A 242,988-nucleotide genomic window follows, 5' to 3' on the forward strand; every position below is an offset into this window, starting at 1 on the left:
CCATTTGGCCTTTGTTACAAGCAGGTTTTTAAAAGCAAAAATCAGGGACAAAGAGTTGGCTTATACAAAGTTTTTTGTCAGGAATTCTCATTGGTTTACAGAAATAACATTGATTAGTGATACTGGCTATATGTTGTATAAATTATGGTGTCTAGCATTGATAGATTAATTTATAGCTACTTGTGATTTTAACAAGTAGTTTCAAGAGCAGATTACTTAGTCTAAAGGGGATAATGGGACATGACCTCTGTTTCATTCCATTGCCTCTCTGGGCCTGATAATTTAGAGGAGACTGGCATTCCTCAAATAAAAGAGTTTTTTTTTTTTTCTCAATACTTCTAACACAAAACATGACAGGGAGGTTTCTCCCACACCAACCAATTATCTGACACCAGCTCGGTGTTCAAAAACTTAATTCAATTCTAAAAATAACTACCTGAGTTAGTGTCAGATTCACAAATTTAAGGGTTCAGTCCCACAAGACTGCCCCAACTTCAGATGCCAGTCACAAGCCCTGGGTCACCTGTACTTCCAACCAACTGGCTATAAATTAGGGATTCTTATGACTCCCCTCTCAGGTTAATATTTTGCTAGAATGGCTCACGGAACTCAAGGAAATACTTTACTGTTATAAAGGATAAGACTAAGGAACAACCAGATGAAAGAGGTGCATAGGGCAATGTATGGGGAGGAGATGTGAAGCTTCCATGCCTGTTCCAGGAGTACCACCCTCCCAGAACCTTGATGTGTTCACCAACCTGGAAGCTTATCAAATCTCCTTGTTCGACAGTTTTTATAGAGTTCAATATTGAGCCTCCCCTATTCTCCTCTTCCAGAAAGTCAGTGGGTGGGACTTGAAGTTTCAACCCTTGAATTACTTGGGCTATTTCTTAATTATTTGGGCTATAGCCCATACTGAGGCTATCTAGTGGGCTCACTCTAAGTCACCAAATTAGCATAAACTGAGGTATGATCAAAGGGACTTATTAGGAATAACAAAAAAGACACCCCTATAACTCAGAAAATCCCAAGGGTTTTAGGAGCTCTGTGTCAGAAGCAACAGATGAAGACCAAATATATATTTGTTATATCACAGTATCACATTCACTAATTGGGATCCTCAGGAAGGAGCACTCTGATATGAAGAAGAGTATGCAGAAAGTTTATCGTAGAATGTTTGCTAGATGAACACCTGTGGAAGGGAAGAGAAGGGAAGGAAAAGAAACTAGATAAGACAAAGAAAGAAGTTAATATGTGATGGATGCATCCCAACAAAGACCTTACTCAGCAAAGGCATGAGGAATTTATACACCCCATTGACAAGCATTGACTGTAGGATGTTCCAGAATCTGGGTGTTTTGACCCTGTACAAGGCAGCTTTCTTCAACCAAGAGCAAGTGCTAAGGAGGGACTCAGCTGAGTAATAATGTCAGTCACGAACACTCCTAGAATCCAGAAGAATGAGTGAATGGCACATTACGACATCTACTACTGGCTATGCCTTACACTATTCACATCTGCTTGCTTCGCATAATACTTGTTTTTCTTTCACCCTGTTGACCAGGATTTTTTCCCCACATAATATATTTTAGAAGCAGCTACTCCAAAATTACATTGGGCCTCATTTCCTGGGAGAAGCTTACACATGGGAAGTTAGTGGGATAAGATAAAATCTCCACTACTACAACTGATGTCCAGGCTGAAACTGATCCTCATAATCCTCCTCCTTCACCATACACTTTAGTTTCTCCTTTCCCTTGGTTAACACCTCTGCTTGATTAACATCATATACTTTAGATTCTGCTTTCCCTTGGTTAACATTTCCCTTGGTGAACACTTCTAGCTTTTCTAGTAATGTGACCCAGAACCTCATCCTTGAGGGTATAAGCTCCTTGTCACTACACCCTTACCAGGCCATCTAAATAGAGCAGGGACATGCCAAGAAATGCAAATGTATTACTTGAGTGCCTACATATTCAGCCCTGTCCCCATTGTGTAACAGCAGCTCTATCTCCTCCTGATGATCAGTGTCAACGCTGTCAGTATGATGACCCTTTTCCATGCCTGTTGGCCTCTTTAACTACTACAAAGAATCTAAAGGGAACAGGGAACAGGAAACAGCCATAGCTGGAAGTTCAAGGGGATTATGGTTATGTCTTCTTTTAGGAGTCTTACTGCTGCTATCTTCTGAATGTGTTTCCCAAAATTTGTGTGTTGGAAATTTAATATTCAATGTAACAGTGTTGGAAGGTGGTGCTGTTAGAATAAGCAGATAGCCAGACATGAGCAGGAGGCAGAGTTCTTGAGGAAGGAAAAGTCTGAGAAGTCTCAGGCCTGAGGGACCACCCGAAGTTTGCATGTTAATAGCATCTCTAATGCTGGAGTGGGTGGGCAATTAGTCAACTGTGAGTAGGAAGGAGAGGAAGTACATAGACAGAAAGAAACCCCCTGAAACACCTAAGATGCCCCAAAAATCATTTACTCTGAAGTTACAGTATCAGAATGTTGCTATGTACATCCTGATAAGAAAGGAAAGAGGACAAAAGGGTGAATTCCTAAAAGATACGCAGGTTTGGTAGGTATAGATTTGACTGCTAGACAACCTTCCTTGGGTGGCAGTAATGAGCAATGCTTCCATTAGGCAAGATTTGAATTGATCGCTGGCCAGCACAGTGCATTAACTAACACTAAGTGGGGGTCCCACAAGCCTGATTAGGAACTAGGTGGGGACAAAGGCAAGAACCAAAGGCAGAGGTAGTAAAACTAGACAAAGAAAAAAGGTGGAGACTTGAGACAAGAAGCAGGAACTTGAAGAGGGAGCCTAACATGATAAAACTCACAGTCAGGACACTCAGAGCTGTTTTCCTGCAGGATCAGCTCACTTCTCTCTTGGAGTGTACTTGTTTTTTTTTTCCTACTATGAGCTCTTTGGTCCCTATTTCCCTTCAACAAAGCTCTCTGTTATCTTTGAACCTTCTCTTGACAGAAATCATTTCCCCAATTTATACAAGAACAGGAGACTCCTGCACTTGGCATTAACAGCGCCTTTTGAAACGTGTTTAGGTCATGAGAGCCCTGCCCCTGTGAATGGGTTAATGCCATTATAAAAGAGCTTGACAGAAGGACTTCCTCCTTTTTTGCCCTTCCACCATCTGCCATATGAGAACGCAACATTTCTCCCCTCTGGATGATCCAGTGGTCAAGGTGCCATCTTGAAACAGACTGAACTCTCAACAGGTGACAAACCTGCTGGTACCCTGATCTTGGACATCCAGACTACAGATTTATGAGAAATAAATTTCTGTTCTTTATAAATTACCCAGTCTATTTTTTTTCTACATCAACACAGATGGTAAAACAACCCCTCTAGGAAATAGGCCCTTTAAACTCGCGTAATTCAGAATCGTGGGGACAGAAAACACAAATTCCCCAGGTGGGTCACTAGAACTGATGATAGCTAAACTCACTCCTGTATCCATCACTTGGGTCCTGGATCAATATATTCTGCCTACTGGGGACAAATAACCATACAATGGCCATTGATTGAGGATGTATGCCTACTTCTGAAGTACAGTGCCACATCCTCATTGGGTATTCTCTCTAAGCCAGCACCTCAGGTGTCTTCAACAAGCTATTCCATTGTTATCTCAGTCCAGCAACTCCTGGATCATGCAATATGTGATTGCGCCAGTAAATTCCGATATACTGCATCTCCTTTGTTGAAGAATGAGCTTCTTTGTTGCATTAGATGTTATAAAAGGTCCTGCTCCCTAGGCCCATTCACATGCTTCTTCTCAGACCTCCTGGCCTCTAATATTACAATCTTCCTCCTTTCAGGCACCTCGCCAATGTGACCAAGCTACTCACCACTGCCCATAATTTCATATAAAAACTAACCTTGGGTCACTTATGTTTCTGAAACACAAAGTAGATGACCCAGTGCTCTTCCCATTGAGATTTACCCTTACCATTGTTTTTCATAACCACCTCTGAATAGAGCTACAGTGCAACTATGGTTCATTTTTAGTTTGCACCCACATAGTCATGAACTAAGTTCAGCCATTTCTGAGTATCTGTGATCCAACTTCCAGCCATATTTGTGAACAAAAAGGAAGTTGAACCAGTGCAACAATGTTGAATTATATGTACCTGGAGGACACTTGGTTTGTGGCTTCTTTATGCCTTCTATCCCTGCTAGTGACCAATTCCAGATGTACCGGTTCATTTTACAATGAATTCTGCTAGGGATTTCAAACCTTATAATTTGGCAAATTTGGCAAAACTCAGATCATGGTAGGCAGTCCTGGTCACCTAGCCATTTAAAGTCCCATGGTCAGGTGCTCCATCTCTACCAGGGCTCAGTAGCCATCAGAAGCTGTTTTTGAAAGATGCATAATTCTCCACTGCCAATGGCATGGTCTCATGCCAGAATGCTATGGGTCTGTGTTGTGATTCTTCCATTGAGCTTTGCCATACAGTGCACATGCTGTTTCTCATAATCCATTTTGTGCTGCTATAAACAGAATATCACAGACTGAGTAATTTATAAAGAACAAAGCTTTATTCTCACAGGTCTAGAGGCTGAGAAGTCCTCAAGGCACAGGCAGGTTAAAGCCTGGGTCTCTCTTCTTGCAAGATGGTGCCTTGAACACTGCATCCTCCAGAGAGGAGAAACACTATGTCCCCACATGGCAGAAGAGCAGAGGAAAGACACAACTTACTTTCACAAGCTGTCTTTACAGCAGCATTAATCCATTTATGACAGTAGAGCCCTCATGACCTAAACATTTCCCATTAGATCTCATCCCCCAACACTATTGCATTAGGGATTAACATTTTAACACATAAATTTTGCGGAACACATTCAGACCAACACAGTGTTTGTACTTACTACAGATACATCTAATACCACAGAGTCTGCTAGGTCATATGTCCAAATAAGCAGAGCTTCTTGTAATATGGTCTAGACCTGCTGAAATATAATATGGTCTAGACCTGCTGAAAGCCCTTTTCTGCTCTTGACCCCACTCAAATTTGGGAGCTTTTGTGTTGCCAATAGTATTTTCGAGCAGTATTATCAAGTATGGAACACCTGAATTTCCATAGGGTTTATTGTTACCCAACCTCTGGGGTACATATTACTTATTAAGGCCTTCAATGTGCTTGCCACCAATACTCTGGCCTAAATTAACTTGATATCACCAATATTGCAAACCAATATGATATTCTGTGGGAATTTTAGATGGTCCGGGTCCCTTCAAGCTACATAACAGAGAACAAAGATAGCCCTGAGGCTAGACTGTAAATGTGTATATACAGTTGTCTTTCCTAATCCTAAAGGTACAAAAGTTCACACTCACCATATCAATGACCACATTCCTTGTACCTGAGGCTATGTTTATCTGCTTTAACAAAGACATCACATCTGATATTGCTGCTGCAGTGGGGGCCACTAATTGGTGAAGTTTTAGGTAGTTCACTATTATCTTCCAGGATTCACCTAATTTTGAAAAAAAAAAAAAAAAAAAGACCTGTGAATTAAATGAGAATGTTATGGGTGCCACCACCCTTTGAACTTTAAGGTCTTTAAGAGTGGCAATAATCTTTGCCATTCCCCCTAAATCCAATATTAGTTTTAATCTACCCTCTTGACCAGAGGTTTCTACTTAGGCTGTTTCATTGTGATAGCTCTTATTCCACAGGCCAGGGATCAATTTCACAATCACAGATTAGTTGTATATCATGGGACTTGAGTTATTATTGGGCCTCCACTCTAACAAGAGATTCATGATAGTGCTACTGGTTTCCTAGTATCAATGCCATCTTGGAACCTCTGCCAACAGTTCTTAGGAAATGTACATACTTTTCTTTGCCCAGTGTATAGTTACGTAAGTAAATGGTCATAGATTCCTTTAAAGAAGGACTGAGAAACCACTTGCTGTAATGTTGCAGTCTTTTTTCCTGGAGACCTGCCCTTTCCTTCACTCTAAGGAATCCCAGTCTGTAACATGGACCATGGCCAGAAAAAACGCAAAGGATCATGATATTTTATTGGGGCAGTTTCCCTACCTCATGATCATCCATCTTGATTTATTTTTGTTGTATAAATAGAGCAATACTCTTGTTGGCTGTCCAACTATCTTCTGACTAGGAACACTGTGTTTTATTAACCCTCTTCATATCTCTCTGCATGTTGGCCTCCTCTGGCTGCCAGTCTGCACTCGTTGATCATTCTAATAACTACACTCACCTTATTTCTGATGGCTAAGTGCTACCACCTGGCTTCTATCATTTTGGCATCCTATTGTCTTCACTGTATCATTCTGATACAGCATCTTCTACTGTTCATGTTGGCCTACAAAGTACTGCCATAATTGACTTATCTTTAATGCTGGTGAACCTCTCACCAGTGCATGCCTTATAGCTTTGGCGGTATCCTACATTGGTCAATTAAAGAGTGTAAAAGACACAGCTCCTCCTCCAAAACTTGGAACAATTGTGAAGGGCTATCCTAGCTCCAGAGCTCCTCTAGAATTTGCTGAGGTCTTTGTTACAACTTCATCCCTCCTCACTTTGTTTCTCTGTGCAGTCCCTCTTCCCTCACTCTCCTAAAGGCATTGACCCCAAGAGGCCTCCCCAGTAATTTCCTGAATGCAAATATCTGCCTCAGAGTCTTCTTGCCAGAAATGGAGAGAGCAGGCCCTAAAATGAGATTTTGGAGCTGAATCACCAGCTGACTGGCTAGCAAAGATGACCCCAATACGATCCTGGGCCAGGTGGCTCTCTTCAGCTGAGGCAAGGCCCAAAGAATAACTTAGCTGGGAGTTGTTGGCTGTCAACAATCCCAACAGCTGGAGGAATGAATGTTTCAGTCCTATAAGAAGGAAGCTGGGCAGTGCACTAACAGTATCTACTGCAATTATGCTATCTGATTACTCTTTTTTCATAATAGACTATTCTTTCTGTTGTTATTGTTTGAGACAGGATCTCACTCTGTTGCCCAGGCTGGAGTGCAGTGGCATGATCTTGACTCACTGAAACCTCTGCCTCTTGGGTTCAGGCAATTCTCTTGCCTCAGCCACCACACCATTACATTACAGGTGCATTACAGGTGCACACCACCACACCCAGTTAATTTCTGTATTTCCAGTAGAGACAGGGTTTTGCCAATATTGGCCAAGGCTGGTCTTGAACATCTGAGTTCATGTGATCTGCCTGCCTTGGCCTCCCAAAGTGCTGGGATAACGGGTGTGAGCCTCTGTACCCAGCCCATAGTAGCCCATTTTTGTTTTATGTTGCAATATCTGCTTGAACTTTCTCACAGGATAATAATTAAACTTTGTGAAACATTCTTGCTATTTCTTAAATCAACAGTTTTTTTTAAGGTCAGTGATTCTATGATCCATTTTGATTTTTGGTTTTTCTGTATTGTTGGTTTCCCTCAAAATATTGTGCTTTTTGGTTGTTTAAGGATGAAAGGCTATGTTGACTATTATGGGAGTCTAATGATCTTCTACAGGTCTGCTTCCCTAACATGCTTTTCTCCTAATTGGGGGTGTTGACTACAAACCAGAGGTAGTATTACCTGGCAGGCTTTTCTTCAAGGTGCTCTGGAAAGGTCCACACAGGCAGTCTGTATGCCTTTATCCTAAACATCAAAATGAGAAAATTTCCTCTGAAACACTAACTCCCACTTTAAATCCTCAACTTTCTCATATACAGCAATCAAATCCTTTAAAGGACAGTCTTCTTTTTTTAGCATGGGAGGTAAATGGTGTTGCTACTAGTCAATATATATGTGCAGGAGGGTGTCAAACATTTTTAAGGATTTTGATGCTTACTGTTAAACTGTTGTGTTAGTCCATTCTCACACTGCTATAAATACCTGAGACTGGGTAATTTATAAGAAAAGAGGTTTAATTGGCTCATGGTTCTGCAAACCTGGCTGTACAGGAAGCATGGCAGTATCTGTTTGTGGGGAGACATCAGAGAGCTTTTATTCATGGCAGAGGCAAAGCCAAAGCAGGCATCTTCACATGGATGGAGCAGGAGGAAGACAGAGAGCAAGGAGGTGCTATGCACTCTTATTTTTAAATATTTTTTAACTTTTGTTTAAGGTTTGGGGGTATATTGCAGGTTTGTTATATGGGTAAACTTGTGTCACAGGGGTTTGTTTTACAGATTATTACATCACATAGGTACTAAGCCTGTACCCAATAGTTTTTTCTGTTCCTCTCTCTCTGCCCACCCTCCACCCTCAAGTAGGCCCCTGTGTCTGTTGCTCCCTTCTTTGTGTTCATGAATTCTCATCATTTAGCTCCCAATTATAAGTGGGAACATGTGGTATTTGGTTTTCCACTCCTTTGTTAGTTTCCTAAAGATAATAGCCTCCAGCTCCATCCATGTTCCCACAATATACATAATCTCATTCTTTTTTATGGCTGTATAGTATTCCACGATGTATATGTACCACATTTGCTTTATCCAGTCTGTCACTGATGGGCATTTAAGTTGATTCTATATCTTTGCTATTGGCTACACACTTTAAACAACCAAATCTCATGGTAACTCACTCATTCACTGTCACAAAAACAGCACTGAGAGGATGGTGCTAAACCATTTATGAGAAATCACCACCATGATCCAATCATCTCCCACCAGACCCCATCTCCAACACTGAGGATTATAATTGAACATGAGATTTGGGTGGGACACAGATCCAAACCATATCATTCTATTCCTGGCCCCTCCCAAATCTCATGTCCTTCTCAAGTTGCAAAATACAATCATGCTCTCCCAACAGTCCCCCAAAGTCTTAATTCATTCTGGAATTAACTCAAAAGTCCAAAGTCTCATCTGAAACAAGGCAAGTCCCTTCGACCTATAAGCCTACAAAATAAAAAACAAGTTAATTATTTACAAGATACAGTGGGGACATAGGTGTTGGGTAAATACTCCTATTGCAAAAGGGAGAAATTGGCCAAAAGAAAAGGACCACCAGCCCCTTGCAAGTCCAAAACCCAGTAGGGCAGTCATTAAATCTTAAAGCTCCAAAATAATCTCCTTTGACTCCATGTACCACATTCAGAGCAGACTGATGCAATGGGTAGGCTTCCAAGGCCTTTGGCAGCTCCTTCACTGTGGCTTTGCAGGGCTTCGCCCCCATGGCTGCTCTCATGGGCTGGAGTTGAGTGCCTGAAGCTTTTCCAGGCTGAGGGTGCAAGCTGCCAGGGATATTCCATTCTGGGGTCTAGAGGATGGTGGCTCTCTTCTCACAGCTCCACTAGGCAGTGCCCCAGTGGGGACTCTGTGTGGAAGCTCCAACTCCACATTTTCTCTCTGCACTACCCTAGTAGAGATTTTCCATTAGGGCTCTGCCCCTGCAGCAGGCTTCTGCCTGGGCATCCAGGCGTTTCCATACATCCTGCAAAATCTAGGTGGAGGCTCCCAAGCCTCAGCTCTTGCATTCTGTACACTTGCAGGCTTAATACCACATGGAAGCTGCCAAAACCTATGGCTTGCACCCTCTGAAACAGCAGCATGAGCTATATTCGGGCCCCTTGGAGCCATGGCTGGAACTGGAGAGACTGGGACATGGAGAGCAGTGCAGAGAAGAAATGTGGGATTGGAGCCACCACACAGAGTCCCCATTTGAAACCAATTTTCTGTGTCAGTCCATTCTTGCACTGCTATAAATAAATACCTGAGACTGGGTAATTCATAAGAAAAGAGGTTTAATTGGCTCACAGTTAAAGGCTGTACAGGAAGCTTGGCAGGATCTGCTTCTGGGGATACTTCAGGGAGCTTTTACTCATGGCAGAAGGCAAAGCCAGAGCAGGCATCTTCACATGGCCGGAGCAGGAGGAAGAGAGAGGCAGGGAGGTGCCACACACTTTTTTTAAACAACCAGATCTCATCATAACTCACTTTCTCACTATCACAAGAACAGCACTGAGGAGATGGTACTAAACCATTCATGAGAAAACACGCCCATGATCCAGTTGCCTCCCACCAGACTCCACTTCCAACATTGTGGATTACAACTGAACATTAAATTTGGATGGGGGCATAGATCCAAACCATATCAGCTGTCCTACATACAAGTTTTGCCAATTTATTCCCATCATTTCACCACACTCTTGAAAGTGTAAAGTATTATTGTTTTTAAAATGTTCACCAGTTCTATAAGCAAAAATACTACATTATCATTTCCATTTTCACCAAACTTTGTTTCATATATTTATGCTCATAGTTTTTAAGCCTATAGGAAAAGTAGGGGAAGAAGACAAGCAGAAATCCATGGGACTGCTTTTTTTAAATTTACCTTTACATTCTAGAAAGGTCACTGCTTGAGAGGAAAAATGAAATGTTTTATTGCTATGCCATTTTAAAAATATTCACTTCTTAGACTTCTTATAATCTATTAAAGGATAAATTAATTCTGTACTGTTTTTACCAGTTGGGTCTAATTTGTAATAATCTATGTTTCAAATTTCAACTCCTCAACTTTAATAATTTATTTAGACAGCCCTATGAGCTATGTCATTTTGCCCAAAATAACACACCCTAAACCATGCGATCAGATAATAAGTTAAGAAATTAGTATGCACTAATACACTGAAAATAGACATTCCGAGTCTGAAAAGCATTTGACCTAACAAAGGAGTGATATATTCATATATTCCATCATGACATTATGCGGTTTTCTTTCAAGCCTGAGTAATGATTACTTCATTTAACAGTTAGCAGTCAGCCTCTCCTACCACAGGCAGGTCCTAGTACACTCTCCTTATTGGCCAGGGAGAGAGTGATGGATGACAGCAGCTGCTGTCCTCAGTCAGTCGTGGGCTCTACCTTCAGTCTAAAAAATCATTGACTGAAATGTATCAGAGACCACTCAGCTGTTCAGTAAAGAGCCCACATGTAGGGCTGGCATCTTGTGTACCTACATATGAACTGAATCTATGTCCATTTTATAGAATAAACAGTGTCCAGTCCCATCCTCACCTCCCCACAAGCCATAAACCTAAAGCACAAACTAGGTCCTAGTGCTGCATGGATTTGTATGCAAACTTGTAATTTGTAGGCCAGCCCTGGTTCCTGGATGAAATTATTTTGCTGGCTAGGAAAAGCTAGGCAAAATGGTAAGGGTTCAACTAGGCATCCTGTAGCCAGGTCAGTAATGTGAATAGTGTTGTACAAACTGGTGTTTACAACACTTGCCAGGTGTGTCTTAGAAACACTGCATTCACTGAATCTGTGAAATAGAGTGTGAGTAATAAAGAAGTGGGACAGGAAAGAGGTAATATCCCATTGGTGCTGGGACCTCTTAGAGTCTCTGGAATGGGGAGATGAGTAAATTTTACACAGCTGCTTCTCTGAGAGTGCAGATTTTGGGGGGCGTATTTAACCTCAAGTTTTGATTTGATGACTATGTGTATACCGGCATATTTTCCTGGATTTGGGATCCATGTTGACCCTAGGGCACCTTCACTGAGCAGCTGACTGGTCTCCGTTGAGTATCAATAATCTCCAGAGGCTGAGCAAAGGAGCTGGGCTGACAGCAGCATCTGCCGTTCATCCATCATCTCTTTTGGCCAATAGAAATAAGGCATGGCTGGTGTGGCCTGGGAAGGCCCTCACTCTCCCTCTTCAGTGGCTGTGCCAGATGAAGAAGTCATTACTATTCAGGGCAGGAAAAGAAACGGAGGATGTCTGGAGGGAATAAAAGAATGAGAGAACAGGATACAGTCTGCCAATTGGTCACCGAGACACATTACATCCTCTGGGCACTTTTTCCAGATGCCTTGCATTTTTCAGTGTGCAGCCACTTTCCCAATCCCTTCACTAGGGGAGTTCAAGGTTTCAACATCCTTGCACAATGCAGTCTTTGGGAGAGTGATAGGGATGTCCTCAGAGAAGGAAAGCGATGTGGCAGCCTTGGAAGAAATTCAGTTTCCTCATTTTCTTGAGATTAATGCTGAATTCCCAGTGAGAAGCATTGGCCCTGAGGAGCCCCAAAATGTCATTTAAAGAAAGAGAAAAATTATGACACAAGCGATCATTCAATGCTTTTTTTTGTTTGTTTGTTTGTTTGTTTGAGATGAAGTCTCACTCTGTCACCCAGGCTGGAGTTCAGTGGCACAATCTCAGCTCACTGCAACCTCCGCCTCCCGGGTTCAAACGATTCTTCTGCCTCAGCCTCCTGAGTAGCTGGGATTACAGGCATGCACCACCACTCCCGGCTAATTTTTTGTATTTTTAGTAGAGACGGTGTTTCACCATGTTGGCCAGGCTGGTCTCGAACTCCTGACCTCGTGATCCACCTGCCTCGGCCTCCCAAAGTGCTGGGATTACAGGCGTGAGCCACCACGCCCGGCCTCAATGCTTCTTAAAATGCTGTCAACCTTACTGCGATTCTCTCTGCACTCAGGATGTGTGAGTGTCTTTCAGGGTTGCTCCTTACCACTATTTTCATAGTCTTATCTCTCAAAAGCCTGTGGTTATTAATAGTGATAATGATACTAACAATATCTTCCTTCTAAACAATGCACAACATTTACACAGCATTTTCCACATTCACAACTACATCTGAAACGCTAGGAAATAAGAATAATATGCGGTGGCATCCCCATTTTAGAGATGAAAACACAGAATCTCAATGAAAAAGAGATCCCAGGTAGCAGAGCTGAAAAGAAGGCCAAGGTGAAACTTGTCCTGAGATGTTATGTTTCCAAGTCCAGGGCTCTTTCTACATTCATGGCTGATATTCATCCCAGTCCATAACTCAAGTGACACCAGTCAACTGTGATCCAGAACTGGGGTCAAGGTGAAATACACAGAACGGGAGAAGTTCGTCTGGAGTGTCATGCCATCATTTCCATGAAGGAAGTCACATCCATGTGCATGTTGTGTGTGGAATAAAATTATAATTATAATTATAATCTTTCTACTCACCAGCTCACTGACTACTGAAATGGAGTATCTGGAAAATCTCAGTCCTTTTATGAACAACATCCCTCTCATTTGAGATTTGGTGTGCTTTTCTCAAATCCTTCAGAACTTGATTTATGCTGAGAAGATATGAGCTTCTCAGAGCTCTGTGCTTGGTCACACACGTGTGTGTGTGTGTGCATTTGTGTGTGTGTTTAAAAAGCAATAGAATTCACTTTACTAGACCATAGAGAACAAATAGTAGAATTAATGGAGAAAAACATTTAAACAACATTTAAATACGGCAAAGCAGAAAGAGCCAAAAAGCCATCTGTCCTCAAACTATTGCCAACTTCCAATAAATGCCATCTTTTCACTTTCCCTCCCTCAGGAGCCATACATTTAAGTGACCCTTTTTAAAAACCTTTTTCTCTTTGTATAAAAATGGAATATCTGACAACAAAACATTTTCCCCACTCTCTCAAAAATATGCAAGAAAAAAGGACTCCATTGCTAGCTTAAACCAAATAAAGTAAAAAGACATGACTAAACAGTATCTCATTATTTTGAGGATAATCTTTTTGCTGTTTTTACTTTCCACACCAATTAAGAGCTTTGGAGTAGACACTGAAGCTTGGACAGAGTTTTGCAGGCACTCAGAGTAACTCCTAGTGAACTTTAATTCATAAACCCTAGAGTGCATGACATGCCATAAAAACTCACAAAGCACACTAGTTAAGAAAGAACAATAATAATTCTTGATCTTTTTTAGATTAACTGTCACAAAATTAGGTATATTGAATGAGACCATTAAGAATGCATAAAATGGAAATTCCACTAAGATCCTAATTATTCTCCCTATGAGAAGCGCAGTGGAAGCTTTGGCTCTTTCCCTAACTTGGTCCTTTCTTCCATCCTCAAATACATTTTCCTCTCAAGTGACAGGAATTGAAACAAGAAACAGAAAGGAGTAGAAAAAAAAATAGAAATAAATAAAATACCATAGTCCTGAAGCAGACAGTCACCTGCTACAAGCAAAAATAAACCATAAAATATATTAAACCAATTGCATCATTTAGTCTCTTATTCAGGAGCAAGCAGGAGAATATATTTCTAATTTATTCCTTGACATATAATCCAAGATTGTCTTCATGCTTGATTCTTGAATAGGATTAAGTACAAGTCATACAGTAATGTCTGATCAATATCATCTGAATAGCTCATAGTAAAAAGAAAAGAAAAAGAATTCTAGCATTCAATATGCCCTTAATACAAATCACAATGGGACTATAAAAGTAAGAAAGCAATTCACAATATGAGATCATTTGCACATAAGGCAGTGGTTCGCAAACTTTATCATGCATCAGAAATACCTACAGGAATTATGAAAAGATTGCTGGGCCCACCTCCAGAGCTTCTGATTCAGTAGGTCTAGGATGGGGCCTAAGAATTTGCATTTCCAATAAGTTTTCAGATTATGTGAAAGCGGCTGGTATGGGGACTGCTCTTTGAGAATGACTGCTGTACAGAAGTTAAGATAATAGAAAATAATAAAGGGCCTTTGGCCTAGACCAAAGAAATTCATTAATGAGCTAAAGAATGCAGTTTCTGAATAGAGATCACTTTCCCTCAACAAATATTTAAGTGCCCACTGTAGGCTAGTAACTGTTCTAGATACTAGGCTAGTAACTGTTCTAGATACTAGAGATACCGTTGGGAACAAAACAGGCAGAGTCCTGTCCTCGTGCAGCTTAAGGTCTAGTGGGGAAGACGTGACATGCAAGTAGTCACAAGTGCTAGAGGTAGAAATCATGGGGCCAGGGTGCTGTTAGATCTTGTGTCCTCTTTGAGGAGCCCTTTGCACAAAGGCTTGAGTTAAGTGAGAGAGTGAGTTGTGATAAGGAAAACTTTAAGAGTGTTCCAAGCAGAGAAATAACAACATTCAAAGACAACGTGTTTTGCTATTGCTGTGATATGATTCACAGCCAACCTTCAAGATCAGCTTTAGCCAATGAAGCTATTTTTTTACAGGAAATTTATGTTCTCAATTGAAAGAACACAGAATATCACTTGCACATATTAAAAAGCATACATGCAATTTCTGGCACTGAAAAAAAAATTGAATAAGCAGCCAAACAATGGATTCAACAAAGAAATTAAATGTCAATATAGAATATTAGCGTAAACTGGGTGTGGTGGCTCATGCCTTTAATCCCAATGCTTTAGGAGGTCAAGGCAGGAGGATCATGTGAGCAAAGGAGGCGGAGGCTGCAGTAAACCATGATTGCACCACTGTACTCCAGCCTGGGTGACAGAGCAAGACCCTGGGGGTATTTTTTTCCTCGGGGGCGGGGGGGGGGGGGCGGGAAATAGGAAGAGAAAGAAAAAAGACTATTAGTGTAATGTTATTGAAAGAATATTATGTAAATATTGTTAAAACAAATGTCAGAACTGTGGGTATAATATATACAGAAAACAGTGGAATATATCTAGATTTAATAGAAAGGATTTCAAAATGCAGTGGTAGAATGGCCAAACATTTAAGGTAGATGAAAGATGGTCATCATAAAGCAAATGATCACTGTCTAGTGTGGAGAATTCAAAATGGGATTATTAGTTTAATGAGCACAAAAATGAAAGAAAATTTTCATAGATATAATTTGAAAAAGTAATTGTTAGTCATTTCAACTGGCCTGTACCAGGGATAAAAGTCATGTTGAAAATTCACATTGATTTCATGTACTTTTAAGCTACTAGAGAAGAAAACAAGAATATCACAATTAATTAGTATTTCCTTGGTTCTGAATTATGTGAAGAATGAGAAAATAAATTTAGGGATCAATTTTTAAAGTTTTAAAGGGGAAGCCTAAGATAATGACACTAACGTTGCTGGTGAAGAAAAACGTGTAGAAACCAGAATCTTAGCTGAAAACCAGAAAACATTCTTTCTGCCAGGTACAATGCATACTTTGAATTTGTTACTAGGAGACATAAACTCTACTGTGAAGATAATAAATCTGGGGAATAATTTTAACAACTACGTACAATATTTTCTGGATCTGCTCAAAGATAGAACATCTTGATTAAAAGAATGTGACTTTTAAACCACTCTCAAACACATGACAGGAATTTTGACAAAATGTTGTTAAAGCAATTAAACTTAATTTAGCCGAGATATGAGATGCACAAGGAGAGGTAAGCCAAACCACAGAAGATCCACAAAGAGTGAGTCATGGACATTGACAGGAAATGAACTAATTTTGAATTTGTGATAGCCACAGCTATTGGTATGAACTGTTGCTTGCTATTAATAATATTAGAAAATTTATCTTAAAAAAGATATAACTTTAGTAGTTCCACTTTTTAATAAATTTAATTTTTTAATTTAAAGACAAATGTTAAATTTAAAAATATAAAATACGTTCCAAAAGTAACATTCCAGTAAACTACAAGGAAGTTCAAACATGGGGGAAATCTACGTGACTGTGAAATTGATGATTCGCATATGAATAATTCTGAAATAAACTTCTATTTGTACTATTTTCTGGCCAATATAGATCAAGTTGTCATTGATCAATGTACTGCTATTTTTAAATTTTCTTTACAATATATTGCTATTAAAATTTCTGAAGGAAAAATAACTTAATAAGTACTGTTTGAGAACCAGATACTGCCATAAGAGATGATGACTGTCACAACCAAAGTGCTAGCAATTCATATGGTGAAATTAAAAATATCATCTAACATTGTCTGTAATAATTTTTCATATGCTAACCCATAAAGATGTTTAACCTGATTCATAAAGTTCATGGTTCATTTTCAAATCTAATATTCTTTCAAATTAAAACTAGTAAAAACTATCAAAGAACTACAATGACTCAAGAAAAGTTGTGTAGTTTGACATTATTAATAGAAAATAAATTACGTTAAAATCTTCGTGATAACAACCTAATTAGCAATTTTGCTGAAATAAAGGCAAGAAAAATCCATTTTGTCATTTTTGGCTATACTGTTACTCATCCAAACATCATCAGGGTTCTTAAATGTGTGCAATAACAATTAAACCCAGTTGTCTTTTATTTTTTGACAAATGTGAGTCCCATAAATATAGTTTCACACATTATTTTGTATTTATTGTTATGAAGTATATTTTTGAAGTAGGAAGTGGAACCTATTCTACTGAGCAGTTTCTTAGCTTGATTTTTAATTGTGAAATATTTAGACAAATGGTACATGGGTTGCCATTTGCCCTCTCATCCCAGTCCCCATATATGCTTTTACCCAACAGAGTAAGGAGACTCGGGCTTCAGATTCTTCCACCTCTGGAGCTGTTTTAGACTGAGGAATTTCATAACTAATCTTCCCAGGTCTTTGTCTTCTTTTTGTCCTCCAGATGCTGCTTCTCAGATCATCTAATGCATGTCCTTTCCTGCATTGCCACCAACACTCCAACTTATCCCATGCCCTGGGGCTTTTAAGTCTCCACCAGCCCTGGCTGCCTGAGAGGGGAAGGCAGTCAGATGGGACAGTAATACAAAGTGATGACTCCTAGAAGATGGAGAACCACATGTTTCCAAGATGAAGGGAAGCAGTAACTAGAGGAAGAGGAGGAAAAAGAGAGAAAAAGAGAATACTGGAATGATTTATATAACAAGGTACCAAAGGATTTAGGGAGAGTGGTAAGAATGATAGTAAGGAGATGAGAGAAGGGGTTAGCCATGAAGGAAATGATAGGCATTTCTTCTTCTGAGAAAAATATAAATAGACAGAGAGGCAGACAGATAGATAGAAGAAAGACAGATAAATGAATGAATAATTTTGAGATGTGGAAGATGAGATGGACTCAGAAATGCACTAAGGGAAATCATTTGCTTAGAGTAATAGTGTGAGGATTCATACCTTCCACAAATACTTATTGAGAGCATACTGTGGGCTCTGTGTTGCGTAAGGTCTTAGGGTAATAGTGGTTGGCAAAAGGAGATAGGGCCTCCTTCCTATGGAGCTTAAAAGCAATTGGAAAGCATAGAAATTGATCAAATATTCAAACCACTGAATATATTATTGTAACTTGAGTTCTGAGATAAGGTCAGGCTTCCATGAAAGGAAGATCAGTGTGGAAAGGTTGGAAAATGCAATTTCAAGTGCATCATAAGACAGAAACTCTAGAACTTAATAGGCAAGCAAAAGGAAAGCACAGGTAAGTGAAAGGATCAGCAATGTATCTGAAGGCAGCTCACATTCACTATGTGACTGGGAAGTAACCTGTAACATACTTTTATTCATGTATAAATAGTGGCTTAATTTTAAATCTTAGAAAATGAAAAATATAATACAAATGAAATATACAAAAATTAAAAAAACAAATGTTCTTCATCTGGGGAATGGATAAGCAAATTGTGGCACATCATTACAATAGAATACTACTCAACAATAAAAAGGAGCAAACGTTTAATTCACACAACGACTTAAATGAATCTCAAATATATATTGCTAATTGAAAGCAGCTACATCAAGAAAAGCTAGACATTGTATTCCATTTATACGGCATCCTAGAAAAAGCAAAACTACAATGACAGAGAATTGCCAAGGTGGTTGCCAAGGTCTGGGAATGAGAGATGGCAGGGGTTAACTACAGTCATACTTCATTTTATTGAACTTTGCTTTATTGTGCTTTGCAGATATTGCATTTTCTTTTAAACAAATTGAAGGTTTCTGGTGGCAACCCTGAATCAAGCAAATCTACCATTACCATTTTTCCAACAGCAGGTGTCTCTGTGTCACATTTTTGTAATTCTCTCAGTATTTCAAACTTTTTCATTATTATTATATCTATTAGGGTAATCTGTAATCAGTGATCTTTTTGATGTTCCTATTGTAATTGTTTTGGGGTGCCACAAACCATGCCTATATAAGATGGCAAACTTAATGGAAAAGTGTTGTGTGTGTTCTGACTGCTCCAACGACCAGCCATTCCCCCATCTCTCTCCCTCTCTTCAAGTCTCCCTATTATCTGAGACAAAACAATATTGAAATTAGGTCAGTTAATAACCCTACAATAGTCCCTAAGTGTTCAAGTGAAAGGAGGAGTCACATGTCTTTCACTTTCAATCAAAAGCTAGAAACGATTAAGTTTGGTGAAAAAAAAAGAAAGCTAGGCCCTTTGCATCAAACAGTTAGCCAAGTTATAAATTCAAAGGAAAAATTCCTGAAGGAAATTAAAAGTCCTACTCCAGTGAACACATGAATGAGAAGAAAAAGAAACAGCCTTACTGCAAAGATGGAGAAGTTTTGGTGATCTGGATAGAAGATCAAACCAACCACAACTTTCCCTTAGGCTAAAGCCAATCCAGAGCAAAGCCCTAACTCTCTTCAGTTCTGTGAAAGCTGAAAGAGGTGAAGAAAATGCAGAAGAAAAATTTTAGGCTAGCAAAGGATGGTTCATGAAGTTTAAGAAAATAATCTGTCTCCATAACACAAAAGTACAAGGAGAAGCAGCAAGTGCTGATGCAGAAGCTGCAGCAAGTTATCCAGAACATCTAGCTAAGATCATTGATAAAGTGGCTGCATGAAACGACAGACTTTCATTGTAAACAAAACAGCCTTATATTGGAAGAAAATGCCATCTAGGATTTTAATAGCTACAGAAGAGAAGTCAATGACTGGCTTTAAAGGTTCAAGGGACAGGCTGACTCCCTTGTTAGGGGCTAATGCAGCTGGTGGCTTTAAGTTGAAGGCAATGTTCATTTACCATTCCAAAAATCCTAGAGCCCTTAAGAATTATGCTAAATCTACTCTGCCTGTGTCCTATAAGTGGAAAAGCAAAGCCTCGGTTTCAGCATATCTATTTACAGCATGGTTTACTGAATATGTTAGGCCCATTGATGAGACCTACTGCTCAGAAAAAAAAAAAAAAAAGATTCCTTTCAAAATATTACTGCTCATTAACAATACATCTGGTCACCCAAGAGCTCTGATGAAGATGTGCAAGGAGATTATTGCTGTTTGCATGCCCACTAATACAGCATCCATTCCATAGTGGGTGAATCAAGGAATAATTTTGACTTTCAAGTCATTAATTAAGAAAAACATTTTGTGGCCAGGCACGGTGGCTCCCGCCTGTAATCCCAGCACTTTGGGAGGCCGAGGCGGGTGGATCACAAGGTCAGGAGATTGAGACCATCCTGACTAACACGGTGAAACCCCGTCTCTACTAAAAATACAGAAAAAAAAAATTAGCCGAGCATGGTGGCGGCCGCCTGTAGTCCCAGCTAATCGGGAGGCTGAGGCAGGCGAATGGTGTGAACACTGGAGGTGGAGCTTGCAGTGAGCCGAGATTGCGCCACCGCACTCCAGCCTGGGTGACAGAGCGAGATTCCGTCTCAAAAAAACAAAAAGAAAAAGAAAAGAAAAACATTTTGTAAAGCTGTAGCTACCATAGAGAGTGATACCTCTGATGGATCTGGGCAAAGTAAATTCAAAACCTTCTAGAAAGGATTCACCATTCTAGATGCCATTAAGAACATCCATGAATCTAGGAACAGGTCAAAATATCAACATTAACAGGAATTTGGAATAAGTTGATTCCAACCCTCATGGGTGATTTTGAGGGTCTCAAGACTTCAATAGGAGAGGAACTGAAGATGTGGTGGAAATAGGAAGGGAACTAGAATTAGAAGCGGAGCCTGAAAATGTCACTGAATTGCTGCAATGTCATGATGAAACTTGAATGGATTTGGAGTTGCTTATTAAGGTTAAGAAAAGGATGTCTTCCAATGGAATGTTACTCCTGATGAAGATGCTATGAACATTGTTAAAGTAACAACAAAGGGTTTAGAATATTATAGCCACCCATTGGATAAATCTGCAGCAGGGTTTGAGTGGGTTGACTCCAATTTTGAAAAAAGTTCTGCTGTGGGTAAAATACTATCAACAGCATTGCTTGCTGCAGAGAAATCTTTTGTGAAAAAGAGTCAATTGATGTGGCAAACTTCATTGTTTCCTTATTTTAAGAAATTGCCACAGATATCCCCAAACTTTCATCAATCACTACCTTGACTATTCAACAGCCATCAGCATCGAGGTAAGACTCTCTGCCAGCATAAAGATTATGATGGCTCAATAGATCATTAGCATTTTTCAACAACAAAATATTTTTAAATTAAGGCGTGTACATTTTTTAGACATAATATTATTACACACCTTATAGTATAGTGTAAACATAACTTTTACATGTACTGGGAAATCAGAAAACTTATGTGACAGTATTGCAGTATTCATTTATTGCAGTGATCTGGAACCAAATCCACAATATCTCTGAAGTATGCCTGTACAAAGCAGAGTGAGGGTTTTTTGTTGTTGTTGTTGTTGTTGTTTGTTTGTTTGTTTCTTTTGAGTGGTGAAATTGTTCTACATCTTGATTGTGGTAGGGGTTATACTTTTTTATGGCTTTGTCAAAATTAGCTATACACTGAAAAGAGTTAACTTTTCTGTATGCAAGCTATACCTTAATTTAAAAATTTTAATACCCCAAAAGAAAAGGGAAAGAAAGAAAATATTTTAAAATGTTGCAATACTGCAACATGGTAGGTAATTTTTCTCCAACTTCTTACATCTTCTATTTTTGACACTCTATTCGCTGCCTATATTTAGATAGGTCTTAACTGCAAGTTGGAAATCAAGAGTAGGTATAAGTAATTGTTGTATTTTCAGACTCTCTTGACAAACCTGAATAGTTAGACTGAAAATGCAGATGCAGGTGAGGTCACTCTTACATGGTTCACTTATTTATTCCGCTATATTTAAATTCCGAAGTGCACTTAAATCTCAAATTTAACCCCAGACAAGAAAGGCATCTCATTTGAAGCCTGTCTTGTTTACATAGAAATGGAATGTGTTAAGCAAAATGTTTTGAAAGTCCTTGTTATGAGACTGAAGAACATAAGTGAGCAGTTACTAGAAGTGGTAACCTAATCCTCTAACAATTGTAAAGGAGTTGAACTTTTACAATAATGGTTTTATGGGAAATGTTTCTCTGAATTTGTTGCAATCATAATCCACTGAAATAAATTGGTATGGGGACCCAATCTAACATCTGTGGGCTTCAACCACGCAATAGTTAAACAAGGAACACTTGCTCCTGAAGAAGATGCTGTGTCCCCTGAATTTCTGAGGACAATGTATTTGATGAGCTACTGTAAAGTAGATCTTCCTTTTCTATCAGCTGAGGATTGGAACACTTGAGGTATAATTGTCGTTCCCCTTTTCCTAAAAGCCCTGAAAATAAAACCCACCTAAAACCTAAAAACCTAAAACCTCACCCTCCTCAGCAAGAAAATCCAAAAAGTTTAACAAGCAGAATTTTTTTCTCAAATCGCTGGATACTTTCCGAGACTATTGATGAGTTAGAAAATGGTAAATTAATACCTCCCTTTTCCTCTGTATCTAACTATTATAAGCCTTCATATACAATCAGACCTCACTGTATAGATGTGAATTACTTCCATCATAAAGAAATGTGTAGGTGACAGAGGCTAGGAAAAGATGAATATACTTTCTCTGCTGCTATAATAAGCCCAAAATCTAATCTCTTAAAATGCCAATATTTAAATTTCCTATAAACAGGCAAATACAATGTCTTTAAAAATGACTTCAGGAATAGTTTCAGCTGCTTTGGTGTTGACCCCTGCAAGCAATAGTGCTAGAACATACATCATAAGCAACTTCTTTCAGAAAATAAAAAAGAGAAAACATTCCCAACTCTTAACATGAGGCTAGCATTGTCTAGGTAACAAAACAACCTAAGGATACTATAAGAAATGAAAATAACAGTACAGTTTCACTCATAAACATAGATGAAAAAATCCTATAAAAGACATTGCCAACCAAATAAAAAATGTATGGAAAAAAATGAGATATGACAATGATTGGTTAATATTAGAAAATCAATTAATGTAATTTACTGCATTAACAGATTAAGTAGAAAATCCATTGGGCCATCTCAATTGATGCAGAAAAATTGTTTGATAAAGCTCAACAGAGATTCATAATTAAAAATTAAATTTTACCAAACTAGTAACAGATGAAAACTTATTTTCCCTAATAAAGAACATCCACAAAAACTGAGAGAAAATTACATACTTAATGGTAAAATATTTGATACATTCAACTTAAGATTAGGAACAAGGCAAGAATGTTACCTAGGGGGAGGAGCCAAGATGGCCGAATAAGAACAGCTCCGGTCTACAGCTCCCAACGTGAGTGACGCAGAAGACGGTGATTTCTGCATTTCCATCTGAGGTACCAGGTTCATCTCACTAGGGAGTGCCAGACAGTGGGCGCAGGTCAGTGGGTGCGCACACCGTGCGCGAGCCGAAGCAGGGCGAGCCATTGCCTCACTTGGGAAGCGCAAGGGGTCAGGGAGTTCCCTTTCCGAGTCAAAAAAGGGGTGACGGACGGCACCTGGAAAATCGGGTCACTCCCACCCGAATACTGCGCTTTTCCGACGGGCTTAAAAAACGGCGCACCACGAGATTATATCCCACACCTGGCTTGGAGGGTCCTACGCCCACGGAGTCTCGCTGATTGCTAGCACAGCAGTCTGAGATCAATCTGCAAGGCGGCAGCGAGGCTGCGGGAGGGGAGCCCACCATTGCCCAGGCTTGATTAGGTAAACAAAGCAGCCAGGAAGCTCGAAATGGGCGGAGCCCACCACAGCTCAAGGAGGCCTGCCTGCCTCTATAGGCTCCACCTCTGGGGGCAGGGCACAGACAAACAAAAAGACAGCAGTAACCGCTGCAGACTTAAATGTCCCTGTCTGACAGCTTTGAAGACAGCAGTGGTTCTCCCAGCACGCAGCTGGAGATCTGAGAACGGGCAGACTGCCTCCTCAAGTGGCTCCCTGACCCCTGACCCCTGAGCAGCCTAACTGGGAGGCACCCCCCAGCAGGAGCACACTGACACCTCACACGGCAGGGTATTCCAACAGACCTGCAGCTGAGGGTCCTGTCTGTTAGAAGGAAAACTAACAAACAGAAGGGACATCCACACCAAAAACCCATCTGTACATCACCATCATCAAAGACCAAAAGTAGATAAAACCACAAAGATGGGGAAAAAACAGAACAGAAAAACTGGAAACTCTAAAAAGCAGAGCGCCTCTCCTCCTCCAAAGGAACGCAGTTCCTCACCAGCAACGGAACAAAGCTGGATGGAGAATGACTTTGACGAGCTGAGAGAAGAAGGCTTCAGATGATCAAATTACTCTGAGCTACGGGAGGATATTCAAACCAAAGGCAAAGAAGTTGAAAACTTTGAAAAAAAATTAGAAGAATGTATAACTACAGTAACCAATACAGAGAAGTGCTTAAAGGAGCTGATGGAGCTGAAAACCAAGGCTCGAGAACTACGTGAAGAATGCAGAAGCCTCAGGAGCCGATGCGATCAACTGGAAGAAAGAGTATCAGCAATGGAAGATGAAAGGAATGAAATGAAGCAAGAAGGGAAGTTTAGAGAAAAAAGAATAAAAAGAAATGAGCAAAGCCTCCAAGAAATATGGGACTATGTGAAAAGACCAAATCTACGTCTGATTGGGGTACCTGAAAGTGATGGGGAGAATGGAACCAAGTTGGAAAACACTCTGCAGGATATTATCCAGGAGAACTTCCCCAATCTAGCAAGGCAGGCCAACGTTCAGATTCAGGAAATACAGAGAACGCCACAAAGATACTCCTCGAGAAGAGCAACTCCAAGACACATAATTGTCAGATTCACCAAAGTTGAAATGAAGGAAAAAATGTTAAGGGCAGCCAGAGAGAAAGGTTGGCTTACCCTCAAAGGGAAGCCCATCAGACTAACAGTGGATCTCTCGGCAGAAACCCTACAAGCCAGAAGAGAGTGGGGGCCAATATTCAACATTCTTAAAGAAAAGAATTTTCAACCCAGAATTTCATATCCAGCCAAACTAAGCTTCATAAGCGAAGGAGAAATAAAATATTTTACAGACAAGCAAATGCTGAGAGATTTTATCACCACCAGGCCTGCCCTAAAAGAGCTCCTGAAGGAAGCGCTAAACATGGAAAGGAACAACCGGTACCAGCCACTGCAAAATCATGCCAAAATGTAAAGACCGTCGAGACTAGGAAGAAACTGCATCAACTAACGAGCAAAATAACCAGCTAACATCATAATGACAGGATCAAATTCACACATAACAACATTAACTTTAAATGTAAATGGACTAACTGCTCCAATTAAAAGACACAGACTGGCAAATTGGATAAAGAGTCAAGACCCATCAGTGTGCTGTATTCAGGAAACCCATCTCACCTGCAGAGACGCACATAGGCTCAAAATAAAAGGATGGAGGAAGATCTACCAAGCAAATGGAAAACAAAAAAAGGCAGGGGTTGCAATCCTAGTCTCTGATAAAACAGACTTTAAACCAACAAAGATCAAAAGAGACAAAGAAGGCCATTACATAATGGTAAAGGGATCAATTCAACAAGAAGAGCTAACTATCCTAAATATATATGCACCCAATACAGGAGCACCAAGATTCATAAAGCAAGTCCTGAGTGACCTACAAAGAGACTTAGACTCCCACACATTAATAATGGGAGACTTTAACACCCCACTGTTAACATTAGACAGATCAACAAGACAGAAAGTCATCAAGGATACCCAGGAATTGAACTCAGCTCTGCACCAAGGGGACCTAATAGACATCTACAGAACTCTCCACCCCAAATCAACAGAATATACATTTTTTTCAGCACCACACCACACCTATTCCAAAATTGACCACATACTTGGAAGTAAAGCTTTCCTCAGCAAATGTAAAAGAACAGAAATTATAACAAACTATCTCTCAGACCACAGTGCAATCAAACTAGAACTCAGGATTAAGAATCTCACTCAAAACCGCTCAACTACATGGAAACTGAACAACCTGCTCCTGAATGACTACTGGGTACATAACGAAATGAAGGCAGAAATAAAGATGTTCTTTGAAACCAATGAGAACAAAGACACAACATACCAGAATCTCTGGGACACATTTAAAGCAGTGTGTAGAGGGAAATTTATAGCACTAAATGCCCACAGGAGAAAGCAGGAAAGATCCAAAATTGACACCCTAACATCACAATTAAAAGAACTAGAAAAGCAAGAGCAAACACATTGAAAAGCTAGCAGAAGGCAAGAAATAACTAAGATCAGAGCAGAACTGAAGGAAATAGAGACACAAAAAACCCTTCAAAAAATGAATGAATCCAGGAGCTGGTTTTTTGAAAGGATCAACAAAATTGATAGACCGCTAGCAAGACTAATAAAGCAAAAAAGAGAGAAGAATCTAATAGATGCAATAAAAAATGATAAAGGGGATATCACCACCGATCCCACAGAAATACAAACTACCATAAGAGAATACTACAAAAACCTCTACGCAAATAAACTAGAAAATCTAGCAGCAATGGATAAATTCCTTGACACATACACTCTCCCAAGACTAAACCAGGAAGAAGTTGAATCTCTGAATAGACCAATAACAGGAGCTGAAATTGTGGCAATAATCAATAGCTTACCAACCAAGAAGAGTCCAGGACCAGATGGATTCATAGCTGAATTCTACCAGAGGTACAAGGAGGAACTGGTACCATTCCTTCTGAAACTATTCCAATCAATAGAAAAAGAGGGAATCCTCCCTAACTCACTTTATGAGGCCAGCATCATTCTGATACCAAAGCCAGGCAGAGACACAACAAAAAAAGAAAATTTTAGACCAATATCGTTGATGAACATTGATGCAAAAATCCTCAATAAAATACTGGCAAAACAAATCCAGCAGCACATCAAAAAGCTTATCCACCATGATCAAGTGGGCTTCATCCCTGGGATGCAAGGCTGGTTCAATATACACAAATCAATAAATGTAATCCAGCATATAAACAGAGCCAAAGACAAAAACCACATGATTATCTCAATAGATGCAGAAAAAGTCTTTGACAAAATTCAACAACCCTTCATGCTAAAAACTCTCAATAAATTAGGTATTGATGGGACGTATTTCAAAATAATAAGAGCTATCTATGACAAACCCACAGCCAATATCATACTGAATGGGCAAAAACTGGAAGCATTCCCTTTGAAAACTGGCACAAGACAGGGATGCCCTCTCTCACCACTCCTATTCAACATAGTGTTGGAAGTTCTGGCCAGGGCAATTAGGCAGGAGAAGGAAATAAAGGGTATTCAATTAGGAAAAGAGGAAGTCAAATTGTCCCTGTTTGCAGACGACATGATTGTATATCTAGAAAACCCCATTGTCTCAGCCCAAAATCTCCTTAAGCTGATAAGCAACTTCAGCAAAGTCTCAGGATACAAAATCAATGTACAAAAATCACAAGCATTCTTATACACCAACAACAGACAAACAGAGAGCCAAATCATGAGTGAACTGCCATTCACAATTGCTTCAAAGAGAATAAAATATCTAGGAATCCAACTTACAAGGGATGTGAACGACCTCTTCAAGGAGAACTACAAACCCCTGCTCAATGAAATAAAAGAGGATACAAACAAATGGAAGAACATTCCATGCTCATGGGTAGGAAGAATCAATATCGTGAAAATGGCCATACTGCCCAAGGTAATTTACAGATTCAATGTCATCCCCATCAAGCTACCAATGCCTTTCTTCACAGAATTGGAAAAAACTACTTTAAAGTTCATATGGAACCAAAAAAGAGCCCACATCACCAAGTCAATCCTAAGCCAAAAGAACAAAGCTGGAGGCATCACACTACCTGACTTCAAACTATACTACAAGTCTACAGTAACCAAAACAGCATGGTACTGGTACCAAAACAGAGATATAGATCAATGGAACAGAACAGAGCCCTCAGAAATAATGCCGCATATCTACAACTATCTGATCTTTGACAAACCTGAGAAAAACAAGCAATGGGGAAAGGATTCCCTATTTAATAAATGGTGCTGGGAAAACTGGCTAGCCATATGTAGAAAGGTGAAACTGGATCCCTTCCTTACACCTTATACAAAAATCAATTCAACATGGATTAAAGACTTAAACGTTAGACCTAAAACCATAAAAACCCTAGAAGAAAACCTAGGCATTACCATTCAGGACATAGGCATGGGCAACGACTTCATGTCTAAAACACCAAAAGCAATGGCAACAAAAGACAAAATTGACAAATGGGATCTAATTAAACTAAAGAGCTTCTGCACAGCAAAAGAAACTACCATCAGAGTGAACAGGCAACCTACAAAATGGAAGAAAATTTTCGCAACCTACTCACCTGACAAAGGGCTAATATCCAGAATCTACAATGAACTCAAACAAATTTACAAGAAAAAAACAAACAACCCCATCAAAAAGTGGGTGAAGGACATGAGCAGACACTTCTCAAAAGAAGACATTTATGCAGCCAAAAAACACATGAAAAAATGCTCATCATCACTGGCCATCAGAGAAATGCAAATCAAAATCACAATGAGATACCATCTCACACCAGTTAGAATGGCAATCATTAAAAAGTCAGGAAACAACAGGTGCTGGAGAGGATGTGGAGAAATAGGAACACTTTTACACTGTTGGTGGGACTGTAAACTAGTTCAACCATTGTGGAAGTCAGTGTGGCGATTCCTCAGGGATCTAGAACTGGAAATACCATTTGACCCAGCCATCCCATTACTGGGTATATACCCAAAGGACTATAAATCATGCTGCTATAAAGACACATGCACACGTATGTTTATTGCGGCATTATTCACAATAGCAAAGACTTGGAACCAACCCAAATGTCCAACAATGATAGACTGGATTAAGAAAATGTGGCACATATACACCATGGAATACTATGCAGCCATAAAAAATGATGAGTTCATGTCCTTTGTAGGGACATGGATGAAATTGGAAAACATCATTCTCGGTAAACTATCACAAGAACATAAAACCAAACACCGCATATTCTCACTCATAGGTGGGAATTGAACAATAAGATCACATGGACACAGGAAGGGGAATATCACACTCTGGAGACTGTTATGGGGTGGGGGGAGGGGGTAGGGATAGCATTGGGAGATATACCTAATGCTAGATGACGAGTTAGTGGGTGCAGTGCACCAGCATGGCACATGTATACATATGTAACTAACCTGCACAATGTGCACATGTACCCTAAAACTTAAAGTATAATAAAAAAAAGACAAAAAAAAAAAAGAATGTTACCTATTACCATTTCTATTCAACATTGTATTAGAGTTACCAGACAGTAAAGACAAGAAAAAGAAACAAAAGGTTTAAGTATGGGAAGAAAGGAAGTTACAAAGAGATTGAAAGAAAGAAAATTGTCACCATTTACAGATATTATTGTTCACATGGAATATATAAAAACTATATGTAAATTATTGGCCTTTAAAAGCAAGTTTAACAAAATAGCAGATACAAAAAATAATGATATGCAATTATGTCTTTCTTTACCAGCAACAGTAAATTAAAACATATAATTTCAAAAAGATAGTATTAACAAGAACAACAAAATATATAAAGTGCCTAGGAATACATCTTGAAAAACAATTTAAAAGACCTAAATGAATCAAGGGCTATTTCACATTCTTGCATTGAAAGACTCAACAGCAAAAATATGTCAGTTATTCCTAAAATGATATAGAGGATTTTTTGTAGAATGTAGCAAGATAATTAAAAATGTTTTATGATAATTCAATAATCCAAAAATAGCCAAGATACTCTAAGTATGAAGAACAAGGTTTGAAAACATATCCTACCACATATAAAGATCTATTATAAAGCTATACTAATTAAGACAGTATGGCATTGGTAAAGGAAGAAATAATCAAAGTAATCAATAGAAGACAGAGTCAGGAAACAAACCCATGCATATATAAAAACTTGGTTTTTCTCAGACAGTAAATTGCTGGAAAAAGAGTAAGCTAGTCAATAAATGCTGGGGTGATAGATTATATAGAAAAATATGAATCTCTACCTCACACTCTAATAAAAACCACTAGAAATTAATTTCTGGTAAGTTAGAGAAATAAATGTAAAAGGGAAAATTTTAAATGTTTAAAAGACAACATGTAACAATATTTTGTTATGGTTTCAGGAAAGTGAAGAATTTAATAAGCAAAGCATGACAACAAAACAACAAAGGAATAAATGGTAATTTTTCAACATTAAAATTAAGAGCTTCTGTTCATCAAAAGAAACCATGAAAGAGTGGAAAGGTGAGTCAAAAATAAGAGGAGATATTTACAGCACATATAACAAAAGATTAGTAACCAATATGTATGTAAAACTCCTATAAATCTACAAGAAAAAGATAAGCAACCAATTAGAAAAAAATGCACAAAATAAATAACAGACATTTCACAGAAGCAGAAACATTAATGGCTTATTGTCATCAGGAATCAGGGAAATGAAAATGAAAATAAGATTTCAATATACATATCACATATTGGCCAATTTAAAAATTGACAAGGCAGTGTGCTCGAAAAAAATACTTGGAAATAGGAATTTCTTCATCCTTTATCAGTAGAAATATAAATGAGTACAATTAGAAAAACACTGTGGTATTACTCAGTAAAGTTAAACCTGCATAAACCCTGTGACTAGCAGTTTCACTATCAGGTATATACTTTAGAGAACTTCTTGTACACATATGTACCAGGAGACATGTTCAAAGCTGCATTTTTTAATATCAAAAAGTTAAACAGCTCGAATGACCTTAACTATAGAATGAATAAACTGTAATAATGCTATTGATATGGTTTGGCTCTGTGTCCCCACCCAAATCTCATCTTGTAGCTCCCATAATTCCCACGTATTGTGGGAGGCCTGGTGGGAAATGACTGAATCAAGGGGGTGGGTCTTTCCCATGCTGTTCTCGTGACAATGAATAAGTCTCATGAGATCTGATGGTTTTAAAAACGGGAGTTTCCCAACATAAGCTTTCTCTTTGCCTGTGGCCATCCACATAAGATGTGACTTGCTCCTCCTTGCCTTCCACCATGATTGTGAGGCTTCCCAAGCCACATGGAACTCTGAGTTCTCCATTAAACCTCTTTCTTTTGTAAATTGCCCAGTCTCAGAGAAGTCTTTATCGGCAACATGAAAATGAACCGGTATTAGTATATAGTAAATTTTTGCAATAGATTATTAAACAGTAGTGAATAGAGCACAATTTATATATCAATATAGATGAATGTCAAAAACCCAAATTTGAGTGTAAGAAGCAGGTCACAGAACACCACATGCAGTATGAATCAATTTACATGTAATTAATAAAAGACAAAACTACACAATATGTTATTTAAGAATATTTATCACAAATGATAAAACTAGGAAAAATATGTAAGGAGCTATTTATTTAAAAATTCAGCAGCGCACCAGCATGGCACATGTATACATATGTAACTAACCTGCACAATGTGCACATGTACCCTAAAACTTAAAGTATAATAAAAAAAAAAGAAAAGAAAAAAAAAAAAAAAAATTCAGCTAGGCACAGTGGCTCACACCTGTAATCTCAGCTGCTAAGGAGGCTGAAAAGGAGAGATTCCTTTAGCCCAGGGGTTTGAGACCAGCCTGGGCAACATAACAAGACCCTGCCCTCTAGGTAGTGAGTGAGTTCTGTCCTCACGATAGTGAGTGAGTTCTCAAGAGATCTAGCCATTTAAAAGTGTGTGGCACCTCCCCCATCTCTCTCTCTTATTCTTGCTTTCGCCATGAGATGTTCCTGCTGCCTCTTCACCTTCTGCCATGATTGTAACATTCCTGAAGCCTCCCTAGAAGCTGAGCAGGGGTCAGCGCCACGCTTCCTATGAAGCCTGCAGAACCGTGAGTCAATTAAACCTCTTTTCCTTATAAATTACCCAGTCTCGGGTATTTCTTTCTAGCAATACAAGAGCAGAGTAATACAAGGGGTACATATGATATTTTGATACAAGCATAAATATGTAATCATCAAATCAGGGTAATTGAGATATCCACCACCTCAAATATTTATCATTTCTTTGTATTAGGAGCATTCCGGTTCCACTCTCTTAATTATGTGGAAATATGCAATAAGCTATTCTTAACTATAGTCACCCTATTGTGTTACCAAACACTAGACCTTATTCCTTCTACACAACTGTATTTTTGTGCGTCTTAAGCATCTCCTCTTTATCCTCCCCCTCCACCACCCTTCCCAGCCTCTGGTAACCATCATTCTACTCTCTATCTCCATGAATTTCAATTTTTTTAAGCTTTCACGTGACAGTAAGAACATGGAATATATTTGGTTTTTGCTATTACAAATAATGCTTCAAATGAATTTCTTGTACTTATTTTCCTATACACATATGTGTGAAATTCTCCGGAGTATATACTACCTAGAAATGAAATTGCTGACTTGAAGAATATGTGAATCTTTATAGTAATACTACACATTGTCAAAGTTCTTTCAAATTTGGCTATAACAATTTACATTTCTATCAAGTGTTTGAAATTTTCCTTTGCTCCATATCTTTGCCAAGATTTGGTATTGTTCAACTTCATGTCATTTTTTTCCAATCCAGGGGTTGTAAAAGTTATCTTATTGGTTTCACTTTCATTACTCTGGTTACCACTATTAGTAAGATTAATCAGTGTTTTTGTATTTAATAATTATCTAGTTTTCTCTTCTGCAAATTAATGGTTCATATTCTTTGCTATTTTTTCTAGTAGATTGTCTTTTTAATTTATTTGTAGGAATTCTTAGAAAGTCTGGATTCTAATTATTTGTTGGCAATATGCTTCACAAATATCTTCTCACAACATGACTTGTATTTTCATTTTTGTTGTGTATTTTATTAAACTGAAGTTTTAATTTTAACAAAGTCAAATTTACTAATTTTTTCCATTAATGCTCACCCTTTCTCTGATGTATTTTTTAAAGTATGTTCCTTACTTTGGGAGGCTGAGGCAGGCAGATCATGAGGTCAGGAGTTTGAGACCAGCCTGGCCAACATAGTGAAACCCCCGTCTCTACAAAAAATACAAAAAAAGTTGGCCTGGTGTGGTGGCAGATGCCTGTAATCCCAGCTACTCAGGAGGCTTAGGCAGGAGAATTGCTTGAACCCAGGAGGCAGAGGTTGCAGTGAGCCAAGATCACTACACTGCACACCACCCTGGGCGACAGAGCAAGACTCTGTCTCGGAAAAAAAAAAAGAAAAAAAAAAGGATGTTCCTACAGCATGTTGATAAGGATATATTCTTTATTTTCTTCAAGGTTTTAAGCTTTGTATTAAAATTTGCATTAAAATAAATCTAATGAATATATTTTTTGCACATGTTGTTAACATCAAATTTTATTTTTAAGTATGGAAAAACAATCATCCTAACACTATGTATTTGATAGCCTATCCTATTTCTGCTACTTTTAATATTACCTCTGCCTTTTCTTGTTTCTATGTTTATATACATCTGTTTCTAGGCTGTATATTCTTATTTCATTGGTCTATAATATGAATGTCATTTTGTATAAATTACTATGACTTTATAAATGTCTCAATCTCTTTGACTCTATAAATATCTCAATCTCTAAGGCAATTAAGAAGAAGCACAAAGGAGATATTTCATGCTTCTTAATTGTCTTAATTATTCTTAAGCCTTTGCTCTACTAAAGAAATTTTAGAATCAGCTTGTCAAGTCTGATGAAAAACCTCTTGTTGGTATGTTGATTGAATGAAATTGGATTTTTAAATTATTGATGGAAAATTGCTATTTTTATAATATTAACTGTTTCCATCCATAATGTGATATCTGTTTACACTTATTCAGGTCATTTATGTGGCCCTATATAATATTTCATAATTTGCTTTCATAATCTTGAACATATTTTATTATATTTATTTCTACATACATTGTAGTATTTGATTAGGATCTTTTCCTATTACATTTTCTAATTTATTATTACTTAGGTATATTAAGGTTACTAATTTTTTAAGTTGATCTCTTGAGTCTAGCAATCTTGCTGATCTCTGTTAGTAGTTTTATTACTATATCTACAAATTCTTTTAAGGTTTCTAAGTATATAATCATACCGCTAACAAATAAGTATATTTGGCTTCTTCCTTTCAAATGCTCGTGCCCTTTTCTCCCCTTTTGTCTTGTTAGATTGGCTAGGACCAACAAAATAATGTTTGTGAGAAGTAACTATAGTAGACATCTTTATCTTGTTTTAGTCTTCAGTGGGAAAGCTTCTAAAATTTATCCATTATGTATGTTTATGCAGAGTGTTGATGACTACACTTAATCAAATTAAGGAAGTTTCCATCTATTTGGATTTTCTTTTTTTTAAATTATTTTACTTTAAGTTCCAGATATAAGTGCAGAACGTGTAGGTTTGTTACATAGGTATATGTAAACCTGTATAGGTATATGTGTATACCCATATACATATACCTATACAAACCTGTATAGGTATATGTGTGCATTGGTTATTTTAATTTTCACAGTGAATTAGGTGAAATTTTATTGAATGCTTTTTCTACATTCATTGAGATCGTCATGTATTTTTTTCTCCCTTTATCTGCTAACGTGGTATGTTTCAATTGACAGAATTTCTGAACTTCAATTCTAGGATAAATCCCTCCTACCTGTATCTTTTTCTAAATTATACTGTGATATGGTTTGGCTCTGTGTCCCCACCCAAATCTCATCTCAAGTTGTAATCCCCAAGTGTCGACACACCTGGCGGGAGCTGACTGGAATATGGGGACAGTTTCTCCTTTGCTGTTCCCATGATAGTGAGTGAATTCTTATGAGAGCTGATGTTTTAAAAGTGTGTGGCAGTTCCGTCCCCAACTCCTGCCGCCATGTTAAGACGTGCCTGGCTTCCTCTTCGCCTTCTGCCATGATTGTATGTTTCCTGAGGCCTCCCCAGCCATGCAGAATTGTGAGTCAATTAAACCTTTTTTCTTTATAAATTACCCAGTCTCAGTAGTTCCTTGTAGCAGTGTGGAAATGGACTAATATAGGCTGAAATCTATTTAAGATTTTTTTCATCAATGTTTCCAACTGATCTGGTCAATAACCTCATTTTCTTATCATATCTTTGTCCAGTTTTGTTAGTAAGGCCATCTATTCTCTCAGACATTTTATTTAAAAAAGGATTTGGTAACATTTCTCTGTGGAACAATATGTATATGTTGTAGTTTGAATGAAATAATATGATTTTTAAATGCCTCATTATTTTGTATAAGATACTTCTAGTTGTCTACCCAATATCATTCTCCCTTCTTTCTTGTTGAGAGAACCCTGATTTGACATATACTTGTTTTGGGAGGTATCCTTACTTCCATTATTATTACTAAATAATAATAATGTCTTTTAGTATATAAGCAATTACTCCCTTATCTTCCCTGCTAACACTTTTCCATTTGCACCTGCCCCTCCCATCACCACATGCACATGTCTCAATCCACTACCTGTTCTTATGTGTGTATTTCAGAGCTCCTGCTCTGCTATGATAGCAGAGATAATGCAAATCCCAGTACAAAGTCAGAGGACCATCTAGCCCAGTTCTTGATCATGAGTCTATGGCTTTTTCCTCCTGCTTGTTCAGGGCAAAAGCTTTAATAAAGATATAGTCAGGGCAGCAAGTCAACAGCAATCATTTCACTCTCCTTGTAGGCATGAGAGCCCCAGAAAAGCCTTTCAGTAAGTGAGCCCAGCTCAGGACTTTTAGTCTTATTCCCCTGTAGGAGCCCAAAGCCTTATGGCCATCTTCCAACCCAGAGCCCAGCAAGCCCATGGCACCAACTCTGCTTATCACTTTGTGTCTTTTGGTTATGGTTTGAATGTGTTCATGTATGTTGGAAACTTAATCCCCAAAGCAACAGTGTTGAGAGATATGGAACTCTCAAAGGTGATTAGGTCATGAGGGCTCTGCACCCCTCCCGCCATGTCATACCTCTCACATGACATGGTGGAAGGCATCTCATGGTGAGAAAACATGTGAGAGCTGAGCTCATCCTTCATAAGGACATTTCTTCCATAACAGATTAATGACATTAATCTATTCATGAGTGCAGAGCCCCCGTGAATAGATGAATGCCATTATCAAAGGAGTAATGTCCTTATGAAGGAGGAGTTCAGCTCTCACAAGTTTTCTCACCATGTGATGCCTCTTGCTATGTCATGACAAAACAGGAAGGCCCTCACCAGATGTGTCCCCTCAACCTTGGACTTCCCAGCCTCCAGAACCACGAGCAAAATAAATTTCTGTTCATTATAATTACTCAGTCTGTGTTACTCTGTTGTAGCAGCCTAAAATTGGCTTTTGAATTTTTTGCCTCAAAATGTTTACCTAGTTTGGGGGTCTAGTCATGTTTTCTGGTTGTCTCTTTCTACATTTTATTTATTATTTCCATTTGCTTGAAACAAAATGGGTGAGTCTAATGGTAAATTTACTGTCAGCTCTGCAGGAAATGATTTTCAAATATTCTTTAGAATAAACAAAGTAACAAAATTTCTAACTAAGCTAAGAACCCTAATAAAATGTGTATTATTGCTCATTTTCTTCCAGAAATCTATTGTTTAAGCATTCACCTATCCTAGGCAGGAGGATTTGGGGGTCCTAATCACCAAAAAGGATGTTGTAATTAATAATGCTAGTAATTTCCTCTATTAAATAGGCTATATATTACTGCACATTGAAATATACATTAACTATATAATAGGATGAACATGAGAAAGTTCTAGTTTTGAAGACCCAACTTTACTAAATACAAGAATGGGTATCTTTTGCTCTTAGTCTCATGAAAGTTAGAAAGGTTGAACTTTTATTTCTCAAGGAGCAGATACTAGATATACATACCATGTTGACTCAAGCCCACAGGAAACACATGGACACTTTGGCTTCTGAAAATGGATACAAGAGACCTCAACTTCATTCTCTGAAGCTTGGAAGACATGGCTCATTTTTGAGTTACACTTCCCTGGAATTCTAAAGAATATCTGGCTATTACTGCCAGGTCTTTAATAATATGCCCCACAGAATTACTGGTTTTCCAGTAAAGTTTATAATATGCTATTCTTCAAGAAAGATCTCAGGTTGAAAATATCCCTCATGTCAGAAATGTTTGCAAACATTATATACTACTTTCAAATCTCAAATTTCAGAGTCTGGTGCCATAAACATCTGTAGAGATCATCTAGTCCAGTTTCTTTATTGCACAGATGAATAAACAGAGGGCTAAAAGGGTGACTCCATTTCTCACCATGGGTCCAAACCCAGTGTCTTGATATCCAGTTCATCAGACTTTCCATGGTATTCTTCAGGCTCCTACATTCTTAAGAAAGTAGCTAAGATAATTTCATCTGGTTGAAGCTGTAGGGCTTTCCCAGAGAAGGTAGGGCAATGTCCCATGAAATGAGACCAGTAGGCCGAGTTCCCAAAACATGTGACCTTTAGAGCTCTGGGCATCCAGGGATCAGGTCTGCCACTTTGTGTGCTTCAAAGGTGGCAATCAGCACCAGGTTTCCCTTTTTCCATTCCGCTTTTAAAACCTGGGGGTTCTCTCCAGTTCTCCAGTTACTCGCCTACATAACTATTTGACAACATGTGCTTTGACATGTCTTCTTTTTAACACCTACTATTGGGAACTTCCTTTCTGCTGAGGTAATTCTCCATAGCTTTGAGGTCTGCTACCCAAGGTAAAAAAGCGTATTTGTTTCTTTCTAACTTGTTGGTATGGTTGCCTCAATTTAGCACTTCGTTTTATTGCTTTTTAATTGTCAAATAAAAATTGTATATATTTATGTGTGTATACACAGTGGAATAACTAAGTCTAGCTAATTAACATATATATCAATCACCTCACATGCTTATGATTTTTTTAGAGGGTGAAAAAACTTAACATCCACTTCCTTAGCAATTTTTAAGTACAATTTATGAACTATAGTCACCATGATATACAATAGATTTCTTGAACTTATAACTCCTGTTTGTGGAATTTTGTGTCCTTCGACCAACATCTCTCAATCTCCCCACCCCCATAGCACTTCACTTTAAATGCGCAAATACGGCCTCTTTTTCTAAAAGCAATAGTTGTTTCATAATGGAGCTATTACGTTGTATTACTGGAAGGATGTTTTACCACATTCATTACCAAAAATAATAAAAGGCATTAATTGCCTGGTAATAGCCACTCCCTCATACACACAGGGGCAAAGTTATATAAATTGATACAGATTACAACCTTAATTTATTTTGCCACTGAATATCCCCAGAGAAAAAGAAAGCTCAGGGGTAAAAATATGTAGTCATTTTGAAGCACTTCAGAATTACTGTGTTCTTAAAACATTTCCAAATACCAATAAACATGACTAAGGTCATGGCTATATTCTGAGAACATGTATGTTTGAAGAAAGAATTAGCTATGCTTAGGAGTATAGGCATTAATTTACTAAATGGGAAGAACTTTTCTTAGTGAAAGCCTACTCTGAGACCTGAATTGCTCAGTATTATTTCTTATATGGTCATATTTAGCTGTTTTGTTTTTTGAATTATCTGGACAACTGACAAATTTCCACTCTGATTCACTGTGACAATAGACTGCATAGGTCATATAAAATGACATTTTTTAAAAATTTACATTGCAATGTTTTAAATTTGTTGGATAATGCTGCGAGTTTAATTATTTTAAAAATTAGTTGTCTCATGCTTCTCCTAAAGAAAGATGAAACAATAATACCACCTGGGGAGGTTTAATTTCATAGTCCACAACTGGACTTTCATCTTCAAATATGATGTGAAACATTTATAGTATGAAGTTAAGAACAAAAATTAAAAGTATTTCAATTTAACGACTACTATTCACACTTCCTTTCTGCCAAGGTAACTCTCCATAGCTTTGAGGTCTGCTTTCCAATGTAAAAAGGACCTTTGTTTCTTTCTAATGTGTTGGTATGGTTGCCTCCATTCAGCACTTCGTTTTATTATTTTTAAGTGCCAAATAAATAAAACAAACAATGGCAGTGTAGCATTCCATGCTAAAAATTATTCCATGCATGCAAAGAAAAACTTCCTATGAGAATTGTTTAAAAGCTGTTTTAAGAGCTCTTGATACAAGTGACAGGACACCACACTCCACACTCAGATGGATATCTTCACCTTCAGTCTGTTATTGCTGTGGTCTCCTTTTAATCCCTTCAGCATCCTGCTGAAATCAAGTTTATAAACAGAAGTTTGAGAATGGATCAACACCAACACTGTCAAATATCTAAGTCAACAGTTTAAATCCTTTAAGTCTACTTCCACTTTCTGAATCTGTAAATTCCTCTATCTCCCTATATCTTACAAAAGTAGTTTCACAAATATGTTAGTTGTGAGGCTTTCTCCAAACTGTGTGTCTTTAAAGAAAAGCAAATGATAGCATCAGAAATTATAAGCAATTAGAGCTACTTTTCCAGGCAAAGCAGAGATGACAGGCAATTTCTTCCTATTAAGAAATAATTGATATGTGCTCTCAGACTTAGCTATGCATGTCCAAGTATATCTTATACAATGTAAATTTCCTTCTAATTTTTTCTCTTGTGAAAATATGACAAGGCAAAACATTTGACACACATCTATTTTAAGTGTCCCTTTTTTGCTATTTGTATGTTACCATTGTTAAAGGATTGGGTCACATGAATTGAATTTGTATAATCTTATCTTTATATAACCATTTCATAGAGACTCATTAAAAAGAACTCATTTCTAAAAAGATGAATACGGTTTTAGTTATATTCCCCAGTCTTAGAAATGGGCACAAATGTTAACATGAATACAAGATAAACTAAATTCAAAAGATTGCAATTATTTCACCAAAGCTAAAGTTGACATGTACATAACATAAAAATAGGGTTTTAAATATGTAAAGAAGGAAAAGTTCAACATTCTTTTAATAATCCTCTATATGTCAATAAAAGTAACTTTATCTATTCATTTGAACTGACTATAGAAGATTTTTACCTGGAAGCACTGTTAAGAGCTACTCAAAGTTTGTATGAAAATAACTGAACCATCTTTTACTTATTTTTTTCACTAAGTCAAACTGTAATTCCTCCCCACTTAGCTTTTTAGTGAGGTTTCAGGATGCATGGATTTCTCTATTTCCCCCTTTTTTTCTTTAAAATTAAATCACCATTCAGTCCATTACTACAGTATTATTCCTAACTAACAGATCATGCCTGAAAACCCTGGCTTTTACAGAAATGTTTTTAACTAATATTGTTAACAGCTTGAATCCACAAAATCTTCTCAGCTACTCTCCCAAATCCAAACACAACTCCTGTCAGTAAAACATGAAAAAAATGAGTTTGTGGGGGAAAATCTGTGAGGTTACCATTGTGTTTATCCCCCTCGGTTGGCAACATGAAATGCCAACTCATGATTTAAATAAACCACTGGCAACGAAGGGCCTGGCTGGCTGCAAGTCAGTTCTCCAAATCAGTTCTATTCAAGTATCCTTGCTAAGCAGTGTCTTTGCGGTTTTCAGAATAAGACGACACAAGTGACAGATAGATTCAGAGATAATGAAATCAGCTAGTTTACGAAAGTGAGAGGTAAACCTTTCTGAAGAGAAAACAGGTATTTCATTGAGTTGCTATCTTGAAACATTTACTTGTGCTAAAGTAATTTAATTTCACTTATTAACTTCAAGACTAAAGGTGTCTTTATTTTCACAGTATAGATGCTGTTAGAATTGCAGAATAGAACTAGGATATTAAAAAAGAAATTTTGGTGCAATTTACTTTCATATAGCTCTTTCCTAGCAGTTCAATAAATGGCCATTAATCGATCATAAAGTGAAATTCTTTTCAAAGAGAAGTTTTGATACTCCCTCTGCCCAGTTAAGGAGTTAAAAGCCAATTCCACGCAACTGGGAACAGTTTATCTCACTGGGGGCTTCGGGCCCAAATTCAGGGACATCTGTTTGTTTTTCAGTCTCTTCTTGAGGAAGAGGACTCCAGAGGGAAGGAAAGATAATTTTCTCAACCTGTAGCCCATTCCCAAGACTCTGAATCTAAATCTAACTTCTTCAACCTTGATAATGTGCTGGTGGTTTGAATGGCTGGGAGAGTAAAGGGGATCAAATTTAGCTGTGTTTTACTTTCCGCTTCAGCGTAGAAACAAGAGGCAATCTCATGCGATTGAGAAGTACCACCCTCCTGTAAATGACAACTTTTCAGACATAGAGAAAAGACGAAACATTCTCCAATCTTTGGGACGTGTTTTAAAACTCTGGGATGTTTGTTTTTCTTCCTTCACTGTGGATTTAGGGGGAATAAAATGGTTTCCTTCCTAAATTCTAGATTGATGCTCACTGACCCAATTCCTTGTGTTCCTTCGAACTCCTGTGCAGTCCATACCCTCGCTTAGCTTCAGTGAGATTTTTAAAATTGTTTCAAGTAAGAGGAGATTGAGTAATGTGAATGTAAAGCAGCCTTAGGCAACTAGAATAATGTTCTCTTCAATTTCTTCGTCTGAGATACGCAAAATCGTTCTTCCTGTAATCCTTTCCGAAAATAACTTTCTGTTGGGCCTTGTTGGACTTGGAGAGGTTGTCATGATTTTCTCTGGAAATTGCAAATAAATAAATAAATAAAAAGGTCTTCTAGTACTATAGCCATCGTAAAATTTAAAAATGTCAAAGTGACCGGGTACTGGGAATAGGAGGTAGCTACTGGAAGGTGAGCAAGGACAAAAGCAGGGTTTCCATGCATTGGTTGGACATGCTAGTGGAGCTTGCCTTCCGCCGCTTCCCACCCACCAACCCCCATTCCCCCTGCACAACACTGCCAAGCCCAGGCTGCTCGAAAAGGAGCCGGCTTCAGCCACCGATGTTCACGCCCAGAGATGTCCAAAACGGAACCTCCGTGTCCAAGGAGGGACTGCGGGACTTGCGCGAAAGTGGGGGACCGGACCCTCCGGGGCCACACCCGCCCGCCCCGTGGAGTCCCTGGTGCGATGGTTGCGTTGACACCTGTACTCCTGCGGGCCTGGGTGAAGCCGACCCAGCAGAAAGGGTGCGCAGCAGCGGCCAGCGAGACTGGGACCTGAACTCCCCATCTCCCGCACACAGAAGAGCGTACTGTGGCTCTTTGGATGAGGGTTTCCTCTCTTGCCCCAAAGAAAATGATGATAGGTGGTTGTACCTATCTTCAGAAACGCCTAGGGAGGGCACATTGGGGTGGAGGTGGGATGGATGTTCTGCTTCACCCTTGCGCCTGGATAATCAGAAGCTCCAGAAGCTGGCAGATTTCATCCAACAGGCAGCTTGGCCCCTAAAAAGAGGCTTGCATGGAAATGTACTAGAAGAGTGTCTTTATTTTAACTTTTCATTGATTAGAAAACTTTACATAGATTACATTGTTGTTAATTAAGGAAATTGTCGAATCGCTCAAGATGGCTCACCAGTTACAAGCATTTGGAGACACGGAGCCATTTCCCATCTATAAATTGGGCAACACCAAAACTGCAACCCTAAAACAATTTGGCTTAAAATACTCACTTTTAAAACACAAATAGATCTTCAAGGGTTCATTTATTCACAGTCTTATAGCCTGAGACTCTATAAAGACTTTCTGTTGTATTTAAGCTGGGGAATAACTAGGGTTTGAAATCCATGCTGCCTCTTTCTTGAGTCTAGACTCTTAATGCTCCCAACCTGTTCCCTTGGTCCCCCCAAGTCTGGCCCGCCTCTATTCCCGTAATGCCCCTTCCGCCACCTGACCCAGCCATGGAGATAGCCTTGTCTCAATGCATTCCTAAACTTATAGAACTGAAGACTCCACTGTTACACCCCCTTTCCAGAGGGCTTGGTGGGGGGTAGGCTTGAGAAGGATGGGTAGGGTCGCAGGAAGGAGGGCGAAGCCAGCAGACCTCTCAGGGAGGGCCGGAGAGAGAAAGGGGTGAAGGTTTTATAGTTGGAGTGCATATACTTCCAGCTCTCCAAAATGAAACATACCATCGCAGCTGGTATTACCGGCTGAATAGGCAGCAAAAGACCTCTCTGTGTACGGGTCCTAGTATGCTTCTTCTTAGCGCCAACGAGTCCTTGTCCCCAAAGTTGCCAAAACTTTAAAGGACCCCGGCCAAGGAGACCCCAGCATGAAAAGCCAGACATCCGAGGCCGGGTAAAGCCTCCTGGACTCCTCGAAAGCAGCTCACACCGGGAGCAGCCGGAAGCGGGCGCGATCTATGCGAAGCTAACGGGTTCCGGTGGAGAACATCAAAGAGAAAGGAGCAGGATCGAACTTTAGAGGGGCAGAAGGGCACGGCCCAAGAGAGCAGAATTGGGGTGTGGGACAGGCGGCGGGAGGACCAGGTTAGAGGGAGCGAAAGGAAGTGGATTAGAGGACAGCGGTTACAGGTTTCAGCCACTGCCATTTCCCCGCAGAGGTAGCTCTTCTGCGCCCTGGAGGGGTACCCGGACTCCCACATCCTGTCTGCCACGACCCGGACTCCCTAGGGGATTCCAAGGGACAGCACCGTCCTCCCCATACATCATCAGGAACCGAAAGCAGAGAATTTGCCCCACCTCGGCACTTCTGGAAGCACCCACTCAACTACAGTATGAGACAAGGGCTTTCCTAAGAGACCTTTCTCCAACTTTCTTTCTCTGCGTGTATGAGCCCGGATCCCTTCGTCCCCGCCTCCTTCTCTCTCTCTCTTTCTCTCTCTCTCCTATTTTGTCCTGGGAGATTCCTACTCGCGGTGCGAAGCCTCGGATCCGCTGGGAACCGCATAGTCTCCGGCACCCTTGGCCGCATGCTTGTCAGAGGTGGGCCCCGGGAAACACACTCGCTGCCCCTCCAACAAGCGTCCCTCGCTCCCCATTGGCCCCCCGGTCCCCGCCCCCCACCGCCCCCTCCCGCTCCGCAGCCCCCGAGTGGCGTCAGCACGCCCGCCGGGCATGGGCTTTAAATGCCCACTAGCGGGAGCTCAGGCGCTTCTGCCCTGGAGCGCGGTCGGGAGTAAAATCGCAGGAGTGGGAGGGTAGCGAGCCAGCTGGATTCCGAGCCGCGGAGCGCGCTGGCTTTGCTCCGCCTGATGACTCCAGAGCGCGGGTCCAAGCGCCGCCCATGCAGCACCCCTGAGCTCCGGGGAAGGAGAGTTAATGAAAAAACACTTAACCGTCTCCGCTGCGGAGAGTCATGAGCTGTCTGGATGTTATGTACCAAGTCTATGGTCCTCCGCAGCCCTACTTCGCAGCCGCCTACACCCCCTACCACCAGGTACGTGTCTCCTCTGGGGACTTTGGGAAGGAGTGCGCGCCCCCCGTTTGCGGCGGCATGGCCTGTACGCCAAGGTCTGCTGTGCCTCCGCGCGTCTCGGGCGTCCGACCACGACCGGCGCAGCCGGGATGCGGGGATTGCCGGAGCCGCCCCCAGTTGGTAGTGCAATTAGCTAACCCCTTTAGCTCGCCTGTTTGCTCTCGGGAAGCAGCTAAGCCCTGCTAATGTGAGCCTAGGTCTTCCCTGGAATAATCAGAGGAAGATGGCACGGGCTGGATTTTCTTCTTAGGGTCTGTCGGACTCCAGATTCTTCCAAGCCAGGTGCAGGTACCAGGAAATGCAGGCAAAGCTGACGCAGGAAAAACCAAACTTTGGTCCCAATGGTGAGAGTAACAACAAAACCAAAAGCGAAGGCCAGCCAGCCTCTTTCTGAGATGCAAGGGCCGGTGTTCTCATCCCTGCAAGTTTATCTCAGGAATAATTTCTTCCGTTTCAATTCTCTGGCGACCAGGGCAATTAATTCCAGATCCAGAGAATTCATTTCAAAGAGCACCGCGCAGTTTTATAATTTTTTCCTTTGCGAAGTTCTGGGAGCATTATCCGGAGTGCGAATGACCCGGCAGAGGCGAGCCTGATAGACAATACTTTGCCTTTCTCCAGCCTGAGTAGGTGAATGGGGAAGCCCTGCTTCCAACAAACACTTTAAGAAGACCACTCAACCCGGGTTCTGCAAACTCTTCAAGTTCCATTTAATTCTGCCAGTTTCTCTTGTCTTCAGGCTGCGTCTGTTTGAACCATTTTCCTTCCATTTCCTCAGCTGAGGTAGCAGAAACTGAGGACAGTAGTGCAGGAAAAGAATGAAATCATACACCTGGGAGGCTGTAGGGGTCCCCTCCAGGTTGGAAAGTGAGAGCTTGGTCACCTGCTTTGGGGAAATTGAAATACACCCCAATGCCCCAGTGGATGCTTTTGCTAATTTTGCCTGCAAATTTAAAATGTCTATTCGAAAATTTCCCGATAAATTAATGATGGACCGGATAGGGTTCACTTTTTGTTTTCTTACCTCCTCTTCTCTTTTAAACTTCACAACTTGCAGTTTGTTTTGCCTCAGTGTTAATTTTAAGAATCACCAGAGTTCCTCTTGTAGGGAAGGTGGCATTTAGGAAGTGGTGATATTGCTAAATCTTACATCGTTTTGTCCCCAATTATTTCAAACCTTTTGGCTCCAGCTTCTGAAATGTACTTCTTCCCAGGGTGGGACTATGGCAAGCAAAGAGGAGAGAGGTGGATTGGTTTTCTGACTGGCCCTTTCTTCTCCCAGACCCCGAACCAATCTATTGCATGAAGATCTCTGTTCATTTTTGTATGACTCGGGCCGCCTCTTCAAGGCCATCTCTGCCTGCAGAATGCTTTAACACTTCATTCAGTCCATTGCTCATTTCTAAGAAAATGTTCACAGAAGCTGCGCCTGCTTTTTAAAATCACTATGAGACATGCCGATTTACCCCACCTCACAGCCAGGATCTTAACTTTCTTCTGTCTGCTCCTTTTTATCATTTCCTCAATGTGTGTGGAGATGATGGGGGTGGAAATACTCGTAATCCACTGGTCTTTCGTTATTAAAGAGAAGATCTGTTTAAAAACTGATATAGGGATAATAAAAAAAAAATCAACTTGCATTTATTAAAATGATCCGTGTTTCCCCAGTCATGTTACCCCAGATTTTTACCCCACACAATTCATTACTAAATGTAATTATTTCAAACTTTTTGTGGCATTTCTTCCTTTACATTCCTGTTGCTTTCCTTCACACATTCCTAGTTTCAGGGAGTGGATTTTGTAGGGGTAGGGGGTTGCCCCCCGCTCCTATTTCATCAGGAGGATGTTTATCCTGTATCCTGTGCTTCTGCCCTGGATTCTCAGGCAAGGAACAGTCAGGCTCTATCTGGACTTGGGTGCCCTTTACCCTTGGAGTCTGATTTTAAAAATATATCTGCCCTGAGCCCAGCTATGAGGTCAAACTCAGCTCTAAACCTAGCTGCTTAGGTGTCTCCTGAAACCTTCACCCAGACATTTTAGGAGAAATTTTCTAGGAGTCAGAGGGACCAAGGACAGCAATCTTCCTTTAAGGAAGCCCGTCCTTGCTTGGGTGCAGGTTGGGAGGCCTGCTAACTATGTTGCCCCGCTATTGCTAGTTTTATGCTAACAGCACAAGGCTTAAGCCCATATGCCAGTTTCCCCATAAATACCTTAGAGATTAGGATGAGGGAATCAGTCTGAACCGAATTTGCCATCGCTTTTGAAATTGATATCTCTGTTCTTTCTCTCTCTGAACAGAAACTAGCCTATTATTCCAAAATGCAGGAAGCGCAGGAGTGCAATGCCAGCCCCAGCAGCAGTGGCAGCGGCAGCTCCTCATTTTCCAGCCAAACCCCAGCCAGTATAAAAGAGGAAGAAGGCAGCCCAGAGAAAGAGCGCCCACCAGAGGCAGAGTACATCAACTCCCGCTGCGTCCTCTTCACTTATTTCCAGGGGGACATCAGCTCCGTGGTGGATGAACATTTCAGCAGGGCCCTGAGCCAACCCAGCAGCTACTCTCCTAGCTGTACCAGCAGCAAAGCACCAAGGAGCTCTGGGCCCTGGCGAGGTGAGTATAGGGCCCTGCTGGGAAGGACCCATAGGGGGTCCTCTCAGCCTGGGGTTCACCTACAGGAGCCTAAAAACATGCAGCTGAAAAGAATATTAGGTGTCAGAGAAGGTGTGCAGAGGAGCATTTGGAAAGGGTAAGGAAAACGCAGGGGTAAAGGGCATGGATATAAGAAAAAACTCCTTGGAAAAAACACTATCCTTGGAATTGGAAGACCTAGGTTTGTGTGTTGGTTCCACCACTTCCTAGCAATATAACCTTGGGCAAGTCTCAACCTCTTTGAGGTCACTCTATTTACTGCTCTCTTAAAGTAGAATAACACTTACCCTCCTAACCCCAGAGAAGGCTGTAAGACTCCAACAAGAAAATGGATGCAAATATGCCGTCAAAAACGTGAGGTTTCCAGCACCCTCCCAAACCAGTGAGTGAAGGAGCTTCACTCTAAAGAGCACTTTCCCAATCTGCCAACATTTTCCCAGAGGAAACAGTTCTAGAGCTCCATGCAAGCAAAACCTGTTTGAGAATGTCTCCTAAAACCTACCTTTGCCTTTCACCAGGCTCCAATTGCTTGAGAAATCTTGAAGCAGAAGCGTCTCAATAGCAAGTAAAATAACAAAGAAACAAAAATTTAGATACAGCCAGAACACCTCTAAGAGTTTTCCCAAAACACATCCCCTTTTTATTTTTCTACCTTCCCCCACAAAGCACTGCTTTTTTCTACCCTAGGACAATTATTTGTTGGACAACTCAACTAAATCTCCCTTCTATTCTGAAATCTCAACTTCCCTTTATTACCAACAAAACAAAGGTGGGGGAACCATTAAGTAAACTTGGCTCACTAAGCTGTATTTGATGTGTACCAAGCTGAGAAAGGGGGACTTTGTTGTAAAAACAAAAACAAATTTTCATTTGTCTTTGGGAGGGAAATTACAACCTTCACCCCCTTTTTTCCCCCTTAAGAGACGCTGGCAGTTTGCATAAGGCTTGCCCTTAGACAAGATCCAAAAAACATTCATTTTAAATACAGAACATTCTTTTTATTCTCTGCCTAAATATGTTTAACAGGAAGACTCTTCACCACTTAGAATGCATTTTCAAATCATTTAAAATTCTCTAGTTTATCGTGCAGATGCCTTCCACAGAGGAGGTGTTCCATAAAGGTTCCATGAATTAAATATCTGTCTTTCTCTCCCTTCTTACTAATGGCAACAAATTTGATCTAAACGCTGTTCTCTTAAAATGCTGTCACGGGCTAGGAACCAACAGTGACACTGACAATAGTAATAATAATTATTATTATCCCTGGCGTCCTCGTTTTGATACAAAAGTTAATGAAAACTTAGGATAAAAGACCTGTCTATTCGTGTCCTTCTGTGCAAATAATAGAGCTGCCCTTTAATGCGACTAGTTTACTCTTTTGCTTGAGTTTTTGGAGAAAAATATTTGAAAGAAGGTTTCTAGAAAGAAAACTAACAATAGCAAGACTTCAAAATATGTCGATGGACTTTCAGTCTGTCAGAGACGTTAGGTGGTGGGGGGCACATTTTCTGGAGCAAGAAGGCTGAAACGCGAGAGGGGGTAGTGAGATCACTAGGCGGCCGACCAAGAGTGGGAAGAGGTATCGTTAGCTTGGGGAGAGGTTAAGGCTAGGAAAGGGAGGCCGTGCTGCGCTGAGTCGCGGGAAGCTCCTTGAGCTTCAAGGACTTGAGTCGGGGAGGGAGTCTCTCCGCTCTTGCTACTCTACCCGCCACTTGGTTTCCGCACTGAGGACTCGGCTGCGAAATGGGAGGAAGCAGGCCTCCTTTTCGTGGGTTCCCAGAAGCCCCCATTTTGCAGTTCCCCCACCTCGCTTTCACAGGTTGCAGCCCCCTTAGAAAAACGCCGCTGCAGAGGCGGGGGCTGCCCATCAGCCCCGGCCATGGCTAGCCAGCCCTGTGCCCGCCCGGCGCCTTCGTCTCTCGGGCGGGACGTGCAGGTCGGCGCTGAGTCCAGCCGCAGTGACACGCACCTCTTTTCCTTTCCTCCACTCCGCCTCCCCGGCCGGCCTACAGACTGCTCCTTCCCGATGAGCCAGCGCAGCTTCCCCGCCTCCTTCTGGAATAGCGCGTACCAGGCGCCAGTGCCCCCGCCGCTGGGCAGCCCTCTGGCCACCGCGCACTCGGAGCTGCCCTTCGCCGCCGCCGACCCCTACTCGCCCGCCGCGCTGCATGGCCACCTGCACCAGGGCGCCACGGAGCCCTGGCACCACGCGCACCCGCACCACGCGCACCCGCATCACCCCTACGCCCTGGGCGGCGCCCTCGGCGCCCAGGCCGCCCCCTACCCGCGCCCCGCCGCCGTGCACGAAGTCTACGCGCCGCACTTCGACCCGCGCTATGGGCCGCTGCTGATGCCAGCCGCCTCGGGGCGCCCGGCCCGCCTCGCAACCGCCCCGGCGCCCGCGCCCGGCAGTCCTCCCTGCGAGCTCTCCGGCAAAGGCGAGCCGGCGGGCGCCGCGTGGGCCGGGCCCGGGGGACCCTTCGCGAGCCCCTCGGGGGACGTGGCCCAGGGTCTGGGCCTCAGCGTGGACTCAGGTAAGCAGAGGAAGAAGTTTGGTCTCCGCGGAGCCGCTCGGCCCCGTACCCGACCCTGGGCTGTGCCTAGACCCCTTAATCCTCCTTGGAGACCTTGAATTCTGTGGCCCAAGGATCTGCATGCCACGGTCGTGTTTCCACTGATACATGGCCCTGTGCCATGCGTGTAGGCGGGATGAGAAAGTAGGACCCTACCCTAACCTGGCTGGTAAATGTTACAGAGGACTTTTAAAATAATAATAATAATAATAATAATAATGATAATAATAATAATAATAATAATAAAATTTAGTGGAAAAGTTCTAGCTCTGCGCTGTTCAATACTGTAGCCGCTAGCCACTTGGGGCTACTGAGCACTTGGCACGTGGTGAGGCCGAATTAAGATGTGCTGTCAGTGTATAATACACACTGGATTTCCAAACCTTTGTGCAGAAAAAGAATGTAAAATTCATCTCGTTAATACTTTTACATTGATTACATGTTGAAATATTTTCAACACATTGCATATCGATTATAAAAAGTTTCATGTTTCTTTTTACTTTTTTTCCAATTCTGGCTACTAGAATATTTAGAATTATGCTTATGGCTCCCATTGTATTTCTATTGGACAGCGGTGATCTAGAGTAGCTGCTGAGAGTACAATTTAAAATCTTCTGTGGCTTGGGGGATCTTGTCACCTAGTGATAGTTGTAAGGAAAGAAAAATGTGATCCTGGTATCAAGTTAATTGCCAAATAAAATAGATCTCTTAAAAATGTAAATCTTAAAGAATATTTTAAAATGACAATCCTAAGTCTTTGGCTTAAAGTATTTGCAACGTACAGTCTAATAAGGGCTTGCTTTTTTGCCTTCTTTTCTTATTTTTAGGGCAAATGAAAGAAATAGTTATATAATAAGTGCAATCACTGGCTTTATAGTCTGCCCACTGCCCCTTTCCTCAAGTGATTTGACTTTTCGGTTTGCTTTGCTTTTACTTTCAGTCACCGCCCCCCTCCCCACCCCGCCCCCAACTTTAGGTGAAGTCTGTGACTTTCACAATAAAACAGTGGTGTTTTGTCCTTCTTTCCTTAAATATCTTGTGCCTTCCCTCCCCCATTCCTTCTTTCTCCCTCCCTTTGTCTTCCTCCTCCTCCTCTTCTTCTTTGTTCTCCTCCTTCTCCTTCTCCTTCTTCTTCTCTCTCTCCCTCTCCCTCTCTTTCCCTCCCTCTCCACCTCCTCTCTCTTTTATCTTCTCTCTATTTTCAGGTTTGCAGCCTCAGGACAAAAGCAAGGATGTGTACTGGTTTTAGACCGCCCACCTTCTTCCCTGTAGGTCTCTGCATAGTGCAATTGATGGCACTCAGAGCTGAAATGGAGTGGGTTTGTAACAGCTTCTGATCTTGGTTTGCAGCTCGTCGTTATTCCCTCTGTGGTGCATCCCTCCTGAGCTGATCTGCTGACCCAGGGTTTCCCCTTCCCCTTCCCTTCTGACCAGCCTTGGAGGCTCAGCATCTGTGCCTCTCACTCCGTGGATGAGGACATGGGGGAAGGCAGAGACTTCAGACTTCTCAGTGTGTTGGGAAAACCAAAAACCACAACTACAGAAATTCATCTAAAAATAAGTCCTGCTGCTGAAAGAGCAAATCCAAAGACTGAGTTATGTTTAATGACTTTTGGCCGAATCACTGGAAATATCTGTGGTGAGATTGCTGAGTCAGGTGATGTGATATCATAAGCTTTCTTGGAACGGGGGAAAGAAAATGAAACTTTTTGGTGTGAATATTTTTTATGCTGATGTGAATTATTTTGTTAGGTAGTGTGATTATAGCACTACTACTGTCAGATTTTAAATTGTATGTGTACTTGCATCTAAGACTGTGGTAGAGAAGTAAAGAGAAGTCAATTCCTTCTTCCTCACCTCTCAGCCTCCAGATCCCTTCCTGCCCATCCCTTCCCTACAATGCCCACTCCAGACGCAAAGATACACTTTTTTCCTTTGGACTGTGAACATGGAAGCCTCAGCCTGAATGTGAGTGGCAAGTGGCTTATCTGGAGCCACCTGCCCAAGTCTTACTAAAATGCAGCTGTTGTTAGACAACTGTTGAAAACTCCAGAAATACATCACCCAAGGTGGCAGTTCTCAGTATTTGGCAGAACAATTGCAATTGCACTGGGTATATTATATATATATATGTATGCATATATATCATATTTTTTACAAGGAACATTTTATGATGAAAGAAGAAACCCTTCTCTGCCTTCTCTCCCACGAATTCTGTCCCTGTATCCTCTGGATGTAAAAAGCAAGGAGAGACCCCAACTGTCTCCATGGAGAAGAACTAGGAATCACCACAAGGGGAAGAAATGTACATGAAGTCTCCATTACCTCGAATTTTTTTCTCAGTCTCACTGGTTGTGATTTGGTCACTTTAGTGTTGGGACAGGGGAAAGGGTCTGTGCGTGGGCAAAGCTGAAGGTGATGAGGAAGAAGAGACGAACATTAAAGATGTCTATTTACTATGAGCTCACTGTGTTGTTTCATAAAAAGAAAATAAATAACTTAGTTTTTTTCTAGTAGAATAAAATAACACAGTAGTATGATTTGATGTCAGTAATATTACATATATATAGATAGATAGATATAGATAGATAGATAGATCTTTCTGTGTTTCCACCGTGTTTGCTGTGCTATGAATCTGTTAGCTGTTTCCATCTCACATCAACCTTGGAGAACGAGAAGTTAGGTACCCCTGTCTGTTTTACAGATGAGAAAATTGTGGCCTACAGAGGCCAAGGGCTTGCCTGTTAACATTCAGAAGTTAGAAGCAAAGATGGTACAAAAAGCACTACCTGGTACAGATTTATTATTTTCCAGAAAAGATTTATTGTTACATGTTTAATTCTAGACTCAAGACAGTAGAGTCATCAGTTAAAAGTGTTTTTGAAATATTGGCTATTTTATATTTTAATAAGCTAGGCTAAGAAACCAAATCTCTCACTAGGCAAAAAAGATTTTTAAGAAAGAAACTGGTAGTTTTTCCCCTTGTTTCCTCTTGATACCAAAGTTATTTCTGTTCTTTCACAAAAGTGCCCAGTAGAGAGATTTTGTGTGCTGCTCAGATTACCCTTGTACCTTGTTAACACATAAAAATATTAGTTCAAATCTTGATCTTCATTATAACATGAGAGGCGAATATAATTTATCTTGGATAAGTCTCAAGAATTGGAAGCAGTTAAGGGATCTAACTCACAGCATGAGCTTGGCAGAGTTCCCCATACCCTCTTTCTGTCATTTGGCTACCTGTGAAGTACATATGATCATTCCAGGAATATGGTTTGCACTCTGATGGAAGGTACTCTATGATTATGTGCATCACATGTGATAACAATAATCATAATCATAACTAATGTTAATTGTTTATCACGTACTGGGCACTGATCTCTATAGATTAACTCATTTAAACCTCACAACAATTCTGTATGCTATTTATTACGATGTTCTCCTTCTTACCTATTAGAAAACTCAGGCACACAGAGGAGAAATTATTTGCCCAGTCATGAAGCTCGTCAGTGGCAGAGTCAGGCTGCAAATCCAGGTAGCCCCCGTGCAGGGCTGCACTGTTATTCGCTGTGTGACTGCTTGTCCAGTTCTGATTTGTCTCTTTGATCTTCAACGTTGGGCTTATTTTCTCCACAATAGATGCATAAAGAAAGGAAAAAAGTCAGAGAAGCACAGATTGATGATGCTTTGGTAGAATTTACAGAAGCCCAAGTCTTAAAGGAACTGTCGTAGGACATTGTCCAAACTCCATCAAATGACACTACTTAGACCATTCAGTCAGGTACAGCTCTCTATTCTTCTCCAGGAGGGAATTATTATTGCTTCTCTTATTCACTTCAGTATTTAACAGCCTTCACCACTCTGAAATTCTTCACACCCAACCTAATCAAGCTGTGTAAGAGTTAGCCTGAGGTTTGGACATTGAAGCAATAACTAAAATTAACTTTGGACTTCTCTGTGGATTGTTTTAATCCATGTTCCACTGGCATGAATCCCTGGTATATTCAAGTGTAAATAAAATGCATTAAGCCCCAGTGTGCTTTTCAGAATTTGCTACTAAATATACTGTTGAAGAAAGCATGGCAGTGCATTCTCTGCTGGACATCTCCACATATTCCCCACCGGAAGAGGTTGTTTACCTGTACCCCACCTGCGTTAACACTCACAAGATCTGTGATCAGAACCCACAGGGAACATTTTCCCACCCACAAGGTTCTGATTACTGAAACTTCTCTCCTAAGCTACATCTGACCTGAATATCAGGTTGCTGGTAAGGAGACTCATTCACTGGAATTGGCCTTTGGGGCGGTCCTGAACAGACCGTCCAGACTGCTGAGCCAGTCCAGGCTCCAGCGACCTGGCACGTATGACACGCGAACCACAGCGTTTCCCTCCATTCCACACCTTCCTAAGGTAGAAATGCAAGATGACCTAGATCCATAATGATTTGGTTCTGTGTAATAAGAGCATCAAAGAGAACTTTGGAGAAATGGTAGCCCCAACTGACATTCTGCAGGCTTACTTCAAGTCACACAAAATATGAACTCTCATACCTGTCTTGCTAATAGTAGTCAAACCATGCAGATTTGAAAAGATTCTAGCAGTTGAAAAAAGGACATCAAGGAAATGTGGGATGGCATGAGGAAAGGCAAACATGACATTTTTACATATGTTATACCTGGTCAGGGGGCTCAGAGAAAGGTTACATTCTCCTCTAATCACCCCCATTGGCACTAGTGTCCTCTTTGCCCACGGCTTTCCCTTTGCACTTGGCCTAGGTTGAAGGAGAGGTGATGAAAAGGAAAGAGACGGCTCTCCACCACCAAGTAATCCTTTTGCCGATTGCACTCTGGCTGAGAATTCGGTCACCCAGCTACAGGGAATTCTATCTGTTCTATTCCTTCAGTGTAAAAAGAGTTGCCATCCCGTCTCATTTCCCCTTTGAAGTTCTATTTAAATGCATGGCAAATTCTAGCAATATCTTAAGATTGATTTGGGTCTGGATGGGAGATGGTGGGTGTTGAGACTCAGAAACCCTGACTGAACACTTCTCTTTTCACTCTTTCTGGGTAAGTACTGTATTTTCTGTGCCCTTCTGCATCTGGAAAAAGCAACTCTTTAGGTAACTTTAATTTTCATTTTGCTTAGAATCAAAAAGCCTGCATTTTTGTGCAGGCATGCACATATTCTGTCAAAGTAAAGAAGCTCTTTTTTTAAGCACTTAGTGATCAATTACTTTGGAGTTGGAGGGGATAAAAAATAAATAGAACTTAAACAAACTGCTTTCATGTAAATGCTATGTCCATACATTGAATTTATTAATGTAATTCATTAGGATGTCATCTAAGCATGGAAGAAAAATGGAAAGATATGTGAAAATACTTTAAAAATAAATGAAACTGAAAAACCTAAGATCACTTTGTAAAATTGCCTTAACAGTTTGTTGACAATTCACCTGCAAATAGTTCACATTTTTATTGTGCTTGCCAAGCTGTTTTCTCTGTATATTTCATTTTTTCTTACTAGACTTTTAAGATTTATTATATATTCCTAAAATCTGGAGTAAAGGAATAAATATTAGACAGTATCATTATTACCATTGCTGTCTGTATGTAACTGAAATTGTGACATTTATACAAGCAGCAGGGTTAAGCAAACGTAAATTTCACATTTCCTAAATACCAATTCTTGCTTATTGCCTATAAATATAAAACTCTAAAAAGACAAATATGGTATCTGCAAAATAGAATCTATCCACAAATATAACACACACGCACACGCGCGCGCGCACACACACACACACAGATGCAGACCTAGAGAGAAATCAGAGACATTATGCCCTCAGACAGGCACAGGCACAAATGATTATTCTCACTTGACAGACCAACTGTACTTCTCTTTCCTTGTATTTCACTCCAGCCCCAGAGGGCTGGATCAAGAAAGAGATACTTGATAGCTGCTGTTTCCGTGGTTGAAATATTTGTGAAGTTAACGCATAATCTGAAAGCAGAAGCTAATAAATTATAGGGTGCTAATTGGAGCTAGAATGGAGCTGTCAATCATGTTATCCTAAACACAGAGAGACCCTCATAACCTAAAAAGGCAATGCAGCCTCCAAAAACAGCTCCCATTTGTTTCCAGCCATGACCTCCAAATATCACGTCCAGGCAAGGAGTGGCCACTGACAAGTGTCGGCAGAGGTGATTCTGCTAATCCAAGTTGACTTTAAGAGACAGGCAAATTTTCTTTTCTAGGGAAAAGAGTAAGATATTTTGCCGAAGAATTAATTTTTAATCTTTAGAGAAATACATACATTATGTATGTGTGTGTGTATATATATATATATATACACCTTATTAGAATGTATGTGTATATATATATATATATATATATACCTTACTAGAATAATTATTACTTTGGTAAAGCATGTGACCCTTCATTTGGAATTTTTCACTTTAAAATTACTGAGTTAACTCAGTAGGAGAAAAATCTGAAGTTCTCCACAACGCAGTGTCAGATCTACCTCAAATTATAGTATTTCTGTGAGTTTCCGGTGTATTCTTGTGAAACTAAGTTCCTCTAAAACAAAAATGGAGACATCCAAATTTGCTCTGCCTTGCTGGAATTCAGTTATTTCACCTAGAAAAGCAGCAGCAGCATATTTCCTATTCCTTTGTTTTGTCCTTAGACTCAGTAAGCGCTACTTCTGCTTATCTCCAAGTGTTTCAAAATGGCTACAATGGCTTTGCTCAAACTATCCTCTCATAATTGTTTCCACTTTCTATCAAAAATGTATAAATGAATAAATATATTATGATTACATGTAAGAAATTTAGGTTAAAGGTAAACTAAACTTTCAACAATGAAATTAAAGAATTAAAACTTTTTTATTCCTAATCAATATTTGCACCACTCTAAATGATCTATAGGCAATTAGAAATTTTTACCAACGTGTATTTTTGGAGTACATACTTTAATCTCTACCGTATTTACAACTAGAAAAATATTCTATTTATGTTATAATTTGGTAGCTTCTTTAGAATACTTCAAATAAAAATTCTTTTCACTCAGAAACAAAAATTAAGGATCTTAAAATTCTAAGCACACACTTGCTAGAAACAACAGCTATGATTGGGATCATTGATGAGAGTGTCCCAAACTCATTTCTTTTCCTGCTGGTTCTCAAACTATAGTGTTGCTCTTATTTTTGGCAACTACATTATTGGCCCTTTGGCAATGATGGTATTATCAAGAAATGGGATAAAAAAATGAGTTATTGTTAAATTTATTTTTACCGGTACAACCCTATTTCACGTTTTCTTCTTCTAAGAGTATTTTACCCAATGTATAATCTGTTATACCCAATGTATAAGTGATTGGATTTTTTCCCTCTAGTATCAAATGACTTTTTTCCCATTGTACCAGCTTTTTTATGGAATTTCCTGATATCTTTAGAAGCACTGCCTGAAGGTGCTGTATTAGTAGTATTCCACCTTGCTTTGTGGAGTGTGAAATCCCGTTTTTACCTCAGGCAGTTTCTTCTCTACACTCAGAAACTGACAATAGGTCGCTGACAGACAGATATTGGTAAGAAACATAGAGAACAGGGCTTATGATGTTTGTTCTTCCTTGTTCAAACACTTCTTTTAAAAACATATTATTCACTTATATTTTTTAAAGGGCATAAGAAATGATCTAGGGAAAAGGCCTACCCCCAGAGGGAAAACAACTATGAAGTTATATTCAATTGGAATTGCTGAGATGAAAAATTATTCACAATTTTTTACTTAACAGTTCCAAACTATTTAGTTAATAAATTAAAACAGTAACATCAGACACCATCATCTCACATTGAAACTTGGGATGTCTGGTCATTTGATGTTTAAGGAATGGTGTCATTATAGATAAGACTGGAAATTTTATAAATTTATCGTGGAATACTGCCATCTCTTATTTTTGCTTGAGATATAAAGTATTGAAACTAAAAAAGAAAAATAAACAATGTTTCACAGTCATAATATATACTCATGCTGCCAATTAATGTAAGCTTTGGGTCTTAAGAGAATGAGGCAGAAAGTACAGGTACCACTGAATCTTCCTGTGTCACAGAACAGCAACAAGGGCAACACATTAAATATTAAAATAAAATAAATTATACAATTTAACAGTATATATTTTTCACATCATAAAAGCTTCTGGCTACATTTTCTACTGTTATTTTAGGGTGCATATTTAGTTTTTCTTCTTTATCAGAGGAGGTTCTAATTTGAACTCCATTACACACCCTTTGTTCTCATTGTCCTTATTGTAAACAGAAAAACTCTATAAGTGACACTAAAAACGTTTTGCATGATAGCTTTTAGTGTACTGATCTATTTATTGTGCTTACCTATCCTTTGTCTACATATCGATTATCAGATGAACTTAGAGCTATCTTGTCTAAGTTTTCAGGAGGATATCAAGCTCACCATTGGGTAAGACCTCAGCCCACTGGTACACAAGAAGTTAACCAGAGTACCTAAACACAATTGTTCCGGTTGACTGTTCCCCTGAGCAGTCTGCAACATTTTCTCTTATATTCCACAGAAGGTCCTTGTGAATTCCTACCTCCCAGCAGATCAGAAAACCTTCACCCTCATTGCCATCTTATTCAAATGCTATCTGTTCTTCAAGTCTAGATTAGTTCTGTCTCTTCTACAAAACCTTGTCTCCCCACCACACCGCAGTATATGGTCTCACCCTTAGGGAACTCTTTCACCTAATGTCTGTGCCACTTATTTGGCATTTACGTAGCAATAACATTTCATGACACAAATTTAGGAGTTCTGAGATTGCAGTAGTCCTACAGAACATTCTGTTGACACTTGACTTACAGTATTCTTTAACCTTAGCTAGATATTAAGTACATTGAGCAGCTACCACCAATTATTATGAAAAAACACAGTGTATTAAAATATTTTATTATATGTAAACAAATTTTAAAATATAGGTTGATTTGAAGTTTAGAGTACAAGTTAGAAAAAGAAAAACTGGCTGGAAGCCTGTTTCATTAAAGAAAGTCCTCTTACTAAAAGTAGTGGAGAGAAATTCTATCACATTTCATAGGAGCCAGTTAGTATTATACATCCTTTTCCTGCCCCTATATCCTGAGCCTCAATCTCTGTCTTCTGCTCAAAGGTATCATTTCGACAGTTCTCTTCATCTTGCATCATTTCTTTTCCCTCTCTATTGAATTGCTCCCGTTAATAAACACAGGCTGCAATATTTCCTGTCTTTAAAAATGCACACAAACCCAAGACAAAACCTCCCTTGACCCATCTTCTTCCAGTTGCTACCTCACCTCTCTGTTCCCTTTAAATGGAAAAATGCCTTAAATGAGTCATCTTTGTTCTCTCCCTTTACTTTTTAATTTTCTCCTGTACCTATTTTAATTTAGCTTCCCCTACACACAAACTTGCCAAGGGCAACCGTTAGCTCCATATGTTTAAACTTTAAGAGCAATTATCATAAGTAGTCTTTTAAATTGTCCCATCAATAGGATGATATATCAGTTTGGATCCTCCGAGAAGCAAATGCCAAGACACATACCACGCACTTGAAGCCTTATTAATATATTCTAGCAAATATACTACATCTGGTATAGCAACTGTAGCTGAGGCCATTATTGGAGTTAACTTGTGGTATTCTACACTCATTCTCCAAGATCTATCCAGTTTTGGCAGGAGCCCTAGTGAATTAAATGGAGATACGATAGAAGCCATGAACCCTGAAACCTTTAGATCTTTAATAGTGGTACTAATCACTGTCATCCCCCTGAGATTTGTGTTGTTTTTGATTTACAATTTGTGTTGAGGGAGGGGAAGGAAAAGGGGGCCAGTTTTAAAGGTTTCCACTTGGCCTTCCACACTATGGTATCTTTTGCCACACAGGCCAAAGATTCAGTGAGGGGGTTACGCCAATCACAAAGTATGTTGATCCCAATTACACATTTAAAGAGTAGGAAAATGACCACTGGGTGGGGCTGTGGCCCGAGTGGACACATTGTAGGTTAGGTTTTAGCCAGAATGCAATTTAATACCTGCTCCCATAAGCCCCATTTTAACAGAGGGACTATGATAATGCATCAGGTTTCTGGATGCCCATATCAACTCAGACCCTGTATCCAAGTGTCTGAAATGTCTGGGAATTCCCGCTTCCTTCAGTTGTACAGTCACTGGAGTAAGTGGCCATAGTTGCCGTTGCAGTATATGCCTGTGATGATGTTGCAGGGTCCTTCCACTGTCAGTCAATGAGTTGCAAATCCAAAAATTGGCTCAGGTCCGGGAATTGAGCAAGGATCATGATTTTTATCAGAAAGACCACGTTAGCCCCCTGTTTCTTTAATTTTGTTTTTATGATCATTAACTTTGGGTGTCACATTTTTGCCTTTGTGATAGTTAATTTTAGGTGTCAACTTAACTGGATTAAGAGATACCCAGATAGCTGGTAACATATTATTTCTGTATATGTCTGAAAGGGTGTTTCTGAAAGAGATTGATATTTGAATCAGTGGACTAAGTAAGAAACATCTTTCTGTATTGAATGTGGATGGGCATCATCCAGTTGACTGGGTGCCTGGATAGAACAAAAAGGCAGAGGAAAAGCTAATTTGCTCTTACTCTTTCTGCTGCTGCTGGGACACCCATATTCTCCTTCCCTTGGCCACTAGAACTCCAGGTTCTCTGGCCTTCAGACTCAGGAACTTGCACCAGTTGCTCCCCTCAGGTTCTCAGGCTTTTGGCCTCAGAAAGAGCATTACACCATTGGCTCCCCTGGTTCTCAGGCCTTCAGACTTGGACTGAGTCAGGCTACTAAATTCCCTGGATTTCCAACTTGCAGGTGGCAAATCGCGGGACTTCTCTGTCTCCATAATCATGAGAACCAATCCCCTTAATAAGTCCCCTGTCTATCTATCTATCTATCTATCTATCTATCTATCTATCTATCTATCATCTACCTATCATCTCTATCTGTCATATATCTATCTATCATCTATTTATATATCCTATCAGTTTTATTTCTCTTAAGAACCCTGATTAATAAAGCCTTCTACTGATTTTGGATGTTAAGGACTGGCTGTCCATTTATTTTGCCCTAGGGATACATGCTTTGATATGGTTTGGCTGTATCCCCCACCCAGATCTCATCTTGAATTGTAGTTCCCATAATCCCCATGTGTCATGGGAGGGACTTGGTGGGAAGTAATTGAGTCATGGGAATGGTTACCCTAATGCTGTTCTCGTGATAGTGAGTGAGTTCTCACGAGATCTGATGGTTTTATAAGGGGCTTTTCCCCTTTGCTCAGCGCTTCTCCTTCCTGCCATTGTGTGAAGAAGGACATGTTTGTTTCCACTTCTGCCATGATTGTTAAGTTTCCTGAGGCCTCCCCAGCTCTGCAGAACTGTGAGTCAATTAAACCTCTTTCCTTTATAAATTACCCAGTCTCAGGTATTTCTTCACAGCAGTGAGAAGAAACTAATACATGCTTTATTAACTATCTCCACAATATCTATGGTCAAGCCCCTTTGGCTTCCTCTCTGTCATTAGTGATAAGGGTCCCTGGCTTCTGGTGGTCAAGTGCAGCCATCTGGCCTCTATTACTTTAGGCCCGCATTGTGACCATGGATGTTAACAAGCTCAGCTCTGGATCTGCCTCTCCTGCCAAAAGCTCTGCCTGCAGAGGAGACCATCACTGAGCTTCTTCGTGATGCTTGTGAGGCTCCTTTCATCAGCACATTCCTGATGACCTTGATGAATGCTGCATCCTCTGGTGGGTCTTCTGGCTTCACATTATATGTCCACTTCAGCATTCCCACTCCTTAGCCTTTTAATTCCTTACTCTACCTTTTGACAGGGAAACTCAGAAAGGGCCTTTGTTGTCTCCTGGCTTCTGAAGCCACCCTAGCCACAAATTTGCCTCATCTCCATTGGTCTTTTCCAGAATGTTAAATCTCATGTCCCAGGAAAATCTCACCCAGTGAATGAATTCTTGCTTACCCAGTCTTACCTTCCCATCCCCTTGACCTTCAGAATGCAATGCCAGCATTATCCCCCCCACCCCTGCCAGTGCATGTTAGCTAATTCTTGGAGCTCCTATGGGATGTAATCTCTTTCCTTCCTTATCAGATCCAGCATATCCCTAGTCAAGTTATACTGGGATTTATCCAGCATAGTTATCAACCTGGCTGTCAGGAAAGATGAATGTGGTTCCTGAGGGCACATCAGTTGCCTGGTTGAGAAGAGGCCTCTGTCACATTTTCCTCTACAGAGAAAGTGCTGGCTCTTACTTTGGAGGGGTGGGCCACCTCTACAAGCTCTGAGGGATCAGAAGGGTCTGCTGAGCCAAAATCTTTGAGGTATTTATCTAAATACCTTTATTCTGTGTTTCAGGGCACCAGGTTTTCTCAACAGACCCACCTTGAATGAGCACTTAAACGTCTCAAGCTCTGCAGCACTATAGAATGCTGAGTTTGCTCCTCACCTATATGTATATTTTTTATTTATTATGTCTCCTCTTCCAACTACAATGCTGGAATGTAACCTCCATCAAGGCAGAGACTTTGCTTTGTTTAATGCTCTATTTTTAGCACCTGTAACAATACTTTCTGCATTTTAGGCACTCTATTAAATGAGTAAATGAATGAATGTGAAGATCTACAAAGGAGGGGTAAACTCTAATAGATCCACCCTAAGTGATTTTATGCAGCCATCAGGAACCCTCCCAAAATATTTTTAATAATTAGAGGTAAAGCTTATGTAATAATGTTAAGTGAAAAAAACTAGGAGAGGTACAACTACAACTATTCCAGCCATGAAAATAAGCTCCTATTGGGGAGAAAAAACTGGAAGGAAACATCCTAAATTATTCACAGTAGTGTTTGGGGAGTATATTTCGGCCCCTTAATTCTTCTGGTTGTATGTGAAGAAGCCCGAAAGAATCAGGATAGGTCATCTGATTCAGGCTCCCTGTAACCCTGACCAGCTGCCAAAAGGAAAGTTGGACAGGCTTCTTTTTACCAAGGAGTATCAAAGAGAAGTCAAGGACACCCTAACATCCATCCTACATTCATAGAAGCTATTCTGAGGGTAAAAGGTGGGTTTGGGATAGGGCAGAAACTGAGAATGCTAAAAATAAATGTTTTTTTCCTTTAGCATATGTTCACTATTACTTCAAGGGCTTCAAGAAGAAGTTTGGTCCTCACTTATGTCTGATATTAACTTCAAGGCAGTTGCCCAACTTCTATAATCTGTCTAGGTCTCAACTGATAACTCATTATTGAAAGAATCCTCATGAGTCCCCAGTGGCATTAGATCAATTTTCTGGTATCCCTGGTATGAGCCATAAGCAAGGACTTGTCCTGTAATAGGCTGGAAGTAGATGATGAGAAAATCTATTTATCAATCCATTAAAAACAAATACCTACTTTGGCATGGAGACTATATAAAGGAATAAAAGACACCATCCTATCTTCATAAAGCTTGCAATTTATTTGAGTAGGTAAAATGCATAGAAATAGAATGGAAAAAACTTGCAGTTACTGCCAATGAGATTTAAAGACAGTAAGGGCAAAAGTAATTCTGGGAAGGAACAGGGTTAGGGGCAGGCCTTTCCAAAGAGTTGGAATATGAGCTGGTTATAAAAGTTGAGTGAGATTTAGTAAGCAGAAAAGAATAGGCCAAGAGAGTCCAATAGGAAAGTGAAAGCCAACATAGGTAAGAAATGTAGAGTGCATCTGGGCCCAGAAACAGACTTTTTCTCAAGAACATTTGGAGTAAACCATTTTAATCAGAATTATATCAACATATTTATTTTATCTAGATAAATATTTCCTCAATTGGCAGTGTTAAACCATAAACAACATAGCATTTGCTTCCAACCCTATATCGCATTTCAACTTATTTAAATATTTTTCTTATGGATTATTTCTTTTCCTTGAACAATTTTAAATGAAGGTTAGATTCATTGATCAGCTTTTTCATATAAACTCTTTCCAGTTGTAGCTTCTGTCTTTGTGAGTTATTACTTCTCTCAAGTCTTCCTAGGTCACATTTGCAGATTTAAAAAAAAATATCAGCAGGGTGCAGTGGCTCACGCCTGTAATCCCAGCACTTTTGGGAGGCCACGGCAGGCAGATCACCTGAGGCTGGCATTTTGAGACCAGCCTGATCAACATGGAGAAACCCCATCTCTACTAAGAATACAAAATTGCCAGGCGTGGCAGTGGGCGCCTGTAATCCCAGCCACTCGGGAGGCTGAGACAGGAGAGAATCGCTTGAACCTGGGAGGCGGAGGTAGCAGTGAGCCAAGATCATGCCATTGCACTTCAGCCTGGGCAACAAGAACAAAACTCCGTCTCAAAAAAAAAAAAAAAAATCAATAAGATTTTGTTCTTATGCTAATTTTTTGTGAATAATATATTTAAACAAGAGCCGTTTTTAGCCACTGTCAATTTTTTCCTTTTGATTATAAGATCTATTTTTTCTAGAATTAACTTCCAATTGTAGTACTACAATTTCAGAATTAACCAACTAACTATACTTTATCAAATTATTTTTATCTATAATCCATTTTACACATGACATTTTTAGCCACTATTTTATTTTGAATTAAATATTTCTACCACTATTATTTATCTTGAATTATAAAAAATACTGCTAATTTGCACTTATTTCTTAGCTGAAACATGAAAGTTTTGTAGGCTGTTCCCCTCAGATATCCTATACATTCTCTATTGCCCAAATTGTAATGCAAATGTACTATACGGCAAATCTAATTCTTCTATACACTTCTGATGTCTTTTTGTATCTTCCAGAGTTAAAGGTCCATGCCACTGTCAGAGCAAAAACCTGACTGCAAGCAACAGAAACTGACTCTGGCTGGTTTAAAAGATAAGTGTTTATTAAAGGGATATGGGGATAACTCTCAGAACCTTGGAGAAGACTTGAGAGCAGACAGCAGAACGGGTCTAGCCTGGCTGCCCAAACTATCAGAGGCACCAGGCTCTAGACTAGCTCTGCTGACTCTCCTGGCCTTGGACTCTTGATGCCACCTCTAGCACCAGTGTCCCCTTTGTGCCAGGAGCCAGATTGATATGGGTTGGCTGTGTCCCCACCCAAATCTTATCTTGAATTGTAGCTGTCATAATCCCAATGTATGTGGGAGGGACCCAGTGGGAAGTAATTGAGTCATGGTGGATTTTCTCATGCTGTTCTTGTGATAGTGAGTAAGTCTCAGGAGATCTGCTGGTTTTATAAAGGGCAGTTCCCTTGCACATGCTCTCTTGCCTGCTGCCATGTAAGACATGCCTTTACTCCTCCTTCATCTTCCACCATGATTGTGAGGCCTCACCAGCCATGTGGAACTGTGATTCCATTAAATCTCTTTTTCTTTATAAATTACCCAGTCTCAGGTATTTCTTCATAGCAGTATGAAAATGGACTAACACACAGACTATTGCAGTTGGCACCATCACCAGAGAAGACTTCCCGTGGTCTCTGATTCTTTGCATCCCTAGGTCTCAATTAGAAGCCTGGCGCAGGTGGGTGGGTGGGTCTTAGTGGTGAGGGCTGGGTCACATGCCTGCCTTCTTACTGCAAGAGACACTGGGGGAGCGAATGGAACACAGTTCCCACCCAGATTATAAAGGCAGAGGAATTACCCAGCACAGGAAGGGGCTTCATATCATGGCATAACAAAAAGAATGGCAAATGCCCATTAGACGATGAGAAGATCAGAGACAAAATATCCTGCCTTATTCAGCAGAATATCAGATGTGGCAGAGTGACCACAAATCCTGGACCTTAACTTGGGGGCTGTTCACCATAGAACTAACACATTCACTTCTCTGTGTTCCTTGCCAATCATCTGTGCAGGCTCTCAGGTAGTAGGCAAATTAAAAGATTAACTAAACTATCCAAGGTGGAAGTGGATACATGATCTTCTTCCACAGCAGATTTTAGCAAATGCTATAATCAAAATGTTCTTCTCTATATCTAGCAAATTTCCTGAATACTGCAACTGAATAACACACAGAATGGCTTCACTGGTGTTGCTGTTAGAGCAATTGTGGCTTTAAGATTTAAATGGACAACTGCAAAATGTATATATTGGTTTTAAGTTAAGGTGTTTCTCTGAAGAGCTTTTTTATATAATAGTTCTCATTTAGGTATTTATTTTTTCATATGGTTGTTAAAAATCACACAGCTTGAATTAACATTGTATAATCATTTATATTTAATTTTAAGCATAATTTGATACAAAATGTAATCTTAAGTATTTTATACATAAAATAGATATGGCAAATAGCAATCTTTATACTAGTTAATTTCCATAATAGCACACAAGTCAGAGTGATTTTATACAACTGAAGATTACAGAATGCAAAACTTCAGGACTTAAAAGATCTTCACAGTCTTATTTTCAACATGACTGAATCTACTGTTGTAAGCCTCAAAACTACAAAATATTTTACAGTAGTGATTAAAGACAATATATATCGGCTAGGCATGGTGGCTCACACCTGTAATCCAGCACTTTGGGAGGCCAAGGCAGGTGGATCCCGAGGTCAGGAGTTCTAGACCAGCCTGGCCAATATGGTGAAACCTCATCTCTACTAAAAATACAAAAATTAGCCGGGCGTGGTGGCACACGCCTGTAATCCCAGCTACTTAGGAGGCTGAGGCACGAGAATTGCTTGAACCCAGGAGGTGGAGTTTGCAGTGCCGAGATCGTGCCATTGAACTCCAGCCTGGGCAACAGAGCAAGACTTCGTCTCAAAAAAAAAAAAAAAAAATTAAAAAAAGATAATATATATATCATTGCAGTAACAGCTTTCCAAGTGATTTCTCAAGTCACAGGTGCTGGTTTCTTCTGTATGTGTGAAATTATTTCTCATTTCCTTGGTCCCATTTGAGATTATCTGTAGTTCAGTTGACCCCCCTGAGCCTACTCCTTAGCCTCTTCTTTATATCGCTGAACACACCTATTCTGTCTCTAAACATGTGGCCAAGATATTTTTATTACAGCCCAAACTGAAAGGTGGGTAAGAGCCTAAAGCACCTCAAGGGAGAAGGGAGAGCAGTGTTTCCCTTCCAGACTTCTGAGTCTTCCTAAGCTTTCCACATGCTTAGTGTTCATCTCATAATTCTACTGAAAGTCAGGCAGCTGGTATGGGGATTGCTACAACTGAAACCAAATGGCTCTCAGAACCAAGATTAGAAATCAGGAACGTTGCATTGTTTATTTGGAGTTATAGACCACCATGACATTTATCATTCTAGCAGAGTTTTCTTTCAGTAACTACTGAATGAGAGTGTTTATCTCAACTCTCTATTTCCCAAACAACGCTATTAATCAGACCCATCTCCATATCCACTGTGAGTGAGACAGGCATAGTTCAGGCCTTCAGGCTTGCCAGAAGGGCAGTAAGCCACTTGTTTTTCTTGGCAGAAATCTTTGTCTGCATGTGGTTCCTTCTCTTCTTTCCTCAGACCACAAGATTCAGATTCCTGGGAGCCTAGAGGACCCTCAGACTTTTCTTCACCTTGGCCACATTCTGTAGCAAGTACCATATAGTTTAACCCTTCTCGGTTCTTCGTTTCCATTAAAGCAACTGGCATAATGTCATCTGAATTCAAACAAATCACATCGCCATCTTCACCTGTGAAAAAAATATGAATGTTATTCTAGCATGTATTTAATTATTTATTTGTAATAATATACAAGCTATATCAGAATTATAGCAACACCAACTTTACACATTTGTTCAGCAAACATTTATGAAGACTACTAAGTGTTGGGAATACAAAGACAAATAAAACATGCTTCTTGTCCTTGAGGCTGCTGCAGTCTAGCAGGGAAGCAGACCATATAGATCTGCTATATGTATATATATGTCACCTATAGAAGGTGACATGCACTTTAATAAAGGAATATTTTTAAATGTAGTAGGAGCACAGGGGTGATTAACTCTGCCTTAACAAGCGGAGCAAGTCGTGGTCTTTGTGATAGGACTTAATTGGCCCTTAGAGGGCCCTTTTTGTCTAAAGTATGTACTTTTTTATACTTCCACAGCAACTGAAATATCTAATTTTAAAGATTGGTTTTTCTAGATTTAGTAATTTTGCTAAATTAATTGCTTAATGTAATATTTACTGATGACTACTACATTCCAAGCCTGTGTTCTAGTTATTGATGGATATAGCAATGAATGAAAAACATTTCTACATTCAGCCCTGACACACATCCAGGTTTGATTTATTTTTAATGAACTTCAATTGAAATATGAGGAAAATACCATAATTTCAAAAGACTAAGGGAGGTACCAGTGTACCTATTTTTCCCAATAAAAATTTAATGGATCTACCTATTTATTAAGTTTAACACCTGAACTACAAAGCTTATTTTATAAGAACGTATGAACTACATCCCTTCTCCCCATATCATTAGGTATGCATCTCCTTTTTGCAGACCCTCCGAACTGCTGAAGAACAAGATAGCCAAGCTACAGGTTCACAGGCTCTTTGGTATCATCTAATTTTCCTCTTCATTGTTCAAACATCATTATAGCATATTTCAAAACACATGAATAGTTAGATGTGTTGTAAAATTATCTCCCTAATAGAAAGAACTTCATCAGATGCCAAGTTTGGTTAGTACCTGGGTGTTGAACACCTGTGGAAGGTATTCAACACCTGTGGAAGGTATTCAACTGTTATGATTATTGCCAATATGCACTAATAGTCATTAAGATGCCCATAAGAATAACTTGGTATATGTAATAATAGCAATGGAAAATATTTTTAAATGTTAGGAAAAAATAAGATATTTAACTTTAAGTAGTACAGTAATCCAATAATTGGGGAAATTAGGATGTTCTTAATAGGCTTAAAGAAATCAGTCTAAAGGAAAGTTTAGAATTTCAACAAAAACTTAAATCTACAATATAGTCTACCCACTCATATCAGCTATTTCATTGTCATACATTTAATCCATGAATGAGCATATTGGAAAACTTCCTACTAAAACATGATTTTAATTTTTTAAACTTTTTTGCTTATTGAATTTTCTGAAAAATAATATTTTATATGAGGCAAATAAATTCTTTTTGCAAATTCTGTTGTTATGTGTCAAAGAAAAATCATTAGCTAACTACTTTATTGGTTTATAGTACTTGTAGCAATATTTAGTAACTTGACCCTGGCAAGCTTTCAGCAATTAGTACATCTTCTTGTTGCAAAAAGAGCTTACAAGAGACTGCGATAGTAGAGATAGGTTGTCTTATTTGTTTGCTTTTGTTTAAAAATTATTTAATAAGTAGTCTATGGGTCAGATCTTAAGGCAGATATCCTCAACAAAGATAGCATGCACTGGGCAACCTCTTTAAGAGAGAAATATTAAAATAAAGACTTCCAAGTAAGACGGGGTATTTACAGACTAGACATATGCCGGCTGACTGGCTATGTTTAGAACAGCAGAGGAGCATTTAGATTTGTTTCCTGTAGAACTCTCTGGGACTGATGAGGTGATGTTTACACAAATGTTTGGATGAAGTCACTGGGATATTTTTACTAGATGCCCAGATATGTTACTAATCTTCTCTCTCTATCCCCTTTCCACCCCATTAGGTCAGTAGGACCACAGGATAGGCATGGTATTATTGCTCCCTGTTTTTCTAAGCACCCCCACTTCTTTGCTTTAAAAAGTCCTTTCAATAGCTTTTCTTCTCTACGTACATATCTCCAACAACAACAATGAAGACAGTCATTTTATTGCTTTGCTAAATATGCCCACCAGTCTGCAAAGCAGTAAGCTATTATTAAACACATTATTTTTTATTGAAAAAATAATTAAGTTTAGGTTTGCCTTGAAAGGTCTGTTGCACTATTTCTATCCTTTGCAGATATGCAAACTCCGCCTTTAATTCAGTTTTTTCTCTCTTCCCTGCCTTTCTTGCTCAGTCACAAACTCAATTATCAATTTAGTGATTTCCACATCTCTTTTCATTCCTTATCTTCAGGATTTACATTCATTGTAAATAACAGAACAGCAATTTCTCTTTTCCTAAAATTTTATTTCTGTCATGGCCCAGAAATGCTTGTTTCTTTCTAAATTGTTATAGTTTGATGATATTCCCTGTTAAATTCTTCCTGCATCATTACTTTGAATATTTGTCTGCTTCTCTATTGTTGGGAATATTACTTAGAATTTTAATTCTTTCTGCCAACAACTTGGTACCTAAATAGATTTGGTATAACCAGAAAAAAATGGTGTATATTTTCTAGCAGGTCATAAGTAATCATTGCTTTCATTATACCTAGCTGTGCAGTACACTATTGGTAACATAACTGGGGATATTGTTTGGGCCATTTCCCTACTACAGCCAGGGATTTGTGAAGGCTGAGAGGAAAGGCTCAACAATGGAGACAAACTCTAGCCCTATTTCAGCAGTATGATTATGAGCAAGTCACTAAACCTCAGTTTTCTCATCTGTAAAATGGTGATATAGTAATATCCGCTTCATAAGGCTGTTATAAAGATTTAATGAGTTAACCTACATAGCACAGTGAGTGGCACATGGAAAAGTACTAAAATAAAATTAGCTACTATTCTAATTAAAAGCCTTTCACAGAGGTATTTTACTCTTTATATTGAGTGTGAGCATTGTTTCTTACCTATCTCTGCCTCATAGATGAACTATGCAATGCAAAATGGTGAAAAGATTTTCTCAAGGGTCCGTGGAGACTTCAAGTAGAACCTAAGGTGAAGCTAAGCTCTCAGGCCTGCTAACACCCATTATGGCAACCTCTGTGACATTTTTTTTTTCTTTTCATTTCTTTTTTTTTTGAGATGGAGTCTCACTCTGTCGCCCAGGCTGGAGTGCAGTGGTGCGATCTCGGCTCACTGCAAGCTCTGCCTCCCAGGTTCACGCCATTCTCCTACCTCAGCCTCTCTAGTAGTTGGGAATACAGGCGCCCACCACCATGCCCAGCTAATTTTTTCTATTTTTTAGTAGAGACGCGGTTTCACCATGTTAGCCAGGATGGTCTCGATCTTCTGACCTTGTGATCTGCCCGCCTTGGCCTCCCAAAGTGCTGGGATTACAGGTATGAGCCACAGCGCCTGGCCCTCTGTGACTTTTATAATGTATCTTTGCACATTAGAAGGAAAGGATTCCATGAGCAAAGAGTTGAATTTTAGAATACAAGTCAACTGCAAAATCTGTGCAACCCTCTGGATTGCTTTACCTCTCTGCAGCATTTGTTCACTCTTTCCTTTCTAAGCCTCTCTCCTCTGGATTTCCATAACAACACTCCCTATGGCTTTCCTCTTCCCTTTCTGGCTGCTCCTCCCCATGTCCACCATCTTTGTAAGCCCCTCCTATACCGGCTGCTCTCTGGGTTCCACCCACTTGTCACTCTCTTCTTATTTCATACACTCTACTTTAATGACCTAGTCTGCACCCTGGACTTCAACCATCTATATTTACAGGACAGACCTTTCAACTGAGTATGAACCCATATCTTGACTGTGTCCTGGACTTCTCCGCTTAGATATGCCAAGCCAACTCAAACCAAACATATGCAAAACTGTTCCTCTTCCTATGTTCCTCATCTCCAGGAATAGCGTTGATTTTTACCAACTTTCTCCTTTCTCTTTTTTACGCACTTAGTTGCCAAGTCCGATAGCATCTACCTCTGTGGTAACTCCGGACTCTTTTTTGTTCTCTCTACACCTGTTACCATTCATTAATTCAGCTTTCATTACTTTTCATTCCTTACTTTTGATTAGTGTGACCAATAACCCTCCAATTTTATCACTTGCCACATTCTCATGTATAATAAACAAAGTGCAGTTCTATGAATACCTCATTCTCTATTATTCCCTGCCTTTCTACATGCTGCTTCTTCTATCCTGAAATACATAGGATACCTCAGCTTCTCTTTTTCATACCTAAGCTTCTAAGTAGGTCTCAGCTTAGATGTAACCTCCTCCCAATGGTTTTTCTTGACTCTCCCTCTGCCATAGTGTAGACTTGGCATCCTTCCTCTGGACTCCCACAGAACATGGATTTCTTCTCAATAACAACATAGAATGCTCATTTCCTGGATTCTGGCAGAAGATGTAATACAAAATCATCTTCTCACCAAATCCTTAAAAATAAGCTTATTTGTAAGAAAAAAATGCTGGAGAACCTACTACAGAATCTACAGCCCATGAATTCCTTTAGATTACCTAAATTTAGTATCTGAATCCAGATAGTATATATACAAACATACATAAATGAGCATTTCTGTAAATGGCTATATATGCACATACAATATCTGCAAATATATAACCAAATTGTTAGCTCTGGCTAGCACTGGGGAGTGAGATAAGGATGAATTAGGAAACTTTTACTTTTTAGACTGCTTAAGTAATTTTATATTTTTTATAATAAACATAAATTACTTTTACAATAAAGATCTTTAAAATGTAGATACAATTATAAAATAATACAGCAAGAACAGTTACTGAGATTACTGGAAAAGTTACAAGAAAAATAGAAAGGAATCAGAAGTCATTTTTATGGTTGTAAAATAACATAAAAATTGTTTTTAAACTTTTAAGAAGGTCATGATTGTGTTAATTAATAAAGTCTATAAAATTATAGTCACAAAGAATTTGAGCCTTATCTGTCAAAAAATTTGAGCCTTATTTGTTGCTTTTAATGATAAGAGCACGCTAATATCCCTGATGAACACAGATGCAAAAATTCTCAACAAAATACTGGCAAGCCAAACCCAAGAGCACATGAAAAAGATAGCACACTATGATCAAGTAAGATTTATCCCAGGTATGCAAGGATAGTTCAACAAATGTGTATATGTTGAAGACACATGATACATTACATCAACAGACTGAAAGACAAAAACCATATGATCATATCAGCAGAGGCAGAAAAGGCATTTGACAAGATTTAGCATTCTTTCATAATAAAAGCTCTCAAAAAATTAGGCATGGAAGGAACATATCTCAAAATAATAGAGGTTATATATGACAAATCCATAGCCAACATTGTACTAAATGGAGGAAAGTTGAAAACATTTTCTCTAATAACTAGAACAAGACAAGGATGGCCATTTTCACCACTCTTATTCAACATAGTACTGTAAGTCCTAGCCAGAGCAACCAGGCAGGGGAAAGAAAATAAAAAGGCATCTCATAAAAGGCATTCACAGATAATATTATCTTATATCTAGAAAAACCTAAAGATTCCACAAAATGTGTCTTCAACATATACACATATGTTGAACTATCCTTGCATCCCAGGGATAAATCTTACTTGATCATAGTATACTATCTTTTTCATGTGTTCTTGGATTTGGCTTGCCAGTATTTTGTTGAGAACTTTTGCATCTGTGTTCATCAGGGATATTAGCGTGCTCTTATCATTGAAACTCTGAGATTTGATAAATAAATTCAGTAAAGTTTCAGGATACAAAATTAATGTACAAAAATTCAGTGCATTTCTATATACCAAAAATAATCTAGCTGATAATTAAATCAAGAAGGCAATGCCATTTACAAGAGCCACATAAAGAATGAAACACCTAGGAATATATTAACCAAGGAGATGAAAATTCTCTACAAGGGAAACTACAAAACACTGATGAAAGAAATTGTAGGAGGCACAAACAAATGGAAAAATATTCCATGCTCAAGGATTGGAAGAATCAATATTGTTAAAATGGCCATACTGCCCAAAGTTGTCTACAAATTCAATGCAATCCCTATCAAAATACCAATGACATTCTTCACAGAAATAGAAAAAAATCTGAAAATTTATATAGAACCACAAAAGACTCGGAATAGCCAAAGCTATCCTAAGCAAAAGGAACAAAACTCAAAGAATCACATTACTGGATTCAAATTATACTACAGACCTATAGTAACCAAAACAGCATAGTGCTGGCATAAAAACTCACACATAGATCAAAGGTACATATACAGAATGGAATACATAAAAAAGAACAGAATAAAGAACACAGAAATAAATTCACACACCTACAGTGAATTCATGTTTTACAAAGATGCCAAGAACATCTACTGGGGAAAAGACAGTCTCTTCAATAAATGCTGCTGTGAAAACTGGATATCCATATGTAGAAGAATAAAACTAGACCCCTATCTCTCTACATATACAAAAATCAAATAAAAATGGATTGAAGATTTAAATCTAAGACTTCAAACCATGAAACTACTACAAGAAAATACTGGGGAAAATCTCCAGGACATTGGTTGGGGCAAAAATTTCTTGAGCAACACCCCACAAGCACAGGCAGTCAAAGCAAAAATGGACAAATGGGATCACATCAAATTTAAAAAGCTTCTTCACAGCAAAGGAAACAATCAACAAAGTGAAGGGACAATCCACAGAATGGAAGAAAATATTTGCAAACTACCCATCTGACAAGGGGTTAATAACCAGAATACATAGGGAGCTCAAATAACTCGATAGGAAAAAAGCTAATAGTCTGATCAAAAAATGGGCAAAAGATTTGAATAGACATTTCTAATAAAAAGAAATACAAATGGCAAACAGACATGTGAAAAAGTGCTCAACATCATTGATCATCACAGAAATGCAAACCAAAACTACATTGAGATATCATCTCAGTCAAGTTAAAATGGCTTACATTGAAAAGACAGGCAAGACAAATGCTAGCAAGGATGTGGAGAAAGAGAATCCTCATACACTGTTGGTGGGAATGTAAATTAGTACAACCACTAAGAAGAACAGTTTGGAGGTTCCTCAAACAACTGAAAATAGATCTGCCATTTGATTCAGCAATCCCACTGCTGTACATATGCCCAAAAGAAAGGAAATCAGTACATCAAAGAGATATCTGCACTCCTATGTTTATTGCAGTACTGTTTACAATAGCTAAGATTTGGAAGCAACCTAAGTGTCCATCTGTAGATAAATGGATAGGCCAGGCTCAGTTGCTCACGCCTGTAATCCCAGCACTTTGGGAGGCAGAGGTAGGCGGATCACTTGAGGTCAGGAATTCTAGACCAGCCTGGCCAACATGGTGAAACCCAGTCTCTACTAAAAAAAATACAAAAATTAGCCAGGCGTGGTGGCACGTGCCTGTAGTCCCAGCTACTCGGAATGCCGAGGCATAAGAATCGCTTGAAACTGAAAGGGGGAGGTTGCAGTGAGCCGAGATCATGCCATTGCTTTCTGGTCTGAGGGACAGAGTGAGACTGTCTCAAAAAAAAAAATAGACAAATGGATAAAGAAAATGTGGTATATGCATATAGTACAGTGGAGTACTATTCAGCTATAAAAAGAATGAGATCCTGTCATTTCCAAGAATATGTATGGAACTGGAGATCATTATGTTAAGTGAAATAAGCCAGGCACAGAAAGATAAATATCTCATGTTCTCATTTCTTTGTGAAATATAAAAATCAAAACGATTGAACCCATGGAGACAGAGAGTAGAAGGATGGTTACCAGAAACTGGGAAGGGTAGTAAGGGACAGGGTGGGGGAGTTGGGGATGGTTATTGGGTACAAAAAAGAGAAAGAATGAATAAGACTAAATATTTGATAGCACAATAGGGTAACTATAGTCAATAATAATTTAATTGTACATTTTAAAATAACTATAAGTAAAAAATTGGTTTGTAACACAAAGGATAAATGCTTGAGGGGTGGATACTCCATTCTCCATGATGTGATTATTACACATTACATGCCTGTATCAAAACATCTCATGTACCCTGTAAATATAGACATCTACTATGTACCCACAAAAATTAAAAATAAATTTAAAAAATAATACTACAAGGCTATAGTAATCAAACAGTATGGTACTGGTATAAAAATAAACATATAGTTTAATGGAACAGAATCCAGAATCCAGAAATAAAGCCACATATTTATAGCCAACTGATCTTTTGCAAAGTCAACAAGAACACATACTGGGGAGAAAAACACCCCTTTCAATAAATGGTGCTGGGGAAATTGGATATATGCAGAAGAATGAAACTGGACCCTTACCCTCACCATATACAAAAATTAACTCAAAGATGGATTAAAGACTTACATGTAATAAATGAAACTGTGAAAATACTAGAAGAAAGCCTAAGGAAAACTCTTCTGGATATTGATCTAGGCAAATAATTCATGACTTAGACACTGAAAGCACAGGCAACATGAACAAAAATAGACAAATGTGACTTAATTAAGCTAAAAAGCTTGTGCAGAAAAAGAAATAATCAGTGGAATAAACAGACAATCTGCAGAATGGGAGAAAATATTTGCAAAGTATTCACTCAACAGGGGTCTAATATCCAGAATATACAAGGAATTCAAACACTCAACAACAACAAACAAGCAAATAATCCCATTAAAAAGTGAGCAAAGGATGTGAATAGATGTTTTATCAAAAGAAGACATACAACTGACCAACAGGTATATGGAAAAATGCCCAAAATCCCTAATCATCGGCGAAATGCAAATTAAAATAATAATAAGATATCATCCTCCCCGAGTCAGAATGGCCATTACTAAAAAGTCAAAAATAATAGATGTTGGCGAGGATGCAGACAAAGAGGAACAGTTACATGCTGTTGGTGGGAATGTAAATTAATACAACTTTTACGGAAAACAGTATGGAGATTTCTCAAAAAGCTAAAAATATGATCTAGCAATCAATCCAGCAATTCCATTACTAGGTATCTATCCAAAGGAAAAGAAATCATTATATCAAAAACATACTTACACTCATATGTTTATCACAGTACTACTCATAATAGCAAAGGTATGAGATCAACCTAGTATCTATCTATGGATGACTGGATAATGAAAATGTGTTATAGACAATGAAATACTATTCAGCCACTAAAAAGGAATGAAATCATGTATTTTGTAGCAACATGGATGAAACTGGAGGCAATTATCTTAAATGAAACAAGACAAACACAGAAAGAAATATCACATGTTCTCACTCATCAGTAGGATTGAAACAATGTGTACACATAGACTAGAGTATGAAATGATAGACAATGAAAACTTGAAAGGGTAAGGGTGTGGGAGAGTGAATAAGAAATTACTTAATGGGTACAAGGTACAATATTCAGGTGATAGATACCCTAAAAGCCCTGACTTCATTACTAAACAATCTTGTACTCCATAAATTTATTTTAAAAAAAAGAGGAGTGATATAGTTAAGAAAATGTGCTTTCAGTGCCAAGCAAGCAAAACCATGTTTTGCCTGTCTTTCAGATATGTCTATATTCAATTCAACCCAGTTACTGATGTTTTTCTATCTTAGGAACAAAAGATTTAATTTTATGTATTGGCAAACCGCTCTGCATGATTGTTCCTCTAAAGTTTCCATATGTGAAGTTATGACAAATAAGAACCAGGCCATGCTGGAGCAGATTAAAATGGCTTGAGCAAAACATTATTATTAAATAGTGAACTGGTGACACCAATATTTCCTATGGATATAGATGTAGTCTTATGACAAGGACAACTTTCAGTATCACCAGTTAAAGCTAGTTTACTACTAAACTTGGCAAACAAAATTAAAGAAACTGATTCTAGCTTCCAAGAGAAAGAAATACTCTCACCTCTTGTTTTTCTTTAAAGCAGACAAATGGAAGACATTAAATACAGGTGCTTACACTATGCCTTGCCCCCAGATCAGTAAGTGTTGAAATAATTTTTTTAATTATCAAAATTTTATTCAGAGAAATGTCTCATTAAGTAAATGCTTAGAAAATGACAAGGCCTTAATAGTACCTAGAATGGCTTAAGGGTATGTTTGCCTAATCCTATGTGATCTTCACATAGGCAAGTATATATATAGAGAGCCCCCCAAAAGGATGGAGTTGCTGTGCCAGTTATAATTCCCAAGTGTTCTGCCATTGGCATTCTAAGAATCAGCTCTGTCCAGGATGATAGTGAGTAGAAACAATGTGAGACTATTAACAAGGTTTACTCTAATGAGGGTTATGACGCATGGCCAAGGCATGTGCAGCCCTTTCCAATCTGTCGCTTGGCAGTTTGTGTTGAAGAAGTTACATGATCAGAGTTTTATGCTCATATAATGGATCCAAAGTCACCCAAAATATGTAGTAAGACGCATAGACAAGTAGATGTCTGTCCATGGGCTTCTTGTTTTTATCTGCTATTAGTCAAGTGCATCACTCAAGGTGAAGGTCTCATGTGAGGGTGATCTCACTTCAACATCTGCCACCCACTGATCACCAGGGTTGATTCAGCTGATGTCTGGCTATGCGGGTGTCCCCTTTCTCCACTGTTCCACGTGTAGCCCTCCTCAAGTTGAAAACTTGGTTGAAGAGTATGACCTTCCCTGATAGGAAAGGACCATTCTTTAATAAAGGTGTGCAAGTAGCTCTGCAAGCTCTCAAGGTAAAGGTGTCTCCTGCACTGCCAGTCTTATAGTCAATCACTGCAAATAGCAAGAAGCCTAATTTCTGCGAGATTCTAAGTTGCGATCCATCTTGCCAGTTTCGTTTGTAAGCAAGGACGTCTGCATTTAAATAAACAAAGGGCCTTGCAAACTTTTAATAACAAGAAGTTCTAGATAAGCTGAAGGAGAAATATTTTAAATTCATTTTTCTGCAGCCAATTAGGCATACATAACAGTAAATGTGACTTTAGAAATGAATTAAGTGACTACTGTATTTTAAGTCTCTTTACATTTAAGTAAAAGGCTTAGTCTGTCCATTATAGTAGAATGGTTCCAGAATATTATTATCTTTTTTTTTTTTTTTTGAGATGGAGTCTCACCCTGTCGCCCAGGCTGGAGTGCAGTGGCACGATCTCGGCTCACTGCAAGCTCCACCTCCCGGGTTCATGCCATTCTCCTGCCTCAGCCTCCCGAGTAGCTGGAACTACAGGCGCCCGCCACCAGGACAGGCTTTTTTTTTTTTTTTTTTTTTTTTTTTGTATTTTTTTTGTATTTTTAGTAGAGATGGGGTTTCACTGTGTTAGCCAGGATGCTCTTGATCTCCTGACCTCATGATCCGCCCGCCTCGGCCTCCCAAACTGCTGGGATTACAGGCGTGAGCCACCGCACCCGGCACAGAATATTATTAACTTAATCACCAAATACTGAAGTCATAGAATCAGACTAGATCTTAGCAAGACCTGATCCACTACAATAATCATAGCAAAATTACTCATCAGAAGCAAAGGATTAGATATATACATAGCAACATGGACAGACCTTAAAAATACAGTGCTTAATGAAAACAGAAAGAAAAATGCATTCATTCATTAAAAAAATACACATTTTGCAGGAAAACATACAAATGAAAAGATACACACTAAAGACGTTAGAATAGTTGCCTGACAGGGAGGGAGGAAGTTGAAGAGGAGAGGAATATGGGGATAAAATGGCTAAACAAACAAACAAGACAGGAGCCCTGCATAGGCCAATGATGATAATGTACCGTAAGCAAAGAGTCTATAATTAACTCTGTACTTGAGGTCCAAACTGGTGTGTGGGGGGAGAAGAGAAGGAGAACAGACCTTATGAAAATGTAGTCTAACATGTTAATTCTCCTCCTTACTGTCATAGATTATAAATCCAGGGGCCATAGAACTATCCTTTATTTTTTCAATTTAGTGCATAATACAAATAATTTTCAAAGAGGAATGCAATAAACACTTAATTATGATGACAAAGGTGCCAGTATATTATTCTTTTTGCCTACCCCAAAATGCTTTCTGTGTACATTCCATTTTAACTTTGTTCAGTTCACAGTGCAGCGAAAACTAGAAAATTCTGAAGAATCAAACTTACCTTCAAAGCTTTCATTTATGACTCCACTGTTGTTTGCTTCATCTCTGGACTTATAAATGCTATTTAAGAAAAAATTTCTGAATAACTGAAGTTGGTCCTGAATTCTATGAAAAGTAGGTCTTTGGTCGGGTTCTTGAGCCCAGCACTGGGTCATTAAATTCCACCTAAATATATGGGGAAAGATGGGAAAGTAAATAGCAATTGGATATAATTACTGATAACCCAGGTAGGGTCATTTTAGAAAGGAAAGAATCTGAGTTATTGCCAGTTTTCCTTAATTAATATAAGTGAATCAAAACAAAGGCTTTGATTTCTTATTTAAGAGTGGCTTTTAACATTACTACGTTTATTAGATAACACCTTTCTTTTGAAAAGCTGACATTATTTTAACAGTTATTATTCCAAATAAATAGATGGATAAGTAGATGGTGGGAAAATATCTACTCAACACTCAACTACTCAAGGTGAAGGTCTCCTGTGAGGGTGATCTGGCTTCAACATCTACCACCCATTGATCACCAGGGTTGATTCAGCTGATGTCTGGCTATACAGGTGTCCCTTTCCTCCAGTGTTCCATGCGTAACCCTCCTGAAGTTGAAAACTTGGTTGGAGAGGATGACCTTCCCTGATAGAAGAGGACCATTCTTTAATCAAGGGTGTTCAAGTAGCTCTCTAAGCTCTCAAGGTAAAGGTCTCACCTGCACTGTCAGTCTTATAGTCAATCATAATGTATCAACACATAAAGAAACTAATAGCTATAAAAATTGTTGAAGAGGCTGACATTTAAAAGATTTACTCCATTCCACACAGATATTTAGTGACAGAACTAGAAGCAGCAATCAGATTTGATGCCAGTGTTTTACTGTTCATTATAGTCAGGTTGAGTTCCCTAGACATTCACAGCTGGTTAATTAAACATTATCTTTTCCTTAATGGTTGTCCAAGAAATATCTGTGCAGCACTCTTAAGTAGTATTCATTCATTCACTCAGCAAAGATGTTGGACACTTGTTTTATACCAGCAGTATATCAGGAGCTAGGGACATGGCCATGTGACTCTTGTCCTCATAGATGATATGTATAGTAATTATAAGAGAAAGGCAAAATTCATCACACCTCAACTCATATAAGCAGAAAAATTGTAAGTATTTTATATTGTTTATAATTAACTAGGTCTTTTTCAGAGTCCCTACCTAGCATAAGAAAAGAAACTTCATTTAGTACAATGTTGTTTATAACTTAGTCCCACTATTTTAAACAATCTTTTTAAGTAATATTCAGTCTTTTCTGGATAATAACCCAACCTCTCTTATTTTCAGGCCATCCCCACTCCCTCTGCCTTCCTGTCTAAGGTAGTGTCAGGATATATGTTGAGTACGAGGCTTATGTGACTTCTAGAGGCATGGTGAAGAATCCTTTGAACCCCACTGTGCCCTCCATATCTTTGATAGTCTCAGTGGCTAATCCAGAATTCAATAAGGAGTGACTTATCTGATCCAGCCTAGGCATCAGCCCCTATTGGCAATCTGTGAATTATTTACCTATTCTTTTGACGCTTCCCCACTACAGTGGTCCAAACTTGTCTATCTCTAGCTGTAGGATTCTTAGATGCTATCAAGCCCTGTAGATGCTCTCAAGGCCCAGGGAATCCATTCCTGTTTCTGCTGTAGGCCCACAGGGTGCTACTTGGCAGAATCTCTAGCTCTCAACAAAATGTTCACCCAATATAGGAAACAAAGGAAGTTTGGAAGCATAAGCTAGACCTTTCTGTCTGGACAAGTCATTCTACCTTCTTGACAATGCTGGGTCTCCCATGTCAAAGTGAGGGTCCTCCACTCAATGATCTCTTTGTAATTCTCCCAAACTAGGGGTGACTGAGCAGTTGGCTTTGGTGGTACCCATCTCTTCTAATTGAAGCCTACAGAGGAGGTTTCCAAACCCAGATATCCAGTATCTTCACCCTCCCGCCTCTATCAAGTTCTCTTCTTTCTTCACTTCCCCAGGGCTTGGAAGGAATGAGGGCTCTATTCACTGCCTTTTTTAATTTGACTATCCTTATATAAAATTGTATGTTTTTACACAGACAATTAAAATCTAGTACTTAAAACATTAACAAGGAGCTAAAGGACTGTAGATGCTCTCTATATTCCAAGCCTGGTTTTCAAGCCTACTGACTTATTATAAACAAGTACTTGCTCTCATTTTTTACTTTCTGGAGCTATATGGCAGATCAGGATCAGGGAGAGAGAACTGATAAAGAAACAGATTGGGAGGTACTTAAAATATTAGTACTACTATATGAACAAATATACAATCACAAATTATAAGTTCTTTGCAAAGTTATAAAGAAAACAAACACGAGTTCTAATAGACATGAAACAGTTTTGGAAAGTTGCTTACAGAAGGCCCCTCTCCAGAGGTGACATTTAAGCCAAAGAACTTTGTAAGAAAATAAGATACTACTCATGGGAATAGGGTGTGGATGGGAGTCAGGGAACTACAAGTGGGGAAAGCATGTGTAAAGTCCTAAATTTGGAAAGAGCTTGGCACATTTTAGAACCTGAAAGAAAGCCAGTGTCACTGAAGTGTGGTCATTGAGGGGAAAGGATGAGATGAGATCAGAGGAGGGAAGCGAGATCATGCAGGTCTCACAGGGCAGGCAAGGAGTTGGATTTTACAACACTACAAGGGGAAGCTTTTCAAGATTTTTAAGCGGACATAATCTTTACATTTTTTAAGGATTATTCTAGCAGATATGTGGACTATAAATTATAAAGGGGCAGGTTGGAAACTATTAAAGAAGACTAGATGAGAGATAATGATGGTGTGGACTGAGGTAATGCCTGTGGAGCTAGAACAAGATTATAATCACTAGGTAACGATGGCCCAGAAATCATTATAGGTATTGTATTTAAAATAGCTAGTATCCATTTGGGGAATTATAATGCAATCTCCATTCCATTATAATATGGCATACAAACTCCACTTCCATTTATTTCGTTTCCTAACAAGCACCTCAGGTCAGAGTTGGTACACCATATCAGAATAAATGGTATCAAGGAAAACCAATATTGGACTGTTTCAATGTATTGATCTGATGACTTCACATGTATTACAAGCAATTTACATAATGGGTATACAGTGCCAAGCTTGGCTCTATTTTTTAAAATTAGAATCATATCTGAGAAATAACCAAAAGACAACCTAATCTTTTACATAGTTCTCTATAACCTGTGCCATTTAGAAATGGGGATGATACAAAGATGTCAATGAAGGATCATTAGCCTTTGAAATGAGATATTATAATCGATGTCAGATCACAGAATTTAAAAAATAAAGTAGAGTTTTGATGATTAATCTAACAGTTGTCCTCAGAGTTGAGAGGAAAAAGTGAAGCATTTTATTTTTGAAAATAAAGCTGTGATTCAAAAATATTGCCAAGGCATAGAGAGAATCTCTCAAGGTTGGTCATATTTCAGTTAGGAGGTTTTTACAGTTGTCCCTCCTTATCAGTTTTGCTTTCTATGGTTTCAGTTAGTTGAGGTTAACCATGGTCCAAAAATATTTAAAGGAAAATTCCAGAAATGAACAGTTCATAAGTTTTAAATTGTATGCCATTCTGAGTAGTGTAATGAAACATGAAACTGAGACATGAAACTATCCCTTTGTCCAGCATATCTATGCTGTATATGCTACCTACCCATTAGTTGACTAGGTTGTCAGATCAAGAAAACATAGTGTATATAAGGTTGGGTATTGATACGATTTGGCCCTGCGTCCCCACCCAAATCTCATGTAGAATTGTATCACCAGTGTTGGAGGAGGGGCCTGGTGGGAGGTGACTGAATCATGGGGGCAGATTTCCACCTTGCTGCTTTGGTGATAAGAGTTCTTATGAGATCTGGTTGTTTAAAAGTGTAGCACCTCCTTGTTTCTTCCTCTTGCTCCCTCTTTGCCTCCTGTTCTGGCCATGGGAAAGACTGTGCCTGCTTCCCCTTCACCCTCTGCCATGATTGTAAGCTTCCTGAGGCCTCCTGAGCCGTGCTTCCTGTAGAGCCTGTGGAACCATGAGCCAATTAAACCTCTTTTCTTTATAAATTACCCAGGTTCTTTATAAATTACCCAGCTTCTTTATAAGTTACCAGTTCCTGATAGTAGTGTGAGAATGAACTAATACAGGTATTATTCTTGGCTTCAGGCATCCACTGGGGGCCTTGGAACATATCTCCCACAAAAAAGGGCTATTGCCATACTTACTTATAACCTGCTTTATTCTGCAAAAAAATCAAGATACTTAGTGAGATTATTTAGAAGGAGAGAAAGAAAAAGAAGAAGGAAGAGGAGGCCCGGGAAGAGGAAGGTGGGGGAAAAAGAAACCATCCTTACAGCTGCCACTTAGCCACTTGCACATCACTCACTCATTCTACCTCCAAAAGTTCAGCCTCTTGTTTAATCTATAAAATCCACTTAAGCAGAAATTAGAAATTCCTATTTTTTTCAATTATGGAGGCTTAAATTTACATTTAATCCAATCATTACTCTGTACTTAATTTTCTGATGACAAACACATTTGACCTGTTAATATATAAACCCTTTCTGTTCCACCATGTAGGGACAAATGAGGACTAAGAAAAGAGGAGCTATATAAGCAACAGTCATCTAAAAGTAAAGAATAAAACTTCGGTTCTCAAATAGCAATAAACTGGCAATGGAATGAAATGAAGAGGCTTTTAATAATCCTAAATGTATTTCTTATATCTTGTAAGTAAATTAACAATGAAAACTATAGTCTTGGCATGGAGGATCTTCCCTTACAAATATGTCCTTGTCACCATTCTATATCATGCAGTGTATACTCGCACCAAGTTATAGTTACAAATATTCAAACATATTACTCTAAACAAATTTGCAGGTCCTTCAAGTTTGTTAAAATTTACCTGGGCTGGTTGTTTTGGCTCCAGAAAAATACTCATTATACTTGAAGTATCTCATTTGGCTAAGTAGAGGTTCCAATTCCTCCACTCACCATGCAAACTCTTTACAACTCTTCTCCTCAAGTTTTTTTTTTTTTTTTTTTCAAAATAGCACAGGACTCATTAGCTATATCCAATGTTAGCCTCTATGCATATTAAAGACTTTGAATTCACAAAGCAATTGAACTTCAATACATGAAAACGTCATAGTATTTTTCAGTATTAAAGGGAAAAGTTTCTACAGGTATTTAAACAAAGTACATAAAATACAGCCTTCAAGATTTTCCTTACTTATTATACCTAATCCTGGAGAGATCCGATTAGTATCTAGGTGTACATATTTTTTTAAGATGTAAAAATAACATGGTGAACCTCTGTGTTCTCCCACGGTTGCCTCCCACACCTGAGGGACTCTCCAGTAATTCCAGTTGCCACTGTGATATATCTGTTATAAAACCCCAGAAAGCTCTCACTTGAAGTAGATTGCCCTTTGATCCCATTTCTTCTCAGGAGTGGTGTGGTTGTTGTGCAAACTAAAAACTGAAGAGAATCCTGATGGCTGGGCTTTCTATCGTACATCTCAGGCTATGGAGAGAAGGGCAGGAATGCTCTGAACCTGGCATTCCATTAATAGCTGAGTACAGCATAGCTATCTATGGGCTCACCTGACCTGGAGTGCATCCAGGTGCTGAGTATTTAAGCAGTAAATGGAAGGTGTAGCAGGGCTCAGTGCAGACTTTCAAACCCCTAAGCTGGGCCTGTGATCTCAGAAAACTGCTTCAAATAAATATCAGTTCCCTCTGTACTCTAAGGAGAGTAGTTAATCTTTATCATGACAACTTAAGGCCATGGCCAGATTGAATGGTATTGCTGAGATCTCCATTTCCTAGCCCAGCTTGTTTTCCTGGTTGGCAACGGATCTTTAACCCTTCCCAGGGCTTGTTAGAGTCCTGCAGCACTTGGAGGGCTTGATGCATGGCTTATTTTTATTAATGATGTTCAAATGAACTTCAAAACCACCAATGGAAAATTTTCATTTCAAATAAACTATATTTTTATTAAAACAATGGCAATCCAATCAATAAATTATTCAAGATAAAACTGTATAGAATATTATATTTTTCCACTCATAATCAGGAATACTTTTCTAGCACTGCTCCTTCCTCCTTCTAGTTGCATTTTTTATACCTTTAGATAGAGCAAAGTTCAACTTGTCTACCTTTTTCTGCTCCACAATACAGCAATTTGTTATTAACCCCCCTGCCCCAAACAAAATAATCAAACACATCAGTCAAAACTGATAGTTTAGTGATCAATTTCAAAGCTGCCTATCCAAAAATATTGCATGATTGTGACGAGGCACGTTAACCCTTGGGGAGAGAGTGGCATAAGCCAGATAACATTCTAACAGCACAAGGAAAATTTTGTGCAACTGAAATTCTGGCAAAAATTTCTGAGTGTTTGACAGAGGTGTAAGAGATGCAAAACAGTGATTAGTTTGTAAATATTTAATTAAAATTTATTTTGTATTTAGGTATCCTGGGCTTTTTTCTTAAACCCTACATGAAAGGTTTTCAAATTTTGTATAATTTCTTATCCTTAATTTATATAATTTTTCCCCATTTCCCCCCAAAATGATTATGAATCATTTTTTATGCACTACTATCAAATTTGGTCAGATGTGTGTGTATCTGATCTCCCTGTAAACATCGCAGAGACTATTAAGTTAAATCAGAAACAAGCGGTAATTCCAATCTTCTTCTAGCTGGAAGATTTAAATAATACAAAAACATTCACCAGTAGAACATCTAACCAAGGTGCCCAGCTCTTAATCATCTTTTGGCTCAAGTCTGAATAATCCTCTAAATAACACAGCATAGTCAAGGCAGTACAACCATGGTGTGCATCCGCATACTGCTAATTCCTTTTGCACTTGCCTGTACCACACAGTTTAGCACTTTATTACATGTTGGCTTGGCATCCAACTGCTCTCTGTGGGTGTCTTTTCATTCAAAACACATTCTGAGATGCTGAAGAGCTGTGTCCCTGGTTTAAACACCTCTGTAATCCATACAATCCTTGGCATGCTATGGTGCACATGGAGAGTTCATACTTATTTGCTCTTTTAGGAACTTCTTGGGTAAGACAATTCTTGGAAAAAGTTGTCAAGACTTAATATTTCTGCTGATACTTTCCACAAGGAGGCAGATTAATACTCAGAATAAAAACCTTTTTCCTTATAATTTGACTAAAATTCACTCACTCTTCTGAGAAATCACTATTGGAATTCAATAATGGCCAGGATTCGCTAAAGTTACAATACTTAGTCATTTTTTGTTATGTTCATAAACAGGTCACAACCTGTATAATTTTTAGTAATACTATTTCTTATTAGTCAATGTCAGCTATATCAACAAAGGGAATCCAACTTTTTAACAATATATTCCCATTTAGTATAATATTTTAATATGTAGATTAAGATACTAGTCAAATCATATCTCCCAAAATAAAAGGCATATGTGTGTGTATACTCTCTCTCTCACACACACACACATACACTCGGAGTGCTTTTATTAGAATTCACTTAACCAGAAGTATTTTACTTAACCAGAAGTATTTTACTCTCCAAAATTTTGTTTCTCAGTGAAATATCATGTGTATATACAATTAAAAAGAAGCCATAATATATTCACAAATTGACACAATGAATTGATATTTTATGTGGGGTATACAATATTTAAGTTCCAGTTCTTATTTTAACAATTTAACAAACTATATCAAGAGGCCTAAGATTGTATGTGCACATGTTTTTGTTTGGGGGATACATATGTTAACATAATTAACTTACAGATCATCAGGACAATTTCTTGGTGGCTCCAGTCTCCCTCCTGTTTGCACATAGTTTAACACATCAAGGTTGGAATGAGCTGGATAAGGCTGATGACCAAGAGTTAAAATCTCCCAAATCAGAATTCCAAAAGACCTAAGAATAGTAGAGGGTTTGCTTTAATTATACTTATTACAAACACCAGGTTTACAGTAGTTTCTCCAACAACATTTTTCCTGGGGCTAGCAGGGTCTACTTTGTCAGTGTATTATTGGCCTCATAAAAGGCAAACGGCAGATATAAAAGCAGGCTGACAAGAAAAAGTAGAACAAGACACTGCGTATGAGCAAATACTTCAAAGGTGATAGGAAGGCTTGGAGGAGGCACACATGTGCACACACAGAGACAGACTCATATGCATGCTCACATGCATGCACATCCACGCACATATACACATATGCACACACAGAAACAGACACACATGCACATGCATGCACACACAGAAACACGTGCACACACATACATGCATATATACATGTATACACACAACTCATACTCTGTTTCTCTCCCTGACTGAATCCCCACTGTAGGCCTCCATTATCTAAGAATTTCAGAGCATTGACATGCAGACACACCAAAGGGTGAGCACAAAAACATTTCAGCATTTTCCTCCCAAGTTTGCAGGGGATAAAGTGCCAGTAAACATTGAGAGGGAAGGCATGAATAAAAATTGGCAGCACTGAGAAATTTTATCTCATTCGTAATTTTGCCTAGGGCCAGCCCAACTTAAAAGTCATTGAACAAACTTTTACATTTTGAGCTGTTCTATTCAAAAGTTGGAGTCAACAAACAAAAATAAGGGGCATCATTCAAATAATAAAGGGATGTCCAAATCTCCCCAGTGTCCTAATCTTTTAGGATACTTTTAAATCCATGATTTAAAGTTTACTGATAAATTAATGACCAAACATTCCCAAATAGTAGGTATTTGGGCACACACTTGGACATTAATTCCTAAGTACCAATTCCTATTAGTCATAGGCTTTTACATCTTTGGAATGTAATAAAATATTTGAATGAAATGTATCTATTTCATAACAAAACTGATTCAGGGAGGAGCATAAACTGCTGAGACCCAGGAATAGTACCACCTTGACCACCAACTCTCACTTTAGCTTGAGGCAAATCACTTAATCTCTCTGGTCTTCTGTTTTCTCACATTAAAAAAGCAAGATTAGATGTCCTTTTAAAATCCCCTCTAATGTTTGATGATTCTGTCAGCATTACTCTGTGTCCCGTTAAACTTACCATACATCAGATTGAGTAGTGAAGATTCCATCCATCAAACTTTCTGGAGCCATCCACCGAACTGGGAGCAGGCCTTCCCCTCTCTTTCTATAGTAATCATTTTTATAGATGTCTCTGGCGAGTCCAAAGTCTCCAATCTTCACTATCCGTGGACTGGTATAGTCTTTCACGGAAACAAGGCAATTTCTAGCTGCCAGATCCCTGTGGCAGAAGTTATATTTAATAATAATAATAATAACAACAATAAAGTTCCAGAAATCAAAGAAGTAGCCCTAGTAGGTCTGTAAAGAAGAGAAACTATTTTTTTTTTTTTTACTTTAAGTTCTGGATTACATGTGCTGAACATGAAGTTTGTTACATAGGTATACATGTGCCATGGTGGTTTGCTGCACCTATCAACCTGTCATCTAGATTTTAAGCCCTGCCTGCATTAGGTATTTCTCCTAATGCTCTCCCTTCCCTTGCCCCCAACCCCAGACAGGCCCTGGTGTATGATGTTCCCCTCCCTGTGTCCATGTGTTCTCATTGTTCAACTCCCACTTATGAGTGAGAACCTGCTTTGGTTTTCTGTTCCTGTGTTAGTTTGCTGAGGATAATGGTTTCCAGCTTCATCCATGTTCCCTCAAAGGACATGAACTCATTCTTTTTTATGGCTGCATAGTATTTCATGGTGTATATGTGCCACATTTTCTTTACCCAGTCTATCATCGATGGGCATTTGCGTTGGTTCCAAGTCTTTGCTATTGAAAATAGTGATGCAATAAACATACATGTGCATGTGTCTTTACAGTAGAATGATTTATAAGAGAGACTTTTAATAGAAATTATTGCTAGTTTGAAGGAATTAAAATGTTTAATTATCTTGTGTGCTTTACCTGCACTACAGGTGATTATTGTGCCAATATCCGTAATAACCCTGTATCCAGAAGAGAATTGTACCTGTGAATGAAATGCATCCGTTCCAAGTAGACACAGCCTTTTGAAATATCTACACACAGGTCTACAAGGTCAACCAAGGTGAGTAAAGGACCATAAAACTGTAAGAAATGAAAGAAAAATTACAGGTAGTTATCTAGTTTGCATGAAATATATACATATATGTGTGAATATAAGTGGATACATGTATATGCATATGCATGTATGTATCTGATGTTTTAAAGGGATTTTTAGTTATGATTATAAGAATTCAAACAAAGAGGAAAACAAATTTATATGTTTCCTACGCAAATATACATAAAAAATGACAGCTATGTTTAGTAAGTAGAGGCAATATGGAATCTTTATTGGAAAGACCTCCAGGTGTCAGGTCAGACAGATCGAGATGTGAAACCTAGTTCTGCTACTTACTAGTTGTGTGAACTTGCTTAAGTTACTTAACTCACTAAGCAAATTTCTCATGTGTAAAATGGGCAATAATACTGACCTTGCAAAATTCAAGTAAGTTACATATATGGCTGGTCGATAACAGGCACTTAATAAACAGTTGCTGCTCTCATAAGTAGTCAAAATGATCATTTAAGTGCTAGCTGGTTTAATTATTGACCCAATGGCACTCTGTCTTGCCAGTCATGATAATGGGCTTGTTTCTCATACGAGCCCCATGCAAATTGTTAGCAATACCCTATTTCAAAGTTTCAAATTACTCCTCTCATCTAAGAGAGTGAGTACAAACATACACTTGAGCCTGTACTGGTTGCAATGATTTCTACATGAAAAGAAGCCAGTTGAAGTTTTTATTAGTACCATACTGGGAAAATTCAAAGTTCCTGCCCTGAAGCTATATTACATTGTCTGTCCCTTTCCATTGTCCTGCAATTACCCTGGTTCAAGCTTTTGTCATCCCTAATTTGATGCATTCAAAAATTTCCCTTGTCTCCAGCCTCCTGTGCTTTTTCATTAGCTTGATTTGTTGTGACCCCCTTCCTGTAGAGTCCATTATGAATTCCTGAGCACAGCCTCCACAGCACCCCCAGGCTGCACCAGCCTTTCTACAAGTCTATTAATTTCCTACTGTTTCTCCTCTCTCAATCTGTGCTTCCGTTACACTGGTCCGATTGCAGTTCCTTATACCTACTCTGCATTTCTCAGCCTCTCTTCTTTATTCCTGCTATCATTTTTTCTCCTGGAATGTGCTCCTGTTTCTTGATTTCCATGGACAGCCTTAGCTGAGTATCTCAAATGATTCCAAACCTCCAAGTCCCTCAATTCCTTAAAAACAAATGCTCTTAAGTGGTGTTCTCCCTACCTCCCCTGACACGTTTATCTCTTGCTCCCAAACTAGGAATAATCCTGATGTTCTGGGGCTCACTATTGCCATGGTTCTGCTCAGCCACACCTAGGGCTAATAACTAGGCTATGACCTTACTCCCAAATCAATATCCTCCAACCCTATTATCATGGCCCGTATCTGAGTCCCTGCTGGATGTCTTGAATGGTTCACTGGTTCCTGTGTACATGGAACCCTGCTCTGCTCTTGACAAAACCTACTCTACCTGTGAAGACTTTCTCTAGGCCTAGGATCCTACTCCCTAATTTCAGTCTGGTGGCTAGTGCCCTGTTCCCTGCTGACAGATTTTCATAATGCTGCCTGCCTGCTTGGATCTCTGACTATTCTCTCTTTCTGATATCCCATGTATCAACCTGTTGGGATACCTCATCACTGCATGTTGGGTTTCCTTGACTCTAGATGCTACTCTGGACTACCACCTGTCATCTCTTGTTAAACCCTTCAGATAGATTAAACTTTGATCTCAATCTATCCCTAGTCAAAGCCTTTCATAACTCAGTGGGAAAGTATAGTTCAGCTACTGTTCTACCTCCTGCTTTGGTTGTGTCTGAATCAGAAGACCTCTTCCATGAAGCCCTCTCAGGTTTCCTCAGTTGGAAATCACTCCTTCCTCTGGGCTTCTGCAGTATATTCTCCACTGCACTCTAATGAGTCCACCTACTTCCTACTTTAAGTGGATTATTTAGGTATCTGTAGACTTGTGTCTGTAGACTTACAACCTACCATGTAGCAAGTTCCTTGAGTGCAAGAACTACATCCTTCACCGTTGTATAGCAAACACCCAGGAAAAATTTGGTGAATTTAATGTTATCTGGAAGGCAGCACATTTACTACATATTTGTATTACTTTGACAGTTTTTTGTTTGTTTGTTTCGCTTTTTTCTATCTTAATACAATCCTTTTAACAAAAGTTAAGGCTAGGTGTGGTATCTCATGCCTGTAATCCCAGGACTGTGGGAGGCCAAGGCAGGCAGATTACTTGAGGTCATCAGGAGTTCGAGACCAGCCTGACCAACATGGTGAAATTTTGTCTCTACTACAAAAAATATACAAAAATTAGCTGGGTATGGTGGCATATGTCTGTAGTCCCAACTACTCAGGAGGCTGAGGCAAGAGAATTACTTGAACCTGGGAGGCAGAGGTTGCAGTGAGCCAAGATCACGCCACTGCACTTCAACCTGGGCCACAGAGAAAGACTCTGTCCAAAAAAAAAAAAAAGTTAAAAGGAGACTTAGGAAGCTTTTGATTCAATATTCCATTTTGTAGATAAAGAAACTGAGTCCTCAGAACAAAGGACTAGACTAAGCTTTCCGGGCCTAGCTGCAGTCAATTCTTAGGCATTCAACCCAATAAAATAGTCCTTGAATGCAGGGAGAAAGAGAAAAAGGCCTCTGCTGGTTCTTCTGAGATAGTGCCTCTGAGCACTCCATGTGGGGAGAGGCTGGCCTCAAAAGAAGTCAGCAGGAGGGAGAGTAGCATTTGTGATGGCTCCCATAGGCCTCAGGCCTTCATTCTGCCTTCAGCACCTAACGATGTCTCTATGGTTGCAGCGAAGGAGACGAAGCCCTGGAAGCTGTTTTTGGCAACCACCAGGAAAGGCTGCGGAACAGCTGAAGTGCATGTGAGAACCAATCTTTATAAGCATTAGGATCCTGGGTGACTCAAAACGATCTGGAAAAAGTAGATCCACTTTTTTTTTCAGTCCATCCTTTTTCATCCTCTCTTCACTTTTCATACCCCCAGCCCCACCACAAAACAAGACAAATCTACAAATAAAATTTATTGTTTAAGATGAGGGATTGAATGTGCGCATTTTTAGTTCCACTCTCTCCCCAAACCTTACTAACATGGCAGTATAGTGAAAATTTTCATAATTTCACAAGGGCAAATCAACTGTCATGAGAACTGACATGGCAGACAAAGCATTCTGGAAGAGGGAAAGCAGATGGAGGAGTGGTAATTTAGCAGAGCCAAGAGAGATGAAAGCTGACTGCCTACAGAAAGAAAAGGCAAGAATTGAGCTGTTTTTCACTATGGAAGCTCATAGTCTCCAGAATGGGAGGCAGCAGGTATCCCTGAATACAGGGACAAGAAGAAGGACTGAAAGCAAAAAGAACGTTTAGGTTATTTAAGGCCTAACTAAATCATAGATTCTTCTACCACAGATGAAGGCTTTTGTCTATAGAAAACAAACAAATAAAAACAACAGAAACCTGAACCAGAACAACTCCAAGTTCAGAGATACTACCAGTCACACTGAGGCACTGTACTGAAATGCAGAGAATTAAAATTAAATGAGAGTCCACATACTGAGCCTTGAGACCTCCAGCCCCCTCTAAACGCTCTGAGTTGATGCATCAGGCATTTACTGTCCAGAGGAGAAACGAGCAATTTCCTCCCTGGTTAAACTGGCATATGTCAGGGAAAAGATTCAGTTACTGACATTGGAGGACCCCCAGTGGAAGAGCAGGGTCCCACCTAACACCAAAAGGAAGCTTCCTTGGACACATAGGTTCCCATCATTTTGTTAGGCCTCACGATTAAATATGAAACCAGCCAAGAATACTAAACATTTGAGAAAGATTCTCACATTGAATCAGATTCCAAAACAAAGAGGAACAAGGAAGCCAAGACAATGCAGGAAGCAAATTAACACTCTTTGAAAAGCATAATTAATACCCTAAAAGAAGATGAGTAAAATTTTGCATCTATGAACAAAACCAGAATATTATTTTAAAAAGCAGTCAAAATACAAGAACAAGACTGTGAAAAATTAAAATATGTTAACAAAAATTTTTAATTCTACAAAAAGATTGGGGACAAAGTTGAGGAAGTCTATCACAATAGAAGGCAAAATGACAAAAGCTAGAAAATAGGAGAGAGCAGCTAATAGAATGAGAAGATGAAACAAAGCAGTCCGTTATAACAGGATTTCTAGAACAAAGAAATAGAGGGAATAAGGAATTCTATTCATTATCAAAGAGACAATGAAAAAAAATCCTGGAACTGAAGGGAATGATTAGCAAAGCAACTGTTACTTTACTATGAGTAAAGAGTACCACAGATAAAATTTTCCTCAAATTTTTGAAGGGGAGGAGGCAAAAAACAGACCACTGATAATAAGCTCAGGAATCAGAGTGGCATAAGAATTCTTATTGGCAATTGTAGAAGCGAGGAAAGAAAGATGTAGTGGCTTTATCTGTTAGATAAAGAGTTTTCAACCTAAAAGTCCAACCAAATTATCAACCAAGTGTGAGGGAAGAATAAAGGACGTTTTCTCAAAAATTAAAAAAAAGCAGATTTTTGCTGCACATGCATACTTTCTCTTCTAAAACAAACAAAAAGTCATGAGATACATGGAAAAAGTCCCACATGGACAAGAATTGAGGAAGATTCCCAGGTTGAATGTGAAGGAAACCCTAGAACAGCAGCTGTGTAGCTAGCCTAGAGCACAAGCATCCACACTGCTTCCAGGAAGGAAGTGTCCAAGAAAAAATTAAGTACTAGATTGTCTGATACTGTTAGCCATATTGAGAAAAGTGTTACAATTCAGTTGGGGAGTTTACGTATATAAAAACTAAAATGAAAACAAGAGATATTTATTAAACTAGCCTGAGAAAAAAACTTACATTAATAACATTTGGATAATTCAGCTCTAAAAATAATAATAATAACTAAATAGTTCTAATAATGCAAACCTGGAAGGATGGTTTATCTGCAAAATTGTGATAATTGTCAGAGGATGAGGCAAGCAAAGTTTTCCTGTGTGTAGCGTGGTGAGGGATGGACAGGTATATTATGAGGAAGTCTAAGAGAGTTAAATCCTCATCTTCCATACTGGGCAATCAATTTACCCCAAATTGAAAAATCAACATGTGTCAGTATGAGCAGACTATTTAGGAACTTGGCGGTAAATACCACAAGATACATGCGGGGCCTGAGAGGTAGGAATGAGGCAGTGCACAGGGCTCCTGTTTTTCACTATATGCTTTGTCACACATTTTAATTTTTTAGCCATATGATGTTTATTTTGATATAAAAATTTTTTTAATCCACCAGATTTAAACTTTGCTGACTTGTCTTATCTTACGTGTTCTCATCTAAGGTATAAGGTAGATTCCTACAGGTAGTCACCCCCAGTCCTGTCCGCCATTCCACAGTATTTCCAGGGTTCATAATGTGCTGTGCACTGCTCCAGGCACTGGGGATACAAGAGAAGAAGGACTGCGGCTGCGTTTTGCAGGCAGAGTTTGTTAGCATGGATGTAGGGAAAGAGAAAGCAAGGAAGTAGATGGGTGGAGTAGGAGAGGACGTACGAAATCAAGAGCTCCGTTTGGGGCAAAATATGTTTGAGATACCTACTAAAATCCAAAAAGATATGTCAACTAGAGAGGGACATACAAGTCTGGTACTCAGTAAAGACATCAAGACTGGAAATATAATTTGGGACAGACAGGCATATAGATTAAGTACAGAGATATGCCTTTCCAACTCCACGCTATCCCTGTGCTCCAGAAAAACATGATTCTGGCAATGAGGGTCATGTTCTCCCATTAAATACTAAAAACAGGCTCGGGCTCACATGACCAGAAAGTGCCAGAATGTTAGCCCAGGGTTCTGATTGTCAAAAGCTAATGTGAAGGAAACAGAATAATTCTTTCCATGTAAGTCTTCTAAGGTTTTACCACTGCAGCCTATTAAATTTAAAGAAAATTAATAGGGAATTATAGGGCATTTGCATTATGAAACCAATATTATGGATCCCAACTGCCTACCGTTGCCATCCGGGCTTTACGCAAATAAGTAAGAAGGTCTCCTCCCTCCATCAGTTCCAGGATAATGTATTGGGGTTCATTCAGCAGACAAACTCCAAGCTGCTTCAGAATGTTGGGATGATTAAATTTGCTGAAAGGTGGAAAGACACAGGCTGGATGATATGACAGAAGCAGGAGTCCTAGCCGAGGGTCTTTATGGAGTACAGCAATTCTTTATCAATAGTTTCCTTCAAAACCCCTGACTTAGTGTCTCTAACACTTCGTTTTCCAACTCCTGGTCTTTGTGCTTACCTTAAAGAGGTAATATGGCAACCCCTAGTGGCCATGAGTATGGATAAAATAGGTTGGTTTTTAGAAGGAATAACATTTGTATTAAGCATATTTTGGAAAAGAAAGTAATTTTGACTAGTAGCGTCCTTGAAAAGATATTTAAAAACATTGGGTTTTGGGTCATTACAGGTATGAAATATATCCTCTCCCTTTCAGGAAAACAACTCAGAAATGCGGGTTTGGCTACACAGTTTTCTCAAGACATCAAACCAAGTAAGTCCCAACCTAATAATTGGAACCCACAGCTTGAGACCCAATCAACCACTGCCTCAAGTCTTCCCATTAAGATGTGCTTGAGCAGTTTTTATGACCACAAACTCAAACTGATAGACAAGTTTACTAAGACAAAGGATATTTTCACTGACATTATAGCATTTGAGAGAACTCTCTCTTACTGGGTATACTTGACCATTATCACACATTTAGATGAATACAAGCATGTCAAAAGCCAAACAGCTTCAGAATTCATTTGCAAAACATGCTCCTTATTGAAGATAAAAGAAAGGAGAACCTTTTGTCTGAGGATTGCCTGTACCCAGGCTCAGAAGATTGGCCTCTATAGACTACTTGCTCTGCAGATGTAGTTCCATTTAAACGTTTCAACCATGTTGTTTTAGTCATGATCCGTTAAGTCATGTCATTTTGGGTGTTAAAAATAAGTCAAGCGGACTTAAAACTTCTTACCCATACCAGGAGAAAATTATTTCAGAGCTACCTCATCAGATGTGCCTCCTTCAGGAATTCAATCTTCTCCTGGTCTGTGGAACCCTTCTTCAAAGTCTATACAACATAAAAACAAGTCAGGAATCAGTATAGCAGACATTTCTGTGAGCTCAGTGGGTTAATGGAGATTGTTCTGTTTGTTCTGTAATATCTACCCTGAAAGCTGGAAACAGATCGTAGATAAAACATGTGCATGTATTCTACAAACCCTTCAAATGTTACCTCCTGTTATTGCTAGTAGAAGAATATGCAAAATAAGAGGTCTAGTAATGTTTACACAATATTCCTCCAAAAGGTAGAAATTTTAAGAGACCAAGTTTTGTTGTTTAGGCCAATTTCTTAATTTTCAAAATTTTCTTTTCAATATGTTTTCTCCATCTCCTTGCTTTCGATTTATTTCTTGGAGGCCAGGTTCCCAGTCCCAAGCAATTGATCAAAGCTAATCATGAAAATTGTATTCTAAAATTCTCCAGCCTCCCTTGGAAATTGGGGTGGTCATATAACTCGGTGATGGTCAATGGCATATAAGAGAAAAACTGCTGAGGCGGGAAGGGAGCTTTGAAGAAGACTTTGCCTTCCTGAACATGTACATCTCACACCATCTTTCCTCCTCTCCCTGGCCCGAATGAAGATGTGATGCTTGCTTCTTTGTCAGCCATCTTGGAACAATGAGGCAGCAAGCATGAACAACAGCCAAGAAAATTTCAGAGATACTGGCTCTGACCTGACACACTATCCTGAACCAAAGCCAGCAGTCATCTTGTTACATGAGAGAAATAAACATTTGTTTAAAACAGTCAAGGTGGGAGTAAATTAAAGAACTTTTAAATGACATCATTTAGAAGCAGAGAGAATTTTGCCAACTTTTCTAGTTGTATAGCTCACTCTCAAAGCAATAAATCTCTAATAAGCAGAGATCAGGATATTGCTCAATTACATAAAAGATTCATCCTCCCTTTATCAAAAGAAAGTTTTTGCAAAAATATGAGTATATCAAGTGCTTCCTTAAAAATACATTAAGTATACTATGATAAATAATCATGTAGTCAGAGACTGACAAACTACAGCCTGTGGGCCAAATCCAGCCTGTCACCTCTTTTTGTATAGCCTATGATCTGAAAATGGCTTTTCCATTTTTAAATGGTTGAAAAAGTCAAAAGAATATTACTATTTCATGACATATGAAAATAATATAAAATTCAAATTTCAGTGTTCATAAGTAAAGTTTTATTGGTACACAGCCACACTCATTTATTTACATATTGTCTATGACAATACAATGGCAGAGTCTGTATGGTCAGCAAGCCTAAAATACTTACTATCTGCCCAGTTAAGAAAAGGTTTGCTGACCCTTGGTCTAGTACCTTAAGAATGTGTTTCACAACTCCAGTTCTCTTATGGCATGTTTGAAGAAAAATGATTGCCTGATAGGTCTTAGCTAATTAGTAGCCTTAGAGGTAATGCAAACCCTGGAGATTGTTGATTACAAACAATGTTCCTATGTAGGAAATGATTTTTTTTAAATGTGATTTCTGTAGCTATGGATAGGCTTCGACATTCAACCAGTCCTCTTTTCAACAAAGAGCACTCAACTTTTATTATAATTATATCCAGGTCAATCTTTGTAGATATGGTGATATAATGTGTCAAGGAGTTCGAAGATTCACATTACCTTCACTGCTACTTTGATTTCTCCACTTCCAACTCCTAAGATGTCCACTGCTGTTCCTTCATACACTTCTCCAAAGGCTCCACTTCCCAGCAAGAGACGCAGAGTCAGTTTTTCCCGAGGGAAGGCAGGAAGATTTTCAATCTCCTCTTGGGTTGGAAGAGTACTGTAAAATAGCAACATTTTTGTCTCCCCACCCTCCACATATATAGGGTGTACAAGTTTGTGTTGGTATTGGTATTTGTGTTTGAGAGAGAAAGAAATATCTCATGGCTTTGCAGTATTGTGTGTTTTATGTGACACGGTGATGTGGAACTTTGGGTTCCTAATTACTTTACTTTACTATTCTACAACCTTTTACCCAGACAGAGCATGATGGTCCACTTCTAGGCACCTTAATTTTGATAAAAATATATATGTGTATGCATTGCCTCAACACTTTTATTGTAGCTTGTTGAGTCAAAGTTAGTAGGTATTAACTTCTTCAGATTGCCAATTTGTATAAAAAGCTACTGCAAATTAGTAATAAATGCATCTGGGTTTATAAGCTTTTCTCTTAGCTATTTCACACATGTGACATCTTACGTAAAACAAAATTTACTATGACCAAAAAAATCAACCCCATCACCATAAGGTTAACTTTAAAAAGCCAAGTTTCTCACTTGGAATACTACAAGGGGGGAAAATGCTGCTATGTTAAAAATGCTTTCAATTTTTAATAGAGAATCTTGAGTAGCAGATATGCTGAGTATTTGCTCAAAGGAAAGTCACCTCTAAACAGCTGATTTAGATCACCTTTGTGTCTACTTCAAATCCTTTGTTTTTACACCTTGCATTATAAATTTCTGAAAGCAAGGCCTATGATCATTTAATTCCTTTTTGCATAGATCCTAATATAATGAACCTTTGCATAAGACACTTGAATATTTTCCTTAATTATGACGGCAACAAAAGTTCAAAACTCATCTATCTTAAGAAGGTTTTGTGGGCAATCATCACACAACTTCTGAAATGGAGTAAGATTGACTTAAGGCTGACCACGTAACACAAGGCTCTCAAAACTCCTCTCCTCTCAAACACTGCCTCCAGGTCAACCAACCATGTTACCATCTATTCTCTTCAATGTAATATTTTTCTCCTTCTTTCATTTGTTTTTGAGCTACATGACAAAATACTGGAAACTAATGGATTTTTCTGTATTTTTCTTAAAACCACATAATTTTCCATCCATCCCAGGTCACATTTGAGAGTGGAAGAGGAAGTTATTAATAATTATGCCAGAAAAACTGGTATAAACCATGACTGTCTTGGGCAATGCGGAATTCATAGGCACTCTCCTTACTGTTGCCCACCCTTTGCCTAGGTGCTCCATAATGATGGCCAAAGCTACATACTGTATTGCATAGCAGGCATTAGCCAGGCCTACTCCGGCTGCCAGACCTCGCAGCTCAGCCAACTCTTTGTCTTCGTTTATAAGCACTGTCACCCCTTCCTTGGCACTTTTTTGATTCTTTAATCTTCTATGCCAGACTATAAAGGAAAAAATGACATAATTTACAAAATAAAATATTGCTTCTTTTTTCCTTTAGGAAATGTTAACAGTGCATTTGAAGTGTTTTTATGCAAGAACACTATCAGTAGAATAGTTATAGAAGTTTTCATAATTTGATTTTAAAATATCTTATAAAAAACTAATTAAATCCAGGTAAAAAGCCATATATAAGTACACAAATCATACTACACCATTTTTAATCTCACTTCTTAAAATTTAATGTATTTCTTACTGTTGTTATAAACAAATTAAAGTATCTTAATATTAAAACTTATTTGTCAAAATCACCCATAAACGAGTCAAAATAAACCAAAACAAACATAATTATTAGTGAAACAAATTCATTTTTGAGTTCAGTCACATCCAGGTTATATTCCTCAGTAGAAAAGAAAATGCTTTCAGTATAATGGCAATTTTTTTTTTTTTTTTTTTTGCAGAGTACAAGAGTGTTTATCATTGTTGTTCATATACACATACTCGAATATGTAGAAAAAGTATTGGAACGAAGCTTACCAAATGTTAGCAGTGGTCTGCCCTAGTTGTAGAATCATGAGTAATTTGTACTGTCTTCCTTATATAATAAGCAGTATTAGTTTTATAATAATAAAATTTTTTTAATATTAAAATACAATTATGTCAATAGGATTGTCATCTGTACTGGACTATTGGCTCAGAAGTTGAAAGCAGCAAGCATGCTTTGAGAGATGATCATTAAAATTTGAACTTAATTTCACAGTAGCTTCTATGTTCAAGAAGTTAGAGTTTTATTCACATGAAATTCAATTTGAAGGGCTACACAGTGAAAGATCACAAGTACCTTTTGCTAAATTAATTTTTCCAACTTGAAATGTTCTCACCACCTCGCTTCACTTTTAAAGGCCCAATGTAAGCCCACATCCTCAATGATGCCTTCTGAAACCTCAGCAACCTCTACTAATCTTTCATATCTGAACTTGAAAGACTAATTGCGCCTCTCTGTGAGTGCTTATCCTATGCACTGTCTTACTTATTTCATCTATTTTTGTCTTTTGTTATTATTTAACACATATCTTGCTATTTGTCTTCCCACACAGGCATGTCTTAACTCCCTCATTAAATGGCAAGCTCCTGAGGTCAGCAGTTGTATTTTACAGGTTTACATTTTCCCCTACTCCCAGCAGAAGGCTAATGTTATGCATTAGATATGACTGCTCAGAAGCAAAGGCTGTCAACACTCATTTTAAAAATTGTCTAATTTTATGTTTATAACTGATGAGTGCCCTCAGCACAATACAAATTTTAAAATAATTGTGACTGTTTTGTTATTTTAATTACTCAATCTTTTCTCATGCACACACACGCTCTTACTAGTAAAACCACATGCACTGCTGCTAAAAGCAAAGAACCGAATTAGCTTAGCTAGACTCAAAAATTCGTGAATTTCAAACAGAATAAAGACCTTTAAGTCCTGAGAAAGTCAGATATCCATAGGATGTCTTGGAAGCACAATAGGTTGTCTGAAATTATCTCATGTTCATCCACTAGAGTTATGGGTTTAAACAATGGTGATGTACAAGAAAGCAAGCAAAGGTCAGCTGAAGGATTCTTCATGTAATTCTCCTTCCCAGTAGGAAAGCAGACAAGCAGTCAAGCCTATATGCCAACTGCCAAATATACTGCAGTCATATGCGTAAGTCTGGAGGGGCTGGCTTAGTGGCACAAACATCAGCTGTGCAATACTTAGACTCTCTGGAACCACAGGTTAAAATCCTGGCAGGGTCAGCTGAAATTTTTAGCTTTCCAAGTTTGCTGAAGGAGTTTCACATATTGTCTGGGTGGAATCTTTGAAAAAAATCTCAAATCGAGCTTCAAAGTGCTCTCATAAAGATTGTGACTCCAATCACTTTGCAGAAAGAATAAAGACTTAGAACACAGTAAAGTGTTGGCTGTCTTTATCCTGAGAGTTCAACTTTATGTTTGTGACTTTTCCATCAACTTTCCCTTGTAACTTACCCCTACTTGTGAACAAAACAAGCCACAACTTTCTTAATATGTGTTTGAGTGTTCTTTTCTGGTAAGAATCATGCCCTTCTTTTAATGATTCAGTGTGTTGGGGACTCTCAATATTAGCAATAGATAGGGGTCCATATATCTTATAAGCAAACTCGGACAGTTTGGGGAATGAAAGAAAGTGCTATTATTATTTGTGCTGAAACAGAAATAAACAAGAATGTATGATCACTGTGATAACTCTAAAAGTCCAATCAGTACTTGACCATTCCCTTTGAGGTTTTTACTGCATTTTATTATCATTAAAGTAAATCTTCTTAGAAAAAAAATAGCTTTCTATCTACCTAACCTAATTTTTCTGCCTTCCTGGTCATTTATAAATGAGCAGGGATTTGAAATAAGCAGATCAGATGTCTGAAAGCAAGAGTCGATCCCACAAGCCAGAAATGGATCTTCTGCAAAAGAGGCCCTACTCATTCCAAACCAGCCTGTCTGCTTAGAAACCAAAACTATCCCAATCAAAGATTGTCACTGGCCTCCCATTAATTCTATACTTTTTTCTGTACCCAGGGTTATTTTTCTTTTATTTATTTTAAACCATAAGCCACAAAACATTTGTATGCAGCCAATCAGAAATAAATACTGTTTTAAAGAAACCTAAAAGTTGGTGCCCTTGCAAGTAGTTTTATCTAAAGTATAACATGAAATGTACATGTATATTTTCCATAAAATAGTTATGCCTAGATCAGAAAACAATTCACAGAAGTTAGTGGTTATAAATGTATAGCCAAAGGTAACAATGTAAATTTTATTAACTTAATCAGGCAATATTTCATGTGGGAGATTAGATCAACTAAGAGATAAATCAATCAGGTATGATTAAGTAAACAGTTTGTTGCCTATTTTAAAAATTCTATTATACTTACCAAAGGTCAGTGGGATTGTAACAACCAGAAATATTCCAACTATAATAGTAAGTATGAAACTTGTTTCTGGTATCCAAAAATCATCTAATAATATAAATCAGAAAAAGAAATTAATTCATAGATAAAAGCTAAGTTGCCCCAGCTCTACCTAAGCACACAGAGTAATATAGCAGAGCTAGCTACTACTGGATTTTTGCAAGCCAGTTGTTAGACCGTTGGTAGCTTGAAAGCATCCATACAGACAGTGTTTATGCCATGTGAAATCAAAAGCAAGGTGTTTTTGCTTTTTTTTGCAGAGAGCAACAAACCACTGGAATATATCCACTCAATCTTCTACTTTAAAATGACTTAGGAAACATATATATCTTTTTAATAAATTTAGGACCAAGAAATCTCAGTCTTTGGATACTAAATAGTTGGCATTATTATTTTGTATAATATCTTCATACATATTTAATTTCATGGATATTAAACTGAGGAATAAACATGGTAATTTCTCTTAGGTAGTTTCAGTTGTGTAGAGGAAACAAACACGTAGGCCAGAGTCTGGCAAACTATGGCATGAGGACCAAATCTGGCTATAGCCTGATTTTGTACCCCCTATTAGCTATGAATAAGTTTTACCTTTGTAAAGTGTTATTTTTAAAAAGAAGGAGAAGGAAAAAGAGAACAGAAAAAGAAGAAAAGAAGAACATGCTACAGAGATCACATGTAGCCTGCAAAGTCTAACATATTTACTATTTGGTTCTTTTCAGAAAAAGTTTGCTGAGCTGGGTAGCAAACTTCTGTACACAACTAACTAGATAACTAACTATAATATAAACAAGAATCATGTAAGTTTTATATAGCATGTGAGTGTATAAAATGCAATAATTCATTTGACTAAGGAGCATCAGGTAAGCATTATGATGAGTTCATTTAAGTCTTGAAGGATGAGAAGAATTTCAATTGGCAGAAAATAAATAATAGGAAATCACAGCTAAGGGGCACAGGGTAGGTAGTGGGGACCTGTATTCTAGGCTGAGGCAAACACAGGGCCAAAGACTAAGTGACATAAAAACTTTTTACTGGTCTGATATGGCTACAGCACAGACATAAATATTGGAAAAGATAAACCACAATTGGAGGATAAATTACAGAAGACCTCACATGCCACAAAGAAGTTTGTAGCTGATTCTGAAAGCAGTAAATGGAGAGCCATTGTGGGTATTTCAGAGAGGGATTAAGTAATCCAGCCTGTGCTTCAACTAAATTTAACTGTCAGCAGTATGCGTAAGTCAAGGGCACAGGCAAGAAATGATACCTTAAATTAGGAAAGCCAAGGTGGAAAGAGGAAGATGAGAACTCATCAGAGAAAAATCAAGATGGTAAAATCAACAGGACCTGATTACTGAGTAGAGGGAAAAATCACATATGGCACTGAGATTTCCTGCCTATGTGATTAGAAAGACAATATATCATAAACTAAAATAAAATACACAGTGGAAGAGGTAGATATTGGGGAAGAAACAAAGGTCTTAGGCCTGTTATGTATAATGTAGGAGTGGTCATAAGGCTGGTATAATGTGAATAGAATTATATGGCTGGATAGAACAGATTGTGAACAGCCTTGGAAGCCTAATTAGGAGCATGGAATTGATGTGGTAGGAATTAAGGGGGTGGCTGATTATTATTGGGGAGAAAAATGACATGATGATAATGATGTTTTAGAAAGATCACATCACATGAATGGAATAGTTTAATAGTTTGGATAATAAGATTATATATATATATATATATATATATATATATATATAGTCACCATTATCTATTGCTAATGTTAAGAATGTACTGATATTTATTACTGAACCTTTAGGTAATAAGCTAGTGTGTAGACAGACATGGTAACATACCTCCAACTAATATAATATTCTCACTGATTCCACTATATTCACCAAACCCTAGATTATTTGCAGCTACTACTCTGAACTGAAATATTCCTTTCAGGTTTTTGGACTTCCATGTGCAAACACTACTGCAGGATCCATTAAATGTCATCTTCCACCTTAAATTCTGGTTCTGTAAATTATTTGAAGTGCTCTTTCTGCAAAAAATAATAAATACAGAAAATATACATGACAATATACCTGTTATTTCTAGTTGTTCATAGATCTTCTTAGTGACTGAACGCCAGAGAGTGTCCTTTGGCACAATTTACCCTTGACCTCATTCCTCTCCCATAATCTGGCAACACAGATGCTAACAGCATGGTTTTATAGTGATCCTAGTGAGGCATGGAGCCAATTAACTCAGCCCACCAAGAAAACTGTGAGTAATCAGTGGTGAAGAGAGAGCTGAGTACCTTTTTCCTATACTAACAGCATGGGTAAACTTTCTCCAGAATTCCAAACCTATAAGACAATTATTCCATGATTTTTAACTGGGAAGTTTCCATTTTCTCAATTTTCAGTCTTTTACATTATTTGTAGTTTACTTATGCCATATTTCAATAAAATACAGAATACAAAATTGATAAGGAAAGTGTGACAGTTCAGCTACCAAAGTTATCATTATATCTGAGATTCTGAGGCTCGTTGCTTCCTTTTGTATTGACCTACATTCCACCTCAAAGTCAATCCAATTGTTTTTCATTTGAAACATGGAAGGAGCACAAGGGCTGGGTTCAAAAGACATAACTGGAATGACTTTTTACAGAATCATCAAAGGCAAGCTCAAGGTCTTCCATTATGTCTTCTCTAACAATGAAGAATATTTCAGGTCTGAAACTTTTCAGACCGCAATAGTTTTAGGACTTGGTGCCAATCCACGGTAAGCTTAGGGATATGTGGGAGAATCTGGTTCTATTCCTGCTAATTGACTCATCCTTCTGAAGACCAACAGAGAGTGAAGGCTGGCCCTCATAAGAGGCAGGGAAAGGGTAAGAACATCGGGAGCAGCAGGGCAGCAGAGTTGGTCACAGCTGTTCCCCGGAGCTGAGGGTCCCTTTAAGGACCATCCTGAGCAAAGCATTAGGACAGAGTGTTTTTACACATTTTGTGACGTCTCACCTTTAGCATTGGCCATTTCACTGTTTAACCAAACAACTCTGATCCAAAAGAAAGAGGCCCTTGAGAATTTGTGAAGTGGCTCTACACAATGGCCATTGAGAAAAGAAAGAAGAATTCTGATGTTGGTTGAGCACCTTCTATTTACAACATACTGTACTGGGGCTTTACATAACGTTGTTTTAATTCACTGAGTCCACAACAGCTTAAAGAGATAAGATAGATATTATCATCTCCATTTTACAGATGAGGAAACTTAAGTTCAAAAAAGGAAAAGAACAAGCATTTAAACATGGTTTGTGTACTGGATTGAGTCATGTCCTCCCAAAATTCATACCCACTCAGAATATTTTAATGTGACCTTGTTTAGAAATAAGATCTTGACAAATGTAATCAAGTTAAGATGAGGTCATAGTAGTTTAGGGTGGACCCTAATCCAATGACTGGCACTTGCATAAGAAGAGGGAAATTTGGACACAGAGAACACCTTGTGATGCAGGAGGTGATGATGACAGTGATGCACCTACGAGCCAAGGAATACCAAGGACTGCCAGTAAACGCCAGAAGCTAAGAGGCAAAGATGGATTCTGCCCTAGAACCATCAGAACAAGCAGTCCCGCTGATACGTTGGTTTCAGACTTCTAACCTCTAGAGCTGTAAGAATAAATGTCTACTGTTTCAAGCCACCCAGTTGGTGGTCCTTTATTGTGGCAACCCTTGGAAACTAATAAGGCTTGTTCAACTCCCAAGTTCATGCACTTTGCACTTCCACTACCCCATCAGTGAGTACACAGAGTCTAACTAGAGTGTCCTGACTGAAGGACTTATTTTGAGACACTGAAGTTACAACAATCATTCAGTCATCCTATAGTCTATGTCCTGACAGTGGAGACCTGGAGCAAGGAGTATGCAAAGTATTTAGATGGAGTCATTTTAGTAGCACTTAAGGTGTTACTCAGGGTAACACACAAAAGAGGTCCTAGCAAAAACCTGATGTGTGACCTGATTGATGAACATCATTACAGTCACAAACCACCAAGACAGTTCTGCAGGTTAGAATGTATTTCACTCTGCATGAAAAGCAGCAACAGAAACTTCAAGGAGGTTTCAATTAGAAATAAGGGCCAAGGGAATTCTCTAGTATGAACAGGAACATTTTTTAAGGTTATGGGAATGCCAGAGCCAGATGAAGCAAAAATAGATCTAAAGATCAAGTTGCCAGGACTATAATTATGGAAGTGACTTTTGTCCTTGGAACTTCTTAAAAGATGGTTTCATAGTCCTGTGAGAGGAGTGTCTTTGGAATTTGGAATTCTCCCCTCAAGTTGGCATGAAATCAGTCCTTCTAAGCCAGTTATGGTTCACGTGCTCCCCGTACTGGCCAGGTCTGAGGCTGTTCATCAGTGGCTGGTTTTCATCGACGGTGTGTTTTCAGTCCCTGGGAACACATTGCAAACTGTAATCTTCCCAATGAATACAGAATCCTGTGTGACCTCTACACTTCAGACCATTTCAGAACCTGACCTAATTTTACAGTATGAGAAATATCTACTTCATCACCATTTCTCACTAGAGAGTATTCACCTTGCTAAAGCAAATTATCATCAGGAATTTACATGCCATCATTATTTAACATTAAACATCAGCTAAGCTTTTTAAACAAAACTGATATTAAGTTAATACTGGTTGCATGAGCCTATGATCAAACAATTTCCATAAAGTGTCAATGAGCAGTTAGAGATTTCTGAGAATGACGTGATCTGTTTATAATTAGCATGCCAAGACCAACGTCTAGGAATTGAGCAAAGAACGTAATGATGCATGTGAGTCCTTTAACTAAAGATCTTTGTGTTTGTATATAAATACATTTGCATAAATAGTGTTACTTTTGATTACTTTATAATTATCTTCTTAGTTCTTTGTCATTTACAAGTACTTTGCAAACACACATACCTTATCTCAAGGATATAGTATGTAATTCTACATCCATTATCTTCAGCTTTCTCCCACTGTATTGAATTTTTACTCCCTTCTAGTAATTTGGGAATGCCTGGTTTATTTGGGACTCCAGCTTTAGGGAAAAAAAGAAAATATTGGTTGATATGTTTGAAGTATTAATCTTCTGCACTGAAATCTTTCTACAGAATATATTAAGAGGAAAGACAACATTAAAGAAATATTCAGAGGCGGGGCCAAGATGGCCGACTAGAAGCAACTCCGTTCAGAGGTTCCTATTGAAAAAAACCATAATAAGTGTGTGAGTCCTTCACCGGCAAGGTATCTAGATTCGCTCATCAAAATTGACTAGAAGGCTGGCGTGACCCACAGAGAGAAGGAAGAGCAGTGAGCCCACCTGAGAACCACACGGGGAAGGGGAACCCCCTCCCCTCCAGCCAAGGGGAGCGGCGAGCGAGCAGGCTACCCAGCCGGGGAAATTGCTTTTCCAAAGAACTGTGCAACTCATGGATTGGAAGATCCCACTCTCGATCCCATGCCACCGAGGCCTAGCATCCCAACCCTAGAATGTACAGATTCTTATGGCCTCTCAGCTGGAATCTGCCTAAGCTTACTGAACTCCCTGGGGGAGGGGTGACCAGCACAGGCTTCTGCTGCCTGCTGTCTAAGCCCTTTGAGCTCCTTGAGGGAGGGGCAGCAGCCAGCACTGGGACTCCCAACTGCCTAACACGCTAATCTCCCTGGGCGGCGGGGAGAAATGCAGCATCCATTTCTATAGCTCCAGGCTGTGCTTTTCCCCTGCGGGAGCCAGCGAGGCTGGACAGCTTGGTCCCAAGACTTGTCGCCACAACCCAACACACCAGCTGTGGTAGTCAGCGGCCAGAGTGCCTCTTCAGGTCTAACCCTCACCCATCCTTCCTCAGTGGGTGGGGCTTCCCTGCAGAATCTTCAGTAACTGCAGCCAGAGGCTCAGGGACAGAATTCAGATCTCCCTGGGCCTGAGCCCCTAGGGGGAGGGGTGGCTGCAGTCTCTGCGGACCAACAGACTTAGCCTCTCCTCCTGGTAGTTCTGAGGAATCTGGGAAGCCCAGACAAGTGGGCTTTCCCACAGCAAAACACACCCTCTCCACCAGGGGACAAAGTGCTTCGTTAAATGGGTCCTCCTCCTGGTGCCACCCAACTGGGTGAGACCCTCCAACAGGGATTGTCAGGACACCCTATACAGGAGCGATCCTACTGGCATCAGGTTGGTGCCCCTTGAAGTCAGAGGTCCCAGAAGAAGGAGCAGACACCCATTTTTGCTGCTCTCCAGCCTCCTTGAGTTACATATCCAGGCGTGGGAGCAAATCAGATGAATAAGGCCTAAAGTGAACCCCAGCAAACTGCAGCAGCCCTACAGAAGAGGGAAGTGACTATTGAAAGAAAAACAAATAAGCAGAAAGTGACAACAACAGCATCATCATCAACAACAACAACAAGGGCCCCCACAAAAAACCCATACAAGGGTCAGCAGCCTCAAAGACCACAACTAGACAAACTCACGAAGGTGAGAAAGAACCAATGAAAAAAATGCTGAAAACCCAAAAGGCCAGAGTGCCTCTTCTCCTCTAAATGATCACAATGTCTCCATTAAGGGTGCAGAACTGGGCGGAGGATCAGATGGATGAACTGACAGAAGTAGGCTTCACAAGATGGGTAGAAAAAACTATGATGAGCTAAAGGAGTATGTTCTAACCCAATGCGAAGAAGCTAAGAACCTTGATAAAAAGTTGGAGGAATTGCTAACTAGAATAATCAGTTTAGAGAGGAACACAAATGGCCTGATGGGGCTGAAAAACACAGCACAAGAACTTCGTGAAGCATACACAAGTGTCAACAGCTGAATCGACCAAGTGGAAGAGAAGATATCAGAGTTTGAAGACTACCTTATTGAAATAAGACATGCTGACAAGAAGAGAGAAAAAAGAATGAAAAGGAATGAATAAAGCCTCCAAGAAATATGAGACTTCATAAAAAGACTGAACCTATGATAGCTTGGAGTACCAGGAGGAGATGGGGAAAATGGAAACACGTGGGAAAACACCCTTCGGGATATTATCCAGGAGAACTTCCCCAACCTAGCAAGACAGGCCAACATGCAAATTCGGCAAACACAGAGAACACCATTAAGATACTCCACGAGAAGATCAACCCCAAGACACATAATCATCAGATTCTCCAAGGTTGAAATCAAGTAAAAACTGTTAAGGGCAGCCAGAGAGAAAGGCCAGGTTACCTACAAAGGGACGCCCATCAGACTAACAGTGGACCTCTCAACATAAACCCTACAAACCAGAAGAGATTGGGGGCCAACATCAACATTCTTAAAGAAAAGAATTTTCAACCCAGAATTTCATATCCAGCCAAACTAAGCTTCATAAGTGAAGGAGAAATAAAATCCTTTCCAGACAAGCAAATGCTGAGGGATTTTGTTACCACCAGGCCTGCCCTGCAACAGCTCCTGAAATAAGCACTAAATATGGAAAGGAAAAACTGGTACCAGCCATTGCAAAAACACACCAAACTATAAAGATCAATGACACTATGAAGAAACTGCATCAACTAGCATGCAAAATAACCAAATAGCATCATGGTGACAGGATCAAACTCACATAACAATACCTACCTTAAATGTAAAGGGGCTAAATGCCCCAATTAAAAGATACAGACTGGCAAATTGGATAAGGAGTCAAGACCCATTGGTGTGTTGTATTCAGGAGATCTATCTTACATGCAAAGACACACACAGGCTCAAAATAAAGGGATTGAGGAAAATTTACCAAGCATATGGAAAGCAAAAAAAAAAAAAAAGAGGGTTGCAATCCTAGTCTCTGACAAAACAGACTTTAAACCAACAAAGATCAAAATAGACAAAGAAGGGCATTATATAATGGTAAAGGGAACAATTCAACAAGAAGAGTTAACTATTCTGAATATATATGCACCCAATACAAGAGCACCCAGACTCACAAAGTAAGTTCTTAGAGACCTACAAAGAGACTTAGACTGCCACGCAATAGTAGTGGGAAACTTCAACACCCCACTGCCAGTATTAGACAGATCAACAAGACAGAAAATTAACAAGGATATTCAGGACTTGAACTTAGCTCTGGATCAAGTGGACCTAGTAGATGTCTACAGAACTTTCTAGCCCAAATCAACAGAATATACATTCTTCTGAGTGCCACATGGTACTTATTCTAAAATCTACCACATAATTGGAAGTAAAACACTCCTCAGCAAATGCAAAAGAGCTGAAATCATAACAAACAGTCTCTCAGACCACAGAGCAATCAAATTAGAACCCAGGATTAAGAAACTCACTCAAAACCACACAATTTCCTGGAAATTGAACAACTTGCTCCTGAATGGCTCCTGGGTAAATAATGAAATTAAGGCAGAAATAAATAAGTTCTTTGAAACAAATGAGAACAGAGACAATGTACCAGAATCTCTGGGACACAACTAAAGCAGTGTTAAGAGGAAAATTCATAGCACTAAATGCCCACATTAGAAAGCCAGAAAGATCTCAAATCGTCACCCTAACATCACAATTAAAAGAGCTAGAGAGGCAAGAGCAAACTAATCCAAAAGCTGGCAGAAGACAAGAAATAACTAAGATCAGAGAAGAACTGAAGGAGACAAAGACACAAAAAGCCCTCCAAAAAAAATCAACACATCCAGGAGCCGTTTTTTTTAAAAAATAAAATAAATAACAAAATATACCACTAGCTAGAGAAATAAAGAAGGAGACAGAGAAGAATCAAATAGACACAAAAAAAATGATAAAGGGGATATCACCACTGACCCCACAGAAATACAAAATACCACCAGATAATACTATAAACTCTTCTATGCAAATAAACTAGAAAATCTAGAAGAAATGGATACATTCCTGGATGCATACACCAAGACTAAACCAGGAAGAAGTTGAATCCCTGACTAGACCAGTAGCAAGCTCTGGAATGGAGGCAGTAATTAATAGACTACCAACCAAAAAAAGCCCAGGACCAGATGGATTCACAGCTGAATTCTACCAGAAATACAAAGAGGAGCTGGTACCATTCCTTCTGAAACTGTTCCAAACAATGGAAAAGGAGGAATTCCTTCCTAACTCATTTTATGAAGCCAGCATCATCCTGATACCAAAACTGGGAAGAGACACAACAACAAACTTCGGGCCAATATACCTGATGAACATTGATGTAAAAATCCTCAATAAAATACTGGCAAACTGAATCCAGCAGCACATCAAAAAACATATCCACCACGAACAAGTCGGCTTCATCCCTGGGATGCAAGGCTGATTCAACATATGCAAATCAATAAATGTAATCCATCACATAAACAGAACCAAAGACAAAAATCACACGATTATCTGAATAGATGCAGAAAAGGCCTTTGATAAAATTCAACATCAACATCCCTTTATGTTAAAAACTCTCAATAAACTAGGTTTTTATGGAACATATCTCTAAATAATAAGAACTATTTATGACAAACCTACAGCCAATATCATATTGAATGAGCAAAACCTGGAAGAATTCCCTTTGAAAACCAGTACAAGACAAGGGTGTCCACTCTCACCACTCCTATTCAACATAGTATTGGAAGTTCTGGTCAGGGCAATCAGGCAAGAGGAAGAAATAAAGGGTATTCAAATAGGAAGAGAGGAAGTCAAGTTGTCTCTGTTTGCAGATGACATGATTTTGTATTTAGAAAACCCCATCATCTCAGCCCAAAAACTTCTTGAACTGATAAGCAACTTCAGCAAAGTCTCAAGATAAAAAATCAATGTGCAAAAATCACAAGCATTCCTTTACACCAACAATAGGCAAGCAGAGAGCCAAATCATGAATGAACTCCCATTCACAATAGCTACAAAGAGAATAAAATACCTACGAATACAGCTAACAAGGGATGTGAAGGACCTCTTCAAGGAAAACTACAAACCATTGCTCAAGGAAATAAGAAAGGACACAAATAAATGGAAAAACATTCCATCCCCATGGACAGGAATAATGAGTATCATGAAAATGGCCATTCTGCCCAGAGTAATTTATAGATTCAATGCTATTCTCATCTAACTACCGTTGACATTCTTCATAGAATTAGAAAAAGTTATTTTAAATTTCACATAGAATCAAAGAAGACCCCATGTAGCCAAGACAATCCTAAGCAAAAAGAACAAACTTGGAGGCATCATGCTACCTGACTTCAAACTATATTACAAAGCTACAGTAACACAGCATGGTACTGGTACCAAAACAAATATATAGACCAATGGAGCAGAACAGAGACCTCAGAAATTACACCACACATCTACAACCATTTGATCTTTGACAAACCTAACAAAAACAAGCAATGAGGAAAGGATCTCCTATTTAGTAAATGGTGCTGGGAAAACTGGCTAGCCATATGCAGAAAACTGAAACTGGGCCCATTCCTTAACCTTATACAAAATTTAACTCAAGATGGATTAAACACTTAAATGTAAAAACCAAAACCATAAAAACCCTAGAAGAAAACCTAGGCAATACCATTCAGGACATAGGCATGGGCAAAGACTTCATGACTAAAACACCAAAAGCAATGGCAACAAAAGCCAAAATAGACAAATGGGATCTAACTAAACTAAAGAGCTTCTGTACAGCAAAAGAAACTATCATCAGAGTGAACAGACAACCTACAGAATGGGAGAAAAATTTTGCAATCTATCCATCTGACAAAGGGCTAATATCCAGAATGTACAAGGAACTTAAACATATTTACAAGAAAAAGACAGACAACCCCATCAAAAAGTGGGCAAAAGATATGAACAGACACTTCTCAAAAAGGGATTTATGCAGCCAATAAACGTATGAAAAAAGCTCAACATCACTGATCATCAGAGGAGTACAAATCAAAACTACAATGAGATACCATCTCACGCGAGTCAGAATGGCAACTATTAAAAAGTCAGGAAACAATAGATGCTGATGAGGGTGTGGAGAAATAGGAATACTTTTACACTGTTGGTGGTAAAGTAAATTATTTCAACCATTGTGGAAGACAGTATGGCAATTCCTCAAGGATCTAGAACCAGAAATAACATTTGACCCAGTAATCTCATTATTGAGTACATACCCAAAGGAGTATAAATCACTCTACTATAAAGACACATGCACATGTATGTTTACTGCAGCACTGTTTACAATAACAAAGACATGGAACCAAGCCAATCCATCAATGACAAACCAGATAAAGAAAATGTGGTACATATACACCATGGAATACTATGCAGCCATAAGAAGGAATGAGATCATGTCCTTTGCAGGGACATGGATGAAGCTGGAAGTCATCATCCTCAGCAACCTAACACAGGAACAGAGAACAAAACAGCACGTGTTCTCACTCATAAGTGGGAGTTGAACATTGAGAACACATGGATACAGAGAGGGGAACAGCACACACCAGGGCCTGTTGAGGGATAGGAGCTGAGGGGAGGGAACTTAGAGGACAGGTCAATAGGTGCAGCAAACCACCATGGCACATGTATACCTATGTAACAACCCTGCACGTTCTGCACATGTATCTTATTTTTTAAGAAGAAATTTTAAAAAAAGAAATATTCAGAAATATTCTTATATGATTACATATTTTTAAATGAGCATTTGAAGTTTTTATTAGTGATGGATTTGATGAATTGGTGATAAGATTAACAATATATCTCAACTTGAAACAAAATAAGTGATAAATGAAAATAAAGAAAACTATCATAAGTTTTGGAGCATTTTCCCTCCATTCTTTTTTTCAAATTTTTTTATTTTTAGTTCTGGGGTACATGTGCAGGACGTGAAGGTTTGTTACATGGGTAAACATGTCCCATGGTGGTTTACTACACCTAGCAAACCATCACCTAGGTATTAAGCCCAGCATGCATTAGCTATTTTTCCTAATACTCTCTATCCCCCCACCCCTCCCCCTGACAGGCCCCAGTGTGTGTTGTTCCCCTCCTTGTGTCCATGCGTTCTCATTGTTCAGCTCCCACTTGTAAGTGAGAACACGCAGTGTTTGGTTTTCTGTTCCTGAATTAGTTTGCTGAGGTTAATAGCTTCCAGCTTCATCCATATCCCTGCAAAAAAACATTATCTCATTCCTTTTTATGGCTGCATAGTATGCCATGGTGTATATGTACCACATTTGCTTCAACCAGTCTAATGTTGACGGGCATTTGGGTTGATTCCAAATGATTCATTATTGTGAATAGTGCTACAGTGAACATACGTGTGCATGTATCTTTGTAATAGAATGATTTATATTCCTTTGGGTATGTAACTAGTAATGTAATTTCTAGGTCAAATGGTATTTTTGGTTCTAGATCTTTGTTCCTTCCATTCTTATAGAGCTCATCTCAGAGTTAAGGTATATCTTTCAGAACACTAGTTAATTTTTAATGAACTTCTTATATTTTTCATCCTAGTATCTCAAATATAGTAGCCAATAAATATTTTTTGAACATTCAGTAACACTATTTTCATATAGTTATCACCATAAAATTGTCATAGCTAGACATGAAATAAGGATACTGAAAGAAGAAGTAATTTTGCCCAGTTCAGGATCCAGCCAGACCCAGCCAGTATTATTTCATTACTGCCTGCAAGGTCTCCTATATTTTCTGAATTTCTTCATTCAAGTTCTAGAAATAATAATGTACTGCTTTTAAAGAACAATTTCATATATCTCTAGGATTAGTGAAATAAGTGATAAGAAAAAAACTGAAACACAGAGTTTTCTGAGTATTGAGTATGTTAGTACTCACCTTTTGTCTTAAAGCTTTCTGGAAGTGAGGTGCTATTTTCTCCCGTCTTATAAACCACCACTACTCTGACATTATATGAAGTATAAGGTTGTAGATTTGTGATATTACAGACATAAGCAGGACCTTGGCTGCATGAAGTTTTAACATGGTAAAACTCATTGTATTTCCACTAGAAAAAGAAGTCTCGATTAATATTTTTGTTTCTCTAAGAAAATATTCTTAAAACACAAAAATGTATAGGCTTATAGCAAGTGGTTAAAATTTAAGCATTCTTTTCTATTAAAGAATAAGAACTTCTTTATGAATGATCCCAAACATTACCCCACTGCCTATAGTCGTTTTGCTTTTTATGACAAGATATAACTGATTTACATGACTGTTCATGGGAGAAGCTCAAAGTGGGACATACACCTCTGACTATATGTCAACGAGGAAGATTCAGAGCTATGACTTCTTGTTATCCCAAAGGGTAGATACCTACATTTAATCAGGATGGCTAAGAATGCAAATCCATAGCTGTGGGACAATGATGGATCAAAACAATGGTAATTTCAAATCCCAGGGATTTGTTAATTTCATAGCAATAATATTTTTACATGTTTTGATTACATATTTTGATAAAGAAGTCCACAGTGACTTACAAACTAAGACTTTTTTTTCCTCCTAACACCCTCTTCAGACATGTAAACAGAATTCTTTATTTTTATATACTGGAAGCCTACATAGCCAAAAGAAGAAAAATTTTGCCCACTATTATGAAGCTACTAAGTAGCAAGGCTAGAAGCTAAATACAGAAAATCTTGTTTTCATTCCACTTTAGATATTGGGCCTCTAATTGCAGCTATCTGAAATTTCTTGCTCTGTGACATTGCTTTCTAAAAATCTGTATATTTGGATCCTTAGTATCATTATTTGAAAATGATAATTTCTTAACATACAAATAGGAAAAGACAAAAAGATATGGCAATTTGTCAGGGGTTCTTGGTGTATTTTCCCTGTAGAGTTTCATAAAAAGGTCAGTTTCCATAAATAAACTTAATTTATATCTTCTTTTTCACTTAACACTCATGAGGTCACATCATTTCATTAAATGGATACTTTATATTAGTTTTCTATTCAGTAAGGAATGATTCTCTATAGCATTTTCAGTCAGTAGACCACTATGTACAGTAAGAAAGGGGAATAAGGGAATGGAAGGAATGAAAACTTAAAAAAATAGAACTGCTGATGTCAGGGACATTGCCTGCACTAAACTCATAAATGTATCAATCCTGCTGAGACATTTAGCTTAATAGCTTAATGAAACGGGTGCATTGAATCCATAATATTTACTGTGAACCTCAGAGAGAGAGAAATTAACTCCTGGCCAAAAAAAAAAAGTCTTAACTCTTTATGGTTCTGTCTCCTTCATTATCTGGTGGAGAAATTACCTATAGTGAATAGTCTAGGTAACCCAACATTCCAAACCATCAAGAAATTATCAGAGCTCCTTGAAATGTCAGGAGATGTTTGACCAAGCTTACCGCTGGAAAATGGTAGAGTGTTGGCATCACCACAGCAATGAGTGTCTGGGCAGACCACCAACTTGGAGAGGTGCCACAGGATATCCCAGTAAATCACAAGGGTGTCAGGACTTTCCATTTGTCAGAAGCCAACAAGTGCAGGGGTGAAGGCTACCATAGAGGGATTTTCAAATTATGTGGGTGGGAGTGAGGGGGAGTGTGAGCTAAGATGTCTGAGAGTTTGGAACTTCAGAAACTTATGGTTCTGCTAGGGATTTGCCTGAACAGCTGAGAAAAACACAATTTTAATGGACTTCCGTGAAAAAAATTACCAAACAAAATTATTTGTTTCCTCCCCATTTTAAATATGTTCTTCTTCTATACACTGTTGTGAGTTTCTTGTATTATATAGAATTTAAGATCTAGATCAAGCTTGTCCAACTTTCAGCTTGTGGGCCACATGTGGCCCAGGACGACTTTGAATGTAGCCCAACCCAAATTCGTAAACTTTCTTTAAACATTATGAATTTTTTTAGGGAATTTTGTTTAGCTCATCAGCTATCGTTAATGTTAGTATATTTTACATGTGGCCCAAGACAGTTGTTTCAGTATGGCCCAGGGAAGACAAAAGATTGGACACCCCTGATCTAGATCGAAACTTCATCTTGTGCTCTAGTTCCCTCATTTTTCAGATAAGGAAATTTTGACAGAAATGACAGAGACAAAGTTTATCATTTTCTTCCTGTTTCCTTTCTAAAACATTACTAATTAAAGAGACAAATATTCTCTTTTATTGCCCACTCCTCAGAGTTTCAGTATGCAGTTACGGTATTATTTCCAGCTGTCCTGTCATTGTGAGATAGGCTCAAGTTGTTCAAAAGAGACAGCACTTTCTGACTATATAGCACTCATCAACCCTTGCAGAACCACAGACTTTTACTGTACTCATAGTTAGTATTTGTAGATGGCCACTCATGTACAAATGACTCTATCTTGTATTTGCAGCTTCATGATTTTCTAAATGGTCTGCCTGGAACCTGTGTTGAGCAAATGTGAAAACAGAGGAAGTTTAGAAACAAAAAGCACTGCATGAAAGTCATGAGAATTCAACCAGGAGATCTCTGTCTGCTGTCCTTCTCCCCAAACTTGAAAGAGTGGGATGGATGACTTAATGACTCCTATTCCTTCCACGGACAGCACCCTAATAGGACTGCTGTAGGGAGAAGTCAGCCCTGGGGTTTTTCTCTGCCTGGTGACATCTGGCATCTGTCTAGATCTCCATTTCTGATCAATAAAATGAGAGGCTAGGGTGTCAATTATCTCTGAAGTCTTTTCCCATTTCATTTCTTTGATAATCTTGGAAATGAACTTTACATCCTTCCTCTTGGTTTTAGACTGAACTGCATTAAGTTTACTAAAATAGATGTTATTTTAAAAGGCACTCCTCCAATTTCTCCAATTTAACTGCATTTTTATAAGGTGGCAATTTTTTAAATAGACAACAAATTATCAGAAACATGCTCAACAGAAAAAGTCCAATGAAACTATGGTCTTTGAGTTTATCAACTCAATATTCAGTGTTGTTCCACAGTTTTCATAGTTTTTATCTATAAAGTATAAGATCACAAAAATACCTTACATAATAATTTTAAACATCCTGGGGAATAACTGCATTTTAAGAAGTAGTGAGGCCATGATTATACTGATTTGCTTTTGAGTTACCACTGAACAAAACATTTCTAATTAATCTTTAAAAACACGTACACATACATAGGCCCAGAAATATACAAACATGCACATGCACATATATAATAGTTAAAATAACAAGTAGCAATTATAAAAAATTAATAATCAATTTTGAGTTTATCACCATAAAAGTCAATGTAGGCTTTCCCCATCAATGAATTAATCAGGTTAATTGATGACTTAAAATTCAGTGGGTGCTTCCTTATTGGTTAAAGCGTGAAAAGTTTTGGATGAGGAATCATTTAAAGTTTGCAAGCCAACAACAAAACTACTTTAGAATAAGCTGGTTTTATGGTTTACTTCTCTCTTGTTACTGCACAGCCCTTAAAATGATGAAAGAACATTTCTAAACAAGGTTTTGGTTTTTTCTTTCTTCAGTTCTTTTTCATTTTTTTTTCATGGAAAACACCAAGTTACTATGGACTTTAAACCAGAGAACCATGCTAACATCTAAACTAAGTAAAATATTATAAAATTAGTACACTATAACTTATACCCTTTTACATAAAGCCTTTTAAAAGCAAATTAATCTCCCTGAGAATTCTTCCCACCAGAAATTAGTCTGGATAACTCACTGCTTCTGCATGCCAAACATAAATCAATGAAAGTTGTCAAATATATTGTTTATTTATACATGAGCATGTTCTAGATGCATGAAAAAGCCCTTTCCAATTTATTCTATATCATAAAATAAAGACTTGCATTAAAAGTCTACCTTCTGTAGCTCAACCCAAAATCTGATGAGGTTAACATTCAATGGAGCCTTCCAATTAAATTGCAAACTAGTGTTCTCTGGAACCAAGGAATAAGGTTTCTCTGGTGTGTTAAACATTTCCACAGTGACAGGATGACTCTCTGTACACCACATTTCCTCAGAGTGGCAGGCAAGAACCTTTTGGTAAAAAAGAACAATTGCTTAACCTTTTGAGAGCCTTGCACTTGAGAATGACAATAAAGAGTGCCTAGTAAACTCACTGTACCTTTAACACATAAATATTTCCACCAGACAGTCTAGTAACAAGGAGAGTGAGCCTTCCATTTGGAAATTCACTTTGTCTTAGAGGAGTTTCAGGAATTAGGGCCAGGTGTGAGATTGCCAACTGATAACGGACTGATTCTTTAGGTCCATTTGGCTTGTGAGATTCTCTCCAAGATATAATGAGGCTGGTGTCTGACCGCACAGTTGTATTAATGAGCTGCACTGCCTCTGGTACTGAAATAAATAGCAAGGAATGATAAAGGATGCTGCAATAGCACTGAAAGATGGAAAGAAGTAATGGAGTTTGGGTTGAAGAGTAATCATGTGGTATGAGCAGAATAAATAACACATGTCCAGAAAGAAAGTCAGCCTCTTCTATAATCGTAGGTTAACAGACTGCCTAAAAGGCTCCCACTTATTTTTGCCCAGTGACCAAATCATTCTCTGACTCCAGCTCAAGGATATGGCCAACGGGGAATAACCCAATTTGGGTGAGTTTTGTGAATATCATCAGAGACATCTGAAATAAACGTCATCACCTCATAATAATCACCACCTCATCAGCTCTTAGAAAACCTTTTCAGACCTATTTTCTTTAAGGCTATACTGTTGCATAACTTTACAGCTCAGGCCTCAGTAAAATTCACATAGAAAAAAAGCTTGGTTTTTCTATAGCTCACCACATGTACAGAAACCTATGAGTATCTGGAAAAAGTGACACTGTGTGGTGAGACCAAATAATGTGTTTCTTGGTCAAACAATATTGATTTCAATGTTTTACCTCCTAGTTGCTTTCTATTTTAATAGAATATTATTAGTTAGCTTCAGGGGTTAGAGTAAGGGTCAGGTCAAAGTTTTCTACAAACACATTTTTCTTATTAAACTTAAAAAAGCTTACTAAAATTACTTCGCATTCAGATTTTAAAAAATAAACATCAACATACACAGCACATATATCACAATATTCTGCTTGAGAAACCCACAACAAGCCCATAACTTACCTCCATTTTTAGTTTTTCCCCAAATCTCTTTTCCTGGTGGTAAATGTTCCAAAGGATCTGAATAATAATTTTTTACAGCTATCTGTATCATGTATGTTGAAAATGGTTGTAAATCTTCAATAAGAGCTATACTGTCCTGAAATTCCTGTAATTGATTTTTTAAAAATCAACATCTTATTTTTAACATTTTATACAAATTGGTAGAAATTATTTAATCAAAGAGAGAACAAAGTTAAAGGCTCAAAAAAATTAATTTATTTTAAATTCTGGATTATTAATGGTAATACCACTGTCCAATCTACCCAGACCTGAGTTGTTCAATGTTTCCAAGAATAAATACCAAATGATTGGTAGCCTTCAGTTGGTTTTGTGGCATAAATTGTTTCACATGGGAAGTTAAATTCCTAGAAGAGGACACTATTTCATTAACATTGTATTAGAAATTCAGCAAGATGGTAGAAAACATGTGACACATATGTGAATACAATAAAATATTTTTATAGTATCTAATCACTCTTAGAAATAAAGTTTAAGAGAGTAAAAAGACTTTCCTTAGACCAATGGTTCTCAACTTTGTTTATACTTTGCTATCATCTGGGAAGTTTTAAGAAACTACTATGCCTGGGTTCTATTGCCAGAGATTCTGATTGAGTTATCTGGGGTGAAGCCTAGATGCAGAGTGTTTTGTTTTTTTTTTTTAAAGCTTCGATGTGCCGCCAAGGTTGAGAACCACTGTCTTAGACCACTGTTAATCAATGAGAAGACAATAAGATAGATTAAATTTAATAACAGACATGACCAGTGCTGCCAAGTCCAATCTTGGCCAGCCAAATGATCTATCTGAAATTACTTATTTTAGAAATGTGTAAAAAGGGTTAATTAGACAAAATTAAGGAAGGAATGAAAAATCACATACACTTTATGGGAAAACATATAGTGTTTAACATCCAACAGTTAGTCAATTTCACCTTTTGAACAGGCTAAATAAAGCCAAGCACAAAGCAAAATATTGGATATATGTGATTCCATCACTAAGACAACTGAAATACTAATGAATACATTTCATCATTTCAATGATTGAATGAATAGTGCCAATTCATTCAAGAAATAGTTAGTGAATGCCTACACAGTGCCACTAACTGTGCTAGGTGCTAGGCATACAATGATGACTAAAAACAGTATCTGCATAGCAGTATATTTCTCTGCACATAGGAAACAAAAGACAAAATATAATGTACAATTTTTATATTAGATAAATGCTGTGGAGAAGAGGTATAAGGCAATGTTCTTTCCGTCCAGTTCATTTCTTACTCTTCAATCTTCAGTCTGCTCCATAGGCTGCAAAAATAATTCTCTATCATTCTCTCTGAGGATAATTAGATAATCAGGGAGGGGAATAAACCCAATTCTTTCTGGACACTCAGAAAACGGTTACCATGGCAATCCATCAATGGGCAAGAGTTGATATACTTCCTTGAAGCTTAACTTACTCCCAGTCAAGAAAACTAGAACACAATATGTTTTGATGAATCATTAGCTGTAAAAAAGTTGCGTACTAGTCCATTTCAGAACATATAGGAAATACTTTACTATGGCTCATAATTTTATATCAAAAAAGAACATCTTGTGAAAAGACAAAGACCACTAGTTCCAATCTTACCAGAATTCTATATTTCAAGTCAGAGCTGTTTTTCCTGTCATTAACTTCTGCATAATAAACCAGGTATGTTGGAGTAGGGCTGGTGATGCCATACCATGTGAGGTTTGTCTTGGCCAGAGGTAATCTGATTGTGAGGCTAGTGTTAGTGGCATTAAGTATAGTTGGTTCCACAGTGTCTGAAGCTAGAGACAGAAACGCTTTATCTAAAATAAGAAGAAACCAAAAGATTAAATATCTATACTATATATATGAGAGGAAAAGCAGATTTTTAACAAGAATAATATCAAAGCTTAGAAAGAAATTTGTAGAGCATACATAACTTTTGCTTGAAAACATAAATATGAAAATGATTTGAAATAATATTCTCTTTGAAGAAACAAAAATGGCTGCAGCTTGATACTGTGTGTAGTATGTGTAGTATGTACTGCTACAGTCTACCCAATGTCCTCTCCTTTTCTTCAAGTTCATATATATCTGATATTGTTCAGGGCAGTATGCTGGGAGGAAAAACTGTTTCTGAAGTTTGATTGCAGCCCAGACAATCATGTGACACGGTCTGGTTAGTCAGATGTGCTTATCACTGTGGCGCACCTCTGTCCTTCACCCTCCCCCAACCCAGGAGGCGGACACTATGCAAGAGGGGCGGCAGCCATCTTGTGAGAATTGAATAAAGGACTCACTAAGGATGTTTGGGGAAAGATCAAGTCCAGGTGATTGATGGCATTGTGGAGCTCCCTGGCCACCGCTTACAACCAAACACCTTGCACGCTGCACAACTCCAGGGAGCCCCAGTCACAGAGACTACAATGGAAATGGTCTGTTCTAGACCAGTGCAGTAGCGCAACCATACCGCAGGCTTAAGCCTCGAAAAATCGCAGATCTGTCACTTGCAGCTGAACACAACTTCTTGACCTATTCACTCTCAGTCTTTATGTAAAACATCACCTAAAAATGTAGCATAATTACATAATATGCAAATAACTCCAAATATGATTTTAATATGAAATCTAACAATCTTACACCAGTTAGCCAACTCTTTAACTCATTGTGCGTGGCACTGTGCAATCTGGCTCCTGCCCGCATATCCAGTCTCTGCTATGCAAAGCCATCCTTCACTCTAACCACAGTACACTATCTACACACTGCAGGACTTCTACCCCTCCAACCCTTCACATAGGTAGTCTCTTCAGGTTGGAATGATCTTCCCCATCTGCCTAACCTTACTTAAGCCTCAATTCATGCATCATTTTTCCTGGGAAGCCCTTTCTGCCTTCCTATTCCAGGTGAAGGACATCTCCTCTCTGTCCTCACTCCACTTCACGTGTTCTTCTACCAGTGCACTAGCCACATGTGATTTTGGTTTTGGTTTTCTTTTGCTGCTTTCTTTTCTTCATCTAGCACTAGAATGTAACTATCTTTGGCTGAGACTGTGCTTGAATTATCTTTGTTCCACCAGAGCCCCAGGAGGGTGCCTGACATATATTAGGTATTTAGTATGTGTTGTCGATCCTTATGAATTCATATTAGCCACATATAAAATACAACCTTTGCATTCAGCAAGTAAGAAAATTAGGGGGTAAATGTCTAAGTGACAAAAACTTGATGAAGCCAGCTCCTTCACTTGCTAACTTTTTTGTCTTGGGAAGGTTACTCCAGCTCTTCTGTAAACAGAGACAATGGCCTGCTTTACAGATATTTATATATCACTCTATCCCTAGCACATGGTAAGAACATTAAATAAATGTTAGCTATTACTATCATCATTACTGAGACTAAAATGAAAAGTTAGAGAAAATAATGCTGGTCTGGTCTGGGAATTCCAAATATGAATTCCAAAATGCAGGAAAAAATGTTTAAAATTAGAAGTACATCGAAAATCTCCAACAACAGTGTCAAGGGCACTGTGAACCTAAGTTTGAGGACATTTGGAAAGTATGGGGGTTTAGAGATGGATAACCTTACTAAAGTTACAAGATGAACCACTCTTCAGTTCAACCAATATTTATCCAATATATTCAGTTTGTACTGATTTCTGATCTGAACAGAGAATGGGATACACATGTGAGCAATCAGAGCAATTATCTAATTCAAAAGTCATTGGTAATTTTGTCGTTCTTTTATTTAATTGATATAATATGACATGTTGAAGTGTCAGAAACATTATTCAGGACAGAAAGACAGGTTTTTCCCTTACATTTTTTTTTTTATCCCATACATTTTGAAGATAATTGAATACCTTCAGAAAAAAAGGACCAAGATAACTTGTAATTGCTTAAAATTTCCAGCAGATGGAGGTAAAGTATTCTTAATAATGTACCTAGAAACTAGCAACATAAAATAGACTCCATTTTTTAAAGAAAATAATGAGTATTAATCATACTCTTAATGAGTTCCAGTTTAAAAAAAAAACTCATGCCACTCTTGGGACTTCATTTTGGAGCGTGTTTGTGTATGTGGCTGGGAGGAGGATATGTGTGTGTGTCGTTCAACTTCAGATACTGCATGGACGTCTTTTTTTTTTGGTAAGACTTTATTTTTTAGTCAGTTTTAGATTCACAGCAAAATTGAGAGGAATGTACCAAGATTTCCCAGATACTCCTTTTCTCCACACATGCATAACTTTCCCCCATTATCAATACCCCTACCAAAGTAGTACATTTGTTACAATCAATGAGCCTACAATGACATCATTATTACCCAAAGTCTATAGTTTACATTAGAGTTCAGTTTTGTATTGTACATTTTACGGGTTTGGACAAATGTGTAATGAGCTGTATCCACCATTATAGTATCACATAGAATAGTTCCACTGCCTTCAAAGTCCTCTCTGCTCTGTCTATTCGCCACTTCTTCCCCCAGCCTTCTCGCAACTAGTGATCTTATTACTGTCTACATAGTTTTTTACTTTCCCAGAATGTCATATAGTTGATATCAGCCTTCCCCAACTTTGTTCTTCTCCTTCAATACTGTGATAGCTACCTATTCTAGGTCTTTTGCCTCTCCATATAAACTTTAGAATCAGTTTGTTAATATCTACAAAATAACTTTAGCTGGGATTTTCATTGGGATTTTATTGAATCTATAGATAAGTTGAGAAGAAATGACATCTTGACAATATTGAGTCTTCCTATCTATGACATGGAATATCTCTATACTTATTTAGCACTTTGATTTCTTTCATCAGGGTTTTATAGTTTTTCTCATATAGATTTTTGTGCATATGCTGTTAGATTTATACCTAAGTATTTCATTTTCTGTGGGTGTTAATGTAAATGATACTGTGTGTTTAATTTCTAATTCCACTTGTCCATTGCTGGTATACAGGAAAGTGATTGAGTTTAGTATATTAACCTCGTGTCCTGCAAACTTGCTATAATCACTTATGAGTTCCAGGAGTCTTTTTGTCAATTCTTTCAGATTTTCTACATAGATGATCATGTCATCTGTGAACAAAGACAGCGTTATTTCTTCATTCCCAATCAGTATACCTTTTCTTGTATTGTATACCTTTTCTTGTATTGTTGCATGCTGTGACTTCCACTGCAGTGTTGAAAAGAAATTGGGAGAGGGAACATCCTTACCTTGTTTCTGATTTAGTGAGAAAGCCTCTAATTTCTCACTATTAAGTAATGATGTTAACAACAAGTTTTTTTATACATGTTCTTTCTCAAGGAAGTTACCCCTATTCTTAGTTTGCTGAGGATTTTTCATCCTGAATCCGTGTTGAATTTTGTCAAAAGCATTTTCTGCATCTATCAATGTGACCGCCTGATTTTTCCTCTTTAGTCTGTTGATATAGTGGACTACATTAATTGATTTTCAAATGTTGACTCAAACTTGCATAGCTGGGATAAATCCCACTTGACTGTGATATAAAACTATTTTAATATATTGCTCGATTTGATTTGCTAATATTTTGTTCAGGACTTTTGCAATTCTTGCAATATTCAAGAGAGACACCGGTCTAAAATTTTCTTTTCTTGTAATATATTTGTCTAGTTTTGGTTTTAGGGTAATTCTGGCCTAGAATAAACTCATTCATTGGCCTAATTGGAAGTAGGCCCTCTGGTTCAATTTTCTGAAAGACATTGTAGAGATGGTATAATTTTCCCATAAATGTTTGATAGAATGCATCATTGAATCCATCTGGCCCAGGTGCTTTCTATTTCAGAAGGCTATTAATTATTGATTCCACTTATTTAATAGATGTGGACATATTCAGATTGTCTATTTCTTCTTCTGTGAGTTTTGGCATATTGTGTCTTTAAAAGAATTGGTCCATTTCATCTAGGTTATTAAATTTGTGAGCATAGAGTTGTTAATAGTATTCCTTGATTATCCTTTTAATCTCCATGGGTTCTACAGAGATGTCCCCGCCTTCATTTCTACTATTAGCAATTTGCATCCACTCTCTTTTTTTCTTAGCCTGGCTAGAGGCTTATCAATTTTATTTATCTTTTCAAAGAACCAGTTTTTGGCTTCATTGATTTTTCTCTATTGATTTCCTGTTTCAATTTCATTGATTTCTACTATACTTCCTTTTTATTTTTTCTTTTGTTTTAGTTTTGTTTCTTATTATTATTTGGGACTTAATTTACTCTTCTTTTTCTAGTTTCCTAAAGTAAAAGCTTAAATAATTTTAGATCTATTTTTTTAATACATGCAGTCAGTGCTGTAAACTTCCCTCTAAGCACTGATTTTACTGATTCCCGTAAGTTTTGATGTTTTGTTTTCATTTTTAGTTCAAAATATTTTTAATTTGAGATTTCTTCTTTTACCCATTTGTTATTTAGAAATACGTTGTTTAATCTCCAAGTGTTCTGAGATTTTCCAGCTATCTTTCAGTTATTGAGTTCTAGTTAAATGGCATTGTAGTCTGAGGACAGATATTGTATGATTTCTATTCTTTTAAATTTGTTGAAGTGTATTTTATGTTCTGTCTTGGTGAATGTTCCATGTGAGCTTGAGAAGAATGTTTATTCTGCTGTTGTTGGAAAAATTATTAATAGTAGATAGATGTCCATTACAGCCAATTAATTGATGGTGTTATTGAGTTCATCAGTATATCCTTAGTGATTTTTTTTCTGCTGGATTTGCCCATTTCTGATAGATGTCGTGAAGTCTTCAATGGTGATAGTGGCTTCATCTGTTTCTTGCAGTTCTATCAGTTGTTGCCTCATGTATTTTGATGCTCTGTTGTTAGAGATATATGCATTAAGGATTATTACATCTTCTTGGAGAACTGATCCCTTTATCATTATGTAATGTCCCTCTTTATCCCTTATAACTTTCCTTGCTCTGAAGTCTGCTGTCTGAAATTGTTTCTTCTTTCATTTGATTAGCGATAGCATGATATACTATCTCCATCCCTTTACTTTTGATCTATATGATGTGTCTTTATATTTAAAGTGGGTTTCTTATAGACAATGTATAGTTGAGTCTGTTTGTTGATCCACTCAAACAACTTCTGTCTTTTAGTTGGTGTATTTAGACCACTGATGTTCAAAGTGACTACTAATATAGTTAAATTAAGATCTACCATATTTGTTATTATTTTTCATTTGTTGCCCTTGTTCTTTGTTCCTACTTTTGTCTTCCACTTTTTTTCTGACTTTTGTGGTTTTATTTGAGCATTCTAAATGATTCTATTTACTCTCCTTTCTTGGGAATCAGTTATACTTTTCTAAAAATATTTTTCAGTGATTTGCCCTTGAATTTGCAATGTATATTTACAACTAATCCAAGTCCACCTTCAAACAACACTATACCACTTCACAGGTTTGCAGTACCTTATAATAACAAAATACTCCCAAGTCCTCTTTTCTATCCCTTGTGTCACTGCTGTGATTCATTTTGCTTAATATAAATATAAATATACACATATATATATGCACACATACATACATAAGTGGATATAATTGAATATGTTATTGCTATTACTATTTTGAACAAACTATTATCCATTAGGTCAGTTAAGAAAAAGAAAAACTTTTACTTTACTTTCACTTATTTATTCTCTAATGCTCTTCCTTTCTTTATGTAGATCTGCATTTCTGATCTATATCATTTTTCTTCTTTCTAAAGAACTTCTTTTAACATTTCTTCCAAAGCAGGTCTACTGATAACAAATTCTCTCAATTTTTGTCTGAGAATGTCTTTATTGCTCCTTCTCTTTTGAAGGATAATTTCACAGGGTATGGAATTCTAGGTTAGTGTTTTTTTCTCTCAACATTTTAAATATTTTACTTTTCTCTCTTCTTGCTTATATAGTTTCTGAGGAGAAGTTGGATATAATTCTTATCTTTGTTCCTCTATAGGTTAAGTATTTTTTCCTCTGGCTTCTTTCAGAATTTTTTTTCTTTATCTTTGGTTTTCTGCAGTTTGAATATGATAGGCCTAGTGTAGATTTTGGCATTTATCCTTCTTGGTATTCTTTGAGCTTCCCATACCTGTAGTTTGGTATCTGACATTAATTTGGGGAAATTATCAGTCATTATTTTTCAAATATTTCCTCCAAATATTTCTTCTGTTCCTTTCTCTCTTCTTTTTCTAGTATTCATATTATACCTATCTTACACCTTGTGTAGTTTCCCCACAGTTCTTGAATATTCTGTTTCGGTTTTTTTCCTTTTTTTTTTTTTTTTTACCTTTATAGTTTTGCAGGTTTCTACTGAGATATTTTCAAGCTCAGAGATTCCTTCCTCAGCCACATCCAGTCTACTATTAAGCCCATCAAACATTCCTCACATGTTACAGTGTTTTTATCTCTAACATTTCTTTTTTTTCCTCAAATATCCATATCTTTGCTCACATTGACCATCTGTTCTTGTATACTGACTACTTTATCCATTAGAGCCCCTAGCATATTAATCATAGTTGTTTTAAATTCTCAGTCTGATAATTCTAACATCCCTGCCATATTTAAATGATTGTGATAGTTCCTCTATCTCTTCAATCTGTGTTTTATGCCTTTTAGTATGCCTTGTAATTTTTTCTTGATAGCTGAATATGCTGTACTGGGTGAAAGCAACTGCTGTAAATGGGCCTTTAGTAATGCGGTGGTAAGGTGTAGGGGAAGGGGAGGCATTTTATAGTCTTAGATTAGATCTCAGTTAACTTCAAGTGGGTTTTTGCTTTGCTTTTCGACTGTGAACTTCACAGGTTCTTTTCAGTCCCCCCACCCCACTTAGGTGGGACACGACGGCTGGAGTGGGCTGGGGTTGGGCACTTCTCTTTACCCAGGTCAATTAAGCTCTGATAAAACCCGAGCAGGTCCAGCTGTGATTAGTGTATCTTGAATGCAGCCCTTGTTAAGAAGAACAGAATGCTCTGGTGCCTTTCAAAATTTTTCCTTTTCCCTTCTCTCTGTGGGAAGCACAAGGAGATTCTCTAAGAAAAAAACCAGTTAAAGCTCCTGGAGGTAAAACTTATAAAATGAAGCCCTCCTATGACAGGATGCCCCTCGAGTTTCTAACTCTCAGAGTTACCCACACTGAGCCTCAAGCAATTCATCAATTACAGTTTGGATTTTTCTACCACTAACACTGCTTTCTAAAAAGATTTCAGCTCATGGGTTTTTGCTCTGGTAAATTGTAATTCTCTGTATTTACCAATCTGTCTTTCCAACTGGGGACAGCAGTTTGCTCTGTGACCTCACTTCTCTTGTGGATCCAAGAAGAGCTGTTAAGTTTTCAGTTTGCTCAGACTTTTACTTGTTTTTGGGTGGAGTGGCAATTTCTAAGCTTCTGGGCCAGAAACCAGAAGCCACATGAACTTTTAAAATCTCTTAAATTTCTCAAAGTGAAAAATAAATTATTTTACAAAAATACAAAGTAGGCTTTATTTATAAATTTTAACATTTTTCAATTTACATATTTTATAACTGAAAACATTTAAACAAAGAGAGTTTATGTCATTCATATCTGTCCCTCTCCAGAGGAGAGTTATAGTTAATTTAGAATGATATTTGCACCTTAGTGGCAAAGACGGCTTTGACAAAATACCAATGAGGCCATGCAATTCTGTTTTTGTTTTTGTTTTCAGACGAGTCTCGCTCAGTCGCCCAGGCTGGAGAGCAGTGGCGCAATCTGGGCTCACTGCAAGCTCCGCCTCCCAGGTTCAATCCATTCTCCTGCCTCAGCCTCCCGAGTAGCTGGGACTACAGGCACCTGCCACTACGCTGGGCTAATTTTTTTGGCAATACTGTTTTTGTTTTTGTTTGTATGGTTTTTAGATTTCAACAATGTTTTATTATGACTGTCAGTAGAAAATATATAGTCAGTTCTGCTATAACATGATACATGCCTTTCTAGGAATCATTGCACTGTACAAATCACACAATAAAATTCACAGTTTATGGGAAAAGTAGGATGAGGGGCATAACACTAAAAACTTCATCAGTGACATTTTTTTTAAAAAAGATAAAAACTTAATAAAAATGGTAGCACAGGCTTACTCATGTTAAATGGTACTACATATTATAATAGTATATATTAATACTTAGTGATTTGATACCTAATACTGCATACTGCATAGTAACAGAAGTATGACCTGTTACCTTGAAAACAAGGTTGTATGCAATGCTTTTTGACACCACTGGGAGGCCTAAAATATCAGCAAAGGAGAAATAAGAGAAAGAAGAGAAATTATGGGACTGAGAAGAGAAAGAGGCCAGGCAGAGAGAACAACAGGACGCAGGTTTCCCATGTCTAAAGTTGCCCACCACACCCTGAGCTGTGTTTACACATAGAAGTAATTTGTGATCCAGGGCAAACAGCAATCACAGTGCACACAGAAGACTAGCAGAGTTTGGAGCAAGGATGAGAGCACAACAAAGGGGCTAAAGGGACAGCCTTGGAGAAGGAGATGTTATGAGATTTTTCTGACCCTAAATTGGGAGAACAAGCTGATTACGAATGTGACTTTATTACCTGGAAAAGGCTGCATAACTGAACTGTAAGCCAAGATATGCCTACTCCTTAGGGCCTTCACCTGGGAAACGATGGCCCCATTTCCTTTCTTTGCCTGATAAATCTGTGTGCTGTCCTTTGCTGTGATGATCCAGTATATAAGATCTCCATCCACAGTTAAGCTAACAAGGGTTTTTCCTGCTGTTAAAAACATAAGGAATATAAAGAACAAAATTAATATCTTACATTTTTTACTCTAAAAATGTATGAAATTTTTTCTATATTATAATTGCTAAATTTTGAATCTATTATTTCAACATTAAAAAATACCTTTATTTTATGTCATTTGACTAAGGGTTTTAGAGATGTTCTCTCATTTTAGCACCATATCAAGCCAATCAGGTAACTACTATTATTACTAACCTCATTTTGTGGAAAGGCAAACTGAAGTTTAAAGGAGTTAAATAATCTGCTCAAGGCCACCAAAGGGCAGACCCAGGATTTAAAACCCACCTATGTGACTCAAAATCAAATAATGCCAACCTGAGGGAAATATTAAATGATAGGCATAGGGCTCAGTGCATTTCTCAATATTTTTATCAGTGGTTTGGAATGAATGCATAGTAAACATATTTATCAACTTTGCAGATAATAAATGATTATCACCATCACTAGCAGGTTCAGTTACAGCCTTGAAATTCAAAAATATCATAACAGAATCAGGAAATTGATTCAAATTTGATACGAACAAATGTAAAATCCTAAATTTAAGTTTCATATCAATTCTGTAAATGAACGAATGAAAGGGATCTGGCTTAATAATAATGAATGTGGAAAAGACTATGGTCTTTCAATGGCAGGCATCCTAAAGATCTGATTCCACTTTTGGCTACAACAAAAAGAAGACCTTCATAGTTAGAGTCTCCCTTCACTGACAAGAACACATTGAGAGTGCAGTGTCTTTATGGGGGCAATATTTAAGAGAATATTAACTAGCTGGAATGAAATCACGGGAGGGCGACTAGGACAAAGATTTAGATGCCACATTGCCTGGGGAGCAATTGAAGATACTTGAATTTTTCCTCCAAAGAAAATGCTTGATTCCAGCATGGTGGCTCACGCCTGTAATCCCAGCACTTTGGGAGGTCAAGGCAGGCAGATTGCTTGAGCCCAGGAATTCAAGACTAGACTGGGCAGCATAGCAATACCCTGTCTCTACAAAAAAAATACTAAAATTAGTGAGGCATGGTAGTGTGCACCTGTAGTCCCAGCTACTTGGGAGACTGAGGCAAGATGATCACCTGAGCCTGGGAGATGGAGGCTGCAGTGAACCATGATTGCACCACTGCACTCCAGCCTGGGCAACAGAGTGAGACCCTGTCTCAAAAAAAAAAAAAGTGCTTACAATGAGCTACAACAGTTATCTCTACATAGTTGAATGGCTATCATGTGGAAAGTGATTAAATTATTCTTTGTAAATTTAGAGGTAAGAACTAAGACTAATGAACGGGAGAAATGAAGAGAAGACAGGCTAAATATAAGAAAAAAACTAATATTCATAATTGTCCAAAAGCTTAAACAGACTTCCTTATGAAGTAGCAGGGTTTTTTAAAGAAACAGTTGTTTAAGCATGACTATTTTTAAAGAAAAAATTTCTTGCAACATCATAACATCTAAATGATCCCTAAAATCTTTCTAATTTTCTAATTTTAGGATTTTAATTACAGGTTTATGAAAAACTGACCAGTTTTATACATATATAATGGTCTACTAGGTAATTCTTGTGTCTTGTGTATCAAATATTAAAGAAAAAAATTATTCTGACACTTGTTAAAATGGTAAGAAAGACTTTAGTCAAGATAAGTGCAATAGCGCACTAGGAAAGACAAATATTGCAACATAGCAAAGACAGTTGGGGTTTTTATAGCCAAGAAACTGAGTGAGGAAGTCATTGGGTGGAAAAATACAGGGACAGCATCCAGGATAGAGCAATCCTTATTAAATTAGCCTAATGGGATTCTTGCTAAAGGCAGGCCAAGAGCCTAAACAGGATTCTTACTTAAATCAGACCAATGTCCATCAAGGGTGGGAGATGAAGAACTTGATCAGGTATCAGTGGTAGGGGGTTCTCCTAAACTGACTTTGTAGGATTCTTGCTAAAACTGAACTCAGCAAGGATGGACACATGAAGACCAAGGCTGAGGCCTAGTCAAGAAGAGGACTCAGAGGAGCATAACCACATTTTGATCAAAGAAAAGGTCTTTGTCACAGGTTTAACAGAAACAAGTAATATAACTAAGGAGGAATCATTCAAAACATTACCTCTATCATTAAATCTACTTAATGATAGGAATTGTTTCTAAAAGGCCTTGTTTCTAAAAGGCCTCTAAACATAGGAATTGCTTCTAAAAGGCCTTGGTTGACATGTCAACAAAACCTATATACAATTATAACACATACACACATATTTGCAATTTCAAAACTTTACTGTATAATCCAGCAGTGACCAATAGATTTCAGTGATGATGAAAACGTTTTATACCTACATTGTCCAATACAGTGGCCATTAGCTATTTGTGGCTTTTGAGCACTTGAAGTTTAGCTAGTGTGACTGCGAGATTAAAATGTTTAATTTTATTTAATTTTAGTTTTTTTTTTTTTGAGACAGTCTTACTCTGTCACCCAGGCTGGAGTACAGTGGCACCACCTTGGCTCACTGCAACCTCCACCTCCTGGGTTCAAGTGAGTCTTCCTGTCTCAGCCTCCTGAGTAGCTGGGATTACAGGCATGCACCACTGTGCCCAGCTAATTTTTGTATTTTTAGTAGAAACAGGGCTTCACCATGTTGGCCAGGCTGGTCTTGAACTCCTGACCTCAAGTGATCTACCCACCTCGGCCTTCCAAAGTGCTGGGATTACAGGCATGAGCCACTGCACCTGGCCTTAATTTCAATTAATTTAAACTTAAATAACCACATGTGGCTAGTGATTACCACACTGGGCAATGAAAAGTAATTTTAAGAGTATATGGGGTATTTAGAGTATATATTTTTTTCTGTTGAATTACTCCTAATTAGGAGACTTCCAAATTGTACTCGACTTTCGAATATTTATTCTACAAGCATCTGAATTTCAACAAATAGACTCAGGTATTGACCAATTCATGTTGAAAGTGGAATCTATGGGATCATCAAAGTGGAAATAATTTAGGATAGTGGGAAGATCATGCATGTTGTAGTTAGACCCAGTTTCAACTCCTTCTAACTAACTGTGGCCCTTGGGAAAAGTTACCTTACTTTTCTCAGCCTCAGTTTCCTCATCTGTAAAATGAGGATATTAGTACCTACTGCACTGAGGTATTATGAAGATTAAATAAAATAATGCATTTAGTACATGCTAAGAATATACAGTTAAGCTCATTAAATTGTAGCTCTATTGTTAATTACAATTTTTTAAAACACAGATTTAGAAAATTATGTGAATGCCTACATACAATTTTCCTGGAAACAACTTGATTTGAATTCTGCAAGAACACTTGGCATGGTACAGAGCAAATATCATGTGTATATTTGAGTATACGCGGAATGCAAGCCCTTTGTAAATGCAGTTGAAGGGGCTGCTCTTATTAACAAATATCTGTGCACATACATCAGCATCTTACCGAGCATAGCAGGTACTGTGATAACTCTCCAACACTGACAGCCTTCCAGATCCATTGCCCAGATCTCTTGTGCTTTGGCAAAGTATATCAATGGTTTCTCTAGGTTAGAGGTATCAATAGCCATTGCTCCACTTAACTCAAATTCAGTCACATTACAAGAACATTGATTCCTTTTGTTTTGTTGGTTTGTAGCTGTGGGTTGCAGAATTCGGTGCAAGGTGTGACTGATAATACTGTAGTAGAACATCTGGTAGCCAAAATTGGAAACTTCTGTCCAATACAAGCGACTATAGAGGAAAAAAAAGTCCCCCCAACTTAATGAGTAAAATACATCATTTCAAATATTGGTTTCTAATGCAGAGCAACTATTGCTAATGACTGTGAGGGACAAATGGAGCCTTTGGAGAGAACATGGTCAAGTTTTCAATAACCTTTTTCTGAGATGGAAGAAGTCACAAGAAGTCTAACTTGTAGCATTTCCAATGATTTCTCAATAGATGTGTTTACAACTAAAGTCTTGGAATATAATGACCTTAGGTGCTATATTAAAAGGCCCACTTAATAACTGAAATATAAAATATATTTGCTAATTTTCATCAATGTCCATCTCTATTCCCCTCCTCTCATGTTTGTTTCTGCTTCTTAATACTAGTTAATGATCTAGTTTCCAAATAGCCTATCCCCATGCTTATGGCCCAAACAGAAATCCATCTTTCCAGCCTGCGAAATTGCTACTTAGGTGCTAAAAGGAAACTTTAAAGCTCACCTTATGAGGATATTAGTTAAACTAAGATGGATGAGCACAGAATAACTTTTACTGTGCAAGGCATGCTGCCCATCTGTTCCTGCTCACCTCTTGCCACTGTCTCAATCCACTTCTTGTACTTGCCAACTGATGATGTTATTGCATTCACTAGTATAAAAATCTGCTATTGTTTCCTTTTAGGTAATTAGCCTAACTTTGTTAGTCAAATTGTCAGTATGCATTAAGTTTACATATTTGTAGTTGTGCCTCCTAATTTATATGAAGAACTACTTACTATAATATAGTGGGCCAAGAGCCCTAAGCATCTTATTTTTCCATAATTGTCTTCTACTATTAAACCAAAGACATTACATTAAATATGTCTATATCTATTTCATCACAATATAAAAAAATACTTGCATTTACATACCTTAAAAGAGGATATACAGAAAAAGAAATTATTGTTGAATTCCTATTGTGAATCTTCACCTCTCTGGGATATTTCACCTTGTGTTCAAGATCAACATCAAATACTTGCATTCCATTTTGTGATTCTTTCAGTGCAAAGTAGAGGTGCCTTGAAATCCAGTCAATTGTAATAACTGTGATATCAAAAACCAGTGAATCTTGGAAAAGCTTAACAACAGGTAGAGAACACAGCCAAGAAGAGAGTGGTTATTTTTTTATTTGAAGACTTTTCTATATTCACCCATATCATTTGTTTACTGCACTTCTCATTTGTAATCCCAAACCTCAGCAATCTGGACGGTATACCATTGTAACATGGGCACTGTTCTCACATTTTTCCTAAATGATTTTAACTATCATGGCTTTAACTGCAATCTACAAACCAGTGCTACAAATTTATATCTTCAGACAAGATCTTTAATGAGTCACTGATTCAAATATCAAACTGCCTACTGAACATTTCCATATGAATTATCCCAGAAAACAGACTTCATCACCCACCCCAAAACCTCTTTTTCTCCTGCATTTTATATTTTTATGGATTTCCAACACCACCCAAGGAGCTAATCCTGACAAATATGGTCCTCCTTGACTTCTTCTCATTACTACCCATAGTAAACTAGTCCCTTTTTTTTTTGGAGATGGAGTCTGGCGGTAACCCAGGCTGGAGTGCAGTGGCATGATCTTGGTTCACTGAAACCTTCGCCTCCTGGGTTCAAACGATTCTCCTGCCTCAGCCTCCCAAGTGGCTGAGACTACAGGTGCGCACCACCACGTCCAGCTAATTTTTATATTTTTAGTAGAGACAGGGTTTCACCATGTTGGCCAGGCTGGTATCGAATTCCCGGCATCCAGTGATCCACCTGCCTTGGCCTCCTACAGTGTTGGGATTACAGGTGTGAATCACTGTGTGCAGCTTGAACTAGTCCCATTTTAAATGTCCAGTTTGTCATCTCCTTTCTCACCTCATGCTCATCCCCTCACTCAGGCCCATAACATTTTCTACCTGGATTTCTGTGACAGCCTCCTAATTGTCTCAGACTTAACCCTCTCTAAGTCACTATTCACACTGCTAACAGACAGGCCTTTCTAAAACACAACTTGACCATGTTAATGACCCACTAAATATCTTTACTGGCTTGCTGTTGGCTTCTAGAATGACACCTGTCTCCTTAGCACAGTAAAGGAGGCCCATTATGCTCAGGCTCCCACCTCTCCAGATTTCCCACCTTCCTTTCACTCCACTCTCATCCAAACACTCTATGGCTCTTTGTTTTCCTGTCTTTGTACCCCCTCAGCCTTCACCTGTCTCATCTTTGTTTCCAAGATGTTTTTCCATTCTACCACCACCAAGCCAACCTAGACTACGTGTTCATTCTCTGTGATTCCACCACATCCTGCTCTCAGCACAACAGTTATCCTAGTCTGTCTTCACTATCAGTTAACATTTAGTGAATGCCTACCACATGCCAGGCATTGTGCTAAGTGCATTACATGGATTATCTCATTTAATCTTCATGGGAACCCTATGATGAGGTATTACTTAACCACAGAGGTTAAATAACTTGCCAGTGGTCACAAATCTAGTAAGTAGTAGAGCCCAAATTGCATTCTAGGTAGTCAAATTCCAAAACTCACCTTCTTAATCACTAGGCAATACTGCCTTCCTAGTGTTGGACTAATACTAGACTGGGTTTATTAAGAGCAAAGCCTATAAACTTTCACCCATAATATCCCAGGCTCTAACACAGCATCCTAAACCCAATAACTATTTGCTAACTGAGTGTTGAATGACATTTGCCCAAAATGTAGTCTGTATTCATTTGTGGCTAAATAATTATACAATATCTGTCCTTTTCATTCTAATCTTAATGACTAAACCGTTTTCCAGTCATTTTAACTACAAAGTAGTGTCATATGCAAATACTTCACTTCCTTTATTTCGGAAGAATTACATAGTGAAATACCTCAGAGCTAGAGCGATTGTGCAAGTGCAGAAGAAAGAGTGAGTCCCCTTCAGCATAATATCCCATCTCATTATCAGCTGTGTAGCAAACGGCACTGATAACTCTTTCTGCTGAAAACGTCCACACAACTTGATTTTGATCCATATCTAAAAAAACTATCTTGTTACCAAGAAGAGTTATGAGGTGAGGAAATGGGTTGATTTCTGAAAGCAAAAAAACATGTAGATAATATGCATGAGAAAACTGACTTTAGCTTAGCAAAGTCTCGATTTAATATCTGGCAGTTTTGAAGTCCATGGGCTCCCTTTGGTTCCTCTAATAGATCTTTCTCAGTGATAACCTTGTAGGCTCTCTACCCCTAGGTTTATTTAAACATATTTTGGTGGTGTGTTGGGGTCAAAAACATGTTTTTGACCTAAACTTTAGCAAAGAGACAGTGTTCATATCCCTAAAGACACCAATGGGACACACACACACACACACACACACACGCCTCTAAATTATTATTTGCACAGATTTTAGAAAACAAATACCTGATGTTGTAGACTTTACAACGTCAGCATATGGTCCTGGCCCCTTAGATGTAAAGGCCCTAACCTAAAGAAAAGGAAACAAAAATTGCATTCAGTAGTGTTCTCCGTGGCAACAATTAAGTTCTGAGACTGAGAGATTACTAAATGTTTCATTTCATACTCCTGATACACAATATTAATAGTTTCAAATAGTTATTGACATTAATATACAGCAATATAAATCACCAAGAGAAAAAATATTGCTCTATATTTATGTTGACAGATTTTTTAATCTAGAAAAGTGCAAGAATTGGAACAAATCTCTCTTGCTAAAAAATGAATTTCTAAAAATGTCTGGGGATTTAATGTACAGCATGGATGGTGATGAATGTCTAATTAATTCAATTGTGATAATTACACAATGTATACATTTATTAAGTCATGTTGTACAGCTTGAATATATATATATCAATTGAATATTTTTAAATAAAGTAAGGTCATTATTTTCAAAATTAAGTTACATAGAACATTTAACAGAAATAAAACTGTACAAATTATGATAAACTTCCATTTTTCTTGAATTCAACAACTAGAAGCTTCAAAAAACTAAATTTCCAGACTTTTTAGAAAGAGTAACTTTTAAAAATAATTAAATCTTACATTTGAAAATGATTGTGCATTTCAAACCAGTTTCACATACATTGTCTCTTTTGATCTTCACAACTACTAAGAGTAGAAACTGGACCAGGATACTAATAAAGGTAAGTAACTCATGCACAATGACGTATGTAGAAACTGGCATCAGAACCAAGTCTTCTGAGGTCTACATACATTTTTTCCCATTGGGCCATGCCACATTCTAACAGTAAAGTTTATTTTTTTTCTTAGATATTTTCTATTATGTAATAAATTATTTCCATTTCCAAACCTTGCATATGTACAGTAGCCTGCAAAGAAAATTGACATCTATAATGGTGGACTCAAAATATAAAGCCCCAAGTACTTTATCAACAAAACATTGTATTATTTTTATTATACTTTTAGTATTAAACATATTTTACTGTATTTTATATATTACTATCTGTATGATTTATAATGGTGCATATATATATATATAGTAGTGTTTACTTTTGTACAAAACTGTGTTAAATGAAACTCATACATATCCATGCATATCACTTTGCATGGTTCCATGGTGACCAAAATTTGAAACTATATATCTATATACATATTTATATTATATATTCTATATAAATACTATATATTCTATATATAGACACACTTAACCCGAATATTATTTTACCAAAACACTCCTAATTTTTACCAAATAGGAACGTGTACTATCTTTAACTTTCATGTATAACTTATTTGATTAGTATATGTAGACAACAAATTATCAAAATAATTATTAAATTAGAATTTTATGAAAAGAAAAACAAATCCCTACACAACTCAAATCTCCAAAACACTCCCCAAGATGTTATTTTCCCCAAAAAGAAATGGTGGAAAGCATTACAGCACAGTGCTTTCCAGCCACGCAGCTTTGGTAATTGACTGATACTCTCAACGACTTAACTTTTTCTTTATAGTATGAGGATCAAATGAGATAATGAATACAAAAATACCTACAGTGGTGCAAGGCCTATAGTGATTTTATTGAAAAATAATGGTTTATCAAAATAACACATGTACCCCAAATGTATGTACAACTATAATATATATCAATAAAAAATGTAAAACAAATCAGTAATGTGTAACATACAGAAATTAAAATCATGATACAGCTTCAAAAGAAAAGCAAAAAGAAAAAGAATGACTTACTCTGAATTTGCAAAGTTCCCTGAATGTGAGAAAGTTGTGAAAGTGTCCTTCACCCAAGCAATCCCCTCTTGCCTCTCTACTTTTGCTGCCCACTTGACCTCTTTGATCACAGTATACCTAAATTATTGACAGGGTGGCAGAATTCTTAACCTAGTCCTTTAATTATTCTTCTGTTTAAACTTTTTTTTTTAACTGCAGTCGTCTTTAATGGAATAAAAACGAATTCCTGCATATTAATCCTCAAAAGGTCCACTTTCCATTTCTTTAACAGTTTACTTTAGTCACTCTTATCTGAATTACCTCCATTAATTTTCTCACATAATTTTAAAAAACTATAGTGGCCAATCAAAATCTAGGTATGTGTGCCATTTACACTGTAACATATCCCAGAAACATAGTCTTTCCCTCTCCCCACAATGCCGCTATTAAGACTCTCATATCTTCTGTTTTCTCTCTCATACCTGGAAGGCAATAAAGCATCTGGGACTCATGCCTTCAAGTTGAAAAGACATCACTGAGGGAGTGACATTGACAGCAATCCAGTCTTCACATGTTTTGTTTGTAATACTTTGATTGGATATATTGTAGAAAATTTCAAATTTTGTTAACACCCCATTTTCATGCTTAGGTTTGTTCCACCTAAATTCCACCACAACTTCATTCTTGTTGCAGCATTTTCCACTTGGTAATATAAATATTCTGGGGTTCTCTGGTGCTGATGGAACTGAAAAGTAGAGGCACAGGTAGAGCAGAAAAGAATATAAGAATATAAAGAATATAAGACTTTTACCACTTATAATAAGATTGTAAACAACTTAACAATATTTCTCATTCCAGGCAGTTGCAGTATATTTATTACATTCTTAAAGATCTTCAGGAGAGAATATTCCATAGATTTCTTCAGGAACCCATCCTGATAATTTCAGCACATCTGACTGACAGGCAAGACTTCCTTATGTTCAACTCAAATCCTTCCTACTACCACTTAAGCACACCTTTCTTGTCTGTGCCTTGTGTAGATGGAAGCTGTCTGGTTCTCCCCGTAAAATGCAACATTCACTTTTATCCTGACAGAGTGATTTCAGTGAAGGTGAAAATGTCATCATCAGGATGGATGGCAGTAAGTCCCACCAGCCTTCAGCCAGTTCAGGTTGTAAAACACAGCATAAATCAGAGACCTAGGCCCTGTCACTCTGAAGTTCCTAGAAAGCAGAAAGTTTAGGGGAGGCTGATCGTACCCCAAGAGTAAGGTTTGGGAGTATTCATTTATTCTAGAGCCAAACCAAGCAATTCAGTATCTCTCAGTCCTTTAATCAAGAGAAATGTCTCTGCCTGATTTCTAAGTCATTCTCTCTGGATGGCCCTCTCCTCTCTTAGGACTCCTCCACAAGGTCTTCATTCCCTCCCTCATTCCAATCACATTGCTATTTAATGTTTAACACTCATACTATTATTCAATCTCCAGGCCTTCTTACATTAGGCTTCTCTTCTCACATGGGATACCTCTTCTTGCTCCATCTTTCAGAGTGCACTAAAGTTTCCATTTCCCAAAGGCACCTTCTCTCTTAAAAATGCCTGAGGCAGCTTGATATAGGTGAAGGTTTCATAGGCTTGTCTACTCACTCTATGCCACTGCTGCTCAGGTATAACTCTCTAGTATCTATTATCATTTGCTGTGCATGTGTTTATCTCCCTCCTGTTTTATGAACTCCATCAGAGAAAGCATCTCTTCTTATTCCTTGTTAAATCTTCCCATATCTAGTACAGAACTGGCATACAGTAAGTGGTTAATAAATATTGGTCAATTTGGATAATTTCCTGGCTATATTGTAAATTTCCTGAAGGCAAAGGCCAAATCTTGTCATCCTTTCTTATTCTCCAATATCCAGCAGAGTGCTGTTGACTCTTGCTCCCACTGGATCCCCTGATGGATGCAGTCAAGTCCATTTCCACAGGACAATTCAACCAAGCTGATATCCCAAGGAAATCTCAAGCAGAACATTCCTGGATCCAATGCTAACTGCTCCGGAACCTGCCCAGGCCCCACTATGTTCCTGTTGTGTAATTCGTAGATGGATATTGTTGAAATAATCTTAATAGTAAAAAATGCAATGGAGAATGGATATCTATATTTATTAAGCTCTTACCACCTGCCAAATCCTGTATTAGCTTTACATAAATTACTATCATTTACCAACATTTGTAAAAGTGACTGAATGGAGATTTGATGAAACTGTAGTGAAAAGTCCAGATTAAGTCCCAGCCCAGCCACTTAGTAACTATTTTATTTGGGCAACTACTAGGCTTTCATTTTCTTTCTTGCATAATCAAGATAATAAGACTTTCCTACCCACCTCAGAGCTCTGTGAGGATCAAATGAAATGATGTTTCTGACACATGATAGGTATGTAGTAAATAGTTAATAAAGGAGTGATACATAAAAATGTGTTTTGTACACTTTAAGGTGATACACACATGTAATGATATGGCTAGTATCTTTTTTAAAATATCTTTTCCCCAAAACATTAAATTTAGATATCAGTTATTCACCTACAGAAGATTCTGAGTTCCCATCTATGAGAACAGTCTGCCTTCCAAGAAAACTGTCTCTGCCCTTAAATGCCCATTTTCCTTATAAAGGATTTTGCAAATTACCTGAAATATGCATCTGCATCTTCTACATCACTACAATCAAATGAAATGGCTGTTAAGAAATCTTTGAAATATTCTTTTGGAATAAATTATGCATATTTATGTTAATGACGCTATTCTAATCTCCAAAAAGTCATTGAAAGGGTATTGAATCTAAACACATCTATAAAACTGAAAGTTATTTTTAAATATCAACTATCCATTCCAGATCATGAAAAGTGAGATTCTGCTTTTTTAAGAAAAAAGACAGATTTTAACCCCTGTACCTGTTTCAGGTGCTCGAAGTGACAGAGATGTTTTGGGGCCCTTTCCCCAGTAGGTATAAGGAGTGACAGAAAGATTAAATAAGGCATAAGGTTCCAGTCCTTCCACAGTAAATACAGGTAAAGAGTGTTGTTCACTAGCCAAGAACTAAAATATAAACAGAAAACATTATTTTCTCAGGGAGAGAATTATAAAATCTTTCATTCCTTATTATCTAAAATCTCCAAACTTTAGTTCACATGTAAAATCAAAATTTGCAATTTTGGAAGTGCTAATTTTGGCAAGTTCTGTGTTGTGCCACACAGACCAGTTAAAGTGTATCCAGCACAGCAGTTAGCACCAAGCAGTCAGAGACTGGCTGCAAACAAGTCTTCTGGGGAATAATCTTAATGACCAAATGCTATGGGAATGACAAAGAAGATGGGCTTGGCTAAGTCAAGATGATACAGGTCAGTGTGGGCAAGGCTGACACAGATGGTACAGTCTGTTTGGGAAATGAAAGTTACTAGAACCAACACCATACCTTAGAATGAGCACTAAATTCTACACTGTAGAAAACTACACCCCAGTCTACCGCAGGGGGACCATTCCACAGGATTTGAAAACTTGAAGCATTTCCTTCAATCCTAAATGAAGACTCTTGAACAGAATCTGGAATAACCTTAGGGGTAAAGGAAAAGTTCCCTACAGGATGAAACAAAAAAAAGAAATAGGAGAAAAAAATGGGGATTATTGACCAATATAGAAATCATAGAAAATCAATAGCAATTACTAATAATTAGAACTGAAACAAAATTTTTCTTTTCTTTAACATATCCTGAAAAAAATCATCTTTTTCTGACTTTTTCAGGCTGTAAATTTGGGTTAAGATTAAACTCACTGCAAGCAAACCAATTGAAATTACTGAAACCTTACTCCTCTTAAAACTTAATTCTTAAGAAAAAAAAATATCCCAACCTAAACATTTATTTAACTGAAGGTATAGTGGAGTAGGGTAAGCAGGAATGAAATACTGTACCTGGCAGGGGCTTAAGGGATGTCTGAATAATTGTGAACTGATTAAATCTGGCTGGTTCCAAAACAGAGACACTGGTTTTCTGACCTATTTCTTGAGTTGTGATAATCCTAAAGCCATTGATCCAGAACAGCCGACCACTATAGTACATCAGTGCATTCTGGGAAATTTCAGAAGTACTCCAGGCTGCAAATTCTGTGATGGTGGTATCCCCAGTGCTGCTAAAACATAACACCAATTAGTGTGTGTTTCTGGAGTGGTGGAAGGGCTGGTCCATGCAAGTAGTCATGAGAATATATGTTTGTGAGTATCTGTACGCATTTGTGTACATTAAAATAAAGAAAATACTTTCTAACGATTATTGTCTTTTTTTGTTTCATATTAAGTTGGGTTTTTATTTTACATTTTTAAAAGTAGTAGACCTAAAGTAAATTTTCTGGGGGCTTTCCTTGTTTCTTTGAGATGGAGTCTCACTCTGTTGCCCAAGCTGGAGTGCAGTGGCATGATCACAGTTCGCTGCAACCTCTGCCTTCCAGCTTCAAGATACTCTCCTGTTTCACCCTCCCAAGTAGCTGGGATTATATGCACACACCACTAAGCCTGGCTAATTTTTTGTATTTTTAGTTGAGTCAGGGTTTCACATGTTGGCCAGGCTGGTCTTGAACTTCTGACCTCAAGTGATCTGACTGCCTCGGCTTCCCAAAGTGCTGGGATCACAGGCATGAGCACTGTGCTCTCTGGGGGCTTTTCTTATTAATGTGATATTGCAATATCAAGGGTGTTTAGATAGGTTGCAGCTTTTTAAAAAATGCTTGTGATTTTGGTAATACTCTACAACAAAGGCACAACCTGGATTCTCATTACTTCATTAGTTCAGAGATTACATCTTTGGTTTATTCTATGTGCTCCTACAACTCTTGCATTAGCATAAGAAAGACATGAGGCAAGGTTCTTACAGGACCTGGAAATAAGGTAATCATCCAGAAATGAAACCCGTAAAAACCAATGCCTGAAGTATAAATTTGCCATATGTAGAGGTGAAGCAGAAGGGCTTTGGGACCAATCAATGCAATAAATTAGCCTATAGATGTGAAGTTAGCCTACGGATGTGAAGCAGAAGGGCTTTGGGACCAGCCAATGCAATAAATCATGATGGAGACAGCAAGTTAGGATTCAGGTACATGTTCCTTTAAAAAGGAAAGCCTATTGCATTGAGGGATTTGAAAAAAAGACACACCCAAAGAGCAAGAATTTCCAAGCATTTATCCAGAATTGACAGGAATGACAGCTCTTAAATGTGGTAGCCATGAGGACTCCAGTACCTAGGCACACAGAATAACTCTGTTATGAGCAGAGTTCATCACTGCTCTGACACTGGCCTGTGTGGGCACCCTTCTAGTCTATCCAACAACCCTCACTCAGATTCCTTGTTCTTAAAGCAACCACCTCACATCTAACCCAGTTCACGTGATGCCAAGAAGGCATGGCCTGCATGCCCACATGACTATTCTCATTTCTGAATGAGACTAGGCCCCACTGGGAATTAATGAATTTGCAATGTAGGGGATTCTTCAGAAACAGATAGAACTGCATGGAACCCCAGCTCAGCCAATTATTAAATGTTTGACTTCAGGCAAATAATTTAACCTCTCATTGAACCATCTATTAAATGTGGGTATAACACTAATAAATCTGCATCTGGGTGAAGCTGATCTCATTTCATCATAGTTTTCTCAAGAAATAAAAAGATTGATTTAAAAAAATCAATTCCATGACCCCACCACCCCAAAATGAACAGCCAGGCATAACAAGATAAACAGGGAAAATCAATCCCGAAGGCATGGTCTGTTGAATTTTTTCTCCCCATTGAACCACGCCTTCCTCCTACTCTTGGTTAGTCATCTGATTTACCTGCCATTTATTATCCTAGCCTGCTGGGTCCTTCACTTTATACTACTCACAACTGTATGTTATTTCAATGTGTATCAGTTTCTATAGTTTGATCAAAGTGCTCCTTTTCAGACTAGGAAATTCAAGTAAAAAACTTTAAATTGTGTTTAGAGGTTTTTTTCCCCTCAATGGAAGGAAATTTTGCAATTATTTTTGCTTGAAAAATCTGCTTGGTTGTTTCTGAAGTTGTAACAGTTGTTTAGTACTCAAAAAAAGAACTATCTCAGTTATCCTCAGCATTTTGGAGTGATAGTTTGATTTTTTTTTTAGTGATTTCTATAAATCATTTTAAAGCATTCACTTTTCTCTCTTTAGAAAAATATAAATAAAGTTTTGTTTTGAGAATTTCACAGTACCTCAAATAGGTTTACTCTTGTATAAACTAAAGGGAATGGATGTACATAGGAGAGGGAAGAGTAGTTTGAGGGGCAATTCAATTACAATTCTCAAGTTCGGAATATGATGAGTGACAGCAATCAGTTTATCTCATCTCTACTACAGACTAGAGCCGTACTGCTCAGTGCAGCAGCAACTAGCTACATGTGACTACGGAGCCCTTGAAATGTGGTTAGTATGACCGAGGAACCAAAAGTTTAATGTTATTTAGTTTTAATTAACTTGTGGTAAATTTTAAAACTAATATTTGATTCATATATTATGAATCACGTATAATATATTAAAATATTTTTGAGTATTTTAGAACAAGTATGTAAATCAACTATTTTGCCTGTAAATTTTATGAAATCTAAATACAGATCAAATATTTTCTATGAAAACTTAGTTTGCAAATTAAGCTATGCTATAAATGTAAAATACAAACAGAACGTCCAAGAATTAATGTGAAAAAAAGAATATAAAATAACTTTATAATTTTTATTCAGATTGCATGTTGAAGTGACATTTTGATATGTTATCAAAATATTAAAATATACTATTAAAGTTACGTTTACTTGTTTTTACTTTTTTTAATGAGCCAACTAGAATATTTATAATTACATATGTGACTTGCATTATATTTGTATTGGACAAAGCTGATCTAAACTAAAGGGAAGGAATTTTGATTATATGTTAGAAAATACTTTCTCCTTATAAGATGACTCTGGAATCCCAATCTCTATATATAAAACTTCTTTTTTTCCTGATAGGTTTAAAAGGCAAGACTTACTTGGAAGGCAAAAGTACCTGCCCTTTGTTATCTCACTGGGAGCTGCTATGCTCCACTGTACATACATACAAGAAAACATTACTAAACTTGAAATGAGGAAATACATTTTTTAAGAAGGAACTTCCTTCCTCTACTTTATATTGAGTCTGTGGATGCTCGAGGAGCTAGACTCTTAAAGAAACCAGCTCTCCCTGGCTAACATGGTGAAACACCGTCTCTACTAAAAAATACAAAAAATTAGCCGGGCGTGTTGGCGGGCGCCTGTAGTCCCAGCTACTCAGGAGGCTGAGGCAGGAGAATGGCATGAACCCGGGAGGCGGAGCTTGCAGTGAGCCGAGATCGCGCCACTGCACCAGCCTGGGCGACAGAGCGAGACTCCATCTCAAAAAAAAAAAGAAACCAGCTCTCTGGCATATACAGACACAGAGAATGCAGAGAATGGACTATGATCCTTCAGGACACTGTTGCTTTGAACATTGTCTATGTCTCACTTTAGACAGCTTGTTTTGGCAATCAGATTGTCAGTACCTTAAGTTCCTAAGGAAAGGAATAATCAGTTTTCTCTGATTCACAGGTAGGAAACTAGCCAGAGCTGTCTGCCATACTTGATATGAAGTAATTGATCAATCAGATTTGTTGTGTTTATGTGCTTATAGGCATTATGTGTGTGTGTGTATATATATGGATATATACATAAATATCTATCTACATGCATCCACGTGCATACACATATATATACACATCCATATATATGTATATGTACATGCATATACACATATGTATATACATATATGTACATACGGATGTGTATATGGATATGAATGTATGTGGATATATATGGATATATACATATGAATGCATATGGATGTATGTGTATAAATCTATATCTATAGATAGATAAATATACACATACATACACTCCTTTTTCAGGGTCTCCATGACTTGGAGTTTTTCTACTTACCAAAAAAAGGAATTTTTATTCTAAAAATATTGTCAGCATTGTCTTCATAAAATAGTTATTGAACTTTAGGAGACTTTTTTGGAATTTTGATGAAAGATATGAATCCTCAATTGCAGAGCACTGACACATCCTAAAGCCTTCTATGAACCCTTTGGGGACCCAAGAACCTAATACCAGAAATCTTTACCTTTAGAGTATATGATATTTTGCTTTACTTTAATCACTTCCTGACCATTCCTCTGATTAACAATGTGATATTAGGAAAATGTGTGAATATCTCTGGACCTCAGTGTCCTCATCTATGAAATAAAATGATCTCTAAATTCTCCCTCTAAATTTTGGGTTCTAATGACTTTATAACCTATATTTTAATTTTAGATGTGTAACTTCTCCCTTAAAAACTATTAGTTAAATATTTTTAAATTATTGGATATTTAAACAAGTAGAAGTAAAACATATGACACGAAGAACACTAAGAGTAGGATGGTAAAAATTAAACATATATAAAGTTTTAAATCATTTATGAAGGATATATTTGGATATTGACTTGATAAGTTGAAGATGTATCATGTAAAAAAATGCATATTTTAATTTCTAATGCAACCTAAAAAAATAAATAGACATACTTAAAATGTCATTAGAGGAGATAAAATGGAATACTAAAAATTATTTTATTCACCCACAAAAATGGCAAAGAAGTAGAAACAGAGGAACAAGGAGCTGAGACACAAATGGAAGTCACATGTCAAGACAGTAGACTTAAATCCAAACATATTGATAATTATATTAAGTGTAAATGAACCAAATGCCGTAATTAAAATGCAGAAGTTGTTAGATTGTGTAAAAAAGCAACATCCTGTATGTTGTTTACAAGAAAGGCACTTTAAATGTAAAGACTCAGATCAGTTCCCAAAATAGTGAATAGGAGGCAAGGACTAACTTGCAGCTCCCATTCAGATGGACAGAGCGGCATGTGGAGACTCACATCATGAACTTTTGCTCCAAGAACTACCACAGGAACATACCAGGAAAGCCGAGAGAATCCACAGACGCTTTGAAGGAAGAGGCTTGCTGCTGTAGGCTTTGTGAGATAGCCAAAAAACTGAGTGCCCAAAGTGTGATATGGGGAGTGTCCACCCCCGAACACACATCCTCTGTGGAAAACCTGAAGGTCCAGATCATGGGAGAAGGATTTGACCTCACATGCAGCTGAGGCAAATTTACAGCCAAGCAAAATATAGGGGTAGAGGAAGCAGCAGGACGAGCCCTGTGGGCACTTGCAGTCCCCAGGGAAACCATTCCTGACTTTGTCTTGCAGAGATCCTTGGGGAGGGCTGCCAGTGTAACTGGAGAAAGACCATAGGAAGAAGAAAAGTTCCAGCTGAACTTTGTAAAAATTTAAACCGAATACAGTTTCCTGGACAGAACCTGGGAAAGGGGGCAAATAGGGAGTGCAGATATGAACACAGAAACCATGACAGGTGGGAGGTATGAAACCTGAAAGCCCTACTTGCTTTTTCAGCAGGGAGGCTTGTAACCTGCGGCAAGTTCTTAGTCCTACTCACTGGCTGCATGGGAGACATGGTGGGAGTGAGACTGGCCTTTCAGGCTGTGTGGGAGTTGGGCGAGGCCGGTCACTGCTGGCTTTTCCCCACTCCCCTGGTGGCCTGTATAATGCAGTAAAGTCAGCCATAATATCCCTGGGAACATAACTCCATCAGCCTGAGAACTACACCCCCATCCCCTACAGCAGCCACACACAGCAAGCTCCGCCCAAGGAGAGCCTGAGCTCAGACATGCCTAACCCTGCCCCAACTGAGGGTCTTTCTCTACCAATCCTGGTAGCTGAAGACAAAGGACATACTCTCTTGGGGGCTCTATAGCCCCCAAACTTCAGCATCCTTTATGATTAAAACCTCAGCAACACAGGCATAGAAGGGGCATATCTTAATGTAATAAAAGCCATCTATGACAAACGCATGGCCAACATTACACTGAATAGAGAAAAGCTGAAAGCATTCCCTCTGAGAACTGGAACAAGACAAGGATGCCCAGTCACACCAGTCCTGTTCAACATAGTACTGGAAGTCCTAGCCAGAGCAAGCAGACAACAAAAAGAAAGAAAGGGCATCCAAATCAGTAAAGAGGAAGTCATACTATCACTGTTTGCTGATAACATGATCATATATCTAGAAAACCCTAAATACTTCTCCATAAAGCTCCTAATACTGACAAATTAATTCAGTAAACTTTCAGAATACAAAATTAATGTACACAAAACAATAGCACTGTTTCCGGAACTGGTGGGTTCTTTTTCTGACTGACTTCAAGAATGAAACCACAGACCCTCGTGGTGAGCGTTACAGTTCTTAAAGGTGGTGTGTCCAGAGTTTGTTCCTTCTGATGTTCGGATGTGTTTGGAGTTTCTTCCTTCTGGTGGGTTCGTGGTCTCTCTGGCTTCAGGAGTGAAGCTGCAGACCTTCGTGGTGAGTGTTACAGCTCTTAAGGTGGCGCATCTGGAGTCGCTCATTCCTCTCACTGGGTTCGTGGTCTCACTGGCCTCAGGAGTGAAGCTGTAGACCTTCAGGGTAAGTGTTACAGCTCATAAACGCAGTGTGGAGCCAAAAAGTAAGCAGCAGCCACACTTATCACAAAGAGCAAAAGAACAAAGCTTCTACACTGTGGAAAAGGATCCATTCGGGTTGCCACAGCTGGCTTGGGCAGCCTGCTTTTATTCCCTTATCTGGCCCCACCCACATTCTGCTGATTGGCCCATTTTACAGAGAGCTGATTGGTCCATTTTACAGAGAGCTGATTGGTCCGTTTTGATAGGGTGCTGCTTGGTGCGTTTACAATACCTGAGCTAAACACAGAGTGCTGATTGGTGTATTTGCAATCCTTTAGCTAGACATAAAAGTTCTCCAAGTCCCTACCAGATTAGCTAGATACAGAGTGCTGATTGGTGCATCCATGAACCCTGAGCTAGACACAGAGTGCTGATTGGTGCATATACAATCCTCCAGCTAGACATAAAAGTTCTCCAAGTCTCCACCTGACTCAGGAGCCCATCTGGCTTCGCCTAGTGGATCCTGTGCCAGGGCCGTGGGTGGAGCTGCCCGCCAGTCCTACACCATGCGCCTGCACTCCTCAGCCCTTGGGCGGTCAATGGGATCGGGCGCCACGGAGCAGGGGGCGGCACCCATCAGGGAGGCTCGGGCTGCGCGGAAGCCCACCACGGGGGGACTTGGGCATGGCAGGATGCAGGTCCCGAGCCTTGCCCCGCAGGGAGGCGCTGAGGCCCGGCGAGAATTCGAGCATGGCGCGGGCAGGCCAGCAGTGCTGGGGGACCTGGTGCCCCTCTCCACAGCTGCTGGCCTGGATGCTAAGCCCCTCACTGCCCGGGGCTGGTGGCACTGGCCAGCCGCTCTGAGTGCGGGGCCCGCCAAGCCCGCACCCACCCAGAACTCGTGCTGGCCTGCGACCACCACACGTAGCCCTGGTTCCCACCTGCGTCTCTCCCTCCACACCTCCGCACAAGCAGAGGGAGCTGGCTTCAGCCTCAGCCAGCCCAGAGAGGGGCTACCACAGTGCAGCGGCAGCCTGAAGGGCTCCTCAAGCATGGCCAGAGCAGACATCAAGGCCAAAGAGGTGCTGAGAGTGAGCGAGGGCTGCTAGCACGTTGTCACCTCTCAGCACTGCTATATACCAACAGCGACCAAGCTGAGAATCAAATCAATAATTCAACCCCTTTTACAATAGCTGCAAAAATATACTCACAAATGTACCTAAGAAGATAAAAGACTTCTACAAAACTACACAATACTGCTGAAAGAAATCATAGATGATACAAACAAATGGAAACACATCCCATGCTCATGGATGGGTAGAATCACTATTGTGAAAATGACCATACTGCCAAAAGCAATCTACAAATTCAATGTAATTCCCATTGAAATACCAGCATCATTCTTCACAGAACAAGAGAGAACAATCCTAAAATGCATGTGGAACCAAAAAAGAGCCCATATAGCCAAAGCAAGACTAAGCAAAAAGAACAAATCTGGAGGCATCACATTACCTGACTTCAAACTGTACTATAAGGCTATAGTCACCAAAACAGTATGGTACTTGTATAAAAATAGACACACATATCAAAGTAACAAAATAGAGAACCCAGAAATAAAGCCAACTGATCTTCGACAAAGCAAACAAAAACTAAAGTAGGGAAAGGATACCCTATTCAACAAATGGTGCTGGGATAATTGGAAAGCCACATGTAGAAGAATGAAACTGGATCCTCATCTCTTGCCTTATACAAAAATCAACTCAAGATGGATCAAAGACTTAAATCTAAGACCTAAAACCTTAACAATTCTAGAAGATAACATCGAAGAAACCCTTCTAGACATTGGCTTAGGCAAAGACTTCATGACAAAGAACCCAAAATCAAATGCAACAAAAACAAAGATAAATAGATGGAATTTAATTAAACTAAAAAGCTTCTGCACAGCAAAATAATCAGCAGAGTAAACAGACAACCCACAGAGTGGGAGAAAATATTCACAAACTATGTATTTGACAAAGGACTAATATCCAGAAACTACAAGGAACTCACACAAATCAACAAGAAAAAAGCAAACCATCTCAAATAATAGATGTTGGCATGGATGTGGTGAAGAGGGAACACTCTTACACTGCTGATGGGAATGTAAACTAGTACAACCACTATGGAAAACAGTGTGAAAATTCCTTCAAGAACTAAAAGTAGATCTACCATTTGATCCAGCAGTCCCACTATTGGGTATCCACCCAAGGAAAAGAAGTCATTATACAAAAAAGATACATGCACATGCATGTTTATAGTAGCACAATTCATGATTGCAAAAATATGGAACCAGTCCAAATGCCCATCAATTATTGAATAAAGAAAATGTGGTGTATATATAATGGAATACTACTCAGCCATAAAAAAGAACAAAATAATGGCATTCATAGCAACCTGGATGGAATTGGAGACCGTTATTCTAAGTGAAGTAACCAGGAATGGAAAACCAAAAAGTACATTCTCACTCATAAGTGGGAGTTAGGCTGTGAGGATGCAAAGGCATAAGAATGATACAATGGACTTTGGGGATTTGGAGTAAAGGGTGGGAGGAGGGTGAGGGATAAAAGACTACACACTGGGTACAGTGTACACCACTCAGGTGATGGGTTTACCAAAATTTCAGAATTCACCACTAAAGAACTTATCCATGTAACCAAATACCACCTGTTCCCCAAAAACCTATTGAATTAAATAAATTTTTTAAAAAAAGAAAACCTACCTATTGGGTAATATGCTTGTTACCTGGGTAACAATCTGTACCCCAAACCCCCAGGACACACTATCTATAGAACCTACCTGCACATGTACCCCTTAAACTAAAATAAAAAATTTAAAACCAACAATAAAACAATACAATAAATGTAAACAACACAATTTAAAAGTAAATAAATGGAAATAGCTGTACTATGCAAACACTAAGCAAAAGAAAGCTGATGTGGCCATAGTAATATCAGACAAAGGAATCTTTAAGATGAAGAATATTAGCATAGATGAATAGGAGTATTTTATAATGATAAAAAGGCAATATAATTAAGTATATAGATAATCAATATACTAAATATAAAGCACCCAAATACATTAACCAAAAAGAACAATAGGCAAATCAACAATCATAGTTGGAGACATACCAAAATTTGTTGAATACAACTAATATAGACCTTGAAAGAAACTCATAGTTTTAAATGCCAGTGAGTGGAATGATACAAAAACAATGACCTTTCTTTTCAATCTAAAAAGCTAGAAAAAGAACAGAAAATTATGCCTAAAATAAATAGAAAAGGGAAAATAATAAGATTAGAAGTTAATGAAATAAAAAATGGACAATCAGAAAAAAATCAATAATGCCAGAAACAGATTATTTGAAAAGATAAATAAATCTCATAAACTTTTAGCAGGAGTGATCAAGAAAAAAATGTACCAATAGCAGAAGTATAAAAGGATATCACGACAGACCCTATAGACATTAAAATGATATTAAGAGGATATTATAAAATTTGAAAACTCATGCAAAATGACAAATTCTTGAAAGCATGAATTACCAAACTGGCTCAAGAAGAAATAAAAATAAATAGCCTTATATCCTTAAAAGATGCTGAATTTGTAATCAAATAATTTTCCACAAAGAAAACTCCAGGTCCAGATGAATTAGCTTGTGGACTTTATCAAAACTAAAGAAGAATTAACAGCAATTCTATACAAATGCTTTCAGAAAATTGAGGAGAGAATGCTTCCTAAGTCATTTTTGAGACTACTATAACTCTTACTAAAGTATTCTAGAAGAAATCTACTAGGACATATAAATTAACTTAAAAATGTATAAGATACAAAGTCATATACAAAAAGCAATTGTATTTTCCCACACTAGTAATGAACATTTAGAAAATGGAATTTTAAAAAGTAACATATATAAAGCATTAAAAAAATTAGATACCTAGGCATTAACCTAATAAAAGATATGTTAGACATCTACACTAAAAACTATAAAACACTTCTGAGAGAAATCAAAGAAAACCTAAAAAAATGGAGAGATACACCATTTTCATTGATTGGAAGATTCAAAATTTTGAGATATTCATTCTTCCTAAACTGAAAAGAGATTCAAAATTCCAGCAGGATTTATTCTAGAAATTAGTGAGATGATTTTAAAATCTATTTGGAAAGGCAAAAGATCAAGTATAGCCAAAATAAAAATATTGGAAAAGCAAAGCAAAGTAGAAGGACTGAATTTGCCTGTCTTCAAGTTTTTCTCTGAATTTACAGTTATCAAGACAATGTAGTACTGGCAAAAAGAGTAGACAAATATATCAAAGGAACAGAACAGAGAGTCCAGAAATAGACCTACACATACACAGTCAAATTATTATTATTATTATTTTGACAGAGTTTCACTCTTGTTGCCCAGGCTGGAGTGCAATGGCGCGATCTCAGCTCACTGTAACCTCTGCCTCCCCGGTTCAATTGATTCTCATGCCTCAGCCTTCTGAGTAGCTGGGATTACAGGCGCCCATCACCACGCTCAGCTAGTTTTTGTATTTTTAGTAGAGACGGAGTTTCACCACGTTGGTCAGGCTGGTCTCGAACTCCTGACCTTAGGCTATCCACCCATGTCAGCCTCCCAAAGTGCTGGGATTACAGGCGTGAGCCACCACGCCCGGCCCAAATTATTTTCAATAAAGGTCCCAAAGCAACTAAATAAAGAAAGAGAAAATCTCTTCAGCAAATGGCGCTAGAACAACTGGATATCCCTACAGAAAGGAAAAAAAGAAAACTTTAACTCATATCTCACAACATACCCCAAAATAAATTTACGATGAATTATAGATCTAATCATGAAAGCTAAAACGATAAAGCTTCTAGAAAAAATGGAGTATAAAATCTTCACAACTTTGGGATAGGCTAAGATTTCTTGTAGAAAACACAGAAAGCACAGAATATAGAAAATGCATAAATTGGACTTAATCGAAATGAAATTCTTCTCATCAAAGCACACCACCAAGAAAATAAGCAGATAAACTAAACACTGAGACAAAATATTCACAACACATATTTTGACAAAGTGCTTATATACAGAACAACCCAATAATGAAAAGACAACTCATTTAAAAATGAGAAAAATACTTGAACAGGCATATCATAAAAGAAGATATATAAATGGCTGATAACAAATGAAAAAGTGATCAAAATTGATAGTCATCAGGGAAGTGCTGGTTAAAATCACAATATTTACTGCTTCCCACACCAAAGAATGGTGAATATAATAAAGATTGTCAAAGCCAACTGTTGAGAGGATATGGAAGAACCACAATTTTCATACATTTTTTATGGGAATGTAAAATGGCACAAACATTTTGAAAAACTGGCAATTACTTAAGAATATAAACATCTATCTACCCTATCACCCAGCAATTCTACTCCTAGGTATTTATCCAAGTATACATCCACAAAAAGCCTTGTATACAAATATTCAGTTTTATGCATAATAACCAAAATTAGGAAGCAATTAAAATGTCCATCAAGACATGCATAGAATGGATACACAGACAGTGGTATCTTCACACAATGGAATACCACTCAGTAATAAAAAAGAAAAACTAGTACACATAACAAAGTGAATATATCGCAAAAGATTGTATGCCAAGTAAAAGAAGCCAGATACAAAAAGTACATATTTCTGGAGTGGTGCAGATTGATTGGCAAGGGGCACAGGAATTTTTTGTGATGATGGATATGTTCTGTGTCTCAAAATGCATTTGTCTAAACTGATGTAATGGAACACTTAAGATCTGAATATTTCACATTATGTATATTTTAACTAATTTTTTAAAATAAAAGTGTAAAATTTATTTTTAAAATATCTGACAATGCTAATGTGGAAGATGTAGAGATACCGACAAGATCAGGACAGGGGGATAAGCTTGAGGACACAGATCAAGGAGATAATTCATGTGGTCCCTTTCACTCTCTAATTTTCATTTAAGACATCACAGGAAGAGTTCTGCCTTCACTCCATAATGTATACTCTATTTTGTGAAGAAGCAGAAAAGCTTATCCATACACTTCCTGGGCTCTTAAGCAGCATTCTCCTGAGTGTCTATACTGTACTCTCTTCATACCCCATCACAGCACTTACCATATTCTACTGTAACTAGTTATTTACAAACCTCTTTACCCTACAAGCCCAATGCCTGCAACACAGTGGATAACCAGAAAATGTTTATTGAAGGAATAAATGAATTTCCATGCATTATCATTTATGACTGACAAGTTTTCTTCTCAATCAATTGCCTTTGAGGGACTCTACTTACCTCTGTCCCCGAAGAACAGCTGTGTACAGGTGAATACATTGACTGTCTTGAACCAACCAATACAGGAGCCCATCACTGAGGTCTAAAGTTAGAGCAATTACCTAAGTAGAAAGTAAGGTAAGAAAATAAACCAAATACATGTTTGAAGCATAACTTTGTGAACAGGTCACACTTAAGCTATAGATTTCTCTTTAACATCCTCTTTGGAATAATAAATTCAGTAATTTTTACTTTTTTCTGACTATAAAACTTATATGATTATGCTTATTACTGTTATTTGGATATAAACACTGGTGTCCTAAAATTTTACAAAAAGGCAAGGAGTGTATTATTCACTTTTATATACTTAGCTCCAGTAATTATCAAAGTATGATTCTCAGACCTGCAGCAACAGCATCACCTGGAAGCTTGGAACAAATATAAATTATCAGTCACACTCCAGAGTTACTGAATCTGAAATGTTGAGCCTGTGTCAAGCTTGCCTAAAGGTAGTGGTAACTCTGGCCTATTTAGCAACATGAGCCAGTGAATTTTGTTGTTGTTTAAACCTGTTGTTATCAAACATAGCTGCATATTACAATGATCTGTGGAGTTTTTTAAAAATCTCAATTCCCAGGCTGCACTCTATTAATTATGATCTCTGGGGATGGAACCTAGGCTCCAGTATGCTTTAAAACTTCTCAGGTGATTCCAACGTGCCACCAATGGTTTAAACCATTTTGAATTGTATTTTCTATTAATTGCAACCCAAAACATTCTCATACACTTTAAAAAGATCATACACAAAGGATGTTTATGTATTAAAATTGAATAGTAATGTGTATATAAAGCCCTATTTCCAGATGACATATGAGAACCACTTCTTACTACTCTTTGCTTTCTTGTTGCAATGTATATCTTAAGTTTACATCCAGTCATCTAGATGAGGCCTGATGGCACAGAATCCATGAGATATGGCATAGAATCCATGAGACAGATAGAAGTTACTATCCAAAGATCCTGTTTTTGCTTTCTTTGGCTTTACAAATATTTTTCAAATAAGCTAAGATTGCCAGTAGCCTGATTTCGGAGCAGTGCAATCTCCCTGTAACATACCTAGAAGCTGTGAGGTATAACCAATAGAATTAAAGTTGACGACTACATCTTCAGCAAGATACAGCAGCATTTAAACAAATATGATGAGCCAGTGAAAGATGTGAAAAGACTACAATAAGGTATCCAAGAGCTAAAAATTCTTCCTGAAAAGTTATCCTGCTACAAAGAAACAGTTATAAGGTACATGACGACAAAAACCCTTCGGTTGTCATACAAATCACAGCCTTCTATCTTCAGGAAAATTCAACCAACTTATTCTCCAGAAGGTAAAAATGTATTCTGGCAATTCTCAGCCTTTTAGGAGTTGAATCATGTCCTTGCTCCATGCTGAGAGAGATCTATTGATTTTTTTTTTTCAGTTAAAAAGAAATCAGGTTAACCTTGTTTGGTTATTTACAATGAGATACACTAGAGTTTCTACATTACAAATTAAGTCTATTTCATCTATTTTAAAAAGGAGATTCTACAATTTTTTGCTGGAATACAACAAACTATTCAAACTCTAAGTAAAATTCAGGTGTTGAGTCATCATCCCATTCCTCCACAGCAGTCAGCAGCTTCATATTTAAACAGTCAGAGGGTACTCCATACCTTTTATATAAACCTCTCTGATCTAAACTAAAACCCTTATGCTAAATTTTAATTCTGTGGTAAAATGTACCATATGCTGTGAGTTGAGCTCATCAGATGTGGCAAAAGGTATCTTTTTACCTTAGAAGAATCTCTTACTTTGTTCATTCTTTTTTTATCACACAAGTAATTGGGCCTTTCTATAAATAATTGCCTGACTGTATTTCATTATGTCGGCTGATTGCAAAATATATTATTACTGCATAATAAATCTGTACATGACATCAATGAACAAGAGAGAGATGAAGAGCTTTGCTGGATGCAAAATGCATTGCCTTCAAAACATCCACTGTCACTAAGGGAGTCAGATAGATTAGACATCAAACCATGGAACCAGAACACAGATTTGCAAAAGCAACAACAGCACTTGACAACCTGGGAGAGGATTTGCAGAGGACTGTTTTTTTTTTTTTTTGGTTAATTTCCATTCTTTTGCTTTTATTATATATATATTTTTAACTTCAATAGCTTTTTGGGGTACAGGTAGTTTTTGGTCACATGGATGAATTGTACAGCTGTAAAGGCTGAGATTTCAGTGCACCAGTCACCTGAGTAGTGTAAAAATGTACCCAATATGTAGGGTTTTTTTTATCCCCCACCCAACTTCCACCCTCCCTCCTTCTGAGTCTCCAAAGTCTATTATATTACTCTGTATGCTTTTGCATACCCATGGCTTAGCTCCCACTTATAAGTGAGAACATATAGTATTTGGTTTGCCATTCCTGAGTTACTTTACTTAGAATAATGGCCTCCAGCTCCATCCAAATTGCTGCAAAAGACATTATTTCCTCCTTTTTTTTATGGCTGAGTGGTATTCTATGGTGTATTTATACCACATTTTCTTTATCCATCCACTAATCAGTTGATGGGCACTTAGGTTGGTTCCCTATCTTTGCAATTGCAAATTGTGCTGCCATAAACATATGTGTGCAGGTGTCTTTTTGATATAATAACTTCTTTTCCTTTGGGGAGATACCCAGTAGTGGGATTGCTGGATCGAATGATAGAAATACTATTAGTTCTTTAAGAAATCTCTGCACTGTTTTCCATAGAGGTTGTACTAATTTACATCCCCATCTGCAGTGTATAAGCGTTTGGAGGGGGGATTTAAAGAGGGGTAAGAAGGATGAATTTCCCCCAAACATGCTGAGATGACTCACTCATTTATGGGGAAGTCCCCAAGGTCACACCAGAGCTTTATCCTGGCTAGTGAGAGTACTCAAACAACCATATCAGAACACTGGGAAGATTACTGACAAAGTCCCTGAGGTGGAGAAGAAGTTACTCTTGAGATAATATTATCAATATGTTTTTACAAAAATGAAAATGCTTTTCCCTAACAATTATATTTTTTGAAAAACAAAAAAAAATGCTTTCTTTGTATTCAGACTCAAGTGACTCCAAAATAGAATTAAGAGACCTTTTTATTATTTGACAAGAATGATTGTCTTTGGATATGGTACATAAATTTCCATCTCTTTTAAATGTCTGTGTTATAATCCATGTAATGCAAATCAGGTCTCTTTAAATATCCTAGGAATTATGGCCCATATATGTTATTGGAATTGGAGATCAAGTGACTCAACTATTAGTTCATATATATACATACATTTTTAAAATCATCTGGTATTCTGTATTATGTATATTTTATCTCTGCAGAAAAAAATGACTTAAAATAAGAAAATCTTAAGGGATATATTAGGTAGAAATGGTGTGAATAATTTATTTATTCTTAATGCATTTCTGCAATTTTCAAGTTTTTCACAGTTGAAATATGTCACTATTATGGTCAGAAAAAATTAAAATTTAGAAACTTAGATGGATACCTAGTGGGTAGCTAAACAGAATCAACAAAAATAGTTATTGCTTGTAAAAGCTGAGGAAGTAAAAGTAACATTTGCTTTAGAAACATTCCTGTATTTGCAGGTTGAGTAATAATAATATGAGCTTAACTACGGAGCATTTACTTTGTACCTGGAACTATTCCCACTCCTCATGAATACTCTCATATAATCTTTATAAAAAAAAACTTAGGAGGTAGAATAATAGTTAACAGTCCCATTTTTCAGATAAGGAAAGAAACACGGAGAAGTGAAATCATTTGCCTAGTTTTTAGAAACAGTTTTTAAAACAGTCAGTGCCCAAAACTGATTGAAAATAGTAAAATGCCTAGTCACCACCTGATTCAAAGCTTCTAAAATATTCAACAGAAGTCCTTAAGACTATAAAAACAGTTATAAATTAAAATACTTTTAAGTTGGGTTCACTCAAAATAAAGTAAACAAAAAAAATCTCCATAGTGCATTTGAACTTACATAATCACTTATCACCATCAAATAAGGCTTTCAATTGTGACCATCAAATAAGGCGCTTTTTTTTCAAATAACAGAAAACTTGGTTAAACCAAGATCTTACCAAAACACTATTTCCTTTAGGAGTCTGCTTTAAGTACTCACAATAAGCGAGAGAAAGTATTATCATAAATATAGAGCTATTCAGTATTACTAAATGATCAGATCTTTTAATTTGTCACCTTTTTCCCAGAAAACCAAGGCTGTGTCTGTAGTACAAGGGAACTTTCCCCATTTAGTCTGGTGCTTTCCACTGAATAGAGTGTGGTCCAGTAGAGATATCCACCAACTGAATCCACCACCATGTCATTCACCAATAGCTTCACGTGGGTAACAATGTCTGTGTGTCCCGTCAACACAGACTGCCTTTGTATCTAAAAAACATAATTGTATGGCCAGTTAATGGCTTTCAAGTGACATTATTATTTCTGAATATTTATTGCAATCATTAATAAATTGCTTGATTAATCATTCATTCATTCAACCACAAATAGTGATTGGCACTATGTGCTGGGTAGTGTAATAAGCCTTGGAAACACAGCAACAAGCAAACAGGCATGGCACCTGCCCTCATGGGGCTTATCTGTTTTCATGCCTCCAAAGAGAAGGGAACTAAATTTACTTTGCATAAAAATAACTGCTTTTCCTAATTATACATCCAGACAATGTGAACACTGCTGGATAGGAATATATTTGATTAGACTCCCGAAAAAAGATGTTTATGTCCCTATAAATGATGACATCTCTCCTTGCTCTTCTCTATCAGTGTAGTTCCCTAATATTTCATGATTATCAATAATGTGCCAGGCACTGTACTTTTTTATCTTTAAAAATATAAACTCCTGTAATCCTCACATTAAGCTTATGAAGGATTTCTATTCCCTATTTTTTCACAGGTAAAGTGGATTAAAGTTAAACAATTTGTCCTGGAGTTAAACACTTTAATAAGAGATAGAGAAAATACTTAAAACTGGTTTTTATGTCCACTCTTCCATTTCCTTTTTCAAAACTATTTTTAAACTAACCTATTTGAGGGAGTGTTTTCTGACTAACCCCACTCAATTTCATTCTGCTTGCACATCTTTGGCACTTATGAATTCAGATTGTACCATATTGCTTTGTCTCTAAATACATTGCTTCATATGCTTCTTTATTTTATATATGTATTTTATCTCCTCAGAAGAGCAGGGACAACTGATGATGGCTGTACATCAATGGACACACTAAAAAATCTCTGAATTCTACACAATAAAAGAATGAATTTTGTGTTATGTGAATTATATCACAACAAAGTTGTTTTTAAAATAGCAGGGACATGTCGGCTATTTGTTTTATATTCCCTACTTTGCCTTCTTTCAAGGATTTCAACGCATTGGTAGTAGATAAATGATTGCTGGACAAATAAATAAATGGACAGCAAGTACTTTCCTGATTAAAAATTATTTCAATACCTTATTTCTTGATCTGTCAGGCCAATGTTCTTGTCATTAGCCATCATCTTTCTCTTCAAAATATATCACTCCACAGGTGTGCTGGATGTCTTTATTTTGCCTCTAGGTCTAATTCCCACCCTTCTCCACCCTACTCTGTGCCCCCATAGGCCAACATCTATGGACTTTATCTGCTAGGCTGAAGGGTTGTTGTCTGGCTTCTGGGGAGGTTCAGCCAATGGAAGCACTGGCAGATTAGAGGGCAGGAGGAAGGAGGGGTTGGGGTTCTTATTCCTTTAGCTGGCTCCTTGCCAGACCATACATCTTGATAGTGGCCAGCTTCTGTGCCTAAAGTCACAGTCCATATCAGCTACTCTCCTACAGCTACAGCCCTCACCAGGTTCTTCCACTTCTTCCCCTTGCCTATTCACACCTAGACTTATGTCTTCGCACACTTGTAAACCGTGAGGATGCCTCACCATCATTTGTTCATTTTCCCTAGCCCTGTGCACACCTTTGAAAATAGTCTCTTCACTTAGTTGCCTTGAATCATGCTTTTGGAGCATGCCATGTTCCTGCCAAGAACCAACGCTCAGGTGAGCATTTTCATGTATTTATTTAAATTATTATTGGGGAAAAAATACCTAATTCAACAAATAGTGATAACAAATTTAATTTACAAAAAAACATATTTTAAAAGTGAGATGAGGCCGGGAGCGGTGGCTCACGCCTGTAATCCCAGCACTTTGGGAGGCCGAGGCAGGCAGATCTCTTGAGGTCAGGAGTTCGAGACCAGCCTGGCCAACGTGGTGAAACCCCATCTCCACTGAAAATGCAAGAAGTAGCCAGGCATGGTGGCATATGCCTGTAATTCCAGCTACTCGGGAGGCAGAGGCCAAGATGGCGCCACTGCACTCCAGCCTGGGCAGCAGGGTGAAATTGTGTCTCAAAAAAAGAAAAAAAAAATGTTTAAGTGACTTGGTTTAAAGATAAACATTAAATAAATAATAGCATAAGTGGTGCACAGGTATTTAAAAAAAAAAAAGAAATTGGTGTGCAAGTCACTGAAGTGGATAAGTATCATTCTAGAGCATCCAGAATGCCATGCTTTAACTCACCACATATGTCTTTCCAGCCCAGTAGAGAAAGTGACCCAGCCACTCAAAAGCTAAAGCCCCTGCTCCTGCAATGCTGGGTAGGTGATAATTCTCTGAGATATCCGTCCCATTCAGCAGCCACACAAAAACGTCGCCTTTCGTGTCACTGTAGTAGAGGCTGTTGTTATACCAATCCATGTCTCAAAATAAAGTGAATGATTAGCAGTTATTTTTCATACATACCAACAAAAACATAATGAGTCAACAAATCACATCTGCACCTCAACATAATTTTAAACAACACACTGACACATATTCACTAGAACTTGATCTGTCAAGAATATTTAAATAATGTTTCCCAAACTCTTAACCCCTGAAACCAGGGAGAACAGTGGATACACATCGAGCATCTCCTCTTTGCCAAACATTGTCCCAGGCAGTTTACAGATCTCATTTAGTTCCTAAAACAAAATTATGAAGTAGGAATTATTCTCATTTTTGAGATGGTAAACCTGAGACAAGGTGAGATCATGTGTTCTGCCTGAGGGCTCACAGATACATCAAGAGGAAGCCCAGACTCAGCCAATGCCAAAGTGGCATTCTCTCCATTGGTGCCACATTACCTACATTTGGCTCCTATGTTGGTCAGAAATGCTGTTGTACTTTTAATGGCCAAATAAATCAATAAACAATTAGATAACTATGGAAGATGTCATCTTCAGGCAAGATCACTGTTATAACACCCTAGAATGAAGACTTTTCTTCCTTCTAACGCCTTCCAGGCAAATTACCCATTCATTACTTAATAATCCTCTTTGTCAACCAATTATTCCTTATACCTTATTTAGAACTCTATGCAGCAGTTTCTGCTCCTGTCTTATAGCAAATGCACAGTAAATTATTTAAGTATAACTGTCTTAGTGGAACAAGATAGGCTGTTAATGTGAGATGGCATTGGTAGATTAATACATCAGCATTATATCAAAGCCTTCCTGGTGGGCATAAAACTAGAAACAACCTCACATTTTGTGACTTAATAAATAGCGTTCCTATCTAAGAACTGACATTTTCTTAACAGAATCACTGGCAGTAGAGTTCAGTCAATATTTTTTCCTTTCACTATTGACCAAATACAAAAATACCCTATTCTTTTGATTCATTGAATGATGTGGGAAGTCTTATGAGTAGAAATCTGTCATTCAAGTGAACAGAGGACTTGGGGTTTACCTGACACATTTCCTATATCAGAGGATAAGAACTCTCCTGGGCCAAAGCTATTTAATGGTTTACTCCAAAGCCCATCTTCTTTCACAGCCATGATAAATGGTGGTTCACTAGCTGTTTAGTAAAAAAGAAATTAAAAGAAACATCAGGGAAAGCAAACTCTTTAAAGGTATCTTATATACTTATATCTATGCCTTATATCTTATGATTTTCTATATAAAGTAAAAGAATGTCAACACTTTGAAAAGTTCTATAAAAGGATATGAGTAATTGTTATCTGTGTAACAAGAATGATCCCATTAAACATACTTTCTGATTTTCACATAAATTTTTGAAATGTGAAGAAAAACGCATGGTGAGATTGCCTCTATAACGGTGTCTTGATCATTGCAGAATTTTTTTTGAGGGGGCTTTGACTACTGTTTGTCATGGTCTCATTCAGAGCATCCAGAAGAGACTGTGTTAACAATAGTAATATGAATGGTATAGTCATCCTTCCATTTCTTTTCAGCCAAGAGGATGGAATTCAGCATAATTCACAGCCTCTCAACTTCTCTCAGCAAGACCCTCAGAGTTCAGAAATGCCACTGCTTAATATACCATAAGAAAGAAGAAACCCGTAAAGAATCAATTATAGTGTTTCCTTAAAAAATATCTTGGAAAGTTTAAAATGGCAGGTTAGAAACACTAATTAAATATCACACAGTGCTTTATTTGCTTTCCTAATCTCAGAAAATAAATATGTACTCAATATGTGTTTACTCAAACACATACTCAAGAGGTCAATACACCCTCATTCTCATTTCTTTAAACCCAAGGCAAGGAAATTTAAAGGGCACTCAGCTAGTCCTCTTTTTGTGAGAGTCACTCCCTAAATCCAGAACATTTTCTCACCTGGCACCAGGGTAGTACCCACTGAGGGCTCTGACCAGGGGCCTGGCCTCTTTGGAGAACTTGCTCTCACAGAAACCTTGTATTTCATAGCACTCTGCAGCTCAGGTACATTCAGCATGGTTCCACTTATGTTCAAGAAAATATGAGTGACTTCAGGAGGGTCTTGGGTGGATACTTTCACCTCATAGGTCCAGTTCTGCCAGGCAGAAGGGCCTAATTCAAAGAGTTCAATAATATCACTGATCAGGATGACATCTGCAAGGGCAAACCAAGGATTCTCCATAAATTCACCTACAGCCTCATCTCAAATGGGAGAGCAATTGGGCAGTAATATCCGCTACCCCGATAATCACCAGGGATCATTTGTTGATGAGGCTAGGACAGTGTTCATTCCTCATGCCGCTCATTTGGCTGCATTGAAGGAGACAGCATTCCCAACAAATAGGACTGTCCTTCAGTCAAAGCTATATGCTTGCTGCATATAATTGTCAGAGGGGTTCTCTACAACACTAATAGATATAATCAGGCTCTTAATAAAAAATGCTTAATGATGAACCTTTAATGTAATTACCACTGTTTGTATAGTACCTTCCTCCAAGAAGCCCAATCAATAAAAAAAAATTACCTATTCATTTTCAGCCATCTTTGAGATATGCAGCAAACAGACATAATTAACTTTGTTCTAAAGCAAAAACAGCCAATGTTTTCTAAATACTTACTATCGTCTAGGGGATCAGGGATTGGCAAACTCCACTCACAGGCCAAACCTGGCCCACTGTTTCTGTAAATAAAGTTGTAATGGAACACAGCCACAGTTATTCATTTACATATTATCTATGACTGTCTTCACACTACAACGACATAATTGAGTAGCTGACAGGGACCATCTGACCCACAAAGTAAATAAAAATATTTACTATCTGGTCTTTCCTTTACAGAAAAAGTTTGCTGACCTCTGTGCTAGATACTGTTCTAAGTGCTCTACTAATGTGTTTTAATTTTATCTGTACAACAGTTCCATTAAAAGATATAATAAATATTCCCCATTTCCAGGTGTGGAAACTGAGACACAGAGTGGTTTAGTAACTTGCCCAGGGTCATTCTATTAACAAATGGCAAGTATTTGAATCCGTGCAGGCTGACTCCAGAGCCCACCTGCTTACCCACCCACATACTACCTCTCTCCAGAGATGGAGATTCGAGTTCAGAGTTTTAGGGAATTGCTGAAATTCATGCAAGCTTTCAACAGCACAAAAAATCTCAACCCAAGTATTCTATCTCCCTGGCTATTTGTTCTGACTAGAATGTCAATGCCTGGATCTTAGCAGACACTCAATAAATGTTCAAATTATTCTATTGGGATATACATGAGAAGTATAGAGATTCTCCTAATGTAAAACTAATAAATGCAGAACAAATGTATAAACTTTTTTTTTAGCTAAGTAGCTGCTTCTGGTTGATGACTGAATAGCCAAATGGGGCTCTCAAAATTGAATCACAACGCCAAGCAGTTCAAACCTTCCTCTTATTCCAGCAAGGCCAGTAACCACACTGGGGACAGAGCACTCACTGGCTCCTATGGCAAGGGCAGGAGGCTTCCATTGAACAAGAGCCTGGTGAGAGCCAAACAGCACCGAAAGCTCCTGCGGGCGGCCTGGCAGAGGGTGCAGCTGGGAGGATGAGCCAAAGATGACCAAGTTACCAAACCCAAATTCTTCTATGTGACTCAGGTCACATCCCACGATGAATTCATTAAAAGACAAAGCATCCTGTTGGAAAATGACCTTGCCATCTGTGACAAGAAAGTCATTGTTTTCACAAGCAAAACTTTTCACATCAGCAAAGGGGATGCGAGGTAGGATGAGATGGGAAGCAGAGCCATCCAGAAATGTTGACATGAAGACTTGGGCAGTGTCATTGAAGTAAATGATTCGCTTGGCTTGTGGCTTGATTGCAAAGTCCTTTAACGTGCAACTCTCCACAATACGCACAGCTTCTGCACACCGGCCAGATGGTACAGGAAGGTCTGCTCTATAAATGCCATCTCTCAGGAGGTAAAAGACATACCTGACACAGGAACAAAAGAAACCTCATGAGATTCAGTCCAAAGGTTGATGAGTAACCTCCTCAGCTAATTGCTTCATTCTGTTGCACAATCAGAACTATGTATCTCTGATGTTGCTAAGTACAGGATTTTCCAAGGTAGAAAAAGGTAATTTCCTAAGATATACTCTATTCGTTTAAGTTACAAGTTGGAACATTAGAAAATTTCAGCCTCACTTGTAATGCTTAGTCTCTTAATTATTATAAGTGACTTTTTAAGGAATCAAAAAATTCAAAAACAGGAAGGGTCTTTTATTTTTTTGAGACAAGGTCTTACTCTGTCACCCAGGCTGGAGTTCAGTGACACAATCACAGCTCACTGCAGCCTCAACCTCCTGGGTTCAGGTGATCCTCCCACACCTCAGTATCCCATGTAGCTGGGACCACAGGCTTGCCACCGTGCTCGGCTAATTTTTGTATTTTTTGTGGAGACAGGGTATCACCGTGTTGCCCAAGCTAGTCCTGAACTCCTGGGCTCAAGTGATCTGCACACCTTGGCTTCCCAAAGTGCTGGGATTACAGGCATTAGCCACCAGCCCTGGCCAGGAAGGGTCTTTCAAAATTTTAAAGGAAAACATACTATATAGAAATCACATGGCTAAATATGGTATTTACTATCAAACATTTTCCTCCAAAAAACACACATCCTTAAGTCTAATTTTATCAGTAAATTTTCTCATGCATTCTGAGTGATAAATGGAAGAAAGTAAAACATTTAAACCATTTTTAATTGTACAGTTATCATTTTGCTATAACTAGCATGGCTACTTTGCATTTGCAGTGGACTAATTTTTTTTAATCTACAATTGATGCAGGCAATAGAGCTACCATTTTATAAACCACAAAGAAATACCCCACACATGACTGAAGCAGGAAAATCCAGCAATCAGGAGAAAGAAGCCAACGGAAGAATTAGAGAAGCACATCTAATTTAAAGTCAAACCTCACAGTAACGAGGCAGGTTATTTTAATAATGAAAAAGAAAACATACTGCCAAAATATTTCATTGACAATGAAATATGTAAATAAACTTTTAACTAAAATATAAAACCATTAATGTGGATGTAGCTAATTTACAATTCGTGATTATGGAGAAAGGTGCTAACAGAAGTATACTTTGATAAATTCTTATCCCAACCCCAAGGACTGGCAGCATTCCAACCTCTCATCAAAACTGTCAAATCATTTTCCTTGTCCTTATTTAGTTCTGCTCTAATTCCCCTTGATGACTATTCCAAATCTTGATCAATTTTCTCAAAACTCCTATGCTAGAATAATATCCTGAGATATAAGCTCCATTTTGAGATATGTAGCTATGTTCTTTTCCCTGAGGACGGATTGTAGCAGGCAAAAAGCAAAAACAGCTTGGCTCTTAATTTTCTGCTTTTGTTTCCTAAATTCAAAATTGTTAATGGAATTTGGAGGAATTTCAGAGTAGATAAAAGGAAAACTATCTGTGGTAAATATTACAATTATTATATTGAAGCAGGGAGGAAGAGAAAGAAAAATAGAAAAGGTGAAGAGATCTGGTGCATGGGAAGAGGAGGACAGAGTGAGGAGGAGAAGCTGGGGTGGAAGAAGATGGGGAAGTGGTGGTAGGAAGAAAAGCAGAGGTTTTACAGTAAGTCTGAACTCAATGAGGAGACAATTTGCAGTGCAAAAAGAACAGCATAGAGGAAAATATTTCTAATACCAGGACAATACACTGTTTCACACATCTGATGTCCTTTAGGACTACTAAACACAAACTATTGCTGAAAGTTACATGCTGATTTTTATAGAAACTCTCCTATCATGGTATAGAGAGATGGTTAGAAGACAGGCCCTGGAGCTAGAAGTCCTGGAGCAAGATTTCTTGTTCCAGGGCCTGTCTGGTTCCACTGGTTCCATCGCAAAACAGCTGTATAATCTTAGACAATTACGGAATCAACCCGTGTTTCCCTTTCCTTATCTATAAAACTAGAATAATAAAAGTACTTATTTCATAGGGTTGAATACAAATTAAATGAATTATTGGACATAATACACTTAGAAACACACATTCAGTATAAATACTAATTATCATTATCATTTCTAGTCACATTGCAAAATCTAAGCACAAATCCATTTTATCCTAATGGAAAAAAAGAGCCACTGAAGACCTCAGTGATCGCATTTGAATGATCGATTAGTGGGTAAAGTTCATTATCCTCAGAATGAGTCATTTTGTGTAAGTGTCAACAACAAAGTTACATTTCATAGGACCGTAGACCTTTACACATGAAAACAGTAAGATCCAGAGAATCCTTGTCCTACATCACAAAGCATTAAATATTCCATAATTCAGTAATTCATTCAAACCTAGAAGTTAAAATAAATCTTTAGTAAATTGTGAATGAATAGGAATAGAAAGCTTGATTTTAAAATCTATAATGAACAATCTTTTTTAAAAGAAAGTTTTGTTTGTGAAAAACATGTTATGAGCTGTATTTTTTTTTTCATTCAAAATGAAAGCAACTTTATTCCTACAGGAAAGAAAAAAGTTTAATCTTACAAACATGGGCTTTGCCTACTGGTTACTAATCTGTTATTATCTGGTCATATCTGAGAAATAATAACTCCAAAATAACTTTCTATGTGTTTATCCTTCATATTCATATATATCTGGAGTTCACAAAATACATGCACAATAAATACCTCATTTTGTCTTCAAAATAACCCAACTGGGTAAGTATTATTACCTTCCCTATATGGATTGATAAATCAATGGTCATAGACATGATATTACTTGCTTCAGGTACTACTCCAATTTAACAGCAAGACTGCGGTACAATGTGTCCATTTCATTTGGGGGTAGGAGGCAGAGTTATCAATCAGCTCCTGTCTCCTAAGGTGGAAGCTAGCAGCTTTCTTATTAAAGAACCTCTTGATAGATGTGAGAACCAAACCAGAGGAATGAACTACAGTTGAATGGCTCAGCAAAAGGAACAGGTGGAATGAAGGGGCTTTATCACAGGTAGTGTTGAGGCGGAAAGTGAGACTCAATCCCATGATAAAGAAGTGGCAAATCCAGGACTAGAACCCAACCCCTGACTCCCAGACAGGAGGTCTTTCCCATATTCCCATATTTGGCTGTGAAGGAGAGAGAAATAACTACTTTATAAGAGTTGATTTATGTTTGAAAAAACATTCCCTCCTGGCTCTACAGAATGAAAACTTTGCCTGAATTTAATTAAATTCACCTAAAGTAAGATGCATAGATAGGCTCATCTGGTACTACAATGTTTCATTAGCAAGCAAGTTTCTCAAAGATTATTTATTCCCAATGGAAGAGAATTCATCTTTACAAGGCTAACACATACCCATTGTATGAATCAGCCACAATTTTTTGAGGTGCACTAATAGAGGGTGGAGTAATTTCCTCGATGTTTGAGCAGTTCTCTAAATCACAGACACATACCTAAAAAAATAAAAAATATACCGGTAGGATTAGCATCTGTCTATACAGCATTAAATTCAGCCAACAAGTATCCCTGAGTATCTGTTCTGTTGGAATTGTACTAGGCACTGAGCACTGCCCAAGACAAATGAGCAAAAAAAAGCCCTTAAACGACAGTTTTATATCCTATATCCTAATGAATTTATACATTATTGACATCAATGCAATACAAGTGCCTATTTTCCTGGCTTGTAGAGGCATTCAACTATTTTTAACATTTAAGCGATATCTAGGTTTATGCACTTTCAACCACAGCAATGGCTGTTGCTTACTGTGATAAGCCTGTACCTTCCAAAGAAGTAGAATTTGAAACATGTCAAGACTGTGTCTTCATCAGCTCAAAATAGTCCTTATGCACCACCACCACCAACAACAACAACAAAAAATGGTCTTCCGAAAAGTACAGTACTACTGTGTTTTTGGAGAACTACTAAATTTCCCTCTGGTTATGATATAATTTTAAATGCTTGCAGCTAACTTTGATCATGACTGGCAGTCTTACCTAACAATAAGACAGGTACCACCACTATCTTATAGAAGATGAATTATTTTTAGTATAAACTCATGACTCTAAAAAAGTACAAATAAAGGTGATTTAATGCTATGTCAGGACTAGCACTAGGTAAAGGCTACACCCTCCTATAGGCCAGATCTATGATTCATTGATAACCTAGTATCTAAGGCATAGTAAATACTTGAGTATGTATTGAATAAGGCAATTGTGTTTAGTATTAAATATACCAAGATATGCATATCAGTATCACTGTCTATCACTATTCCTCTTTAACTTCTCGGACTAACCAGTTCATCCATGATGAAATACATTCTTTGATAAAGCCAATCTATGGAGATAGAAGAAATTAATCCTGAACCTCTGTAAAAAATTCTCAGGTCAGATACATCAGACATGTTGGCAGCCTTCTTCGCCCATATGAGAGTTCCTTCAGAGAAATAAACAATTTGCTGGTGGACATCAACAGATATTCCTAGAAGAGCCATGCAAGTGCACACACATTATTATATAACAACCAGGACAAAAAACTTGTATGAATGAGAATTTATTTATTTAATGATTAATAAATTAAAATAGAAGTATTTTATTTTAAAAGAAAATATTCTTCTAAATTATTCTAATATATTAGGATATTAAGAGAATATGTTCCAGAAATATTCAAAAATTTTCTTTTATTCTAGAAGTACTTCTTTTAGAATCTTCTTTTCACACTAAGGAATCATTTATCCTTATCATACTGACCTGTAATATTATGGTATATAGCATCCAACCGAAGGCAATGTGCTTCATCTACTAAATGTTTTAAAGATCTCTTTCTTAGAGAAGTTTTTCTGGATAAAAAGAGCCACTGTTCCTCTTGTTGAACTGAAAAAAACAACACAATTTGCAGACAGGTAGACCAACCACAGGTACACTAACAGACACAAAAAAGATCAGTACTACCCTTCAAAGCAAGGGGACTAGTGCTTGAAAGAGGCTGGTCAAATTTTCTCTAATGGCACTGGAGAATTGCATCTATGGTATAACTCACATTATTCTATGATTGGAGGTAGGAAGTACAGTAACAATCAAATAGGATTTATGTTCATATGCCCCTAAATAACCCAGAAATGACATCACATGATGTATCACTATTCTCAACAACCTTGCCCCAGCTCAGCTTATTATTTTCAGCCATGAGAATTGGCTCGGTGGAGGTGGTCCACCCCAGGCCAGAGTGGGTTATGCATGACACACACATATTGTCAGACACTGGTTGTCTCTGTGTTGTCTTCAGTATCTTTGCCTTTAGGGCAGAAGAAAGGTCCTTAAAGGAATGACATTGGAAGGCTGCAGAACTCTGCTTGATATCCTGTTCAAGTGGAGACTGACACAAGGTGCATGGGTGAACATTTTTAGGGTATTTAATGAATGTTATGCAATAATCACAGTAACAACAACCTTAACCCTGCTCTATATTTAACTCACCCTTTGGACGTGCTTCTTACATAACAAAAATACCTCTCCTTTCCTAGAGTCTAGGAACAGCCAAAAAAACAAAGGCTGATGATGGATGACACTCAATACCCATTGGCACAGGCATGTACAGATTAGAGTAAGGGGCAGTCAAGTCAGCAAATAGGGTTCTAGTAAAAATAGAAAACAGGCTCCCAGAATTGTGAATCTTTGGATGTTCTCAAAAATCTTTTATTAGTTTCCCCTCAAATTTCCAGTACTTCTTAGAAAGCATTTTCATTTGTTATTTTGCTCACACATATATCATACAGTAAGTATTCAGTCACTTGAGGTAATCAATAAAACACCAAAGCCAAAAAGAAAGGGTGCTTACAAAATAATAAAAGATACTTTGGCAGACTGAATACTTATATAGTAAAATGTAAATTATTAAAGTCCAGATATATTTAAAAACAAAGATACTGGAAAACAATGTCTGATATATATTAAATAATTATATATAATCTAAAATAGGGATTAGGGCAGAAAAGTTATATGTATCCCTTAAGTGTGTAAATGTGAGTCAGAAACACTAGTGATTTCAACTGAAACCAAAGATTTGAGGCCATTTTTTTAAAACCCTAAATTTTTTATTCTGATTTTCAATTCCCAAATTCTAATATCTAACCACTTACTTTAATTCATCAAATACTTAGGTTCATTTAAAATGGAAAACTTAACAAGTACCCAAAAGACAATAATCATTTGGGCAGAAGAGGTGGGTCTTGAGGTCTACCAGGTGACCCAGGGCTTCTGGCTCTGAAACCACCCTTGCCACCCTCATTCCTGTGTAGCTAAAGGAAGAAGCCTGACCCATACCTGCTGAAGATGAAGTGGTAATACTAGATTCTGCTTCTGGACCCTCACCAACTTCATTTACTGCTGCAATAGAAAACCTATTCCAAAAACAATTTGGAGAGACGTGTTTCACATGGCATGGTGTGAACATGAGATAAAAATAGAAGGAGCAATAACATTTCTATTTAAAGGGTGATGTGGCAATGCATGAGTCTAGTTACGTGGTGCCACTGCTCAGCACCGAAATGACCATCAATCACATCCTTGTTTGCATTCCCCTAGAACAGTTCAGGGTCATAGAGGTCAAAAGCTGAACTCTGCTATCTGCATGACCCCCATTCTTCTCCGAATTTAAAGAGGCTCTAGTAAATGATAGAAAAGCTAACAATAATAAAATAATTACCCTAATGGTTAATAAAAATGCCTAAACAGAACTCTACCTCCTTACTTTTTTCATATTGGATTAAATGAAAATTTGACATTCATGGTGTTTACGATGTCTTTATTAGCCATATTTATAAGTATCCTCTGAATATAATAGAAATACTTGAGAATGTTTTTGCTTAGGATGCTATAATCTAATAGGCATATAAGCCTGAGGAAAACCACAATGACTTCAACCCAACACCATGGAGTCAGTGGCGCTTCTCAAAGCACATTTAAACTATTTGATACCCATATTTCTTAAATAATTATCATGCCTGCAGCCATGCTGGTTACATTTTCCTCTGTATCACTTAATTCTTACCTGTAGATAGTATTTGGTAAAGTGGAGTAAAACTGGAAACTGGTTCTCTGTGTCCCTGCATCTAATTTTTGATTTTTGCTGATCAGCCTTAAGTTATAACCCAAAATAGGTCCACCTGGGAATTGAGGTGGATCCCAGCTGACTTCCACAGTGTCGGGACTTGAGCTCTCAATATTCCTAATCAAAGGTGCAGTTTCAGGAACTGGAAGAGATAATGGTGACATAATGAGCAGAAAAATGTGCAAGCATGATGTTTTTAAAATAAGATGGAAAAAAGTCTTGTTTTTTTTTTTGAAAACTTAATGGAAACGAAATAATTTTATTAATACTCAAAATATGTGATAGAGGAAAGGTGGTAAGATGTCTAAACCAGTTCGCTCCTTTCCCAAGAGGCCCTTTCAAATGTTACTTTCCTCACTTCTAATTAATGAAATAAAATTAAATATAGTGTATACGAATACAATAATGGCCCTTTTAAAAAAAGTCATCAGGAATCTCTAGAGACTTAAATGAGTTGAAACATGGGATGGAACCAGTTTAGGAAGAAGAGGAGAGTCTGACTAAAACTGGAGTCAATGATCGACGAGTTTAAAAAAAAGTCCATCCTGGGGCCTTTTCACTCATTTGAGTGGGGCAGCCTTGCTGGTTCCAGCTGGAGATGTGGGTTCAGACAAGCTGGAATTCGAACAGTTGGCTTCACTTTTGTTGGCATCAGCTCTAATGACCCAGACTACATTTTCCTTACCCCAGCTCTCAGGTCCTGGAAATCCAGGCTGACTGAGCTTCAGCACCCCTGCCCTGGCAAAGGATTAAAGGAGCATGTATGAAACAACTGAGCGTTCACACACAGTCCCCAGCAGCTACTTAAGTGGAAAAAGAAAGGACAACAAATGATCTGACAGCCTAGCTTCCATCTGTGTCTCCACCTGCTTTTCAAACCAAACCCCTAAAACCAGACTCTTTCTCTCCTCTTTCCATAGAAAGACACAATTAGAAGTTACTTTGCTCTTGAGTAGATTTCTCTCCCTCTGAACACTTTTGGCAAATGCTCTGCATCACCACTGACTTTTAAAAGCCCTTTTAATTGCTCTCTCAGCCTTTCTCTGATGCAATTCATCTCTAACTCTCAGACTAATTTTCAGCAAACACAAGCATCATTGCATCACTCCTCGGCTCCATGTAGTCAGTCACCATGATAAACAGGGAAGAAATAAATTTCTCCCACTGAATTATAATATAATTAGAATGTCAAAATTTTAAGTCATTAGGGTCAATGCCCAAATGTGATCTTCCACCATTGAAGCAAGTTAAATGTCACCTACATGGCAAGATGCGATCATTGTCCAGGTCTTCCCCACCGAAAAAAAAACAACAACACAAAAATCATCCCTGAAATGCTGGTATCCCTTGTCTGACAATCATTCCTTTGTTAAGAAATTATTTTCTGAAAAGACCCAGTTAAAAGGCAATAGCACCATTTAGGCCGGGTGCAGTGGTTTACACCTGTAATCCTAGCACTTTGGAAGGCCAAACGTGGACCAATCGCTTGAGGCCAGGAGTTCGAGATCAGCCTGGCCTACATGGCAAAAACCCATCTCTACTAAAATTACAAAAATTAGCCAGGCATGGTGGCGCATGCCTGTAATCCCAGCTACCTGGGAGGCTGAGGCACAAGAATCACTTGAACCCAGGAGGCAGAAGTTGCAGTGAGCCGAAATTGTGCCACTGCACTGCAACCTGGGTGACAGAGTGAGACCTTGTCTCAAAAAAAAAAAAAAAAAAACTCGCGGTGACTCATGCTTGTAATCCCAGCACTTTAGGAGGCCGAGGCGGGCGGATCACGAGGTCAGGAGATTGAGACCATCCTGGCTAACATGGTGAAACCCCATCTCTACTAAAACTACAAAAAGTAACCAGGCATGGTGGCATGCACCTGTAGTCCCAGCTACTCAGGAGGCTGAGGCAGGAGAATCGATTGAACCCAGGAGGTGGAGGTTGCAGTGAGCTGAGATCGTGCTACTGTACTCCAGCCTGGGCAACAGCGAGACTCTGTCTTAAAAAAAAAAAAAAAGGCAATAGCACCATCTAAAATCATGTCATTCCCACAGCTAAAAGAGAATAGGGTTATGAGGCAATTAACACAATACAGATAAGTTTCTAAGTTTTGATGTAGCTAGAAAAGTGAGAATCAGAAACATGAGATGCTATCCATAAGAAGGACACCCATGTAGGGTCTAGAAGACACAGAGGGTATGTGAGCTTGCTTATCCAGGAGAAAGGCCCAGAAATGAACAGCAAAATTTGTTTTCATTATTTTGATTTGCCCAGCCAATGTCCCTGCACGGTATTTCTGTAGCACCGGAAAATGTCCCAGCACTGTTGGATAACATATGGCATTGCTTGGAACAAGGAAGAATTCATTCTCCTCTGATCTGGAAAATTTCGAACATGGTCCTAGGCCAGTGTTTGGTCTGAGGCGCTAAGCAAGAATAGTCAGAATAATCAGCAGAGGTGGCCACACAAACCCTGAGATCTGACAAGCAAGGAGAGAGCAACCATCAGGGAAGGGGGAAAATGCCCCAACCCACTTCATCAGCTGCTCGGCTCTGCTTAGGTCCAAGGCCTAGTTCAGCCTGAGGCTCTCTGCACATAGGCACATCTCCAGAGCTGAGGGTTAGGGCATCCAGCCTGGAGCATGTCTTCCTGGGTTGCCTCAGCTAACTCTGAGGGTGAGGGCACCAGACAACTCTCCCTCGGTGTCTGCCCCAGCATTCGCCTTCCTCTAAGGCTTCTAGGCTTGAATGCTTTTCCTGGTGTGGAAGTCACATCTTCAAAATAATAAGTCAGAGAATACCCCAATATATGTTCTGTTTTTAAAAAGCTGTTTTGATAAAATCTTAAAATAATATAGTAACCTCCCAGCTGGTCTCTACCTCTGTACTTTCAAATCTCACTCATTCTCTCAATCTATTCTATGTGCAGTTGCCAAAATTCTCTTTTTGAGAAGCAAGTGAAGCAATTACTATTGTGCTTTAAAACCTTCCATAGCTCCTAACTGCATTCTAAATAAAGTACAAACTCCTTACCCAGGACATTTAAGATTCTTGGTAATCTGGACCTAGTCTGCCTTCCCAGTGTTATTCTCACTATTTTTCTTCCTGTATTCTATGCTTCCAGCAGATGGCATACTGACTAATTTCCCTCCATGCCTTAGAATCCAATCTTGGTGACCCTGGTCACATAGACACCTGGACCTGCCCTTTTCTCTCCTCACCTCATGTCTAACTCAACAAATGAGACTTCCTCCAAAGAGATTTATTTGATATTTCATTTCAGAAATAAATACTTCCCTCCTCTAAACTTCCATGGGAATTTGTCAGTACGTTTTCTATGTGTTTAATAAAGCTTTACCTTACTATGAGGTTAGTTAGGCATGTGCTTTATCTCTTCTACAAGGGAGTAAGCTTCTTAAAGTATCCATGCATCTATAGATATCCCATGAATATATTTTGAACAAGAGAACAATAACATTTATTTAGAGCTAGAATTGCTCTAAGGATATATTAGTATTCAGAGGACAGCAGCTCAGATAAAGTTATATTCTGATAGGGCAACATTCTGTATAAAGGGTGGGAAAATGAGGAAGCAGGAATCTAGCAGATAAGAAGCTTTTTGTTGCTTTCCAGAGATAATGTCACTGTTTCATACTCAATCACCTTCATTTATGAAACACTTTTATCACTTGGCTTTGAGACACCACAAGCTCCTGAGTCTCTCCTTCTCCATGTCCTTTGCTGTCCCTCTTCTTCTTCCCAGCCACCAAATATTAAGGGCCCTTGGGCTGACACCTTGACCTTCTCCTTTTTTCAACCACATTCACTTTCAGCATATTGCCTCCAGGCCCATGGCTTGAATCACATCTCCGTGGTGATAACTCCTAAATTGGTAGTTTGGATACCTTCGACTTACCTCCTCAGTTCCAAATCCTTCCATTTAATTGCTTCCTCAGCAACTCCACTTGGATATCTAACAGACATCTCAAATTTTGCTTGGCCAAAACAGAACTGACGATTTTATCTAGGAAAGCCACTCCTCCTTTACCCTTGTCCCTGTCTCAGTAAATGATGACATTCAGGTGTTCAGACTGAAAGTCTAAGTTAGCAACTTTGATTTTCCCATCTTCCTTGCCAAATCCATTCAGCCACCCCAACAGCTCAATCTTCAAAATATATGACAAACCTTTCCCTGTTTTCCCATCACCATCCTTGTCAGAGCCATCACCAAATCAAGCCTGACTTGCTTGGCCTCCTAACAGCTCCCCAGCTTCCCTGGCCCTCCTTCCACCCTCCCAGTCTATTCTCCATGCATCAGCCATACTGAAAGTTTTAAAATTTGAACAAGTCCCTCCCCTCCTTAGAACACTCCAAAGACATTCTGTCCCACTTAGAATAAAATCTGTACTCCTTATCAGGGTCAGTATGGCCCTGTGCGACCAAGTCTCTGGCTATGTGTCACATCGCACTTCCTACTTTAAAATCTATCATCATACAATTTGGCCCTTATCAGAAATAATATTGACATTCCTGCAGCCATCTTCTGGCCGTTTTTGTTTTATCTTTTATTGGTTCAGAATTCAGACTAAGAAGAAGGATGCTATTCATTGGGTCTTCCCATAACCCAGAAAATACTTTTACTTAATTACTTATCGGACTGTCTTCCCTAGCTGGAATGCAAGCTCCATAAGGGTTAGGATTTTATCATCTTTAGTTCCTAGAACAATGTCTGGTATATAATAGTCCTTGATAAATACTTGAATGAATGAAAAAAGTGCGCAATCTTCCTTTCAATTATATTAAAAATATAATACAAAAAATAACAAACTTTTCAGTAAAAAAAAAAAAAAAAAAAAACAGGAGGTGAATTTTGTTACTGATGTTATTTTTCCACAGCCAAAGAAGTTTATAACCTAGGCAATAAAAAGACTAAAATTACATCAAGAAATAAAAATAGAATCCAAACATATCTATACCACACCACTACCACCCCTGGGCCTCTCACCTGGGTCACCACATGGCTTCCTACCAGTTCTTCCTGCTTCCTCCCACACCCCAGAGTTCATTCTCCATACAGCAGCCAGTTTTCCTTTTAATGTATAAGGCAGTTCGCATCAGATCGTGTCACTCCTCTCCTCAAAACCTTACAGTGACTCTCCTTCCAGAATAAAAGCCACATTCCTTACCAAGATCCCTGAGGTAGACTGGGTCTGGCCCCCATCTCTCTGACCTTAGCTGTTACTCCTCTGCCTCCTGCACTCTTGTTCAGCCACGTGGGCCTTCTAGTTGCTCCTTGATCAGGCCACAGATGTTCTTGCCTTAGGTCTTCCACACGGACCATCCCTCTGCCTGAAACTCTCTATGTGAGATAGCTGCCTGGTTGACTTCCTTGCCTCCTTTAAGTCTTTGCTCAAACTTTACCCCACCAGCTCACCAAGGCTCATTCTGGCCACCTTATTTCATACTGCCACTGGCCTCTCCTTCCCTCTTCACTCTTCATTTCCAATCCTCTAAATGACAAACCCTGCTCAAAATATTCCTCTTACTATAGCACACAGCACCATCCCACTTACAATATACTTTATTTATTTCTTATGTTTATTGCAGAATATTTCTGTTCCAACAACATGTGAGCTCCAGCTGGGCGAGGTGGCTCACGCCTATAATCCCAGCACTTTGGGAGGCCAAGGCGGGCAGATCACTTGAGGTCAGGAATACAAGACCAGCCTGGCCAGCATGGTGAAACCCCATCTCCACTAAAAATACAAAAAATTAGCCAGGCATGGTAGTGCATGCCTGAGTCCCAGCTGCTTGGAAGGCTGAGGCAGGGGAATCACTTGAACCCAGGAGGTGGAGGTTGCAGTGAGCCAAGATCACACCACTGCATTCCAGCCTGGGCAACAGAGCAAGACTCTGTCTCCAAAAAAAAAAAAAAAAAGAAAAGAAAAGAAAAAAGAAAGTGAGCTCCACAGGAGCAGGGGTCATTGTCTCTTTTGATCATAAAGGTATTGTGAGTACCTAGAATACTACCTGGCACATAGTTATGTACCCAGTTGTTGAATGGATCGATTAATAGGAAGGAATAGATTTATTTCATTGTTTAAAATAAAAACAAACTAAATCAAAGCTTTGGAATAATGTCCTTTCATAAGAAATGTGTGCACACCATACCTCCATGAGGATGAGTCCTGTAACTGGGACTTGGAGGGGAGTAGAGCTGCAGCTGCGCTGTGAAGATCCAAACCACTCGGAAAATGTACTCAGTGAAGGGGTGCAGGGGCTTGACCACATAGGACGGTCTGGACACAGTCTAGATCAAGGAGTGATCAATCATCAGCATTATAGAATCAGCACCCCACATTGGGACTAAAAAGCATAGATTAATTTGTAGAAGATGGATGGCTCAACAGAGAAGATGAAATAAGAGGCCTGGAGCTTAGAGCTAAGCCATTCAGATATCAGCGTGCAGAATTCACTCAGAAATTCTCCCCTTCAAAATAGCAAAATTATGGATTCAATTATTTGGCATTTACCTCAAGGACTTGAATTTTTCTATGTTAGTACACATAGTATCTTGGGACTATTTTTTTTTTTTCTAAACTTTCTCATGCTTCCCTAAAAGACACAGTCCTGGATGACCACCATAGACCGTACTTCTGAATTGCTACAACCCCCATGAGAATCTTTCTTCTGCCCTCCATCCTAGCTAGACTCATCTTAGCTGTGATGGGCAGATAATGACTAATGAGGTGAATGGTTACGTGATGCTGTACTGAAGGAATAGTATATATGTCCAACATTATATTTTCCTTATAAAATAAATATTTTCCCTATAAAATAAGCCTTAATGTTAAGGCTTAGCATTAGCATGTTACAGAGCAGCTGAGATTAAAGTTCATCTGAACCCAACTACCCATCTTACAGCTGAATCTTTTCTAGAAGGCCTTTACGCTTATAAGTAATAATTTGGCACTTTTAAAAATTGGGGGCAGGGCGAGGTGGCTCATGCCTGTAATCCCAGCACTTTGGGAGGCCGAGGCGGGCGGATCACGAGGTCAGGAGATGAGACCATCCTGGCTAACACGGTGAAACCGTGTCTCTACTGAAAATACAAAAAATTAGCCGGGCGCGATGGCGGGCGCCTGTGGGCGGCTGAGGCAGGAGAATGGTGTGAACCCAAGAGGCGGAGCTTGCAGTAAGCTGAGATCGCGCCACTGCACTCCAGCCTGGGCGACAGAGCGAGACTCCGTCTCAAAAAAAAAAAAAAATTGGGAAGGGGTCTGGGTTGAGGTACAAAGGCAGCCTTTCATACCTTAGTATAAGTCCAGCTTCCCAGAAGTTGTGCATATTTCCACTGAATGATGTATTTTACTCCAGAGAAGTTTGCAGATTTCCATCGTAATGTCATATTGTGGCTTCCAATGGAAGAAGCAAAGGGAGCAGTTGGTAGGTCTGCATTTTCTGGGGAAAAAACAAGATTTCACTCACCACGCACTCCTGTCCATCAGCGCAAGAGAGTGTGTGCCTCTCTCATCTAGGGCTCTCCGTATTCTCTTGCTAAAACTGCATCTTGCCACAATAACTCACTTGAATAATCAATGGTATGCATATTCAGTTTATTTTAAAAAATCAATCAGTCAGTCTGTCAGTCTTTTTTCCACAGAATTTATTGTTATCTTTGAACACAGTATTTTTTTGTTCAGGTTTTGCTTTTACAGGCAGATGACACAGAGGGTTCTGAGCTGTCCAGTTTTCTCTTTCAATACCACTCTCTTACAGGCGGGGGGAGCCAATGCTCAGAGCATGTCTGTGGCACAACAGAACCATCCATTATCCTGGGATGTGTACCCCAATATATTTCTGAAATTTTATACTCTAATTCTACTATTGCTGTGCATCTTAACAAGAAATTATTTTTTATATGTACAGAGCAATTGCCTTTACTCCAAAGGACACTATGATTGGCTGTTTCACATTATAAAATATTTCAGGACATCTAAACATTAGACGTATTACAATTGGCAGCAATTTCTCAGGTGCTGCTTGCCAGGCATGGTACTAAGGGCTAGATTTCTGAATGGTATGTCACTGGGATGAAATGATTTTACTCTACTTTTTATATTTTTCCAAAATTGTGATGAATTTAATGCTTCTGCTTTCTTTTATAGAAACAAAATCAGCACTCTGGTTGAGAAAGCATGGTAAATTTGGTAGGGAGCTTAAAATGGTTAATTACAAACTCCTGGGACCTTACTCTGGTTAAGAGAAAATTGACGCAATTCTCATCATTACCAACACCAGACACGGACCAAATAAAGTCTATACTCTGTAATCCAGAAAAATCAAGGCCATTGTCATCCGAGGACCTAGCCCACAAAGAGGCCTAGCACAACCCTTCTCTGCTTATTCTTCTTTTTATAGTCCATTTTTGACTATTATAACTGAATAAGCAAAGCACAGCTCCATTTTCCTTCCCTTTCTTGTTGTGAGACTCTCAATAGCAGGAATTAGGTATGCTGTGGACACCTTGAAGGGGAGTCCAATGATGGAGTTGTCAGCAGAGTGAGGAAAAATAACCAGGAGGCATCAGAAATGACAAAAGTTGAGAACTGGGCAGATGTGATCAGTTATATAAGTACAAGTAAATGTAAATATCATAGCTAAACATAGACATATTTCAAAGCCATGGTGATACATATGAAAAAAAAAAGGTAAAGTAGGTTTATGCTAAAATATCAAGGCAAAGAGAGAGCCAAATGAAAAAGGGAAGCTAGACTGAGCTCCATCCTATTTTCAGTACATGGCACAGTGGGTAAGAAAAGGCTCTGTTACCAGGCAGCTGGGTTATACTTTCAGAGATATCCCTTACCAGCTATGTGGCCTCAAGCAAGTATGTAAACTTTGTGCCTCAATTTTCTCACCTGTAAAATGAGGTTAATAATAGTATGTATAACTCTGAGGACAAAAGGAGCTAATACATATTAATTAATGAGAAAAGTGGTCAACTCATAAATGCCTAATAAAAAATAGCTATTTTTGGCCAGGCATGGTGGCTCATGCCTAGCTACTCAGGAGGCTGAGGCAGGAGGACTGCTTGAACTCAGGCGTTTGAGGTTACAGTGAGCTGTGATTGTGCCCCTGTACTCCAGCCTGGGTGACAGAATGAGACTCTGTCTCTCTCTCTCTCTCTCTCATATATATATATACACACACACATATACATGCATACATATTTTGTATATGCAAATATATATGTTTATTTATTTATTTATTATGTTATTAGCTATTTATTTAATATGTTATTAGCTATTACCATTTTCCATCATGTGAAAAGAGATATGGGAGGTATCTAAAGTGAACATAGCATACTCACCGATAAATGACCTAGAAATCAGATGTGTTAAAGACAAATAAGGTCTTAGGATCATGGATGAAAGGATTCATTATAACAGACTATAGATATGGTCTTTAAGTACAAATGTCTTTATTTAGACTTGGTACATCTCATTTGTTAGTGGTACATAGACATTGATCCATAGCCAATGAGAAAATAAAAATAAAGCATTGATTACACTTGTATTCTAACAGAATTGTATAATTAAGTTGGTAATATAATTTTAGAATATAATAAAGGAATGTAAATAAAAGATTCCACACTTCCTCAGTTCTGGTGTCCTTAGTTTCTCAGAAATTTTTTTATGGTTCCCTGAACCAAAAGAATTCTCTAACAGTTCGACTTTTTAAGTAGTATCACTTAATAAGTATGTGTTAATAGTCAATTTGGTATCTAATAATTTGGTAGATATTTGAAACAAATACGAAATTGAAAGATAAAACTGTATATTTATTTCATCTTTAAATAAAAATAATTGCATGCTAATGGGGCCTGTGTACCTGTTGGGCACTGCACAACTCCTCCAATCTTATGATCAGATTGGGTATCACCATCCAACAGATTTCACATATCTCTGTGTTTACCTTGAGTGTCTAAAATACTCCATGGCTCCTCATGAGATTGCTGTAATGGCCTGGAGCACATCAGTGCACAGCTTGGACCCCCATAAAATATACATTTTATCCACAGCTAATTCCCGTGACACAGAAAAAAAAAAATGTAATATCACTACCTCTCCACAGAAACGTCTAGGGTGTCTTTTGTGGGACACTAAAGGGCAGAAGCAAATCAGAACAGCAAGATAAGTTTCCCCTTCCAATTTCCATCAGCCACTGAGAGCAAGGAACAAGCCACTGAGTCAAGAACTACAACATATGGAAGAGCCAAGCATCCTTCAGACTTAAGGGAACTGTCTACAGCTCGGTGGGAGGATGCCCTAGGGAATTCTGGAAATGATATCTGCTGACATCCAAGCCATGACTTATCAAAGCGCTGGCCTGTTAGAAACTACTAGAGAGTTAACACACTAAGGCAAAGCTACTTTGACATGCCCAACCTATGCTGAAATCAGGCAGAGGGAGCTGATAAACACCCAAGCCCCCTACTTGCTCAAAATCTAACACTGAGAAGCATACCTTCTGTACCTTTTACAAATTTCTAGAGCCTTTTGGGGAGTCATACACACAGTACGCACTCTATAGGATAACTTTTAGCTGAATAATGAAAGGTGCATTCAATACAATATGCCTATACTTTCCAGTCATTAAAACATACTGCCCAAAGTAATTTACAGATTCAATGCCATCCCCATCAAGCTACCAATGACTTTCTTCACAGAATTAGAAAAACTACTTTAAAGTTCACATGGAACCAAAAAAATGCCCACATTGCCAAGTCAATCCTAAGCCAAAAGAACAAAGCTGGAGGCATCACGCTACCTGACTTCACATTATACTACAATGCTACAGTAACCAAAACAGCATGGTACTGGTACCAAAACAGAAATATAGACCAATGAAGAGAACAGAGCCCTCAGAAATAATGCCACATATCTACAACTACCTGATCTTTGACAAACCTACAAAAACAAGAAATGGGGAAAGGATTCCCTATTTAATAAATGGTGCTGGGAATACTGGCTAGCCATATGTAGAAAGCTGAAACTGGATCCCTTCCTTACACCTTATACAAAAATTAATTCAAGATGGATTAAAGACTTAAACATTAGACCTAAAACCATAAAAACCCTAGAAGAAAACCTAGGCAATACCATTCAGGACATAGGCATGGGCAAGGACTTCATGTCTAAAACTCCAAAAGCAATGGCAACAAAAGCCAAAATTGACAAATGGGATCTAATTAAACTAAAGAGCTTCTGCACAGCAAAAGAAACTACCATCAGACTGAACAGGCAACCTACAGAATGGGAGAAAATTTTTGCAATCTACTTATCTGACAAAGGGCTAATATCCAGAATCTACAACGAACTCAAACAAATTTACAAGAAAAAAACAAACAACCCCATCAAAAAGTGGGCGAAGGATACGAACAGGCACTTCTCCAAAGAAGACATTTATGCAGCCAAAAAACACATGAAAAAATGCTCATCATCACTGGCCATCAGAGAAATGCAAATCAAAACCACAATGAGATACCATCTCACACCAGTTAGAACGGCGTTCATTAAAAAGTCAGGACACAACAGGTGCTGGAGAGGATGTGGAGAAATAGGAACACTTTTACACTGTTGGTGGGAGTGTAAACTAGTTCAACCATTGTGGAAGTCAGTGTGGCGATTCCTTAGGGATCTAGAACTAGAAATATCATTTGACCCAGCCATCCCATTACTGGGTATATACCCAAAGGATTATAAATCATGCTGCTATAAAGACACATGCACACGTATGTTTATTGCAGCACTATTCACAACAGCAAAGACTTGGAACCAACCCAAATGTCCAACAATGATAGACTGGATTAAGAAAACGTGGCACACATACACCATGGAATACTGTGCAGCCATAAAAAATGATGAGTTCCTGTCCTTTGTAGGGACATGGATGAAGCTGGAAACCATCATTCTCAGCAAACTATCGCGAGGACAAAAAACCAAACACTGCATGTTCTCACTCATAGGTGGTAATTGAACAATGAGAACACATGGACACAGGAAGGGGAACATTACACACCAGGGCCTGTTGTGGGGTGGGGGGAGGGTGGAGGGATAGCATTAGGAGATACACCTAATGTTAAATGATGAGTTAATGGGTGCAGCACACCAACATGGCACATGTATACATATGTAACAAACCTGCACGTTGGGCACATGTACCCTAAAACTTAAAGTATAATAAAATAAATAAATAAATAAAAAAGAGAGAAAAAAAACTGGCATTCTCTGACATCAAGTCTGCTCAGGATGTACATTTGTCTGTCATTAAGAGAGAAGTGAGTGTACCTACTGAACTTGAGGACAAAATCTGGTCCTAAACATTAGTCATGTACTGTTTACTCTGTTTTGTTCTGAAAGAAGAATCTTGCTGAATTTTATCAGAATGGCCTATACGTTTGAAATTATTGAATTCTCTAAATAGATATTTTTGATCATATTGAGATGCAGAAATCAAGATGTTTTGAGAGGTGTTTCGTTATCTTTACATAAGTACAAGTCACTAGAGTGGTGCAGCCTATTTTTTAAAAGTCGTGTGTGTCCTCTTACCCAGTACTTCCTCTTCATATGCACCTTCCGCGCTGCTACAGCCAACCTCACACGACTCCCGCTGTGGAAGACAGGGAGCATGACAGTCAGGGCAGCCTTGATACTGGTTTTGCTGATAAGCTTCAACTAAATTTTAAAATCCGAATGCCTAATATGCAAGTATATCTTTGACCAATATACGAGTAAATCTTTGAAATCGGAGTGCCTAATACGCAAGTACATCTTTATGTCAACTATTTCCCCTGCAGTAAAATTCCCACTTGCTAGACTGGCATTTCCCAAACTTTTGACCATGCTCCATAGCAAAAAATAATTTAACAAAACAACTTAGTACACACATACATGTTGAAAAAAAGATTCCTGAAATGATCCTTACTTTTCCCTCCATTTTTAGAAGTTTTATTGAAATATATTCACCTGCCATAAACTCACGTATTTAAAGTACACAGTTCAGTGCTGTTAGAATATTCAGAGTTGTGCAATAATCACCACAATCTAATTTTAGAACATTTTCGTTGTCCCCAAAAGAAACCCCTTGTCTCTGATGTGCTCTTATATGTACAATGATATTCTATTCTATTGTTTCATTTTGTTTAATGTGACTCTTGGTTGGCTGAATTGATTTGACGACCCTCTAATGTGTCACATCGTATGGTTTGAAAAAACACTGAGCTTAGCAGTACAATTATCTGCTTGCCATTTTGGTCAATGTTTTAATGAGCTTAAAATCTAAAACTTTAGAGTAAAATGATGCTTAGGGATTACCTATTTATTTTATATATCCCGGTCTTCCTTGGAAAATTAAAAGTGGACTATAAATTTGTAGAGTAGCTGAATATTTCAATGAATATCTTTATACCAATGCTGAGTTTTAAAATCTATGAAAACTTAATGATATTTACATTTTATCTCATTAATGAAAAACACAGTACATAATTTGATGACTGAAACACAAATTTCCTGCAACTCTTAACAGATGCATTAACATCAGCTACAAAACACACACACACATACTTGCAGAAAAGGCGCATATTGTAAAACTACAACACAATCATGATCAATCTTCCTGCTGTCTTTCAACTTGTAACTATAATACCTAGGACAACATGCTATTGTTTCTCATGGTAATAGCGGAAAGCAGGCACAATACATTTGCCCTAAAAAGAAGAGCTATAACTTGCAAACATGAACAGTTCAATGATTGATCTGCATACTAAAAGGAAGGGTGCCTGATAAGCCCAGGTTTGCTTAGGTAAGGATTAATTTAAATACCTCAGTTTGGGTTTGGAATTATTTAATTTCAAGATTTAGTATACGTTTCGCATCCTGTTTACATATTTTAGTGAAGCCTTCAACATATTTATGAACTGCAGAGAATAAACAAACCAATTCACAGCAAAATTATTATATAACATGAGGGGTTTTTTTCCAAAAAAGAAAACTGAGGAGAAGAGACGAGATGTATTTGGAAATACAGATTATTTTGAAATATAGGTAGTCTTGACAATCAGGAGAAATTGTGGTCCTGTTTTTTCTGATATTTTCAGGGGAAATCGATAATAAAATTCCCATCCTTCTGGGAGTTTAAAAGTTATCTCAAGTGGAGGCAAAGCTAACAACTACGTTTCCTTCTCTCAATCTCTCTCTCTCTCTCTCTCTCTTTCTCTCTCTCCCTCCCTCCCTCCCACTCTCTCCATCCCCCCACTCCTTTCACCTCCCTTCACCCCGCCCTGAACCATGGTGGCAATTCAACATTGGACTTCAAATAAAGTTATCCAGTGTTTCTCAAGCTTGAGTTGCCTAGAGAGAATCTAAAGATGGTTGGATTTAAGGAATTTACAGAATCTGAGCCTGAAGCCTCTGGATGGGACATTCATGTGGAATATTCCACGTTACTGAGCTGCCATTCCCACAGTGGAGGCCAAGTATACTCTTCCAGGGGCTACATCAGCTTGCTCTCTCCGTTCCCCCACATTCCCATCTTCCTCATCGTAGTCAGTCCATCTTTATTGTCCCTCTGGCTCCACCCTTGGTTTCCCAGACTGGCACACAGGCTGCCAGTGCCCTTTCCAGCTTCTGTAACACTAGGAAGCCTCGCCCACTGCCCTCCATATGAACTGAGGCATTGTTCCCTTAAAAATTATTCATTCATTCATTCAAGAATATTTGAACAATTGGCTTTTTTCATGCCAAGCATGGTTTTGGGATCTAAGAATATGACAGTAAGCAAGAAAGTTAAACTCCCTGCCTTACAGGACTTCCCTTAGAAGGAGGTAGATAATAACTGAGTGACAAATTTTTAAAAAGAAAAAATAATTCTGATAATGAAAATTGCTAGGACGAAAATAAGTCAAAGGCACAGGTATAACTAGGCAGAGAAGGAGACTTTATTAGGGTGATCCAAGCCAAGACTTCAGTCATTAGGAGGAGCTGGGCTTGCAGAGATTTGGGCAAAAGCAGAAGCAACAGCACGATGAAAACTTTGAGGCAGGAATGTGTCTTCTATGTCAAGAAAGAGGGAAAGGTCAGTGTGGCCAGCACAGAGACCAAGGGGAGAGTATGAGATGAAGTCAAGACAGGCAGGCAGTGGAGCTGGTAGACCTTTGTATTTTGTAATTTTTTCCAAAGAGCAGTAAAAAGCCATTGAAATGTTTCAGGTACAATAAGATCAATTGGCTATAATAAGATCTATTTTGACTATTTTATACTACATATATAAATATATATGTATATATATTCTTTTGTTTCATTCTATATATAGCTATATAGCCAAAGGCCAAGATGCAATGATAAGATCTAATTTGTGTTTTAATTATCAGGGACAAGCCATCTCACTAGCCATCGTCATTTTCCAAGTTCTATTTCACTGAGCTATCACTTTCAAGATTATTCTTTCCAAGAAATAAGAATTGCAAAAATGACAAGCTTCCTACGTTCAAACATCAATGAGTAAGGAGTTTGATTTCCTAAAGGTGTGGATAACTGAGGTGATAGATAGATAGATAGGTACATAGATAGATAGACAGATAGATAGATAGATAGATAGATAGATATACACATAGCATGTATTCCTGTTCAGTTCTACTTTATTTAAAGTGAAACATTTTAAAGTGTAAAATAGCAAAGTATAAAGAGAAAGAATAGTTATACAAGTTATAACACTGAGAGGAAAGATTTACACTATATAATCACAGAAAACTGAGCAGCATAATGATTAACAAAGAATTAGCACATTACAGATCTAATCCTGGGCTGCTTCGATGCTTTAAAGGCTCTCTCTCCCTGATTTTCCTGACACTGGTACATTTATCCTAGGGACTATTCTTTGGGGGTAATTTTGCTTTCATCACATAAAAGGATTTGCAGGCAATTTTTTTTTCTATCTCAATGAGGAGAGACCTTTGTCTCTTTACATATGGGTGACTTTTCTCCTCTGTTTTCTGTCTCTCTTCTTAGCCAACCCTCACCTCCACCCATTCCCAAGAAAAATTGCTCAGATGCAATTTTTATAACCAACCAGTAACAACTGAGAAAACATGCCAATTTAATTTTTTGTTTGTATTTTTGCTCTCTATTAAGAGGGAATTTTTTCTGTTTTACTAATGAAGGATAATTTATACTGCTTCCCCAGGCTTCTGGTTACCAGTTTCAAGGATATTTAAAAAAGAATACAACATAGGTTTTAAAGTTTTTTTTCTTTAGGGGACAGTCGTGCTATGTTTCCCAGGATGCTCTCAAACTCCTGACCTCCAGCAATCCTCCTACTTGAACCTCCGAAGTAGCTGGGATTACAGGTGCACACCACCATACCCAGCCAACATAGGTTTTAAACTGATAAATAATGTAGCTTCTTCATATCATCTATTGTCAAATAACCTTATTTTGAAGGGATGAAATACAGGACAGGTAAGTTCAGCTGAAGACTAAGTAGGAAACATCAAAACGTCAAGGTCTCTTTGAAAGAGAGAAAATCAAGTGTAGCAGAGGTTGCTTAGAGCACCGTAAGGACACCTGGGCAGGGCAGTGTGAGACATTACTTACCATTGGGAGAAGGGGTGGGTAGAAGCTGTCTTGCAAAATGTTGGCAAAGGATTTTGTTGCACAAGAAAGAAAATTACGGCCAGGCTTGGTGGCTCATGCCTGTAATCCCAGCACTTCGGGAGGCTGAGGTGGGTGGATCACTTGAAATCAGGAGTTCGAGATCAGCCTGGCCAACATGGCAAAACCCCATCTCTACTAAAAATACAAAGTTAGCCAGGCATGGTGGCACATGCCTGTAGCCCCAGCTACTCAGAAAGTTGAGGCAGGAGAATCACTTAAACCTGGGAGGCAGAGGTTGCAGTCAGCCGAGATTGCACCACTGCACTCCACCCTGGGTGACAGAGTGAGACTGTGAGAAGAAAGAAAGAAAAGAAAGAGAGAGAAAGAGAGGGAGAAAGAGAGGAAGAAAGCAAGAAAGTAAGCAAGCAAGCAAGCAAGAAAGAAAGTTGCAATTAAAGGATTCTCTTTTAATGTCCTATATTTAATGATAGAGCACTATACATTGTGGGGAAGAAAATGGAATCAGCAGAGATATCTCTGAATGTGCCTCTTCCTTCTCTCCCCTCCATTACCCCAACTCCAACTCTGCCCAGGGTCCAGGGATTATAACCTCCCAAACCAGATTAGAGTAATATATATGCAAATGGTGAATGTGTGTGTATGCACATAGGAACATATATATTATATACATGCACATAGATACATAAAACAGTAAATATTTGTGCCAAAATGGAATTTTACAGTCATCTGTATACTCAGAGTAATAACACTTTGAGGAAGAATGTCTCAGTGCACTGAGAATTTTAGGTTTCTTCACCCCTATTTTAAAAGCTTTTTAGAGACCAGAGATGAAGACATGTGGCTTGATTACATCTTTTTTGTGATTGCCAACTCACCTCACAAACGGTGGCATAAGTATCATTCTGCATAGAAAAAAAAAAAGACTACTTAAAATCTTGAAAGTTGTAAATAATTTTAGTGACACTGAGCTGTACAATCATTTCAAATTAATTTATTGCCCCACCATTGATAAACAACCAAAAAAACAACAGAAACAAGGGAGCCCAGAGCAGGACCCCCTGTCTAGGCAGGACACTGTATAAGCAGCTCTAAAAATTAAGCTGTTTGCATCACTGGAAAAATGGGAGAATATGATGTCCACCAGAAAAATCTCAGCAGGCTGAGGTAATCTGTGGTGGACCAAGTTAAGAGAGTGAAGGAGTATTTGCAAATGCCAAAGGTAAATAGAACAGGAAATGAAAACCACCAATAGCTCTTGCTAGCAAAGGACAGCAGATTCCTCTGCCCATGCTGGCCACTGCAGCAGCCACACAGCCTCCTGGATTGTTTCCCAGCAACAAATGGTGCTTCCCATTCATTCCTTCAGCAAATGTTGACTGAGCAGCTGCTATATGCCCTGCACTGTATTCAGTGCAAGAGATAACAATCTAAAAAAGACAGACAGCATCCTGCCCCAACACAGCTTACATGTTGGGATAAAAGATACTAAACACACAACTAGACAAATTATTTGTTTGAGTTGCAATTTCTGAGAAATATTTAATAGCCACTAAGTCCAGATAGCACATGCTGTACCTTTTGGTAACTTCCATTCTGTGAGGCACTCAGTCACAAATGTGAGAGTGGGCATAGGTAACTGCTATAATAGAACTTTGCAAGGACACACTATATAAGTAAAACTATGAATATACTCTAAAAACTATGTATATAAAAAGAGGTTAATGCATTATTTAAATCTCAATGTTATAATTTAACTCATTAATAGAAAATGACATTAGGATTCCCCAGCATTACCACAATTCTTATTGATTTAACCCCTGACCTGAACAACCTAAACAAGGGAACCCACTTTTAAAAGGCAAAATTCTTAATCATGTGATCAGAGTAGTTACAACACGACAGGCTCTATCTTTAGGAGAAAGATTCTGTTATTATCCTAAAATGGATGAAGAATGTAAAGTACCAAGGGGTTAAGTACCTTAAGTTACACACTGAGTGGCAAAAGCCAGGCTACATAATAAAATGAAAAATAAAGTATCTGGGGATGTATTTCCTACATAAAGGGGAGTAAACCAGGTGTTTACGGCCCTGAGTTAGACACCTACTATATTTCCTGCATAGAAACTTTGAACATGACCTACGGCCCTGGTATCCAAAATGTGGTCTGGGAACCACCAGCATTGCAACACCTGGGAGCTTGTTACAAGTGCAGAATCTCAGGCTCCACCCAAGACCTATTGAATCAGAATCAGCATTTTAATAAGATCCCGGATAATTGCACACTAAAATTTGAGACGCATAGGCCTAGGAAATTTAACAAATACCGGAGATTCTACTAAAAAACATTTATAGTTTTGGAGCGATTGAACATCCCTGGGTTCTGTTATTGGCAATAACCTTCCGTGACCTCTAGTCACATTAAAAATGTTAATCTCAATCTCTTTTCCATTACTATGTATTATCCAGGCTATTGGTTTTTTAGTTTTGTTTTGTTTTGTCTTAGGGTCAAGCAAACTAGTTGAAAGCCAATGGAAATGCAAATGGGAATCCTCTTACACAAATTTCCTCTTGAAAGAAACATCAGTATCAAAATAGAAATCTAATTAATACTTACACACTTTAAAGCACAGTTTTTCTGATCTACAGAGTTCCAAAAGTGACATCCTTGGATACACTGCAAGAGACAATAACAGACAATGGTGAGTGATTGAAGAAATGTGACTTTTTCTTGTCACCTGAAAGTACAATGTAGTAACAAAAGGCATCACTCTGTGTTTTAGAAATAGAAACCTACCAAGAAACCTGAGGCCTCCAAAAGATCCAGGATTTTGGGATTCCAAACAGAGCTGTCCTATCTACAGGTAGAACAAGTCTTGTGGCTCACTGCAGGGCAGCAGAGTTGCTGAGTGGAGTTAAGCCTGGCATGTGCAGGCCTAGAAGCCAGAGAACAGCCAACCTTCAGCGAAGACACCGTACACTGGGTAGTTGTCAAAGGTAAAGCCCAGGACAATGTGGCATTGGTATATCCTGGGTCCCTAAGGTGTCCTCACATATCAAGCAAAACTCAAAACTGGTGATTCAACTAGATGGTAGCATGTCAAACCTAAATAGGTAGACAGTTTGGGGAGTCGGCTGCCTACTAGCACCTTTCACCCCACAGCTGCCCTGAAAACCCTGAGTTGCCCTGACCTGCTATCAGACAGATTTGATATATTTCTTCTTACCTTACTTAATTCATCTGTACCTGTCTTGACCATTCCCTCCACAGGCCACGGTGGCACCTGGATTCCTTTTTCTTACTTCCTGCTCAGTCTCCTTTGCCATCTCTTTTTGCCTCTCTCCACCCCTTTGGTGTTTGTGTTCCATCTTCAGCTTTTTCTCCTCTCACTCTTCTAGTTCTCCCGGAGCGAGTTCATCCCCTACCTCAGCTTCAAGTAATCTGGATGTTGATATCCCCCAAACTTCTAACTGCAGCTGAGGCTCCATCCTGAGCTCCAGACCCAGATATCCACTGGCTCATTAGATGTCTCCATTTAAGTTCCTACAAGCACTTCAGATCCATCATGTGGAATTCAATTCCTTACTTTCCATCCTCAAATTTGCTCTTTCTCCTGTGTTTCCCATTAACGCGTTACATTCTCCTGAGTTGTCCAAGCCTGGAACCAGGGTGTTTTCTTCTCTCACCCCACTCTCCCCTCTCATGGAAAACCCATCACGAAGCCCTATTGACTTATCTGGTCATTAACTAAAATCCATCTGAGTTCATCACTCACTGCCTCAATTTTCTGTTTTGCCATTTACCACTTGCCAAAAACCTCAGGAAGGACCCCTCTTGTTCCCACATTTGGAGTGATCTTTTTAAAACAAAACCTGGTTACACTCTTATCTAAAACTCTGTATGTCTTTCCAACAACTTGTGAGTTAAGACCAACTTAGCAAGCATGGCAGACAAGGCCCTTCGTAATGTGGCTCCATGTAACTTGGCAATTGGTATGTAACTTGGCAATGGGTCTTCCACTTCCCTACCCTCTATACATGTACCCCAATTTCCAAGCAAGCTGAAATACTCAGTTTCCTTAACAACTTAGGCTACTTCACACCTTTGTGTCTTGACAAAAAGGGCCTTCTCTGATCGATAGGCTTTTTCCCCTCTAGTCCATCTGGAAAACTCTTCCTCTTTCTAGTTTTAGTTTGAAGGCCTTGCAGGCAAGTGAGGTGCCTTTTACTCTTGTGTATTCTCTTTTCACTCCTCACACACACCACAATTCTGGTTCTGATGATGCTGTCTGGCCATAATTTTATGCATATGTCTGTCTCTCTGGTTTTAAGTATGCATCTCAAAAAGGTTGAGAGTCCTTTTAAACAGAGACCCTATTTTTTTCATTGTTAAGTTTCTAGTTCCTGGCACAGTGCCTTGTGCATGCTTATACCTTAAGTCACTAAACACTTGTTAAACAAATGAATACATGTGCAGAACAGTAATAAAACCATAAAATGTCATTGTTAGAAGAAATATTGGAGACGATCTCAAATAACACATAATAAAACTAAATCTCAGAAAAATTAAGTAATTTGTCCAAAGCCACACAATTACATAGAGACAAAATCATGCACTTGGATTGGTCCTGTGCTATTTCCACTTCAACACACTTCATTTTTATATAAATTCAGACTTCTCATTATTTTCAATTTGTCTTCTTCCAGCAAGGATAAATGAGATTTTACTTAGCAATTCTTACTGTGATAAAATCTGATCATTGTCCCTTCATTATCAACACAAACATTGTAATATTCTTGACAACTGAAGAAATTACTTACCGGTTCACTCAGATTATGTGGTGTGCCAAGGTCAAGCTGCTGGCCCTGAAATGAAGAAGGAGGTAGTAAACACCAGCCATCAGTACTGGGTTCCGTGTAACTAACACACCTTTTAAAAAAGCTTCCTGAAATAACGTTGCCTCCTCCGCATTTTGTAACTCTAAAGTAAAGAGCCAAATGTTTTAGAGGCATTAAATTCATCACTACCAGACAAAATGCTGGTGCAAATTATAGATATAATGTCTTAAGAACTTTGCAGGTACTACAAAGGTGGAAGTAAGAATGTGGCTATAGGGAGAGAGTCTCATGCAGAATTAAATAATCCTGTGGCATTGGTCAGTTAATCAAGTCAAAGGACTCCTAGGTGAGTGATGAACTGTGTTCAGACTTTTCCTTTTTAAAATTAAGAGCAGGGAGAAAATGCAAATTGGTATGTAGTAAAACATAAGATTACTCTTTTATGGCTCACATACAAATTTTAAGAACTTTTTTATACTGGAGGAAAATAAAAGAAATAGGAACTAAGGACAGAGATCTATAAATTGCTCGTTATCTCTCTGGTCATAATTTGAATAGAGTCCTTCATAAACAAGACAGTTTACAAAGGATGGCAATCAGATAATCTGGGCCATCAGATAATCAGATAAGTACCCACATAGTGTTCTGTGCTTGCTAGAGAGAAGAGAGCAGCATTCTATCACTGAGCTCACTGAGCATGCTCCTGCTTTCTATCCATTTGGCTCTTCACTCCATCCTCAGCACCTGGAACACTGCCTGCTAGAAACAGGTGTTCAATAAATACTGATGTGCTAAAGGAGTAAATCCATTAATTCAAAGTGGTTTCCCATGTAAGGATGCTCCAAAAGTCCCTTGAAAACATTATCCAATGGCTTAATATTGTGTGGGTTGACTTGAAAAGTAATCAGACTCAAGAACCAAAGAACAAATGTTGCCTGTTTTTTTCTTTAATTTGAAGCATGAGTGAGGATTCCTTTAAACTCCGTTCCCTAACCGGTTATATTTGTAGGAAAAGAAGAAGGATGATTATTGGCTTTTGTTTTTAGATAATAAACATTTAGACAGTAAGAATTCTATCTGTTAGATGAATTTTGCAACCGAGTGCTTAATAGTACTGTGTTTTCATGATTTTGTTCAAAAGTTGGTTGAATCGCAAGCAAATAAAAATCAGGTGAGAGATAATGAGTTGAAAATTGAATCTTTTCCTACCCCTTCAAAAATGCATGTTAACTCATAAAAGCAAAAGGGTGGATGCTGGGTAGTCTTTGTGTTCCATTTTAAACAGTAGGAGAGCAGAGATATTTCTTGATGATCATAGTCACACTGTAACGGTAGTGAGTCCTGATGGCTCTTCTCAGGAGTAAATTTAACGGGCTGAGTGAAATGACCATCAAATGGTCTTGGGCAGGGTAGCCTCACAGTCAGGTCTAAGGGTTTCTAATGAGGCAGATTTTGTCAACACTCTTCCCTAATCTCCACTCATTCCCCATTCTTCTCCTCACAATTACAATAGCTAACATTTATTGAATTATTGCTATGTTTCAGGCACTCTTATAGGTGTTTTACACTAAATCTCATTGAATCATCTCAGCAACCCTATAAGGTAGCTGCTATAATTAACCTCATTTTACAGCTGGGGCACAGGGAAGTTTAGTAAATTACCTGGATTAGGATTTGAAGGGGGCAGAGTGATTGACTCCAGAACCTGTGCTCTTAACCGGATGCCTTCCATAATCTCCACCAAAATCACATTTTTCATTTTGAACATTAGGATCCCCGCTGGTTTGCCTTAGCTCCAACTACGCCAATTATCTGCTTCCAGTAGTCAAATTCAGTCCCAGATCTCAAACTTTCTTAACCTAATACCCACTTCTTGACATAAGCTTTTCTATTCTGCCCACCTCAGGCAGAACTAATCTCATTCTTTACTTCCTACCCTAATAAATGTTGTGGGGTGGGGGGAGGGGGGAGGGATAGCATTAGGAGATATACCTAATGCTAAATGACGAGTTAATGGGTGCAGCACACCAACATGGCACAAGTATACATATGTAACAAAACTGAACATTGTGCACATGTACCCTAAAACTTAAAGTATAATAATAATAAAATTTTAAATAATAATAATAATAATAATAATAAATGGAACAGAGCAGAATGATCTGTATTTTAATTCCACATGATATTTGCTCCCAATGTGATATTCTCAAAGTTACCTGTGCCATCTAAACTTAGTGGTCGTATCCGGGACATAAGTAGGATAATACTTAATTCATAAGCTTCTGTGAAGATTCAATTAAATGCAATAATTATTATAGTGCAGTGCAGGCACTTAGAAATGTATTAGTAGTATTATGTCCCAACTTGCTGTTAACAGCCTTTTGCATACATATCTTTGGTTAGTTAAACAATAATATCCTCAGATAAATTTGATGCATAAATTAGAGGTATATTTTCTCTTTCAATTTTGAGATTTAATAACGCATTCTTTTCTAGAAATTTATCCATTTACATCCAACCAACAATTCATGAAAATAGAAGTTTACCTGTACCTTTTCCCAACTATAAATGTTTTTATCTTTGCCAATTTGATAGAAGAAAAATTGATAATTTATTTTTATTCTGCAATTCTGTGGTTGCTGTGAGGTTGAATATCTATCACATGCTTTTTAGCCATTTTTATAATATATATTATATATTATATTGGAATATATGAATTGGAATACATATTATATTGGAATTATATATATTATATTGCAATATATATATATATAGGAAATATATATATATTTCCAATACCTTTTGGGGTACAAGTGGTTTTTGGTTACATGGATAAATTATATAGTGGTGAAGTCTGAGATCTTAGTGCACCTTTCACCCAAGTAGTATACATTGTACCCAACATGTAGTTTTTCATCCCTCACTCCTCTCCTTCCCTCCCCCTTCTGAGTCTCCAAAGTCCATTATACCACTCTGCATGCTTTTGTGTACCCATAGCTTAGCTACCACTTATAAGTGAGAACATACGGTATTTGGTTTTCTATTCCTGGCCAAATAATGGCCTCCATAGAATAATGGCCTCCAGCTCCATCCAAGTTGCTGCAAAGACATTATTTCATTCCTTTTTATGGCTGAGTAGTATTCCATGGTGTATATATATCACATTTTTTTATCCACTCATCAGTTGATGGACACTTATACTTCTTTTTTGAAGTGGCTGTTTATATTCTAAATTCATCTTACATGCTTTTATGTGTATCAGGGATTTTTTCTTTAAAAACATTATTTATCATGTGTAATACTTTTTTTCCACTTTTTGGCTTTGCAGTTATTGTATACTGTTGTCATAACAGTTTAAGTTTCTAAGTAGTCAAATTTATTGATAATTTCTTTTTAGGGAGTCTAAATTTTTTAATTAGGCTTCTTAAGGCATTTCTACTTCAAGATTACAGAAACAGTCACCCCAATTTCTTCTAATATTTTTATGAAGTAAACACTTGCTTTGTTTTGTTTATTTGTCTGTTTGCATTTAAGTAAACCTTTCTGTTTTTGTTTCTTAGAAACAGAGTCACCCAGGCTGGAGCACAGTGGTGTAATCACAGCTGACAGCATCCTCGACCTCCCTGCTCAATCAATCCTCCCACCTCAGCCTCCTAAGTAGCTGGGACTACAGGTGCATGCCACCACGCCTAGCTAATTTTTGTATTTGTTGTAGAGACAGGAGTCTCACCATGTTGCCCAGGCTGGTCTCAAACTCCTGGGCTGAAGGGAACTGTCCGCCTCAGCCTCCCATAGTGCTGGAATTACAGGCATGAGCCATCGCACTTAACCAAAAGTCATACCTTTTTACAAAATATATCCTGAAATTTATTTGAATCTGGCAGTTATGTAGGAATTTTTTATGCTACATGGATAGCAACTCATTGGTTTGAATTGTCATCTTTATCATATTTCACATTCTTTATGTACATGGTTTTATTTCTTGATTGTATTCTGTTTTACTCACAGGTTTATTCCTGTAGCAATAAAAACTATGCTAATTTGTAAATATTTTATAAAATTTCTGAATTATGATCTTATTATATTATTTTGTTTTAATGTTATATATTGATATACAAGACAATTTTTCATGTCTGTACATTAATTTTTTAAAAATCTTCCAAATCCTATTATTTCTAATAGTCTTTCAGTTGATTTTCAGTTTATTTCTTTGGAACTTAAGATACAAATCAAAAATAAATGTATTGTCATCACCCTCTAATATTATAAAAGCACATCATGTTTGTAACAGCCTTTAACTGTCTAGTGATAGAAACCTTGATATCTCAGTATTTGATAACTTACTTTAGGGCATTGATTACATAATTCACTTCTTTTGTATTCCGAATTGCATCCACCACAGAGCTGAATATACATAGATACCTAGGAAAATTTATTGAATGGAATCCATTCAATAAATTGATATTGAATGAAATTTATTGAATGGAATTGATACTCCTGAGCCCTTCTCAATATTAGTTCCTCAGTTGTTGTGATTTGTTAATTCAAAAAAAAAAGGGGGTTTGTGATGTAATTCAGGAATGGAAAACCAAACATCGTATGTTCTCACTGATAAGTGGGAGCAAAACTATGAGAATGCAAAGGCATAAAAATGATACAATGGGCTTTGGGGACTTAGGGGAAAGAGTGGGAGCAGGGTGAGGGATAAAAGACTACAAATATGGTGTAGTGTATACATGGCTGATGGGTGCACCAAAATCTCACAGATCACCACTAAAGAATTTACTCATGTAACCAAATAGCACCTGTTCCCCCAATAACTTATGGAAACATTAAAAAAGGGTTTTGTTGCTAAAGATGGGAAAATTATGATTAAACAAAGCTTTTAACATGTTATTGTGCCCTGTGAATCTACAAAAAGAGGGCATAGCAAAATACACTTCCACAAATGATTCAACCGTGAATTCTTTTTTCTTTATCATAAAGGATCTCACAATACTAGAGTTCTGAAGAGCATTAATTGTTTGTTGTTTTCTGCAGCACATGGCTTCTAGAATTCAAAAAAACTTTTCAGTTAATACTTTCAACTAGTACATGCAGATCTCTGTTAACGTAAGATAAAAGTAATGTAAAATACCAATGCTCAAGCATAGAACTCTGCTTCGTGCAATTTGGCCCACAATTCTAACATTTTATTTTTGGACAAGACATTCTTGTGGTGACTTTTTTTTTTTAAGAAAACATTTCTCAATATCAAGAATCACCCAATAAAATTATAGATGACCTTCAGAGTAAATGTCCATGTTTTTAAAAATGATGCAGAAAATATAATAAACTTGAGCACTTTGTATATCCTCTCCTGTGAACCATGGTTACATTCAATTGTACATTCACTTCACTTTTGTCCCTCCAGGCCCTATGTGGGAACATGTAGTACTTTCACTGGTCAAATTGGCAGACCGTGTCTCTCTTGCTGTTGCCACACATCAGCTGTGCCATTCTCTGTAGGTGGTGAACGGAAGGCAACTCAACAAAGGAACAAACTGTCTATTCCTACTGCCAAACCCTGGAAGCAAGGAGCCCACACAAAAAGATAAGAATAAATAAAACGACAGTAAAATAAAATGGAGACTGCAATATTGGAAACAACTAAAATCAGTTTCAGTAGCAGGGAAATTAACAAATAAATTATGGTGGTACATTCATATAATGGAATACTCTAAAGATAATAAAGATTCTGTTTCTAAAAAAATCTCAGGGTCTAGGGGAAAACTCACAATACAATGTAATGAAAAAGCTGGTTGCATAGCTGGGTGTAAATTATAGATATATATGTATACATATATATATATGAGGAAAAATACTAAAAGAAAATTCAATCAAAAGATTACTAGGGCTAGAATTAGAAGTTTTTTATTCTTCTGTAGTTCTCTATGTTATAAATATTTTATTTAAAATGTATACTCTTATTATAATTAGAAAAAAGTTAAAATCTTTTTTAGAACATTTAGTTTTCCATTCAGTAGTTGAAACATTTAGTAGTTCCATTCTTCCATTTTTAAGTTTGGGTTACAAATATAAAAAACTAAAGCATGCAATTCTATATTAAAGGCAATGAAGTCTTCGGCAAAGATTTATATAAAATACTAAACTTTTAAAAAAATGCTACTAACCATGGTAAACCTAAGTAGTGTTTTAAACTACAGTTTAAATCAAAAGTGTATAAGTGCAAGTTTCTTTTTAATCTGCCACATAATTCTATCTCCAATACTTTAGAATAATATAATGAATACTATATTTAGTACTTGCATTATGTTTAAAAGTATGGCTATAGATAGGGTCATATGCAAACTATCATGATATTTTATTTGTCTTTAGACAGGAAGAGTGCATTTTCTCTGTCTATAGAGTACTTGGTTTTTAAAGTTAATTCAGTGACTGTTTTAAGCACAACTAAATTACAACTGAAAAGAGATGGTACAATAGTTAGAGAAGGGATGACACCCAGAAATGAGAATGAAAGCATGAATTTCCATATAAAAAACTCACTAACTAAAATAATAAATGCACAAACAGAAATAAAGAAATGTACAAATAATTATTGCTTTAAAATATTATTTTACATGGCAACTGTATCTGCTTCCTTTTTCATCCAGCTCCCTACACAGCTGGAATTAGCAGGCATTATCCTGTGGCCAAACCGATTTCAGGTTTCAAGACAACTACTAATGACTTTGTAATAAATAAGTTTAAATAGAAAGTTTTTAAGTGTGCAAAATTGGCAAAATTGATTCCATTTAAACCTCCTTTACCCAGTCCTCTAGCCCAAAAAATATATGACCACATACCCTAAAGAAATAAAATAGCCTGCTTTATCTTCTGCAATTATAAGGGCTCCTAACTTATTTAAGAAAAAATAATCTATCTTGCCTTGTTGCCACCACTTCTCATAAGAAAACTCCTCATAAAGAGAAAACAATTCTATCAGTTATAACAAGCTGAATGCTACATGTTCTAGTTCCTGCAAAGACAAATATTAGATTGTGAGACTTACCAGATTAGTTACACACGACTTTAGGCAGCTATTTAAAACTGTACACTGCACCACAGAAATCCATAGGCAGCCAAGAGTTGCAAAATTGACAAGCTTCGGAATAAGACAGTAAATGTTCTTCATCACTTCACCAATGGCAGATTTTTAGATGGCCGGTCTAATTTTCTCCATTTTGCTATATGAATTATTTGGGCTTCATCACTTCAATTGGAGGAGTAGCTGATGGATTTTGCTTTGTTTGTTTTGCTATATTAGGATATACTTGCCTTTTGAAATAATACTTAGCCTTTTTCATTTAGACCTTTGAATGCTTGAAAGCTTGTAACAGTTCCATAAGAGCTATTTCATAACAGCTTCCTTTTACTCCCATAAAGTCACCCAGTGACTAAAGGTTAGTTCTTAGAAGTGCACTTCACATGGAAATTAAAGAAAACGAATTGTATTTCAGCAAGGGTGTGACACATGCAGTCTGAAACTGGAACATTTCAGTGGGTCGTCCACCACCTTACTTCTCTGAGCTCTTTTCAGCTCTGCAGGGAATTGGGTTTTGACCACGTATGCTTTAGCAAACAGTAGCACTATTATAATAAAGAATTATTGGAAAAATAGAGGCACCCAAATCAAGCAATGCAACTGAGAGAGAAAACAGAACTCAGAAGCCAAATACATATTTTTAAATTTAAGAGCAAACAAAGCTGAAATTAATAGACAAATACCCTGGGAGAGAGTTAAAAACAAGGAAGTTGGTTAGAGTACTCTCAGAACTTTACTACATATTAACTAAAATACTGACTTATCAGGTCTATCGAGACAGCTGAAACTAGTTACCAGAAACCTAAGATATGTTCAAGTGTCTGCTTTGAGAAGGAAACATTGTACAAGCTTCCTTCCTGCCTGCCTTCCTTCCTCTCTCTCTCTCTCTCTCTTTCTTTGAGACTGAATTTCTGTCTGTCGCCCAGGCTACAGTGCAGTGGCATGATCCCAGCTCACTGCAACCTCCGCCTCCCAGGTTCAAGCGATTCTCCTGCCTCAGCCTCCCGAGTAGCTGAGACTACAGACGCCCGCCACCATGCCCAGCTAATTTTTGTATTTTTAGTAGAGATGGGGTTTCACCATGTTGCCCAGAGTGGTCTCGATCTCTTGACCTCGTGATCCGCCCACCTCGGCCTCCAAAAGTGCTAGGATTACAGGCGTGAGCCACCGCGGTACAACAGGCCAACCTCCTTGTTTTCTTAAATAAATTATACTAAATGTAACTTAACCTTTTCTTAATGATATAAGGTTCTCCCTATGAGTAACACATGCATGAGGTTTTGTTTTGAGCTGAACGTCTTTTGATTGGATTTTTGTTTGTTTGTTTTTTAATTTTTGTGGGTACATAGTAGGTGTATGTATTTATGGGGTACAGGAGATGTTTTGAAACAGACATGCCATGTGAAATGAGCACATCATGAAGAATGGGGTGTCCATCCCCTCAAGCATTTATCCACTGAGTTGCAAACAATCCAAGTATGTTCTAAGTCATTTTAATATGTACAGTTATTATTGACTGTAGTCACCCTGTTGTGCTATCAAATAGTAGGTCTTATTTATTCTTTCTACATTTTTTGTACCCATTAACTGTCCCCATCTCCCATCCCCCACCCCACCCACCACCACCCTTCCCAGCCTCTGGCAACCATCCTTATACTCTCTTTGTCCATGAATTCAATTGTTTTGATTTCTAGATCCCATAAATAAGTGAAAACATGCAATGCTTGCCTTTCTGTGCCTAGCTCAATTCACTTAACGTAATAATCTCCAGTTCCATCCATGTTGTTGGACGTGACTGAATATGGCTGAATAGTTCTCCATTGTGTATATGTACCACATTTTCTTTACCCATTCATCTGTTGATGCATACTTAGGTTGCTTCCAAATCTTAGCTATTGTAAACAGTGCTGCAATAAACATTCACATGCAGATATTTCTTTGATATACTGATTTTCTTTCTTTTAGGCATATACCCAGCAGTAGAATTCTAGATCATATGGTAGCTCAATTTTTAGTTTTTTGAGGAACTTCCAAACTGTTCTCCATAGTGGTTGTATTGATTTACATTCTCATCAAAAATATACAAGGGTTTCCTTTTCTCCACATTGCCACCAGCATTTGTTATAGCCTGTCTTTTGGACATAAGCCATTTTAACTGGGTAAGATGATATCCCATTGTAGTTTTGATTTGCATTTTTCTGATGATTAATGATGTTAAACACCTTTTCATATGCCTGTTTGTCATTCGTATGTCTTTTGAGAAATGTCTATTCAAATCTTTTGCCCATCCTTTGATTGGATTATTTGATTTTTTTTCTATAGAGTTGTTTGAGCTTTTTATTTATTCTGGTTATTAATCCCTTGTCTGATGGGTAGTTTGCAAATATTTTCTCCCATTCTGTGGGTTTTCTCTTAACTTTGTTAATTGTATCCTTTGCTGTAAAGAAGATTTTTAACTTGATGTGATCTCGTTTGTCCATTTTTGCTTTGGTTGCCTGTGCTTGTTGGGTATTGCTCAAGAAATTTTTACCCCAACCAATGTCCTGGAGATTTCCCCAATGTTTTTTGTAGTAGTTTCATGGTTTGAGGTCTTAGATTTAAGTCTTTAGTCCATTTTGATTTGAATTTTGTATATGGAGAGAGATAGGGGTCTAGTTTTATTCCTTTATATATGTATATCCAGTTTTCCCCACACCATTTATTGAAGAGACTGTCTTTTCCCCAGTGTATGTTCTTGGCATCTTTGTCAAAAATGAGTTTACTGTAGGTGTGTGGATTTCTTTCTGGATTCCCTAGTCTGTTTCACTGATCTGTGTGTCTATTTTTATGCCAGTAGCATGCTGTTTTGGTTACTATAGCTCTGTAGTATAATTTGAAGTCAGGTAATGTAATTCCTCCAGTTTTGTTCTTTTGCTTAGGATAGCTTTGGCTATTCTTGGTCTCTTGTGGTTCAATATAAATCTTAGGATTGTTTTTTTCTATTTCTGTGAAGAATGTCATTGGTATTTTTATAGGGATTGCATTGAATCTGTAGATTGCTTTGGGGAGTATGGACATTTTAACAATATTGACTTTTCCAATTAATGAACATGGAATGTTTTTCCATTTTTTGTGTGTCCTAATCAATGTCTTTAATCAGTGTTTTATAGTTTTCATTACAGAGATCTTTCACTTCTTTGGTTAATTCCTAGATACTTAATTTTATTTGTAGCTATTGTAAATGGAATTACTTTCTTGATTTCTTTTTCAGATTGTTCACTCTTGACATACAGAAATGCTACTACTGAATTACTAAATTTGTTTATCAGTTCTGCTAGTTTTCCTGTGGAGTCTCCAGGTTTCTCAGCATGTGAGATATGTCATCTGCAAACAAGGATGATTTGACTTCCTCCTTTACAATTTGGATGCCCTTAATATCTTTCTCTTGTCTGATTGCTCTAGCTGGGATGTCCAGTACTGTGTTGAATAACAGTGGTGAAGTGGGCATCTTTGTCATGTTCCAGACCTTAGAGGAAAGGCTTTCAGTTTTTCCCCATTCAGTATAATACTAGCTGTGGGTAGGTTATATATGGCTTTTATTATGTTCAGGTATGTTCCTTCTATCCCCAGTTTTTTTTTTTAGGGTTTTTATCATAAAAGGATGTTGAATTTTACCAAATGCTTTTTCAGCATCAATTAAAATGATCATATGCTTTTGATCCTTCATTCTTTTGATATGATGTAGCACACTGATTGATTTGTATATGTTGAATCATCCTTCCATCCCAGGGATAAATCCCACTTGGTCATGATGAATGATCTTTCTAATGTATTGTTGAATTCAATTTGCTAGTATTTAGTTGTGGACTTTTGCATCAATATGTATCAAAGATTGGCCTGTAGTTTTCTTTTTTGGTGTGTCTTTATCTGGTTTCAGTATCAGGGAAGTACTGGCCTCATAGAATGAGTTTGGAAGTATTCCCTCCTTCTCTGTTTTTCAGAATAAGTTGAGTAGGATTCGTATTAGTTTTTCTTTAAATATTTGCTAGAATTCAGCAGTGAAGCTATTAGGTCTCAGGCTTTTCTTTACTGGGAGACTTTTATTACAGCTTCAATCTCATTACTTGTTATTGGTCTGCTCAGGTTTTGGATTTCTTCCTGGTTCAATTTTGGCAGGTTATATGTATCTAGGAACTTGTCCATTGCTTCTATATGTTTCCATTTATTAGCATATAGTTGCTCAGAGTAGCCACTAATGATCCTTTGAATACTGCAGATATCAGTTGTAATGTCTCCTTTTTCATTTCTGATTTTATTTATTTTGATCTTCTTTCTTTTTTTCTTAAACTGGCTAAAGGTTTGTCCATTTTGTTTAACTTTTCAAAAAAATAAAACTTTGTTTCTTTTTTTTTGTTTTTTCCATTTTGTCCTGCTCTGATCTTTATTATTTCTTTTCTTCTACTAATTCTGGGTTTGGTTTGCTCTTGCTTTTCTAGTTCTTTAAAATGCATCATTAGATTGTCATTTGAAGTTTTTCCTTTTTTTTTGATGTAGATACTTAGAGCTATAAAATTCTATCTTACTATTGCTTTTGCTGTATCCCATAGATTTTGGTATATTGTGTTTTCATTATCATTTGTTTCAAGAAATTTTTCAATTTCCTTCTTAATTTCTTCATTGGCTCACTGATCGTTCAGGAGCATATTGTTTAAATTCTATGTATTTGAATAGTTTCCAAAATTTCTCTTGTTATTAATTTCTAGTTTTATTTTTGTCAGAGAAGATGCTTGATATTATCTCAGTTTTTTTAATGTTTTAAGGTTCGTTTTGTGACCTAACATCTGGCCTATCCTTAAGAACGATTCATGTGCTGAGGAAAATAATGTGTATTCTGGCTGGGTGTGGTGGCTCATGCCTGTAATCCCAGCACTTTGGGAGCCTGAGGTGGGTGGATCACGAGGTCAGGAGATCGAGACCATCCCGGCTAACATGGTGAAACCCCGTCTCTACTAAAAATACAAAAACTTAGCTGGACATGGTGGTGGGTGACTGTAGTCCCAGCTACTCGGGAGGCTGAGGCAGGAGAATGGTGTGAACCCGGGAGGCGGAGCTTGCAGTGAGCTGAGACTCTGTCTCAAAAAAAAAAAAAAAAAAAAAAAAAAGTGTATTCTGCAGCCCTTGGATGAAATGTTCTGTAAATATCTATTAGATCCATTTGATCTATATTGCAGATTAAGTCTGATGTTTCTTTGTTGATTTTCTGTCTGAATGATCTGTCCAATGCTGAAAGTGAGGTGTGGAAGTCTCCAGCTATTATTGTGTTAGAGTCTCTCTCTCTCCTTAGCTCTAATAATATTTCTTTTATATATGTGGGTGCTCCAGTGTTGGGTGAATATATATTTAAAATTGTTGTATCCTCTTGCTGAGCCAACCCCCCTTATCATTACATAGTGACCTACTTCTCTTCTTATTGCTTTTGTCTTGAATTCTATTTTGTCTGATGTAAGTATAGCTACTCCTGCTCTTGGCATGGAATATTTTTTTACAATCCTTTATTTTCCATCTCTGTGTATCTTTATAGGTGAAGTGTGTTTCTTGTAGGCAGAAGATCAACTGTTTTTTTTTTCATCCATTCAGCCAGTCTATGTCTTTTGATTGGAGAGTTTAGCCCATTGACATTTAAGGTTATTATGGACAAGTAAGGACTTACACCTGTCATTTTGTTCTTTTCATATTGTTTTTTGGTCTTCTTTCTTTCATTCTTGTCTTCCTCTAGTGAAGATTATTTTCTCTGGTGATATGATTTAGTTTCTTGCTTTTTTTTTTGTGCATTCATTGTATGTTTTTTAATGTGAAGTTACCATGACACGTGCAAATATGATTTTAAAACTCATTATTCAGGCATATAAACCAGCCAGAGTGGCAGTAGCAGAGGCAAGACCACCATAGCACCAGGAGTAGCAACTCAGAGAAAGCACAGAGCAACACTGACTGCAGTGACCTGGTGACAGCATGAGAGGTACTAGGTTTTAAAAAATTTGTATCATGCTTGAGTATAAATTAGTCATTCTTGGCTCAGGAGCTGTTGGAAATTCTGCTTTGACTGTACAATTTGTACAAAGAATTTTGTTGAAAAACATGGTCCTACAATAAAAGATATTACAGAAAGCAAGTGGAAATAGATGCACAACTCTGTATGCTTGACATATTGGATACTGCAGGAACAGAACAATTTACAGCAATAAAGGGTTTGTACATAAAAAATGGACAAGGCTTTGTATTAGCATATACCATCCCAGCACAGTCCACATTTTATGATTTACAAGATCTGAGAGAACAGATTCTTTAAGTTAAAGACACTGATATTGTCCCAGTGATTGTTGGTAATAAGTGTGACTTGGAAGATAAAAGAGTTGTAGGGAAGGAACAAGGTCAAAATCTAGCAAGACAATGGAACAACTGTGCATTCTTAGAATCTTCTGCAAAATAAAAAATAAATCTTAATAAGGCCAGGCATGGTGGCTTATGCCCGTAATCTCAGCATTTTGGGAGGCCGAGGAGGGTGGATCACCTGAGGTCAGGAGTTTGAGACCAGCCAGGCCAACATGATGAAACCCTGTTTCTACTAAAAATACAAAATTAGCCAGGCGTGGTGGCACATGCCTGTAATCCTAGCTACTCTGGAGGCTGAGGCAGGAGAATCACTTGAACCCAGGAGGCAGAGGTTGCAGTGAGCTGAGATCACGCCATTGTTTTCCAGCCTGGGCAAAAAGAGTGAAACTCTGTCTCAAAAAAAAAAAAAGTTAATGAGACTTTTATGACCTAGTGTGGCAATTAACAGAAAAAACTCCAGTGCCTGGGAAGGCTTGCAAAAAGTCATCATGTCAGCTGCTTTAATATACTAAATGCACTGTAGCTCTGAGCCAGGTCTGAAGAATGTTGCCCAATTCAACAGTGCCTGAGCAATTCCAACTTTGTTAAACCTACCAAAGGCTTAAGTGGACTCTCCTGTGGTGATACCCTTTAAGAGAGAGATGAAAGATACCATATCAGTTTGCACATTCTAATAACTTTCCAGTATCACAAGAGAGATTTTTACTTATCTAATAGTCCTAGAGTATGCAGCTGGTAAAACCAGAGGCTACATCCAGTATTACTGCTAAGAGACATTCTTCATCCACCAATGTTGTACATGTATGAAAATGGTGTACTGTATACTTGAACAAGCCCCATGCTTTGTATTGGAGAGTACAATAATGCAAATTGTAAAAGCACCACTATTTCAACATAATAAAAGAAAGTCCAAAGAGATCCTATACAGACTACTCCAGATACTTTTGTTTTGTTGGTATTTGTAGCTTATCATAATTTTTTTAAAAAAATTCAAGATCATTATCATTGTACAAAATATGCATTTTGATTAACACAGCTATATAGTTTTTTAAATTTTTTAAAGAGAAACTATGAAGCAGTGATCTTGTCTTTAAAATATAATAGTCCTTTCAGTATAATATCTTATTTTGAAGATGTTGCCTTTAATATCTGTTGGGAAAGAAATGTCCAGACTTTTCAAATCTCTTATTATATTTTTCCTTTTTCATTTAAATAGGAAAAATGTTTATAGTTGTGTGTACAGTAAGAGTCTACAACAAGAAGTGGATATTTTCAAACAATTTTTTTTTTTTTTTTTTGAGACAGAGTCTCACTCTGTCGCCCAGGCTGAAGTGCAATAGTACGATCTCGGCTCACCACAACCTCCGCCTCCAGGGTTCAAGCAATTCTCCTGCCTCAGCCTCCCGAGTAGCTGGGATTACAGGCATGTGCCACCACACCCGGCTAATTTTGTATTTTTAGTAGAGACGGGGTTTCTCCATTTTGTCCAGGCTGATCTCGAACTCCCAACCTCAGGTGATCCGCCCACCTTGGCCTCCCAAAGTGCTGGGATTACAGTCGTGAGCCACTGCGCCTGGCCAGCTTACACATTTTTATGCATGACCATGCAAGATAAAGATTGCCTGTATAGTAAGCCAACATTGGGGTAGAGGGTCATAGTTTACACGCAACTGGTGGTCTCCTCAAGGGAGAAAGGAAAAGATTTACTGACTACCTAGTCATTATGGTTGAATTTTGTACCATGAGCATTAGAGATTCAAAAATAAATTGAAAAATAACAATTTTTAAAATATTCTGCACTATGATTTGAAACATAAGACTTAAAAAGCCTCCTAATTTATCTCAAGTTAGAATAAGATATTCTAAATAAATCACAAAAGTTCAGACCAAGCAAGCTCCTCTGAAGTGTCTGAACAAAATTTTAGGTGAAAGTATTAAAATGTTGTCCTAACAAACAAGACTGAAACTTCTGCACAATCCCTTATAATAAATCAAATTTTCCATAGGATCAATTCTACAATTAAGAGATTACATTCTGAAACAATGGCCTTTTTCATAAACTGCATCAGTGAGGTAGCTTTGTGAAAGAGCAAATTGTTAAAATGGTTCCCATCATCTAATTCTAATCTTGCTTCCTTGGGATGAGCACTACAACTGGTTAGCAACAGAATCGATTTTATGTCATCAGATACATTATGAATTCTGAAATTATATGCATTGAAAATATAAAGTGTATATCCTCAGACTCAGTTGTATGCAAGAAATATCATATGACCCAAGGGAAGTTAGATTGTATAGTCATAAAAAAGAGCCCCGAATATGGACCCACTGACTTTTTACCATTAAAAAGGTAAAAAGTCTAGAGAGGAGCCATGTCAACATTCAAGAACTAAGAATTTTACATGCAAGAAAATTCTTACTCAAGCACACACTTCTGCCATCATTTCTCTCTTTTTTTAATTGACACAATCTATAGGGTACATAGTGATGTTTCTTACACATAATGTGTAGTGATCAGATCAGGGTAATTAACATATTCATCATCTCAAACATTTATCATTTCTTTGTGTTGGAACATTCAAAATCCTCCTTCTAGCTATTTGAAACTATGTAATATATTGTTGCTAACTATAGTCATCTTACAATGGTATAGAATACTAGAACTTATTCCTCCTATCTAGCTGTAATTTAGTATTCTTTAACAAATCTCTCTCTACCCCTCTGTTCTCCGTACCCTTCCCACTCTCTCATATCTTTCTTTCTTTCTACTTTTTACTTCTATTACATCAACTTTTTTTAACTCACTTCCACATTTAAGTGAGAACATACAGTGTGTAGCTTTCTATTCCTGACTTATTTTACTTAACCTAATGTCCTCTAATTCCATCCATGTTGCTGCAAATGACAGAATTTCATTCTTTTTATGGTGGAATAGTACTCCATTGTGTATATATGCCACATTTACTTTACCTATTTATCTGTTGTTGGATACCTAGGTTGATTTCATATCTTGGCTATTGTGAATAGTGCTGCAATAAACATGTGGGTGAAGATGTCTCTTTAATATACTGATGATCTTCCTTTGGATAAATGCCCAATAGTGAGATTGCTGGATCATATGGTAGTAGTTCCATTTATAGTTTTTTTTTAAGAACCTCCAAGCTGTTTTCCATGGTGACTTTACTAGTTTACGTTCCCACCAATTGTATATAAGAGTTCTCTTCTCTCCACATCCTCGCCAGCCATTGTTATTTTTTGTCTTTTTGATAATAGGCATCCTACCCGGAGTGACATGATATCTCAATGTGGTTTTTATTTGCATTTCCCTAATGATTAATGATATTGAGCATTTTTTCATATATTTGTTGGCCATTTGTATGTCTTCTGTGAAATGTCTTCTCAGATCATTTGCCCATTTTCTAAATCAAATTGTTTGATTTTTTGCTGTGGAGATGTTTGAGTTTCTTGTATATTCTGAATATTAATTCCCTATCAGATGAATAGTCTGCAAATGTTTTCTCCCACTCTGTAGGTTATTTTTCACTTGCTGATTGTTTTCTTTGCTGTGCAGAAAGTTTTTAGTTTGATATAACCCCATTTGTTTGCTTTTGTTGCTTATGCTTTTGGGCTCTTATTCATAGAGTGTTTTTTTAAAACCAATGTCCTGAAGTATTTCTCCTACATTTTATTTTAGTAATTTTATAGTTTGGGGTCTTACATTTAGGTCTTTGATTCATTTTGAGTTGATTTTTGTGTAGAGTGAGAGGTGTATGTCTAGTTTTATTCTTCTACATATGAATATCTAGTTTTCATACATATATGTATGTACTTTCATACGTATAGGTATGTACTTTCATACATATATGAAGTAATTTTGGGGATCTCTATTTTGTTCCACTGGCCTATGTGTCTGTTTTTATGCCAGTACAATGCTGTTTTGGTTACTAGAGCTTTGTAGTATATTTTGAAGTCTGGTGGTGTGAGGCCTTCAGCTTTGTTCTTTTTGCTTAGGATTTCCTTAGCTATTAGGGGTTCTTTTGTGGTTCCATACAAGTTTTAGGTTTGTTTTTCCTAATTTCTATAAAAAATGACTGATATTTTGATATGGATTGTATTGAATGCAGATTGCTTTGGATAGTATGGTCATTTTAACAATATGCTTCCAATCCATGAGCGTGGGATGTCTTTTTATTTGTGTATCTTCTTCAATTTCTTTCATCAGTGTTTTGTAGTTTTCCTTGTAAAGGTATTTCACCTCATTGGTTAAATTTGTTGCTAGGTATTCTTTTGTAGCTATTGTAAATGAGATTGCCTTCTTGATTTCCTTTTCAGCTAGTTCTTTGTTAATGTATAGAAATGTTACCAATTTTTGTATATTGATTTTGTATCCTGCCACTTTACCAAATGTGTTTATCTGTTCCAAGAGTTTTGTGGTAGTGTTTAGGTTTTACTATGTATAAGATCATGTCATCTACAAACAGGGACAATTTGACTTCCTCCTTTCCAATTGGGATGCCCTTTATTTCTTTCTCTTGCCCAATTGCTCTGGCTTGCCATCATGTCTTACTGCAGTATCAGGCCCACTACAAGACTGGTCATGGTCTACCATAGGTTGAACCTTGAAATCGGCCAAAACACAGATACACTGAACATCACCAGAGCAATAAGTATTTCTCTCATGGAATATTTTGTGATATTAATCAATGATATCACAAGATATCCCACCTGATATTGTCCTAATTTAAGTTCCTTACACCCAGTGTATCTCATCTTTATGCCTTGGGGAAGAGGTGATGCCACAGAGTGCAAAGAACAAAAATATTAAATAATTAGTATTTGAGTTTTAAAAGCCAATGTTCCAGCCTAGAATAACAGAATCTGAAAACAGATAATAAGTTTAGTTTTTGGTCTGCAATTCGTTAATGCTATATAATTTTTAAATTAAAAAGTTATTTTAGGCTAGGAACTTGGTTGTTGAAATGCAAAAGTGGGCTATTTGACATTCTTGTCCTCTGCATTCCATCCCTGAGGCTTGAAGGTGACAATGGGATCAATCACAGCATGGCTTTTGCATGACATGATGAAAAATAAACTCACATTGTAAAAGGCATAATTTAGGATCTTTTTTTTTTTTTTACTGTCCTCAAATATTTACTTCTGAGTGCTCAGGGGATGTTTTTATCATCATCATTGTTATTATTATTCAGAACATTTTTCCCTGCCACTTTCAAGTCTGTAGCTTTTTCAGAAGCCTAAAGTTCTAAAAGGCTGGATTTTAAGTGGTTGCTCTTTCTTTGAATGAGTATATTTAATAGTCATTAAAAATCAGTCTCTGGGAGGTTGAGGTAGGAGGATCACTTGAGCCCGGGAGGCGAAGGGTGCAGTGAGCACTCCAGCTTAGGTGACAGAGTGAGAACTTGTTTAAAAAAAAAAATCAGTTTCATGAAGAATTTTTAATGACTTGAGGAAATTAATGCTATGATATTAAGTAGAAAGAAGTGCAGTCATAAGCCACCTAATGACGTTCCAGTCAATGACGGAACAGATATATGGAGGTGGTCCCTTTGGCTGTAATAGAAATGAAAAGTTCTTATTGCCTAGTGACGTTGTAGCTGTCATAACATCGTAGTGCAAAGTATTACTCATGTGTTTGTGGTGATGCTGGTGTAAATAAACCTACTGCACTGCTAGTTGTATAGAAGTATTACATATACAATTATGTAGAGTACATAATACTTGATAATGATAATAAAGAACTATGTACTGGTTTATATGTTTACTAAACTATACTTTATTATTTTAGAGTATGCTCCTTCTACTTATTAAAAAAAAAAAAAGTTAACTATAAAACGGCTTTAGGTAGGTCCTGAGGCAGAAGGTATTCCAGAAGAAGGCCTTGTTAAAAGAGATGGCTGCTTCATGTGTGTTATTACCACTGAAAACTTTTCAGTGGGACAAGATCTGGAGGTGGAAGACAGAGATATTGATGATCCTGATTCCGTGTAAGCCTAAGCTAATGCGTTTGTATTCTAGTTTTTAACAAGAAAATTTTAAAAGTAAAAATTAAAAAATAAAAAAATTAAATAGAATAAAGCTAATAGAATAAGGATATAAATAAAGAAAATATTTTTGGACAACCGTACAATGTGTGTGTTTTATGCTGTGTTATTACAAGAGTCAAAACTTTTTTTTAAGTTTTTATGGTAAGCTAAGGTCAATTTATTATTGAAGAAAGAAAAATATTTTTATAAACTTAGTGCAGCTGAAGTATACAGTGTTTATAAAGTCTATAGTAGTGTACAAGAACATCCTTTGCCTTCATATTCACTCACCACTCACTCACTGAATTACCTAGATCCACTTTCAGTCCTGCAAGCTGCATTCATGGTAAGTGCCCTGTAAATGTGTACCCTTTTTTATCTTGTATGCCATATATTACTGTACCTTTTCTATGTTTAAATATATTTAGATGCACAAATACTTATCATCGTGTTACAATTGCCTACATCATCCAATATAGTAACATGCTATACAGGTTTGTTGCCTAGAAGCAATAGGCTATACCATATAGCCTAGGCATGTAGTTGGCTATACCATCTAAGTTTGTGAAGGTACACTCTATGATGTTCACACAAAATTGCCTAACAATGCATTTCTTAGAATGTACTTCATCATTAAGTGATGAATAACTGTATATAAAACCATATATTTTTATGATAATGATCTCATCTATGTAAAATAAAATAGAAAAAATTGATAGAAATATACCAAAATATTTTTCTCTGAGTGGTTTAAAAAATGAAAACTTCTGTGTCTTCACACATTTCCCTAGTTTATATATTTTCTGCAAGACAAATGCTACAATAAGAGCAGTAGTTTTATTACTTCCTGTATCATATTTACAGATTTGCTTATACAAATTTCATGAAATCTTTTGTCTGTTTCCCTGATTCCCAGCATGCATAGACCCCAGCTTCTCTCAAGTGACACCTCCAACAGGTAGCTCATCTGTGCCCCCAGGTTTGGGCTCTCATTGCCGCCATGGGTCAGAATTTAAGGCACCTTCACTCCATAGATGAAGATTGTATTGGATCAATTTTGCTCAATTTCTCATTTTAGCCTTGTGACTCATTTCCAACTGCTGAGTCTCTGGCCAGAGTCAGGGTTCCATAAACTTCTGTTAGACCCATCCAAATTTGTATCTTCACAAATAATCTGCATACTGATGACTGGTTCTCATTCATTGGCTACTAGCTGAATTTTCTGCATCAGAACCGCTAGTCTCCAAGAATATTACTTGTGCCTCATGCACTGATATCCCTATGGTTTATCTCGACCCTGCTATCCATAGATTCAGTGCAACCTACCATTGCTCCTTCTAGAGATCCATTGCCTCCTTAACTCTTCGTCTTAACAAAAGCATTGCCTTTTATTTAATTATCCCAAGTATTTGCATTTTTGAGCCTTTTAAATGTAACAGTAGACTAAAAGACATTGTGTGTCTTAATGGAAGCTATTTCTAGAAATTGAGCCCAGATACTGGATGACCCTCTAAACATTTTACCTAAAGGTAGCCCTGAAGTGAAAACTGCTTTAGTGGTAAAGGTAAGAGATTTTCCAAAGCAAAGCCAGGCTTCTCAGCCTTTTCTTTATCTCCCAGGCTCCAGAGATACAGGAGCCAAAGTTGAAATAGGGTTTTCACTGGTTTTCTTCCTCGTGAATACCCCCAACCATGTTCTCTATGCAGTTTCTCCACTCCCAGTATACTGAGGCCCATGAATCCTACAGGATACCATTGCAGCACCAGTCACTGTGCAGACTACCCACCTCTACTACCATCCCCCTCTCGGGCCAGAATCACTGCTGTTTCAAACTCTCACTCTAGGCATGACTATATGGACAGAAAAATGAAAAGCAACTGGCAAGGAACATCTGATGGACAGAGATAGCAAGGAGATTATTGATGAGGCTCATGGAGGCAGAGAACCTCAGTGAGAGATGGGACTGGGTCAAGGGGGTGGGGACAGAAACTGTTACCCATGAAAACCAAGTCTTAGGAGAAAAGAAGGAAACCCTACTAAATACATCATTTAGGGTTGTTTACCATTTATGACTAATTAGTCTGAGCACAAAATCAATTCTGAATACCAACTTCAGACTAAAAAACTATCCTTCCAAGTTACCTTAAAGTTCATCTAGGAGGCCGGGCGTGGTGGCTCACGCCTGTAATCCCAGCACTTTGGGAGACGGAGGTGGGTGGATCACGAGGTCAGGAGATCAAGACCATCCTGGCTAACACGGTGAAACCCCGTCTCTAGTAAAAATACAAAAAATTAGCCGGGCGTGGTGGCGGGCGCCTGTAGTCCCAGCTACTCGGGAGGCTGAGGCAGGAGAATGGCGTGAACCTGGGAGGCAGAACTTGGAGTGAGCTGAGATCACGCCACTGCACTCCAGCCTGGGTGACAGAGCAAGACTCCGTCTCAAAAAAAAAAAGTTTCATCTAGGAACAAGAAGAATGAGAATCTTTCAGGTTTCTTTGCTTCAAAAATTATTGCACTGTTAAAGTGAGGTTCTTGACAAATCAAGAAATGGTTCTTGAACTTTAACATGTATGGAGAGTTTATCAGGTGGTAGAGCATGTTGTTAGATACTTTGATGCACTTTATTTCTCTTATCCCGTACATTAGGCCTGTAACACTAAAGCCCTCACCTTTTCTATTGTTAAAAAAATGTAAAAAAAAAAAAAAAAAACTTAAGGCAAATTAAATTTAACAGAGTTTATTTGAGCAAAGAATGATTCATGAATCAGGCAGCATTCAGAACCAGGAGAGGTTCAGAGAGTTCCACCCAGCAGCATGAACAATAAGCTTTTATAGGCTGAACACTGAAGAAAGTATATAAATCATCTGATTGACTACAGCTAGACAGTTGCCTCATTTGGGCATGGTGTGATGAGTCTTTTGACTTATTGGAGCATGGTCTGATCAGTTGCAGCCTATGATTGGGTGAAGCTCAACTGTTTGTTACAAAAGTGTGCTCCTAAATTAAGTGTTTATTTATTTAAGTACTAAGTTATATTGCAGTGTATTACATAAAAACTTAAAGAATGGAGATATTCTCAGGGCAATGGCCTCCTACTTATTTAATCTGACACCATCTCCTAGAAATTACACAGTAATTACGCCATGGACTCCCATATTAGTCATGTCCAACCCTGATGTCACCACTTATAAGCTAAGTGACCACAGGAGTTACTTAAGTTCTGTCTGCCTCAATTTTCTCATCTGTAAATGGAGGTAATAACTGATTCAACCTCAAAATGTTGGTACCCGCCACTTGGGAAATTCCTAATAAATTACCTCACATGTTTTAAAATTTTGTAATTTTAGAAGTTCATGTTGTTCAAGTTAGAGGGTAAATTAGTCATAATGATTTGTCACATAAAGATTCAACAGTTATTTATTGCCTGCTATTTGCCAAAGACTGCAAGGCACTGTGAAGACAACAGTGAACTAAACAGATAAAAATCCCTGTCCTCATCTGGGTAGGGCTGGGGGAGGACAGGGCAGACATAAGCAAGTAAAACATGTAAGTTATTATTTGGTGAAAAGTATTAAAGAGAAAAAAGGACAGGCTTGTAGGGATTGAGGGCTAGGTGTGCAGGCTGCTATTTTAAATATAATAACATTACTTACCCCTTACACAATTTTGTTAATTATTAGTGAGATATTAAGTTTATGATTTTAATTAAAACCATGAATTAGTCTTTCCTAAGTCAACGAGGTTATCTGCTCACAAATTAAAAACATCTACACAAATTTTTGTAGCTATTTATATTTAATGAAAAAGTTTATCAGCATTTCTCACATACTTTCAATGAGAGCACTCTGACCACTTAAAGATCACAAGTAAGCATAAAGTGTCTCATTTTAGAAGTTCTATCGTAATGATAGAAGTACTATTTAAACTCATAGAAGATGAAGGAGTAGGAAACCATGCCTTCAGACTTAGCAAAGATCCTCATTTCTTTCTTCAATCACCTAGTCTGCATTTGCAAATATTGCAACATACATTTCAGACAAAGTTTTCAATTGTACCCTTTGATACAAAATTTCACAATGCAAAATGGTTGCAAAATTCCTCCAACATATAACAATACAATATTTACTTTACTCTCAAAGACTTGGCTTCGAAAGCAGGTTAGTGCAAACCACAGGCACCAGAACATTAATAGGAAAGAGTCTAGAGAGTGGACCTCAGTGCAGATCTGCAGTATCATCAAGAAAGCAGGCTTGTGTGCCCATTGCCTGCCTAGTGAGTGGGAAGTAAACTGCTTTGGGAGCTTCTTTCAAGATTCCTATTTAAAAGGTCATTATTAAGGAAAAGAGAGTCTGCCGTAGGAATTTTGAAGATATGCTATTGTATTAGTATGTTTTCATGCTGCTGATAAAGACATACCTGAAACCGGGAAGAAAAAGAGGTTTAATGGACTTACAGTTCCACGTGGCTGGGGAGACCTCACAATCATGGCGGAAGGCAAGGAGGACCAAGTCACATCTTACACGGATGGCAGCAGGCAAAAAGAGAGTTTGGGCAGGGAAACTCCCCCTTTTCAAAACCATCAGATCTCATGAGACTTATGCGCTATCATGAGAACAGCATGGGAAAGACCCGCCCCCATGATTCAATTACCTCCCACCAGGTGCCTCCCACAACACATGGGAATTCAAGATGAGATTTGGCTGTGCGGACACAGACAAACCATATCAGCTATTTAAATTTTTACATAATGTATCAAAGTTTAATTCCCTTGTTTTGAAATATACATGTAATTCAAAATGGTTCTGATTGCTTCTGCCTTTGACACAGAATCATAGCCATTTTGAAACAGACATGAGGCATGTTCTCTTAACTTAATGAGTATTTACTACTCACTGGAGAATGGTTTATAAGCATTATCTTGTTCCATTCTCTTAAGACTCAATAAAATAATTGTTAGCATATCCATTTACAGTTGAGAAAACTGAAGCACAAAGAGGTTTAAAAAGTTTCTCAGGTACACACAGATAGGAGGTAGCAGAATTGGAAATGAAACCTAAGTTTATGTGACCCTAAAGTTCATAACCTTAACCTTAATATTAAGCTGCTATTAGCCAGATGATGTTTTAAATGAGTCATTAGTATTCTTTTCTTTTTAGGAGGCTGGAATATCTCATTCGAATGGTCCTGCTCCTTTTAAGGAGGAAATTTATTTTATGTATAACTATGACTTCGAAGTTTAGAATAACCCCTACCACCACAAAAAATAAAAACAAAAACCAATGATCAAACACAGAGGAGAAACAATCCCCGAACTACAGGAAATTGCATTCTAAGGGTTGCTATAACTAAACATCTCTCGGTTTTGGAATGTGAATAAAGCTTTCAGGGGTAATGGCAATATTTTAAGTCTATTATTATCCATCGTAATAATAACACTTCTTAAATAAATATTTAATAATAAGCTTAGATTCCTAGAGTCACTGGCACATCTCTTGTTCTCTTCCTATAATCTGGTTTCTAATCTTTCTCTTCAATTTTTAACCTTCTACAGCTGCACTGTCCAGTAGGGTAGCCACTAGTCACATGTGGCAGCTAAGCATTTGACAGGTTGCTAGTACGAATTGGGACACCCTGTAAGTGTAAGCTATCTCAATTGTTAATATCGATTACATATTTAATGATATTTTGATACATTGGGTTAAATAAAATGTTTTTAATTTTATTTAATTTACATTGTATTAGGTTATTCCCAGAATACATGAGATCTACTGCCTATATTTCAAAGGAGTTACTAAAACAGAGATCTAAGACTGAGTAGGTCTTGGTTAGTATGCTAAGCTTTGGTTTTTGGGGAACTAAAATTGTCCCTATGAGCTCGAATTGGGGCTTTCTTATTTACCTAAAAACATATCATTAGGTCAATCAGTTTAATCAGGCTATTCTTCCCTGATCACTAGAATTCTGAAAAGTTAACCCTAACTAAATCCCTTTAATATGTGTGAAAAACTAGACTTCAGTTGTCCTTTCTAATCATGAAGACCACTGTGTTGACAGGATTATTGAGCACTGTGTCTTTGAATCTTCTCCCTGGGAGAACCCTGACAGTAGAAGACCATTAAGAGTTAAGTGGAGGTGATGCCCATCTCTGGATGCGGGCTTTGAGTTTTGAGCTTTGAGCTTTGCAGGAGCTCAAATTTTCTTCGTATCTCCAGTTTTGGTTTTAAATTCATGCAAACTTAGGATTTTACTCTATAACATTTTTTAATATAAAAATCAATTAAAAATTAACACTGGATCCACCAACTTCCAGACTTCTTTAAGTGAGCTCAGGTTTGTGTTAAGATATTTTCAGTTTGTTATTTTAATTCTTAGTCAAGAACTTCTCAATTGATATACCATAACAGAAGCAAGAAGAATATAAAATGTTAACAACAAAAGATGAAGCCTAACACCTTGGATGTTCTGGATGTTCCAAAAATGTTCATGGATGATGAATATAACTATCAAATGAGTAAAGTTTTAATGTCAAAAATATCCCCAAAAAAGTCTATCTATTTTTCTGGGAGCTTATTTCACTAACAAATGCAGGATGTGTCCCAATTAAACCTCAGGAGCACATGGCCTTTATTTACCAGTAAAGTTTGTCCCAGATATTAAACGGTCTTGCTCAACTACAGTTTACTGTCCACAGCCAAGACAGCTATATGTTCCCATAGCATATGTAGTGCAGATGACACAGCTAGTGTAGGCATTTTTCTGCTTTTCTAGTTGCTTTTATATCTGCCCTGAATTCTTACTGTAATATTCACTCCAAAACTTGCTCAATTGATTTCAAGAGGATTTCTCAATAGCTGGTATACCCCAAGCCACTTACTTCGAGTTACAAGAAAACTATGTTCTCATCCTAACCCCACCTGCCTCTTAAACCTCTACTTCTGTCTCTTCCTCTGGGAACTGAATAGTCAGGGATTCCCAGGGGAACAAGAGAGCCTGGAAATGGGTCTCAAGAGACCCAGTTGTGAGAGCTGTGTTAAGATAGCTGGCCTGTGGTCCCCAGGACAAGCACTGGCCTCATCAGGAGTGAATACTCTTATCTAGAAGGACAGGTACACATTGTTTTCCTCTTCCAAGACTTGAGTTGCTGGACACCAACTCAAACTCTGGACACTTCATTCTCTTCAGATCTTACTGCAACACTTGGAAATTTCAACATGGCAGTCTACCAGATCTAATTCTATACCAACACACTGTGTAAAGATCAGTTCTTCCCCTTCTTAAAACATTTTCGTGGCTAACGCATGTAATCCCAGCACTTTGGGAGGCTGAGGCAGGCAGATCACGAGGTCAGGAGATCGAGACCATCCTGGCTAACATGGTGAAACCCCGTCTCTACTAAAAATACAAAAAATTAGCCGGGCGTGGTGGCGGGCGCCTGTAGTCCCAGCTACTCGGGAGGCTGAGTTGAGGCAGGAGAACGGCCTGAACCCGGGAGGCAGAGCTTGCAGTGAGCCGAGACGGCACCACTGCACTCCAGCCTGGGCGACAGAGAGAGACTCTGCCTCAAAAAAAAAAAAAAAATTTTGCTGCCTTTCCATTTTCCTTAGAACAATCTCTGAAATCCCTAAAGTTGATGTGGTGTACAAGGACTTCCTCAGCCCACCTGGTCACCCTCTCCCTCTCTGACCTTCTTCTCTTACATCACCCTCCAACCAGCCAGACTCCTTCTGGTCCTTCCCTCCCCCCGTGAGCCTTTCCCATAAATCTCCACTGCCTGGAAAGCCCACCCCCCTCCCCAGCAGATTCATCCCACCCATCCCTCACATCATTTCCCCAGGGGCACCTTTTCCAACCCCAAAGACTAAGTTGTTTCTTCATTGTATGGTCTCAGGGCTCCTTGCATGCTCTTTTTGCCTACAGTTGCCACACTTATAATTATTTTATTGTCTTATATAACTTTTTGATTATTTATTTAAAGGATTTATTTCACCCTAGATTGTAAATCCCCTGAGATTAGAGAAGGTTTCACTGCTGATTCCTTGAACAACAATTTTGGCTGATAGGTTCAACCATGTGAAATGGCCGATAGACCAACATCTTGACCTTAAAAAAAGTCAGTTTTAGGCTGTGTGCAATGGCTCATGCCTGTAATCCCAGCACTTTTGGAGGCAGAGGCAGGTGGATAACTTAAGCTGAGGAATTCGAGACCAGCTTGGGCAACATAGCAAGACCCTGTCTCTAGAAAAAACAGAAAACATTAGCAAGGCATGGTGGTGCATGCCTGTGGTCATAGCTACTTGGGAGGCTGAAACAGGAGGATTACTTGAGCCCAGGAAATCAAGGCTACAGTGAGCTGTGATCATCCCACTGTACTCCAGCCTGGGTGGCAGAGTGAGAGACCCTGTCTCAAAAAAAAAAAAAAAAGTTAATTTTATATGATCCAATTCAATAACCATTCAATACATATTTATCAAATAAATACATTAATAAACCATACATTGTGGTTTTAGGTGGTGTGTGTGTGTGTGTGTGTGTGTGTATAATCAGCTACTAATGTAAATTTTTACTTTTAAAAGAAACTCCTTAAGTTCTGCTAACTTTTTAAATGTATTTCATTGGGTTTCATAGATATTTCTCAAAGTTAAACACAACAACAAATTCCAAAAATGGTCCCTACTAGAAATACAAGTTTGGCAATTTCCCTCACCTCCTTTGATCTTAGGTTAATTTTCTATTCTCCTGAGTTTTCTTCATTCTTCTGTGAAATTAAATTCAGCCGCCTGTCGAGCTCTCTGGATCCCTTGCAGGTGAGTTCTGCATGACTTCCTTCTGACCTGTGGAAGGAGGAACAAGGAATATTTCCAAATTTTGCACTGCCACCCCCTTCCCTCCCTGAGCGTTAGGCTAGACAGTAGTGGCCAGAAGCCCTTCTTGCTTCTCTCCTCCTGAAATTGATTCAGCCATTTAAGACTATGACTGTTCTCCCACACAGAAACTCCTCTCCAGAAATGCTTGGCCCAAACTCCCCTAACATTTGTAACTTCGTATAACTCTTTTGGTTCAAGTGCAACAAAAAATGAGTGGTACGGTGATGCCAATTTTGAGGTATCATAGTTAAGCCATGCTAAGTCACTTTAAAAACATTCCATTTTATTCCTCCCACAAAGTCACCCCCTCAGAGACTCTGGATGAGGGGAATACTGAGGGAGGAAAACATCCAGAAGAACAGAAAAAGGCAGTGATGTGGGACTTGAAAAATACTGCACAGAATTCTGTCTTCACCCCAAAGGCTGATTATTATAAATTAAACAGTTTGCCCACCTCAAGCAAGCATTCAACAGGCACATCCTATGTGCCAGTACTGTGATAACCAGCACCTTAGAGGCACTGGCATCCTGGCTTATGAAGCCCAAGGAAGGTAAAGAAGAGATGATTTTCCAGGCATGGTGGCTCACGCCTGTAATCTCAGCACTTTGGAAGGCTAAGGCAGCAGGATCACTTGAGCCCAGTAGTTCAAAGCCAGCCTGGCCAACATGGCAAAACCTCATCTGAACAGAATATTTAAAAAACTAGTCTGTCATGGTGGGTGCATGCTTGTAGTCCTAGCTACTTGGGAAGCTTAGGTGGGAGGAACGTTTGAGTCCAAGAGGTTGAGACTGCAGTGAGCCATGATCGCACCACTGGACTCCAGTCTGGGTGACAGAGGGAGACCATGTATCAAAAAAATAAAAATAAAAAATTTAAATAAGAAGAGATGATTTGATGATACAGAGAAAAATAGGAATGATCTAAAAGAAAGCAACTGAAATGGCTTGCTGCTCAAACTTAAAGCCTTTGCTAAATGCCCATGCTTTGGAGCACTAGAGAATGCCTGCTTTAAATATAGGACAAGAGAGGTGCTGTGCATCATGAAATAAAATGATGCCTAACGGCTAACTGGAAGAAAACAAAGATGAAGGAAGAACAAGTGGTCTAAGAAGAAAGGAGCAAGTCCTTCAGAAAGAAGGTTCTTGAAAACATCACATCCTGTCCCTCATCCCACCTCAGGAGCTGCTTGCGATCCAGGACGCCTGAAACCCTGCCTTTCCAGGGAGATTAGGGTAGAAAGCTCTCCCAGTAACAATCTGCTGATTTGAATTTCTGATGAATAGCAGCTCTGTGGAATTTATCAACATAGCCAGACCAGAGCCACTCTCCAAGGGACAAAGAGCCAGCATCGCCTGAGAGGAGAAGCTTTCTCTCCTTCACCCAGACTCAGCACTTGGTCTGTACCTGGCAAAAACAGGAAACAACAGCAATAATAGGAAAAGGAGAGTGTGCACGCACAACAGTCACAGTAATCCTGCCTTGGAAGGCCAACCAGATCGCTCAAGATCCCCACTCCTTTAATCCTTAATGCTCAATTCAGTGAGCACAATTATGAAATCTGTTTTACAGACGAGGAAACTGACGCTTGATTGATTGAGCCAGAGGTAAAACCCAGATGTGTCTGACACTACATCTCCAAATCTCTATATAGCCAAACATTGCATCTGAAATTCATGGCTTCCTTACTCTCTTAAATCATTTCCAAGTTAATTGATTCTATAGTCTATAGACCTGAAAGTAATTAATCATGGAAATGTTGAGGAATAAACTAGTTTTTCATATACTGCCTTTCTACTCATCATCCCTTTTGCTGACAGTCTGCTGCAATGAAAACATGACACCAAGGATCTATTTACTTTATTTTTAAACAGCTTTATTGTGATATAATTCATATACCATACAGTTCACCTATTTAAAGCGTGCTATTCAGAGGCTTTTAGTATATTTACAGTTGTGCAACCAGCACTGCTATCGAATTCCAGAGCATTTTCATCACCCAAAAAAAAAGAAACCCCGACCCATTAACAGCCGCTCCTCATTCCCCCTCCCGACAGTCCCTGGTAACCACTAATCTACTTTGTCTTTACTGCCAACTCTGGACATTTCATATAAATGAATCATACAATATGTGGTCTTTTGTGTCTGGCTTCTTTACTTAGCACAATGTCTTCAGGGTTTATCCAGGTTGTAGCGTGTGTCAGTACTTCATTCCATTTTATTTCTGAATAATACTCTATTATATGAATATGCCACATTTTCTTCACCCACTTAGCAGTTGACAAACATTTGGATTGTTCTCACTTTTTGACTATAATAAATAATATTGCTAATAACATTAGATCCATTCACTTTTAATTCATCAGACTTTCCTTTTACCCTAAGGGTTACTGTGAGCTCCCATAAGTCTGTAACAAATTGCTAGAAGCAAAAAAGGCTAAAATCCCTGGGCAAAAGAGCCATATGTGTGTCATATGTAGAAACTCTGCCCAGTTTACCAACAACTTTCCCATTTTTAGCCTTAAAGTCCTGGGAAAACTTTGTCCCAGGAAAAATGGAACAGTTGATCATCCTAGACTGGAATTTAGCTCAGAAGACAATTCTAGAAAGTCTATTTCCTGGGATGTTTTTTGGTTTCTGGTAAAGGTATGGTTATATTTAAAGAAACTGACTTATGCAGTAACCATCATTTTCCATACTTTCATTTAACAGGAAACAATTATTTTTAATTTTTAGTGAACAATGCCTAACATTTTCATATATACTCATTTTAGAGTTACAATCGATGAGGCTATTTGCCTTGCATATTTTTTAAGTGGAATACTAGTTACATATTCAAAGGCCTTGTTGGGACCGGGCACAGTGCCTCACACCTGTAATTCCAACATTTGGGAGGCTGGGGTGGGTGGATCGCTTGAGCCCAAGAATTTCAGACCAGTCCAGCCAACACGGCAAAACCCCCATCTCTACAAAAAATACAAAAATTAGCTGGGGTTGTGGCACGGGCCTGTAGCCCCAGCTTCTTGGGAGGCTGAGATGACAGGATCACTTGAGCCCAGAAGGCAGAGTTTGCACTAAGCAGAGATGGCACCACTTCACTCCAGCCTGGGTGACGGAAGCAAGACCCTGTCTCAAAGAAAGAAAAAAAAAATGAAAAAAAGCCTTGCTAGAAGCTGAAAAACTTATGTCCACAGGGTGGCGGTGTAACACTCTACAAACTCGGAATTGAAGTAAAAGCTAAATTAACCAAACTTCATCTTTTATTTGAACTATGCGATTTTATGGGAAAATGGGTAAGACCAACCAACTACTTGTGAAACCAGTTGCTTTATTTTATATTGATAAACAGCCACTTATGGCTAACTATTGATATATCTGAACCACAGGGTAAAGACAAGAAATACAAATTGGATGCCTTTTTCGGAGCTTGTTTTTAAAAATGCTTTTGACAGAATTATAGAATCATAGAAACCTTAGAAATCACACAACTCAGTATTTTCAGACATTTTCTCACCAAAAAAAAACAAAAAAAAAAACACAGGTCATGTTTTCTAGTGCTATATATGCCTGTGACATTTAATAGAATGCAACTTCACCTCTTTCCCTTCACTTAAGAAAGAATATTGAAATTCACATGAGTGACTTTAAGGGGCATTATAAGGGTAATCTCAAATCTTTATTTTTAAATTAACTACTCCCTGGCTTCAATCCTTGATTTTTAGAAATAAATTACTTGTATATGGTTTCCGGTCAATCCCAACACATGAGTGTGTGAAAGTCCTTAAAGTGAGGAAGTATGATCGTAGCACAACCTCTCATCAAATGCTGGACCCACTCTGACAGCATCCTTAGCAGATATCTACCCTCAGGGAAATGGACACGAAAACAATGACCTTTAATGTGCATTGGCTCCATTAGCATAAACCCAGTGTTTGCAAGCCTGACATTTATTTTGCATATTTTTTTCTTCTAGATTCTTTTTTCCTTTCTTCTAGACTCCTTTTTCCCTCCTGGGGAAATGTATACCTTTTCTAGCAAACAGCAACAGACTTGGAATTTAGAAGTTATTTTAGTTTGTTCATGTGATTAAAGGTAAGGGAAAATGTATGCACCAGCCACTTACATGATTAAAAAACAACACTGAAATATCTGAGAAAAACAGCTTCTCTGTTATGGTTTGTAACTGGCACCCCAGGCCAGCTTTCACCTTCTGTTAATAATGAGGCACTATAGGCTCAACAGCTGAGCAAAGATAATTTAGCAAAAGAAAGATAAACACAAACTAAATTTGAACTCAGTGATATATATTTGTATTTTCTAACCTTTCTGTGTCAAATCATGATGTCCATGGAATAAAAAGCAATTTGATCTCTCAGGGCTATTTCTGCTGTTATCTGTTTTCTTCTAGGAGTCTTCAGTTCAATCTTAGTGGTGTTTCTTTCAGCCACGTTGATTCAGACATTTATGATGGCATTGCTGATATGCAAACATGTAGGCAAACATGTAGGCAATGAAAATCTAATCTAGGAGAGACTAAGATAGCACATGTTTAAATTATCTACCCTGTTCTATGAACTTTTGTTTTGACAATCTAAATGCCTACTTCTGTGACTCTTCTAAACAAAACTACTGGATAATAACAATTAGATTGATCTGAGTTGTTTTCATTTGTTTTTAATATTAACAAGTGCCCTCCAGGACTGCAATACTTTTGCTGCAGAGGATCTTTGAGGCATAAAATATATACCTAGGAGTGTGAAAACTCCCGTATTAGTCTGAGTTAAATAATCCTTTCTCTAAATAGTATTGCCTGATATGTGTGAAGTGATCCTTTGCTAATTAGTTAATACAATTACTCTCTTTTCCCACGAGGCCAGGGACTTCCCACTTGGAGAGTTTCTCAATAGATCCTGAAGTTTACATAACAACATCCTGTTTGGTAGAATAGGCGATACAAGCACTCTTCTGAGATGAACGATGCTTTTGAAAACTAAATCTTCAATGTTTCTTTTTGGGATGGTTGCTCAACTTTGTAACAGATTTCAAAGGCCCATGAAGGCAACTTGTCTGTTGTTGGTTGCTCCGGCATGCAAAACCAGCTTTCTGAGCTCATTAAGGTTTGTCCATAGGAACTTCCCCTGGAGCTGCCTATGCTGACGTCTGAAAATCTGAGTTACTATTTTTGAGGTCCTGAAGTTCAAACTAGAACTACCTGAGGGTGGTAATCATAATAGCTTCCACTTACTGAACTCCTTACTACCAAAGCTAGCTGTCTAATCCTTGTGGTTTTTATCCACAGGTGCAAATGAAGAAACAAACTGGAAAGCTCAGTGACCTACTCAGTGCAGAGCAAGGTTTGAACCTGGGCCTGATACTTACCTTGACCTTTTTCCACTGAACCATCCTGCTGTCCTGGGGCTCTTTACACAAGGGAGGACAGAGGCTTGTATGGGAAATACCTATATAGCTAACCCAAGAAGCAGTAAGGCAGTGACATGAGTCCTAATGCAAGTTAGAAAGCTGGACAGCTGTGGCCCCTGCCCTAGGACTACTGAGACAGAACACTTGACCTCCATCAAAGTGTCATCAGTGGTTTTTTATTATAGATATCTCTGACTCTTATCCTTTCCTAAACTTGCCTCATTTCAAGGCTTTTTCTGCTTTACTCATTTTTATGTTGTTTGGAATTTCCATATATCTATTACCTTTGTAATTTTTAAGGCAATGAAGATACTTTTTTTTTTTTTTGAGACAGTCTCACTCTGTCACCCAGGCTGGAGAGAAGTGATGCCATCTCAGCTCACTGCAACCTCCACCTCCCAGGCTCAAGTGATCCTTCTGTCTCAGCCTCCTGAGTAGCTGGGACTACAGGTGCGTGCTACCACACCTGGCTGATTTTTGGTGCTTTTTTTTTTTTTTCTGTAGAGACAGGGTTTTGCCATGTTGCCCAGGCTGGTCTTGAACTTCTGAGCTTAAGCAATCCTCCTGCCTTGACCTCCCAAAGTGCTGAGATTGCAGGCATGAACCACCTGTGCCCGGCGGAAGATACAGTTTTAAAGTTTTGCAAAAATGTTGTCCAAAACTAACATTATAGAGGTATTTGATAGTTTTAAGTGTAGTGTGTGATACAAAGTACTGAGATAATTTATAATTATAATAATAATTATTATTATCTGAGACAGAGTCTCAATCTGTCACCCAGACTGGAGTGGGATGGTATAATCATGGCTCACTTCAGCCTTGACCTCATGGGCTCAAGCAATCCTCCAGCCTCAGCCTCCCAGGTAGCTGAGACTACAGGTGTATGCCACCACACCCGGCTACTTTTTTTATTTGTTGTAGAGACAGGGTCTCACTATGTTGCCCAGGCTGCCCTTGAACTCCCGAGCTCAAGCAATCCTCCCACCCCGGCCTCCCAAAATGCTGGAATTATAGGCATGAGCCACCACACCCAGCAATGAGAGAAATTATGAAATTGAATCACGGCTTTCTGAGCAGTTTGAAGTGAAGATGGGAATCAGCACATTGTGGTCCAAATATCCCTCCCACCATCACCTGTCTTACCTGTAATAGACATTGTTAGGTTTCCTAACAATGATTGAAGCAGGTATGGTGAACAAAGGACTGCTGGTTACACATGCTCTGGCAGCAAGTGTCTGTGCCTCACCCACCCCAGCCCCCTCCTTGAGCCTAACACTAAGGTGATTTAGTTATATAGAGGATGACACTCAAGTCTGTTGCACGCATTAGTTAAAACTAAGAACAGATAAAAGTTCAATAACTCATTTTTTAGGACTCTAAAATGGTCCCATGTCAAAACAACTGTCAAATTATCATATATTCCTGCCACTCACTATGTGACTTTGGGCAAGTCACTTAACATCTCTGCTATCATTTCCTCATCCAAAAATGAAAGGGTTGGAATGTATAATGGTGCATTCTCTTCTAGAATTAACATTCTAGAATTTTAATGTGTACTTTCAAAATTTCCATGGGTCCTCAGGTTGATTGAGAGAATCAGCCCCAGAATGATCGCCAGCATAAAACAATCTATGGTAAGGCCAGCTCTGTACAGCTACCACTCCACACCATCTCTCACTTCCCACTCCTGTTTTCTCACCCCACATTGCAGCAGTTTCCTTCTCTTCTGTCCACCCTTCCTCAATTCCAGCACTCCTTCCTATGCTAGAATCAACTAGACCAAATATTTAGATATGGATTTATCTTGGCTTACCAACATTGACTGATTTTACATTAGAACAAAATATCATTAACCATCGTGCAAACACAATGGTTGCACAAAATAAGGAAAAGCCTTGTGTACTTCTGAAAATGTGTTTTTACCTCACTGAAATACCTGTAGGCTGGGCATGGTGGCTTACACCTGTAATCCCAGCACTTTGGGAGGCCGAGGTGGGAGGTTCACTTGCATCCAGAAATTTGAGACCAGCCTGGGCAACATAATGAGACCTTGTCTCTACAAAACATCAAAAATTTGCCTGGGTGTGATGGCTCATACCTGTAATCCCAACACTTTGGGAGGCCAAGGCAGGTGGATTGCTTGATCCCAGGAGTTCAAGACCAGCCTGGGCAACATGAAGAAACCCTGTCTCTACAAAATATACAAAAAATTAGCTGGGTGTGGTGGTGCATGCCAGTAGTCCCAGATCACCCGAGCCCAGGAGGTGGGGGCTGCAGTGAGCTATGATTACACCACTGCATGCCCGAATGGGCAACAGAGTGATACCTTGTTTCGAAAAATAAAAGGAAGAAAGAAATACCTGTAAAAGTGACCTCAGAACTGTACTACACTGTAGAATTACAAAGGCTTTCAAGTATAATATTTTAATATTCCTGATGAGTTTGAGAAGTAGGTTTCATTATCTCTCTCTGATAGATGAGGAATCCAACACTGAAAAAAATAATTTGATCAAGAACTCACAGTTAATAACTATGTATGCAAATCTATTAAATTGAGATCCTCCAGGGTAAGGCCATGAAATACAAATTTCTATCTCTAATTTTAATTTCCAAGATAATTTACTTTGGCTTGTATAAATCAACTTTATGACTTTTTTCTTGAGAAATATTACCCCAAAATATCCACTCCAAGAATTATAACTAGGCTGTTGATGTTTACCTTCTTGGAGATGCCATTGGTGTTTTATGTAATGTTTTGTTTTGTTTTAAAATCCTCTTACATGCCATACCAGAGAAGGTGTTTAAAAAGTATTTTTTAAAAGAAGGCGTGGGTAGAAAGATGGATGGATGGATGGATGGACGGATGGACGGATGGATGGACAGTTGGATGCACAAATTAAACATCAAATGAATGAATGAACTTGGAATCATTTGTCTTTTCAATTATTGATGAGAAAATATTGCAACATTTTTATTAGAGCCACTTTTTGTTTCCATTTATTTAGTAAGCACTTTTATGCATTTATTTAGTATTTGCTCACTTTAATCAAGCATTGATAATTGAAAATATAAAACTGAAAATTACTCCTCTACTTACGTTCATCCAACCCCATTTGATGTACTTAAAAGCATCAAATGACAAATTGTTAAGCTTTTTATTTATTTAAGACCAAAAAAACTTGACAATAACCATCTCCAAAGTACTCAATCTGTCAGAGGCAGAGTTCAAGCTACTATTGCCCATGCTAGTTGACTTTTTTTCTACAAAGAAGAAAAGTAGAAAAGCAATTTATCCTACAATTATTAAAAGTTAAATATATAGATATTGCAAAAGCAAGTTTTCACTGGGTGTATAAAAATTTTGGGTAAAGATGGATTGAGCCTGGAAGACTGTGGGAACCAGGAAACACAGGCCTAACCAGCTCTTCTGGTACAAAAGAATTGAATTTAAAATGAGTCAGGTTTAACACTGTAAAATGATTCCTCAAAGTCCCTATTATAACTTTACATATATAAAACCACATTTTATCTGCATTTAAAAACTTTATCTGTACGATGGTCAATGTAGTCACAGTATAATAATTGTATTTGAATAGCAACATTCCTGTGCCAAAAATCAAAGCTCAGTTTTGGAAGTTCTGGAGGGATATACACAAAATATAACAGTGGTTATCTGAGGAGGGTCAGGAAAGGGAATTAAGAAGACACAAATCTAACTCTGTCCTATACTTTTTAAATGTTTACCTTTATACAATAATCACATACTGCATTTTAAGCATAAAAATATTTAACTTTTTTATGTTCAGTTTCTGGAGTATGTGATAAATAATTCCTAGCAGATTTCCACTCTGCATTGTAAAGATATCTTCTCATGTTTATATTGATTCCTTCTAATTCAGTGTGCATGAAGATCTAAGCATTTGAGTGAATATAACGACTCCAGAGATCAGATGTGTATTTCTAACACACTAGGAGATGTGTGTTCTAATGATCTTAGAAACATTACTGCCAGCCAGAGTTTTCAAACACGCTCACAGTTTCCTCAAACTAGAACAAAAGAAATTAAAAAGTTAAAGTCATTATTATCATTCTAAGATGGAAAGAAGTTTTGCAAACATGGCCATATATGTAATATAAATTTATTACAGATTACTATTTAACTATGTTTCACCTGATCAAAGTCTACCATTGCATAATATAGAACAAACATATTGCAAATCCACAGCATTCTATAAAGCAAGAGAGCATCTAGGATAATGGTTTAAATTGAAGATACTTCTTTGTTTAACACACTTATATGTTTAACTGGATTTAGAAAAGAGCTTAGAAGTACAAAGCATCCATAATAATAAACTAGGCTTTATTATTTAGATCACTGCAGAGAGGAATAAGGTGTACATTTTTAGAAGAGTAACAAAAGTAGACTTTATAAATATATAATTATTTTAAGATAGTAATATCAAACCATATCTCATCAAATAAGACTGAGGGATGAGGTGTTGCACATTAGCTATTTTTCAAATAGCTGAAGTTAGCCATTTCAGATGACTTTTTTTAAATGACAATCTATTGAAAATGGATTAGATATTTTCTTACCTAATGAGCAGAATACGGAGCAGAAATTTGCTTTGTCCTGAGGCTACAGATGTTGGTTGTTGTACTGGACAAGGCTCTCCTCGATGGCTAAGGTTTCTAAGTGCTGTTTGACCCTCTTGCTACCTCCTGCCCATTGTTCCCAGTATGTCTGCAGCCCTCTTTTCATTTTTCCTTCTAGAATACCCCACCCTAGTAACATAGTAATAATTGAAAATGTCCAGCGAAAGCCTGATAAGCAAGCTTGTTTAATCTGTGATTTTAATTTTACACACAAACCTGAGTCAACAGATTCTGATAGGAAGCTCCGATAACAACTACACTCCTCTCTAGTGGTGAGAATAGTACGTTTACTCCTTAGCTCAATACGCTGCTTTTTGTTAAGTCCAGGCTGTACCTTGATCCAGGTGGATAAGATGATAGAAAAATTGGCTGGCAAATCATCATAATAACAAAGTTCAAGTTACTTGCGTGCCTGTGAAAGCTGTAGTCTCCAAGAGGGGCTCCCAATTAATAGCACCCCTCTTACCTACCCAGTGATGAGCAATTTGAGTAAGAAAGTAAGAATAGAAGTCATTACTAATTAAGTTCAGCTGGAAGTGTAGAACCCAAATGGGCCTACTGGCTAAACCACAGAATTAACATTTGCCCACTCAATCCTAGGAGGCCCAAACCTAAGCGAGTCCTCACAACGGAGGCTGGCTCCCAAAAGAAAGACAAAGAGCTGAGCTATGCATGTTTCAGGTGTCTTTCTAAATTTACCAATACCTCTTTTTTTTTTCCAGTGGACAGGGAAAAGTTATTTACTAAATCAGTAAATGAATGTTTGTGTGAATGAATAAATTTGATTCTTCCTGGATGATGAGTGGGAAATTTAAAAAATGTGGAACACGTCACAAATTTGCGTGTCATCCTTGTGCTGGGCCATGCTAATCTTCTCTGTATCATTTCAATTTTAGCATATGCACTGCTGCCGAAGTGAGCACTAAATTTACCAGTGCCTCCTAGCTGCTGTTTGCATTCAATCTACTCAGCTTTCAATTCCATATAACCAGCCTTCCCTTACTTCTTCATCTCTTCCTCCTTTAATTACCTCAGGTGCCAGCTAATCATACTCATTTCAAGGCACGGCATCATCAAGGTCCATACCCAGCCCCTTTTTGTTTATTTACATATGTATTATTTATCTACCATCCCTGCTCTCTTTCCAGCTACAGGCAACAGTTGTAATGTGGTTTATATGCTTTCTTGAATTTGTGTGCAACCTTGTAAAAAAAAGTATTGTTGTTTGTGTATGTTAAACCCTTCTATAAAATTACATATAATGGTTCCAATCTGCATCTTACTTTTCTTACTCTATACCATGTTTTAAAGACCTGTTTGTGCTGTTACATGTACATCTAGTTCATTGCTTCTAAATGTGATATTGTGCTCCATGGTGTGCATCCACCACGTTGTACTTGCTCATTCCAAGTGATGGACATCCTAACTCCTCTACTTCCTCATTCATGTCCTGTTATGATCCCGGCAGGGTAGTAGAGCTTTGGGTACCTAATTTGGTTGAAGACTGCAAAATCACTGTCCATAAGCTATACTAGCCTACATTCCCTCCAGCAGTGCAGAAGGTTGCCTGTGACCCAACACCACCACCAAATGTTGTATTATCCAACTATTTTTGCCACTCTCGTCACTGTAAATTGGTATCTCATTGCACTGAAAATTCGCATTTCTCTTGTTACTAAGAAATTTTGACAGCTCTTTATACACTCGTTAAGCATTTGGATTTCTGTGAATGATTGTCATATTTATTTTTCTCATTTTAAGTAACATTCTCTGTATTTTTCTGAGGAATTTGTGGATACAAACATGTTGCAAACATTGGTGTGTGTTTAGGAGTTACAAATATCTTCTCCCAATCTTTCCATCCTTCTATAAATTTTGTCCATTGCATCCTTTACAAAATAGAAACCTTTAATTTTTTTGCAAGAAAATTCTGAAATGATATTGCCTTATGGTTGCATTTTTCTTCTCTCTGATACCAAAATGAGCCTATATTCCTTCCTATGACAGTTTAGGATAGGCTATTCAAGTTTATTTTTGCCCCTCACAATCAAGTTACATGATGAGTTTATCTATGATCTCATTAATAAAAGATTCATATAACCTACATATCTACATACAAATAATACCTTTTTGCTTTAGATGAAAAAAAAGGTTGGTTTGTTTTAGTATCAAGGTTGTGTGGGCAAACAGACTTGGTAACTGTACAGAATAGGAGTTGAATAAGAATCTCCTCCCCTAACTTCTTCAGTGGATATGAACCAAATTACTCTAAGCAGTAGATTAATAAATGGGAGAAGACAAAATGGGCTGTCCAGACCTGTCTAGAAACCCACAAATCAAGCCGAGCCTAAATCAGGCCTGAGCCCAAATCTCAAGGGCAAAGACTCAAACTAATTTATCATCTTTAGATTGACATGGAAATTGCAAGGCCTTTCATTGTAGTCTTGCCTTGTGGTCCTCCAGCACAGTGTGTGCTTTTAACACACTTTTAAGTGCTTTTAAGTGCTTTTAAAGGTTTCAACAACCTTTAAAAAAAAAAGTGCTTTTAAAGCACTTTTAAGTGCTTTTAAAGGTTTCAACAACCTTTAAAAAAATTTTTAACTTTTAAATTTGAGATAATTTTAGATTCACATGCAGTTGTGAGAAATTATGTAGAGAGATCTAGTGTACACTCTTTACCCAATTTTTCCTACTGATACCATCAACAAACAATTGTGCAATATCACTACCAGGATATTGATGTTGATACAGTTAAGACACAACCATTTCCATCACCACTAGCATCCCTTTTGTTGCCCTCTTACAGCCACACCACTTCACCACTGCTGCCCCCTACCCCTTACCACCTGGCAACCACAAATGTACTCTCCATTTCTACAACTCTGTCATTTCAAAAGTGTTATATAAACAGAATCATATAGCACATGATGTTTCGTTATTGGCTTTTTTCACTCAGCACAATATGGAATGAATTGGCAATTTACTCAAGCTGATGTATGTATCAATAGCTTCTTGCTTTTTTTGCTGAGCAGTATTCCATGATATGCATGTGGCACTGTTTAACCACTCATTCATTCATTGAAAGACATCTGAATTGTTTCCAGAATTTGGATATTATGAATAAAGCTGCTATAAACATTTGCGTACAGGTTTTTATGTGAATATAAGTATTCCTTTCTCTGTGATAAACACTTATGAGTGTGATTGCCGGTTTGTATAGAGTTGCATGTTTAGTATTTTAAGAAACTGCCAAATTATTTTCCAGAGTGGCTGTACCATTTTATAATCCCACCAGGAATGAATGAGCATCAGTTTCTCTGTCTTCACCAGTATTAGGTGTTGTCACCATTTTATTTTAGTCATTATGATAAGTATTACTGATAACATATAGTCTTAACTTGCACTTCCCTAAGCTATAATGATGTTCGGCATCTTTACATGTTCTTGTTTACCATCCATATATCCTCTTATGTCATATGTTTCTTCGTGTCTTCTTCCCATTTTCTAATGGGATTGCTCGGTTTTTTTACTGTTGAATATTGAGAGTTCATTATATGCTCAGGTACGAGTCCTTTGTCAGATATGTGGTTGGAAAATATGTTTTCCATGCTGTAACATGTTTTTTTATCCTCTTAGGCTTTTTTTTTTTTTTTTGCAGAGCAAATTTTTAAAATTTTTACATAGTTCCATTTATCAACTTTTCCTTTTATGGATTGTGCATTTTAAGTAACAAGTCTAGGAATTTCTACCTAGCCCTAGACACTGAAGATTTTCTCCCATGTTTTTTTCTAAAATTTCATAGTTTTAACACTGAAGATATAATCCATTTTGAGTTAATTTTTGGATAAATTGTGTTTGTTAAGGTTCTTGTTTGTTTTTGTTTTTGTTTTGCTCACAATACGTACACCAACATAGACCATATCCTGGGCCATAAAACAAACTTCAATCACTTTAAATAATTGAAGTCATACAGAATGTGTTTTCTGACCACCATGAAATCAAACTAAAAATCAATAGCAGAAATATCTCAAGAACTTAGAAAAAGAGGAGCAAACTAAAACTAAAGCAAATAGAAAGAAGAAAAGAATAAAGATAAGAACAGAAGTCAATGAAATTAAAAACAGAAGGCCAGGCGTGGTGGCTCATGCCTGTAATCCCAGCACTTTGGGAGGCCGAGGCAGGTGGATCATCTAAGGTCAGGAGTTCAAGACCAGCCTGGCCAACATGGCGAAACCTCGTCTCTACTAAAAGTACAAAAATTAGCTGGGTGTGGTGGTGGGCGCCTGTAATCCCAGTTACTCAGGAGACTGAGGCAGGAGAATCCCTTGAACCGAGGAGGTAGAGGTTGCAGTGAGCCGAGATCACACCACTGCACTCCAGCCCGGGTGACAAATGTGAGACTCCATCTCAAAAAAAGGAAAAAAAAAATTAAAGACAGAAAAACAATGGAAAAAATAGGTAAAATAGATTTGGATCTTTGAGAAAATCAACAAAATTGACAAACCTTCAGCAAGACTGACAGAAAGAATAGAGAGAATATATAGATTACCAACATCAATATATAAAACAAGGGATATCATTACAGATTTTGCAGACCTCAACAGGAAAATGATGAAATACATTACTATAAACAACTCTACACACATAAATTTGACAACTTAGATGTAGTGAACCACTTCCTTGGAAAACAAGAATTACTACAATTTACCCAATGTGAAAAAGATAAGTTAAATAGCCCTTTAGCTATTAAGAAAATTGAATTTATAATTTTAAAGCTTTCAAAAAGAAGTCAGTAGGCCCAGAAGATTTCACTGGAGAATGCTACCAAATATTTAAAGAAGAAGTAACATCAATTATACACAACCTTTGGAGAAAAGGAGGGAACGCTTTCCAATTCATTTTATAAAGCTAATTTTTCTCTCATACCAAAACAGACAATATAAAACAAAACAGAAGAAACAACTTTCAGGCCAATATTTCTCATGACTATATACACAAAAATCCTTAACAAAATATTAGCAAATAGAATTCAGCAATATATAAAAAATGTACACCATAACTATGTTTATTCCAGGGATGCAAGGCTGGTTCAATATTTGAAAATTAATCAGTATAGTTCACCATATCAACAGACTTAAGAAAAACAAAATTTACATGGTCATATTATTTGATGCAGGACACACATTTGACAAAATTCAGCAGCCACTAATGAAAAAAACTTTCAGAAAAATAGATATAAAAGGGAACATAAAAGGGAACATTCTCAACTTGATAAAAAAAATCCACAAAAAAATCTATAGCTAACATTATACCTAATGGTGAAAGCATGATGCTTTTTTCCTAAGATTGGGTACGAGATAAGGATGTGTTCTCCTCTTACTGTTCTTATTCAACAGAGTGCTGGAAGTTCCAGTCAGTTCAGTAATGCAAAAACAAAAACAAAGCAGGCAAGGAAAAAAATAACCAAAACAAGCAAAAGAAAAGAAAAGAAAAGCATATGTAAAGGAAGAAATAAAAAAATAAGACTGTCTCTATTTGTAGATGACATAGTTGATTATGTAGAAAATTCCAATGAACCGACCAAAAATTTCCTAGGCAGCATAAGTGAGCACTTGAAAACAAATATGTGTTCTGCTGTTAGTTGGTGAAGTGTTCTATAAATGTTAAATAGATGCTGTTCATTGATGGTGTTGAGTTCTTGTATGTAATTTCTGACTTTTTGTACAGTTGTTCTATCAATTGCTGAAAGAGGGGTGTTGAAATCTCTAATTATAATTATGTATTTGTCTATTTCTTCTTTCAGTTCTATCAGTTTTTGCCTCACATATCTTATGGCTCTGTTGTTGATATCCACATATTTTGTATTGCTACATCTTCCTGTTGGACTGAACTTTTTATCATTTATATATGTATAATGTCTTTATCCCTGATAATTTTCTTTGCTCTAAAGTCACTTTATTAGATAATATGGCCACTCTTGCTTCTCATTGATTAATGTTTGCATGATATACTTTTTCCATCCTTTTGTCTTCAACCTGCCCATATCATCATATTTGAGGGGAGTTTCTCGTAAACAGCATGTACTTGGGTCATGGGGTGACTTAAGTTTGCCATTATATTTTTTCTTTTCTATTTGTTCTTTCTGTTTTACATTTCTCTATTTTCTTTTCCCTGACTTTCCATGCATTACTTAAACATTTTCTAGAATTTCATTTGGATTTATCTATAATGTTTTTGAGTGTATCTCTCTATACCTTTTATTCAAGATATGGAGAGAGAGAGATCTTAATCATAATCTACTGATGCCGTTATTTTTCCTGTTCAAGTGAAGTATAAAAATGTTACCTCCTTTTACATCCTTTTACTTATTTCTTTTGTAATAAGATAGTCTTATACAGTATATTTCTTCCACATACATTTTTAAACACATCAGGATCTGTCTGAAATAATAATAATATGATAATACTATATTTTTGCTGTACCTGTTTAATGTTCAGATATGTTTAGATACACAAATACTTACCATTGTGTTACAATTGCTTACAGTATTCAGTGCAGTAACATTTTGTACAGGTTTAGCCCAGGAGCGTGTACCATGTAGCCTAGGTGTGTAGTAGGCTATACCATCTAGGTTTGTGTAAGTACACTCTATAATTTTATTAGTTCATTTTCACACTGCTGTAAAGAACTACCTAAGACTGGATAATTTATGAAGGAAAGAGGTTTAATTGACTTACAGTTCCACATGACTGGGGAGACTTCAGGAAACTTTCTATCGTGGCAGAAGGCAAAGGGGAAGCAGGCACTTTCTTCACAGGGTGTCAGGAGTAAGAGAGAGCATGGGTGGGGAACTGCCAAACACTGTTAAACCATCAGATCTGAGAACGAACTCACTATCATGAAAACAGCATAGAGGAAAACACCCCTATGTGTCAATCACCTCCCACCAGGTCCCTCCCTTGACATGTGGGGATTACAATTTAAGATGAGATTTGGGTGGGGACACAGAGCCAAACCATATCAAAAATGCTCAAACAATGACGAAGTCACCTAACAATGCATTTCCCCATCATTAAGTGACACATGGCTGAATTATGTTATGAGACCCAGGAATTTATTTATACTTTCTCTTTTAGCTGGCTTTCTCTCTGATGCATCTCCAGCAGAAGAGTGATGTACGGCCTCATGGAGCTCTCAGGTGGAGGTAGAAGTCCAGGTTCCCCACATGGCCTCCTTGACATTTGAGGTGGGGGGACATTTGTGGAGTCAGTGGAGACAATGTGGAGGGGATGTTGGGATGCTTTGTTACAGCCTCAAGAGGGTGAAAGTCTAGGTGCCCCACTTTGCTGGTGTGAGTGACAGTAGGGCCACATTTGACTGTGGTGTTTGAATGGATTAGAGCAGTTACTATCTAAAAGTTTTCCCTCATGCTCTGCTGACCCTTTTCTGATCCTTTGACTAGAGAGGACTGGCTTTTGTTGGTTTTTATTTTATCATTTTTGTTTTGTCTGTGCCTGCTGGTGTTTGCCGGTTGCAGGCTTATTCAGTTCTAAGTCTGGTGTATGTAAAGCAAAAAGGAAACCCAGGTGACTCACCACTGTGTCACTTCTCAGATCCCAATATCTCTAGGCAGTCTGCCTTCTCTCTTCCTTCTAAAGTCTTATGTTTGTACTATATATAATATTCTGC

General features: G+C 38.0%; 2 protein-coding genes, 1 long non-coding RNA gene and 4 pseudogenes across 21 annotated transcripts, besides 3 other annotated features; 4 read left to right on the top strand and 3 right to left on the bottom strand.

Annotated features, from left to right (window-relative positions):
- Window positions 22,868–23,434: an enhancer, noted in NCBI's record as "H3K27ac-H3K4me1 hESC enhancer chr6:117565651-117566217 (GRCh37/hg19 assembly coordinates)". NCBI's record gives its function as "activates a minimal SCP1, AML or CMV promoter by ChIP-STARR-seq in primed H9 embryonic stem cells {active_cell/tissue: H9 hESC(primed)}" and the evidence as "EXISTENCE:reporter gene assay evidence [ECO:0000049][PMID:30033119]".
- Window positions 23,426–23,720: an enhancer, noted in NCBI's record as "tiled region #7973; K562 Activating DNase unmatched - State 3:PromF". NCBI's record gives its function as "activates a minimal TATA promoter and a strong SV40 promoter by Sharpr-MPRA in K562 cells {active_cell/tissue: K562}" and the evidence as "EXISTENCE:reporter gene assay evidence [ECO:0000049][PMID:27701403]".
- LOC105377964 (uncharacterized) lies at window positions 40,642–43,454 on the bottom strand. The gene is made up of 2 exons (XR_942911.3): window positions 42,955–43,454; window positions 40,642–41,563 (listed from the first exon to the last, which is right to left on the bottom strand). It is a non-coding gene; the product is annotated as an uncharacterized LOC105377964 (long non-coding RNA).
- A 483-nt stretch (window positions 43,455–43,937) lies between these two features.
- Window positions 43,938–52,010, top strand: VGLL2 (vestigial like family member 2). 3 transcript variants are annotated; one of them, XM_005266883.3, is made up of 4 exons: window positions 43,938–44,224; window positions 46,562–46,871; window positions 48,923–49,444; window positions 50,689–52,010. In XM_005266883.3, the coding sequence occupies exons 1-4, from the start codon at window positions 44,144–44,146 to the stop codon at window positions 50,730–50,732; spliced, it is 957 nt and encodes a 318-aa protein (XP_005266940.1). In that variant the 5' UTR covers window positions 43,938–44,143; the 3' UTR covers window positions 50,733–52,010. The 3 variants fall into 3 exon arrangements, with proteins under 3 accessions (XP_005266940.1, NP_872586.1, NP_703154.1); NM_182645.3 differs by having other exon boundaries at window positions 50,834–51,945; NM_153453.1 differs by lacking the exon at window positions 48,923–49,444 and having other exon boundaries at window positions 50,834–51,945.
- On the bottom strand, window positions 65,733–204,322 carry ROS1 (ROS proto-oncogene 1, receptor tyrosine kinase). 17 transcript variants are annotated; one of them, XM_011536053.3, is made up of 44 exons: window positions 203,914–204,322; window positions 196,842–196,886; window positions 194,638–194,697; window positions 192,899–192,925; window positions 187,962–188,022; window positions 182,660–182,808; window positions 181,519–181,657; window positions 175,295–175,496; window positions 174,568–174,644; window positions 172,996–173,118; window positions 172,542–172,726; window positions 171,604–171,701; window positions 167,862–168,226; window positions 166,160–166,372; window positions 165,269–165,379; window positions 164,063–164,241; window positions 161,697–161,888; window positions 157,439–157,539; window positions 144,456–144,673; window positions 143,961–144,121; window positions 143,440–143,584; window positions 140,983–141,245; window positions 138,722–138,785; window positions 138,189–138,391; window positions 136,184–136,389; window positions 135,009–135,295; window positions 131,370–131,549; window positions 122,440–122,642; window positions 120,780–120,924; window positions 119,780–120,012; window positions 119,515–119,691; window positions 115,552–115,720; window positions 107,709–107,826; window positions 104,604–104,794; window positions 102,712–102,795; window positions 99,639–99,774; window positions 98,248–98,410; window positions 96,568–96,632; window positions 95,523–95,652; window positions 89,400–89,497; window positions 88,461–88,661; window positions 87,174–87,308; window positions 79,354–79,517; window positions 65,733–67,182 (listed from the first exon to the last, which is right to left on the bottom strand). In XM_011536053.3, the coding sequence occupies exons 1-44, from the start codon at window positions 204,034–204,036 to the stop codon at window positions 66,872–66,874; spliced, it is 6,900 nt and encodes a 2,299-aa protein (XP_011534355.1). In that variant the 5' UTR covers window positions 204,037–204,322; the 3' UTR covers window positions 65,733–66,871. The 17 variants fall into 17 exon arrangements, with proteins under 17 accessions (XP_011534355.1, NP_001365831.1, XP_006715611.1 ...); NM_001378902.1 differs by having other exon boundaries at window positions 131,370–131,546; window positions 144,456–144,670; window positions 167,730–168,226; XM_006715548.5 differs by having other exon boundaries at window positions 144,456–144,670; window positions 167,730–168,226.
- On the top strand, window positions 77,744–78,018 carry RN7SKP18 (RN7SK pseudogene 18; annotated as a pseudogene).
- Window positions 79,835–80,138, top strand: RN7SKP51 (RN7SK pseudogene 51; annotated as a pseudogene).
- Window positions 173,835–174,004: an enhancer, noted in NCBI's record as "experimental_88320 CRE fragment used in MPRA reporter constructs". NCBI's record gives its function as "activates a minimal promoter by MPRAs in K562 erythroleukemia cells, with activity observed for both the introgressed and non-introgressed 6:117716703 variant alleles {active_cell/tissue: K562}" and the evidence as "EXISTENCE:reporter gene assay evidence [ECO:0000049][PMID:34662402]".
- On the top strand, window positions 209,821–210,633 carry RAP1BP3 (RAP1B pseudogene 3; annotated as a pseudogene).
- RNU6-253P (RNA, U6 small nuclear 253, pseudogene) lies at window positions 236,114–236,218 on the bottom strand (annotated as a pseudogene).

The sequence above is a fragment of the Homo sapiens genome, chromosome 6, assembly GCF_000001405.40.
Source record: "Homo sapiens chromosome 6, GRCh38.p14 Primary Assembly".
Taxonomy (NCBI): domain Eukaryota; kingdom Metazoa; phylum Chordata; class Mammalia; order Primates; family Hominidae; genus Homo; species Homo sapiens.

Coding starts and splice junctions, on each gene's coding strand:
- ROS1 (XM_011536049.3), bottom strand. CDS start 204,036: ATGAAGAACATTTACTGTCTTATTCCGAAGCTTGTCAATTTTGCAACT. Junction 181,658..182,659: donor GAAGCTGGACTTATACTAAG/GTATGAAAGGCT, acceptor TCCTTGATCTAG/ACTGTGTCCAGACCGTCCTA. Junction 141,246..143,439: donor ACTTCGAGCACCTGAAACAG/GTACAGGGGTTA, acceptor TCTACTTTTCAG/TTCCATCAGCACCAGAGAAC.
- VGLL2 (XM_005266883.3), top strand. CDS start 44,144: ATGAGCTGTCTGGATGTTATGTACCAAGTCTATGGTCCTCCGCAGCCC. Junction 46,872..48,922: donor GAGCTCTGGGCCCTGGCGAG/GTGAGTATAGGG, acceptor GCCGGCCTACAG/ACTGCTCCTTCCCGATGAGC. Junction 49,445..50,688: donor GGGCCTCAGCGTGGACTCAG/GTAAGCAGAGGA, acceptor CTCTATTTTCAG/GTTTGCAGCCTCAGGACAAA.